Here is a 288358-nt window from a genome sequence, read left to right on the forward strand (position 1 = left end):
AGCTGCCCCCAATTCCTGTTATGTGGGGTTGGGCTCGTATTGCATTGAGGAACGGTTCCAGGGTTATGACAAAAAGTAGGGGCGATAGGGGGCACCCCTGTCTGGTGCCGTTCCTGATCTCAAATGGGTCAGAGAGAATCCCGTTGACTTGGACTCGGGCCGTCGGATAGGCGTACAGGGCCAGGATTCGTGCCATCATATGGGGTCCCATTCCCAGGCGTTCTAGCGTGTATCTTAGGAAGGACCAATCGACCCTGTCGAACGCCTTCTCCGCGTCGGTCGAGACCAGCAGGGCGGGGGAGGTTCCTCTCCGGGCCGCATGGAGAAGGTTGAGTGCCTTGGTTGTGTTGTCCCTGGCCTCCCGGCCCTCCACAAAGCCCACCTGATCAGGGTGGATGAGATTCGGCAGTAGGGGCTGCAGGCGCAGGGACAGTATTTTGGCAAACAGTTTGAGATCGGCGTTCAACAGGGAGATCGGTCTGTAGTTGGCGCATGAGGAGGGGTCTTTTCCTTCGTTTGGGAGTACCACGACGTGTGCTAGGAGCATGTTGGGGTCCAGCGAGCCTCCGCATTGTGTTGCGTTAAAGAGTGCAAGTAGGTGCGGGGCGAGTCTATCTGCAAACATTTTGTAGTACTTCGCCGTGTATCCGTCTGGTCCGGGGCTCTTTCCCTGTTTGGCCAGTTTAATGGCCCTATGTATCTCCGCTTCCGTTATATCTTCTTCGAGTGCAGATATGTCCTGGGGTGTCAGTGTGGTAGTGATATTCTGTTCAATGTATGACTTTTGCCGTGTTCTGAATGCCTCCTCTCCTTCTTGTGCACGTACAGTGTTCGAGGGTAGACAGTATAACGAGGCGTAATATTGCCGGAAGCCCTCTGCTATGGCCTTCGGGGTCTGTAGCGTGGTTCCTGCCATGGATATCTTTGGGACGTAGCTCTTCTGCCTCCGGGCCCTCAATGCCCTAGCAAGCAATTTGCCGCTTTTGTTTCCATATTCATAGAATGTCTTTTTCGTGAGCTGGAATTGGAATTGTATTTTTGACGTTAGACAGGAGTTGAGTTTCGCTCTGATCTCTAGGAGTTGTTTATAAGTTTCGTCTCGGAGGTCATGTTTGTGGAGCGTGTCGAGTTGCGCCAGTTGGGTGGAGAGGTGCGCAATTTCTTTTGTGCGCTGTTTTTTCAGGCGGGTGCCGTGTTTAATGAGTATCCCTCGAATAACGCATTTATGCGCTTCCCAGATGGCCGTTGGTGTGCTGTCTGTTGTCTTGTTGGTGAGGAAGAAGTGGTCCAGGGTGTTTTTAATTTCCGTTTGTATCAGCGGGTCTTCTAAGAGTGATTCGTTGAGTTTCCATGTCCATTGTGGTCGGAAGGGTCTTGGGTTTTCTATGGTGAGTATCACAGGCGCGTGATCCGACCAGGTCATGGGGGCGATACGGGCTGAACGCAGTATGTCTAAGGCTCTGTGCTGGGTTAGGAAGTAATCTATCCTCGAGTAGGATTTGTGTGGTGGTGAGTAGTAAGTGTAATCCTTCTCTGCGTGGTTTAGGATGCGCCAGCAGTCTACGAGTTGGTGGTTCGTAAGGAGGGTCTTCAGTCCTCTGGTGACGTGTTCCGGGATTGTGTAGCTTCCTTTAGATGTGTCCATTCTGGGGTCCAAGGGGGCGTTGAGGTCTCCTCCTATTATAACTGTTCCCGCGCTGAACGCGTCCAGGTTTCGCAGAGCCGAGGCTAGAAATGGTTTTTGGCCTTTGTTTGGGAGGTAGAGGTTCGCGAGTGTGACTTTGGTGTCCCCTATATACCCTCTGAGAAAGAGGTATCTTCCTTCCCGGTCCCTCTCCTCCGCTTCCAAGCGGAACTGGGTGTCCGCCGAGAACAGTATGGCCACTCCTTTGGATTTGGTGGAGGGGTTATGCGCGTAGTAGCCAGTTGGGAAGTATTTATCTGAGAATTTGGGGGCCTGTGTTGCTAGGAAGTGTGTTTCCTGAAAGAAAGCTATTGATATCTTGAGTGCTCTGATTTCTCTCAGTGCTCTTGCTCGTTTTTGTGGAGAGTTCAATCCCTTCGCGTTGATTGTGTAGAGCTTAATGCCCTCTCCCGCATGCCCGGAGGCGCAGGGGGCGGGGGGCGGGGGGCCCATCACACGGAGACAGCTCCGGTACGGAATTAGTGGGTGAGGGGGTGGGGTGTTGGAGGCGAGAGGAGGGAGGGTGGTGGTACCCAGAAAGAGAAGAGGTGGGGGTTGGGGGGAGGTTAGGTAGGTTTGGAAAGGTAGTCGGTGTGGCGTAGTGTATGTCGGTGTTGTTGAGTCGCGTAGGCGACTGGTATTAGGGGTAATGTGCCACTGGTAGGTGGGTGTCCGAGGACAGTGTCCGTCGTAGCCACCTCACAGTCTGTTGGCAGTGAACCCGTGGGGCAGGTGGCGTCGATAGTTCGGTGGGTCACCTACTGTAAGTTGTTGTCCGGTGATGTATCACTATCCGCGTCCATCTCCTGCTGCCCAGTAGCTGTGGTATCTGGCACCCAGAGGGGTCAGGGCCGTTCTAGCGGTCCAGTGTGCGGTGAGGTGAGTGGCCATATTGGTAGCCATTTGGTGCGTGCCTTGCAGCGTTCAGTATGTAAGTGCGTTAAGAGCGTGCGTATGAATAGCATTTGTGAGAACATCATGAGAACAATATGGGGAGAACATGAGAGCAACGTAAAAACAACATATTTAACATGGTTACATAGGTTATGTCCCCATTGTCAGGGAGAATAGCAGTACCATTTATGAACATTTAGAAACAGTAACATTCTGACCATGCCCGCGCCTCACGGGGGGCCCACCCCGAGATTGCTCGAGGTGTGCGCCCCGCGGTGCGCTTTTACCTTACACATATTTAACATGGTTACATAGGTTATGTCCCCATTGTCAGGGAGAATAGCAGTACCATTTATGAACATTTAGAAACAGTAACATTCTGACCATGCCCGCGCCTCACGGGGGGCCCACCCCGAGATTGCTCGAGGTGTGCGCCCCGCGGTGCGCTTTTACCTTACACGTTGTTGTATTGAGCAGGGTAGGGGGAGTACAGAGAACTAAGAGAGAGGGGGGGGGGGAAGGCAGGAGGAAAAGTGGGAGGAGGGGGTAGTTCAATTTGGAGGAGAGATGTAGGAGAGGGGTAGCGAAGTCAGCAAAGAGACATTTATCAGTAAGCAATACATTTGTTAGAGCCAGCAAGTGGAGGTGCTACCAGCTCCCTCTGCGGGCCATTCAAACAACTCCCGAGAGTGAGACAAAGCGTGAAGTTTAGGTCCCTCACCCTCTGTTTCGAGTAGATAAAAAATAGCGTTTGATCTGTGGTATATAGTAGTAGGTGAGTGGTAATTCCCCACCCTCTAGTGTGTGCGTGGTGTCTGTGGTGAATTCGTGTGTGTGGGCCTCAGGGGGGTGTATATTGCGGGTATGTTCTGGGTGTGTGTGTCCAGATTGGTTAGGTGGTGTGGGTGTCTATGGTTATTTGGGTCCGTGTATGAGTTCTCTTTCTAGTGCATTGAGTGTATGTGTGTGTGTGTAGGGTGGTGTACAGGTGTATGAGTGGTGTGAACCTCAACGTAATACTTGCTCTTTCGAGTCAGTCTTCGGCATACAAGTCCTTTACAAGCAGTCCAGTGTAATACCGAGGTGCCAGTTCAAGGTATCGTGTCAGCGGGTGTTCCATGTGCAGGGATTGGGGTGTGACAGGTGAGACTCTATGTCTCGTGCTGTATGATAGCAGGGGCTTGCGTGGCTTCAGTCCGGTAGTGGCGTTCTGGTGGGTTCTGCTGGGTTGTCCCCGTTGAGGTAGCGTTGGTCCTGAGCGGTTTGTGGGCTCCGGGGTTGTGAGGGTCGACTCCTTGAGTTGGTGGGGCCAGGTAGTTTCTGGGTGGTGATAGGTCTATGGGCCGGTGAGGTGTGGGCGTAGTTCCAAAGTGAGGGCAGCTGTAGTGCCATGGGGATGTCCGCTTCTGACGATTTGCCTTTAGGATGGTTGTCAGTTTATCTTATCTCTGGTTGTTAGGGAGGTAAGAGGGGGGGGTCAATAAAGAGGCAAGATAATCGGGCATTTGTCTTCGGGGTCATCCCACCCCTCCCCGTGTGGATATGGGTAGTAGAGCTCTTTGGATTCAGGCTGGCATCACTGGGTAGGTGGCGGTGGCGGGGGGGGGGGGGGGGGGGGGCAAATTCTCCATCTCCTTATTCTTCGGGGTCGATTAGTCGGTGATGAGTGTGTAGGGCATCTCTGTCGGGTCCCTGGTGGGTGCGGCGTGTTGGCCGCCCTGCGAGGCGTTCATTAAGCGGGCATGTAGTCCAGTCCGGGATAGGAGTGTGGGGGAGGCCTAGGGCTTCCTGGAAGGCCAAGACATCCTGCGGCGTTCTTATTACGGCTTCCGTGGTGCCCTGTCTAGCTGAAAGGGCAAAAGGGAACTGCCACCTGTATCTTATCTGGGCATCTTGCATAGCAGCGGTGAGGGGCCGCAGGGCTCTCCGGGCCTGCAGGGTGAGGTGGGAGAGGTCATTGTAGATCTCTATTGCCTGCCCCTCAATCCTCCATGTTCTCTCCGTGCGGGCTTTTCGTATAATTTCTTCCTTTAATTGGAAGTCCTGTATGTGGCAAATTAGATCCCTGGGGGGTGCGCCTGGGGGGGGTTTGGGTCTCAGTGCCCTATGTGCTCTATCCATGTGGATGCGGGCGTCCCTTGGCCTGCCCAATATGCGGTTGAAAATCGGGGTCAGTGTGGCCCTAGCGTCTTCTGGTGCATCAGATTCTCTGCAGCCCCTCACCCTGATATTATGCCTGCGGCTGCGGTTGTCAAGATCCTCTATGTGGAGGCGCAGGTCTTGTATGTGTCTGGTGTGGGCCTCTGTGGCTTGTATTGCAGGGCAGTGTGGGTTGGGGCCTTGTGTTTCTAGGGCCTGTACCCTTGTCTCTAGTGCTGTGAGTGAGGTGCCCAGGGCCGAGATCTCTGTGCGCAGGGTGGTCTTTACCTCTTCTAGCAGTGCCTGGAAATCCTCTTTTTTTGGCAGGGAGGCAAATGGTGCGTACCAGTCTGGAGTCTGTGGGGCCGGTCGGCCATTTTCCGTGCTCGGGAGTTCCCCTGACAGCGTGGAGCTCGGAGAGGAGGGCGCCATGTTGGAAGCTTCCTCCTGGGAAAGAAAGTCTCCCGGCGTGTTCAGGTAGCTGCGGATGGATGGGTGCGAGCTGTTCCCCTGTGTTCTTGGCGTGGAGGGGGTCATTTGGGCTCTTTTAGTGCGTCCCATGGGTGCCGGATTGTGCTTATTTGCCGTGCGTGGTTGCAGCTTGGAGCGGAGCTCGGGGATTAGGCGGCCATTCCTGTTCGGCGCCAAGCCACGCCCCTCTGCTTTCATCTTTCAAGTAAATCAGTATCCCCTAACAGCAGTGTTGCATGAAGCAGGATGTTGGTGGGTGGGGTAAAAGGGTGGGCCACTGACTGAGTCAGTAACCAGAAACGCCAAAAGGGGTAAACATGCTCATAAAGGGGGCGTGTCTGCACAACGAATTAGAAAGTCAGCACCCCGAACTTGGCATAAATGCATCTAATGATGCGCTTACTGCATGCTTTTTTAAGGACTGCCCCCTAGCACTCACTTGTTCACTCCTCTCCTAACCTTCTTACTAGCAGACAGAAGCTAAACAGTCTTGGACAGAGAAAAAGTGTATGTAGTGAGTGTAGAAGAAAGGGAACATGCCACAGTGTTAGAGAGACTGAAGCATTTGCATAGTGCAAAGGTCAGCTCTACCTTTTTATCTTAACTTATTTTTCTTGTCAGCCAGTCCACACAAGTTTTGTTCCTCTACATCCCTCTTAAGTTTCAATACTTAAGCAAGAACATGTGAAGAGTAGTAAAAAACATTTTATTTTTTTTAAACAATAGGCCTATTGCATGGGCATGGGCCTGGACCTGCAGCTCCATCAGCCTCTAGGTTAATCCAGCCCTGGCTCTGGGCTGCCTGACTAACTCGTCTGGAGGGCTGTCTAATAACGGCAGCAACTTTTACATGAAAAGAGCCAGGATTCAGGATGCACTAAGCACCATTCTCTTTGCAATTATGGTGTTTAGAATGGCTCTTTAAAGTTCCTGCTGCTACTGCTAATGAACAGGCAAGCTGCAGGAAGATGTTTTAAATTAAACTGCTGGATATACTACTGAATATACTATACTGTGTCCACTATCGGACTACTTCCACCTTCATTCACAGCCTCATAAACAGACTCTACGTAATGTCTGCCTTACCAGGCATACAGTCAACTGCAGCTTGAACTTTCACAGGGAGTCAGACATTGCAGGTTAAAACCTGTGCTCCATTTGAAAAAAAGAAATAAAGATTCCTTCATCCACGACCCAGGTTAATAGCTTCAATGATTGATCCAGCTATAAATGTGTGCAAGGAGACAGGAGCTGTTATAGTTCTTTGAATGTTCTTTTAGATTTATCAGTTGAGCAAAACAATTGTTTCAGTTCTCATATATTCATAATAAGATAATTAGATTCTGTCTTACTGTTTTGTCAGTATACATTGTGTTTTGTTTTATACTTTATATTCTGGATTTTTCTACAAACAGTTTGTATGTTACTATTACAGGGCATGTGGATAAATTCTGCAGTTGAAACATAGAATAACCTCCCTCAAGTGTTGCTACTCCTTTTTCTGTTTACCTCCAAGTCAATGGGGCTACCATCAGCTCTACCTCGCAGGCTCGCTGCATAGGTGTTCTTTTTGACTCCAACCTCTTCTTCACCCCTTATGTCCAGTCAATTGCCAAATCCTGCCGCTTCCATCTCAAAAACATAGAGAAGAGTTATTTAACGTCTGATATGGCTAAGGTGCTGGCTCATACCATTGTCCTATCTTGCCTTGACTACTGTAATCCGCTTCTCAGTGGTCACACGTGTTCCCAACTTGCCCCATTACAGTCTATAATGAAGGCGGCAGCAAGGCTCATATTCCTGTCTGCCCTCACCTCCCACGCCTCCATCCTCAGTCCCTACATTGGCTTCCCGTAAGATTAGTTTAAGATCCTGGTACTTGCTTACAAATCTCTACACAATGCTGCTGCAACCTACTTATTCTCACTAATACACAAATATGTCCCATTTAGGCCCCTATGCTCTGTTGGAGACCGATGTCCAACTTCTGTTCCTACTTCTAGCTCTGATGATCGCATTAAAGACTTCTCTAGGGCTAAACCATTCATATGGAACACATTTCCCCTTTCTGTTATACTTTCACCCAGTCTCCACTCCTTCAAAAAATATTTGAAAACATACTTCTTCAGGAAAGCACATCAATTAACTGTGAACAGCTTTCTCTCTCTGCACCCTGATTCCTCTCCTGCAACTGTCAAAAACAAAACACTAAGCCCTCAGTGAATACTACATGATCAACCTTCGTTTCTACCCTACCCTTACCTTTTACAGTATCTCACAAAAGTGAGTACACTCCTCAAATTTTTCTAAATATGTTATTATATATTTTCATGTGACAACACTGAAGAAATGACACTCCTCTACAATGTAAGGTAGTAGGGGTACAGCCTGTATTGACACTTTGGGCCCAATTTGGAAATTTCCACTTAGGGGTGTACTCACTTTTGTTGCCAACGGTTTAGACATTAATGGCTGTGTGTTGAGTTATTTTGAGTGGACAGCAAATTTACACTGTTATACAGGCTGTACATTTACTACTTTACATTGTAGCAAAGTGTCATTTCTTCAGTGTTGTCACATGAAAATATATAATAAAATATTTACAAAAATGTGAGGGGTGTACTCACTTTTGTGAGATACTGTATATCAATATGCCCCATTACTTCTATCATGTAAGCTCATTGAGCAAGGCCCTAAATCCCTCTGTCCCTGTATGTCCAACTCATTTGGTTACAAATATGTGTCTGTTAGTCCATCCATTGCACATCTCTGCGGAATTTAATTTATAATAATAAAATGAAAGAATGTCTTAAAAAACTCTTACATATTCATTCACATAACTGTAAGTGGATGAACATGGAGATGATTATTAAAATATAAAGCAGCAATAATCAAATATTGAGGACAATACAGAAAAAATACTAATCATTTAGCTATGCGGCATGTAAATATAAGAAAGATTTAAAACAGAATTAAGAAGCTAAACAGGCATGTCGCCCCGTGGTTAAATGATCAATACTCTGTTTGTTACTAGATAGCTGCACTTCTGGTTTTCAGCCTGTGGTCTATTAGCTCAATTGAGATCAATAGGGGTATATAATTACATTAAGATATTTTATTTTGCCTCATTGCGTTGAATTTTATTCATTGTAATAGGGTGGCTGTGACATTGCAAACTAAATCTTAATCTTTTACATTTATGTACCTGAGGCAACCTATTCTTTATTGCAGTTATACCATCATAAACACACTATATGGTGAAGTGCGAATGAATACGCAAATAGGACTTATAACACTAAGAATTAAAAGAACGCTGTAGGCACTATAACCATCTAATTGAATTAGTTATGGTGCCTGAAGTAATCTGGTGCTGTCCCTCCATTCAGCATTCAACTATATTCAAGCAGTTTTACAATGATCCCTGGCTGCCAATAACCCATTCCCACTCGAGTGGCGAAGTTCTTCATGGGAAATGTAGTCACAAACGAATTACGGAAGTGACGTGACGCCTGGGAGACTGTGCGTCACTTCCGGAAATAATTTCCGGCTAAAATTAACACACAAGTAGGGGCCACCTCGGACCACGCTACAAGTGACGTTGGCACACATGATTGGATTGTAATGACAAAAGGCTGGACCTGAGGTTGTTTAAAACCTGGAACCCAGACACTTCACATTACCAAGTGAAAAAAACCTATGGAATAGGGTAAACACGTCTCAGAAGTAAAAACAAGAGGGACATTACTTTTGTGTTATATTTTATTACACTTTTAATGTTTAATTTTTTTATTTCATATTTGAATTTTAACTATTTAGTAATAAAAGGTAACTACTAAAACTTACCTGCCCTATCTTTGTTTCTCATCTGGGTTCCAGAGGGGTTCGGTCTCCCCAACAATAAGGTATCAAGCTGTGCTACTTGGAGCCAGTTTTCAAAGGTTCCAAACCAGGTGAGCAGTTTATTTACTATTGTATTTCACCCATCCATTGATGCACCAGGCTCTAATATATGTTAGTTTATTTTAACCCACTTTATCATATATATCCATACTTGTGTTACAGTTATACACTAGATGTATTTTATTTTCTTCTTTTTCATATACATTCATCAACAACTATACTTATTTAAGGAGTAAGTCCCAAATTATTATTATTATAGCCCTGCACTTGCACTTTGTGTTTAAAGGGCACATCACCTAACAATAAAGTGCTGATTTGTGTATATTTTTTGCCCCTGCCTAGGGCCCTGGGGTTAGGCAGGGGCCTGAAACCATGAATTTCTATCCAAATATGTAACTAACTTGGGTCCTAATGGAATCTTAATTCTTCTCTGTCTAAAGGGTCCCCTTAACAATGACCGTGGCTACTTTTTTCAGTTACCATAATGGAATAAATCTCATACTACATGCATGATGCACTATCATGTATCAACTAAAGAATGCAACTAACCTCCTCCTAAAGGCAGGTTAGAAATAATGGATAAAAAAACAGGAGGGAAGTGCAGCGCCTAAATAGTCCTTGGTTTTGTATATGTAATATAGAAAGCGAAAACAAAGGAACACAATAGTGTAGTATATAAAACTAGGAATCATGTAATTCAAATAAAAAATGTGCACTCACACTTTTTATGAGCTTTAATACAGCTCCAATTTATGCGCCTGGGCAGAATAATCCCTGCCTAAGGATCAAGTGCGAGTTGAATTCTTCTTATGCTCATGGCAGTGGGAGGTATACTCGTTAAAAAAGAAATAAAAATCATATATAGTGAAGTATATAGAGCTATGTAGCAAGGGTAGGTGTAGATATAAAATATGCACTCACATTTGGTGGAGCCGTAGATATGGCTCCAAGGAAAGCGTGTGAAGTGGTTTGATCCCCACTCAAGGATACAGTTGTAGATGGTTTTTCTCAGTTGATATATATATTCTGATCTTGATAAAGACCTAGATAGGTCGAAACGTTGATCTGCTGAACTCTGATTATATGGACAAATTAAACTGAACACTTTTTCAAATCCAGGAGTGCACCTTGTTATCCTTTCTATATATATATATATATATATATATATATATCCATATATATAATTATGAACAAATTAAACTGAACACTTTTCAAATCCAGGAGTGCACCTTGTTATCCTTACTGTATATATATATATATATATATATATATATAGTAAGGATAACAAGGTGCACTCCTGGATTTGAAAAAGTGTTTAATTTGTCCATATAATCAGAGTTCAGCAGATCAACGTTTCGACCTATCTATATATATGGAAAAACAAATAAAACCACAATAGTGTACACCGTGATATAAGGCGAGAGACACAAAAAAAGTTTAAAAGACCTACTCACGTGTTTAACAGCACTAAGGATATAACTCAGAAATCTAGCAGCAGCAGAAAACTGTACAATAAAAAAATACTTAATAAAAATAATAAAAGAAGCAACAAAATAAAATAGATATATAAAACAATATATAAAATACACTAAACGCATTTCACCTAAAACATAGGCTTTCTCAGAGTATCTGAAAGGAAGAAAGGAAGGAAGTAAGGAAGGAAGCCCTCCTAAAGTCCTCACTCAGGTCAAGTCCTACCTGTCAACAGTTTGGTCAATCTGTCCAAAGTCCCAGCTGTGTCTTTAAGACCTCCTCAGTATTCCATCAGCCACAGGGAGGGGGAAATTCTCCCTCACTGGCTGCCTGCTGTGGCTTGATGACATCCTCAGTGTTCTGTCAGCCTCTGTGATGTCACTGTGCAAGCCTGTCCCCAGCAGGCTATAGACCTGAGGTCACAAGCCAGTCCAGGCTAGACTCTGACAGAGCAAGGAAGCAGAGGGGCAGAGCTCAGCTCGAGGGAGGGTGGGAGGGAGAAAGGGAGAAAGGAAGGAAGGTCCAGAGTCCCAGCTGTTCCCGGCAGGCTGGCTTCCTCGCTGGCTGCTTTGTTTCTATGACATCCTTTGTGTTCTGTCAGCCCCTGTGATGTCACTGTGTGAGTCTGTCCCCAGCCAACAGTAGAGCTTAGGTCACAAGCCAATCCAGGCTAGATTCTGACAGAGCAAGGAAGCAGAGTGGCAGAGATCAGCACCAGGGAGGATTGGAGCATTCCTGCTGAAGATTCTCTAAGGCCAGCATAGACAAGATATGAGTGATAGAAAGAAAATGAGAGAGAAAGAGAGAGAGAGAGAGAGAGAGAGAGAGAGAAAGAAGGGGTGAAAAGAAAGGATTAAAGCCCTCCCAAAGTCCCACCTCACTCACGTCCTCCTTGCTGCAAGTTTTGACTATCTGTCCGAAGTCACCAGCTTTCCCTGGGCCAAAGCTCTCGCTGCTTTCTCTTTGTCCCCCCTCAGCCCCTCTGTGTGTCTTGTTGTGCCCTCTCATTCCCTCTGTGTGTCTCGTTGTGCCCACCAGCCACTTTGTGTGTTTTTCCCCCCAAAGCCACTCGTTGTGTCTCTTTGTGCCGACTCCTCTACTGTGCCCTTACTTTGCCACCTTCTCTCCTGTGCCCTTCTTCTATACCCCTCCCCTCCAGTGCCCTTCTTTTGTCCCCCCCTCCCCTCCTGTATCCTTCTTTTGCCTCCCCTCTCCTCATGTGCCTATCTGTTGCCCCATCCCCTCCTGTGCCCTCTCTCTGCCCCTCCCATGCTCTTCTTTTGTCCCCCCCTGGTATGCCCTACTTTGTCCCCTCCTCTGCTCAGCCTCACCTCCCTCCATCTAGCATAGCTGAGGAGGCTTACCGTGGTAGAGGAGCCTCTGTTTTCCCTACCTGGTCTGACAGGGAGCAGTTCTTGTCTCTTCTTGTCAGACCGGATAGGGGAAATTGAAACTTCTCTACCACAGTCCACCATGCTACAAGGAGTTTTTCTACTCACATTATTATTTAGGTGATACTCCATTATATTGATATCAATTATATTTATTCTTTTTTCTTTTACTAGTGTTTGTTTATACTTTTATCAATTTATAAATTAAAGTAAATTAAAATTAAGTTTTAACTAGTAGTATACATATATATATATATATATATATATATATATATATATATGTATACTACTAGTTAAAACTTAATTTTAATTTACTTTAATTTATAAATGTATACACTTTCCCCATAGAGATAGTTACATAGTTACATAGCTGAAACAAGACTTGCGTCCATCAAGTTCAGCCTTCCTCACATTTGTTTTTTGCTGTTGATCCAAAAGAAGGCCAAAAAACCCAGTTTGAACCACAATTTTGCAACAAGCTAGGAAAAAAAAAATTATTCTTGACCCCAGAATGGCAGTCAGATTTATCTTTGGATCAAGCAGTTATTACCCTACATTGAAAGATTATATCCTTGAATATTCAGTTTTTGCAAGTATGCATCTAGTTGCTGTTTGAACATCTGTATGGACTCTGACAAAACCACTTTTTCAGGCACAGAATTCCACATCCTTATTGTTCTTACATTAAAAAAAAACTTTTTCTTTGCCTTAGACAATATCTTCTTTCTTCCAGTCTAAACGCATGACCTCGTGTCCTATGTAACGTCCGGTTTGTGAATAGATTTCCACACAATGGTTTGTATTGGTCCCGAATATATTTGTATAATGTTATCATATTCCCTCTCAGGCGACGTTTTTCTAAACTAAATAGGTTTAAATTTGTTAATCTTTCTTCATAGCTGATATGTTCCATTCCTTTTATTAATTTTGTAGCCCGACTCTGCATTTTTTCTAGTGCCATAATATCCTTCTTTAGAACAGGTGCCCAAAATTGCACAGCATATTCAATATGTGGTCTTACCAGTGATTTATAAAGAGGCAAAATTATATTCTCGTCCCGAGAATGAATGCCCTTTTTCATGCATGACAATACCTTACTGGCCTTGGCCACTGCTGATTGACATTGCATATTATTGCATAGTTTGTTGTCTATAACAATTCCCAAGTCCTTTTCGTGTGTTGTTATCCATAATTCGCTTCCATTAAGGGTATACGTTGCTTGTGTATTCTTTACGCCGAAGTGCATAACTTTGCATTTTTCAACATTAAATTTCATCTGCCATTTGAGTGCCCAGTTCCCCAGTCTATCTAAATCCCTCTGCAGCAAAGTAATATCTTGCTCACATTGTATTATTTTACAGAGTTTTGTGTCATCTGCAAACACTGAAACATGACTTTCAATTCTGTCTTCAAGATCATTTATAAACATTTTAAATAGAAGGGGTCCCAGAACAGACCCCTGAGGGACACCACTTGCCACCTCTGTCCAGCCTGAAAATTTACCATTAATGATAACTCTTTGTACTCTGTTTTTAAGCCAATGTTCTAACCAAGAACAAGCATTTTCATCTAGACCGATTTCCTTGAGTTTGAACACTAATCTATTGTGTGGAACTGTATCAAATGCCTTGGCAAAATCCAAATAGATCACATCCCTGATCTATACTTCTACTTACTTCTCTGTGCTGATTTTTTCTGATAACCATGTCCTTCTCAAGGAATTCTTGAATATTATCCCTTAATAACCTTTCAAATATCTTCCCAGCCACAGAAGTTAAGCTCAAAGGTCTATAATCTACAGGTAAGGATTTTGAACCCTTTTTGAAAATAGGAACCACATCTGCCTTCCTCCAATCCTCCGGAACACTTCCTGAAAGAAAAGAATCTTGAAAGATTCAATGCATCTTTATGAGGAGAAGCTGATTGGTGTGCTACCAATGCTTAGGATTGTCTGAGATCATCAATTCGGATGATCTCAGCCAAGTGACGCACGTACTCTCTCGCGATAAGTGAAATGGAATGAAAATGGAATGCCGCAACAATATGATGGAGCATTATGGGTATGGTAGTCTCGGAGGTAAACCGGAAGCTTACCATTATGGGTGCACCACCCTACAATACACAGCACAACACAACAGGATTGGACCTCCCACAAAAAGGGGCCGAATGGGCAGGCATTTAAAAATGGAACCGGACAACAGAATAAACTTACAGATTGAAAAAGGTCGCTATTTTCTAGCAAAACGCGTCTCGGAGATAGGAAAAAAGTATTTTATATTTTTTATTTTTGCCCATTTTTCAATTCTGTATTCAACTGTTTTTGATATACTATTGGTAATAAAAGGTAATATACTTAACTTCCTCCTGTCCTCATCTGCTATCCGGGTTTCAGATATGGGAGTGTAACCCCCTTAATGACACTGATCTCATATTCTTTAAGTAACATAAAGGAGGAGAGTCAAGTAGAGACAGAGAAAAATACAGGGTAGAGAGAGAAAGTAAAAAAGACAGAGTAGACTGGGAAATTAGAAGATGCAGAAACCCTTGATAGAGTGAATGGTGTAAAGGTATGGGTAGAGAAAAAAAAGAAAAGGGTGAACACAATAGTGTAGGATAAAATAGGGTAAAGTGCAGGCCAGCCACTGTCCAGAGGTCACTTCCAACCTCAATAAACCAAAAGATGACACACCTGAATAAATCCAGATAACAGGGAGCCACAGTCACTTAAAATACCAACAGAAAATCCAAATATGCAAGAGTAGAGTAGTTGGTAGAAAGTTTTAACTACAAATTTATTGAAAATCACAATAAATCAATCAATATAAAAGCCATACATTGGCAATGGCACCATAGATGTGCAAAACAAGCAAAAAATAAACCCTTAGGGATAGCAGCTTAAACTAATATGCTGTTAAAGTAAAGTGCATATGCTGAAGTGCAAATATGTAAAGTGCTGGAGATACAGTGAAGTACAACAGCTAACTCCCACTGCTCAAAGGCAGGTTAGATGCACAAAAAATGCACAATATAAAACACTATATACCAAACAAGCATGTGACAAAGACTGCTTATACCACAACACAGGGTTCCTGCTGAGGCTGTTAGTTTAAGCTGCTATCCCTAAGGGTTTATTTTTTGCTTGTTTTGCACATCTATGGTGCCATTGCCAATATATGGCTTTTATATTGATTGATTTATTGTGATTTTCAATAAATTTGTAGTTAAAACTTTCTACCAACTACTCTACACTTGAATATTTGGATTTTCTGTTGGTATTTTAAGTGACTGTGGCGCCCTGTTATCTTGACAGGTGTATAGTCGCCATTTGGGCAGTCGGAATCCAGGACAACCAAACCCATATCCTAACCCAATAACACGCAGACTCTAAGGAATATGGGAAAATTTGTCCACAGCTTTATTAAACCAATAATAATAATAATAATAATAATAATAATAACGATAGTAATAAATTAACAGGTAAACATGGGTCATTGCCCCCCATACTCCGCCCTCGCATCCTGTTCCTTCTGATACCATATAAAAGGCAATGACCCCCATATAAATAACACATATACATACATATAACATACACCAACATTATTCCAATCCACCAATTGTAAAAGTGCCAACCATCCATTAACCACGGCAGGGGTATACCCGGATACCCCTACCCCACCAGGTTCTGAGCCACCGACAGGACTCGAAACCTATCAACCACCGATGACCACAACTTGTTTATTTCACCTCACGTTCATCCTGGGGAGCCTATTTCCTCTCCTTCAGCTCCCCGTCCCGCCACAAGCTCAGACCTTGACCCCTTAAGCTGTCTGAGCTCCGCCACCCCGAAGAAATAGCGCCATCTGAATACCATCTTGCCAACCCAAGTTGAGCAGATCCAGACCCACATCCGAGAGATGAACACCATCCGAGCGGTAGTACCCTGGCAACCCTGCCTCACTACCACTCCCCCCACCTTCCTGACAAAGCTTGCCATCAAGCTGTTCACCTTCTTCCTGCACTTATCGACAGCCACCGGATCCCGTGCGTGCCGCCATCGGCGCCGCGGGACAATTTCCGACCAAACTAACATAATTCCAGGAAGCAGATCCCTCAACTTGTTAATGTCCTGCTTCATCCACTTCACCAGCCAGCGTTGTGGTGTAAGACCCAGGTCATTACCCCCCGCCTGGAGGACCAGCAGGTCCGGCGTGTGCCCACCTGCCATCATCCTAAACAGCGCCCCACAAACATCCCCCCAGCAAAACCCCCGATACCCAAACCATCGGACCGCCAACTGGTCCCTCGGAAAGCCCAGCTGCTGGCCTTGTGCTCGAGCTGCGACCCTCCTCACGGCCCAGAAGACGAAGGAATGGCCCACGATCCATGCAACACGCCCTGGGGAGGAGAAAACAAACGGTGAGGGAAGCCTGAGAGAGACCCCCCACCCCTAGCCCGAAAACCTTACAGCGTACCTTGTCTGTGTGCTTTTTTGTTTTTTTTATATAGCTTTCATTAATCCAATAAACCCAACCGCACATAAGAACGGAATCGCACCGATTCCCATCTCCCTATCCGCTTCACGACCTCATCCCCTAGTCCCAACCGCGCAGCCTCCGTGGCCGCCCCAATATGGAATGAGTGCGTTCCAAAACGTTCGGCCCGAAGCCCCAACTTACCCAGACCCAACCGAAAAACCTTCGTAAACTGGAACCGAGAAAGGGATGAACCATCTGCATGTACCAACAAGGAACCCCTTACTGCCGGCCTCCGCGCCAGGTACTCCGCTGTGGCGGCCACGGGGCATAATGCCGAGCCCGACAAGGCCCATAATGTTACATCTCGGCCCACGCCGCGGACATCCGTTTTGGACCTGCCGAGGTGCACCACCACTTTCCCATCCAAAATCCGAACTCCCGAAACTTGCAGACCCCCAGGCACCACCTTATTAGCGCTCACCAACTCCCCAATGCGGAACGCCCCGAAAAACGCCAAGAGAAATCCCGTTTTGAACAGAGAGACCTGAAACCCGTCGAAACAAACCTCGGGCAACAGACCCACCAAATTCCCCAACACCCGAACCGACACCGGGCGCCTAGTATCCGGCGACCTGCGGCCCTTGCGATAACCTTTTAATGCTTGCCTGATAACGAAGGTATTGGTAAAATCCTCCTTCCCGCGCCACATACCAAAATGCCATTGCCGCCATGGACCTGTCAACCACAGCCGGGGACGCCCCTTTTGCCACAAATTGACAAGTGTACCACAGGAAAGCATCCCGCAGCGCATCCCCGTTGCCCAGAGCCAACCCGGCCAGCGACTGTTCCCAGGAATCCCAAAACTTACTGTAAGAGGCCCAGGTGGCCGGCGCCAGCGAAGCCTTCACAAGTCCTCCAAGCAGGATGCTCCCAGCTGCCATATCTCGTCTGGGCAAGCCTGACCTTCCTTCAATGCCCCCGGCGCCACCATCCAAAATCGGGACCACTGAAAACGAGACAGAGCGTCAGCCACCTCGTTCAAATACCCAGGGACATGGCGCGAGCACGAAAAACAACATTCCGAGACATACATAGCAATACAAAATGCCTAAGTAGCTTAACCACCGGCTTAGAGGCCGCAGACTGACGATTTACTGCGTGTACCACCGCCATGTTGTCCGAGAAAAAGACCACCTTCCAGTGCCATCGCGACGACCAACGGGAACAATTCAAGGAAAGCCAGGTGCGCATAAGGGGGCTCGACCCCCATGACTCCGGCCACCGCTCCGCGCACCACCTCCCGCTCAGCTGCCGACTGTCCCTCCTGCCGGAAGAACACCGTCCCATTAAAATCCTGCAAGAAGGCATCCCAGATGCCCAAGTCTGCCCTCATGGCCGCTGACACCCGGATGAAATGGTGCGGGGACCGAACCCCCGCCGTAGCAGCCGACGGGCTGCGACTGAAGACCCTCCCCATAGGTATGACCCGGCATGCAAAATACAGCATCCCGATCAACGACTTCAGCTGCCGCAGGGTAACCTTGCGCGCCCCGGCCACAGCAGCCACCGCCCCTCTGAGCCTATCCAGCTTATCCCGAGGCAGCCGGCATTCACCCAGCACCGAGTCGATCTCCAAACCCAGGAAACTAAGGCACGTCACCGGGCCCTCCGTTTTTTCCGCTGCCAGCGGAACCCCGAAGTGGCCCGCCACCCACTCAATCATCCGCAGCAGGCACAGGCATTCCAAGGAATCAGCCGGACCCACACACAGGAAATCATCCAAATAGTGCACTACGGAACGGTTCCCCGCCTCCACCCGCACTACCCATTCGAGAAAAGTGCTAAATTTCTCAAAATAGGAGCACGAAATGGAACAACCCATGGGCAGGCACAAATCCACGAAGTAGGCCCCATCGAAAAAACAACCCAGTAGGTGATGACAGTCTGGGTGGACCGGCAGCAGTCGAAACGCCGCTTCAATGTCCACCTTAGCCATTAGTGCCCCACGCCCGGCCCGCCTGACCAGCTCGACCGCCCGGTCGAATGATGCATACGAGACCGAGCACAATTCTTTGCTAATACCATCATTCACCGACTCCCCTTTCGGGTATGAGAGATGGTGAATGAGCCTGAACTTCCCCGGCTCTTTCTTAGGCACCACCCCGAGGGGGGAGACCCGGAGGCCCTTCCAGTGGAGGTACCGTGAACGGGCCCGCCATCCGGCCCAGCCCGACCTCCTTGCCCAGCTTTTCCCGCACTACGTCCTGGAAGTCCGCAACCGACTTCAGGTTGTGTAGCCTCCCCGGCCCCCTCGGTCCCGGAACGGAATAAAAAACCCGTGCCCAAAACCCGCCCGGAGTACCGCGGCATCCGCCCTATTACCGTAGCGGCTTAGCCACGGTTCCATCGTGCCTAGCCTCACCGGGGTTAGGCCCCGAGGCAGCGGAAGCGCCACTCCCCCCAGCTGCGGCAGCTGCTCCGACGTTTCCAGACTTACCCTTCTTGAAGCAGCGGTTGAGCCCATGAGCGCCCCCGCATCCAGAGCATTCGTGCTTGAACCGACAGGCGGCCCCCCCATTTGCACTGGCCCTCATTATAGAGCCAGCATAAGCCCTTTTGTAAGGCGGCCGACGAGGCGGACTGCCCCCTTGCGCCGGCCGAGTGTTGAAAGGGCTGCGCCTTCTGCGCCATCATTAGCTTCATCCAAAGAGGCAGGTCCATTTGATCCCACCTCATACCTGGATTCGCCGCCAGCCGTTGCCTGAATTGCTCGTCATACCGCCACCAGGCCAACCCCCCATAGGTACGGTACGCTTTCCAAATGCCGTCCAAATAGCAAAACAAAGACGAGCATAACCCCGGCGATTTTTCGCCGAGGACGCTGGCCAGCACGCAAAAGACCCTCAACCAGTTACCAAAATTTCGGAATCTTACAATACCGCTTCCGCTTCTCTTCCTCCTCCTTCTTCTCATCCTTTTTATCCTCCTCCTTGAGGTCAATAAAGTCCTCCAAGGGGAGAAGGGAAAAGATCTCGCAAAACTCACCTTTCCATATCTTCTCCTTCACGTCCAGTTTCAGGTGAACCCCCAGCAGGCCAGCGAAGGAGACATACGCGTGCTGTCTGGCCGCGTCGGGAATAGCCCCCGACAACTCCGCCCGCTCACTCCTAACCTCCGCCGCCTCCTGCGTCACCCCTGTGTCCCCGCCCGAACTAGGCCCTGCAGAACTTTCGACCCGAGAACCTGTAACCCCAGCCCCCGGAGCCCACACCTGACCAATGCCGCCCCCCGTGTCACCCCCCGCTCCCAATGAGTGGAGTAGTGTTTGAAGTGTGGTAACTAAAGTGCTGGAGTGTAATGACCCGCAGGACTCACCGGCCAAGCCTCTTGGCGCCATAGCAGTAGGGGCTGCATTGTCGAGCGCCCGACGCCCAGGAAGAGAGACTTCCGCCACCGCCTCGCCAACCGGGGAGCAAACCCGGTGCCTCGCTTGCGAAGAGAGAGAACGGCTCCGAGATCTGGAAAAAGGAGAAGAAGTCCTGGGTAGGGTGTAACGAGTACCAACTCCCCTCCCGTCATGACCTTGGGAGCGCCTGCCCGTCACCAAAGCCTCCCGCTGCGTGCTGCGTACCCGTGGTGTGTGGGAACCCCTGGGACTACGACTCCTCCCGTCCCTACCCGGGGACTGCCCCCGCCGACCACTCCTGGGGGCCGCCTCCCTGCCATCCGCTGAGCTGCCTAAGGGGGAGCGATGCCGTCTGGGCCTACCCCCCTTCCCCTTGGACCCCAAGGTTCGGACTGGTGAAGGACTTCCACTACTACCCCCCGAACCCGACCCCCCCCTAGGGCCACGAACCCCCAACCGCCCCCCTACCATGGAAGAACCCGTCCCCCCCATCTACACCGACCCCTGGCCTAACCGCTCCCTGAACCCCTATCCCAGCGCTGACAGCCCGGGCCCCCTTATCCCTCCCACCACGCCCAACCGGCCCAGACCGCCCAGACCCACCCCCAAAGCCCATCACTGACCCACTCACTATCCCAGAAGAGTCCACTATCTCCTCACCCCCCCGAACCCCCACCCCCCCTAAGCCACACTTCCTCTTAGGAGCCCCTGAGCCTCCCCTCTTATCCACTAAGTCCCGGGCGCCCCCCACTGGTATACTCCTGCCCCCCCCTAGCAGAGCTCCCCCCAGTGTCCTTCCCACCAAGAGGGCCCCAGCCGGAGCCCCCTGTACTTGCCTGCTGCCTCAGGGGCCGGCCATGCGTCCTCCCGGATCCGGTCCTGTCATCCCCGAGCTCCGACGGGGTGGAGGCCCTCCTGGACCGCACCTCCGTGGTCGCCGGCCTTCCAGGGGGCCGCCCGGTCACCCCCGACCCGGGAGCAGCAGCGCCCCCGTCCGCAACATCCTTCTGCCGCCAAGCTCTCATCCGAGGCTCCGGCCGCTCGCGGGGAGGCGGCGCCTCGACCACGCGGCTACCAGGCCTGCTGTCGCCCGCAACGGAACCGCCACTGCCACCAGGGATGTCTTCACCGGGCCCCACGCCCGGGCTTAGCCTCCTCGGGGGCCTCCTGGCCCGGACCGGTCTGCCACCGCCGCCGTCCCGTTCCGCCGCCTCCGCCAGGGCAGGGCCCAGCTGGGCCCGCAGCCAGTCTGCTCCCTGATGCCTCGCCGCCGACCTGATCCCCTCCCGCAAACGCTCCACGTCGTCCATCGTACCTGCAGAGGAGACAAAAGAAAAATTCCCACCCAGCCAAATCCGTGAACACAGAGGTGAACACAAACTCAACCAGGTAGGAAGTTAGAATGACTCACCTAAAATGGCTGCCTATTTAAATAGCCAAACCTACTTACCCATAACTCCAATCCTTGCTTACTTCCTCCTAAGCCCGCCTCCTAACCCCTGTCAAGGCCTTTTTCCGCTTAGCTGCGCTCTAGCTACATGGGGCTACAGGATTTATTCAGGTGTGTCGTTTTTTAGAGAAAAAAAGAAAGACTTGGAACAATAAGGTAAAAAAAAATTGCAATAGAGGGAAAAATATGCGTGATACAAATAAAAATTGAAGAGTAGTGATGTCCCGAACGGTTCGCTGGCGAATAGTTCCTGGCGAACATAGCGTGTTCGCATTCGCCACGGACGGCGAACATATGCAATGTTCGGTCCGCCCCCTATTCGTCATCATTGAGTAAACTTTGACCCTGTACCTCACAGTCAGCAGACACATTCCAGCCAATCAGCAGCAGACCCTCCCTCCCAGACCCTCCCACCTCCTAGACGGCATACAATTTAGATTAATTCTGAAGCTGATTTCATTTTATTTTTTTATTTTTTTATTTTTTGGGGGGGGTTTGTGTTTATTATACATTATCCTCCATAGCCAGTAACCTGTGTTTATTATACATTATCCCCCATAGCCAGTAACCTGTGTTAATTATACATTATCCCCCCATAGCCAGTAACCTGTGTTCATTCTACATTATCCTCCCATAGCCAGTAACCTGTGTTTATTATACATTATCCCCCATAGCCAGTAACCTGTGTTTATTATACATTATCCTCCCCATAGCCAGTAACCTGTGTTTATTATACATTATCCTCCCATAGCCAGTAACCTGTGTTTATTATACATTATCCTCCCATAGCCAGTAACCTGTGTTTATTATACATTATCCTCCCATAGCCAGTAACCTTTGCTTATTATACATTATCTCCCCCATAGCCAGTAACCTGTGTTTATTATACATTATCCCCCCACAACCAGGAACCTGTGTTTATTATACATTATCCCCCCATAGCCAGTAACCTGTGTTTATTATACATTATCCTCCCCATAGCCCGTAACCTGTGTTTATTCTACATTATCCTCCCATAGCCAGCAACCTGTGTTTATTATACATTATCCCTCCCATAGCCAGTAACCTGTGTTTATTATACATTACCCCCATAGCCAGTAACCTGTGTTTATTATACATTATCCTCCCATAGCCCGTAACCTGTGCTTATTATACATTATCCCCCCATAGCCATTAACCTGTGTTTATTATACATTATCCCCCCATAGCCAGTAACCTGTGTTTATTATACGTTATCCTCCCATAGCCAGTAACCTGTGTTTATTATACATTATCCCCCCATAGCCAGTAACCTCTGTTTATTATACATTATCCTCCCATAGCCAGTAACCTGTGTTTATTATACATTATCCCCTCATAGCCAGTAACCTGTGTTTATTATACATTATCCCCCCATAGCCAGTAACCTGTGTTTATTATACATTATCCCCCATAGTCATTTATCGTTGGACCTAGGCAGCATGATGTCTTAGGCCGGCCCAGAGAGTGAGTGAGTGAGTGAATAATATAATATATATGTTCAGAAACATATTAGTAATATATGTAAATCGGGTTCATGCAAAGAGGGTGAAAAGGTATTAAAGAAAAACACACTTATTGCATCAAATTTACAAAGCAAAACTTTTAAAAGCTTTCCTCATTTCTTTCTCAGGATGAGGAATATATCGGTTGTAGACTGAGGATTTCCATCTGCCCAATCTTTTAATAATATGCACTGGAGTGTCAGTGTTGAAGGAGACCGAAGCTGCCCCTATTCTAAATGAAAGACCCGAGACATGGATACAACCCAATCTTAGGAGTAGTGTTCTGATGTAGAAGATGAATTTAGCCGTATTTAGAGGGATTCAGTGAGAGTAGTGGTGAAATGTGTGTGGCATGACTGAGTGTGGGTAAGTAAGAGTCAAGTATTTTAACTGGGCACTGGCTGGATCACTCCTGCCTCCACACGAGCCGCATGCGGCTTGATCTCCTCTTCTGACTTAGCCGCGTGCACTGACCGCAGTGATCGGTCACGTGGCCCGCCTGGCACTTGGAGCACGGCTCGAGTCACGAGCTCGGTCGTAAAGGGGCAGTGGGAGCCAAAAGTTGATTCAGGCTCCCATTGGCCCACGTCATTCCAGCACCCCCACACACAAACATTTTGGGGGCGTAGGCATGACGTGGGCCAATCAAATGTTAAAGGATATTTAAACATCCCTAGCCCTATCCACTTTGTCCTATCGTGGTTTCTGTGTCAGTACCCTTTAGTGTGTTCCTTGATCTATTTAGTTTATTTTGGTATTGACCATGGCTTTGTTCTTGACCCTGAATTTATCTTTAACCCTTTCCTGTCTTGTTTGCCCATGTGACTGATTACCACCCACCTGACCGCTATTAAGCATGTCGGGTCGGTCAGGTAGGAGCAACATTGCTGGGTCATCCCCTTCTGGGGTGAAATTCGCTTGTTGATAGCTGCTTAAAGTGAGATATTGAGGGAGCTCACACGAAGTGCGTCTTTCCTCCATGACAGCTAGGCCCCACCCCCGGAAGCTGCATTCTTAGTGAGAGGAGGGACAGTGTACTTGCTGCTGATTTAATAGGAAAATCAATAGCTAGGCTAGTGTATTCAGTGTCCACTACAGTCCTGAATGACTCATCTGATCTCTGCTGTAAGGACAGCACCCCAAAAAGCCCTTTTTAGGGCTAAAACATCAGTCTGCTTTTTTTCCTGTGTAATCTAATTGCAGTTGCCTGCCTGCCAGCGTGTGTGTCAGGCTCACAGCGTATACCGTGCCCACTTGCCCAGTGCCACCACTCATATCTGGTGTCACAATAGCATGCATTTAAAAAAAAAAAAAAAACTTTTTTGACTGTGAAATAATAGCAGTCAGTTTCCTTCACACGTGTGCGTTTCAGGGCCTGCCAGGGCACAGTGTCACACCAGTGCAACTCATATCTGGTGTAACAGTAGTGTACATTTAAAAAAAATACAGGGGGCTTGTTGTCACCTTTCGGGGACTCTTGGTGTTGTACGTGGCTGGGTGGAGGAAGAGACCTTCAATGACATCAGTGAGGACAAGGAACGGGACATGGCTAGCTTGGTATCCAACCTTGTGCAAATGGGGAGTTTGCGGTTGTGCAAATGAACTGTTTGCGGTTGTTTGCAGTGCGTTAAACGGGGAGTTTGTTCTGTCACTGTGAAGCGGGCGTAACCCTTACACTACCTGATCGATACAACATCATACCTGATGTTTTAAAGCACGTTATTCCAAACAATTTAGGAATGTTAGGTGATTTATGCCCTTTATGGATTAAAACCAGACTCTGCATCAACTATGTAATTTTCCATGGGAGTTTTGCCATGGATCCCCCTCCGGCATGCCACAGTCCAGGTGTTTGTCCCCTTGAACCAACTTTTCCATCACTATTGTGGCCAGAAAGAGTCCCTGTGGGTTTTAAAATTTGCCTGCCTATTGTCTATGGCGGTTCGCTGGGTTCGCCCGTTCGCGAACATTTGCGGAAATTCGCGTTCGCCGTTCGCGAATGGAAAATTTTATGTTCGCGACATCACTATTGAAGAGTGATAAAAGAGTGGGCACAAATGATGAGTTTACAAAAGGTCATCCATATCTGCGCAGTGCGCACTAATTCTATATGGGGGGAGTGTGCCTTAATATAACTAAAATATTTTATTCTATATGAATGCTAAGTGAAAGTTTTAAGGCAGTATTTGATGATGACTCAATGCACATTTATGTAGCTTATGATTAGGCATCTGAAAGTTAACTCTCAGATGCTGTCTCATGGTGCTACCACTAAAGTGCTTTTGTTGGGCTGGTAAGATACACTACACTGCCCATCGTCTATTATAAAGTAAGCCCTCATTGCCCCAAAATGGGATAGATGATAATTGGTAAAAATATTTTGCTGTCGTAATATAGCAGGAATACAATAGACTTGGACTTATAATTTTTGGATACAATTATCAAAGGATTTTATATTTTGGATACATTTGCAATATAAATTAATATGCAAAACATATAATATTTAGATTTTTTATATAATGCTATATTGTTATATATAATATATATTTAATATATTAATATTTTGAAAAAAATCATAATAAAAGTTTATCCAAAATATGAAATCGAGACCGTAATTCTTTACGTGGGCTACTGTGCTTTCTACTGCCTGGATCTATTTCTATTTTCTGTCAACCCTGTTACTAGTAAGAAAGTATACCTAATACATAATAATACTCAAGTTTATCAGAGTTCTGTGACTAACAATGAGCTTCTCCCCTGGTTACAATACCCAACTCAGGCACACGTTTCAACCTGTACACAAGAGTTAATACATATTGATGAACTTTATTTTATCTATTTGGGGTGAACAAATTGCAGTGTGGCCTATTTCATTTGGTCATCTTTTATTTCAGCTTCATATTTAAGTTGTATCTGTAACAGGAACATTTGGTAGCTTTGCATTCGACGTGACAGTCTACTGTGCTATATCAATCACAGCTCTCTGGCAGATGCACAGTTAAGAATCCAAACACTATACATATCTAAGTACATTACCCATTGCTCAAATTTTGAAAACCCGGTCTGAAGACAGAATTAATAAGTATGTGTTCTGTGAAAACAGATACTTTAGGAGCTCCCCCGTGGTTAGTATGTTCATAGTTTTCTCTCTCCGAAAACTACATCTGCTGAAGGTCATTTTGAGCTCTTGAATATTGATAACAAACCTCCCAAATGCATTGTATCCATGAACTTGATTTGATTGTATGCTGTCTAAGTCATTGTACTTGCTGACAGAGCTCATTGTCTACACAACTGCAACCTCATTAATTATCCGCTTACATTGGGGAAACACAACTCCAGAATTCCTTGATGTAACAGAGAAAATACAGATCTCGACTAATCACAATGTAAAGCAATATTATTAGATGTATTAAGTTGCTCCAGTGGATTACTGTAATTTGATTTACCGCTGTAAGTTAGGCATGTTCCCTTGATACAGTTTGTCATTATGCCAAGCCACAGATGTAGACTTTATTCAATATTACTATGTTCATAAATATATAAATACATGTGTGCTGTGCTTTGGAAGGCAATGTAAATATTTATCAATTATAAATGTAAACCCATCATAATTAACATATTTTATCATTTCAATTAAGATTTATTATTTTTCCCGTTATTTGCATTTACACATGGAGTGAAATAGATTCTTCTACTTAATAATTTGTAATAGGCATTCATGCTAATTAATTGTAGTATAGAGTAAAATCTAGCTCAGCTATACATATGAAATACCTAATACCACATGTAAGTTTCAGATTTCGCTTAAGACTAGTTTATTAAATAGTGTCTTAACTTTTCTGATACAATCTTATAAAAGATTTTAATAAGAGATTGAGCTCATGCCCGGCAGGGTTGACTCAGCCTTCTAAACTTCTGAAGTTGATATCTTGAGTACCGATAAGTTGGGTAATAACAATTTTTGTATCATTGACTTATTTGTTTTTAAATAAACCCATCATGGTAAATTACTGCTGGTATTATTGTTATAATTATACAAGTAGCTAATGTAACTGTCCTGAGTGGAGTTAAAATGTGATAAAAGTTAGGTTTTGTAACTCATGGTTTCCCTATGGGTATATTTGCTTTATTCTCAATGTTAGGAGCTAAACAATGAACAGTGCTTTGCTGAGCTCAGTGGTCTCAAAAAACATTTGAGACCTGTTGATTTTTTTAAAAATTAGGCCAGGAGTTGTTAATTCTTGGGAACAAAGTGGTGAGGTGATTCCCTCATAAAACTTACTCTCAAACAATAACATACATTTAACCCCTTCAGGACGGAGTCAATAGTACACGTTCTGATCAAAACAAAATGTAAACAAAAACTGGTATTTGCGCTGTCTGTTCCACCGTAATTCACCTCTTTCATATTAAGTGCACCCACACTTATTATATATAATTTTGTTCAGGAGAAACTGGGCTTTAATTTCTCATGAACTATTCATATTTGAAACATAATTAATTATGAATAAAATTTAAAAAACTGTGAGAAATTAAGATTAAAAAAAAAAAAATTGTAGACATTTTAGCTGTAAATGTCATAATACCGTTAGCTTTAACTGCAAAAAAAAAAAACCACACATATTTGGATTCAGCAAAGTCTCATTAACAGTTTTTATGGTGTTTTGGAAAGAGGTCAAATATAGCACATTCCATTTTTCATTTTTTTCAAATTGAAATTCGCCAGGTTGGTTATGTTGCCTTTGAGACCGTGTGGTAGCCCAGGAATGAGATTTACCCCCATGATGTCATACCATTTGCAAAAGTAGAGAACCCAAGGTATTGCAAGTGGGGTATGTCCAGTCTTTTATAGTAGCCACTTAGTCACAAACACTGTCACAAAAAACGTCACTTTTACTAAATATATAATTATTGTAATACAATTTATTATTTTGAAACACTAATATTTGTGTTCAGCGAAGTCTCCCGAGTAAAGCAGTACCCCCCATGTACAGGTTTTATGGTGTCTTGGAAAGTTACAGGGTTAAATATAGCACATGCAAATTTAATTCACATGCAAATGTAATTCTCTGCACTTGCTGCCTGGGTTGTCAGGCACGTCAATCAAATTTTAATTAATTAAATCACATAATTATGTTAACATATTACTTAAGCGTACATATAATTTTTATATATATATATATATATATATATGTATTTAAATTCTACGTATATACTTATGTAGTTATTTATGTAATTATATATGAGAAAAAGAAAGGGAAGGAAACCGCACCCTCAATATATAAATACGTAAAAATATGTAAATATACGTACACAAAGGTAGTAGCAAATAGTCTTCTTATACATAAAACATAAAACCAATAATAGTGTAGTATGTCAAGTATAGTGGGTGGATAAGTAGTGGTAAGTAATACACACTCACATGGCCCAGAGCTAACTTAGAGCTCAGCTGTTAACACGCCTGGACGGAACAATCCCTGGGATTGTTCCGTCCAGGTGCTGGCTCTGCCTCTGAACTGACTGTCTGCTGACATCATCAGAAGTGGTGGTCTGAGCAAATTACAATACTTCCCCATAGGATTGGCTGAGACTGTCAACTAGGCAGATCAGGGGCAGAGCCAGCACAAGTCCAACATAGCCCTGGCTCCTCATAAAGATAAATTGAATCAACACATCTCTATGAGGAAAGTTCAGTGTCTGCATGCAGAGGGTGGAGACACTGAGTGGCAGTGCTGCACATTAGGCAGTACTGCCCCAGGAAGCAGCTCTAGCAGCCATCTAAGGAGTGGCCAGTGGAGTTATTTTCTCTGACAAGACAGTGTTTACTGCAAAAAGCCTGAGTGGAATGATTCTACTTACCAGAACAAAAACAATAAGCTGTAGTTGTTCTGGTGACGAGGGATGTATGGGAACAAAACTTGTGTGGACTGGCTGACAATAAAATTAGTTTAGGCAATGCAGACGTTGGTCTCTCTAACACTGTGGCATGTCCCCTTTCTTCTACACTCACTACATACACCTTTTCTCTGTCTCAGACTATATACCAGGAACTTCTGCCTGCTAGTAAGAAGGTAAGGAGACAAGTGGACCAGCGAGTGCTAGGGGACAGTCCTTAGAAAGCACGGAGTGAGCGCATCATTAGACGCATTTATGTCAAGCTCAGGGTGCTGCCTGCATAGTATGCCCTTAGTTGGACAGCCTGCATGATAGGCGGGCAGCCTGACATGCATTCATGCCAGGCTGGCCTTCCAATTCTTTGGACAGACATGCCCCCTTTTTGGGCATGTTCTCCCCTTTTGGCAGGTTACGTGATTCGCACCAGTGGCCCACCCTTTTACCCCACCCATTGACTTCCTGCTTCACTGGACACTGCTGTTAGGGGTTATGGATTTACTTGACAGATGAAAACATAAATTAGAGAGAGATTAGCATAGGGTATGTGTTTTCTTATAGCTGTATCCTATGAGTTTCCCTCCAGCACCATCTCCATCAGATACATGACGCTTGGGAGGTATGACTGTTTTAGTGTTTTTAGTCGATAAGATTCTGTAATTAGGCCCATCATAATTGTCAGCACCAGGCCCACTGTGCTCTTAATCCGGCTCTGTATACACAACATTATAATGTGTATAATCAAAGCATTGCTACACAACATTGCTATTTTAATGAACACTTTAGACCAGTAAATGATTTTTTATTTTGTCATAAAAAAATAGATTGCCCTGACTATCGGAGTGCCTCAGGATCACAAATCATGATTGTGATTCAGGAAGAGAGCTAAAAACGTGACAGTTTGAAAGGGTAGTGAAATCTGTCCATATATGTATAAATATAAACACAGGGTAAGAAACCTGTGTCTGTTGTGGGACTATAACTTCTAACAATATCAAATAATCACAAGCTTCAGATGATGGAAGTTGTAGTCCGACAACCGAAACAAATTCAAAGGTTGCCCATCGATGTAATGGAGAATACATATTTCTGCAGATGTAATAAGATTAGGAAATGTCTGTATTAAAGCAATTTGGTAGGATACAAACGGCAATGAAGTGGTGTTCTGAACAGTTTGTGGTACCAGAAACATCAGCATATTGATTCATTGGTATAAGGGTTCAGAAACTGAATCCACAATGTACAGAAAAAAAAAAAATGCTGCATATCCGAAACTCTATATTTTAACTGGAAAAGTTGGGGGTCGTCTTATACGCCCAGTCATCTTATAAATTTAAAAAAATATATATTTTATTTATTTATTTTATTATTTTTTCCTGACCATTATTCATGGCAGCATATACTCCTGGGTAGCTCCTCCCCTCACAGCAGAAAGGACAGGAAATAGAACTCTGAAACTGGTATATATAGATCCTCCCCCTACCCATCAGGCAGTCTTTCTCCTGTCCTTCACAAGCAGTTTGGAAGGAGTCTGCTTATGCAGGCCTAGATTTTCTTTTATGCTCACCAGGCAATATTTTTTTTTAGCCATGCCAGGGTTCAGCCTCTAAGCCCTGAAGACCCAGCAATACGCACTAAGATGAAAAGTTGCTACCCTGGGTACCCCCTTTAGTGACCGGGGGTCGGACCCAACCTCTCCCTGAAAGGGATGAAATGAAGGGATGAGCTTCCTCAGTAGCTGCCACTGAGGAAGCTCATAGAGTGAAACGCGTTTAGCTGATTATTCTGGACTTTTTATTGGACTTTTATTGGATCTTTTTACTTTCTAAGTACCCATTTATTTTGTTTTTAATGTATTAACAATAAATGTTATTTACTATTTTATACTTTAGTCCAAAGTCCTTTCTAGCCATCAGGAACTCCATTGGGGAGAGTGCTATTCCCCCTCTAAAGTAGCACATTGTTTATCAACCTCAGAGCCGGGATTTCAGGGCTCTGCAGAAGGTGAGCACAACTATTTATATTTCAAAATACCATTATAGTATGTGCAATTCTACACAGTTGTTTTTCTGCTTTTCTTCTCGTTGTCTACTCCTGGAGGGACACTACCTGGGATAAAGGGGTGTGTTGCTGCCCTAAAAGCATAAAGGATCCTTTTACGGAGCCAATACCATATAGGCTCCTGTCCATGTGAGTTTTTTCAGTCATTACTTACTACCAATTATCCATTTTTGGAACATCTGCACTATATTTTTGTTTTTCTTGTTTTTGTTTCCTTTTATATGTACATTCAAGTTTTTCAAGACTGTCACTGTACCAAAGGGGTGAGTAAACCCCTCTACTAATTAGAGCGCTCCACTTGTTTGGTATAATTTGTATACCTTATTTCTGTATATTTATAATATATATATATTTAATTTTAAACATGTTTAATCATTTTTTTTTTTTTTTACACTTCCCACCAGCAGGGGGACTGTCTGACATTTCAGACAGTCCCCCTGCTGGCAGATCCACAGCCAGCTATAGGGGCCCATGTGATCGCTGTTTGAGAGCGATCACAAGGCCTCCGGGGGCGTCATCTGCTAGGGGAGGGCTGCCTGGGCTGTCAGGCAGTCCTCCTGAAGAGGATCGCGGCGGAGGTAAGTAAATCTCACCTCCTGGGGGCTTCAGCCGTTACGGCATTCTATGCCGCCGCAACGGCTTTAAAGACCATTTAATTCGGGATGGCATAGAACGCCGTAACGGCGTTAAGGGGTTAAATCAACTTTCATAAACAAAATCACTGTTTCACTTTACTGTCTGTTAATCTATTTTAGAGAGCATAAGGATATTCTTGAAGAAACGTTGCAACTTAAATTTCCTATCTCATACATATATATATTTTTATGCTGTAAACTAGTACAGCAGACAAAACTTGAGGGTTTTTTTGCGCTTCTTCGTTAAAAGAAAGAAGAAACAATAGACAAAGTCTGTAAACAAAGTGAGGAGTTATTTTTCTTAAAGGGACAATATAGCCACATAACAACTACAACTCAATCTTAATGTAGTTGTTCTGGTGTCTACAGCCTGTCCCTGCAGGCTTTTAAATGTAAATACTGCCTTTTCTGAGAAAAGGCAGTGTTTACATTTCTGCCTTGGAACATCTCTAGTGGCAGTTACTCAGACAGCCACTAGAGGTGCTTCCTGGATCAGTGATGCACAGTGTGCATCACTGATGTTCATAGTCTCCACACTCTGCATGGAGACGCTGAACCTTCCCCATAGAAATGCATTGAATCAAGGCATTCATATGAGGAGATGATAATGGACCAGTGTGGTGTTTTACCGCACATGCACAATAGCCTTCCTATGCTTTCCTATGGGAAAAGCGAAAGAATTGGAGTTGTTGAGATCATCAAATATGATAATCTCAGTCAAGGAGGCAGAGCAGTTCGAGTCAGTCATGGCGAGACCGGCGCGGCACTGGAGAAAAGTTGAGCAAATTGACTTTTTAACCAGAGGCAAGGGGACGGGGGACGTAAAATGTGTTTTCACAAGCTTAGTGTCAGGAATACATGTATACCTGACACTACTGTGTTCCTTTAAGCCACAGTTGTTTCTCCCAAACTGTATCAAAAGGCAATTTGTAATGTTTTTTTTTTTTTTTTTTTTTTTTAAAGGAACCCTAGAAATGTTCAAAGGCTATACCATTGATCAAACAGCCAAAGGATGAATAGAGAGACTGAAGTCAGTCATCGTACACGGGTACGAAATCAGTAAACTGTTGTTATCTGTCACTTTGCATGCCGCAATACATTTTAATACCCATACGTGGGAGAATAAAGAGGATTCACTTTTTATTTTGCTGTTTTGCTGTTATCTGTCTATTAATGTGCAATTAAACACAGTCCCTCCCAAAAGTCATTACTTGAGTAGGCACCATTCCACAGGTGGGATTCCAACATGTATTGAAATGTTTGACACTTACCTGAACACTTAATTAAGGGGTTGATCAATGATACCCAGAATTAGACAAAATGAATATTGCTAAAGCAGAATGGGAAATTCACAGCAATATCACAGGGACACAAGCACTGCAGAGACCCAGCTAATTGGCAAATCATTAAAAAACAGTTTGACCCTCGGATGGCGCCAGGAGACTATTACCACTATAACCACTAAATAATGCTGTTGTGGAGTTCCCTTTAAAATGTCAGAATATAGAACATGTTACATCCTTCATCTTAAGTTTAAACTCCATGTTTAGTGAATAAATCTCTGAGTAATATCTAGACAATGGTGGTAAAAAAACACATTTTATAATCCCAGCTGAATTGTAGAAATTAACATTAATGAATGCATATAAAATCAGGGGTCAGGTGCTGTGTTCGTTCTTTCTTTTTCGGAAGTTTTAAAACAGTCAAGTAATTGTATGTTAACACTAGCATAATGATTATGTTTGGCTAAGGAAATAATCAGAGAAGGCTAATTCTTATAATCTGGAAATATGTTCAGAAATGAAGAACTGCCACCGAAGTAATAACCTCTAACAAAATCTATACTGTCTTTCTGACATTTTTTATATCCTCTCCCTTAAGTTAAAGTGAAATTGTTGCTTGTCTGGAATTTAATTAATTTATTTGACTAAACCATAGAAAATCATCTATAGCTTGTGTTAAAGGGACACTCCACTGCTCAAATAAAAAATAAATAAAAAATACAGTTTAGTAGATAAACCCCAAATGAAAACCTGCATGCATTTAATTATGCATTATTTGTTGGAGTTATATCTAAAAACAGCTTGCAAAAGCGGCAAATATCTTGTCTGCTGCCTTTGCAAACCCTTCCCTTCTAACCCAACTTAGACTTTCTGTGGCTGTCCAATTACAAACTTCCCAATACAGTTCAATGAGAAGTCTTTGTAAGTCAGGTGCTTTGACCAAGTGCTGCCTCTTGAGTTCAGTGCAAATGCGATAATAAAACCAGGAAGTAACAGGACCGATTATCGGCTTGAAAAGCCAGGAAATGTAACCAGTATAATTTATACAATTGTCAATTTCTATAAGAAATCTGCACTTTTTTCAAAATGAGAAAAAATATGACACACTATTCACACATAAAGCTGTCCATTTAACCTTTTCTTAATGAAATGCTCTGTCTTCTTCCTAAATTTATATACAAAATTTAGACATTTACATTATAATCAGTTCAGACAAGCCGTAGCTAGGGCAAACATTGCAAATGCAAGAGGAAAATATACGTTTTTTTTCATTTGTCATGTAGGTATGTATGTGTGTCTATTTCAGTAAGTATGTATGTATGTATGTATGTATGTATTTGTGCCTCAGTATGCATTTGTCAGTATGTGTGTGTGTGTGTGTGTGTGTCAGTATGTGTGTGTCTGTATTTATGTATGTGTGTGTCAGTATGTATATGTGTGTGTCTGTATTTACGTGTGTGTCTTTATTTATGTATGTGTGTGTCAATGTGTGTGTCAATATGTATATGTGTGTGTCTGTATTTATATATGTGTGTGTCAATGTGTGTGTGTGTCAGTATGCATATGTGCGTGTCTGTATTTATGTGTGTCTTTATTTATGTCTGTGTGTGTCTGTATGTATGTATGTGTGTGTGTGTGTGTCTGTATGTATGTGTGTGTGTCAGTATGTATGTGTGTGTATGTTTGTTAGTATGTATGTATGTTATTTTTTATTAATAATTCTGTAGCGCTTTTATCGGTATACTATGTGTAAGTGGGTCTGTATGTATGTCAGTATGTATGTATGTATGTGTGTGTGTGTCTGTATGAATGCCCTCATGCATGTGTGTGTGTGTGTCTGTATGTATGTTAGCATGTTAGTATGTGTCTGTGTGTCAGTATGTATGTCTGTGTGTCTGTATGTCTGTTTCAGTATGTGTCAGTATGTATGCCTGTATGTGTGTGTGTGTATGTCTGTTTCAGTGTGTCTCTGTTAGTATGTAGTAATTTATATGAGATGGTCTCCTATGAAGCCATTTACTGTATGGTTTTATTTGATATGTCCTGATGAAAGCTCCATTTAGGGGCTGAAGCGTAGACTATTGGAATAAAGAAGATTGATAAACTAAAAACCTTGGAGTGCCAGTGTTGTTGTACTACTATATTCCTTATGTGACACACTCACACACACTCACACAATATACACACAGTGCATCCACTACACATCCACTGCATCACTACACATGCACTAACTGACCTTTACACACACTGCAGCCAATTCACAAACACACAGTGCATCCACAAAACACACACCCTGCCTCCACTCTACAAACACTACGTCCATGCAGGTGGATTTGGTGGTGGGTCCTGTGGGCAGGATTTGGAGGCAGGCCCCCAGGGGCCTAGACCTTAATTTGTGTTAGGGGGGCCAAAATTTCAGATGGTGGCCCTGACTGTAGTCTCACTGCTCAATTTTCTGCTGTGTATAAGTGAAATCACTTTTTCACTTTGTTTCTGTGTATGCAGTGCCATACACACCTCTCCTGGCTGTGACTCACACAACCTGCGTGACATTTTTTTTCTTTTCTTTCAGAAGTTAACTCACTTTAGAAGGTTTTATCTCCTGTTCTGTAAATTGAACTTTAATCACATACAGGATGCTTTTGCAGGATCTAGAAGATTATTAACAGAACAGGAGATAAGAAATTCTAAATTAAACAGATTGTAAAGGAAGTTTAGACATTAGATTTCATAGTACAGGAAGTGTTTCGGAATGCTGTGTAACTCACATGCAGGAATCTGTAACAAAGGCTGAATAAACAAAGCAATGTAACTTCTAAATGGCAGAACTTAGCAGTGAGACGGCAGGGGCATGATCTATACACCAAAACTGCTTCATTAAGCTAAAGTTGTTTTGGTGCCTATAGTGTCCATTATGCATTTTTTTGCATCGATTTTTTTTAAATCTAAAAACAGCTTTAAAACCTGCAATTATCTTGTCTGTTGCCTTTGTAAGCTCTCCCATTTTAACCTCGCCCAGACTCTCTGTGACTGTCAAATCACATATAGTTTTTCGCGAACGCGAACTTCCGCAAATGTTCGTGAACTGGCGAACCGGGCGAACCGCCATAGACTTCAATGGGCAGGCGAATTTTAAAACCCACAGGGACTCTTTCTGGCCACAATAGTGATGGAAAAGTTGTTTCAAGGAGACTAACACCTGGACTGTGGCATGCCGGAGGGGGATCCATGGCAAAACTCCCATGGAAAATTACACAGTTGATGCAGAGTCTGATTTTAATCCATAAAGGGCATAAATCACCTAACATTCCTAAATCACAATGGATATGGATTGACACCTGACATATGACATATTGACACCTTGACATATGGATTGACACCTGTCCTCAGAGACCCTGATACACACTGACACAGAGCAGAATAGGGACTGTTCCCCCTACATAGGGTCACTTAGCAGATATGGATTGACACCTGTCCTCAGGGACCCTGATACACACTGACACAGAGCAGAATAGAGACTGTTCCCCATACATAGGGTCACTTGGCAGATATGGATTGACACCTGTCCTCAGGGACCCTGATACACACTGACACAGAGCAGAATAGGGACTGTTCCCCCTACATAGGGTCACTTGGCAGATATGGATTGACACCTGTCCTCAGGGACCCTGATACACACTGACACAGAGCAGAATAGGGACTGTTCCCCCTACATAGGGTCACTTGGCAGATATGGATTGACACCTGTCCTCAGGGACCCTGATACACACTGACACAGAGCAAAATAGGGACTGTTCCCCCTACATAGGGTCACTTGGCAGATATGTATTGACACCTGTCCTCAGAGACCCTGATACACACTGACACAGAGCAGAATAGGGACTGTTCCCCCTACATAGGGTCACTTGGCAGATATGGATTGACACCTGTCCTCAGGGACCCTGATACACACTGACACAGAGCAGAATAGGGACTGTTCCTCCTACATAGGGTCACTTGGCAGATATGGATTGACACCTGTCCTCAGAGACCCTGATTCACACTGACACAGAGCAGAATAGGGAATATTCACTAAATGCCAAACATTGTTATCCAAGGAAATATTCAGTAAATAAGGATAGGGGGGGACCTACTGTCCTCCCCCCCGGCCCCCACCCCTGAGCGGTGGGTTGGGGCCATAAATCACAATTGGGGGGACCTACTGTCCTCCCACCCGGCCAAACCCGTGAGCGGTGGGTGGGGGCCATAAAAATAATGAGGAGGGGACCTATTGTATGATGTTGTATCGATCGGGTAGTGTAAGGGTTACGCCCGCTTCACTGTGACAGACCAAACTCCCCGTTTAACGCACCGCAAACAACCGCAAACAGTCCATTTGCACAACCGCAAACTCCCCATTTGCACATGGTTGGATAACAAGCTAGCCATGTCCCGTACCTTGTCCTCACTGATGTCATTGAAGGTCTCTTCCTCCACCCAGCCACATACAACACCAAGGGTCCCTGAAAGGTGACAACAAGCCCCCTGGGACGCCTGCTGTGTTTGGTCTTCCACCTCCTCAAAGCCACCTTCCTCCTCTGACTCCTCTTCTTCAGACTCCTCTCTCTGCGTTGTGTGTTAAGGTGTGTTAAGTAGTACTATTCTTATCAGTTTAATCCCTGTTACGAGTAGAGGACTATTTCCTTGTTTCGCCAAACCCCTTCAAAGATGGAAAAAGCGGTATGAGTGGAAGAAACAAGGAAATGTGGTCAGGTGGTGGTGCCAGCCCCACCGAGGGCTTGTACCCAGGTATGCTAATAAACTGAAAAAAGAAAAAATCTCCCAAGAAGGAGATCTAAAACTGGCATAGGAAAAGGTTAGACAACTATAATAAAGTGATACCTACAAATCCTAGTAAGCATAGGTGTATAATAGAGGGAGAAAGGGAAAGCAGAGTAATGCTTCCTAATACCGTGGTTAGTACCCTTTGTTAAAGTAAATTGAGTAATGGACAAAAGTCTTTATTGTATCATTTATAAATAACAAAGGGATACTATACTCATTCCCCTATAGTGGCTAATTGTGTAATAATGGTAATACAATTACCTATTATATAATATTGCAAGGGGCAAGGAAATTCCCTCTAAATAGATGGGTATAGGCAGAGAGTATAGAGACCGGAGTGATGCTTTCATAAAAAGTATCAATAAGGTGATATAAAGTTAAATGTATCACAGACACACAGCCACCCTTTCTCTTAGCTAGTTTCCAGAAATGCTGGATAGGTAGAAGGGCTATAAAGACTCAGAGAGGTCTAAGAAGAATCCTCTAAACTAGCCCTAATCTCCTTAAACACCTTCAAGGGTGTTCTAAGCTAAAGCTCAATCTAAACGTTTAGATGACTGCCTGATTTCCCATCACAGATGCTGGCTAGGAATAACACTGTGCAAGACAAAGAGTGGGTCTAAGTGCCCATAGTGCAGTAAAGTGTCCCTAGTGAAGTGAAAAAGAGAATAACGAGCTGGCGCCCAAGAGAATAACGAGCTGGCGCCCTATCAGGGGACATGTATATGGCATTGATTTTAGGAACCGGGAGATGGAAAAAGATGCTTGGTCGGTCCTCCTACTTCAAATTTGGGGCACTGCACGTGCAATCTAATGTGCCACCAGATAGGTGTGGTGTGTTAAGTAGTACTATTCCTATCAGTTTAATCCCTGTTATGTGCCTTTTTTTTGTTTGGTTTTTGAAGCCACAGTGCAGCACCAGAGGCCCGAAAAATTAGGCATGTACACATGCCTGAAAAATTAGGTATTGTTGCAGCCGCTGCTGTAGTAGCGGCCAGAAAAATTGATGTTTGTTTCCCAGGCAGAAAGTGCCCTAAAACATTGCGGCTTGAACCCTAGTTGGTGGCGGATAAGTCACGCAAGTCAACCGGCATTCAGAGCTAAAATACAGCAGCGTGTGGACCATTTTTAGCCCAAGGCAGCTCATCTCATCAGGCCTTTTTTAGTCGTATGTATCTCCCACTGTCAGTCCCTTCGGGATCCATCCCTCATTCATCTTAATAAAGATGAGGTAATCTAGACTTTTTTGACCTAGGCGACTTCTCTTCTCAGTGACAATACCTCCTGCTGCACTGAAGGTCCTTTCTGACAGGACACTTGAAGCGGGGCATGCCAGAAGTTCTATTGCAAATTGGGATAGCTCTGGCCACAGGTCTAGCCTGCACACCCAGTAGTGAAGGGGTTCATCGCTCCTCAGAGTGTCGATATCTGCAGTTAAGGCGAGGTAGTATGCTACTTGTCGGTCGAGTCGTTCTCTGAGGGTGGATCCCGAAGGCCTGTGGTGATGCGTAGGACTTAAAAAGCTCCGCATGTCCTCCATCAACAACACGTCTGTAAAGGGTCCTGTCCTTGCTGGCGTGGTCGTGGGAGGAGGAGGATTACTTTCACCTCTTCCCCTGTTAGATTCCCGTTGTGCTGTGACATCAACCTTATACACTGTGTAAAGCATACTTTTTAATTTATTTTGCAAATGCTGCATCCTTTCCGACTTGTTGTAATTTGGTAACATTTCAGCCACTTTATGCTTATACCGGGGGTCTAGTAGCGTGGACACCCAGTACAGGTCGTTCTCCTTCAGCCTTTTCAGCACTCTTCGCAGGGCACGCTCCAGGAAGAAAACAAATGGTATGATGTCGCTGATGGTGACTTTGGTGCCACTGACTAGGTTTGTCACCTCCTCAAAAGGACGCATGAGCCTACAGGCATTGCACATGAGCGTCCAGTAACATGGCAAAAAAATTCCCAGCTCCCCAGAGGCGGTCCTAGCACCCCGGTCATACAAATATTCATTAACGGCTTTTTTTTGTTGGAGCAGGTGGTCGAAAATTAGGAGTGTTGAATTCCAACGTGTCGGGCTGTCGCAAATCAAGCGCCTCACTGGCATGTTGTTTCGCCACTGGATATCTGCAAAATGCGCCATGGCCATGTAGGAATTCCTGAAACGGCCACACACCTTCCTGGCCTGGTTCAGGACGACCTGTAACCTGGTGTACTTATGCACAAAGCGTTGTACGATCAGATTACACACATGTGCCATGCACAGCACATGTGTCAACTTGCCCAACTTCAATGCCGCCAACAAATTTTTGCCGTTGTCACAAACCACTTTGCCGATCTCCAGTTGCTGCGGAGTCAGCCACTTTTTCACCTGTGTGTTCAGGGCGGACAGGAGTGCTTGTCCGGTGTGACTCTCTGCTTTCAAGCAAGTCAAACCCAAGACGGCGTGACACTGCCGTATCCGGGATGTGGAATAGTACCTGGGGAGCTGGGGGGGGTGCCGTTAATGTGGAGCAAGACGCAGCAGCAGAAGAGGACTCAGCCGAGGAGGTTATGGAAGAGGATGGAGTAGAAGGAGTAGAGGAAGTGGCAGCAGGCCTGCCTGCAAGTCGTGGCGGTGTCACCAACTCCTCTGCAGAGCCACGCATTCCATGCTTGGCAGCCGTCAGCAGGTTTACCCAATGCGCAGTGTAGGTGATATACCTGCCCTGACCATGCTTTGCAGACCAGGTATCAGTGGTCAGATGGACCCTTGCCCCAACACTGTGTGCCAGACATGCAATTACTTCCTTTTGCACAATCGAGTACAGGTTGGGGATCGCCTTTTGTGAAAATAAATTTCGTCCGGGTACCTTCCACTGCGGTGTCCCAATAGCTACAAATTTGTAAGGTAAAATCTGGCGGGCTAATAGCTCAGACAAGCCAGCTGTCAGACGCCGGGCAAGGGGGTGACTTTCTGACATTGGCTTCTTACGCTCAAACATGTCCTTGACAGACACCTGACTGTGGGCAGATGAGCGGGAACTGCTCAAGGCGAGACACGGAGTGGCGGATGGTTGAGAGGGGGCAAGGAGGACAGCAGTGGTTGATGTGGCTGAAGATGCTGGACCAGGAGGAGGATGGCGGCTTTGAGTTTGTGTGCTGCTTGTACTCATGTGTTGATCCCATAGGCGTTTGTGATGTGCGATCATGTGCCTACGCAAAGCAGTTGTACCTAGGTGGGTGTTGGACTTCCCACGACTCAGTTTCTTTTGGCACAGGTTGCAAATGGCATCTCTGTTGTCAGAGGCAAACACACAAAAAAAATTCCACACTGTTGAGCTCTGCAATGACGGCATTCTGGTGGTGGACACAGCATGAGTTGATTGGCGTGCTGTCGTGCTGACCCTGGGTGCCGATGCATGCTGTCTGACTGTGCCACTAGCTCCTTGCGACTACCTCCCCCTGCTTCCAACTCATCTCCTCCTCCTCTCTGTCTCCCCATCTGAACTTTCGCCCTGTTCTTCTTCTTGCCGAGCGGGCACCCACGTGACATCCATGGACGCATGGTCATCATCAACCGCTTCACTTGTATCTGACAACTCAGCAAAGGAAGCAGCAGCGGGTACAACATCATCATCACACCGTACGTCCATGTGTGTAATGCTGCCTGACTGAGACATATCCCTGTTATCTACATCCTCTGGCAATAATGGTTGCGCATCACTCATTTCTTCAAACGAATGTGTAAATAACTCCTCTGACAGATAAAGTGAATTGGCTGTGATGCTAGTGTTGGTGGTGGCGGCAGGCGGGTGAGTGGGATCTTGAGAAGTGCCCGAAGCTAAGCTGGAGGAGAATGGTGCGTCAAGGTTCCGAGCGGAAGCTGTAGAAGATTGGGTGTCCTGTGTTAGCCAGTCAACTATGTCCTCAGAACTTTTCAAGTTCAGGGTACGTGGCCTCTGAAAACTGGGCATTATTCTAGGGCAAAAGGGAATCACAGCACCACGACCACGACGGCCCCTGCGGGGTGGCCTGCCTCTGCCTGTCATTTTTTTTGTATTAGTGGTACTATGCGTGCAAGCTACTGTGAGACCAGATATGAGTGGCACTGTGCAGTGGCAGAGGTTGGCAGAGTAAACGCTGTAGGCCTGACACACCCGCTTGAAGACAACTAACTGCTATTCAATCTATAACAGTGAAAAAAAAGTTTTTGTTTTTAAATGCACGCTATTGTGACACCAGATATGAGTGGCACTGTGCACTGGCATCAACCGCTTCACTTGTATCTGACAACTCAGCAAAGGAAGCAGCAGCGGGTACAACATCATCATCACACCGTACGTCCATGTGTGTAATGCTGCCTGACTGAGACATATCCCTGTTATCTACATCCTCTGGCAGTAATGGTTGCGCATCACTCATTTCTTCAAACGAATGTGTAAATAACTCCTCTGACAGATAAAGTGAATTGGCTGTGATGCTAGTGTTGGTGGTGGCGGCAGGCGGGTGAGTGGGATCTTGAGAAGTGCCCGAAGCTAAGCTGGAGGAGAATGGTGCGTCAAGGTTCCGAGCGGAAGCTGTAGAAGATTGGGTGTCCTGTGTTAGCCAGTCAACTATGTCCTCAGAACTTTTCAAGTTCAGGGTACGTGGCCTCTGAAAACTGGGCATTATTCTAGGGCAAAAGGGAATCACAGCACCACGACCACGACGGCCCCTGCGGGGTGGCCTGCCTCTGCCTGTCATTTTTTTTGTATTAGTGGTACTATGCGTGCAAGCTACTGTGAGACCAGATATGAGTGGCACTGTGCAGTGGCAGAGGTTGGCAGAGTAAACGCAGTAGGCCTGACACACCCGCTTGAAGACAACTAACTGCTATTCAATCTATAACAGTGAAAAAAAAGTTTTTGTTTTTAAATGCACGCTATTGTGACACCAGATATGAGTGGCACTGTGCACTGGCAGAGGTTGGCAGAGTAGACGCTGTAGGCCTGACACACTCGCTTGAAGACAACTAACTGCTATTCAATCTATAACAGTGAAAAAATATTTTTTGTTTTTAAATGCACGCTATTGTGACACCAGATATGAGTGGCAATGTGCACTGGCAGAGGTTGGCAGAGTAAACGCTGTAGGCCTGACACACTCGCTTGAAGACAACTAACTGCTATTCAATCTATAACAGTGAAAAAATATTTTTTGTTTTTAAATGCACGCTATTGTGACACCAGATATGAGTGGCAATGTGCACTGGCAGAGGTTGGCAGAGTAAACGCTGTAGGCCTGACACACTCGCTTGAAGACAACTAACTGCTATTCAATCTATAACAGTGAAAAAAACATTTTTGTTTTTAAATGCACGCTATTGTGACACCAGATATGAGTGGCAACGTGCACTGGCAGAGGTTTGCAGAGTACACGCTGTAGGCCTGACACACCCGCTTGAAGACAACTAACTGCTATTCAATCTATAACAGTGAAAAAAGTTTTTGGGTTTTTAAATGCACGCTATTGTGACACCAGATATGAGTGGCACTGTGCACTGGCAGAGGTTGGCAGAGTACACGCTGTAGGCCTGACACACACTTATGAAGGACACTGACTGCTATTATATTACAGTCAAAAACTTTTTTTGTTTTTAAATGCAAGCTATTGTGACACCAGATATGAGTGGCACTGTGCACTGGCAGAGGTTGGCAGAGTACACGCTGTAGGCCTGACACACACGCTTGAAGACAACTAACAGCTATTCAATCTATAACAGTGAAAAAACTTTTTTGTTTTTAAATGCAAGCTATTGTGACACCAGATATGAGTGGCACTGTGCACTGGCAGAGGTTGGCAGAGTACACGCTGTAGGCCTGACACACACACTTGAAGACAACTAACAGCTATTCAATCTATTACAGCTCAGCGCTCCCTCCTGTCACTCCCTCACTGTAGCGTGGCCGAGCCCTTTATGATCCGCCGGTACAGGGAGCATTTGTCTCCTGTACCCGGACGGACTAAAAGGAAGTGAACACTGAGTGTTCACTTCCTTTTAGTCCGGCCAGGTACAGGAAACAAAAGCTCCCTGTACCCGCGGACAGTACAGAGCTCGGCCACGCTACAACATAGGTAGGGGAGGGTGGGTTGAATAAAGGGGGGGGGGGAGAAATAAATGGAGAGGGAGGGGGGGGGAGAAATAAATGGAGAGGGGGGAAATAAATGGAGAGGGAGGGAGGGGGGCAGGAGAAATAAATGGAGAGGGAGGGGGGGAAATAAATGGAGAGGGAGGGGGGAAATAAATGGAGAGGGAGGGGGGGAGAAATAAATGGAGAGGGGGGAAATACATGGAGAGGGAGGGAGGGGGCAGGAGAAATAAATGGAGAGGGAGGGAGGGGGGGAAATAAATGGAGAGGGAGGGGGGAAATAAATGGAGAGGGAGGGGGGAAGGAGAAATAAATGGAAAGAGAGGGGAAGGGGAGAAATAAATGGACAGGGAGGGGGGAATAAATGGACAGGGAGGGGGGATAAATGGACAGGGAGGGGGGGAATAAGTGGACAGGGAGGGGGGATAAATGGACAGGCAGGGTGGGGGAATAAATGGACAGGCAGGGTGGGGGGAATAAATTGACAAGGTGGGGGGGAAGTAATTGACAGGGAGTGGAATTGACGGGGTTAGGAGGGGGAATGAGAGTGGGGAGGGGAGAAGAGAGTGACAAGGGAGGGGGGAGAAGAGAGGGACACGCAGGGGAGAAGAGAGTGACAAGGGAGGGGGGAGAAGAGAGGGACAAGAGGGGGGAGAAGAGAGGGACACGGGGGGAGAAGAGAGGGACACGGGGGGAGAAGAGAGGGACAAGGGGGGGAGAGAAGAGAGGGACAAGGGGGGGAGAGAAGAGAGGGACAAGGGGGGGAGAGAAGAGAGTGACGAGGGGGGGAGAGAAGAGAGTGACGAGGGAGGGAGAGGGGGAGAAGAGAGTGACAAGGGAGGGGGGGAAAGATTGACATCCATCACACACACACAATGCACCCCTTGCACACAGAAAAACACACAATGCATTACACACACAGACACACACACACAAGCAATTCAACCCTTACATACAATGCATCCCTTACACACACAGAAACACACAATGCATTCCTTACACACACTCAATGCACCCCTTACACACACTCAATGCACCCCTTACAGACGCACACACTGCATCCCGTACATACACAGAAACACACATTGCAGCCCTTACACATACAAACACAGATTCACACAATGCATTCCTTACACACATATCAGGACATCCCCTACTCCTGTGAACAAACTATTTGGTGGAACATGAAGGTGGACCCTGGGGCCCAGACCATGAGCTGTGTAAAGGGCCTTTAAAAAAAATGGAGCTGCTTTCCGTTCTCCCAGAACACAAACAGCCTCCACAGAGCCTGTTCTACACCAGACGAGTGGAGCCAGACTGCAGCTAGAGCCCATCACCATCCTCATCTGATTGTAAGTAGGCAATCTAGTATATTATTCGTGGCACTAATCTCTAATTTACTTCACATTAAAGGGACACTTTAGTCCCCAGAACCACTGCAGCTTAATGTAGTGGTTCTGGTGTCTATAGCCTGTCCCTGCAGGCTTTTTAATGTAAACACGGCGGCGCTGCAGCACTTGCGTTAGTTAACATGGGGCATTGTGATGTCATATGGGGGGGCGGCAAACTTTACTTTTGCCTAGGGTGGCAAAAATCCTTGCACCGGCCCTGAGCCTAGCTATCCATTTCCCTATCAAATCAGCAGCAGCTACACTTTCCCTCCTCTCACTAAGAATGCAGCTTCAGAATGAATCTAAAATGGATGCTGTACAGAAGGCGGGGGGGTCTGGAAGGGAGGGTCTGCTGCTGATTGGCTGGAATGTGTCTGCTGACTGTGAGGCACAGGGTCAAAGTTTACTCATTGATGACGAATAGGGGCAGATCGAACCACGCATATGTTCGCCCGCCATGGCGAACGCGAACACGCTATGTTCGCCAGGAACTATTCGCCAGCGAACCGTTCGGTACATCACTAATCACATACTTCCCAATGCAGCTTAATGAGAAGTCTTTGCATGGTAGATACTCTGAGCAATTGTCTGCCTCTTCAGTTAAAAAAACAAAAAACTAGAAATAATGAGACCTGTTGTCTGCTTGAAAGCCATGGGGTTGTGGGTTGTAGCAAGGTTAATTTATACAAGTGCAAGTTAAAGTACTTTAGGGGCACAGAGTGTGCCTTTAAGAGTTAAATGATGATCAGAAAACAAAAACATATTTAGTAACAAATAGTAGGCAGCTTAGGATATACCGCTCTTTTCTAACACTTTTCATGCAGGTACTTAATAGCAAATTATGCCAACAATTGTAGTAAGTAGCTAAGTGCCAATAAATTGTGGTGCAGCCATATAAAACTCCCTACAGTGCAAACAAAATATTGATGTGCATGACCTGCATATTGCCAGCTGGAATTTGGAAAAACCTCCCTGGGCATAGAAACTCGAGAAAGGCTGGCTTTTAGTCACTGGTCGGTTAGGATAACAACCAATGCTATGGTTTAAAAAAGCTGTGTTTCAAAACTAAATATACCGTATATACTCGAGTATAAGCCGAATTTTTCAGCACATTTTTTGTGCTGAAAAACCCCAACTCGGCTTATACTCGAGTCACTGTCTGTATTATGGCAATTTACATTGCCATAATACAGACAGGGGGGCTGGCAGCGAGCTCTTACCTTTCCTGCAGCTCCTGTCAGCTCTCTCCTCCTCCGCGCCGGTCCGTTCAGCACCTCTGTCAGCTCCCAGTGTAAGAATCTCGAGAGCAGCGGGGTCATAGTGCGGCTCTCGCGAGACTTACAGTGTGAGCTGACAGAGAAGCTGCACGGACCGGCGCAAAGGAGAAGGGAACTGACAGGAGCTGCAAGAGAGGTAAGTGCTCTCCGCCAGCCCCCCTCCCCCCCCCCACTGAACTGCCAATGCCACTGGACCACCAGAGAAGGAGAGCCCCCCTCCCTGCCATGTATCATGCAGAGAGGGGGGACAATTTTTTTTTCATAAAATAAAAAATAATAAAAATAATAATAATTAAATTAAAAATAATAATAATAAAAAATAATAATAATAAAAAATTATTAAAATAATTAAAAAAATAATAATAAAATTGCCCCACCAAGGCTCAGCTACACACACACACACACTGCACTCATACACACACACTGCACTCATACACACACACTGCATTCATACACACACTGCATTCATACACACACTGCACTCATACACACACTGCACTCATACACACACACTGCATTCATACACACACTGCATTCATACACACACTGCACTCATACACACACTGCACTCATATACACACACTGCACTCATATACACACACACTGCATTCATACATACACACATCACTCATACACACACACTGCACTCATACACACACTGCACTCATACACACACTGCATTCATACACACACACACTGCATTCATTATATACACACACTGTAAATAAATATTAAATTAATATAATTATTTTAGGATCTAATTTTATTTAGAAATTTACCAGTAGCTAGTGCATTTCCCACCCTAGTCTTATACTCGAGTCAATAAGTTTTCCCATTTTTGGGGGGTAAAATTAGGGGCCTCGGCTTATATTCGGGTCGGCTTATACTCGAGTATATACGGGTAGTTAAACAGTTTTTATAATACTGGAGTGAATCCTTGACCTTTTTTTAAAAATCTGATATACTGTTTTCTTTTAGGTAGATTTTCTACCCTCAAAATAACAAATTTTCTTTTAGAGATCCTTATTTATAATTTTTTATTTTGAAAAAGGTATAATGAAAATTAAGAAAGAAGAAATGACATAGATAAATAGCTAGAACAGTCCCAAACCATACAATAACAAACAAACAAAAACAATATTCATATTATTGTGTAAATATCACATTAACATGATGGCCACCAATGCATCTCTATGGGGAACACTCTGCGCCTCCATGCAGATGCTGAATTCCAGTGCTGCACATTGTGAAGCACTGGACTAGGAAGCACCACTAGAGGCCATCTGAATGACTGTCAATAGAGGTGTTACTAGACAGCAATGTAAACGCTGCCTTTTCTATGAAAAGGCAGCATTTATATTGAAAAGCCTGCAGTGACAGGCTATAGACACCCGAACCACTACATTAAACTGTAGTAGTTCTGGTGACTATAATGTCCCTTTAATATAAAAAAAAAATGGGACGTGGGAGTTTCCTGTTCATGGTTGAAAATGTGCTCCATGCAGAAATATTTTAAATTAATACTCTCTGACTAATACCCGAAGTATAAACAAGTCAAAAAGTATATATAAGAACCAGCCTTATTTGAAAAAATATCACATTTTTCTTTGCAGTACAGAATGGTTACTGCAATTTTATTTTGTCTTTTCCACTTGTCTGGTAAATGAAAGTCAGCCTCTTCCCTGGGGTGTCTGTCTTTCAGGCTCCTTTTAAGTGCTCTCCGATTTCAGGTTTCCCGGAAAATGCATGCTGCTATGGGAGTAAAGTGATGCCAGCATTTAATAAATGAAATCCACAATATAAAGATCCAGATCACATATGTGAGCTTCACTTTTGTTTCTTCCACTGGCCATAAAATCTATTTATAATACCAAGATCTTTGTAATTAAATTAGCAGAAAATAATTTACGCTATACATTACAAAGGATAAAGCATTTAGAGCTTCATTTGCTATCAAAGACTAAGATCTAAGAAAGCCAGCTAGATAACACAGATAGACTATGTTTTTTATCTTTGCAGTGAGTCATTGCAGTGAGCAATGTCTAATAAAGAACCCCTGGACTGAATAAAACCTACCTTTGTGCATAACCTGGATAGTGAGGGTATATACTACTAGTCAGCTCTCAATAAATACTAACAGAGTTATTAACTGTGAATTGTTAATAGGGATGTACCGAACGGTTCGCTGGCGAATAGTTCCTGGCGAACATAGCATGTTCGCATTCGCCACGGCGGGCGAACATATACGCGGTTCGATCCGCCCCTATTCGTCATCATTGAGTAAACTTTGACCCTGTGCCTCACAGTCAGCAGACACATTCCAGCCAATCAGCAGCAGACCCTCCCTTCCAGACCCTCCCACCTCCTGTACAGCATCCATTTTAGATTCATTCTGAAGCTGCATTCTTAGTTAGAGGAGGGAAAGTGTAGCTGCTGCTGATTTGATAGGGAAATGGATAGCTAGGCTAGTGTATTCAGTGTCCACTACAGTCCTGAAGGACTCATCTGATCTCTGCTGTAAGGACAGCACCCCAAAAAGCCCTTTTTAGGGCTAGAACATCAGTCTGCTTTTTTTTCCTGGTAATCTAATTGCAGTTGCCTGCCTGCCAGCTTCTGTGTCAGGCTCACAGTGGATACTGTGGATACTGTGCCCACTTGCCCAGTGCCACCACTCATATCTGGTGTCACAATAGCGTGCATTAAAAACAAAAAAATGTTTTCACTGTTATAGATTGAATAGCAGTTAGTTGTCTTCAAGCGGGTGTGTCAGGCCTACAGCGTGTACTCTGCCAACCTCTGCCATTGCACAGTGCCACTCATATCTGGTGTCACAATAGCTTGCATTTAAAAGCAAAACAAGTTTTTGACTGTAATATAATAGCAGTCAGTGTCCTTCATAAGTGTGTGTCAGGCCTACAGCATGTACTCTGCCAACCTCTGCCAGTGCACAGTGCCACTCATATCTGGTGTCACAATAGCGTGCATTTAAAAACAAATAAAGTTTTTGACTGTAATATAATAGCAGTCAGTGTCCTACATAAGTGTGTGTCAGGCCTACAGCGTGTACTCTGCCAACCTCTGCCAGTGCACAGTGCCACTCATATCTGGTGTCACAATAGCTTGCATTTAAAAACAAAAAAACTTTTTTGACTGTAATCTAATAGCAGTCAGTGTCCTTCAAGCGGGTGTCAGGCCTACAGCGTGTACTCTGCCAACCTCTGCCAGTGCACAGTGCCACTCATATCTGGTGTCACAATAGCTTGCATTTAAAACCAAAAAAGTTTTTGACTGTAATATAATAGCAGTCAGTGTCCTTCATAAGTGTGTGTCAGGCCTACAGCGTGTACTCTGCCAACCTCTGCCAGTGCACAGTGCCACTCTTATCTGGTGTCGCAATAGATTGCATTTAAAAACCCAAAAACTTTTTTCACTGTTATAGATTGAATAGCAGTTAGTTTTCTGCAAGCGGGTGTCAGGCCTACAGCGTGTACTCTGCCAACCTCTGCCAGTGCACAGTGCCACCCATATCTGGTGTCACAATAGCTTGCATTTAAAAACAAAAACAGTTTTTGACTGTAATATAATAGCAGTGTCACGTTCTGTTCCTGGCTGCGGATCATTCTGGTAATGGCTTCTGGTATCCAGTACTCCTTTTACTATTCTTGTTTAGTATTTCTTAGTTTTTGGTTTTCTATTCTATGTCTGGTTTTCTTTATGCTGGGATTTCTGGGTTCATTCCTATAGTTCGTCCCTGGATTTCCCAGTTTCCAGGTTTCCTTGAAATGTTTGTTTTATTTGCCACACCCTTATGTTTCCAGCTTTCATTATGTGTTAGAGTTCCTGCAGGCAGCGGCTCAAAGCTTCTGTCCTTTCTTGCAGATAAGTGCAAGACAAGATAACATAGGCAAAACAAGAGGAGAAATAACTAAGTACTACATATGGAAATCATGGGGATTTAGTCACACTATATGATCATACATTGCATAAGCCTGCCAACAACGCCAATGTACCCCATATCTGGCAGGTCCTACACTGCCTAATGTATGCTAAAACAACCACAGATTAAGAACACATATATAGATATGTGTTCTTAATCTGTGGTTGTTTTAGCATACATTAGGCAGTGTAGGACCTGCCAGATATGGGGTACATTGGCGTTGTTGGCAGGCTTATGCAATGTATGCTCATATAGTGTGACTAAATCCCCATGATTTCCATATGTAGTACTTAGTTATTTCTCCTCTTGTTTTGCCTATGTTATCTTGTCTTGTTTTAGTTTGTATCCCCAGTCCATGTATAGTCCTGTCTAGTCATGCCCATGTTATGTTCATGTTTTCCTCATGTCTTGTGTAAATGTTCTGGGTTTAGCTTGCTATCCTTCTCTGGTTCTGGGTTCTACTAGTTCTGTCTTGTTTTCATGTTTGGTGCCTATCTCTAGTCTTGCCTTGTTTATAGTACTGGATACAATCCTGCTGCAGAGCCTCCCTATTAAGCTCCTGGGAGGTCTGCTTAATTTCCAAGCTCCTAGTTCCTGTTATCCGCATAAGCTGAATCAGGGTCTTGGCATGTGGCTGCACAAACGCTGGTGCTCAACACCAGGGGGCGTGCGGTTACCCTGCACCAGACCCTGCTAATCCACCTCCACGCTGAAGACTCCCTCTTAACATCAGGCATAATGGGTCCCGGTCCATGCGCCGCCGCCTGGACACTGTGTCTGGGTCCCGGGCACTGGACCGCCACCCTGACAAGCAGTCAGTGTCCTTCATAAGTGTGTGTCAGGCCTACAGCGTGTACTCTGCCAGTGCACAGTGCCACTCATATCTGGTGTCACAATAGCTTGCATTTAAAAACAAAAAAGTTTTTGACTGTAATCTAATAGCAGTCAGTGTTCTTCAAGCGGGTGTCAGGCCTACAGCATGTACTCTGCCAACCTCTGCCAGTGCACAGTGCCACTCATATCTGGTGTCACAATAGCTTGCATTTAAAAACAAAAAAGTTTTTGACTGTAATATAATAGCAGTCAGTGTCCTTCATAAGTGTGTGTCAGGCCTACAGCGTGTACTCTGCCAACCTCTGCCAGTGCACAGTGCCACTCATATCTGGTGTTGCAATAGATTGCATTTAAAACCCCCAAAACTTTTTTCACTGTTATAGATTGAATAGCAGTTAGTTGTCTTCAAGCGGGTGTGTCAGGCCTACAGCGTGTACTCTGCCAACCTCTGCCAGTGCACAGTTCCACTCATATCTGGTGTCACAATAGCGTGCATTTAAAAACCCAAAAACTTTTTTCACTGTTATAGAATGAATAGCAGTTAGTTGTCTTCAAGCGGGTGTGTCAGGCCTACAGCGTCTACTCTGCCAACCTCTGCCAGTGCACATTGCCACTCTTATCTGGTGTCACAATAGCATGCATTTAAAAACCAAAAACCTTTTTTGACTGTAATATAATAGCAGTCAGTGTCCTTCATAAGTGTGTGTCAGGCCTACAGCGTGTATTCTGCCAACCTCTGCCAGTGCACAGTGCCACTCATATCTGGTGTCACAATAGCGTGCATTTAAAAACCCAAAAACCTTTTTCACTGTTATAGATTGAATAGCAGTTAGTTGTCTTCAAGCGGGTGTCAGGCCTACAGCGTGTACTCTGCCAACCTCTGCCAGTGCACATTGCCACTCATATCTGATGTCACAAAAGCGGTCATTTAAAACCAAAAATGTTTTTTACACTGTTATAGATTGAATAGCAGTTAGTTGTCTTCAAGCGTGTGTGTCAGGCCTACAATGTGTACTCTGCCAACCTCTGCCACTGCACAGTGCCACTCATATCTGGTCTCACAATAGCGTGCATTTAAAAACAAAAAAACTTTTTTCACTGTTATAGATTGAATAGCAGTTAGTTGTCTTCAAGCGGGTGTGTCAGGCCTACAGCGTCTACTCTGCCAACCTCTGCCAGTGCACAGTGCCACTCATATCTGGTGTCACAATAGCGTGAATTTAAAAACCCCAAAACTTTTTTCACTGTTATAGATTGAATAGCAGTTAGTTGTCTTCAATCGGATATGTCAGGCCTACAGTGTGTACTCTGCCAACCTCTGCCACTGCACAGTGCCACTCATATCTGGTCTCACAATAGCGTGCATTTAAAAACAAAAATGTTTTTTTCACTGTTATAGATTGAATAGCAGTTAGTTGTCTTCAAGCGGGTGTGTCAGGTCTACAGCGTGTACTCTGCCACTGCACAGTGCCACTCATATCTGGTCTCACAGTAGCTTGCACTCATAGTATCACTAATCCCCCAAAAAATGACAGGCAGAGGCAGGCCACTCCGCAGGGGCCGTCGTGGTCGTGGTGCTGTGATTCCCTTTTGCCCTAGAATAATGCCCAGTTTTCAGAGGCCACGTACCCTGAACTTGAAAAGTTCTGAGGACATAGTTGACTGGCTAACACAGAACACCCAATCTTCTACAGCTTCCGCTCGGAACCTTGACGCAACACCCTTCTCCAGCTTAGTTTCAGGCACTTCTCAAGATACCACTCACCCGCCTGCCGCCACCACCAACACTAGCACCACAGCCGCTTCACTTTATCTGTCAGAGGAGTTATTTACACATCCGTTTGAAGAAATTAGTGATGCGCAACCATTATTGCCAGAGGATGTAGATAACAGGGATATGTCTCAGTCAGGCAGCATTACACACATGGACGTACGGTGTGATGATGATGATGTTGTACCCACTGCTACTTCCTTTGCTGAGTTGTCAGATACAAGTGAAGCGGTTGATGATGACGATGCGTCCATGGATGTCACGTGGGTGCCCGCTCGGCAAGAAGAAGAACAGGGCAAAAGTTCAGATGGGGAGACAGAGAGGAGGAGGAGATGAGTTTGAAGCAGGGGGAGGTCATTGCAAGGAGCTAGTGGCACAGTCAGACAGCATGCATCGGCACCCGGGGTCAGCCCGACAGCACGCCAATCAACGCATGCTGTGTCCACCACCAGAATGCCGTCATTGCAGAGCTCAGCAGTGTGGCATTTTTTTTGTGTGTCTGCCTCGGACAACAGCGATGCCATTTGCAACCTGTGCCAAAGGAAACTGAGTCGTGGGAAGTCCAACACCCACCTAGGTACAACTGCTTTGCGTAGGCACATGATCGCACATCACAAATGCCTGTGGGATCAACACATGAGTACAAGCAGCACACAAACTCAAAGCCGCCATCCTCCTCCTGGTCCAGCATCTTCAGCCACATCAACCACTGCTGTCCTCCTTGCCCCCTCTCAACCATCCGCCACTCCGTCTCTCGCCTTGAGCAGTTCCTGCTCATCTGCCCACAGTCAGGTGTCTGTCAAGGACATGTTTGAGTGTAAGTGGCCAATGTCAGAAAGTCACCCCCTTGCCTGGCGTCTGACAGCTGGCTTGTCTGAACTATTAGCCCGCCAGCTTTTACCATACAAGCTGGTGGAGTCGGAGGCGTTCAAAAAATTTGTGGCAATTGGGATACCGCAGTGGAAGGTACCCGGATGAAATTTCTTTTCACAAAAGGCAATCCCCAACCTGTACTTGATTGTGCAAAATGAAGTAATGGCATGTCTGGCACACAGTGTTGGGGCAAGGGTCCATCTGACCACTGATACCTGGTCTGCAAAGCATGGTCAGGGCAGGTATATCACCTACACTGCGCATTGGGTAAACCTGCTGACGGCTGCCAAGCATGGAATGCGTGGCTCTGCAGAGGAGTTGGTGACACCGCCACGACTTGCAGGCAGGCCTGCTGCCACCTCCTCTACTCCTCCTACTCCATCCTCTTCCATAACCTCCTCGGCTGAGTCCTCTTCTGCTGCTGCGTCTTGCTCCACATCAACGGCACCCCCAAGCTCCCCAGGTACTATTCCACATCCCGGATACGGCAGTGTCATGTCGTCTTCGGTTTGACTTGCTTGAAAGCAGAGAGTCACACCGGACAAGCACTCCTGTCCGCCCTGAACGCACAGGTGGAAAAGTGGCTGACTCCGCAGCAACTGGAGATCGGCAAAGTGGTTTGTGACTACGGAACACATTTTTTGGCGGCATTGAAGTTGAGCATGTTGACACATGTGCTGTGCATGGCACATGTGTGTAATCTGATCGTACAACGCTTTGTGCATAAGTACACAGGCTTACAGAACGTCCTGAAGCAGGCCAGGAATGTGTGTGGCCATTTCAGGCATTCCTACACGGCCATGGCGCACTTTGCAGATATCCAACAGCGAAACAACATGCCAGTGAGGCGGTTGATTTGCGACAGCCCGACACGTTGGAATTCAACCGCCCGACACGTTGGAATTCGACCACCTGCTCCAACAAGAAAAAGCTGTTAATGAATATTTGTATGACCGGGGTGCTAGGACAGCCTCTGGGGATCTGGGAATTTTTTTGCACATTACTGGACGCTCATGCGTAATGCCTGTAGGCTCATGCGTCCTTTTGAGGAGGTGACAAACCTAGTCAGTCGCACCGAAGGCACCATCAGCGACATCATACCATTTGTTTTCTTCCTGGAGCGTGCCCTGCGAAGAGGGATGGATCACGAAGGGACTGACAGTGGGCGATACATTCGACTAAAAAAGGCCTGATGAAATGAGCTGCCTTGGGCTAAAAATGGTCCACACGCTGCTGTATTTTAACTCTGAATGCCGGTTGACTTGCGTGACTTATCCGCCACCAACTAGGGTTCAAGCTGCAATGTTTTAGGGAACTTTCTGCCTGGGAAACAAACATCAATTTTTCAGGCATGTGTACATGCCTAATTTTTCGGGCCTCTGGTGCTGCACTGTGGCTTCAAAAACCAAACCAAAAAAAGGCACATAACAGGGATTAAACTGATAGGATTAGTACTACTTAACACACCACTCCTATATGGTGGCACATTAGATTGCACGCGCAGTGCCCCAAATTTGAAGTAGGAGGACCGACCAAGCATCTTTTTCCATCTCCCGGTTCCTAAAATCGATGCCATATACACATCCCCTGATAGGGCGCCAGCTCGTTATTCTCTTTTTCACTTCACTAGGGACACTTTACTGCACTATGGGCACTTAGACCCACTCTTTGTCTTGCACAGTGTGATTCCTAGCCAGCATCTGTGATGGGAAATCAAGCAGTCATCTAAACGTTTAGATTGAGCTTTAGGTTAGAACACCCTTGAAGGTGTTTAAGGAGATTAGGGCTAGTTTAGAGGATTCTTCTTAGACCTCTCTGAGTCTTTATAGCCTATCCAGCATGTCTGGAAACTAGCTAAGAGAAAGGGTGGCTGTGTGTCTGTGATACATTTAACTTTATATCACCTTATTGACACTTTTTATGACAGCATCACTCCGGTCTCCATACTCTCTGCCTATACCCATCTATTAGAGGTAATTTCCTTGCCCCTTGCAATATTATATAATAGGTAATAGTATTACCATTATTACACAGTTAGCCACTATAGGGGAATGCGTATAGTATCCCTTTGTTATTTATAAATGATACAATAAAGACTTTTGTCCATTACTCAATTTACTTTAACAAAGGGTACTAACCACGGTATTAGGAAGCATTACTCTGCTTTCCCTTTCTCCCTCTATTATACACCTATGCTCACTAGGATTTGTAGGTATCACTTTATTATAGTTGTCTAACCTTTTCCTATGCCAGTTTTAGATCTCCTTCTTGGGAGATTTTTACTTTTTTCAGTTTATTAGCATACCTGGGTACAAGCCCTCGGTGGGGCTGGCACCACCACCTGACCACATTTCCTTGTTTCTTCCACTCATACCGCTTTTTCCATCTTTGAAGGGGTTTGGCGAAACAAGGAAATAGTCCTCTACTCGTAACAGGGATTAAACTGATAAGAATAGTACTACTTAACACACCTTATAATAACGCAGAGAGAGGAGTCTGAAGAAGAGGAGTCAGAGGAGGAAGGTGGCTTTGAGGAGGTGGAAGACCAAACACAGCAGGCGTCCCAGGGGGCTTGTTGCCACCTTTTGGGGACCCTTGATGTTGTACGTGGCTGGGTGGAGGAAGAGACCTTCAATGACATCAGTGAGGACAAGGAACGGGACATGGCTAGCTTGGTATCCAACCTTGTGCAAATGGGGAGTTTGCGGTTGTGCAAATGGACTGTTTGCGGTTGTTTGCGGTGCGTTAAACGGGGAGTTTGGTCTGTCACTGTGAAGCGGGCGTAACCCTTACACTACCTGATCGATTCAACATCATACAGTAGGTCCCCCCCCCTCATTATTTTTATGACCCCCACCCACCGCTCACGTGTGGGGGCCGGGGGGAGGACCGTAGGTCCCCCCTCTTATCCATATTTACTGAATATTCCCCTGTATAACAATGTTTGGCATTTAGTGAATATTCCCTATTCTGCTCTGTGTCAGTGTGTATCAGGGTCTCTGAGGACAGGTGTCAATCCATATCTGCCAAGTGACCCTTTGTAGGAGGAACAGTCCCTATTCTGCTCTGTGTCAGTGTGTATCAGGGTCCCTGAGGACAGGTGTCAATCCATATCTGCCAAGTGACCCTATGTAGGGGGAACAGTCCCTATTCTGCTCTGTGTCAGTGTGTATCAGGGTCTCTGAGGACAGGTGTCAATCCGTATGTCAAGGTGTCAATATGTCATATGTCAGGTGTCAATCTATATCCATTGTGATTTAGGAATGTTAGGTGATTTATGCCCTTTATGGAATAAAACCAGACTCTGCATCAACTGTGTAATTTTCCATGGGAGTTTTGCCATGGATCCCCCTCCGGCATGCCACAGTCCAGGTGTTAGTCCCCTTGAAACAACCTTTCCATCACTATTGTGGCCAGAAAGAGTCCCTGTGTGTTTTAAAATTCGCCTGCCCATTGAATCTATGGCGGTTCGCCCGTTTTGCCGGTTTGCGAACATTTGCGGAAGTTCGCGTTCGCCGTTCGCAAACCGAAAATGTTATGTTCGCAACATCACTAATTGTTAGGAGTGAAAAATTAATTCATAGTTAATTTCAAATTTAAGGCCAAATAGGCTCAACGGGAAGCATAACTATCTTGAAGAGTTTTCTCACTTTAGCTATTTTGACTCTATATTTTTTTTAATCACGTTGAATTCACTTTGTACTTCTGACAGTTCTTACTCTAGTGTTAAAATAAAGGTGTAAACGTAAAAGATTTAAGGTGTATGTTTTTAGATGTACACATGAGGAGGGACCAGAAGATCATGGCACAAGAAGGAACACGTTAAAGGGTTACTCCAACCACCATGACCACTTCTATGCAAAGCCTTTATCTCCGCTGGTTTTCTTTCTTCCTCATTGTGCTCCCCTTACCTTCCTCAATTGCTGGTTAGTTCACCTCTGTCCATTTGCAGAGCACGTTCCTGTGCTCTGAGCCGGTGAAACAGTCCAATTGAATTCTTCTCTATGAGAAACATTTAATTAGACTGCAGACAGAGGTTTGAAGAGGCCTCGTCTGACGCTAGATTAAGGTAAGTTTAATGTCTTTTCTCTCAAGTTTTAATGTGGAGGACCTTGCTAGTAATACCCAATCGGGCATTCTAAGGTAAACAGTAAGTGTATGCATGCCTACATATTTAAAGAGCAAATGTTAATAGAATTCTCGAGAATTCCCTCATTGTCAACATAATGATCAGCGTAAAGAAAGCATGACAATTCTGTGTTTGAAAATAATTCCACAAGTTTGAAAAAATTCATATTAGCATAAGCAGATTCTCAGCAAAGCAATTTCCACCATTTTCCACTCATACCTAGGAGAAAAAGCCTTGTTCTAAATAAGAGATGTTATTAGTGGCTATTTTTGAACACAAACAATAAAGCGCACAGCCAGATAGGAAAATGGCCTTTAGCTTGCATCCAGACACCAGGTATATGGATAACAATAGTAATTCAAGTATTCCTTTCCATATACATTCACAAGGGAATATATGTTACCAATGTTTTAGGCAGGGGCGTATTAGCCGCGAGGCAAAAAAGGCATTTGCCTTGGGCGGCATTTGCCTTGGGCGGCATTTTTCAGGGGGTGGCAAAAAAGCCGCCCCCAAATGCCCAAGGCAAATGTCTTGTTAGCCTTGCGGCTAACAGACATGCTGGGCTGCTGGGCGGTCGGGCAGCGCTGGCGCGCGGCTGGCGAGGGAGCACTTCCTCTGAGCTGTCTGCTCAGCTCCCTCGCGCGCCGCAGAGTGAGGCTGGGAGCCGGAATATGACATCATATTCCGGTTCCCAGCCTCACTCTGAGGCGCGCGAGGGAGCTGAGCAGACAGCTCAGAGGAAGTGCTACGTCGCCAGCCGCCCGCCCGCCAGCCAGTTCCGCTCGCCCAGCAGCCACTGGACCACCAGGGTGGAAGAGACCCCCCCCCAGCATTCCCAAAGGTAAGGAGGCTGGGGGGGATTTAAATACATTTTAAAAAATGTGTTAATGTGGGTGTGTGTGTGTGTGTTAGTGTGTGTGTGTGTTAGTGTGTGTGTGTGTTAGTGTGTGTGTCTGTTAGTGTGTGTCTGTTAGTGTGTGTGTGTCTGTTAGTGAGTGTGTGTGTCTGACTGTGTGTGTCTGTTAGTGTGTGTGTTTGCCTGTGAGTGTGTGTATGTTAGTGAGTGTGTGTGTCTGCTAGTTTGTGTCTGTTAGTGTGTGTGTTTGCCTGTGAGTGTGTGTATGTTAGTGAGTGTGTGTGTCTGCTAGTTTGTGTCTGCTAGTGAGTGAGTGTGTGTCTGTTAGTGTGTGTCTGTCTGTTACTGAGTGTGAGTGTGTCTGTTAGTGAGTGTGTGTGTCTGCTAGTGTCTGTCTGTTAGTGTGTGTCTGTCTGTTAGTGTGTGTCTGTCTGTTAGTGTGTGTCTGTCTGTTACTGAGTGTGAGTGTGTCTGTTACTGAGTGTGTGTGTTTCTGTTAACGTGTGTGTGTTTCTGTTAGCTAGTGTATGCGTATCTGTCAGTGAATGTGTGTGTATTTAGAATGGGAAAGGTTGGGGGGGGGGGGGGCGCCTGAGTTTTGTCCTGCCTAGGGCAGCACAAAACCAGGATACACCACTGGTTTAAGGTGAAAATACATTGACTACCATTGAGTTTAAATTGGTAGTTCTCACCAGCATAGACTCGGGTCATTTCTAAGCCTTTACTGACTGAATGTACAACTTTGGACTACAATATGCTCATTTGGTATTAATAGATTTAAAGTAGTGACTTTTCTAACTGTTTTACATGGCTGGCCTTACCAGAATCAAATAGATACTTTCTGCTATCAACAACAGAGGTATAAACGTAAACATACAAAGGAAGAAAATGTTACTTGCTTGCATAATCTTTGCATTATGTATTTTTATTAGATTTGACAAAACTTTGCAAGTTTTGCCATTTCCTCCAACAGCTACTAGTGACAGCTGTGGGAAAAACAGACATTGTCTATGGAGGTTCTTGTGGGATTTTCATTTCCCTCAGTGCTGTACTTTTGTGCACTGATGTGGGTTCCTGGCAGATGAAAAGGAAAACCTGGAAGAAGATGGCCGTGGTAATGAGTGGCAGCTTCAGGTACTTATCACACTGAGTGCCATATAATAGTTTGTTTTTTTTTTCTATGAAAGTGACACTGCTGACTAAGATAGGCTCCCATTATAATGAAGTATTTGGATAATGCAAAAACCAAGTGAAATAAAATTATTGAAAAATAAAAATAATAGTTACTTTTCAAATATCTTTCCCAGAGGCTACCTGATTCACTCTTTGAGCGAGCTTTCAAGCAGAAGTGAGAGCAGTGCGGAATAAGTTGGTGCTGTATAAATGCAAAATAATAATAATAATATTGAGAGATCTTCACGCTTTATTGGTGCATTCACAGCAATGGCCACACGTGCGAATTCCATCCGAACAGGAAGGAGAAACTGTCATCACTGACAGTCTCCATGTTGCAGCGCAGTGGTTAAAGGGGACTTGCCGCTGAATTAGTTATTTAATCTTGTTTTGTTGTGTGTGTTGGAGGGCACCTGGCATCTACATGGTTAAAAAAAACTGTCCAAATGTTAAAACAAACTATCATATCATAACATGTTTTTACGCTTTTAGCTGCCACACTTTGCAGACTGAAAAATGATTCTATGCAAGGTGAATGCACTGTTATAGTGCATCGAGCATCCTTTTAAAGAAAATAATATTTTTAAAGTTTAAATACATTTGATAACTAAGGAACTAAAATACATTTTATTTCTGTGCGCAGGAGTTAAGTTTGCATCAGTGACACAACGCGGCCAAATATAGGACTGAGTGGTAATAATTCCCCTATTGTGCAAATGTTTGCATGCGCCCTGTTCGTTTAATTGCTTTTTTATGTGCGGAGTAGTGGAGTCCCTTGCTGAGAGATATAATGCCACATGAAAATATAGAAAATGCAGGTGCAGTTGAAGACTTCATAAATTATAGGGCTTGACATCTAGTTGGCACAATGTATGCAAAGTGTCTTTTTATAGCTGCCCTTTTGTAAAACATATAATTACACTGCAATGTCCCATTCAGTTTGCTTGTTAGAGGTGGTTCATACGAGTAAGTTTCTTGTTTGAATTAGTCCAGGGCAACAAGTTCTTAATGAACAATGAGTAACCCTTAAGACTAGCATTAAACAAATAGAGGGCAGCAAATAAAGATCTAATATTTACTTTACCCAGTGAATAGTGGCAACAAAAATATTGCACTGATGAAAACAGAGTTACATGTAGAAATCATTCTTCTACCACGTGGATATGTCTATATTTCCCCTGGATTACTGGAAGAAGGCCAATGCAGTAGTTAATTACTATCGGAGAGGAATCGCTAGGTAACCAAAGTGTACTCAAGCTTACATTTTACCAACCTTTAAGTTTACCATAGAAACCATCACCAGCAGTGAATAAATTGCTTTGTTGATGGAGCATAAGGAAAGGGCTTTTGCCCATTTAACATTGTGGGTAAGAAAGCTCCAACCGATCAGATTAAAGTAGTTCTGACTTTTATTGCCTAATAATATTCCTTTCCTAATGATGCCTATATGTCATTTTTATTTCTATGTTTATGTGTCTTTTTTATATGTTTTCATACTTATTATTCAAATCCACCTTCTATGCTTCATTTACTGGTTTCACAGTTAGTAGTGTTCTTGACTGCACATATTGTAAACTTGATATAGAGAGATGAGGTCAGACCGTGAATACTGCGAATGTTGGTTCTGCAAAGATTGCAAAGACAACCTCTAGAGGTGACTTTGGGAGGCAAAGTAAACACAGCCAATTCTCAGAAAAGGCAGTATTTGCATTGCTGAGTCTGCACGAACAGTCTCTGCACGAGAACCTATACATTAAAGGGACACTATAGTTCCATATAGTGCCCCCCTACTTAGTGTGCCCCCCTATGGGGCAGAAGGGGTTAAACCCCCTGATGTTCTTCGGGGCTGGTTCGGGCTCCGCCTCTGCTTCTCCACCACCAACATCAACTGGCGGGGGAGACATATGGCACATGTGCAGCAATATATAATGCTTTCCTATGGGGTTTTACATGATGCTGGATGTCCACAAGTATAGTGACCAAAAGTCACCTAACGACCTGGTCCCTCTAGTGGGTTTGTTGTAGACAGTCACTAGAGGTGTAGTTAACCCTCAAAGGTAATTATTGCAGGTTATTAAAAACTGCAATAATTACCTTTGCAGGGTTAAGGGACATGAGACATTGCACCCAGACCTTTTGATGAGCTGAAGTGGTCTGGGTGCCTATAGAGTCCCTTTAAGCTGTAATGGTATTGGTGCTTAGAGTGTGGATAAAAAATATTAAGCATTGTTGTGATGTATATTGTATATTTAACTTTTCTGAAACCTCTGTTGGCAAGAACAATTGATTGAAATTTTTTCAAATGTAATGCATGTTTGTGTGTGTGATTTGTGATGTATGTGGTGCTTTTGATGTGTCTGTGTGTGTTTATCTTCTTATATGCGTATCTGTAAGTTTCAACTTCTTTCATAAACATTCTTTTAAATATCAATCTTGAGATACAAACTATGCAAAATTTTTGGTCTAGGCATGAAGTGAAATATTGCCATCTTGGGTTGATAAATCAATTTTGATCATGTGGTATCTATCTATCAGAATCTTTGGTTGTCCACTTGTCTCTCTGCCGGTCTCTCTGTCTATTTATCTCTATTATCATTAGGAAATCTTCCTTAATATGTGAAGTACAGTATCTCACAAAAGTGAGTACACCCCTCAAATCTTTGTAATTATTTTATTATATATTTTCATGTGACTACAATGAAGAAAGGACACTTTGCTACAATGTAAAGTAGTAACTGTACAGCCTGTATAGCAATGTAAATTAGCTTTCCCCTCAAAATAGCTTAACACACAGCCATTAATGTCTAAACCATTGGCAACAAAAGTGAGTACACCCCTAAGTGGAAATGTCCAAATTGGGCCCAAAGTGTCAATATTTTGTGTGGCCACTAGTGATGTGGCGAACATAAAATTTTCCGTTCGCGAATGGCGAACGCGGACTTCCGCAAATATTCGCGAACGGGCGAACTGGGCAAACCACCATAGACTTCAATAGGCAGGCGAATTTTAAAACCCACAGGCTCTTTCTGGCCACAATAGTGATGGAAAAGTTGTTTCAAGGGGACTAACACCTGGACTATGGCATTCTGGAGGGGGATCCATGGCAAAACTCCCATGGGAAATTACATAGTTCATGCAGAGTCTGATTTTAATCCATAAAGGGCATAAATCAACTAACATTCCTAAATTGTTTGGAATAACGTGCTTTAAAACATCAGGTATGATGTTGTATCGATCAGGTAGTGTAAGGGTTACGCCAGCTTCACAGTGACAGACCAAACTCCCCGTTTAACACACCGCAAACAACCGCAAACAGTCCATTTGCACAACCGCAAACTCCCCATTTGCACAAGGTTGGATACCAAGCTAGCCATGTCCCGTTCCTTGTCCTCACTGATGTCATTGAAGGTCTCTTCCTCCACCCAGCCACGTACAACACCAAGGGTCCCCGAAAGGTGACAACAAGCCCCCTGTATTTTTTAAATTTACACTACTGTTACACCAGATATGAGTTGCACTGGTGTGACACTGTGCCCTGGCAAGCCCTGAAATGCACACGTGTGAAGGAAACTGACTGCTATTATATTACAGTAAAAACAGTTTTTTTTTTTTTTTAAATGCAAGCTATTGTGACACCAGATATGAGTGGTGGCACTGGGCAAGTGGGCACAGTATATGCTGTGAGCCTGACACACACGCTGGCAGGCAGGCAACTGCAATTAGATTACACAGGAAAAAAAAAAAACAGACTGATGTTCTAGCCCTAAAAAGGGCTTTTTGGGGTGCTGTCCTTACAGCAGAGATCAGATGAGTCCTTCAGGACTGTAATGGACACTGAATACACTAGCCTAGCTATCGATTTCCCTATTAAATCAGCAGCAGCTACACTGTCCATCCTCTCACTAAGAATGCAGCTTCCGGGGGGTGGGGCCTAGCTGTCATGGAGGAAAGACGCACTTTGTGTGAGCTCCCTCAATATCTCACTTTAAACAGCCATCAACAAGCGAATTTCACCCCAGAAGGGGGCCAATCTCCCGATCCTGGGATACCCAGGAGCAGCTACTTCCCGGCAGGAGCTCCGTTACCCCCCAACGGACCGGTGGGGGTTATCCCGGTCCACCCCTGAGAGGCTGTCTGGAGCTAATGGACGCACAGAGCACAGCTGCCCAGGCTGACATACTCATCTGTGACTCTCCCAATATGGCGGCAGCCGCGTGTCCTCCTGGTACCAGCAAAGCATGGCAGGATATTGAGTCTAAGCTGGACAGACTCTTTAATCAATTTTGGATGCAAATAACAAGCAGGAAGCCCCAACAAGCTCTACCACAGCCCCAACAAGCTCCACCACAGCTAAGCGAAGTAGTCCCCATTAAAATCCACCAACGCAAAAGGCGTCGAAGACGGGACCGGAGGCACAAACAGAAATGCAGAGCCTGCCCCACGTCAAGCACTTGCCTCCACCTTAAGCCACCACAATCCCGCACCGGACGTGAAGCACCACCGGGACAGATCCGACCACCCGACAAAACAAGCTTCCACCCCCTCAAACCGCAAACCCGGCACTCAGCCAGAGACTTGCCTTTGTTGTTCCAGGTATCAGGGACTCCCAGGGTCTGCACCTGGCGCCCAGAAGGGATCGGATGAGCACAAGCAGTAAACAGCAGCCTGCCAAGCATGTCCCACTATAGCCGATCGTCCACACCATGCCTTTGATCACGTGAACTGCTCTCTGCATATTAACTAATCGTAAAGTAGCAAGCGTTTAAACATGTAATTATTTCACCTCCTAAAGAGTTTATTGTCGTAGTTCCTTACATGCCTTTACCTTAACCGTTCATGTATTATGTTATTCACTAGTCTCATCTCATGGGGCGACTCACACTTGATTTATAACTAGTGGTGGAGCTGCTGATATAAATACACAGTTGATAACGTGCAAGCTACACACTTAACATGACAGCCATCTTTCACAACAATGTACTGCTATATACTCATACCCTCAGTGCAACTAGCCATGATATACGCACGTTCAGCCTAGCATGCTCAAATTTAACACACTTCTGTCTAAAAAAAAAAAAAAGAATGCAGCTTCAGAATTAATCTAAATTGTATGCTGTCTAGGAGGTGGGAGGGTCTGGGAGGGAGGGTCTGCTGCTGATTGGCTGGAATGTGTCTGCTGACTGTGAGGTACATGGTCAAAGTTTACTCAATGATGATGAATAGGGGGCGAACCGAACATCGCATACAGTGGCGTACACACAACCCATGGGGCCCCGGTGCGAAAACTGATCCGTGGGCCCCCCCCGCGCGCTTACTCTGTGCGGGCTGGGGCCGCAACACATGGCGGCGGGCACCGGGTCGCAGGGCTGCGACCTGTGTGACCGCGGTATGTACGCCAGTGCATGCATAAACACATACACTTAAAGGACCACTACAGACACCCAGATCACAACAGCTCAATGAAGTGGTCTGGGTGCCAGGTCTCTAGTTTTAACCCTGCAGCTGAAAACATAGCCGTTTCAGAGAAACGGCTATGTTTCACTGAGGGTTAATCCAGCCTCTAGTGGCTGTCTCATTGACAGCCACTAGAGGATTTTCTGCGATTCTCACTGTGAAAATCACAGTGAGAAGACGCTGAACGTCCATAGGAAAGCATTGAATAATGCTTTCCTATGGGCGGTTTGAATGCGCGCGTGCCTCTTGCCACGCATGCGCATTCGGAGTTGAGAGGCGGATCGGGGCGGAGAGATTCCCAGCGCCAAGGGAGTCCGGCGCTGGAGAAAGGTAAGTGCTTAAGACACACACACTCTCATGAACAGACGCACACATTTACTGACAGACACACACTCAGTGACAGACATACATACACACTCACTAACAGATGCACACAAACATACTCAGTAACAGACACACACACTAAAACACACTCTAACACACACACATTAACATACACTCACACACACACTCTAAGACTAACACACTAACACACACAATCTAACACTAACACACACTCACAAACACACACTAACACACTCACTAACACACACTCACACTATAACACACTCTAACACACACTCACACACACTAACATACACTCACACTCACAAACACACACTAACATACACTCACACTGTAACACACACTCACTAACACTAACATACACTCACACTCTAACACACACTCACTAACACTAACATACACTCACACTCTAACACACACTCACTAACACTAACATACACTAACACTCACAAACACATTTTTTTTAAATCCCCCCAGCCTCCTTACCTGTGGGAGAGCTGAGGGGATTCCCTGGGGTCCAGTGGTGCTGCCGGTCACCCGGCGGGCAGTCAGGCTGGCCGGTCCTGCGGGCGCGCGAGGGAGCACTGTCTCCTGTGTGCTTCCTCTTCAGCTCCCTCGCGCGCCGCGTACTGATGCCGGAGCCGGAAGATGACGTCATCTTCCGGCTCCGGTATCAGTGCGGTGCGCGAGGGAGCTGAAGAGGAAGCACCTAGGAGACAGTGCTCCCTCGCGCGCCCGCAGGACCGGCCAGCCGGGTGACAGCAGGGCCAGCCTCGGGGGGCCCTGAGGTGGCCGGTTCTTGGGCCCCCCAGGAGAAGAGGCTGGCCCAGTGACATACATACCGGGGTCGCAGGGCGGCCGGGCCCCCTGGTGGGCCGGGCCCGGTCGCAGCCGCGACCCCTGCAACCCCGGTATGTACGCCACTGATCGCATATGTTCGCCATCCGTGGCGAACGCGAACATCCTATGTTCGCCAGGAACTATTCGCCAGCGAACTGTTCGGGACATCACTAGTGGCCACCATTATCCTCTCTAATACACAAGTATGTCCCGTCTAGGCCCTGAAGTTCTGCTGCAGACTTACGTCTATCTTCTGTCCGTACTCTCACCTCTGATGCTCGCCTTGAAGACTTCTCAAGGGCTGCACTGTTCCTGTGGAACTCACTTACCTACTCCGTTAGATGCTCCCCCAGTCTCCACTCCTTCAAAAAAAGAATAAAAAACTCACTTCTTCATAAAAGCGTATCAATTAAACTGTAAATAGCTCCCAACTGATTCCTCTCTTGCAACTGTCATTAGTCTAATACTATCCTTACCTTTTGTGTCACTTTACCCCACTCCCTCTAGCATGTAAGCTCATTGAACAGGGCCCTCAACCCTTCTGTTCCTATGTGTCCAACTTGTCTGGTCACAACTACATGTTTGTTCATCCACCCATTGTAAAGCGCTGCAGAATTTGTTGGCATTATATAAATAAAAGCATAATAATAAATAATTATTATTTTCCAGCACTGCCTTAACCCTCATGGGCATGGAGTTCACCAGAGCTTCACAGGTTGCCACTGGAGTCCTCTTCCACTCCTCCATGACAACATCCCAGAGCTGGTGGATGTTAGAGGCCTTGCGCTCCCCCACCTTCCGTTTTAGGATGCCCCACAGATGCTCAGTAGGGCTAAGGTCTGGAGACTTGCTTGGCCAGTCCATCACCTGTACCTTCAGCTTCTTTAGCAAGGCAGTGGTTGCCTTGGAGGTGTGTTTGGGGTCATTATCATGTTGGAATACTGCCTTGCAGCCCAGTCTCCGAAGGGAGGGGATCATGCTCTGCTTCAGTATGTCACAGTACATGTTGACATTCATGGTTCCCTTAATGAACTGCAGCTCCCCAGTGCCAGCAGCACTCATGCAGGCCCAGACCATGACACTCCCGCCAACATGCTTGACTGTAGGCAAGACAGACTTGTGCAGCCACACACGCTTGACACCATCTGAACCAAATAAGTTTATCTTGGTCTCATCGGATCACAGGACATGATTTTTTATTTTTTACAGATCCTCAGAGAGTTCTTTGCCATGAGGTGCCATGTTGAACTTCCAGTGACCAGTATGAGAGAATTGAGAGCGATAACACCGAATTTAACACACCTTCTCCCCATTCACATCTGAAACCTTGTAACACTAATGAGTTACATGATACCGGGAATGGAAAATGGCTAATTGGGCCCAATTTGGACATATCCACTTAGTGGTGTACTCACTTTTGTTGCCAACGGTTTAGACATTTATGGCTGTATGTTGAGTTATTTTGAGGGGACAGCACATTTACACTGTTATACAGGCTGTACACTTACTACTTTACATTGTAGCAGAGTGTCATTTCTTCAGTATTGTCACATGAGAAGATGTAATAAAATATTTACAAAAATGTGAGGGGTGTACTCGGTTTTGTGAGATACTGTGTAACTGCTATGAGTTTTGATGATGTATATTAATATACTTTTCTGAAACCTCTGCTGGTAAGAGCAATACACTGAAAGACATTCACACAAACAAATCTATAGCATAATAATGACGTACCTGTATTCATTATCCCTCCTAGCATGCTCATGACTTCCTAATCCAAAGGATTAAATGAAACCTGCTAGTTGAAAGTTTTGAATATTGGTATAGTGGCAACCAGTCCAGGACTGACCACCAGGGAAACCAGACAAAAGCCTAGTATGTTGTAATGGTTACAGGCCAAGGCCAGCAGGGATCTCCAATGCTGACCCATGCAGGGCCAATGATATCCAAGCGCCAACTTTGCTATGTGCAATCAGTGCAGTCTGCTGTGGTGAGAGTGGACCGGCGAGATGCTAGTCTGCACCTCCATCAGGGGTATATGTGAGAGTATTTCTTCTTCAAGCTACAGCAGTTCAGAGCATTGCCACATGTTAACATAGATATTGCCAGAGCTCGTGAGAAGAGTATACTCAGCGGAGGTGCAGACTACAGTCTTTCACAGTATCTGCATATACCCCCTCCCAGGTTCAGGTAAGAAGCACAAAGGGGGGAACAAATTGTTTTATATTTAAGTAAATATGATGACAAACAATATTAAACTGCTTCCCTCTCATTCCCCACACAATACAGCACATCTTTTACACCACATACACCAGGGGGTGCCCAAAAGGTAGAACTACAACTCCCATGATGCTTTGCATGCATTTAGAATGTCTTTAGAATGACAAAGCTTTATGGGAGTTGTAGTTTTAAAACATCTAGGGATCTACCTTTTGGGCACCCCTGACGTAAACACACTCCATCTCCTATACACACTCACGGAGACACCAGAGACTAGTCACCAGCAAAAGCCTTACAAGCATGTCATCAAATTCACTTACACAGCACAAGAGAGCTCTCCAGCAGGGCTCTGTACACGGGATGCCCTGGAAGAACTATGAGCTAACATTCTTACGTTGATAAGGAGCATGCTTCTGGTTACTAATGACACAACACCCTCCCCGGTTTGGATCCATCCCCTTTCTCTGGGCTGCTCTGAATTTAAATACCAAGGACAAATTGTGCCCTAGTCCTGCCCTGGTGGCAGCTAATGATCTCATAATGATCTAATGATGTTATGTGTGATGTCCAGAATGTAGATGATATTTTATAGTATTCTGTGAACATTTCTTTACTCCTCCTGTTACAAATGTGACACTTGCAGTATGTACACCCCATTTATGACCCATATTCAGATTTGGGGGTTGGCAGACATACTAGAAAAGCCACAATACTTTATAGATCTTCTCTGTAACCTAAATTTGACTGGGGTCTCCGAGGACCTCTTCCACCATACTAGGTTGCAGCTTCCAGGCAGGTATCATCCCATCTGCCTTTGTTCTTCTGTTCTTCTCCCAGGAAGATATGAACACCTCTGCCTAGGCTGTGCACAGCTACTACCTTTACAAGGGCATTTGTGTCTCTCAGACCTAGTTATTATTTAACACATCATGGGAATCAATGACCAATGCAGTCAGCCAACAGGTCCAGAAACTATGTTTTTGAAATCACTGACAGACCACACAGGACACAGAGTTCCCAATGGAAATAACACACAGTTCTTTATTTTTTTATTTAATTTAATTCAATTTAATTTATTTTATTTTATTTCATTTTTAAAATGTATTTATTTATTGGACAAGGACTAGCCTTTGGAGACTTGTCCTTCTTAATGTGGTGAACACAGATATGCAGATGCAACTGGTCAGTTTTTTGCATTTTCCTAATTTGCATATTGGAATTATACAAATGTATGTATTTTTCAGTTTCACAAACAGAGGGAGTTGGAGAGTCATAACATAGATGGAGCATGTATACCATGGGTCAATGAACATTCAGTGATAGTTAAATTCCTTTAAGTTGCTCATATTTATTATTAGCCTGTGTATAATGTATTATTATCATATTCAGGGTGTGCTTATACTTGCAGCCCTAGACCCAGCTAGGTCAATCCATCTTCCCATACACACATATGCCATATCAATATCTCACTGAGCCATGACATATAAAGAATGTATTTAATAAACTTGTGCATTAGGTTTCAAATGAATCTCAATTTGTCCTAATGTTGGGGTGATCAGCGAGTTGAATCGCCATGTGACTGAATCATGAGACAAATGAAAGGAAGATTAGACAAGCTGTTTTATTTGTTTCATGTTATGTAGTTTTGTTGATTGATGAAAAAAATATTATTGATGGGGACAGCCACTAAATGTTGATTTTATTCGCAGAGCACGTGAGCAGTGGCCAATAGAAGGAAAAAGGGAGGAGCAGCAAAAAAATGATAATAATAAAAATAAATCTCTCTGTCTCTCTCTTGCTCTAACTATATATAAATACAGTGTCCCAAAAATGTATACACGCTTTACCAGCTGAAACTCACTTAATTTTCACTCCTTTTCAGGTTTAACTGATTTGAAATAATGTGTGAATCCACAGTAAGCTTTGTATACACATTATAACATCTGATAACTCACTTAAAGAGACACTATAGACACCAAAACAAAACCTGGAGTTTAGACCAAACCTCTGAATTCTCACTGCTCAATTCTCTGCTATTTAGGAGTCGAATCACTTTTGTTTCTGTTTATGGAATCCTAGCCATAGCTCACCTGGGTGTGATTCACACAGCCTGCATGAAAAAAATGGTATCACTTTCAATCAGATAATAGCTTACATTAAAAGTTTGTATCTCCTGCTCTGTAAATTGAACTTTAATTATATACAGGATGCTCCTGCAAGGTCTAGCAAGATATTAACATAACATGAGATAAGAAATTGTAAACTAAATAGGATTTGCAATAAAGGAATTGTAAACATTAGATTAATCTTTACAGGAAATGTTTAGAAAGTCGAATGAACAAACATAGCGTTTAACTGTGTGGGGATTGGCACTGTTTAATAGTTACAATTGGTCACTCACAGATTTGCGGAATTTTAAAAGCCTTGAGTGATATCTTTCAGTGTCCAGTATGCTGTCCCTCCTCACAGGTTCCTCACAGAGCAGAATGTATGTATCTCAAAAGAAAAAGATATATACACAAATGTAGTACACTTCCAGAGTTGGATAAAAAAGTATTTAATGACTTACATATCAGTATAAAATAAACGGCTTGTCACCATGCACGTCCTACGCGTTTCGTCCTGGATATGGACTTCCTCAGGGACTTAGTGCAGTAAAGTGCAGAAGTAAAAATAGCAGCATAAAACATATCCCCCCTCCCAGTCCTTATATACATCCCCAATTAGTCCGAAATGTTCGTCAGCTGGTTTTCAATTTTCGCGGCATGTATCCCAGTGGCGTCATCGCGTGTGCTGCGGTGTTTTTCCTAGTGACGTCATCACGTTCGGCGTGTGCGTTCCATCCTGCGTTTCACAGATCCGGAAGTGGGTCGCGGCCATTATAAATCTCTCGTTTTTAATGCATTGACTCAGAACATTTATATGTGGATAAAGGAGATCGGGATGGGGAGAAAAAAGAACAATTAAAAGAACTCTGGGTGGTACTACTCTAAATAGAAAAAGCCAAGATATATATTTTTCTACTGTGGTTAATATTCGTCATACAAACTGGGATTCCACAGTTTGTAAATACATCTCGCTATATAGATAAAATGTACAAAATATAATGGAAGAAAATAAAGATTCGTGTACATACATAGATTGACCGTTCTGCATATGTGTATATACAATTCTTAAGTTTCCATACTATTTAAAGTCTTATATAATGCCAAAGTTACCCATTCTTTAGTATACATTCGTTATACAATACAATACATTGGTCATACAGTGTTTGTTACCTATACATGTTATTGTGATTAGTGGGACCCATTCATATCACACTTCTGTCTCTTTCTACTCAAAGGTTCATAGAGTCCCACTAATCACAATAACATGTATAGGTAACAAACACTGTATGACCAATGTATTGCATTGTATAACGAATGTATACTAAAGAATGGGTAACTTTGGCATTATATAAGACTTTAAATAGTATGGAAACTTAAGAATTGTATATACACATATGCAGAACGGTCAATCTATGTATGTACACGAATCTTTATTTTCTTCCATTATATTTTGTACATTTTATCTATATAGCGAGATGTATTTACAAACTGTGGAATCCCAGTTTGTATGACGAATATTAACCACAGTAGAAAAATATATATCTTGGCTTTTTCTATTTAGAGTAGTACCACCCAGAGTTCTTTTAATTGTTCTTTTTTCTCCCCATCCCGATCTCCTTTATCCACATATAAATGTTCTGAGTCAATGCATTAAAAACGAGAGATTTATAATGGCCGCGACCCACTTCCGGATCTGTGAAACGCAGGATGGAACGCACACGCCGAACGTGATGACGTCACTAGGAAAAACACCGCAGCACACGCGATGACGCCACTGGGATACATGCCGCGAAAATTGAAAACCAGCTGACGAACATTTCGGACTAATTGGGGATGTATATAAGGACTGGGAGGGGGGATATGTTTTATGCTGCTATTTTTACTTCTGCACTTTACTGCACTAAGTCCCTGAGGAAGTCCATATCCAGGACGAAACGCGTAGGACGTGCATGGTGACAAGCCGTTTATTTTATACTGATATGTAAGTCATTAAATACTTTTTTATCCAACTCTGGAAGTGTACTACATTTGTGTATATATCTTTTTCTTTTGAGATACATACATTCTGCTCTGTGAGGAACCTGTGAGGAGGGACAGCATACTGGACACTGAAAGATATCACTCAAGGCTTTTAAAATTCCGCAAATCTGTGAGTGACCAATTGTAACTATTAAACAGTGCCAATCCCCACACAGTTAAACGCTATGTTTGTTCATTCTACTCATATTTAGCAGATTTTCCCCTATCTATGTGCATATATCTATTGAAGACAAGAGGAAGTCTTCGGGGAGTTATCGGGATACTTCACCTGAAACATTAAGGGAAGTCCTGGTTTGCTTTGTATCACATTATTGTTTATTCACTGGGTTGTGTTCGCATACATTGTTGTTCAATGTTTAGAAAGTCACATGCAGGATTTGCAATAAAGGAAGTGTAAACATTAGATGACTCTTTACAGGAAGTGTATAGAAAGTCACATGCAGGGAGGTATGACTAGGGCTGCATAAACAAAGTGATCTGATTCCTAAATGGGAGGGAATTGAGCAGTGAGGCTGCAGGGACATGATTTATACACCAACACATCTTTATTAAGCTAAAGTTATTTTTGTGACAATGGTGTCCATTTAATTAAAGAACAACCAGAGCAGAGAGGAGGACAGAGAATATGTGAAAACGGAGGAGGTAGATGATGTTCAAGAAATCCCACTCAGTAGAGGGACAGAACAACAATACGTAGTGGGGCCAAACCAGTTATTGTTATAGTTACATAGCTGAAAAGAGACTTGCGTCCATCAAGTTCAGCCTTCCTCACATTAGTTTTTTTTTCTGTTGATCCAAACGAAGGCAATATAAAAAAACAGTTTGAAGCACTTCCAATTTTGCAACAAACTAGGAAAAAAAAAATCCTTCTTGACCCCAGAATGGAAGTCAGATTAATCCTTAGATCAAGAAGCTATTACCCTACATTGAAAAATTACATCCTTGAATATTCTGTTTTTGCAAGTTTGCATCTAGTTGCTGTTTGAACATCTGTACAGACTCTGATAAGGCAAATAATTCCACATCCTTATTGTTCTTACAGTAAAAAAAAACCTTTTCTTTGCTTTAGATGAAATCTTCTTTCTTCCAGTCTAAATGAATGACCTCGTGTCCTATGTAAAGTCCCGTTTGTGAATAGATTTCCACATAATGGTTTGTATTGGCCCTGGATTTATTTGTATAATGTTATCATACGCCCTCTGAGGTGACGTTTTTCTAAACTAAAGAGGTTTAAATTTGTTAACCGTTCTTCATAGCTGAAATGTTCTATTCCTTTTATTAATTTTTTATCCCGCTCCTGCACTTTTTCTAGTGCCATAATATCCTTCTTTAGAACAGGTGCCCAAAATTGCACAACATATTCGAGATGTAGTCTAACCAGTGATTTATAAGGAGGCCAAATTATATTCTCCTCCCGACAATTAATGGCCTTTTTTCATGCATAACAATACATTACTGGCCTTAGCCACTGCTGATTGACATTTCACATTGTTGCATAGTTTGTTGTCAATAACAATTCCCAAGTCCTTTTCGTGTGTTGATATCCCTAATTCGCTTCCATTAAGGGTATACGTTGCTTGTGCATTCTTTATGCCGAAGTGCATAACTTTGCATTTTTCAACATTAAATTTCATCTGTCATTTGAGTGCACAGTCCCCAAGTCTATCTAAATCTGTCTGAAGCAAATTGATATCTTGCTCACATTGTATTATTTTACAGAGTTTTGTGTCATCTGCAAACACTGAAACATGACTTTCAATGCTTTTTTCAAGATAATTTATAAACATGTTAAATAGAAGGGGTCCCAGAACAGAACCTAAGGGACATCACTTGCCGCCTATGTCTAGCTTGAAAATTTACCATTAACGACAACTCTTTGTACTCTGTTTTTAAGCCAATGTTCTACCCAAGAACAAGCATTTTCACCTAGACCGATTTCTTTGAGTTTGAACACTAATCTATTGTGTGGAACTGTATCAAATGCCTTGGCAAAATCCAAATAGATCACATCCACTGCAACACCCTGATCTATACTTCTACTTACTTCTTCGTAGAATGCAATCAAGTTAGTTTGACTGACCTGTGCTTCATAAAACTGTGCTGATTTTTGCTGATAACCACGTTCTTCTCAATTAATTCTTGAATATTATCCCTTAATAAGCTTTCAAATACTTTTACAGCCACAGAAGTTAAGCTCATAGGTCTATAATTTCCAGGCAAGGATTTTGTAATTTCAATGATTTATTAAGGTGAGTATAAAAAGTTACAGTAGTATAATGAAGCGATATGGGTGAATGTGTGACTCGCAGGTCTTGAAGCAGTGGAATGGTAATGCAATGAAACATGAATGCAATAAACAATAATTCAAGCAAATCATAAAATGCTAGAACATATCAACTTGTTAGGTTATGAATCTTAGTAGCTGTATCAAAATACGACATGAGAAACTTGCATTTCTCTGAAGTACAGATCTAGTGTGGATCCTGGTTATAAAGAATTCCACCGGTATTCCCCGGTGGTCAGGTTGACTCTGTCTGGTATGGGTCGCCAGGTTCCCTTTAGCTCATGTAGTGGTTAACTACATGAGCGTGTCATCATGGGCGACTAACTCTAGGGTTTCAGGCAAATACGTAAAATTTGCCATGTGTTAGACATGATGTGGTCAGGTGTGTAATAATTGCCTGTGTGCATATCTCTGCTAACACCCTAATCTCCTGTTTTGCTTCAGGGCATGACTCCTGGGGTAATTCAGTAGGTCACCTGCTTCAAAGGTAGTAGCTCGCTTAACTGGGTCCACCTACTCCGGTCATGGCCACCCAGGCCGGTAGGGTTCCAGGCAAGGGTTTTGAACCCTTTTTGAATATGGGAAGAACATCTGCCTTCCTCCAATCCTCCGGAACACTTCCTGAAAGAAAAGAATCTTGAAAGATTAAAAACAGAGGTTCACTTATTTCTACACTTAGTTCTTTAAGTACTTGTACATGAATACAGTCAGGCCCTGGAGCTTTGTTTATATTAACCTTCTTTAGTTGCTGCAGCACCTTGTCTTGAGTTAGCCAATTACTATTTTTCTGCAAGTTTTTAGCAGCAATCATTTGCACATCTACTGTTTTGCCATGGGTTCTTCTTTAATACACTGCTCAAAAAAATAAAGGGAACACTTAAACAACACAATGTAGCTCCAAGTCAATCACACTTCTGTGAAATCAAACTGTCCACATAGGAAGCAAAACTGAGTGACAATCAATTTCACATGCTGTTGTGCAAATGGGATAGACAACATGCGTAAATTATAGGCAATTAGCAAGACACCCCCAATAAAGGAGTGGTTCTGCAGGTGGTGACCACAGACCACTTCTCAGTTCCTATGCTTTCTGGCTGATGTTTTGGTCACTTTTGAATGCTGGCGGTGCTTTCACTCTAGTGGTAGCATGAGACAGATTCTACAACCCACACAAGTGGCTCAGGTAGTGCAGCTCATGCAGAATGGCAAATCAATGCGAGCTGTGGCAAGAAGGTTTGCTGTGTCTGTCAACGTAGTGTCCAGAGCATGGAGGTGCTACCAGGAGACAGGCCAGTGCATCAGGAGACGTGGAGGAGGCCGTAGGAGGGCGACAACCCAGCAAAAGGACCGCTACCTCTGCCTTTGTGCAAGGAGGAACAGGAGGAGCACTGCCAGAGCCCTGCAAAATAACCTACAGCAGGCCACAAATGTGCATGTATCTGCTCAAACGGTCAGAAATAGACTCCATGAGGGTAGTATGAGGGCCCAACGTCCACAGGTGGGGGTTGTGCTTACAGCCCAACACCATGCAGGACGTTTGGCATTTACCAGAGAACACCAAGATTGGAAAATTCGCCACTGGCGCCCTGTGCTCTTCACAGATGAAAGCAGGTTCACACTGAGCACATGTGACAGACGTGACAGAGTCTGGAGACGCCGTGGAGAACGTTCTGCTGCCTGCAACATCCTCCAGCATGACCGGTTTGGCAGTGAGTCAGTAATGGTGTGGGGTGGCATTTCTTTTGGGGGGGCCGCACAGCCCTCCATGTGCTCGCCAGAGGTAGCCTGACTGCCATTAGGTACCGAGATGAGATCCTCAGATCCCTTGTGAGACCATATGCTGGTGCGGTTGGCCCTGGGTTCCTCCTAATGCAAGACAATGCTAGTCCTCATGTGGCTGGAGTGTGTCAGCAGTTCCTGCAAGATGAAGGCATTGATTCTATGGACTGGCCCGCCCGTTCCCCAGACCTGAATCCAATTGAGCACATCTGGGACATCATGTCTCGCTCCATCCACCAACATCACGTTGCACCACAGACTGTCCAGGAGTTGGCAGATGCTTTAGTCCAGGTCTGGGAGGAGATCCCTCAGGAGACCATCCACCACCTCATCAGGAGCATGCACAGGCATTGTAGGGAGGTCATACAGGTATGTGGAGCCCACACATACTACTGAGCCTCATTTTGACTTGTTTTAAGGACAGTACATCAAAGTTGGATCAGCCTGTAGTGTGTTTTTCCACTTTAATTTTGAGTGTAACTCCAAATCCAGACCTCCACGGGTTGAAGAATTTGATTTCCATTTTTTTTTTTTTTTTTTGTGTGATTTTGTTGTCAGCACATTCAACTATGTAAAGAACAAAGTATTTCAGAAGAATATTTAATTCATTCAGATCTAGGATGTGTTATTTTTGTGTTCCCTTTATTTTTTTGAGCAGTGCATAATGGATGAGAAATAGTTATATTCACTTGCTAACACCCCCATCCCAGTTTTTAGTGTACCTACACTTTCATTTTTTGTTTTTCTAGAATTTCTGTACTTAAAAAATGCTCTGGGGTTGGTTGTGCTCTCTTTGGCTATCATTTTTTCATTTTGAGGTTTATTAAATCTAATCGCCTTGTTGCACTCATTATTGGCTTCCTTATAACTTTTATAGGATGCCTCTGATTTGTCAGATTTAAAGGCTTTGAATGCCCTTTTCTTGTTTTTAATTTCTCGATTCACTTTCCCACTAAGCCACAATGGTTTCAAATTGTTTATTTTATATTTATTACCTTATGGTACATACTGAGAAATGTACCTTTCTAATATTTGTTAGAAGATGTTCCATTTATCCTCAGTGTTCTTTTCACTAAAGAGTTTCTGCCAGTCAATATACTGTGAAGCTGCCCTTAACCTATAGAAATTGGCCTTTTTAAAATTATATGTTTTAGTATACCCCATGTGTTTTTTGTTTTTTGTAGTTTATTTCAAATGACACTATATTGTTATCACTATTACCAAGTGTTAACCTACTTGAATGTTGTCAACAGATCAACATTGTTTGTTAGAACCAGGTCCAGACAAGCGTCCTTTCTAGTTGGTGCTTGTACAAGTTGTGACATGAAGGTGTCATTTAACAAGTTCAAAAGCCTAATTCCCTTTGCTGAACTGCTAGTCCCTCTGTCCCAATGTATGTCCGGGTAATTAAAGTCTCCAATAATTAAAGTGTTACCCAGATTTGCAGCTTTCTCAATTTTCTCAAACAGCTGTTGTTCCTCATTAATATTAACATTATGTGGTTTAAAACATATCCCAGGGGGCGGGGCCTGACTGCCATGGCAGAGAGTCACATCTTGCCTGAGCTCCTCTCTTACTCGAGCAAAAACAATATTTTATGCTACATCTAGCCCAAATTATCATTCACCCAACAACTCACTTGCATCCCAACCTGACTGCAATACACTGCAGAGGTGGGAAACGCGACAGAAGCTCCCCAGCAGCACAATCTGAGACATGTGGCCTAGAGCGTGACCGACAGGAGAGGCGGCCGACCTCCCAGACCGGAGTGATTAAACAGCCCTAATCGACATGCAAAAGCCCCGTGACCCCCCCCTTGGACCGGCGGTCCTCCCCTGGAAGGAATGTCTGCACTACTAGGTACAGGGGGAGAGACCACTGATGCAAGGAAATCATGTGAACTACCCAGCATGGCGGACGCCACGTGGCACCATGACCCTGTCGATGTACAAAATGACCTAACGACCAGACTCAATAGAATATTTGACAAATTCTGGCGGGACCTGGAGAAGAGGAGTCATCGCACCACCTCTGAGCAAATGCTAACATACACACCATCACAGCAGGTTGTAAGCCCACAGCAGACTCATGCAAGACGAACCACCTTGCCGGCACAAGCAAAGCCGCACCGGCGTCCGCCTAAGCGTCGGGAAAACGAAATACTCAGACCACGACGGCGAAGACTGAACAGGTCGCAACGGACTGCTCACCGCTCCATACCCCCTGCACTGGACACTGACGCGACCCCAATTGCGAGAATGTTCGGTCCCATGCACCGACGAGCACACAAGCCTGGAAAATCTGTCACGACCGCTTGCCGCTCTCACTCCCGACCGCGGCCTACTCCACGACAGATCCCTCAAGTCTCTCCCTTTCTGGGAAGCCAAGCACACAGCCAGCCAACGGACCCAGCCACAGACCAGATACGCGACTTATGCTTCAAATGACTAGGAGGGCGGTAAAGACTGGGACTGGTGGGGAGCTACCTTGCAGAATTTCAGCCACAGGCTTAGATTCGGGGTGGGATGAGACACCCGACCGCAGATAAAACCCTAGCAGAAGCAAACCACTTCTCACCCACCTCCTACTCAACAGGGATAAAATCTCACTAATAACCCCTAGGGTCACTAGCCTGTTATCCCCCTACCATGAGCACGCTTCACAATTTATTTTACACACATACTCACCATGTCTGATACAGCATAACACAACACTTCCCTCTTACTATAAAGCCTAGACATGATAGATCTCACCTGGACTCTAAACCATACTATAAAAAACGTGCTGTATATTCAAATGCCATATACATGTCACGCTATGTTCAATTTAATGTTTGTCACTGCTGTTGTGGCATTGACAGAATGTTTGTAAACCGTAAGCATGCAAAAATAAAGAATATAAAGTTGATTTCCCTTATTTTACCCCAAGCAGATATTTACCCATAAAGCTTACACATCTTCCTCATCACATTCCACTTGCTTAAGATCTGGCTTTAACTCATGGTTGACATACCTCACCACCTTTCCTGTTTGTTTCTGTCCTTCCTAAATAGTGTGTACCCATTTAGGTTAACTGCCCAGTTATGTGTCTCATCCCACCATATTTCAGTTATGCCTATTATGTCATAATGTTTAGTGTATGCTATTGCCGCTAGTTCCCCCATTTTGTTATTTGGGCTCCTTGCATTTGTAAGCATACATTTAACATTATCATCAGTCACTTGTACTTTTTGTGAGTTCTTATCAACTTTACATACCTTCTCTGTTCTGAGTTCGCCCCTCCCCTATCTCCACTCCCCTTATACTGAGCTAAAGCCCATCTCCTTTCTGTCCTATCTCCATTTTGTAGATTGCTATGACCCTCCCCCCCTACTACTAGTTTAAAATCTCCTCCAACCTTCTAGCCATCCTATCCCCCAGCACTGCAGACCCTCCCCCATTTAGGTGTAACCCACCACTGCTACAAAGGTTGTACCCAAGCGCAAAAATTGACCCAGTGCTCTAAAAACCGAAAACCCTCTCTCCTGCATCAAGACTTCAGCTGTAGTTATGTTATTTATTTTAAGAAGTCCTTTATGTGTGAAGAGTGTGTCTTCTTTTTTTATTTTACAAAAAGTGCAGATTTCAATAGAAATGTACACTTTTATAAATTAGCCTGGTTATACTCTTCCTAATCAGACAACAGGTCCTGCTACTTCCTGGTTTGGTTAGCTCAGTTGAACTAAACTCAAAAGAGCACCTTCCTTGCAAAGACTTCTTTGCAAGGCAGAGAAGACTGTGATTGTACAGTGTCAAGGCCCCCGGCTCACCGCGAGGCGCGGCCGCACCCGACCAGTGCAACCGTGCCGACTGACTGAGCTTACCTGCTCAGCGTCGAGTCTGGAACCGCTCTGCCAGATCCTCCTGGTGGCCTACCCTTAATCAATATGGCACTGACCACACGGTCGCGGCTATATATAGCCCCGCCCCCCCAGGCTTGCGACGTCGGTGAACACTCATGTTCTGTGGTCAGAGGTCACCCTCTGACCAATCAAAGCCAAAGGAGGGATATTTAAATCCCTGAAGTTCCCTGGTTTAATCCCCTGTCGTGATTTCCATTCCTGGTTCCCGAGACTGCGTTTTCTTGTCCTGTTTTTTATATTCCCTGTATTTTGACCTTGGCTATTCCTGACTATTTTGATTTCTGGTTTCCCTGACTTGGCTTGTTAAATTATATTGTGTATTTCTGGCTTCCTTGACCTCGACTATCCCTTGACCATTCTCTGTCTTTAACGTATTAGTCCGGTCATTTTAAGGACCGATTTACGTTCTATCCTTTTCTGTTCTGTCTATGTAGATGTTACATAGTTTTGCATGCTGGACCACACTAGCAGTCATGACAGACAGGCACAGAAAGTCTGGGCTGGAGAAAAAGGCAAGGGTTTGCAATGGCTAGAGACAAGAGATCAGCAGTTTTACAAGCAATTACTTTTACAAGTAATTTGTGAGTTTAAAAAAAAAAAATATATATATATATATATATATTTATTTGGGCGGTATAGTGTCCCTATAAGAAGGAACTTAATTAAAGGCACTTTCCAGGGAAGAGATTTTACTTACCTGGTTCCAGCGCCGGGAGCCTCGTGAAGCCGCGCCCCCTATTTCGTCAAAATGACGAAATAGGTGGGCGCAAGCAGGGAGCAATCAGACGCTTCCATTTGGAAGCGTCATTGCTCCCTTGTGCACATGCGCTCATACTTCAGAGGGCGGCATTCATGCCGCCCTCTGAAGTCCTGAGCGCACTACCGCGCATGCGCACGGTGTGCGCGGCCGCGAGCTGAGCTGAGTGACAGCTCAGCTCGCGGTCTTTGCCCGCCCCCCTCCTCTGCTGACAGGCTGGAGAGAGAAGGCGCGCACACAGTGCCTTCTCTCTCCTGAACACGTCAGACGTATTTTAATACGTCTGACGTGTACAGGGCCTTTTTAGGGCCCTGCGTGATAGGAAGTCCCTCTAGTGGCCGTCTGAGTGACGGCCACTGGAGGTATTCCTATCAATCAATGTAAGCACTGTATTTTCTCTGAAAATACAGTGTTTACATTAGATAATACCTGAACAACTACATTAATCTGTAGTTGTTCAGGTGACTATAGTGTCCCTTTAAATGTTTCCATTGAGTATACTGAAACTGTTCTTAAGGGATAGGTCAGGTGGCATTTATTCGCTTGAAATACAATAAAAGAAAGAATTGACAGGTAATTACAATTAGAGCACTTATTAGAAACAGGGTGGAATGATGATGGGGCTGGGATGGTATATGAACCTATCATATTTGTCTCCAAATTGTCAAATTAGACTGTAAGGTAGGTTGATGAAACACCTCTAAGAAATATAAAGATGCATCTTGCCAGGGCATGGAATGTATTGGGGTATTAATAAATTATAAGCACCAAAATAATCTTAACTCAACCAAGGGGTTTTGTTGCATAGATCATGCAACTGTAGTCACACCGCTTAATTCTCTGCCATGTAGAATTTCATTCACTTTGTGCAGCCCTAGCCACACTTCCCTGGCTGAGACTAGACTTGGGCGCTTCAGAAATTTTCGTTTCGTACGAATGTATTTGTACGAAAAAACAAATGTGTTTAATCAGAACCAAAATTCGTCCATTCTTCCATTCGTTTTCGTCTGAAATTCATTAGTTTTTTTTCGTTTCGGATAAACCCATTCGTTTATTTGGCATGATTTAATTGAACCAAATGAATTGAATACATCAAAATGAGACTCACACAATCTTCTTACACATTTCTTGAAAAAAAGTCTAGCATTTTTTTCAACATCCTTTAGTGCACATATTTGTTTTAACTTCTTTTATTGCACATTAATTTAAAATTCTCATCTCAAGCTCTGTTAGAAACCTACTCGAGCCAGCAATAGCCTCCTCTGTGGGATTAAAGCTCAGAGCAGGAGAAAATAACTAAACCAAATACACTTTGCTTGGAAGATCAGATTGACAATGAAACCATTTTTTTCATGTAGGCTTGGTCAGTCACTGTTATGGAAGCAATTTAACCCCTAAATGGCAGATAATTGGGCGGTGAAACTGCAGTGGCATGTATATATATGCAACAAATTACTTCATGACATATCCTTTTAGAGATGTCATGTTGGTCCAATTATAAATTTACCCCATGTGTATGCCTAAAAGCTTCTCCATTCCCCATTTATTTTCCCCTCATCCCCATCCCCTTGCATCTTTTATTCCCTTACATCCCCTCTTACTTTTTTAACATGTACAGTTATCAATTTCTGGATTTTATCAGTATGACAGTTGTGACTCTTAAAACTCAATAAAAATTATATACGGAGAGGATATGTTCCTTTCTATTGTATGTCGTTTCCTGCGACTTCTGCAGTACAGTCTACAGAAACCAGGAAGTGACAGCAATTTCTCAGCCAATCCTTGTTCTACAGTTTTCTAACAATTTTTTCATTGACAAATTGTTATAAAATTACACTAAATTAAAAAGTTGCACTTACTATGCCAGTGTACTTGCACATACACACAGTAATACAAGCATAATAAAATTACAAAATGTCCTTTAAGAAAAAAAATCTTAATTGTACCTAATCCAAAACAAGGTATAACCATGTACCCAAAATATGCTACCACCCCAGACTAGGAAATCTCTAGAGTAGCCAGGGGGATATGTGTGAATGGGGATGTCAGTAGTCTGATACTAAGGATTGAACAGCATATCTAATATCCCCTGTTCATGTTTTTGAAGTTGCTCTCTGTTCCTGCTTACCTACACACTAGCAGCAGAAACTTTAACCCCTTAAGGACACATGAAGGAAATATTCCGCCATGATTCCCTTTTATTTCTGAAGTTGTGTCCTTAAGGTTGTATCTCCATTTTTGTTATAGCACACAAAAAAATTAGAGAATGTAATAGATACATCAGTATGAGTTATGACAAAGTACACAGTTGTAGAACAACCACAGTAAATGGAGATACACACAATAGGAGAGTAAGAAAGATGGGAAACCAATCAAGGAAAAAAGAATTGAGAAGCGAAAAAGTGAAGTATAGAGGTGGAAATGTATAAGATCTAAAGAAATCAACAGGCATCAACAAAGATGGGACCTATAATAATAAGGCAAATTGAGAAACAAGGGTAGAGAGGCACAGGATCAGGGCAGTGCACTAGGCACACAGTGATGGATGTCAATGCAAAGGGCATCAAGAGGGAAATTCAATGAAAAGGCATGAATTCACACTCAGTCCTCAAAATGACTCAGGCTCCAGCAACTGATCCCAATAAAACCAGTGCAGCAATCATCTCCTATCCAGCGGAGGACCTAGAGAGAGCCCTGTTACTAAATTATTTTTGGTTCTCCTATACAGCAGTTGTGGCAAAAAGGCAGATCTCAACTGCAGTATAACTCCCACAACACCTTGACAGCTGTAGCTCTATCATTTGCCCATCACTGCAGGTTGTATTTGTGTGCAGTGTCTGTGTGTGAGGGTAGGCGTGTTTTTGCATAGAGTATTTGTGTGTGAATGTTTGTGTATTTCTGTATACACAGTGGTGTATTTTGTTATTGTGCTGCCCTAGGCATGACTAAACTCATTCACCCCTCATTCACCTCTTCTTGTCAAAACCGCACATCTTCCTGTTTAAGTCCCACCCCTTACTCTGTAAATCTCCGATCTTCTCCTTTAGGCTCCACCTTTTCACTGTGGTAGGTGATAGAATATCTCCCCCCACATCGTACACCAAGTACACTTGTTTATTGCTCATATAATGTTACTAAATGCATTTGTAAACCAAAAACATCTCTGGGATATCATTCAATAAAACTATATATTACATGAAAGAGAAAAACTATATAAAAAAAATCCAAGAATATATGGATTGTGTAAAAATCTTTGAGGTTAACAGGCAAGGAGATAATATTTATTTTTATGTTAGTTTATTAACACAGGACATAAGCGGAGCACATTCTGAAGAAATAGCTGTTAACTATGTTTTTTTATTTTTAATAATGAGACTATGAGTATTGCAGCTAACTAGGGGTGAACCTTTCACAGACACAGGCAGCACTCAGGAAGCACTGCATGTAGAAGTTGGTATTACCTCTCTTTCATCTATGGCACTTTATTCTGTTCACATGAGCATCAGTACCACCAAGCACCAGTATAAAAATTGCGCTACCCACAAAATGGCACGGCTGCTAGAGTTGCAGTATTGTGGGGGATCAATGGGTGGGATCAATAGGCATTTAAGGTCATGGGGGGGCATGCAAGTGGGCATGTCGGAGTGATATTGTTTGCCACCCAACTGGAAAATGCCACCCTAGGCAAATGCCTTGTTAGCCTCATGATAGATACAGCTCTGTGTATATAGCTGATGTTTGAATGCAGAGTAGCATTTATTGTAGTGTTGGTATTTGACTATAGGGATGTATTTGTGTGTAGTGTTGGTGTTTGAATGCAGTGGTGTATATGAATGCAGAGGTGTTTTTCTGTTTAAAGTTGGTGTTTGACTGCAGTGGTGTAGTGTCATTGTTTGAATGTAGCTGTGTGATTGTGTGTGATGTTGGTGTTTTTTCATGCAAGTGCATGTTCACATATACACATACATTGCCATACACACGTACAGATGCACTTTGCCTCACATAGAAACACACAAACACTGTCACACAAAGATACACACAGATACCCACACACATGCACACTGACACACACAGATTGATACATGTGAACAGATTCAACCAGTGTCATACATGCACAAATACAGATCCACTAACACTAACACATATATACACAACACACACATATAGATATACTAACTACCTCATGCTGTGTACACTTCAGATGTGTCCCCCAAGTCTCCCTGCAGTCTTGCCTTTTTTATTTTGCATCAGGAGCCTCTGTCTATGCCAGTCTGCCCAAGAAGGGCCCATGGCACCAGTGACAGCAATGGCACTGACAGGCCCCTGACCAATCCACACCTAAATTCCGATATCAATTAAACTCAAATTGATACACTATAACCTTAACTACCTTCTAAACCAAACATTAAAACAACTTTGTTATTGTGCTGCAGTGAGGATGAGCTTTTAAGAACACACAGCTGTTGTAGTAACACTCAAATGGTCCAAGACAATTCACAGTCTCTGTTTTAATGGAGATGTTTTGACACTAATTACTGCAATGTAATTACACCCAACTTGTCTTGTTGCAACTACTTGTTTTTTTAGTCTACCTATTATAAAGCTCTTTAGAATATGTCAATGTTTTATTTATAATAATATATGCACTTACACACATAAGATAAGTCCCAATAATATTACATCGCTTTTATCTACATGAGCTTGCAAAATAAATATTCAATTATATTTGTTTTTTGAACACTTTTTTAACACTATCATGGTAATCGATTGGTGGAAACCAAAGTGCCACTTACTATTTAATTTTATCTGAGTTTGAGGCAAAAATAAGCAGTACACTTTGATGTATTTTGCAAAAACATGTTTATTCTTCCACAACAATACAAACACAACTGCAACATATACATGCAATTTATCATTATTATAATAAAGTGATTTGCCACAAGCATCAAAACTTTTACCTTAATACCAACTCATCAATAACAAGTCATTATTTCTATCTTCCATAAATTTTAATTAAGAAAAAAACAAATATCTATGCTACAAATGCCCTTTTGTTTACTAGAAAAGAAACATAATTTCATATGAAATATCTAGGTATCGAAACATATTTTAATTTGTCAAATGCCTGTCATGAATTTCAGTGTTTTTCCTGCATTGTTCATGCACATTATTATATTGGTAGATGCCAATTACAACCTCCACAACCATCACTGGACACAATTGTAACAAGAACGTAGTGTTAAACCAGCGGGTTAGGACAACTTTTAAGAAAAAATAAGGATAGAAAGGCAAAGCTAGTAGCACATCATGGGTGTACTTTTAGACCAAGGCATAATGCCAGTTCAGATTTCTGGATCTTGCCATCTCTGTTGACATCACAGTGGTTCAGGAGAATCTTACGGAACTTATCGAGGTCGACACCACTGATGCTTGGCTGAAGGAAGAGAAACAAACATATATATTTACATGACCTAGTCTGTATTTAGAATGAATGTAAAAAATACACAGGTTTCATTGATTCATTCCTTTTATTCTAGTAATTGTAAAGCAATTTTATTTAAAAAAAAGTATACAAAAAGCAGAAAAACATTTGGAGTTACTTTTTTCTCCTTGCGGTCTGTTTAACAACCCTACAGAGTGCAGCTTAATCACTTAGTACAATGCAGTGTGTGCAGTGGGAAAAGGCACATATCCTGCTCTACAAATCCCCATCCAGATTTACAATGCTCAACAACAAGCAGGGTATAGAAATATGAACTGACTTCATGGATGGAGAGCAAAGAGCAATGTGGAGATCATTGTAGGATAAGATTGTGAGTTCCTGGTCTAGTCTACCCGATATATGGCCTTGCTACTTCTAGTAACTAAATAAAAAATACTCTGAAATGACATCAATTTTAAGAACCACAAAATATACACTAATTGTGGAGTGAAAGACACTGAAGGCAATTTCAAGCTAAAACATCAAACACATGTAAATCATGACATAGGTGTTGTGGGGGGGGGGGGGGGGGGGGGATGCAGAGGCTTTGGAGGCTAAAGATCACAACATGATACTCTTTATTGCCAGATATTTACAGATAATGGATCAAGCAAGAGCATATTAGTGTTTTATATATTTTACTTTTAAAGTAGGCAACTGCTTCTCCATGTAGTTGTATGATAGAAAAAAAAAAGATCAATAGTATAGTGCTTTTCAAAACTACAAGGGGGAGGGGGTGCTGGGGGAAACCTTTTAGTTTTTTAGTTATGTAAAATCACAATTACCCTAATACGGTCAATCACTAGATTCTTTGCTGCACACCCCATTATTAGTTAATTGTACACTAGAGGTACCCAGATCACTTCATCTCATTGACGTAGTCCCTGTCTCCCCTTAACCCTTGATAACTTCACCTATAGTGGCTGTCTTCTAGATAGCCAATGGAGGCCCTTCCTGGTACTTTATGCAGTTCAACTTGCTCTGTGTTGCTTTGGGCTTATCCCCCGGGTGTTTTTGGAACCAATCAATGCCCCTGATTGTTAATAATTGTCTCAATGTATTTCAAATTTTTTATGTGACAATCTTTATTGTCAATTTTTTTTCCCATTAAAGTTGATGACTGTGAACTTTTTTAAATGTCATCCATGTGGTTAATATTCACAACAAGGTCAGTGTCACATTTCTCTATATTTCTTCATTCCAAAAGAATATAAAAGCTACTTTTATCTTCATTGCATTGTAAGTGATCTGTAACACATTGCATTATATGATGTACTTTTACAGTAGATACCTAAAACAAATGACTGGAGTTGGCACCAGGGCAACAAAGACCGGGAGACAGTCTGGATTATTCCATAAACTCTGACAGGGTTATTTACCAAAGTGAGAACTCAAAGTGAATTCAAAGTGAATTTTAAATTCAAGGCCATAGTAGCCGAACTGAAAGCATTGCTGACTTAGAGACGTTTTCCAGTTCAGCTATTTTGACCTTACATTTAAGATTTCCTTTGAATTCCCCTTGAATTCTTACATTAGTGTGTATATTTGAGAATGAAAATCTGAATTGCAAGATTTAAGATGCAATAACAAACAAAACTAATTTATTTTACTCAGACATGAAAGCACACAGTCAACTTTTCAATGACATTACCAAACATTTCATAAAATATCAGGGTAATGGTGTTGAAACTAAACCTGAGGATTCGGATTCTAATTTTGTCCAAATTTGGGCATATCTACTGTTCACCTGACTAATGTTTCTCCCAAGTACAATGCAGGCTTAAAACCAACCAAGCCAACAACAAGGCGATGTCTAAACACGTTTGGATGCTTTGTTGCTTTGGTTGCATTCCTTATGTAAAGCATTAAATAGTTTGGGGTTATTTCTCCCCCAACCAACATTTTATAGGAAAGTTAGCAGATGATCAGAAATATGAAGGGTGTTGGGGTACAGTAAAAAAAAAAAAAAGAAAAGCAGCATGTATTGCAATCTATAAATGATTTATTTTATTTTTTTAAAGGGGGATAGTAAAAAAGAAAGTGTTTATAACAAACAATTAACATTTGATTTCAGGTTAGTTTGGTTCCGTTCCAAAAGTGCAGACCTATCCCTCCTGAAGTTAAATTTAAAGGATTAAGGGTGTAATCCCACGGAAATTCCCACTCGATTGCTCCATTTATTGGTAATTTTTCACCAAGAAAATCTTTTTAAGTAGCATACTGAACAAAAGGATATTAGGTCACAACATACATTATATTCCATAGAGATGATCTACATATATTCTTACTCGGTGCTTGAGTCACTCAGTTATTTTGGACCCGATTTGCCACATTTTTTCCATCACTAGCTTGTTCACACCCCATTCTCCTCCCCCCCCCCCCCAACCCTCCTCCCCTCACACACAGTTTCCTCTTTTTTCTTTTCTTTTAGAAATTATACTTTTAATTCAAAGTTAAACATAAAGAAAAGTAGTTCCTACTTTTCCTTATGTATAGCCTGAAGGTTGACAAAAGTTGACAAAGGGTAGAGCTTTATTAATGCTCAATGGTCTTTGCCATAGGCTATACTATGCTCCATTCAGCATCCTGTCACGTTAGGGAGTCGAGCATCAATCCCACTTTATTTTGATTATCGTGGGTTCGCAAGACTCAACAAAGGTCCTTAGGAGGCAATGCGTGTGCACGTCATTTGACATGCACGACCATGAAAGAGCAAAACATGGAATTCTCAATACCACCATCATAGAAACACAAAGATTGAGAAGACTCGGCTGGACTGGCACAAAATTAGAAATGGTAAGCTGCATCGGTCATGGGACCTGAAATGGTTGTGAGTGGGTTGGGAGGCTATAAGTTGATGGTCAAGAAAGACCCCCTAACTTCTAAATAAAGTACATGCTGTCCCCTAGCCATTAATTTACAAGGGGCATGTATGTAAATAAAAAAAAAATATTTGTATATTTGTATGTAAATCAAAATGTAAAACAAAAACTAGATACAGTACCTTGTTGTTGATCCAGCAATAATTGTCATCCAGCCAAGACTCGTGATCCCCATCCTACTGGGATTGTTCAAGACTTGGCTGGGGCTGGATCAGCAACAAGGTAGGGTTTACACCGTCCTCCTACTCCTACTCCTCTTCCTCCCCTTCTAGTTCTAGTAGATGGAGAGGGGCAGAGCAGGGGGTGGAGTCATATGAGCATGTCATATGACTCCAGGGCATCTGCTGGCTAACTTAAATTTCAGCTCCTCCTCACAAGATATATGGGGACATGAAGACAATCACATCTACTCACAAAATATTGACAAGTAGTCCTTTCATTGATTTATCGACTTATTTTTCAAATATCAAAAACACAATACTGCACAACCAATGTATTTAGTTATTTATATATTTTAATTTGCATTTTTGCCATGATGAAACTTTTATATTACATATAAATTAGTGTAAGGATTCTTTGTAGGGTTAGTGTAAGGGTTACTGTATTAAGTTAGTGTAGGGTTTTAGGGTGAGGGGTAGTGCAAGCAGTGGCGTACACACAACCCATGGGGCCCCGGTGCGAAAACTGATCCGTGGGCCCTACCCCCCCGCGCGCTTACTCTGCGCGAACTGGCGGTGGGCACCTGGTCAGAGGGGTCACAGGGCTGCAACCCCTGCGACCGCGGTATGTACACCAGTGCATGCAGATAGACCTACACTTAAAGGACCACTACGGACACCCAGATCACATCAGCTCAATGAAGTGGTCTGGGTGCCAGGTCCCTCTAGTTTTAACCGTGCAGCTGAAAACATTGCAGTTTCAGAAAAACTGCTATGTTTCACTGAGGGTTAATCCAGCCTCTAGTGGCTGTCTCATTGACAGCCGCTAGAGGAGCTTCTGCGATTCTCACTGTGAAAATCACAGTGAGAAGACGCTGAACGTCCATAGGAAAGCATTGAGTAATGCTTTCCTAAGGGCAGTTTTCATGTGCATTCGGAACTGAGTGGCGGAGAGATCCCCAGCGCCAAGGGTGTCCGGCGCTGGAGAAAGGTAAGTGCTTAAGACATACACACTCTCATGAACAGACGCATACACACTAGCTAACAGACACACACACTCAGTGACAGACATACACACTCACTTACTTACAAAACAAACACTCACTAACAGACACACACAGTAACACACTCACTGACACACTAACCCTAACACACACTCTAACACTAACAGACACACACACACTCTCTAACACACACACTAACACACACACACTCTAACACTAACAGACACACACTCTAACACTAACACACACACACTCACGAACACACACACACACACACACACACTCACTAAAACTAACAGACACACACACTCTCTAACACACACACACACACACTATAACACTAACAGACACACACTCTAACACTAACACACACACACACTCACTAACACACACTCACTAACACTAACAGACACACACACTCTCTAACACACTAACACACACACTCACTCACTAACACACACGCACTCACTAACACTCACACACACACTCACTAACACACACACACTCACTAACACTTACTAACACACACACACTCACTCACTAACACTCACACACTCACTAACACACACACACACTCACTAACACTTACTAACACACACACACACTCACTCACTAACACTCTCACACACACACTCACTAACACACACACTCACTAACACACACACACTCACTAACACTTATTAACACTCACACACACACTCACTAACACACACACTCACTAACACACACACTCACACACTCACTAACACTGACACACACACTAACACTAACACACACTTTTTTTTTAATTTAATCCCCCCAGCCTCCCTACCTTTAGAAGTGCTGAGGGGATTCCCTGGGGTCCAGTGATGGTGGTGCTGCTGGACGGGTCATCTGGCTGGCGGGTGCGCGAGGGAGCACTTTCCCCTGAGTGCTCCCTCTCAGCTCTCGCGCGCCCGCCAGCCCGGTGATACCACGGCCAGCCTCTGGGGGCCCTGAGGTGGCCAACTCCTGGTGGCCACAGGGGGTACATACCGGGTCGCAGGGCGGCCGGGCCCCCTGGTGGGCCGGGCCCGGTCGCAGCCGCGACCCCTGCGACCCTGGTATGTACGCCACTGAGTGCAAGTATTAAGGTAGTGTAGGGTTTAAGGGATAGGGATAGTGTAAGTATTTGGGTAGCAAAGGGATAAAGTACTAGGTTTAGGACCAACTGAGCAGTAGCAAGCCCATTAACTACTAGCCAGTTAATGAAAAGTATTTGTGGTGAAACTGTCATGACTCAACTTGCTTCCCACCTGGTGGACAGCCCTGGCTAGGCTCTGCAAAAACAAGTTGCCTACAGGAATACCTATAGTTAGCTAGCACTGAGCCATAGGCGTGCGCACGGGGTGTGCCAGGGCACACCCTAATCCACGTGGCCCACGCGGTGTGCCTCCATGAGCCGGTGAGGTAGACTTTTGAGCAGGAGAAGACCTGGTGAGCTCTTGCCAGCAGCTCTGCTGGGTTCCTCTCGCGAGGACAGAGTGTTGCCGCTGTGCAGGCTAGAGTTCACTCACACTAGGACTACCAGGGATCAGGGATGGCAGCAAGTATCCCCCTCCCATGCAAAAGGTAAGAAGGGAGCGGGGGTATAATCCCTCCAAACAAATTTACACACAGCACCCACACACAGCACCCTTACATACACACACACAGCACCCTCCCACACACACACACACCAGTGTATGTATGGGTGTGTGTGTATATATATATATATATATATATATATAATTATAATTATATAAATACACACATACATATACACGTGGCGTGTGTGTTTGTGGTTTAGGGTGCACACCCTTATGCAATAGGCTGCGCATGCCTATGCACTGAGCCCTGAAATAGCCAATGGGCCTCCTGCGTACTTCTGTTAAGGAAAACGGTAACCCCATATTTTGCTGGACTACTGATGACTTAATGATAAGACTATGAGTGATACCTATCTCATGCCCTGAGTAGATGAGCTCCTTAACCAGTTAGCTGCAGGACACTATGTCTCAACACTATGTAATCTGTGTAAGAAGTACCGGAATCTCTGGTTCCAGAAGCAGGTCCCAAGTCTGCATTTATCACCCGTTCGGCTTGTACCACTTCAAGATAATGCCGTTTGAGATGAAGTTGTTTACAGGATTTTAACGGTGTATACTTAGATGACATTGCCATATTCAGCAAGACTAGGACAGAATACCTACAGTATGTGGCACAAGTATTAGAAGCAGAATCCAAAAATAGGGAACAGTACCTACCAATCAGGGTGCCAAAGCTCCGACTGGAAGAGAGAGAGGTTCGAGCACATCCTTTGAAATTATGTCCTTTTGTTTAGGTGGCCAAAGTCAACACAGCAACGTTTCAACCACTACAACAAGCAAGACCATTGTAGTTGACAAAAAGTTGCTGTGTTTACTTTGAACACGTGAATAAAGGGACACAGTTTAGAAGGACGTGCTGCAATTCCTTTTCTTTGTTTGGAAGTATGACACTCAGAACTGACAAATGCGATTTGTGCTTGGCTTAAGTGCAGTACGTAGGGTATCAGGTGGGCTTTAGGAAACAGTGGTCAGAAACAGCTAAAATATAACTTATAGTGATCAGATAAATCAGTATAAATGTTTAATTAAATTTTTATTTTACTTATTCATCAATTTTGTAAAATGTTTACTTACATTTATTTCATTACAGTGATTTAAACTATAACTTACCTTCACAAGTTCCATCATATCCTTGACAAATCCATCCACTTCAGGGCCTTCCAGATCTCCTGTTTTACTCTGAAAATGCCAAATATTGGTGTTCAGATATAAATCAAAACAATTTTACAAATGTAGAAATCAGACAATTTCATATTAAAAATAGCTAAAATAGCCGATTTAGGAAAATTACCACTTTGCAATTTTGATTTTAATTTGAATTAATTTATGTATGTTTGGTATGCTTTGATTTTGATATATCATATGTAGGGTGTGAGTTGTTTATGATGCTTCTTTAATAAACTACATTCAGAATATGCTTTTTTATAATAAGCTTTATATATTTATGTATGTTATGATATGTATATATATCAATATATTTTTCTCTTTATACAGAAAATACAGGGAAGGCAAGAAAGGGGGAGGGGTGGCCCTGTATGTGAAGGATAGCATAAAATCTAGCCTAATAAAAGTTAGTGAGGTGAACATAGAGTCCGTTTGGGTTACGTTAGAATTTGGTAATCACACAGTAACTCGTGTATGTGTGATTTATAGGCCCCCAGGCCAAATAGAACAGTTAGATAATCTATTAGTTGAGGAAATAGCTAAAATGACAATAAAGGGGGAAGTTATCACCATGGGTGCCTTTAATCTTCCTGATGTGAACTGGAAAACCAAAATAGCTGCTTGTGCCAGGAGCACACATATTCTAAACTCCCTACTGGGATTGTCTCTAAAACAAGTCGTTGAGGAGCCAACTCGTAAAGAGGCCATACTAGATTTAGTGTTAACAAATGGAGATTTGTTATCAGATATTACTGTAGGTGAAAGTTTGGGATCCAGTGATCATCAGTCAGTGTGGTTTAATATAAGAACAGTGACTGAGTCACTCCACACAAAAACAAAAGTTTTATACTTTAGAAAAACAGACTTTTCTAAAATTAGAATATGTGTAAAGGAGTCATTATCAGACTGGAGCAGTTTAAATGGAGTCCAAGAGAAATAGGATTATTTAAAAGTTGCTGAAGGCAACAGAAAATTGCATTAGGCTTGTCAGGAAAAGCAAAAAATTTAAGAAACCACAGTGGTACTCCGCAGATGTGGCCAAACTAATTAGCATTTAGGCAGAAAGAGACTAAGCAAGTTATAAGAGTTTTGGAATTACACACAGAAGACAAAATAGCACAGTCAGTAAAAGAAGGGGACACAACATTTTTATAGATACATAAATGAGAAAAGGAAAGTAAAACAAGGATTAGTTAGTTAGGAAGGTATGTAGAAGAGGACAAAGGTCTAGCTGACTGCCTCAATGAATATTTTTGTTCAGTATTTACAGATGAAAATTAAGGCAAGGGGCCTCAGGTAGGAAAAAGGAAAAATTTGTTATTTGTAACATTTGAGTTTACAGAGAAAGAGGTTCTATTTCAACTGTCAAAAGTAATGACAAAATAAGTCAATAGAGCCTGATGGAATACACCCAGTTATTAAAAGAGCTTAGTTGTGTACTAGCAAAACCATTAACAAATTTAATTAACCAATCATTGTTAACAGGTGTAGTCCCAGAAGATTGGCACCAATGTTGTGCCCATTCACATAAAAGGTAATAGGGAGGAGTCGGGCAACTATAGGCCAGTAAGCCTTACTTCAGTAGTTGGGAAAGTAATGGAACCATGTTAATAGGATTGTTGAACATCTAAAAACACATGGATTTAAAGATCAGAGACAACACGGGTTTACTTCAGGGAGATCATGCCAAACTAATCTTATTGATTTTTTTGATTGGGTAACTAAAATAATAGATATGTAACATGGTTGATTTTTCAGGAGGGATAAGCCAAATGGCAAATGATTTAGGTAAACTAGAAAAATGGTCAGAGTTGCGGCAGCTGACATTTAATGTGGATAAGTGCAAGATAATGCATCTTGGACGTAAAAACCCAAGGGCAGAGTATGGAATATTTGATAGAGTCCTAAGCTCAACATCTGAGGAAATAGATTTAGGGGTAATTATTTCAGATTACTTAAAGGTAGGCAGACAATGTAATAGAGCAGCAGGAAATACTGGCAGAATGCTTGGTTGTATGGGGAGAGGTAGTAGCAGTAGAAAGAGTGAAGTGATCATGCCATTGTACAGAACACTGGTGAGATCTCACTTGGAGTATTGTACGCAGTACTGGAGACCATATCTCCTGAAGGATATTGATACTTTAGAGAGAGTTCAGAGAAGGGCTACTAAACTGATTCATGGATTGCAGGATAAAACTTTTAAGGAAATGTTAAAAGCTGCTATAACACCAAGTGCAGTCTTTCCCCAATACACAAAACAAACGTACAAAATAGCCAATATGGTGTAGTGCTAAATATATGAAGGAAAGAAAAAACAGTATATACCTTAAAACAATATACAAAAGTAGTGATGGTATCTGTAACGTGATACCTAAAAAGGAATTAAAATTCCAATAGTGTAAAATGTTATGGAAACCACCAATTAATGTAGAATATGCATGGAACAACTCCTAATTTTTTTGAGCTATAAACCTAGCTCAAGTATACACCACAGGTAGGTCCGTTAAGGCAACCTTCCCCTTCTTTGTGTAGAGTTTTCTCTTGTCTCCTGTGTTCAAAAAAAGTGGAGCCGTCTAATTTGGCTCAAATCAATCGTAGTGTGTAGTTTGGGACACAGAGGGGTCAATAATTTACAAAGCATTCTAACTTCCGTTTTTTAATTCCTTTTTAGGTATCATGTTACAGATACCATCACTACTTTTGTATATTGTTTTAAGGTATATACTGTTTTTTCTTTCCTTCATATATATAGTGCTACACCATATTGGCTATTTTGTAACTTTAAGAGCTCCCTCACAGTCTCGGCATTTATTTAAAGACTCAGCTTGCTGACTGTGGCACTTGAAGTAATTACCGAGGAGCCCTAATGGAACTCTAAAAGTGATCTGCATTGTCAGATATTTTTTACTGGCAGACATTTATTTATTACCCCATAAATATCCTCACAGCAACCAATAGAGATGCAAACCACAATGCTCCCAATGAACTGAGGTAGCACAGGTCTGAGAGGAAGATCTCTTGATCTCCCTGCTGGCCCAAACAGGGCCACCTCCCAGTCAGAGCCAGAGATTCTGAACAGGATTTTACCAGCACAGCCGATATTTGAGACTGCCTGGCTGATGCCGGTATTGCAAAAATATTATCAATACAAATGCTGGTATTTTTTGCTGATCGAGATTCGACTGCAATACTGGCGCCGATCAATAGGAGAGAGGCAGAGATAGAAAGTAATATCATCTCCCTGCCTCTCTTTATTGACTGAATCCACATGGGAGCAGCACAACAACTTTTGCCAGCAGCTCCCAGCCTGCAGATCAGGTAAGTGAGTGATGAGAGGAGAGAAGTGGGAGGACAGACTGCAAGAAGACACACTGGGAGACAAGGAGAGACACAAGTGGTGGTTAACAGGTGGAGAGAGACACAGATCATGGAGGTTAGCAGGTGGATAGACACAGAACAAGTTAGCAAGTGGAGAGACACACAAATTATGGAGGTTAACAGATGGAGAGAGACACAGTTCATGTGGGTTAAACGATGGAGAGAGACACAGATCATGAGGGTTAACAAATGGAAAGAGAGACACAGGTCATGGGTGTTAACAGGTAGAGAGAGAAACAGATGGGGATTAGCAGGTGGACAGAGACATAGATGGGGTTAACAGGTGGAGAGAGACAGATCATGGTGGTTAAAAGATGGAGAGAGACACAGTTCATGGTGGTTAAAAGATGGAGAGAGACACAGTTCATGGTGGTTAAAAGATGGAGAGAGACACGGCAGGGGGATTAATAAGTGGAGAAGCACAGATGGGGATTAACAGGTGGAGAGAGACACAGATCATGACACAGATCATGGAGATTAATAGGTGGAGAAAAACAGGTGGAGAGATGCATATGGTGATATACAGATGGAAAGACACACAGATTATGGGGTTTAACAGGTGGAGACAGAGACAGATCAAGGAGCTTAACGGGTGGAAAGAGACAGAGATCATGGGGGTTAACAGGTGGAGAGACACAAATGGGAGTTAACGGGGGAGAGGGGCTTAACGGGTAGAGAGAGACACAGATGGGGTTAAGAGGAGTATAGAGACACAGATGAGGGTTAACAGGAGGAGAGACACATATAAGGGTTAACAGGGGGAAAGAAACATGAGTGTGGATTAACAGGTAGTCAGATGTTGTTAGCAGAAGGAGAGACACAGATGGGGATTTTGACTGTATGAGAGATACAGATGGGCGTTGAACAGTATGAGAGACAAGGTTTGGACAGGTGAAAAGGCACAGATGTAGGTTTGCACAGGATGAGAGAGACAGATCAGAAGAAAACCTTCCAGCCTATTGAGTGACAGCAAGAGGCTTTTGGTATCCACTTGATAAAGTGCTGATTTCTATAGAAATCTGCAGTTTTATAAACTTGTTTTTAAAAAATTACAGCCTCCAGACACATAAAGCAGATGAATTGCTTTATGTGTCTGTAGTGTGTCCATAACATGCCTTATAAAATGTACCCCTAGATTCTTAAATACATAAATGCATTCACACAAAGCAACATCAAAAACAAATTTCAAGCTGTAACTAGTCATACTAGGACTATAGCACAACTGGAGATTTTTTTTTTCCAAATCTACTACTTTGGTCTTAACTTTCTAGCTGGGTTTGAATTTTCGACACTAAATCTTTTGTTTAGGGTATAAACCACAGAGGCGTATTCATTACACTGTGAAATGTAGTACATTGAAATATTGATTGTAAATTATAGACAAATAATTGATTTGATAAAATTCTCCAGCTTGGCTATTTGATCCAACATTTGGTAATTCAGATTGTAATTCATTTGGTATTTAGTGAATAAAACCCTGTGTATTTGAATCTATTGTCTATGACGCAAACAGGGATGTGATGCAGACAGGCTTCTGGTAGGTCTATTGACTGACCAGTCAGAAGGGCAGTCCAATCTCCCCAAACTGCAAAGTGATCCCTCTACACAGCAGAATAAAACAGTAAGCATTTTCCTCTCTCGAAATGTGTACTCTTATGTCACTCCTTATTTACATACTGTGTTGTCACGCATATATAGTCAATAATGTAAATTAGCCTGGCTGGTATTTTCTTCCAAGAAAAGTGGCAACCCTAGGCCCGCCTATTGAAAATTCTGGCTCCGAATATGGTGTGATATGCTATGTTTATGCAAGCCAAATATATTGCACATTTTTAAAATATAGGCTCTATTTCCGAAATCAGCATACTTACAACATCATAGTGTGCAAATATTGTTTCAAAATCTCTCTTTCTTTCATCTTGACTGCTCGCCTAGATAAAAACATTTAAAAAAAACCAGAGAGGAGTATAAGAATTTATAGACTGTACAATTGCTTATTATACAGTAGTTGTATGGCCCAAAATACCAGTATTTTAGAACTTCTCCAATACAGCTATTTTAACAGATAGAGAAAGATAGAGTTAGCCAATTAGTTTCAACAATTTTGACAGATGCACATGTAACAAAAACGTATCACCAGTGTTAATGTAATCACTGTACTGTCTATAAGAAATAGTTTACAATTTGTGATCTACATAAGAGCTGTCCAATTGAATTCTATAAGTCCCTAGTCTGAGCACTCTATAGGTTGCACTATATCATTGATTTACACTGTAACGGTAAACAATTTAGCTTATGACCCCCAGTTGGATTGATTGGAAAAGTGAATGCTTGTAATGTTATACAATCACCCTGTTTCCAAAACTGTCCCTCAACTGAGTAATCCAGCTAGCAATCTCAACTCCAAGGAAAACATTCTAAATCAAGATTCTGGACATTTTCTAATCTGAACAACTTTAGCTTTTATTGCACTTTGCTTAATGGTTTCTTCAAAAGTCAAGGGATACGTAATGTCCTGTTGCTTGCTACATAAATGAGTGCATAAAGTGCTATTTATTAGAAAATAATTCGAGGTAATTATAATTACTCTAAAATGACCTAACCAAACCACACAATTCCATTTCTTAGATTGGTTAACTCGCAATTTATTTGTTTGTCCTCACTGCTTTGAACTTGTCAATGAGTGATGTTGATGGAACCAACAAAGAAACATTATTTGGGATAATTCTCTGCAGAATATGTTCCCAATATAATTTTGAAGAAAAAAACTAGAGAGCATTTTTCAGTCTAGAAGTGTAGTAAATAATAAATAGCACTCCAGATGTGTAACTACATCTCCCGCGATGCTTTGGTAGATCAGCTTCTAAATTAAGTTTGACCTGGGTTTGAATTTAGTCTACTTGGGATTTTTCATCATGGGGAACCTCAGAAAACAAGATAGGGAGAGTGAGATGCAGGAATGACTAGACAAATGGTCTCTTATAATAATAATAACAATATTAATAATAATAATAATAACAAAAGTAATAATGTGATCTTAGAATGATGCATTTCTCAGTGTATCATCTATGACAAATCTGTTGAATAATGACTGGTCCATCATTTTGCATTGATGCATTGGGGATTTTCTGGTGGTAATTATCATACTTATAATTACAGACACTAGTTCTAGTGCAGGGGTAGGTAGCCTTTGGCACTCCAGATGTTATGGACTACATCTCCCATAATGCTCTTAAAGCCATGCTATCAGGGGAGATGTGATCCACAGAATCTGGAGTGGTGAAGGTTGCCCACCTCTGTTCGAGTTCGATCGTGCTCTTTTTGTCATAAAAAAAACATTTCTAACAAACCTGTTGAAAACACATTTTTTGTTCTCTAATGAAAATTCAACAGAGGATTGGAACAGATAGCACAGTAAAAGGTCACTTTTTTCTATTTTGCTAAACTTTAGATTGGGAGCATGGACTGCTTAAACTAAAACTTTTAGCTGTGACTGCTTGTAGTCATGCAGGTCTACACTCCAAGGTGTCCTAGATACGTGTCTGTATTCACTAATGAGCAATCTAACCTTGCTTCTAGTGCAAATATAAACACCCCGTGCTCTGCTTTTCTGTCTCTGGGAAACATATTTGTTTACAAAGTAAGCCATGCAGATAGGACACTGTGCACTTTAACCAATATCTTTCAGATTTCCGCAGCAAACACTGCTGTCTTTAGTAGGGATATAATAAATGTATAAATGTCACAAGGTATCAACCTTTTCACGTTCTACTTTGAAAGGTTCTGGTCATTCAATAAAATAATACAATGATGTGTATTTACTGTATCGCAAGTCAATTTAGAAGTTCAGCTCTGCAAATTACATGTATAGCATTAAATTTACCAATGTAGAATTATTGGAGAGTAAACTCTATTATCCATATATGTGAGCAACGTATTACATTAGCATGTGCAGACAAAGAAAATTTTACTTAAGTTTAAAAAAAATTGGTATAAAATGCAAATTTTTAGATACTCTATTCAAGTATATACAGAGATAGTGCTTTTTTCACCTCAAAACATTATAAGCAAGCCCAAACTCACTCAAAAGTCCCCAGAGACATCTAAGTAGGGGACAGAGATGACAGTTTGGCCCCGAAAAAGGGTGGGACTGGGCGCACCAATGGTATTATAATGACCGTGTGAGGACATAATACTGAATAAGTTAAACGTTGGATATTGAACAATTGATAATAGTCTGCTACACATGGTTTATAGTATAGCTCCTGGAAATATGTGTTCTTTCTATTGTCTTATTCCCTCTGCTCATTTTCTTGCTGTTTTTCTTGTTTGATTTTCTTCCGTTAATAAAGGGCAGAGTAAATCAAGGTATTTAGTATTTTCAAACTGTGTTTCCATCATCATGGAAGGTGCCATTACTTTCAAGTCTCCTTAACCGGCCTATCAGATATGGTTGGATGGCTCCTAAACGTTGGATAAAATAGTATCGATATTGAATACAGTATTGGGCATCTTTGTTAATGTTCAATCACATTGTGGGTGCATAAATTGTAAGTGGAAGCTAGAATAAAAGAAGAAACACATTACTGTATGGATTGCTTTTAAGACATAACTTTTAAAAGAGAGTAGTACCACACTCCAGAAGTAGTGGCTTCCTCCAGCACCCATCTCAGCTTGTGGAAATCTATTTTCCCACAGGGCCACCTTCCCCGCTCAGTACATAATCTAACAAAAAGAAATGGGCATCACATGGAGAATGTCTGATAGTGAAATAGCATCTACTAAAGCCACGTATGGCCTGGTACACAAATAAAATACTAAGTTTAAAGCCCATTTATCAATAAGGTTCAAAAAGAAGACTGAACAAAAGGAATCTTAGCAATGGAGAACCAGGAGGGAGCAAAAGTAAGAAAAAGATATCCAAGCGGTCATGTGAGGAGGTTGGCAGTATAACTAGTGTTATCCATAATTAATTAATGCATGATTAAGGGCTATATGGCTGAAATGTTGTATTTTATTCATGCACCAGGCCATACGTGGCATTAATAAAAGGTGCCTCGCTATTGGACATTCTTGATGTGATGCATATTTTCTTTTGTTGGATCTGATCCTATTTAGAATATTGCTAATAGCATAGGCAGATCTTATTCCACGTTACTTAATCCATGTTATGCCCCATAACCAAATACATTACAATTAGAGGAAAATATTTAATTAACCTTATATACCAGATTGTATTGTTAGTTCTCTTCTAACAAGACTTAGTTTTACACCACTGATTTTTATATTGTAGCAGTATAACTGCATTAGTCGCTGCAAAACACATCCTGTTTCTTCTCTGTCCCATGCACTTTGAGCACCCAAAGATAAATATGGCAGATGTTTGCAATCACGAACAGAGCATTACATTAAGCCTTGTTCACAGATAAAGCAGGAAATCTAGAGAGAGAGACAATATGACCTCAGGTAGAATGGGACTAATACATGTTTAGTAATATGAACTCAATTAACAGGGAAGGAGCCATTTCGATTTCTCTTTCATTTATCTCAAACAAAATATACTTTAATAAAACCAGCTGGTAAACACAGGAATTGGGAGCACAACACTATTTGGCACTGAGGTTATTTGTTGTAGTGGTAGTGTTTTATGCAGTTCAGAAAGATTTGGATGTGTATATTTCATACTGTATATATATATATATGCACAAAACCCTTCTGTCTTTTGCACTCATTTTATTAACCTCAACCTGAGCTGACCTTCCTGGGAATCCAGCCTGCAGCTCTGACGGCTTTTACAGGTATTAAAGATACTGCATCTAGTGCATTAACCATCTGATCTATCTCACTGGCCGTAATGAACATGCACTTTTGTGCTTGATGCTATTATATGAAATGAACCATGTCTGGCTACAAGAATCACTTAGATCACTGATCTCTAAATGGGTGCTATTAACATCCAAAAGTTGCTTTTCTGATTTTTCAAATGATGTTGATAATAAAACGTGACACGTATAAATGAATGCTTTATCTTGATGGGACATTGTCTGTAATTTCCAATGATACTTACATCCATTTTAAACTGAAGAAGGAAATTTTCTTGCAAAGCCAAGATCCTGGTAACAAATAAACAAGTAATAAAACATATAATAATACAATAAATGCAATAATACAATCACAATACATTAAATGTACATTTTAACAAAGTATTGCAAAACAAGCATACCTCCTAAACCTTCCCCCTTGGACACGTAAGGTATATGTGGATGCCACTTAATACCCAACCACATCGGATACCACCACTCTACGTGTTGCAATATTATAAGGCAATCCTCCTGTGCTCCCTTAGACTTCTTGCCCATGTTTCCAACAGCAGGCTACTACTACTCCTTGCCTCTGTTGTTCACCTTTGCTGCTTAGGACTGATTACATGTACAGGATGGGCCAAAATTCAGAGTAGGATTTGACAGGCAAATAATTTATTTGTTAGCAATTACATTTTTTTTGTAGTAGAAAAAAGTTGTAGAAAAAGTACACATTATAACTATAATGAGTCTTCAGAGCTTCATCATGGGTAATTTCACTAAGGAATGAGTAAAAATAGTGATATTTTATTTTCAATACTGATACACATATTCAAGATATTTCCAGACTAACCACCACCTTTCAGCTCCCAATCACTACCTTTGGGGATATCTGAAGGAGTCGGCGATCGAGAGCAAGAAATTTGACCGCTAACTAATAATATGAACAATGCAATTGAAAGAGCCAATCTTTGTGAGGCGGCAAATGGAGTTCATTTAAAAGATGTCATCTTCTGTACCTAGTCAAACAAATTTCCATACGGTTAGCATTCTTTGTTTGTAATGTCATTGAAATTTATTTATCAATAAGAACGTTATTGACTCCTCAAACCCTACTCTGAATTTTGGCCCAACCTGTATAATACATAAAAGAAGACTTTCTTGTGTCTTTAGTCCCTTTGTTTGTCCTTAAGGTGTGGAGCTTGTAGCTAAGTACAGACTGAGGTTCCTCTTATCATACTACTCTACTGGTTGTTAAAGTAGTAAGTTATAGGCGACAGAGAATCTATGACACTTGCAAACAATGATGCCATGGACAAAGGAGAAGTCCAGCTCACATACAGAGAGAGTTGAGTCCTAAATGTAGGTCAGCTATAGAAGTTAAGGCAAAGGCAATGTTTCACTCAGTTAGATTAGATCATATAGCTTAACAGGGCAATGTATGACTTACTTTGCCAAGTCATTAAGATCCAGACGGCCATCTTTATTCTTGTCAAAAAGTTTCATCTAGAATAGAAAATAATCTACCAATTAGTAAAGTACCCAACATAAAATGAATTAACTACAATTATTTCAAATATTATCACTATTTTTAAACGCATACACTTTAATTCATAATTATTACAAAACCTTTTAAAAAGTAGTGAATAGTGGTTGCAAGTCAGTAAAAGCGTATAGACGCAGTCATGACAATACCTGCATCAACAACAATAGAAATCATGTCAAGCCATATTTTATTAAAAGATGTACGGTATCTCACAAAAGTGAGTACACCCCTCACATTTTTGTAATTTTTTTATTATATCTTTTCATGTGACAACACTGAAGAAATGACACTCTGCTACAATGTAAAGTAGTAAGTGTACAGCCTGTATAACAGTGTAAATTTGCTGTCCACTCAAAATAACTCAATACACAGCCATTAATGTCTAAACCGTTGGCAACAAAAGTGTGTACACCTCTAAGTGGAAATGGCACAGTGCCACTTTAACTCTGTTAGGACAGCATAGAATGTCTTGATACTTGGGGTTCCACTCTTTTAGCTCAGTTCATATTTAATGGCCAAGACTGTATCCTGTGTTGAAAGTTGGTGTGCATACAGCCCTTTAACTCGTGATTGCTCAGCTGCAGTGATTTGAGACTTTCTCCATGTCTGAGGGAGGACCCTAGGGTCTGCATAGCATTTTACAGGACAGCTTCCCAAAACTCCAACATGAGAGGGAGATCTCCCTCACAGTCTGCAGTTATTCAGTAGATGGCATTCAGATAAAAATCTCTACTGTTTAAGCTAGGAAATCACGCTGCTGATGTCAGTACTAACATTAGCAGAGAGAAGGGTTACGTGTATGGTTAGGGTAAGTGTTATGGTTAGGACTACGTTTTGTTGTTGGGTTAAGGTAGGGTTAGTGTTAGGGTAATGTAAGAGATAATGATAGGTTAGGGTTAATGCAGTCTTAAGAGTTATGGACAGTGTAAGGCTAAGGTTAGCTGTAAGGTTAGGGTGGGTGACTGTATAGAGTTAATGTAAGCATAGGGGTAGGGTTTCTATAGAGTTGGAAAGTTGGTATAATGTTTTAACAACCAAAATGTAATCTAGATCCAAGACATATGTAGCATTTAACAGTTAGGACTCACAAGTGAATCTACTTTGAGTTATTTTTCTTTATTTGCACTTTATGTGTAACATTTATTAAAAGCAAAAATGTGAAACTTGATTTTTCTAATTTTTAGCATTTCATTCATACTTAATGATGTGTTAGGCATGCAATAAGATATTAAAAGAGACCCCTTTAATGATCACAGTTCTGAAGTTTTCTTTAATGGCACAGATCAACTCACTAATTAATAATGACTGATGGTTTTCTGGAGAAGCTGAAGAAAGCAGATGGGCATGTCAAGACCTTATGCATGCTCAGCCATATCTTGCTTGTTACATCACCCATTTGATAAAAGTCTGGAATCCTAAGAGAAAGGCATACACATCTTTGCTACCCCCTTAAGCTAGCAGTGAGCCTTTATTTACACATAGCTACACATCTGCCACATACATTTAGTGAACACAGAAAAGTAGCCATGCAGCCTTCCAACTTGTTGTGCATGTTTGCTGGTTTGACACGCCACCTTTATGGCCAGACATATTACCAGTGATGCAAATTGAGTCACTGGCACTACCCCAAAGTTTGCACGTGTTTACCAGTCGGTCTCAGTGATAACGCTGCTATAGTTTGCACGTTCCTTCAGCACCCATTTCCAATAGGAAATAAACAGCTGAAAGCAGGATGAATCCTGTTGTATTCTAACAATTCTCTGAATTCTCTGAATTCCTATTTAAATAAATGGACAGTATAAGTACATGCAATACAGCTGGAAGTACTTTCTTCCAGTTCAGGGGAATCACTGATGACTGACTGCATTGTGCCTGGGCTCTGCATTTCTTTCATTTCTTTTAAGTAGGGTTCATTGCATGTAGACAGTGTCTCTCTGCATCATTTATTTACATGGAAGAGCTCCCACTGGCTGAAATATTTCATCCTCTTGGCTACAGAGAAAGCAACAGTCTGTATTTTTACTGAGGTTAGCAAGAGGTTCATAAGTGAGTATAACTATTTTTTAAAAAATGTATAATGCAAATCTAGATAACGCATTGAAAGGTATAATCCAATATAGCCTTTTACTATAGTTGCAGTACAACCTCAATTCATACAACTTCATAAATCATACAATCTACTGTATATGTGTAGTGCTGTATAATTTAACTTAGAATAATAAATACATTTTAGTCAATCCCACGGCATCAGTAAGTAAATTGAAAAAAGCGACATTGTTACAAAGTAACAGCCATGCATGTATCACATGGAGCAGCGCAGTTAAGGGGAATGGGCCTTCACATTGCTAGGAGACAGGCATAGGAGGGGTATAATGTAAGGGGCTGGCTACAGTAGCTGGAGATGGGGTTGGGTTAGAGGAGTATATATAGTGGCCATTTTAGATTAGTGGCTATCTTAATTAATCCTCACTTACCTGTTTTGTCCCACCCTCTCTCCCTTATTTGGTCTCCAGCTCCCGTTTGGTCATGGCGGTGGGGGATGGATAGAGAAGTTGGGGTGTAGGTGGTTTGTCCTGATGTAAAATCGTTTGGTTCACTAAGAACAGTTAGGTTTGGAAGAGTATTTGTAGGTTCGAGCTTGTCGGTAACTCAGAACCCGGTGTGTATGGTGTATCTCGGTATGCCCCTACATGAAAGAAAGCTGGAAATCATGCCCTGGTGGCAATGGTTATGTTTGTATGTTAATTATAAGTTATAATGTAGTTTTACTTATTGTATTGTGGGTCATTGTCTGGGGTAGTACTGTTAATGGAGTTGGTGGGGGATATGTTATGTTAACATGTGAAAATGACCTTAAATTATTTTAACTTTATTTATATAATTAAAGCTGTGATATTTTTCCCAAAAAAGGTGTACGAGTATTTGTTGGGGGTTGTTTGGGTTTGTCACATATATGCCGGAAAGGCAACTATGCATATGTCAAGGAATCATTATTATTTTTTTTTACTTATGGTACAACAGTTGTCTCTCTTTTTTGTGGTTTGTGTACTGGTGAGTAATCATTTTCACATGATGAAATAGTCAAATAGTGACATCACAAATGAAGGAGGGACTAAAATGGACCTATCATTTTTTTTTTCTCAAGATTGCGAAGTGTTCTTTGTTGGAACTACTTACCATAGTATCTGTATATTCATCCAATTTATCACCAGTTATTTGTTTTTTGTGTTGTAAGAAGAGGTCTTGTAAAAAGTTCTGTTTTAAGAAGAAAGCATTTAGAAAAAAAAATGTGAAAAATTATAAATGACTCAATAATTTCACAGTTATTATTAGCCATTATCATACCAATAGAGTTATTGTTTGTTTGTTTGTTTGCTATTCCATACCCTGTGGTTATTTTTTCAATGATCTCCCTCCTCTTACACTCCACACCAATCTTATTTGGCACAGAGTCAGATATGTCTTTTAGCACACCCCAAATTAAAATGTAAAGAGACACACAGGGTTATTTAGTAAAATGAGGATTGAAACTGAATTTCAAATTTAAGGCCAGAGTAGCCAAAGAAGGAGCACATCATTTTGATCTTAAATTTGACATTCTTTTTGAATTCACCTGGAATTCTCACTTTAGTGACTGATTAACATAGTGGTTATGATGCAAGGAGGCTATTAATGTAGCAGTTACAGTTTTCCTGGCATCCGAAGCCCGACTGCTCTGCAATTTCATGTTTTGAAAAACGGAAATTCATTATATGCATTTTACCTTTAAATTACATACATAAAGGATAAAAAACAAGAACCAATAGAACTATACGTGAATGGCTTTCTATAAAATATATATATTCCACGCACTATAAAATAACATGATTTCAACTTTACCAGCAAAAATATTGCCAACATTTCCAATAGGGCCTCTGTAGTTCTTTATTGTGTAGCATTTTCTTAAAACAGTATTTTCAAATTTCAGCTACTGTACAACTAGGAAGCATCTATGCATCCATTACTGAGAGGGTAGTGGATGCATGGAATAGCCTTCCAGCTGAAGTGGTAGAGGTTAACACAGTGAAGTAGTTTAGCATGCGTGGGATAGGCATAAGGCTATCCTAGACTTAAGATAAGGCCAGGGACTAATTAAAAGTATTTTGAAATAATGGGCAGACTAGATGGGCCGAACGGTTATTATCTGCTGTCACATTCTATGTTTCTATGTCTGACATCATCGGATGCCCAGAACCAAACAAGTCCTGACAGCAGTGGCGTACATACCGGGGTCGCAGGGGTCGCCCACTGGGCCAGCCTCTTCTCCAGGAACCGGCCACCTCCGGGCCCCCCGAGGCTGGCCCTGCTGTCACCCGGCTGGCTGGTCCTGCGGGCGCGTGAGGGAGCACTCTCCCCTGAGTGCTTCCTCTTCAGCTCCCTCGCACACCGCACTGAAACCAGAGCCAGCCGGGTGACAGCAGGGCCAGCAACACCACTGGACCCCAGGGAATCCCCTCAGCTCTCCCACAGGTAAGGAGGCTGGGGGGATTAATTTTTTTTTTAAAAAAGTGTGTGTGTGTATGTTAGTGAGTGTATGTTAGTATGTGTGAGTGTGTTAGTGTGTGTGTATGTTAGTGAGTGTATGTTAGTGTGTGTGTGTATGCTAGTGAGTGTATGTTAGTGAGTGTATGTTAGTGTGAGTGTGTGTGTATGTTAGTGAGTGTATGTTAGTGTGTGTGAGTGTGAGTGTGTGTGTATGTTAGTGAGTGTATGTTAGTGTGTGTGTATGTTAGTGAGTGTATGTTAGTGAGTTTATGTTAGTGTGTGTGTGTGTGTGTGTGTGTGTATGTTAGTGAGTTTATGTTAGTGAGTGTGTGTATGTTAGTGTGTGTGTGTGTGTGTGTGTATGTTAGTGAGTGTATGTTAGTGAGTGTATGTTAGTGAGTTTATGTTAGTGTGCGTGTTAGTGTGTGTGAGTGTGTGTGTATGTTAGTGAGTGTATGCTACTGTGTGTGAGTGTAAATGTGTGTGTATGTTAGTGAGTGTGAGTGTGAGTGTATGTTAGTGAGTGTATGTTAGTGTGTGTGAGTGCGTTAGTGTGTGTGTATGTTAGTGAGTGTATGTTAGTGAGTGTATGTTAGTGTGTGTGTGTATGTTAGTGAGTGTATGTTAGTGAGTGTATGTTAGTGAGTGTATGTTAGTGAGTGTATGTTAGTGAGTGTATGTTAGTGTGTGTTAGTGTGTGTGAGTGTGAGTGTGTGTGTATGTTAGTGAGTGTATGTTAGTGTGTGTGAGTGTGAATGTATGTTAGTGAGTGTATGTTAGTGTGTGTGAGTGTGTTAGTGAGTGTATGTTAGTGAGTGTATGTTAGTGTGTGTGTGTGTGTGTGTATGTTAGTGAGTGTATGTTAGTGTGTATGTTAGTGAGTGTATGTTAGTGAGTGTATGTTAGTAAGTGTGTGTTAGTGTGTGTGAGTGTGTGTGTGTGTGTGTGTGTGTGTTAGTGAGTGTATGTTAGTGTGTGTGAGAGTGTGTGTATGTTAGTGTGTGTGTTAGTGTTAGAGTGTGTGTGTGCAAGCGTGTGTGTGTTAGTGTTAGAGTGTGTGTCTGTTACTGAGTATGTTTGTGTGCGTCTGTTAGTGAGTGTGTGTGTGTCTGTCAGTGAGTGTGTATGCATGTCTTTCACTGAGTGTGTGTCTGTCAGTAAATGTGTGCGTCTGTTCATGAGAGTGTGTGTGTGTCTTAAGCACTTACCTTTCTCCAGCGCCGGACTCCCTTGGCGCTGGGGATCTCTCCGCCCCGATCCGCCTCTCAGCTCCAAATGCGTATGCGTGGCAAGAGCCACACGCGCATTCAAACCGCCCATAGGAAAGCATTAGTCAATGCTTTCCTATGGACGTTCAGCGTCTTCTCACTGTGATTTTCACAGTGAGAATCGCAGAAAATCCTCTAGCGGCTGTCAATGAGACAGCCACTAGAGGCTGGATTAACCCTCAGTGAAACATAGCAGTTTCTCTGAAACTGCTATGTTTTCAGCTGCAGGGTTAAAACTAGAGAGACCTGGCACCCAGACCACTTCATTGAGCTGATGTGATCTGGGTGTCTGTAGTGGTCCTTGCAGTGGGAGACTGAGAGAAATTAACCAGATATATGGTCAGCTGAGCCAATCTCACAATCCTCTGATTAGTAACACCTCTATCAGTTCCATGTGTGTAATGCAATGGAACCAGTATTTCAATTAAATAACTCGTGCAAGAGAATGGAAGCTGCAGCTTGTTTATGCTTATTTATACGGGTGACACGGTTTGAGTTATTTTGTTGAATGCAAATGATGGATAGTGGGAATTAATGGGCCATACATGACCATGGAGTTGAAGATTAGTAGTCAATCCCTATTTCCAAGAAACAGAATGTGTAAGATTCATGTTCCTTTTAATTTTCCGCAAGATTTATTTGATATTGGTTTTAAATAGCAGTGTGTAAGTGAACACAATAAATAATTCAAGTCTGATACTAGTAAAACATATATATATTTCTAATTTTAACTATATACAAGACTGTGTGGGACCAATGACTAAATAATTCTGCCTCGAGAAAGTAGGGTTAGACAATTTTTATATGACAGCAGAATTTGATGGCACTAGGACTGTATACAGCTACTCATGTAAGTAGAACATATGATAGAGGACTTTAAGGACCAATGTCTAAAGGCTACATTAAAGATAATTTAATTATAATTTCAGCAGTTGCTAATCCTGTACCCGTTCATCAGCCATATGACCCACCAGCTGGAAGTTGGACAGATATATTTATCAGGATCCTATGAAATTACAATACATAGGATACATTTAAAATAGAAAAGTAGGAAAAGTTAAAATATTTATATATTTGCCATAATTTACATTCCTTGGTGGTAATTCATGGTAGTATTACACCGGGCTGGGTCCTGCCCACAGCAGGAAGGACATAAAAAAGGTTCACACATGTTCTATAAATAAGACTCTCATTTTTGAATTGATTAGTCTAAGTTTCTATACTTCAATTGGGAGTGATACCATGGCTTGCAGCCAGGAAAAGAAGATTAATAGACTTGCAGTTTTCCATGGCAGCATTACAAGGTAATACCTAAGCTAAAAATAAAGCAAAGGAGGAAGAATAGGTGATAACAATGGAAACAATTTTTGATTATAAACTACGTGCAAATTACCATAGGCACAGCTGTAAGAGGGAACACGTGATAAGAGCTGCATCCTGGTTATGTGCAATAGTATTAGTTAAAGGTACAAAACTGCAATTGTTTCGTAAATATACCTGTAGGACAAAATCACTCAAAGTATAATACACTAACTGACCCAAGCTTTGAATGTTTTTTCTTTAGGTAACAAAATAAAAATAGTGTAATGTGTGAAATAAGAGCAAACATTTATTTGAACAGTATTTCTTACAATTATGAAAAAGCAATGTTTTAGAGAAGAGAGGTAGGTGCATGACTTGCACTGCACACCTGGCTGAGCCTGCTCATGACTTACAAGTGCTAGGACAAAAATATTGTGAAATGATACTTACCTACATGAAAACAGTGAGGATAGCGGTGGAGTTTAGATATTGGATATTTGTTAGATTACAAAGAAAACATAATTTCAAAGGTAGTGTTTCTGGGAAAGGTTCCTGTAACTGTAAACACCAAATAAGCTGTAGGAGTAATGTGCTTATAATGTCTGGGGGTAGGGAAGGAGTTCCAACATGCCTCTGTTGATTTACTTAGCAGAGTTACTGCACTTAAAGGGACACTGTGGGCACCATAACTATTTCATATAATTGAAATGGTTATAGTACCAGGAGACCCGTGACACTGCCCCTCCAGTATTGCTAAACCATTTTCAAACAGTGCAACACTAAATAAGGATAACTGACCACCCACAGCCTGCCCCCTACTGGAGGTATGGGAAAGGTTATACATTTATACCTTCTAGCGATACAAATTCATACCAGCAACTAACACTGTGATAAGCTAAAAGCGCTCAGTTGACACTCTCAGACTATCCCAGCCACCCATTGTTGCTTAGGATAATGCTTTCTTATTAGCCCAAGTACCATAGAGGGGAAGGGCTGCTGAGGACTCTTGTTTAGCATTAAAACATTAAAAACAGTTTAACACTGAATGGAAGGACTGTGCCAGGGGACTCCAGACACTATAACCACTTAAACTAGATGAAGCATTTACAGTGTCTACATTGTCCCATTAACATATGTCATACAACCAAGCTATTTTTGTATGCACAATTAGGATGTTTTATTAGTTATACAGTATATATTTCTGCACAAAAACATTATAACATAGCATTTCTGGTTTTATTCTGTAAATGTAATTCTAATATATCTTCATCCATTATATGCAACTTTATATTTACTGTTATATATTTTACAGAACCAAAACCTTAAAAAAACAACAACACATACATATTTTATGCAATGATAACTAATATATAAGAAATATTCATAAATACATGTACATGTATCAATATAAACGTAAACAACTTACATAAATCAAGAGATACATGAGCCAGAACATTTGGCGCAGTTGACATGATATCAACTATATGTTACTATACTCAGGGCTGGCCTTAGGCCATTAGGCACCCTGTGCGAAAAGTCTTCACGGCGCCTCCCCTCAAAAAAAGCTGTATACAGTCACACTCACAGGCACAAGCAGACAGTCACACAAACAGTTACAAGCAGACAGTCAGACACACTCAGTTACAGGCAGACAGTCACACACACACACACACACACACACACACAAATAGTTACAGGCAGACAGTCACAGAGCCAAACACACAGTTAAAGGCAGACAGGCAGACAGTCACACGCACAGTCACAAGCAGACAGTCACACATACTCCATTAAAGCAGACAGTCATACACACTACGTTACAGGCATGCAGACACTCACGCATGATGATAGGCACACACACACTCAGTTAATACACACACACTGTGTTTTTTTTTAATTCAAAGTTTCTTTGTAAAATATTTTCCTTATTTTAATTTGCTCTATATGTATTGTGATGTGTGCACCCCCATTAGAGCGCTTAACCATTAATACACATACAAATCCACAGATCACATCTCACATATACATAAATACACACATTCACATACAGATACAGACACATGCCATCATATACATTGGCACACATACATACATACTAGGTTATTTACTAAAATGAGGTTTGTCAGGAATTCTAAGCGGATTTCATATTTGGCACCAAAATAGCTGAATTCGAAGCACAGGAGACTTTGAAATTCACTTTCCTGACAATTGACGTTTTAGTGAAGAAGCTTGTCAGATATGAACACACATGATGTACACAGACACATCACAAAATGCAGTCACAGATATACACACATTAACACAGTTATATACATTCAAAGACAAAAAAAAGTCACATATATTAAAAAAAAAACACAGACACATACATAGTCAGAAAATCACAAACACAGTCACATAAAGACATAGACTCAAAATTGTTGGTTCAGGGTCCCACACATACACAGACTGAATGTATATAGCATGTTCATGTGAGAATTAATAAAAATGGGGTACAGATGAGGGTATGTGACAGACAGGATAGGTAGGTAGTGTTACACCAGCAGACTAATGCTGATGTAACACCACCTATACTCAGCAGCTTCTTTCCCAGTCACAGACTGGGGGAGTTTATGTGGCTGGGAACTCAAGGCTGTATTTCAATCTCCTACCTACCTTGTCCCAAGCTGCCTCTGCTTCCATGCAGTGCCCCTTCTCTCTGGTGCCCGATCACAAGTCTCCTCTGTCCCGGCCGGGCTCTAGTGCCGGCCTCTGGTGGGCTGGAGGTGAATAGCAGGGAGTGCTGATCATAACTTCTCCCTCAAGGTTCTGGCGCTGTGTGGAGTCAGAGCGCAGGCTGGGAATCTCTGAGGCTGCGCTCTGACTCACTAACTGAGCGCCAGAACCGCGAGGGAGAAGTTATGATGATCTGGCTGCAGCTCCTGCTAGGTGCACAACTGGACCATCAGGGAGTAATTTTTCATGTAGGATGGATTCAGCTTGCGAGCCGTGTCGGCTGCCAGGGCGCCCCTTGTGTTATGGCGCCCTGTGCGACCGCACAGCTCGCACACCCCAAAGGCCGGCCCTGACTATACTACTCGACTTGAAAATGTGTTTTTAAACATTGTCTACATAATGTTGCATTTTCGTGATGTCACAAGATATGTCTCACATTCCAGTAGTATAAAAGTCTACTATCAGTATGCAATTTCCCCCAATGTGGATATGAATTACCATTACATTAGACGATAGATAAGTAAGATAAATGTTTAAAGGGTTATATGAAAAGTGGAGCTGAATAAACTAAAATATAAAATGTTTTTATTAGTGGGAGGTACAAAACATAAGACAATTTTTCAGGGGTGTCTATAGCGTTCAGAAACAAATTGGGCTTGAGCCCAAAGCAAAATCTTAAAACTTCAACATATGACCTTTCGAGCCATATCCACACCTCTCTTTGCAAACCTTGCCAGCTATGTAAGCTGGGATGGCAATGAAAAATATAAACCAGAAACAAGAGGTTGCTGTATTGCCAGCTATGTTATGCAATTCCACCATGCCACACTACATAAGTAACTAACAAGGCAAGCACTTTCTTGCAAACATTAACATTTTAATTTAAAGAACAGACTTACTACTACTTACTGGTTATTCACTTCAGTCTAAACTGTAGTGTATAAATATTAAAGGATCACTATAGGGTCAGGAACACAAACATGTTTTCCTGACCCTATAGTGTTAACACCACCATCTAGCCCCCCTGGGCCCCTCATGCTGCCTCTATACATATATCAATATCTTACTGTATTCAAGCCAGAATCTGTAGATCTGCATGCTGTTTGCCTAAAAAAAAAGACAAGCAGTCTGCTGACATAATCAGAAGTGGTAGCCTGATCCAATCACAGTGCTTCCCCATAGGATTGGCTGAGACTGACAAAGAGGCAGATCAGGGGCAGAGCCAGCACAATTCAAACACAGCCCTGGCCAATCAGCATCTCCTCATAGAGATGAATTGAATCAATGAATCTCTATGAGGAAAGTTCAGTGTCTGCATGCAGAGGGAGGATATACTGAATATTTGGATGCATTTTAGGCAGCCATGACCCAGGAAGGATCTCTAACAGCCATCTGAGGAGAGGCCAGTGAAGTTATCACTAGGCTGTAATGTAAACACTGCATTTTCTCTGAAAAGACAGTGTTTACAGCAACAAGCCTGAAGTTAATGATTCTACTCACCAGAAAAAATTCAATAAGCTGTAGTTGTTCTGGTGACTATAGTGTCCCTTTAAGGTAGCGATGTTACAGTATCTTAGTAGGAGACTTTTTCCAACTCGGCTGTTGTTGCCTATGTTGTGCCGTTTCATTTTATACTTTAATACGTAGATTGAATGGTTTACTTTGCATTGGAGTCTGTGGGGCTTCTATACCGTATCTAAGAAGGATATGATAGATAGATAGATAGATGGATAGATAGATAGATAGATAGATAGATAGATTTGTATCCCCTTAAAGACACATGATGGAAATTCTCCATGTTGGCCTTTTACTCCTGAAGCTGTGTCCTTAAGGGGTTAATACTTGAAATAAATAACAAACATTGATATAAGTTTCACACCTTGTATCTACTTGAATACACTATAAAATAGAGAGCACAAAAGAAAAAAAGATTAAACAATGTAAGAATTGAGGCGTGGGATATGAGAATGTTCCACTTCTGCTCTCGGATGATTCCGAATGCAATTTATTTTGTTAATGGGCTTGTACAACCTGCATGGTAAATGGACCCTAATGGCTCCTCTGGGAAATGTGATTTTTCAAACATGTTTTTTCATTGCAATCGTTAGGCATCTGATTATGTTTTATGGACTAATAGAGTGCAAATATATGATCATTAATATAGTAACAGAATTAAACATTACGAGAAGGAAGCATATTCTGTTTATTATGAATAAAAGTTATATAATTACATAGAACAATAGCCATGAAATTTAATTTCCTCTGGTCCTTAATTCAACTGTAATGATCATCTTTGTGTTCGCCTGGGATATCCTAGTAATTGTATCCCACAGGTGGGGATACAGGGAAAATAAGTCCAGGGCAATTTTACTACCAGGACTCTCACTCCCATGCTTCTTGGCTACACTACCTAAAAAGGCAGGGGGAGTAAACTTGGATTATGGAGAAAGATAGGAGAAATAATTAGAGAGAGAGAAAAACGCAAATTGTCAGAAGGTAAAAATGGGCAAAGGTGCACGCATGGGAGATATGGGCAGAGGGACACACAAGGGGAAGGTAATGACAGTAAGATCCAAATAAGGAGAGGAGAGGAATATGGGGACAGGGACAAAAGAAAGAAATGGATAAATTCATTAAGGAAGTGTAGAGAGATACACTGGGCAGATGGGTAGTAGTCAGGGCTGCCATCAGAAATTTTGGGGCCCCTGACAAAGCAAATTTTGTGAATGCAGAGTATCTGTCAGTGTAATGAATGTAGTGCGTGTGTCAGTGTAATGAATGTAGTGCGTGTGTCAGTGTAATGAATGTAGTGTGTGTGTTAGTGCAGTGAATGCAGAGTGTGTTAGTGTGTAGTGAATGCAGAGTGTGTGTTAGTGTAGTGAATGCAGAGAGTGTGTTAGTGTGTAGTGAATGCAGAGTGTGTGTTAGTGTGTAGTGAATGCAGAGTGTGTGTTAGTGTAGTGAATGCAGAGAGTGTGTTAGTGTGTAGTGAATGCAGAGTGTGTTAGTGTAGTGAATGCAGAGTGTGTGTTGTACTAGTGTATGCAGAGTGTGTGTCAGGGTAGTGTATGCAGTGTGTGTGTGTTGTATTACTGTATGCAGTGTGTGTTGGATTAGTGTATGCAGTGTGTTGTATTAGTGTATGCATTGTGTGTGTTGTATTAGTGTATGCAGTGTGTGTTGTATTAGTGTATGCAGTGTGTGTTGTATTAGTGTATGCAGTGTGTGTGTTGTATTAGTGTATGCAGTGTGTGTTGGATTAGTGTATGCAGTGTGTGTGTAAATGTGCAAACTAGGGCCTGCAAGGGGGGGAGGGGCATTTTTACAGTAATTTCACATACATTTTATATTAAATTTAAGTAAATGTTATTCCCCCCTCCCTGCTTCTTACCTGTGTCCAGGGAGGGGAGAGATTCCATTCCCTGGTTGTCCGGTGGCATGGTGGGGCCCCCGTCTCCCAGTTACTGCAGAGGGGGCCCAGCACACTGCGTCTACACATTCAGCTCCTCTCTCCCAATAACTCTCGCGAGCATGTCCTGCGTGCTGCGTGGAGCGTTGCCATGGTAACCCGTGGCAACGCTCAGAAAGCCGCGGGTCTCGCAAGAGTTATTAGAAGAGAGGAGCTGAATGTGTAGACGCAGTGTGCTGGGCCTCCTCTGCAGTAACAGAGAGCCGGGGGCCCGCAACTGCACATATAGATAGCGATATTTGCGATATATGTGTGCAGAGAGGGAATGTGGGGCCCGGGACTGCCAGAGCAATCCGGGACCTCAGGACCGCCGGGCCTGTGACACCCATCATGGTTGTCACCCCCTGATGGCGGCCCTGGAAGTAGTGTAGTAGAAAAGAGTCATAGGGATCAAAAAATTAAATGCACACACACCTGCACACACTACCATTCATGCACTCTGGCACTCTGCAGAAATACAACCCTACATTCACAAATATGCCCTTCATTTACACAGTGACAATTCACACAAATATAGACCTCCACTACTTGTGCATTATGTGAATTGTATTGCTGTCAATTTTGGTATACGTTCATATATAAAGAATATTACATTACTTACCCTCATAGTAAAAAGATAAACACACAGGAATTTTCACTGAAAAAAAGTGTAATGAATTCAAGTCTGAATTTCAAAATTAAGACGAAAATATCCCAGGTTTTTCTTCAAATGTTATGTTTGCCCAGGTTTTACTATTCAGATGTTAACTAATGTGCATTCTAGCTTTGTGATTGTTTTTTATGTGAATCACTGCAATTGAGTCCATTGCTCCTCTCGAGATTGGACTCTGGATCTGTACCTGTAACCAGATTAACAATAAGGTGAACTAAATGTGGGTCTGTGGGTTACACAGGAGCTCAGACATCAGGAAGATAAAATGCATGCCCCATTTATTGTCAATTTACTAACAGTTAAGGGGGGGGCAAACTGGTATCACGTCTAGGACCCTGTTGATTTTAATTCTTCCCTGCTCACAATCAAATCGTCTGTACTCTTGGTTCATGTAGTTGCCTTTGAATGATTACTTCCAGGTTTATGTCTTTATGAACTGATGCAAAGAACTATTCTCTGTAGTGAAGCTTATCACATGCGATCAGGGTCACAATAAAACACAAAAAACTGTGTAGACATAAGAGAATGACTTGCTCTTTCCTTAAAGTGGACTAATAAGTCACAGTCTCAAGAGCCATGCCCAGCAGCTACAGACATTTCAAAGCATAATGGATCACAGATAATCAGACAGATCTCTCATATACAATCAAATAACAGTAAGTCGTACCCTGAGCTCAACAGCAGAAATGAACCCACTGCTGTCCTCGTCATACTTTCGCCATATCTAGGAATAAAAAATAAAAAAAATAAACAGATTTTTATTCAATGAAACATTTCAAAATATATGAACTGACATAAAATTAAATTAACACATTACCCAATCCTATTCATATTAACAAATTATTTATAAAGAAGACAAGCATGGAGGGGGAAGGTGATAATGATTGTGATGTGGAAAAATAGAGATAAATAGGACATGTGGAGAATGAAGGAGATATGGGCAGAGGAAACTCCATGACACGATGGTTGCCTTCACCATCCATATTTGCTGTTAAAGTAGCACTTTCACACCAATTATACCTTCCAGTAATGGACAGGGTTGGAAGATATGAATAAGAGGCCATGCATACAATCTATTTCTCTGCTACACCTCACAGTCTACTGAAACGTTTGGAAATTGACTTGGAAACAGAACCTGGCTCTGGGTAATACTGCCTGGGTGCCTGTAAAGAGGGCACCAACCTTTCTTTGGAAGCAGAAGTGGAGGAAGCCAGAGTAGGACTACATTGATTTATTATGCATAAAAATAAACATGCAAGAAAAATCAAAGTTAAAAAATAAAAATATACAATAAAATCTAAAAAATGTCCCAAAGAGGCTCCTCTTGCCGAGACGCATTTCTCCCAGATCACTGGGCTTTCTCAATTGGTATATGAGTCACAGCTGCTTCCTCTTGCCTTAAATATCCAGAAAAAGTGTTCCATTGGTTCATTCAAAATATCTTTATCCAATTAAATTCCAGTTCCTTATGGGGGATTAAAGTATCTGCTTGTTTGCAATAGTTCTTAATTCCGAAACGCTGGAGCTTCCTCCACTTCTGCTTCTAAAGAAGGGTTGGTGCCCTCTTTACAGGCACCCAGGCAGCATTACCCAGAGCCAGGTTCTGTTGGCTCTGGAAAAGGTGAACACTTATTTGCATTTGAAATTGAGTTATTGCTCATATGTTAAAATATATTACACCATAAGCGGTTTGTTTATTCTTTTATCTTCTGAGGATATTAACTGGGACCACTCAAGAGTCAAGTGCCAGCAGACGGCACATACGCTGATGTGATTTGAGCCTGTCCATCTAGAGGCTCTAACCCATGTGAGTTTACATCTCAAAAGTCTCCTCTCTATTTCCACGTATCCATCACAGATTTATTTTGATTTTTTTCTCCTTTCTCCCCCATTTATGTTCCACTAATGTCCGTACATTTCATCTGTTTGGAGTAAGTGTAATTACTCTTTCTTTAACTATAGCGCTCCACTCATATATATAACTTGGTCTGATGTATTTCGAACCTAGCCGGATATAGAACCTTTTTCATTCAACTGTATCATTTAGTGAGTAGGAGAGATTCTCACTAGAGTGTGTAGCGGCTGTCACTTATATACCATTTTTTATTAATATCTAAGCGCATGATTCACAGCCTTTATATACACACGGAAATTACACAAGGTTTCTCATCCCACTACCTATCAAAATGCATTGTAATGTACAGAAATGGTATTACAATGACTCTTTAACAAAGTTCTTTCTCTTGAAACTTTCCAAAGATAATATTAAAACAAGATTAAAACAAAACTTGTATTGTAGCTAATGACAGCTATAGTGAACTAAGTATTTTAATCATTTGGATTTAAACGATTTTGAGAGGTAGGGTCACCACTAATCATTTATAAACCTCCTGAGACAATTACTCATAAAATGCATTAACTTCCAAGATACGGGAATGCTAATAGCTTTTGCGCCTGTTCCATATAACTAACAAGTAACTTATGTGGTTCTTACCAGTACTTGACATGAGCATCAATGGCTCTGCAACAGTATGAACAGCCCCTGTAATCATTATGGACCATGCCTTTAATTCCTCTTAATTCTTCTGACTTAAATAACATTTAGCAAACGCATTATTCCATACAATTTTGAAGACATGTTATAGTTTGTTGGGTTTTTTCTTTAAATGAAAACTGCAAATCTAGAGTGGTAGAATGATTAACAAGTACTGGACATGTAAAAACAATTGGAAGGTATATCTAATCAAGTATTTTTGAACGGATATTAAAAATAGGAAAGCTGATGATTGTCTTTGAACGAAAATGATGTCGGAGTTAGTTCACGTTATAGTATAAAGTCTGACAGACCAGACAGACAAGAAAAGGTGTCAGTGAATTAAAGCACTCCTAAGAAACAGAGAGCCACTGCCAGTTGTTACAAGTCCTTACCCGCATGAACTCCACGCTATTATCCAATGGGGTTTCCCTTCGAAAAAGCAACAGAAAGTTCTCATCTTCTGGTAGGATCATGTTTGCAAGCTAGAATAAATAATGGTTAACATGAAAGATTTAGAAGGAAGAAGAGCAATGTATTTCACTACAAGGTAGGGTATATTAATTGCATGAATCCACTGTCTAGCTATCTTGAGGTTTATATTTTTACGATGTCTACTACTGCACCTAGTTACAAAGGCCTGTAGACATAGTAGACATCTATACTATCATTCATAGACTTTTATAGTATCGACTGTAGAAACTTATAGAAAGCATACAGTATTGAAATGTGTTTTCCTATGAGGAAACCATGTTTTCACCATAGCAACCACATATAATCTAATATATTACATTACAATATAATATAATATAATATAATACAATATTCTATATTTTCAGTCAATAACAGATTGGCATGAAAATACACACTGGACCTGCTTGGCAAGCAACATTCCAGCCAAGGAAATGCAACTGCACATGAAAAATTAGTTGCTATGACAACAGTAAACATCTACCTATTTATCTATGGATTTTTCTAGTGTGTAAACAGAGGAAGCCCTGCTACATTATGCTACAGGAGTGCTGATGTGATACTTTATACTACTCTGAGTACAGTCATCTGAATATGATAGACAGATTTAAAATAGATAGATAAGCCTGAAGTGGTTCTGTAAGATCTCAAATGTCCAGAATGGTCTGAACTAGGCAGATTAATTTAAACTGATTAGATAAGATTAATCTAGCCAAGGAAGAATACATGGGATGGATCTCCTCAGTGGGGGTGGGGTGGGGGGGAGGAATTACAGCCGAGCAGAACCTCTAGTACTCTATGAAAATCACACAATTTGACAATGACAACCACATGGCATGTCATAGATATTCATAATATCAAATGTGGGACTCTAAGGCTTGCTTCCATTGTTGTCACTTCTTTTTTTGTGGCCAACTGCTACTTAATAAACTTCCTAACAGCCAAACCCACAGGCAGGCCAGAAGGCATGACCCTCGCCCTCTTAACCGAACCCCACATCCCAGAATTCTACACCTCTCCTACCCCACTTCCCTGGTGCGGGACACACGTCACAGCCCTGAAAATGCACAACTTATTGAGAGGCACAGAACCCCTGATAAATGGAGATGACATGCCTAACGGGAATACACAAACTGGACTGGTCCAAAGATATGACCGAGCATTCATCCCTCGGGACATCTACCGTCCGCGAGCCTACTGACACATAAAGGGAGTAATGAACCAGCCACCTCATGAAGTTGTTATGGTACTTTTTCAGTAAACCAAAATGTTTAAATGTCTATCTGTTCCTGTCCAAATTAAAGAGAATTGAATTGCGTATATACGCTGAAGTAATTCAGTCTGACACACGGAGTTCAGGTTAAAATAACTTCGAGGAAATTTATTGGCAAGAGCAGTAAGAGCGGGCGCGCAGGCCCTTTTAAGAGGCATTTTTCGTCATCATTGATTATCAAGATATCAGTGAATAAACATCATTAATTGGATTAATTGTTAAGTGTCTGGATTAGTGTCCACCTATCATTATAATTAATTGGCTCAAAAATTAAGTGGTTAGCTTCGTGTCCACCCACCAAGAGGTGGTATTGTTTTGGACACGGGTGGGGACAAGGGGGGGGCTTGAGCGTCATTTTACACGGTCAGTGATGTCAGGTCTTGTGGTTAGGTGCAAGGTCTCTTATGAATAGAACATTTCATTACTACTGTGTTCTCATGGCCTTTAAATTATACTATGTTGCGAGTTAGGGGAAATTCAACAGTTCCTGGGTTAGTCATGTCCTTATGGAGAATACAGTCTTTGTCTATTGTGTTAGATGTGCTGAGAAATTCTGTCATGTAATGTAGTTTTCAAATGGAGAAGTCAGGTTATGAGGACAAAATGGAGGATTTGTCACGGCATCAGGTTAAAATGGAGTTAGTGCAATAATTCAATACAAGTTCAATAAAGATTTTTAATAATTCTACATCAGTCCCCCCTATGAAATGTTAGATTCTAAGAGATAAAACTTTATTTGTTGATACCAGAAGACGTGTTAGCCCAAAGGCACAGAAACCCCGTGGCTGCTAGCTAGGTGTTAATGCAAAGTGCAAGTCTGTCCCTAATTCTGACCCTAATAGGCTAACTCATCCGTCAGCATGGCTCTCGAACACTTCACACCCATGGGTGGCCCATGGCGGCTTGCCCACCACTTCTCCACACGGGGCCTTTACCATTCACTGACAGATGCTGTCCCTAAGATGGTCCCTTCCTAGAATTCTCGCACTTTATCATCAAAAGGGATAGATTGCAGCGGCAAACAGGGTGAGTTGAGATCCTGGAAATCTTGGTCATCAACTTCAAGATGTGTGAAAGTGGGTGCCGCTTGGTCAACAGTCTTCGTGAGGGCTTTCCTCAGACAAGGGAAGACACAACAAAAGAGAAGAGCAAAGATAAAAAGAAAAATTAGTATTGCCATACCAATATGCATTAGAGCCTTTTGCCAACCCGTCATCCAACCAAACCATCTGTCCCAGGGATCTTTTATCCCAGAATTCCTTTTCAACTCTTCTGAGAGGTCATTTAATTTTGCTATGGCTAATGTAACTTTACCATTAGGGCCTGTGTTTTCTGGGATGTAGGTACAACATGTCATGGTGTCGGGCAAAATTTTACATACCCCTCCTTTTTCGGCTAGGATCATATCTAGGGCCATTCTATTCTGGAAGGCCATTTGGGATGTGGCCTGTAACTGTTCGGCTAATCCCTGGAGGGCATCTCTGGTGTAATTAACAAAACGCTGTTGGTTGTAATAAATGTAATTTATCCAGTTTAAATTCTTGTTTGCGGTAACTATGGTAAAAATTGATTCAAACCCTGCAGCAACTTCATCTCTTGCTTTAAACTCAGTGGGTACCCCCCTAGGCACCCCAATGGCATCAATGTAAATGTGAGGGTCAAAACTTCCTTTTACTGGGGCTTCACGCTTAACCTTAGTGTGGCTGGACTCATGGGTGTTGAGGTGTGTGTCAGAGATAATGTGTATAGGCATAATGGCCTTGGCCAAAGTACACTCCCCCCACCACTCCGTGTCCATTCTGGATCTTAGCTGTAAATCCCCACACAACCAGTAAATGTCTCCCAGTGACCTAGTGTGATGCTGCAGCAAACGTACAGGAACAGTTCGCGAGTCGTGACAAACCCATAGTAGATACCCCCCTCAGGGAGTGGAAGAAGAGTGGATGGGTTAAGAACTTGACATCTTTGTATAGAAATGTTGTCAGGCAGAAGAAGATGACATTGTAGACGCAAGTGTCTAGCAGGAGACACGTGCTTGAGCTGTACTTGGTTGATAATGGCAGAGATGTCATGAGGGGCCAAAAAAACCAGAGGGTGGCCAAGGACCAGATCAGAAGTTCTTTCAATGAGTTCTCTTGCAGCAAAAACAGCCCTAAGGCAGGAAGGGGCACCTCTGGCCACAAGGTCCAGCTGGCACGAGAAGTATCCAATAAGCCTCTGGCGGCCTCTTAAGTCATTAGTTTGGGTAAGAACTCCTGTAGCATGGCCTTGTCTTTCAGAGACAAATAATTTGAAAGGTTTGGTATAGTCTGGTAGGCCCAAGGCAGGAGCAGAAGCAATGGCACGTTTAAGAGATTTGAAATTGTCCAGAGCTTCATTGGTCAGGCCGAATGGGTCTGACTTGAGTGCATCATAGAGAGGTTGCATAAGCAGAGAGGCTTCTGGGATCCATGCTCTGCAATAGGAAATGAGGCCTAAGAAGGCATGAAGAGATTTTGAAGTCCTTGGGGGAGGAATGTCCAGAACTGCTCTGACTCGGTCCCGAGTGAGATGTCTGGTACCTTGAGATAGGCAATGTCCAAGGAAAATTACTGAAGGTTGGCAGAATTGCAGCTTGAGAAGTGAAGCCTTGCATCCTTGTTCTGCCAAATAACAAAGTAGACTAATTAAACACTTTTCAGTAGTGGGTATATCATCTCCACAGAGCAGTAAATCATCCACATACTGGAGCAAAACAACTTCTGGATGTTCAGCTTGCCATGGGTCAAGGATGGTACACATGGCCTTTGCAAATTGACTTGGAGAATTTTGTGCTCCCTGGGGCATGACAGTCCATGTATACTGTTGCATTTCATGGGTGAAAGCAAACAGGTATTGACAGGATGGATCCAGTGGAACACTGAAAAAGGCATTAGCCAGGTCAATGACTGTGAAGTACTTTGCAGATGGAGGGACTCCTGAGAGCAGAGTGTGAGGGTTTGGCACAAGAGGGGTGTCCAGAACAGTTGCTTCATTGACAGCACGGAGATCCTGAACCATCCTGTACTTCTCTGGCTCACCTTTTGGAGTTTTATTCTTCACAGGAAACAATGGAGTATTACATTCTGATTTGCATTTCACTAGAGCACCCTTCTCCAAGAGTGCTTTGATTTGGATAGAAATGGCTGCAGCCTGTGCTGGTTTGAGAGGATATTGTGGTTTTCTTGGTAATTTAGCTCCTGGGATCAGCTTTACCACCACAGGTGGAACATTTAGGTGACCTATGTCCTCTGGACCTGAGGACCATAACTTAGCAGGCACCTCTGTTTTCAACATATCTGGGAAATTGGACCTTGGTTCTGCTGCTTCCCTATGGGAATCCTCTAATAGCAGCATCAGGGGTAGGGAGCACAAGGCTGAGGTGTCTGGAACAGATAGAGGTGTAGACATTTCTACCTGTCCATCTGGAGTGAAGGTTATAGATGCCTGCAGGCGTGAGAGGACATCAGCGCCTAACAGGTTAATTGGGCATGTGGAGGATACTACAAAACGAGCAAGTAGGCTTGTGCCAACTCGCAGAGGGGTTGTTAGAGGACTGTGTCTTGGTTGGCCATCCACTCCAACACAGGAGACATCAATACTTGACAAGAAAGATGGATCTGGCAGGTCTTGTTCTCTTAGAACACTTCGGGCTGCACCTGTGTCAACAAGAAATGTGGTAGGTTGGCCTTCAATGGGTAAAGTCACTGTGGCAAGTGGCCCCCCTCCTTTATCCCCTGTAGACACTGCCATGACAGGGGTTAATGACACAGGTTTGCCAATTTCCTAATCCTCTGGTTCCTCAACAATTGGAACCGTTTTCTCTGCCTTAGGGGCCGGTGCAGGCTTGGATTGCTTTCTGGGCTCCCCTGGTTCCCTTCTAGGTTCTGGACATTCACTTCTATAATGCCCTGTAGCCTTGCAATTAAAACAAGTTACATCCTCTAGTTTAACACCCTTGGTGGCAGGGGTGATGGGGGTGGCGCGGGCCACCATGAGGGGAGCTGGACTGGGTCTTCTGGGGGTCTGGGCAGATTCCAAACCTCTAGCAACTAGGAGTAAAGTATCCAGAGGAACAACCTTATATTCAGGGCGTGCAGCAATGATTCCCTTGCGTATGGAGTCTTTAACACCTTGGACAAACGCACCTGACAGCATTTGTGAATGAATTTTGTCAGTAAGATCAAATCCCAAATCTGTAAACATTTGATACAGTCTTGCATGAAACCTTTCCACTGATTCTCCTTTGTCTTGCACAACATCAGTAAGACCAGCAGCCTGATCTGCAAGTTTGTCCTTAGCCCAATCTTTCAATTGATTGCAAAAAGTTACTCCGGAGGGGTAATCAACATCACTTGTAAGCAGATCTGTACTGAGGTGGCGGGCCATGCTAGGCCAATATGCATCCCCTGCTTTAATAGCACAAATGCTCAGTAAATCACGCCATGCAGCGGAATAAGTCTTTTGAATCTGAACTATCCCTTGGTAAAAAGGCATAGGCTGTTTTTCTGGGTCGGGGAGAGATTTCATCAAAGCACTAGCTTGTGTGGGGTTAAAGGCAACATATTTAGGAGGGGCCCGTTCTCCCCGACCCTTATGGCCGAAGGGATCTTCAATAGAGCGGTGGGCCGAGACTCCCGCAGCCTCCAATGAATCCTGAGACAGCCTGTCATCCTCTTCCTCGTCTAATTCTATGATCTGGGCCTTTCTGTGTGAGGGGATCACCTGAGGTGACAGAGCCGGGGGATGAGAGGGGGTCCCGGAGGCGGGAGTCGCCATTGGGTCATAATCTTGGGATCGGTAATCACCGGGAAGCACCGGCATCAGGGGTGCTGAATGACTGGGGGCCGCCATATTGGAGGCGGGGAAGGAAGTTGCATTGGGGTTAAGGGAAGAAGTGACGGCCATATTGGATGTGGGCACATCCGGGGCAGACTGTACCGGACTGGGCATGACCGGAACCTGGGGAGTGGCTTGGGGAAAGGGGTATGGATAATTTGGATAGGGCATGGACATGGGGTATGGGAAGGGGTATGGCCAAGCCATCTGGGCGGGGGCTGGGGCGGAACCTGGAGTGGGCAGGAAAGCTGGGTAGGGATTAGCAAAAGGGGTGGGAACCTGGGCCGTGGTAGGGACGGGCAAGGGAGAGGATGGAGAAGAATCAGTAGAGGCGGGTGAAGAAGGAGGAGCCGGAGTGGGATCAGCAAGATTGACAGTGGCAGGGGAGGAGGGGTTAGCTAACTGGGCAGATGCAGATGGGAGGGTAGGATTATCAACGGAGAGAAAGTGCGGGGAAGGAATGGCAGATGAAATGTTAGAGTTAGACACAGAAGGTGGCTTAGGGATGGATGAGGATGATGGGAGTGTAAGGGAAGGAGAAGGGGAAAAGTAAGATCCATCAGAATTCAGGACCGGGCAAACGGGGGAGGTGGCGGGATGGGAGTTGGGAGGAGTGGGAGTGGGGTACATAGTCAGCTGGCAATCACCCATTGCTGACTGAACCTTGGGGATGGACATCCCCTGGGCGCCATATTGGGGCGCTGGCTGAGGAAAAGCCCCAGCAACACAGTTATTATGATACACAAACAATTTCACACCCTTGTGAATTATTTCTTCCTCAACCCAACCTTCTTGCTGAATAGCCTTCGCTACTCTGTACCATGCTTCAGCTGTCTTTAATAAATCATTATTTGCAAGCTTGCCTTTCTTCTCCATCAATAATCTACGCCGGGTCAGGAAGCCCCCAACTCAACACTTAGAGCTGGAGGGTCCGGAAGCGCACAGTGTAGCTAGCTAGGCTATCAAAGTGACACGAAATGGATCACGGGAAACTATGATTCTACACAGTTCCCACAATACCACAACCTCTTTTTCCATACAGCCACAGCCACGAGGCTCCTAAAAGAAGTAAACAGGCAAAGAAGACCCCCAGGAAAACTTCCACAGGTCAACCCCCCTTTTTCCCTACAGCCACAGACACGTGGCTCCTAAAAGGAGTAAAACAGGCAACAGGACTCCAGGCAAATCCCCCGGGTCCACCCCCCTTTATCCCAAAAGGGGAAACAGACAAACACAGGACCCCCAGGCAAACTACCACGGGTCCACCCCCCTTTTATCCCAAAAAGGGGAAACAAATAAACATTCAGCCCGGGCAACCAAACTAGACCATGCCAATACAGACACACCCAGGCAACAGATAGACTAAATGCAGGTAACAAATGGGTAATGAGACCCCGGGCAAGATATTACCTGTCTTTGATGTCCTCCCGGGAAGCAGTCACAGACACGTGGACGGGTCAATCAAAGGGGCCGGAACATACCGGTGGCTCTGCAGAAGTCTCTACCGTGTACCTGGAGGTGATCAATCTCCTTTCCTTCCCCCCGGATTCCTCCGTCCAACTGCGTCTTCCTTAGGACGGCTCACCGGCCAGACATAGCCCGGGGTCCCTGTTCGGGCGCCAAAGTTGTTATGGTACTTTTTCAGTAAACCAAAATGTTTAAATGTCTATCTGTTCCTGTCCAAATTAAAGAGAATTGAATTGCGTATATACGCTGAAGTAATTCAGTCTGACACACGGAGTTCAGGTTAAAATAACTTCGAGGAAATTTATTGGCAAGAGCAGTAAGAGCGGGCGCGCAGGCCCTTTTAAGAGGCATTTTTCGTCATCATTGATTATCAAGATATCAGTGAATAAACATCATTAATTGGATTAATTGTTAAGTGTCTGGATTAGTGTCCACCTATCAATATAATTAATTGGCTCAAAAATTAAGTGGTTAGCTTCGTGTCCACCCACCAAGAGGTGGTATTGTTTTGGACACGGGTGGGGACAAGGGGGGGGCTTGAGCGTCATTTTACACGGTCAGTGATGTCAGGTCTTGTGGTTAGGTGCATTTAGGTAGGTTAGGTACATTTCATTACTACTGTGTTCTCATGGCCTTTAAATTATACTATGTTGCGAGTTAGGGGAAATTCAACAGTTCCTGGGTTAGTCATGTCCTTATGGAGAATACAGTCTTTGTCTATTGTGTTAGATGTGCTGAGAAATTCTGTCATGTAATGTAGTTTTCAAATGGAGAAGTCAGGTTATGAGGACAAAATGGAGGATTTGTCACGGCATCAGGTTAAAATGGAGTTAGTGCAATAATTCAATACAAGTTCAATAAAGATTTTTAATAATTCTACATCAACACCATCACTCACACCTAAGGGTGCGGCGTGACGTCCTAGCCAGTCGGTAGACATAGCCCGAACAACACAACACGAAATCCACAACTACACTTAACACCAAACGATGATCTGGGGGACAGCAAACAGCCCAACAGGTGCAGACGTAATAAACAAATATTGGTCCTAATATAGTGCCTGGGGCATATTAACCCAGTTATACCCAAAATGAGCACACAATCGAACATTGTGAAAGAGACTGTGTGAAGTGTCCAAACTGTGATTGACCAATATCCTGTTTAAGTGCTGTACAATACTTCCATGTTGCCAATCCCAGACTAACCTTCTCTTTTTTCTGTACACAACTACCTGCTATACTCAAATTACAAAACAAAAACGAAAATAAAGAATTTAAATAAATAAATAAATAAAATAAATAAACTCAGTTGCTTATAAGTGGCTACAAAACTCCTGTTATTCTCTATGGGAGCTGTTAACACTACTTAGTTGCTGCTTTCTCACCGGTTTTGGGCGGTGCAGTAACTCTTTAACAACAGTTATATCCCTGTACATCTTATTAGAAAATACATGTTAACTTTATGACTTCTCATCATCTCCCAAGATGATTCTGAACTGCAACTCATATGATTACCTGTCCATCTTTTAAATTGAAATACTTCTCGGTGTTGGAGGACATTAACATCAAAGGGGCCAAAGTTTGAGATCCCTGATTTAAAGGAAAGAATGCTCCAGGATCATACTCCAGAGATCAGAAATATGTTGGCGCTATATAAATGCCATTAATAACAATTATTATAGTTTGATACATTCTACATTATGACATCAAATTACACTGCTGCATTGAAAAAAATAATAAACTGCTTTATGCTATTTAGGAGTTAAATCACATTTGCTATGCTTATGCAGCAGTAACCACATCTTTCCTGTCTGCGACTCACATAGCCTACATGTATAAATGGTTTAATTTTTAATTAGATTTGACAACTACAGGGTGTATACTTTAGAAGTTTTATTTCCTACTCTATTAATTGAACTATAAATACACAATGTTCCTGCGGGCTATTAACAAAGCAGGATATAAGAAATTCTAAATTAAACAGACTGTGCAATAAAGGAAGTTTAAACATTAGATCTCTCTTTAAAAGGAAATATGTAAGGAGACTACATAAGTCACGTGCAGGGATGTGTGGCATGGCTGAATAAACAAAGTGATTTAACTCCTAAATGGCAGAGAACTCAGCAGTGAGACTGCAGGTGCATGGTCTTTACACTAAAACCACTCCATTAAACTAAAGATTTTTGGTGCTTATAGTGTCCCTTTAGATATATTATATACAAATACACAATTTGTTTTTCCTGCTCCTTCATTTGTTCCCTCTGTTCACTTATTTCTGTGAATAAAATCAATTTTTCTCCAATCATCTACCACGCGGGGAACTCCGAATCACAAAACAATTGTTCGTCCAATGTCCATTTAATTTGCTTTGTGATATATCCATATGCCACTGTAGAGTTACAGCATTCGGACGACCCAACTGACCACCCGCCCAAAATTTGGATGAATCTCAATTCATTTGAAAACAAAAAGTCTAAAAACACATACTATGCATAATTCCTTATACATACATACTTCAGTATATATAAGACTTGTGGATTTTGTTTTGAACATTCGGGTCATCTGAATTCTATAACTCCAAAGCGCCATATTGGTATATCAGAAAACCAACAAAATAGTCAGTAGAAGTTTATGGAAAAAGATGACAAGTTTGACAGGACAGGCACTAGATGTAAATTTAATTCACATATGTTGGTATTGCTAGGGGGCTTTGTGGGCTCAAGCCCTGGATGTGGGACTCTTCAGCACCAGATCTCTACGGGTACTGGAGGTGCAGGAGTGCAATGTATATGAGATATAGTGTGTGATTGGGGGAACAGTGGGTGTATATGTATGTGTGCTTGTTTGTGTGTGTGTATGTGTGTGTGTGTGTGTGTTTAGGGGTATAGTGTCTGTTGTTGGTATAGTGTGTACAGTGGCAAGAAAAGTATGTGAATCCTTTAGAAATGACTGGATTTATGTATAAACTTGTCTTACAATTTGGTTTGATGTTCGTCTAAGTTACAGTAATCAACAAACAAATCTGTTTAACTGATAACACACACAGTATTGTATTGTTCTTGTGCATACTAAATATATAATTCAAATATTCACTGTATAGGTTGGAATACTAGGCTAATTATTTCAACGTAAGCTGAGTAGAGTTAGAAATGGGCAAACATGTTGTCCAATCAATGCAATGAGATTGGATGCTTGGGGTAGGGATGCTATGACTTATAAAACATTAAACCTTAAACATTATGAGTTTGCTCTTCACTAAAATCATATGTTCATGTAAACCATGCCTTGCACAAAGAGGTCTAAGAAGATCTAAGGTCAAGAATTGTTGTGTTGCATAAAGCTGGAAATGGTTACAAATGGTTATCTCAAAAGGCTTAGATAGTAATCTGTCCACTGTTAGACAAATTGCCTACCAATGGAGACAAATTAGCACTCTGGCTACTCTCCTTAGGAGTGGCCATCCAGTCCAGGTGACTCAAAAGGCACACCGCACAATTCTAAATGAGGTTAAATTAAAAAAAACAAAATACTTCATAATTGGCACCGATTAACACGAGTCTACTATATGGAAAAAAATGAACAGACATGGTGTCCATGACAGAACACCACAAAGAAACTGCTGCTTTCCAAAATAAAAATCATAGCTACGCGTCTGGTGTTTGCCAAAGATGACCTTGACACTCCACAATGCAACTGGGAAAATCTTTTCTGGACTTATGAAACTAAGGTTGAGTTGTTTAAAAAGAACATTACTATGTGTGGAGTAAAAAGGGCACAGCATACCAACATTAAAACCTTTTCCCAATGGTTAAGTACGAGTGTAAAATGCATCATGATATGTAGCTGCTTTGATTTACATGGCCTGGAGCAATTGCAATCATCAAGGGAATAATTAATTTCCAAGTTATTATCAAGATAGCCTACAGGATAATAATAAGTAGAAGTTGGGTAATGCAGCAGAACAATAATACTACATACTGAAGTGAAGCCACTACAGTATTACTTCATAAAATAAGAAAACCATTTGGAGTGGCCTAGTTAGAGTCCAAACTTTAGCCCCGTAGAGTTGCTGTGGAATGACCTCAAGAAAGCTGAAACATTTGGTTAAGGCTATTGCTGCTAAAGGAGGATACAATAGCTATTAAACGCAATTGTTTACTTACTTTTCCCACAGCCCTGTGAATGTTTAAGGGCATGTGTTCAATAAAGACATGAAAAATTATAATTGCATGTGTGTTGTTAGCTTCATCTTTGATGAAGACAAGATGACATTTTATGATTAATTCATGCAGAGAACCTATTAATTCCAAAAGAGCCACATATTTTTTCTTGCCACTGTTTTTACTATAGTTTATTTTACTAAAAGCAGCTGCTTGACATACAAATAAAGGTCACCAGTATAGTGCTCTGCAAGGTAACTTTTAGGAGTGGATGCAATGAAGCCAGCACATCAGAATCATCAGGTGGAGCTGTGCCTGGTGTGGCAAAGCCTGAGAGGCAAGATTAAGAAAAGGCTTCATGCCCACAAAGGCGGGCTTATAGTGAAGCTGGAACCATTGGGAAGGAGGTGAATATAACTGGAAACCCAATGGAGATTCAAAGAAGGTAAGTAAAAATACAGCATTTTCAGCAATTATAAAGCAAAGCAGCATATTTAAGGAAAGTTTTCTTCAAAAATGTTTGTGCAGAAATCCATATCATTCCAAAGGGTTCACATACTTTTTCTTGCAACTGTACATAGAAACATAGCAGCATAGAATGTGACGGCAGATAAGAACCATTCGGCCCATCTAGTCTGCCCAATTTTCTAAATACTGTCATTAGTCCCTGGCCTTCTCTTATAGCTAGGATAGAAAGCCATATGCCTCCCCCACGCATGCTTAACCCCTTAAGGACACATGACATGTGTGACATGTCATGATTCCCTTTTATTCTAGAAGTTTGGTCCTTAAGGGGTTAAACTCCTTCACTGTGTTAACCTCTACCAATTCAGCTGGAAGGCTATTCCAAGCATCCACTACCCTCTCAGTAAAGTAATATTTCCTGATATCATTTTTAAACCTTTGCCCCTCTAATTTAAGACTATGTCCTCTTGTTGTGGTAGTTTTTCTTCTTTTAAATATAGTCTCCTCATTTTACTGTTGATTCCCTTTATGTATTTAAAAAATCCTATCATTTGCCCCCTGTCTCATCTTTTCTCCAAGCTATACATGTTAAGATCCTTTAACCTTTCCTTGAATGTTTTAGCCTGTAATTCATGAACCAGTTTAGTAGCTCTTCTCTAAACTCTTTTCAAAGTATCAATATGCTTCTGAAGATACGGTCTCCAGTACTGCGTACAATACTCCAAGTGAGGTCTCACCACTGTTCTGTGCAATGGCATGAGCACTTCCCTCTCACTACTGCTAATACCTCTCTCTATACAACCAAGCATTCTGCCAGCATTTCTTGCTGCTCTATTACATTGTCTGCCTACCTTTAAATCATCTGAAATAATTACCCCTAAATCCCTTTCCTCAGATGTTGAGGTTAGGACTCTATCAAATATTCTATACTCTGCCTTTTGATTTTTTACGTCCAAGATGCATTATCTTGCACTTATCCACATTAAATGTCAGCTGCTAGAGCTCTGACCATTTTTCTAGTTTACCTAAATCATTTGTCATTTGGCTTATCCGTCCTGGAACATCAACCCTCTTACATATCTTAGTATCATCAGCAAAAATACATACCTTACCATCAAGACCTTCTGCAATATCACTAATAAAAATATTTAAGAGAATGGGTCCAAGTACAGATCCCTGAGGTACCCCAATGGTGACAAGCCCATGCTTCGAATATACACCATTGACTACAACCCTCTGTTGTCTGTCACACAGCCAATGCCTTACCCATTCAACAATATTGGAATCCAAACTTAAAGATTGCAGTTTATTGATAAGCCTTCTATGTGCAACAGTGTCAAAAGCCTTCTGAAATCTGCACCACCCTGATCTATTATTTAAGTTACCCAATCAAAAAAATCAATAAGATTAGTTTGGCATGATCTCCCTGAAGTAAACCCATGTTGTCTCTGATCTTAAAATCCCTGTGATCCCTGTTCAACAATCCTATCCTTTAACATGGTTTCCATTACTTTCCTCACTACTGAAGTAAGGCTTACTGGCCTATAGGTGCCTGACTCCTCCCTACTACCTTTCTCGTGAATGGGCACAACATCCGCTAACTTCCAATCTTCTGGGACTACTCCTGTTAATAATGATTAGTTAAAAAAATCTGTTAATGGTTTTGTTAGTACACCACTCTTTTAATAACTTTGGGTGTATTCCATCAGGCTCCATTGTCTTATGTCTTTACTTTTGACAGATGAAATAGAACCTCTTCCTCTGTAAACTCACATGTAACAAATGACTCATTTGTCCTTTTTCCTAACTGAGGCCCCTCTCCTTCATTTTCATCTGTAAATATTTAATAAAAATATTAATTTAGGCAATCAGAGAGACCTTTATCCTCTTCTTCATACCTTCCTTTCTTTTGTTTTTAATCTAACTAATCCTTGTTTTACTTTCCTTTTCTCATTTATGTATCTGAAAATGTTTTGTACCCTTTTTTTACTGACTGTGCTATCTTCTCCTCTGTGTGTGATTTGGAAGCTCTTGTAGCTTGCTTTGCCTCTTTCTGTCTAATCTTATAGAGCTGTCTATCTTCCTCACTCACTATTACTAAATGATAACCTTTAGGTCTTTTTTATATTTTGTCAACTTCTGTGGAGTACCACAGTGGTTTCTTAAATCTTTTGCTTTTACTGACAAGCCTAATACAATTTTCTGCCTTCAGTAGTTTTTAAATAATCCAATTTCTTTTGGACTCCATTTAAACGCTCCAGTCTGATAATGACTCCTATACACATATTTTAATTTTAGAAAAGTCTGTTTTTCTAAAGTATAAAACTTTTGTTTTTGTGTGGTGTGACTCAATCACTGTTCTTATAATAAACCACACTGACTGATGATCACTGGATCCTAAACGTTTACCTACAGTAATATCTGATACCAAATCTCCATTTGTTAACACTAAATCTAGTATGGCCTTCTTACAAGTTGGCTCCTCAACTACTTGTTTTAGAGACAATCCCAGTAGGGAGTTTAGAATATGTGTGCTCCTGGCACAAGCAGCTATATTGGTTTTCCAGTTCACATCAGGAAGATTAAAGTCACCTATGATGATAACTTCCCCCTTCATTGTCATTTTAGCTATTTTCTCAACAAGTAGATTATCCAACTCTTCTATATAATCACACATACACGAGTTACTGTGTGATTACCGAATTCCAACGTAACCCAAACGGACTCTATGTTCACCTTACTACCGTGTTTCCCCAAAAATAGGACCTAACCCGAAAATAAGCCCTAGACGAATTTTCGGGGTGGGCTGCAATATAAGCCCTACCCCGAAAATAAGACCTAGGCATTTTACCTTTGCGGCCCGGCGGGACTTCCTTCTTCTATGAGGAGGGGGAGGAGCGTTGCGGGCCGCGGCATCGCGCAGCGTGATGATGACGTGCGCAGCGTGATGATGACGTGCGCAGCGCCGTCAGTCTGCCTTCACGGATCTTCAGCGGAAGGATCCATTCCGGGCGGTGAGGCACCCAGTGGTCGGACTCTTTGAACTGTGAGTAGATACCGGTATTTTATGTCTGGGACTTAATTAATTAAAGGGGGGGGGGGTGAATTAATTAAAGGGAGGGTGGATTAATTAAAGGGAGGGTGGATTAATTAAAGGGGTGGTGGATTAATTAAAGGGGGGTGGATTAATTAGAGGAGGGGTGTGGATTAATTAGAGGGGGTGTGTGGATTAATTAGAGGGGGTGTGAGGATTAATTAGAGGGGGGTGTGGATTAATTAGAGGGGGGTGGATTAATTAGAGGGGGGTGTGGATTAATTAGAGGGGTGTGTGGATTAATTAGAGGGGGGTGTGGATTAATTAGAGGGGGTGTGGATTAATTAGAGGGGGGGGTGGATTAATTAGAGGGGGGGGATTAATTAGAGGGGTGTGTGGATTAATTAGAGGGGGGGTGTGGATTAATTAGAGGGGGTGTGTGGATTAGAGGGGGTGTGGATTAATTAGAGGGGGTGGATTTATTTAAGGGGGTGTGTGGATTAATTAAAGGGGTGGTGGATTAATTAAAGGGGTGGTGGATTAATTAAAGGGGTGGTGGATTAATTAGAGGGGTGGATTAATTAGAGGGAGGGTGGATTTATTAAAGAGGGGGTGGATTAATTAAAGGGGTGGTGGATTAATTAGAGGGGGGTGTGGATTAATTAAAGGGGGTGGATTTATTAAAGAGGGGGTGGATTTATTAAAGAGGGGGTGGATTTATTAAAGAGGGGGTGGATTTATTAAAGGGGGTGGATTAATTAGAGGGGGTGTGGATTAATTAAAGGGGTGGTGGATTAATTAAAGGGGGGTGGATTAATTAGAGGAGGGGTGTGGATTAATTAGAGGGGGGGTGTGGATTAATTAGAGGGGGGTGTGGATTAATTAGAGGGGATGTGTGGATTAGAGGGGGTGTGGATTAATTAGAGGGGGTGGATTTATTTAAGGGGGGTGTGGATTAATTAAAGGGGTGGTGGATTAATTAAAGGGGTGGTGGATTAATTAAAGGGGTGGTGGATTAATTAGAGGGGGGTTGTGGATTAATTAAAGCGGGTGGATTTATTAAAGAGGGGGTGGATTTATTAAAGAGGGGGTGGATTAATTAAAGGGAGGGTGGGTTAATTAAAGGGGGGTGGATTAATTAGAGGAGGAGTGTGGATTAATTAGAGGGGGTGTGGATTAATTAGAGGGGGTGTGGATTAATTAGAGGGGGGGTGGATTAATTAGAGGGGGTGGATTAATTAGAGGGGGGTGTGGATTAATTAGAGGGGGTGTGTGGATTAATTAGAGGGGTCTGTGGATTAATTAGAGGGGGTGTGGATTAATTAGAGGGGGTGTGGATTAATTAGAGGGGGGTGGATTAATTAGAGGGGGTGGATTAATTAGAGGGGGGTGTGGATTAATTAGAGGGGGGTGTGGATTAATTAGAGGGGGTGTGTGGATTAATTAGAGGGGGTGTGTGGATTAGAGGGGCGTGTGGATTAATTAGAGGGGGTGGATTTATTAAAGGGGGGTGTGGATTAATTAAAGGGGGGTGGATTAATTAAAGGGGTGGTGGATTAATTAAAGGGGTGGTGGATTAATTAAAGGGGTGGTGGATTAATTAAAGGGGTGGTGGATTAATTAGAGGGGTGGATTAATTAGAGGGAGGGTGAATTAATTAAAGGGGGTGGATTAATTAAAGGGGTGGTGGATTAATTAGAGGGGGTGTGGATTAATTAAAGGGGGTGGATTTATTAAAGAGGTGGTGGATTTATTAAAAAGGGGGTGGATTTATTAAAGAGGGGGTGGATTTATTAAAGGGGTGGTGGATTAATTAGAAGGGTGTGGATTAATTAGAGGGGGTGTGTGGATTAATTAGAGGGGGGTGTGGATTAATTAGAGGGGGTGTGTGGATTAATTAGAGGGGGGTGGATTAATTAGAGGGGGGTGTGGATTAATTAGAGGGGGTGTGTGGATTAATTAGAGGGGGGTGTGGATTAATTAGAGGGGGTGTGTGGATTAGAGGGGGTGTGGATTAATTAGAGGGGGTGGATTTATTAAAGGGGGTGTGGATTAATTAAAGGGGGGTGGATTAATTAAAGGGGTGGTGGATTAATTAAAGGGGTGGTGGATTAATTAAAGGGGTGGTGGATTAATTAGAGGGGTGGATTAATTAGAGGGAGGGTGAATTAATTAAAGGGGGGTGGATTAATTAAAGGGGTGGTGGATTAATTAGAGGGGGGTGTGGATTAATTAAAGGGGGTGGATTTATTAAAGAGGGGGTGGATTTATTAAAGAGGGGGTGGATTAATTAAAGAGGGGGTGGATTAATTAAAGGGGGTGTGGATTAATTAAAGGGGGTGGATTTATTAAAGAGGGGGTGGATTAATTAAAGGGGGGGTGGATTAATTAGAGGGGGTGGATTAATTAAAGGGGGGTGGATTAATTAAAGGGGGGGTTCAATGTACATACCGGTACCGTAAATAAATAAGCCCTACCCTGAAAATAAGCCCTAGTGTGTTTTGTGTGACTAAAATTAATATAAGACCCGGTCTTATTTTCGGAGAAACGCGGTAACTTTTATTAGGCTAGATGTTATACTATTCTTCACATATGGAGCCAACCCTACTCCTTTCTTGCCTCCCCTGTCTTTTCTACATAAAGAGTACCCTGGTATTGCTATGTCCCAGTCATTTTTCTCATTATACCATGTCTCAGTAACAGCGATTAAATCTACATTATCAGTTGCCATTATTGCCACAAGTTAATGGATCTTATTCCCTAAATTGAGAGCTTTTGTAGACATGACTCTAAGCTAATGATTTTTTAACACACCTGCTACAGGCTCTTTCCAGGATGCAATTGTCCTTGTTTTGGGCAAGACCTAGCAAAACCTCTGAACTGCTCACTAAGAACATTAGTTCCCTTTTGAGAAAGATGCAAACCATATTTTTTGTACAGTTTATTTCCATTCCAAGCAGAGCTGCCATGAGAAATTAAGCCAAATCCTTGATCCTGACACCATTTACCAAGCCACAAGTTAAAGTCACTAATACGCATCCGTGTGTCGTTCTGAGTGTTATGCACAGGCAGAACTTCAAAGAATGACAGTTTGGAAGCAACCTGCCATATATCATTGGCAAAAACACAAAAAACTTCTGAAACCTCATTGCAAGACAAGTCATTTGTCCCTAGATGGACAAGTACATCCAATTCCCCTTCCTGCTTTGCTCACTTAACAATATTACAAATACGTCTCCTGTCTCTGTGAGCAGTAGCTCCAGGAAGACATCTCACAAGGCAATTATTTTCCAGCTCCACACCTCTTATGACAGAATCCCCCAACAACTACTTTCTATCACCTATCGTCTCACCTTATCCTTTGTCATTGGCTGCAGTATTGCACAACTTTGATGTAGAAGATAGTGGTTCCACAAACTCGGTGCCTGAGCCTGTCTCCATAACACCACTACACTTGGTGTTTGAGCTTGTCTCCATAACACCACTACATTCAGTGCCTGAGCCTGTTGCCACAACACCACTACACTTAGTGCCTGAGCCGGTCTCCACAACACCACTACACTCGGTGCCTGAGCATGTCTTCATAACACCACTACACTCGGTGTCTGAGCTTGTCTCCATAACACCACTACACTCGGTGTCTGAGCTTGTCTCCATAACACCACTACACTCAGTGCCTGAGCCGGTCTCCACAACACCACTATACTCAGTGTCTGAGCCTGTCTCCACAACACCACTACACACAGTGCTGAGCCTGTCTCCACAACACCATTACACTCTGTGACTGAGCATGTCTTCATAACACCACTACACTTGGTGCCTGAGCCTGTCTCCATAACACCACTGCACTCTGAAACTGCTGAAAATGAATTATGTAGAGCAACAGACTGTGCAATATGCCTTTTATCCACAACTCTAAGTCTACCAGATCCTACAATAATCACAGAATGTAACCATAATTTTTCAGAATACTTTGATAAACGTCGCCCATTATTTCATAACCTCTCTTCTTTGTATGTGTTCTCTATGCTGACTGCCAGGTGTAAAGCATAGAGCATATAATAATGATTGAAGGTGATTTAAGATTGTGGCACCCAGTTGCAGGATAAAAAGGTGTGGAACATCTACATTTTTCACACCTCACAAATATAGATTGTTAAATATAGGGAAGTAGGCACACTATTAAAACTCCTGTGATGATGACAGTTCTTCTTTAAACACAAAATGTTAGCCTTGTTTTTTATTTGTATATATACACTCTACAAACAATGTTACTTTTAAGAAAACAAGAAGTGACAAAAGGGTTTTTGATGATCACCTTGTAGTATGGCAACATTACTTTAGCTTCCTTCAAGGACAGGTAGGAAGTCCTCAGAGAGTTGGAATGGTTATTCTGTAGCTGATGTTAATGTAACATTATGTCAGTAGATGGACATGTTTGTACCCTGGAGAATTTCCCGTATTAGGTAAATTCACATTTAGTACAGCTGGCTTAAATGGTCTGGTGAGTACGGGACACGGATGCTGTCTGTCTTGTCAAGTATGTGGCTAAACATATTCTGCATTAGTCAGTTTTTGACAAATCCATGTTGAGTTTTGTAAGCATTTCTACAATATGCCATTGAAATCAAATTCAACGGTGAGCACCAGAATTCTAAACTGTACCCGCTGTATTGTTGGTTGTGCTGTTGAGATGTATGTTCTTTTCAAGGAAAAATACATTAATATTGAAATGCAAAATGTATTCAAAATGCAAAACTGGCAATGGTTCTATGCCTTATTGATATGAAGCCCTATTAAAAATGTTATGTTCATGTTTTTCTGTGGTGATTAAAGGGACACTATAGTCACCAAAACAACTTTGGCTTAATTAAGCAGTTTTGGTGTATAGATCATGCCTCTACAGCAGGGGTAGTCAACCTAGTCCCTACCGCCCACTGGTGGGCGTTTTCGGATTTCAGGTGGGCGGTGGTGGGTTCTGCAGAAAACACGCAGTGGGCTTCGATGGCCGAGGGCTAGGGCCGGCAGGGGAGATCCTTTCATCTCCCTTGCTGGCCCATGCAGAGCCAGTCTTGCTGTAAGCCCTCTCGTGCTGGTGAGGAGATCAAAGTTTATTAGCACTTATTTCCTACCAAAGGGAGGGAAGGGCCCGGGAGGCTCTGTGTTCCTCCCACGAGCAGGCTGGTCGGAGCATTGCCGCGTGTTACCATGGCAATTCTCCGATACAGTGTTGTGCTCACAGGAGAACAGGAGAGTCAACCTGCAGCCAGAGAAGCTGCAGGCTAAAGTGAACATGCCACCACTGGACCACCAGGGCTTGCAGCATTATGTCCTCACTCCCTAGTATAAGGTAAGAAGAAGGGAGGGGAGAAATTAATATCTCACCTACACACATCTCACCTACACACAGAAACAGACCCTATGCACTCTTGTCAGGGAAATCCTGACTTCTGTATGATTTCTACACAAACACACACTACACCCCTCCCACACTACCTCCTTCACACACACTGCCCTGTCATACTGCCCCCTCAAACACACACTGCACCCCTCACATACAGTGATCCTCTAACACACGGTGCACCTCTAACACACGGTGCACCTCTAACACACACACTGCACCCCTCACACACACAGCACCCTCACACACAGACACTGCCCTCTCAGACACACTGCCCCACTCAGACACTACCACCCTCCCACACACTGCCCCCTCACACACGCACTGCCCCCTCACACATGCAATGCCCACCTCACACATGCATGCAGTGCACCCCTCACACATGCACGCATGCAGTGCCCACCTCACACACATACGCAGTGCCCCCCTCACAAATGCACGCAGAGCTCCCCTCTCACACACACAGTTCCCCCCCTCACACTTGCAGAGATTTCCCCCGTCACCCTGGCACACACACACTGCACCCCTCACACACACACACAATGCACTCTTCACACACACACCCTGCACCCTTCACACACATACAGCATTTTCACACACATACAGCACCTCACAGACACACATAGAAAAAAATCGCACTTCCTCTATAAAATTATTTACTGCGGCACCGGTGGGTGGTAAGGAAAATTTACCATCAACAAAGATACAAAAGTGGGTGTTAGGTTTTAAAAGGTTGACTACCCCTGCTCTACAATCTCATTGCTCAATTCCCTCCATTAAGGAGTTAACTCACTTTTTTTATGCAGCCCTAAGTCCATGCGTACGATTCAAACTCCCGAACGGACTGGTGTTCGTATGCCTCGACGAAAACGAAGGGCGACCGGTAGCTTCAGCGGTGTTCGGTAGATAAAGTGTTGGTTTATAGTTCCATAGAATCTTCCCTGAACACTGCTGGTTTAAAATGGTATACGAACGACGACCACCCTGAAATACGGTTAGAATGGAGAGGTGTCTGCGGTTGACCACAACGTTCTAATTGGGGCCAAGAGGTTAACCAGCAGCACACTTCTCTCCTGGGTGGCCGACCGTCCGTTCGGTAGTTTTGATCGGTATCTTCTGTAACACACGAACAGGGGCATACGGACAGGCAAATAGACGAAAAAAGGGGAAACAGACGAACCAGCAATCTCAGTCTATACAGATGGATCTGTCACAGTTCATTAGTCCCTAGCCTTATCTTATAGTTAGCAAAACCTCTGAACTGCTCACTGAGAACATTTGTTCTCTTTTGAGAAAGATGGTTTTTTTGTACAGTTTATTTCCATTCCAAAAAGAGCTATCATGAGAAATTAAGCCAAATCATTGCTCCCGACACCATTCACCAAGCCACAAGTTAAAGTCCCTAATATGCATCTGCCTGTCGTTCTGAGTGTTATGCACAGGCAGAACTTCAGAGAAGTTAAAGGGAATGTTCTGAAACTAATTGGTTGTGTGGTTTGGATTTAGGTTAGGAAGCTGAACCTCTGGTAAATACTATATAGTAATATGTATGTAAAAAATAATTAAACCTTTTTTAAATAGGTTTTTCTTCAAATCTATACATTTACAAACAAAGCTGCTAGCACAATTTACAGATAGAATTTGAAGCCTGTTTAAAAGAGCTAAAGTTGATTTTATAATGACAGGTTCCATTTAATATACAGTCCCCATGTCTCAAAAGTCAATACCACTAAACAATGAACTTGAAAAATGAAATGACTTATGAATGATTGAAAATGCCTGTAGAGCACTCAGGGCCGGCCTTAGGGGTGTGCGAGCTGTGCGGCCGCACAGGGCGCCATGGACCAGGGGGCGCCCTGTGGCCGACACAGCTTGCACTGTCTCCTAGTAACAGCCTGTGAAGGAGAGCTCAGAGCTCTCCCCTAATACAGGCTGCGCTGTGTAGCGTGGCCGCGCTCCGCCCCCCTGCCTCTTAATGCTGCCCTCACGTATAGTCCCCAGACTCCCCACTCGGATCTCAGTGAGAGAAAGGGGGTGGGGTTAAATGTCGATCGGAGGCGGAGCTACATGGCAAGCGGGGCGGAGCTACAGGCAGGCAAACCCTCTGGTAAGTTAGGGGAAGCAGGAAGGAGTTCCTGCTCCCCCATCTACCACCACACTGCACCCTGCTTTCCCATCCACCCTAACCGTGCCCCCTGCTCCCCCCTACCCTAACTGTGCTCCCTGCTCCCCCCTACCCTAACTGTGCTCCCTGCTCCCCACCTACTCTAACTGTGCCCCCTGCTCCCCCTACCCTAATTGTGCTCCCTGCTCCCCACCTACTCTAACTGTGCCCCCTGCTCCCCACCTACTCTAACTGTGACCCCTGCTCCCCACATACCCTAACTGTGCCCCCTGCCCACCACCTACCCTAACTGTGCCTCCTGCCCACCACCAACCCTAACTGTGCCCCCTGCTTCCCCACCTACCCTAACTGTGCCCCCTGCCCACCACCTACCCTAACTGTGCCTCCTGCTCCCCACCTACCCTAACTGTGCCTCCTGCTCCCCACCTACCCTAACTGTGCCCCCTGCCCACCACCCACCCTAACTGTGCCTCCTGCTCCCCACCTACCCTAACTGTGCCCCCTGCCCACCACCTACCCTAACTGTGCCTCCTGCTCCCCACCTACCCTAACTGTGCCCCTGCTTCCCCACCTACCCTAACTGTGCCCATTGCTCCCCCACCTATCCACTGTGCCCTAGCTACCATAACTGTGCCCCTTGCTCTCCCACCTACCCACTGTGCCCCTTGCTTCCCCACCTACTCGCTGTGCCCCTTGCTTCCCAGCTACCACCATTGTGCCCTCTCTCCCCCAGCTACCACCACTGTGCCCCTTCTACCCCAGCTACTACCGCTGTGCCCCCTCGCCCCCAGCAAGCTTATCTGTGCACTGTGCCCCAGCTACCCACTGTGCCCCCTGCTTCCCCACCTAGCCTAACTGTGCCCCTGCTCCCCCGCTGCACACAGTGCCCCTGCTCCCCACCTAGCCTAACTGTGCCCCCTGCCCCCCCACCTAGCTTATCAGTGCCCCTGCTCCCCCAGCTACCCACAGTCCCCCTTGCTCCCCCAGCTACCACCACTGTGACCCATCTCCCCCAGTTACTACCACTGTGCCCTTTCTCTCCCAGCTACTACCACTGTGCCCCCTCTCCCCCAGCTACCCTCTGTGCCCCTGCTCCTCCACCTTCCCACTGTGCCTCTGCTCCCCCAGTTACCCACTGTGATCCTGCTCTCCAACCTACAACTACACTACCCCTGCTCCCCCAGTTACCCACTGTGCCCCTGCTCTCCTACCTATCACTACACTACCCCTGCTCCCCCACTGTGCCCCCTGTTCCCCCACCCACCACTACTTTACCTCTGCTCCCCCACCTACCAATGCACTACCCTTGCTCCCACAGCTACCACCACTGTGCCACCTGGTCCCCCACCTACCACTGTGCCCCCTGATCCCCTACCTACCACTACAATGCCCCTGCTCCCCCAGCTACCACTACACTACCGCTGCTCCCCCACTGACCACCCTGCTCCCCACCTACCACTACTGTGCCCCTGCTCTCCAACCTACCAATACACCACCACTGTGCCCCCACCTACCACCACTGTGCCCCTGCTCCCACACCTACCACTATATTGCCCTGCTCCCCCACCTAGCACTACACTACCGCTGCTCCCCCACCCTCCTCCACTATGCCTCCTGCTCCCCACCTACCAGTACACGACCTCTGCTCTGCATATCAGCAAACATATCACACACATCCAATACACACATATATCACACACAGTCAATACAACAATTACAAATATTACACACAGCCAACACATAGCATACATATCACACACAGCCATCACTCCTATCACAAACAGACACCACACACAACATCATATTATTATGAGATTTATTACAGCAGAGCTCTCTCATACAAAATACAATATGTAGCTGTCCTCCGATCTCCGGCCAATCAGAAAGTTGCCACGGATTACCACAGGAAAGCTTTGTCACTGTAAGTGCCTGATCTCACAAGACAGTTAATTATGGTCTTGAACCCGGTGGAGGCGCCGACCAGACTCCCAGCATACTGGATCACCAGAGATCAGCATGCCCACCTCCCTGCAAGGTAATAACAGGGAAGGGGGAATCCTTTTTGATTTTAAATAATTATTAATTTAATAAATCCTATATACAGACATTACACACCTATTGACACACACAGTACATGGATAAAAGGGTATGATGGGGGGGCGCTGTGAAGATTTTTTGCACAGGGCGCCTTAAGGCCTAAGGCCGGCCCTGAGAGCACTCACAGATTTGCTGGGACATATATTTCAGATGAGGCTACTACCATAACTTGCCCTGCAGATATATATTGAAGCCTCATTAAATTGTAGTTACTGTTGTTTCTAACAGGTACATCACACACATTATTGCTTTGAATTGTATTATTAATATGTCCATTTTGTAAATCAAAATGCCACAATTGTAGCTTAGACTCATACAGAATACAACAGAGAAATTCATCCTATTAGTTGTTAAATGAGAAATATATAAATAATTTGTAAATGATACTGAACATGGAAATTGCAATCTCTGTTCCTGAATTTTTCACCCGACGTATAGTAAAATATTATGAATATTATTGATTCATGAAATTCATGAAATAAGATCTCAAGGGCAAAGAGAGTAATGCTTGGATACTGCCATCATGATGCTTGGGAATGATCAGATACATAAAGTACTTGATTTTGTTTCTGGAATTTGGATTTTTTGGAGTTTATAAAAAGGCTTATTTCAATAGAAATTGTAGATTATGCTAGCTTTAGTGTACCTATAATCTTAATTTTATTAATGACAGGAGGCGAGTATTTGCTTAAGTCTCTCTTTACTAGAACTCCACAGCAGCACAGAAAAAACAACCAATCAGAAAAAAGTTAGGTACTATAAAACTCCCCTCCCCATGCATCATTTCCTCTTTCAAGCTGCGACAAAACAGAATAAAAGGCAGAGAACATCATGGGGAAGAAACGAAGTCCTAGATACGATGAATATAACGATGTCCACCATCCGAGAGTAACCGTCAAACTAGATAGTGTTGATGGACTGTAAACTGAAACGAGAGAAAACCAGAAACGAACAGGTTGATTATCCAATTAAATGTACTCAGAATAAACATTTAGGTACCCAATGTAGCAACCAAAATTAACCTTAATATGTAGATATCCCAACCCTACTTATGAAAAGAAACACAGACATAATGAACAAGTGACAGGTATCAGAGACAACAAACAGAGTTGCATACGTACCTGATAATCTAAACTATAACATTAAACAAGGGAGGGACAAGAATGGGTGGGAAATACTCGCCTCCTGTCATTAATAAAATTAAGATTATAGGTACACTAAAGCTAGCATAATCTACAATTTTATAACATGACAGGAGGCTTCGTATTTGCTGTTTCAACGCTCAATTCACCAATCCAACGCTGTTTGTGTCGCTGGTATCTATTGCAGGAAATATCAGAGTAATCCTAATTGGACATTCCAAGTTCGATAATTGACAGTAGACGGATAAAAGAAAATGCCAGCCGACGAAGCATCTCAATTACGGAAAAAAGTACCATCCGCTGGTAAATCCATTGTATGTGGTTGCGACTTGTTTCCTAGCAGCCGGTCCATGAGCTGGCAAGCTGACCTATCAGCCACCTTCCTGTAGTTTTAATATCAAAGGTCAAGTTCGGACTTGGGGACGCGAGAAGAAACTGTCACCGTCTCAACTCATGATCCGTAAGGCGGTTCCTCCGATCGTGCCAGGGATATTCGGCGATGCGGTCTTGCAGGTAGATCTCCAATTTCAATGAATGCGCCCAAGTCCACTACCAAAATCGTATTAGAAACCGAGGAGGAACTTTCGTTCCTTCCTGTCCTACCCGGTGATATGTCTCATCCGAGAATAATTTAATAATGCAGGCAAGAGTGTGGCCAAACTAGCCGTATTCTAAGTGATTCTAAGATTCCAAATGGACTGAGTAAACCTTGGACGCAGTAGAGAAAGACTCCAAAGGACGTCCATTCAGGGTTCCGAACTGAACTTGTGTGGAAGGACGGTGGTCGACTATACTGGGAATAGCGAATCCTGGAAACCTTCAAAGGAAGGGAAAAGCCAACCGGAACGCAGATTTCCATCCAGCAATGCCCTCGTCAAAGAGTGAAAGATGTCTGTAGGAGTCGGGGTACACCAGGTACCTCCGTAAAGTCTCATAGATCCCCTCGACGGTAGTTGAAAAAAAAAGGGGGTAGCGCGAATCCAAAAACAGACGGCTCCCGTGAGGGATGAATAGAGTATAGACGAAGGGTCCTCCACCTCCATCAACCATGTTCACCAGGTATGCGCTCCGATTTTATCCCAAGATCGTAAAGACCGGAGAAGTCAAGACAAACGAGGATTCCTGATTTACCATATGACCCATACGTACAGTTTTACCTTCAGACCGGGCAATAGTCCTTCCTTAATGTTGTTACCCGAGCAAGGCGGTGCCTGTTTGCTCCATGAAGGTCTCCGTATCTCCCGACATCTTGACATGGGGGAAACTTTCTGCTCAGTTTGCTAGTAATGGTCTGGATATCTAAAACAGAAAGCAAACTCTGTATTATATGGTGCCGAATATGCCAAAAACCTGCACTCTCAAAATACCGGAGGACCATCCGTTAGTGTACCATCTCCAGGAGTGTGTGTAAATAAATGGGAGACTCCCCCCGTTATACCTCTGAGTATTTCTTGCGTGTTTTACAGCAGCCCGGATCCAGTAGATCCATCACGGGAGATAGAATAGAGGGATCTAGTCCAAACATGTAATACTTGCATGACCAGGCAGTCCTCTAGGACGAAGCCAGTAGCGTGGATGGCAGCTCTAATTGAATTCCGGAGGGACGCCCCTCTATGTAGTCATCAATGTCTTGCACAGGCACAAGCCTGTGTGATGAACAAATGGCCGGTACTGTAGAGCGTCGAGTGCATGAAAGAGCCGCGCTCTCTACTACTGTGATCGCATACCGTGAGAGCGTCCAGGTGCTAGCCTGAGTGGGCCGCACCCATTAGTAACCAACAGCAGAGTCTACATCCGAGACCGGTTCTCTCTATGAGAATGGGTCCACCCAACTTGTACTTTGTATCCAGCCCAGTATCTGGTTGATGACGAGTGAGGGACTGCGCCCTCTAATAACAAATCAGTATCCGGTTCCGTATGAGAGGATTCGCCCAACGCTCATGAAAATAAATATACTCGGATCGAGGTGATGGAGGGCCGCACCCTCCTGTGGTGCAAACTAGAGTCCCTAGAGATTCAGGGTGACCAAAACCGTAGGGCGCACCAATTACAAATGTCAGCATAAGGCTGAGGGCAATCTGGGAAACAAGGAATGGAAAACTATCAACCGACTATCCGGATCCCGTGTGCGCGCGCGGGGTTCTGGTAGGCTGTTGGTAGTCCGAGGAAAGCTGGAGACGGTCTCCGCAATCCACGAGTGCCCGGGAGGTCGGAGGAGACCAAGTCAGACCTCACGACGACCCGAGCGAATAGGAACAGGAAGTCATGAAAAAAACAAAACAAAACAAAAAAGCAACAATAAACGAAGATAAGAGAAAATACACCCATTCTATCTCGGATAGAATGTAAACAGCAGGCCGGAAGGTAAGAAAAGTAAATCCCACTGGACAGGGCCAGGAGCTAACCTAACGCAGGAAAAAACTACCGAACCTATAGGGACTCCGGAAGGCATATACAGAGTAGATGGTAAAGACAAGGGAAAAACACAGCTTTCTCCTGAAGGAGTCTGAATACCGGTCCCTGCCGGTGCGAAATTCTCCTTGGAGACGTGCAGTCGCCGGTTTGGAGTAAACCGTGGATGTGTCCGGGGTCTTCATAAGAAACTTTGCCCTTCAGGCATGAGGTTTAGGGCCTTCACCCTTCCCGCCATATTCAGATGGCCGTATACTGGTGTCCTCTCGAACACTATGGCAATGGTGTTTGCCCGGACACCTGCCTATCTCCATGTCACTGGTGTGCACTGGGTTTTCCTCAGTGATATTACCCCAGGCCTTCGGCCAAAAGGGGTTCGGTACCAATAGCGTAGGCCCGTCCTTAGGGCATAGTCTCAGCAGGTCAAACGAATGGACACAGAAAGGTGAGCCAAGCAAATAGTCACAGGCATAGCCGGCCATCCAAGTAGGCACCGACATAGCAGGCTATCCAATGGGGCACAGACATAGCAGGCCATTTTATTGGGCACAGGTATTGCAGGCCAATCTTATGGGCCAGACCTAGCAGGCCAATCTTATGGGCCAGACCTAGCAGGCCAATCTTATGGGCACAGACCTAGCAGGCCAATCTTATGGGCACAGACCTAGCAGGCCAATCTTATGGGCACAGACATAGCAGGCCAATCTTATGGGCACAGACATAGCAGGCCAATCTTATGGGCACAGACATAGCAGGCCAATCTTATGGGCACAGACATAGCAGGCCAATCTTATGGGCACAGACACAGCAGGCCAATCTTATGGGCACAGACACAGCAGGCCAATCTTATGGGCACAGACATAGCAGGCCAATCTTATGGGCACAGACACAGCAGGCCAATCTTATGGGCACAGACACAGCAGGCCAATCTTATGGGCACAGACACAGCAGGCCAATCTTATGGGCACAGACACAGCAGGCCAATCTTATGGGCACAGACATAGCAGGCCGTTCTTATGGGCACAGACATAGCAGGCCAATCAATGGGGCACAGACATAGCAGGGCATACCCCGGTGTTGTATTCCGACAATAGCAGGGGGTCAATCTGTGTAGAGCCCCCTATATGTGTAATGAAAACCAGGGAACCTAGGGTGAAATAACTCCAATATGCAAACCCCCCTAGGCAGAGGTAATGTGTCTACAGATATACAGGAAACTGTTAGACCTTAATGCTTGTGGCCAAAAATAAGGATATCCTGTTGCAGGAAAACTCAGAAGTACAGGGTGTATTGCCTACAGGCTGATCTCCAGCCCTTGAAGAAATATAGAAGTAAAAATATATAATATATATGTTTGATCACATAATTGCTATATGTCTCTATATGGATATGCACCCTGAGCAGGGTGGGAGGTGGTCCTCCCAGACTGCCAGCGAGTTAGGTTGGGGTCTGAATACACCCTGCCTATAGATGGGGGAGGAGAAAGCCCCTCCACAGACCTCCGCCAAGAACGGTACTGGCGGGGAAGGAGCTGCGCGTGGGCACACCCCCCGCACACACGCAGTCCGCGGGCGGAGGCGGCCGAAGTGAAGCCTCTACGTGGAGGAAACGATCCGACCACCGGGTACTCACGCTCACTCGCGAGTACCCCTGCGACCGCGTAGAACACACAGGACCCACGTGGTCCGCGGCGGAGAAGGCTGTCGCGAAGCAGCCATGTGGGAAAGAAGATCCGGTCGCCGGGTACTCATGCTCACTCGCGAGTACCCCTGCGACCGGGTAAAACACACGGGACCCACGGGGGGGGGGACGGCTGCAGCGAAGCAGCCACGTGGGAAAGAAGATCCGGCCGCCGGGTGGTCGTGCTCACTCGCGAGCATACCGGCAGCTGGAAAAAACACACTGGGCTGGCGGAGATTAACTCCGCGGTCCCAGATCTCGGGGGACAGAGGAGGCAAATGCTTTTGAGGTAGAAGCAGCGATGATCCGAAGTACAGACACCGAAGAAAAATCCCACAAGGCCTATAACCTACTGCATTTACAGGAAAAAAAATCCCATAAGCACAAAACACACTGCATTATAAAAAGTAAAATGCCACAAGGCCTATAACCTACTGCATTTACAGGAAAAAAATCCCATAAGCACAAAACACACTGCATTATAAAAATAAAATGCCACAAGGCCTATAACCCAGGGCCGGACTGGGTATGAAAACCAGCCCTGGAAAAAATTACATACCAGCCCCATAGCATTGCGGAGTCATCAGAATTCAGCTTAACAGCCCATTAAAATGCGGACGGCATATAACGCTGTAACAGCGTTAAAGGGACACTATAGTCACCCAGACCACTTAAGCTCAATGAAGTGGCCTGGGTGCAATGTCCCTCAGTTTTAACCCTTCACATGTAAACATAGCAGTTTCAGAGAAACTGCTATGTTTACATTTGCGGTTAATCCAGCCTCTAGTGGCTGTCTTCCGGACAGACACTAGAGGCGCATCTGCGACGTTGGAGGCACATTTCGCCTCCATCGCGCAGAGTGTCCATAGGAAAGCATTGAGAAATGCTTTCCTATGGACACTTTGAATGCGCGCGCGGCCATGCGCATTCAGCTCCAGTGACGTCGGACGGGGGAGCTGACGTCAGACAGGGAGGAGAGGTCACCAGCGCCGAGGGAGCCTGGTGCTGGATTAAGGTAAGTAACTGAAGGGATTTTAACCCCTTCAGCGCCACGGGAGGGAGACCCTGAGGGAGTGGGCACCCTCAGGGCACTAAAGTGTCAGGAAAACCGCTTTGTTTTTCTGACACTATAGTGATCCTTTAAGAGTTTAAGGGGTTATTTTGGCCTGGGGAAGCCGAATGGTTATACACCTATGCTCTAAACCAGGAGTAGACATCCTTTGCCACTCCAGATGTTGTGGACTACACCTCCCATGATGCTTTGCAAGCCTTAATGGAGATGTAGTCAAAAAACAAAGGGAGTGTCGAAGGTTACCTACCCCTGCACTAAACTAAAAATATATAATACAGTTCCTACCCCATAAATATAATATTTAATGCTATAATATTTAATGCTCTCATCCAACCCCCTTCCCTCCACAGTTCCTAATAAATATATTACAAATATAATTCACCCCTGTAGCCCCCTCTATTTACATTTCCTTCTACACACACACACACATATATATATATATATATATATATATACACATATATATATATATATATATATACACACACACACACACATACATATACATATATAAAAAAATATATTAATTGGGCCACAAATATAAATGTAAAAAAAAATAATCATTGCCTCATCTCAAATTCCCAAGTCAGATCTTTCCCGCCCCCCCCCTCCCACAATACACTGCTGACCCCCCTAATATACTGCTGTCACCCCCCTCCTCTAATATACTGCTGACCCCCCTCCCCAATACATTACTGCCCCCCTTCTTCCCCTCCCCAATACATTGCTGCCCCCCCCTTCTTCCCCTCCCCAAATACATAACTGACCCCCCTCCCCAAATACACATTACTGCCCACCCTCCCCAATACACATTACTGACCCCCCTCCCCAAATACACATTACTGACCCCCCTCCCCAAATACACATTACTGACCCCCCTCCCCAAATACATTACTGCCGCCCCCTCCCCAAATGCATTACTGACCCCCCTCCCCAAATACACATTACTGCCCACCCTCCCCAATACACATTACTGCCCCCTTCCCAAATACATTACTGTCCCCCCCTCCCCAATACACATTACTGTCCCCCCCTCCACAATACACATTACTGCCCCCCTTCCCAAATACATTACTGTCCCCCTCCCCAATACACATTACTGTCCCCCCTCCCCAATACACATTACTGTCCCCCCTCCCCAATACACATTACTGTCCCCCCTCCCCAATACACATTACTGTCCCCCCTCCCCAATACACATTACTGCCCCCCTTCCCAAATACATTACTGTCCCCCTCCCCAATACACATTACTGTCCCCCCTCCCCAATACACATTACTGTCCCCCCTCCCCAAATACATTACTGTCCCCCCTCCCCAAATACATTACTGTCCCCCCTCCCCAATACATTACTGTCCCCCCTCCCCAATACATTACTGTCCCCCCTCCCCAATACATTACTGTCCCCCCTCTCCAATACATTACTGTCCCCCCTCCCCAATACATTACTGTCCCCCCTCCCCAATACATTACTGTCCCCCTCCCCAATACATTACTGTCCCCCTCCCCAATACACATTACTGCCCCCCTCCCCAATACACATTACTGTCCCCCCTCCCCAATACACATTACTGTCCCCCCTCCCCAATACACATTACTGTCCCCCCTCCCCAATACACATTACTGTCCCCCCTCCCCAATACACATTACTGTCCCCCCTCCCCAATACATTACTGTCCCCCCTCCCCAATACATTACTGTCCCCCCTCCCCAATACATTACTGTCCCCCTCCCCAATACATTACTGTCCCCCTCCCCAATACATTACTGTCCCCCTCCCCAATACATTACTGCCCCCCCTCCCCAATACACATTACTGCCCCCCCTCCCCAATACACATTACTGTCCCCCCTCCCCAATACACATTACTGTCCCCCCTCCCCAATACACATTACTGTCCCCCCTCCCCAATACACATTACTGTCCCCCTCCCCAATACACATTACTGTCCCCCCTCCCCAATACACATTACTGTCCCCCCTCCCCAATACACATTACTGTCCCCCCTCCCCAATACACATTACTGTCCCCCCTCCCCAATACACATTACTGTCCCCCCTCCCCAATACACATTACTGCCCACCCTCCCCAATACACATTACTGACCTCCCCTCCCCAATACACAATACAATAGGTCCCCCAAGCCCCCTTATTCTTACCTTCAACAGTTCAGGGAAGAGAGGCCGCGATGCAGTCTCTGTAGAGCCGCCGACGCGCAGCCGCCGGATCTGATTTGACGCTCACATCCGGCGGCTGACAGGAAGTAGCTGTGCCCTCGCAGAGCAAGCAGCAGCCGCCGGCGCAGGTGTGGCTGCGGCCGTGCGGTTGTGGCTGCGGCCGCGCGGCCACACGGCCGCATAAGCAAACAGAAAAAAAAGTGGAGCCACATGTCAAAGCGGCCCCAGGGCTGGCGGCCTACCGGGAAATTTCCCGGTATCCCGGTAGGCCAGTCCGGCCCTGCTATAACCTACTGCATTTACAGGAAAAAATCCCATAAGCACAAAACACACTGCATTATAAAAAATAAAATGCCACAAGGCCTATAACCTACTGCATTTACAGGAAAAAATCCCATAAGCACAAAACACACTGCATTATAAAAAATAAAATGCCACAAGGCCTATAACCTACTGCATTTACAGGAAAAAATCCCATAAGCACAAAACACACTGCATTATAAAAAATAAAATGCCACAAGGATAAAACACTGTATATTAAATTAAAATGCCATAAGGATAAAACATACTGCATTATAAAGATAAAATGCCATAAGGATAAAACCTACTGTATATAAAAATAAAATGCCACAAGGATAAAACACTGTATATAAAAATAAAATGACATAAGGATAAAACATACTGCATTATAAAAATAAAATGCCATAAGGATAAAACCTACTGTATATAAAAATAAAATGCCATAAGGATAAAACCTACTGTATATAAAAATAAAATGCCATAGGGATAAAAACCTACTGTATATAAAAATAAAATGCCATAAGGATAAAAACCTACTGTATATAAAAATAAAATGCCAGAAGGATAAAACATACTGCATTATAAAATAAAATGCCATAAGGATAAAACATACTGCATTATAAACATAGAATGCCATAAGGATAAAATTATTGCATTTACATGCATACAATCCCACATGGATAGAACATACTGCATAATAAGAATAGAATCCCACAAGGATATAACATACTGCATATAAGAATAAAATCCCCTAAGGATTACAACAATACTGCATTTATAAGGCTAAAAGACTGAATATAAGCAATAAAAACCCAAAGCCACCCACTCTAAGCAGGAGGCAGTGGTACTCTGACCTGTACTGACTGCAGAGCAGCAAAGAAAGAGGAAATGATGCATGGGGAGGGGAGTTTTATAGTACCTAACTTTTTTCTGATTGGTTGTTTTTTCTGTGCTGCTGTGGAGTTCTAGTAAAGAGAGACTTAAGCAAATACGAAGCCTCCTGTCATGTTATAAAATTGGCACTTTCATAACTGAGTGCCAAAATGCGTCCCCAGCTGTTAGCCAGACAGCCAGAGAGGTTTTCTCCCTTCTCCATTAGCTCCGCAGAGATAACGAATTGGCAGGCACAGTCGGTTTGCACTTGTTTGCCCTCTGGCCTTCTGTACTACAACTCATTGAGTAGAATTGAGAAGCCACAATCATGTATTTTCGTGGCTGCAGCACAGATGCTTCTCAATAAGAGCCTCTGATTGGTCAATTCCCTAGCTGAAAAATAAAATATTTAAAAAACTAAATGGAATGTTCCTATAACTATAAACCCTATACTGCAGTTCATTTAACTGCAGGTAGCAATAAACATATATCCTGAAATGTAAGTGAAAAAAAAGCTATAACACAATAACAAATGTAGACCCATGTTAGACTAAGATTTGACAGAAGGTTATCCTCAATTTTAAACAATAATTGATATTAAATTGAATACTTGATTTGACAATAAAGAAATAAAGAACAATATATCTGCCAAATTCTAATCTTTACCATTAAAAGGAGAATTAGCCTATATGTTTATTGTACAGATGCATTCACACATTTTTTGCTATAAATATCAATAATGTAAAAAAAAGATAGTTCTGCTATTTCTCTCATCTCATGAGTACCTCTTGTATTTGCAGACGTCCATCAGAGGTAACATCATATGCAGACATAAATCGATCCTTTACCCTTTGAACTTTCTCTGTTGTGATTGCATTCTGCAAGAAAAAAATGTAAAATGAGAACATTAATATCTTTGTTTATTTTCTTTAGTTTCCACATTACATCATATCAGGTTATTTGCTGTTATCACTAAAATATATGGATAGTATTCTCAGTTGATAATATATAGATCTCTTCCAGTCAGCTAGTTGAGGCGCTTCTGCAGAAACACCCGAATGAAACTTGATCATGTGACCAAACGCTGCTCACAGGAGAGCATTGAATTCACGCACTGTGCATACACACTAGTCTCCTCTGTGAGGAACATTGGAATGGACCATCAGCTAGAGAACGACATCTGCAAGAGGAAATAGGGGGAGGCGGAAAAGCAGCAGAGGAGAGTCTTGGCAGTGTAGAAAAGGTTTCTAAACACGTTTTAAACTTAAAATTTTATTAAAGACATGGAGGCTCCTATTATGCATATCTCTTTCTTTATTACTCTCAGCAGCAAAGATAGAGAAATATAAATATATCAAAATTAAAGAAAAAACTGCATAGGCACACAGGCAACCAATCACAAAACAGAGGAAGTGACTATAAAAGGCCTGTGCCACCCACAATCCCCCTCTTTCTTTGCTGCTCTCAGACCAGATACGTACTCTCTGTTCACTCTCTGTCTAATGTGTTATTTATGGAATTTCTTTGGTTGTTTATTATGTGTTTATATTTTTTCTGGGGCTTCTGCTTACCTTTGCCCCTTCCTGTGCCTGCGTGGTATGCCCTGCTTAATTTTTCTCCCCTGCCAGCCGGTCGTTTTTTCCCCGCCGTCCTCACCCTCTCCTACCCTCTCCTCTTCTCGTTGGGTGGCCTCCTGGTGGGTGGCCATGGGTGCTGCGGTTGGAGAGGTGTTTGCGTGCCTCCGCTCCTCGCGACGGTGGCTCCCTGGGTGCAGTCGGGTCGGACCGGACCGCATGTGTACCATACACGCATCCCTCCCCTGCACTTTCTGCTTCTCCCGAGGTGCCTGTACCTCGTGCGGCGGCCATCTTGGATCGCGGTTTTACCGCGATCTTCCTGCAGGCTTCCTGGGTTCCCTCTCCTCCTGCCCGGCCGTCCTCCCCTTGCTCTGTCGGCCTCTGAGGCTTCTTATTTTCCTGGGCAATCCACCATTCAGGTACTCTGTTTAATGTTATGTTTAATGTTATTATTATGCCTAATTAACCGTTTCTTTTCTCCTATGGGTTACTCAACCCTGTCCTGCAAGGTTTATGCTTTTGGTTTTCTTAATGTGTTTTTACAGTTTTCTCATACTACCTCCCTGTTATGCCTTTGTATTTTGCCATATTTAATGATGGGAATTGCATGAATGTGTCCAGATCACATGGGCCTTTACTCTACTAGTTGTTTTACGTCCCAGAGGGACCTGATCTTTCTGACTATTTATTTTATTTATTTTAAAGATTATGTATTCCCTTTCTATATTATTGCAGTTTCTCAAATCTGTTTTTATCTAATGGACAATACATTTTCGTTTTACATAACAACCCTCTCCCTATGATGGCTGAGGGTGATGAGCCTGAGAGCCGTTTTTCATGATTTTTCATCAGGGGCAGCAGAGCTGACTGTCAGACATTAATAGTCTCCTATATGTCGTATCCCATGCCATGAATTTTTATCTTTATCCTGGGTGCGGAGTCGTCTCCGCTTTCCCAGTATTTCTGACGCAACTCCCTTAATGCCCCCTGCGGCTACCTCTGCTCTACTGGGTATGGGACCCTCCCCCCCCCGCTGCCCTGCCTCGCCGGGGCCCATAAGGCTACGGCGGAGGATTATAACCTCATAACTCCCACTCATTGACGCAGATCCTGCCTGATATGACGGACTCGCTGAGGCGGTCAAAGATGGCGCACTCCCACCGCGCATAAGAGCCCCTGGTCGGGCTAAAAAGACCAATGTGGATACGGGCTAGACACCGTACTGAGAGGTCGGTTACCGACCGGAGTGAGGAGAAGGATTATGTGGTTATGGTAGGTGCCTTCCTATGGCGACCCCTACTGGGGCTACTACCCTATCAGGTGCTCCCACTCGGGCGGGTATTAGGGGTACGACCCCTTTTGGGTCCTCTGGGTATGCCCCGTTTTCTTTAACGAATCGGGCTGATACTTTGATACCTCTGGGCTCCTCCCTGGAGAATTTCAGAATTTACTTATGAGAGCGATGGGCCCCCCTTCCCTTTTTTCTGTACAAATGTATGTCCTACTTGATTCCGCTACGGCGGTGAATATGAACGCCCGGGTGCATCACCTGTTGGCACTATTGGCAAGTTTTCTATGGTCGTCACGACCGGACGCCAGAAGGCGATTCTTTGAAGGTTCACCCTGATTGGCGAATATGGCCATCTCCGCACCGGCCCTAAGCTGAAGGGAGGCTGTTCAGATGCAGACTTTTTGTCATGGAACCGGGGTTTTATAAGTGAAGACGTTCACGTTGATTGCTAAGCCCCAAGTAATTAGAAATGGTTTTGGTGGGGCCGGGCGTGACGGGAGCCGCCCGTCTGGCCGTGATTTACGGGACTCGTTCCGAGAATGCCAAGCTCCTTACTCCCTATGCGGGATTTCCACAAGCTCTAGACTCCACTCCTCCCCATCCAGGGGGAGAATATATTAAGCCCCTGCCACCCCGTGGTTACTCCCTTCTGGTGGATACCCTATGTTCCCCTCCTCCTTATGGACGGGTGGCGGACAGGTTTGGTCCAGTTTCTGCTAAAGATGCTGCCTTAGTAGTTTTTCTGAGCGGTACGGAGCTACCGTCTAGTGTTTTTTCTGTCTTGACCTGTTGGCATTTTGGCCCCATTGCACTTGCCTGTCAGGGGGACAGGTATCGTGATTCTCCACGGGGATCCACGACCTGCTCGCCTTAGGGAAGATTTGAGGGTTACCCTGGGGTTACCAATCTTCAGATCAGTATAGTCTTGGTACCTAAACGGTGGGGAGGGGTTCGCCCCATTCTACTTCCCCGTCCTCTTTGTTTTCCCTTTGGTACCACCATTTCAACTGATGGGCATCCATTGCCTCCGGGATCATTTCTAGGAGTAGGTTTGGTTGGCCCATCTGGAATTGACAGACTATCTTGTTATTGTTACTATGAACACGGAATACGGGGGTTTTTTCCCCGTTTTGCCTGGCAAAGGAAACATTCGAGATTGTTTTTTTTGCTAGGACTACTGTTAAGTCTCTCATCGGCTTCTGGATGTCCCACCAGGAGGTGCTAGGGGTACCCATCTGAATGTCTACCTGGATGACGTCCTGGTCATATCCCTGTCCAGGTACCAGTTACGGTTGCGTGTCAACTGTCCGATCACGATGCTTCGGGTTTTCCATTTATTAATGAGCGGTTAGGAGCCAGTTTTATGTAGTCCTCACGGTCGATGGAGTTTTTTCTTAGGTTTAACGGTGGAACTCTATCAGATTGTTCCTTCCTGGCTCCGAGATCTAAACCATTATGAAGTTTGTCATGTAGACTTTTAGTACAGTGGTCCTGGTGGTCGGGCATTTAGTGCAGGTACCAGACCTGCCAATGGCTTCCATCCAGGCTATGTCTCCAGGACCACCTCACTTTCTACCCCTTCAAGTCAGTAGGATTCCTATCTCTGTCCGGGTCACTGTTATGAGGCAAGGCGGGAGTTGGACGACGGTTCCAGGATCTATCTGATTCAAGGCTTGGCTCATAAGTAGACCTGGATCAGCGGGACCCTCTGTGAGCCGTGAATCTTTTCTCCCAGGGACAAGTGGTCCAAAATCGAGAAGATGTTGCACTCTGACTATTGTAAATCTTGGCAGGAACATTTTGTTTTCGCGGTTTTACCCCGGTCGCGCATACGACTACGTTATGTTTTGAGTGGGCTATATGTCGGCGATGGGTTCCATTGACCAGCTAAGGGCTAAGTTAGCTAAGTGGCTAATCGTAGCGTACTGATTCTGGTGCTTTTTTGCCTTCAGGGTCTCGGTGACGGCTGAACACGTTCCACCTGGACACTTCTAGGTCCGCTTGGACTTCACGTTTATTCAAGAGTTTATGGCGTTTTTTCTCGGTTTGTAACGGTTGTGGAAGCAGTTCGAGGTGGATCTATTGGCATCTTGTCTTTACACCTCGTTACCGAGGTTTTTACGTATGGAAGGCGATACCCAGCAACTGTCACGATTGGCGTGTTCGTTCTGGACTGATCGGATATTTGGATGTATGCATTCCCTCCGTTCGATTTGGCTGCTTGCGGGCTCTTGCACTTGGCCCAGCACTAGGTGGCGTTGGTATTGATTGCTGCTCTGTGAAGGTCGCATCCATGGTTCCCTCGATTACTGAGAATGGCGATGATTTGCCAGGTTTGATTCCAAGCATTCGGAACCCTTCTAGACCGAATGGGACTACACTTCGTGGATCAAGACCTTCTACATTAGATGATGTGACTCCTTTCGGGACGTTTGGATTATCTTGGCCATTCTGCGATCAACTCCCCGTCTCCTCTGTGAAACATGGATCCCGGGTGATCGACCGGCCTTAGGTCATCATGACAAGTGTGGTCCGGTTGATGCGTGGGACTACCACTGTTTTTTCCGTATCTATCCCTGGATTTGGGATTTTTCCTGGTCGGTCAACAACCTTCGTAGATCATCTATGTAGAGGATTCACCTTACTAAGTCAACTGGAGCATACATTTTTACCATACGTTCAGGAAGTTTTTTTGATGCTATGGCCGGTGGGGTGTCTGGGAACTTACCTGGAGGTTACACAGCCACTACGTTTTCCGGATCGTGCACTTTGTTCTTTCCTTTCAACGCTCCCCACCTACTGGTGTCCACTCTTACATTGTCAAGATGGGTTTCCTGACTACTATGTTGGCTGGTATCGACATGTCATCTGATGCATCCCACTTGGTACACGAGGGTATGACATACGGGGCCTTGGAGGGTGGTTGTCGTTTGGAGGATACACTACGGGCTGTTCTCCAGTGGCGAGTGTTGAGTTTCGTGACTCTATATTCCAGACCGATTGATCACATTGCATCTCATATGGTGGCTCAGCTTTGAACTTGCATAATAGGAGCCTCCGTGTCTTTAATAAAATTCTCAGATTTTACTATTAACATGACGTAAAGTCATGATTTTATTAAAGACACGGAGGCGAGTATTATTCCCGCCCACCCTCCCGGTGTTGGGTTTGGGATGAGATGCTGTTGGACTTACAGGTATGTGGCAATCCAGTCTGTTTGTTGTATGTATTTATTGTGTATATTTACTAAAGAAGTTTAAATTTTCCATGGTTTGGTTCTAATGGTAATTTTTCCTACTATAGGTTTGGTTTCCTAGACTGCTCCTAAAGAATTTATTTGGTGAGTTTCAGTTTGGAGTTTAGATTTTACCATATTTCTCTCTCTTTTGTAGCTTGGAGTTCGGTTTGTTGCCGTTCCTGTTCTTACCGGTGTGTGATCTCGGTTCATGTTTCCTGGTCTTCGGTTCGCAAGAAAGAGGGGGATTGTGGGTGACACAGGCCTTTTATAGTCACTTCCTCTGTTTTGTGATTGGTTGCCTGTGTGCCTATGCAGTTTTTTCTTTCATTTTGATATATTTATATTTCTCTATCTTTGCTGCTGAGAGTAATAAAGAAAGAGATATGCATAATACTCGCCTCCGTGTCTTTAATAAAATCATGACTTTACGTCATGTTAATAGTAAAATCTGAGAATTATTTCTATTGCAGCTGGGGTGGGAGGGGGTGTCTAATATAACAACAGCGGTTTATATTTATGTTCCAATGCTACAGTCTTCCTATAATTGCAATTATATTTACAACACTTGCAAATTGTAACCTCTACTTGTATTACATTTTTGCTGGCTAAAAACTCTGCAACTTTTAGGAATACCGGATGCTTAATATGAAACCAGTGAAGCTTTTAAAAATAAATATCTAAAAAAATACAGGAGTATATTGATAATAAGTGATAATTTCTAAAACTTATTGGAACACAATCAAAAGCTGGGAATTGGAAGGCTTTGGTGTTTTTTATACCAGGTTGATGTGAAATGATCTAAGTGAATTTTAAGATTTGGTGTCACTGAACTAAAGTTACTATGTTGAAGTCTTTTTTATAGTTTAGTATTAAACAATCTGGCTAAAGGACCCTGCCAAAGTAATGGATACAAAAATGTGTGATTGTTTACATTAGTCCAACCCAGCCCTCAAGCTAGACTAGCATGTAGACTACTAAAACCCCAGAAGTAACACAACTCTGGTGGACATCCCGTTTTTTTAAACATATTGGGCACTATGCCTCACATACCCTACATACCTGCGTTTACAGAACACAGATGTAACCTTGCTACATCATAGTTCACTCACAAACTACTAGACCACTACCTTCACTAATTATAAAATGTGCTGTTTTATCTGACATGTCATGGATTGTTATTGTACCCGCTGTTGTGGCGCTGCAAAAAAATCTGTTGCTCTACGCACAAGTAAAATAAAGAATTGAAAATAAAAAGATTGTCTTACAAATGCTTGGCATCATTGACCTTGTCAGACTGGCAGGAAGAAGCTTAACTGGAAAATGCAGGTAACATAACACTGGAATTATCATCCTTGAAAGGGTTCATCATCAGGACATGTATTGTTCTTTACATTGTAGTTCCATGTTTTTGATTTAACTACTAGTTACACTATGTATTCACTAAGTACATAATCCTATTTCTTTTACACTTAGTTTTTTTCTATTGTATCCTTGTTTATTTCTCCTTTTGTGTTATATATTATGCAAAAATGAATTAAAAGAATTTAAGCTTCCGCAGCCTCAGGCCAGCCATCTACTGCAGATCATCATCTGTTGTATGCTGTAAACAAAGTTATTTTTGTCCACGGCATTAACCAGGGTTATTCACTAAAGTGTAAATTTTTTGGAATTCAATGTAAATCCAAAGTTAATTTCTAAATTCTAAATTGGTATATTTTTACTTTAGCATTTTTAGCCTAAAAGTTGAAAATCACTCTGAATCTGTAATGCGTTAGTGAATAACTAAAATACGTTACATTCTTAAATTTATAGTAGAGAGCATAGATCAGGGGTGGGCAACCTTCGGCACCCCAGATGTTGTGGACTACATCCCCCATAATGCTGGCAAAGCATCATGGGAGGTGTAATCCAAAACATCTGCAGTGCCAAATGTTGCCTTTGCCTGGCATAGATGTTTGAACAACAACAGACTCCATATACATTGGGTGGTTGGGGCACTATTAACTGCTATTGACAAATGTATACACTAAACTTATTAAACACATGTCTATATCTGTATATTATTCCTTTAATATAACTTGAAAAATTATCTAAGCTCTTTTATGCAGCGTCAGGTGTGCCAGTACAAAAGAAAAACAAAACATCTACATAACATAATGTGAGCATAAACATTGCAAGTGTATAAATTCTATATCATGAAAGTGAAATTTTACAACATAGATATACATAGAGATAACTGCAAACAGTAAGCAGTACTGAGAATGTAAATTTAGTAGTTGTTGCTAAGACATGGTATAATGAGAAAAATGACTGGGAAGGCAAGAAAGGGGGAGGGGTGGCCCTGTATGTGAATAGCACAAAATCTAGCCTAATAAAAGTTAGGCAAACATAGAGTAAGTTTGGTTTACATTAGAATTTGGTCATCACATGGTAACTCATGCAGGTATGATTTACAGGCCCTCTGTACAAATAGAAGAGTTGGATAAGCTACTAGTTGAGATACTAGCTAAAATTATATGGAAAGGTGAAATTATCATCATTGGTGACTTTATTCTTCCTGATGTGAACTGGAAAACCAAAATAACTGCTTGTGCCAGGAGCACACATATTCTAGACTCCCTACTGGGATTCAAATGCAGAAATATAAGTCCTGCGCTCACTCCCATCACTGGGCGGCAGCAATGACTACAGTACACATCAGCCCCAATATATAGTAAAAACCAAAGAAAAACAAGTTACCTGCGCTCTCTCCTTAATCCCTAAGTATTTTTAAACAAATTGAGTTTTTTTAGTTATCTCCAATGGCCATTAGAGGATGAGCCCACCTGCCAACGTCAGGGCAGACCCCTCTAGGTGGGTCCTAACTCTAACTGTTCACCTTGCTTCCTTGAGCCTCTGGCAAAAATCTCTAATGAGACAGAAAGGGGTATTTTTTATATACACCCCTATATATTATTGACCCTTAATAGGGAACACATGGGATGGGCGCCTGCATTGTAACAAGGCTGAGTGATACAAAAAATGGATACAAATGCAGAAAGTTAAGTCCTGCGCTCACTCCAATCACCTAGGGGGGTCTGCCTTGACGTTGGCAGGTGGGCTCATCCTCTCATGGCCATTGGAGGTAACTAAAAAAAAATCCATTTGTTTAAAAATACATAGGGATTAAGGAGAGAGCGCAGGTAACTTGTTTTTCTTTGGTTTTTACTATATATTGGGGCTGATGTGTACTGTAGTCATTGCTGCCACAATTAGAATATGGGTAAAGGAGTCTTTATCAGACTGGAGCAATTTAAATGGAGTCAAGAAGAAACAGGATTATTTAGAAGTTGCACTGGTGAAGGCAACAGAAAATTAGGCTTGTCAGTAAGAGCAGAAAAAATAAGAAACCACTGTGGTACTTCGTTAAAGTGGCCAAAATAGTAAAAAAAAAAGTTAGCATTTAGTAATTATAAAAAACTCAGAGTGAGGAAGACAGCCATATCTATAAGAGTAAGCAGAAAGAGTCAAAGCCAGTTATAAGAACTTCCAAATCACACACAGAAGAGAGAATAGCACAGTCAGCAAAAAAAAGAGGGATACAATGTTTTTAGATACATAAGTGAGAAAAAGAAAGTAAAACAATAATTAGTTAGATTAAAAAGAAAGGAAGGAATGTATGTAGAAAAGGATAAAGGTCTAGCTGACTGCCTCAATTAATATTTTTGTTCAGTATTTACAGCTGAAAATGAAGGAAGGGGGCCTTGGTTAGGAAAAAAGACAAATAAGTCATTTGTTACATGCAAATTTACAGAGGAAGAGGTTATATTTTAACTGTCAAAAGTAAAGACAAATAAGTCAATGGGACCTGATGGAATACACCCAAAGTTCTCAAAATAGCGTAGTGGTGTACTAGCAAATCCATTAACAGATTTATTTAACCAATCATTGTTAACAGGATTAGCTCCAGAAGATTGGAAATTAGCAAATGTTGTACCCATTCACAAGAAAGGTAGAAGGGAGTAGTCAGGCAACTATAGGCCAGTAAGCCTTACTTCAGTAGTGGGGAAAGTGATGGAAACCATGTTAAAGGATAGGATTGTTGAACATCTAAAATCACATGAATTTCTAGATCAGAGACAACATGGGTTTACTTCAGGGAGATCATGCAAACTAATCTTATTGAGTGTTTGATTGGGTAACTAAAATAATAGATCGGGGTGGTGCAATAGACATTGCTTACCTAGTAGACATGTGTAATTCATTTCATTCCGAATGTACATTTGTACGAATTTCATGCCATTCGGACATTCAGATGCTTACGAATGTCCGAAGTGCCTAGGTTCCGAAGTTCCGAAATGACGAAGTTCGGTCGTTTCGGAAGTGCCGAAGCTCCGAAGTGCCGAAGTGATTCAGATTTCTGAAAATTGGCAAATCAAGAGAGAGGGAGGAAAAATTACGTGAATGATGCCAGAATCTTGACCAATAAGCTAATTCCTTTTGTGCAATGTAATGCTTGCTTGCCCAATCCGGTCTCACTATTCCCTGTCCAATGAAATGAGTACATTTTTGTTGATTGATGTTAGAGGACAGTCATGGTGATTTTGTCACTAACACTTTGTCAATGAAGGCACACAGAGTCATCGAGGTGGGATAGTACATAAATCAGGTTGTCAGGGTGTTGGCTTGCATTCATGTGACCAGACTAGTTGTGACAGCACAAGAGACTGAGATAGATAAATTACATAACATTTATTGTACTTTACTTGTTGCAAACTTGGGGAGCCACATTGCTTTTAAGTGTGTGTTCCAGGGAGAGAGAGAGAGTTTTGCTTTTTTTCTGCATTTTGTTTCTTTTTTTGAAGGAGGGGAGGGGTGAGAGTGTGTGGCTGTGCAAGCCCGGAAGTCTGATTGCCAGGGTGTCTCTCTGCATCACTGTGACTTTACTGCAGTGATTAATTTTGTATTTTCTAGTTGTTGCCAGGTAGCCTGATTGCCAGGGTGTCTCTCTGCTGCCCTGTGACTTTGTTACAGTGATTCATTTTGTGTTTTTTTAGTTTTTTGTGATTTATTTAAATAAAAATTTAATAAAACAAAAGAAAGCATAATGAATCGTCCACGCCCTCCTCACATTCTCCCCTCTCTCACACACTCTCTGTAACGGACCGTTTCACTTACAAGAGGATAAAACCCAGTTTAGGTGATAATCCCCTTTCCAGATGCACAGGCAGCTACTGCAAACACCATTCTCCCGACTGGAACCACACGAACACTGGAACAGCTGAACAAGAAAAGCAGACATCGGCTTACACTCTTGGCAGTCAGCATACAATCCCATTCCCCCAAAGACCGAGATGACACATCGCTTTGAGGGTTAAGCAAGACTCTAGACTGGGACACCCAGTCTGGCTTTTATTTCCAACTCACACATACAGGCCACACCCAGGGGGAGGCATAAAAGAACCAATGACATAGATGTTACCTCCCACACATCCCCTCCCCTTAGTGTGACACATAATCCCATTATGCATACAGTGTAAAATATACTTTTACACAACTTTCATAACTTTACAACCATACATCACATTCACATAAAAATACATATCCACAATCAATCCATTCAGGGGAACAACATATTAAAAAATGGCATGAATCCGACCAGGGGTTTAAAAGCTACTAAAAGTATCTTTTGGGCCCTGGCTTGCAGCATGGCACAATCTGGCCCAAACAGAAGTAAAACATCCCCCACAATGCATCCCGGCTTCCTCCCTTCTGCCCTGCAGATAATTGGAGAAGTAATTCAATTATCTAGGACTAGAGTCAGACTCCATTAACCACATGGTTGCAAAAAGACAGTAAAAGACATAAAATTACCTACTGATACATTTAACACATAAAACACACATTTCTACATATCCCCAGTTTAACTGAACACATAAATACCTACATAATATTTAAGACAGTATTACTGTGATATGTTACACAGTCTTAAAGGGACAGTAGTCCCAAAAGTCCCAATATGTCCATCGCTGATTTTAAAGGGCCAGTAGCAGCAATATAAATTATTACATGCCCAAATATAGTGTTTATAGAGCAATATGTCCATGGGCCGTAGTCGCAGGGCAGGAGGCTAGCAGCCAGGCCTCTCCAGTTCACAGTGGCGAAGCTGGCCTCGCCACATTTCTCCCCTTTGCCAATTAGACTAACAGGGTACCTGACCTTCTGCCGGTCAGTGCCCTGGTTAGTCCAGCAACCCACCCACGAAACAGAAATAACAGAGCAGCCCACCCACACTAACCGGTTACTACATCTGGGTGAGGAAGGATTTTGTCCAAGTTCTGGTGTTTCACCACTGCTGGGTGGGAGACGGGTAGGCTGCCTTGGTGGGTTGCTGAGGGGGCAGAGACCAGCGGTACTCTGTCCTGTTGCCAGCACTACCACGGGAGTAGTCTGGTGGGCGCCTGGTTGCTGGAGACTGGCTGTCTCCCCTTTAGGTGCACAGCTCGACTGCCGGAGGGGGAGACCGACTGTCTCCCCTTTGGATCCATCACACTGAGGCTGGGGAACAGGACCGACCGTCCCTATCCCTTGTGCTGTAAGTGCAGAGACTACGGTCCCATCTGCACAGTTGTGGGGCTTAACATCTCCCCTTGGTGGGTTAGGTTGCCGTGGGAGAGAGGGTGTAACAAGTTCCTCTCTCTGGATGGCAAACTGCCGCTGGGGAGAAAGGATGGCACCTTCTGCTCCCTGGGGTACCCACTGCCGCTGGGGAGGAAGGACGCTGCTCTCCTCTCCCTTCGCTTCACACTGCCTTCCTGGCACATCACTTTGCTGCTGGGGAGGAAGGACGACACCTTCATCTCCCTGGGGTACACACTGCCGCTGGGGAGGGAGGACGCTGCTCTCCTCTCCCTTCACTTCACACTGCCTTCCTGGCACATCACTTTGCTGCTGGGGGGCAGGAACAACAACCTCTGCCCCCTGTAACTCAGCCTGCCGCTGGGGAGGATGGACGACACCATCAGATCCCGGAGACACACACTGCCGCTGGGGAGGGAGGACGCTGCTCTCCTCTCCCTTTACTTCACACTGCCTTCCTGGCATATCACTTTTCTGCTGGGGGGCAGGAACAACAACCTCTGCCCCCTGTAACTCAGCCTGCCGCTGGGGAGGAAGGACGACACCTTCATCTCCCTGGGACACACACTGCCGCTGGGGAGGAAGGACGGCACCTTCAGCTCCCTGTGATACAATCTGCCGCTGGGGAGGAAGGACGACACCTTTAGCTCCCTGGGACTTACTCTGCCGCTGGGGAGGATGGACGACACCATCAGCTCCCTGGGTTACACACTGCCGCTGGGGATCTGGGCCGACTGCCCAGCATCCCTGTAGGGCTGGTAGAGAGACCTCGGTCCCATCTCCACCTGCCTGTTGTGGTTCCTCACAGGACCAATCTATGAGGACCCCTACTTCGGGTTCTTCCTGCCGCCTCAGGGGGGGGCGGCTAACCTCCTCGGATGCAGCCTCTACTCTGCTGCTGTACCACTCTTCCTGCTCATCATACTCTTCGTCCATCTTTGAGTTTTGCTCAGCCATGACCTGGTTCCAGATCCCCTGGAATGTGTCCATGGATATATAACCCCCATACTGGGCCACTTGCTGCCTCACCTTGGCCATAAAATCATCTTCAGCGTCAGAGCCTTCCATACTTGTCTGCTCCAAGTCGCTGGATACCTCTGCTGCCAGGGGCGCTGCACGAGTGCTAACGTTGCCCTCAATTTGTAACTCCAAGGAATTGGTGTTCTGTAGCTGTCCTTCTGGCTGTGGGAACAATCCCGCAGCTTGTTGGTTCCTCTGCGTCGTTCGCAGCATGAGGTACGCCTGTACATCGTTGTAGACCCGGTCTGCCATCCGCTCCGCTCGGGCTGGTGAGAATAGAGCCATCCTGCTCCTATATTCCCTGGCAAACTCGGATTCCTCCTCCTCCCTCTGAGGTGCTGCAGCAGCTGCGACTCTGTCTCCTTCCATTTTCCTGATTTCCTTTGTAGATAGGGTCGCTGTACGGATACTAGCGTTGCCCTCAATTTGTAATCCAGAAATGGTGTTGTCTGTAGCTGTCCCTCTGGTTGTAGGAACGATCCCGCCGCTTGCCACCAATTGTAACGGACCGTTTCACTTACAAGAGGATAAAACCCAGTTTAGGCGATAATCCCCTTTCCAGATGCACAGGCAGCTACTGCAAACACCATTCTCCCGACTGGAACCACACGAACACTGGAACAGCTGAACAAGAAAAGCAGACATCGGCTTACACTCTTGGCAGTCAGCATACAATCCCATTCCCCCAAAGACCGAGACGACACATCGCTTTGAGGGTTAAGCAAGACTCTAGACTGGGACACCCAGTCTGGCTTTTATTTCCAACTCACACATACAGGCCACACCCAGGGGGAGGCATAAAAGAACCAATGCCATAGATGTTACCTCCCACACACCCCCTCCCCTTAGTGTGACACATAATCCCATTATGCATACAGTGTAAAATATACTTTTACACAACTTTCATAACTTTACAACCATACATCACATTCACATAAAAATACATATCCACAATCAATCCATTCAGGGGAACAACAAATTAAAAAATGGCATGAATCCGACCAGGGGTTTAAAAGTTACTAAAAGTATCTTTTGGGCCCTGGCTTGCAGCATGGCACAATCTGGCCCAAACTGAAGTAAAACATCCCCCACAATGCATCCCGGCTTCCTCCCTTCTGCCCTGGAGATAATTGGAGAAGTAATTCAATTATCTAGGACTAGAGTCAGACTCCATTAACCACATGGTTGCAAAAAGACAGTAAAAGACATAAAATTACCTACTGATACATTTAACACATAAAACACACATTTCTACATATCCCCAGTTTAACTGAACACATAAATACCTACATAATATTTAAGACAGTATTACTGTGATATGTTACACAGTCTTAAAGGGACAGTAGTCCCAAAAGTCCCAATATGTCCATCGCTGATTTTAAAGGGCCAGTAGCAGCAATATAAATTATTACATGCCCAAATATAGTGTTTATAGAGCAATATGTCCATGGGCCGTAGTCGCAGGGCAGGAGGCTAGCAGCCAGGCCTCTCCAGTTCACAGTGGCGAAGCTGGCCTCGCCACACTCTCACTTGCTTGTTCACACACAAATTGTTTCTCTCTGCTCTTACTCTCTGCTCACGCTCTGCTCACGCTCTGCTCAGTCTCTGCTCATAAACTCTCCACAAAGATGGTGTCACAGGGGTAGGATTATATAGTTTGCAGATGTATTGCATGCTGGCAGTGCTCTTTAAGATTACGTGGTCTAGATGCTGCTGTGGTCCACTATGCAATGTAAAACATTGCTGTTTAAGACAAAAACACACAAATGTTTATTTTTCAAAATGTATGACATTCCAAACTGCCGAATGCCTGAAACAAATGACATGCTGAACTGCCGAATGCACGAAATGAAGGCCAAATGCCGCGTTCCCAAATGCTGAATGTCCGAACCGAATGCCATTCGGCAGTTCCGAAGTGCTGAACCAAACCGAATGCCATTGGTCCAAATTGCTGAAGCAGACACTTTTTTTTACTTACCCAAATTTCCGAACCAAACTGAATTTTGTTGCCCATGCAGATCCCTATTACCTAAATTTCAGTAAGGCTTTTGCCACTGTTTCACATAGAAGGGTCATCAATAAACTGCACTCTTTAAGTTTGGATTCCAATATTTTTGAATGGGGTAGGCAGTGGCTGAGTGACAGGCAACAGAGGGTTGTAGTCAATGGAGTATATTCGAAGCAAGGTCTAGCTACCATTTGGATACTTTGGGGTTCTGTACTTGGACCCATTCTCTTTAATATTTTTATTAGTGATATTGCAGAAGCTGCAGGTGATGGTAAGGTATGTCTTTTTGCTGATAATACGATAATTTGCAACAGGGTTGATGTTCCAGGAGGGATAAGCCAAATGGCAAATGATTTAGATAAACTGGAAAAATGATCAGAGCTGTGGCAACTGACATTTAATGTGGTTAAGTGCAAGATAATGCATCTTGGGTGTAAAAACTCAAGGGCAGACTATAAAATATTTGATACAGTACTAACCTCAACATCTGAGGAAATTTGGATTTAGGAGTAATTATGTCAGATGACTTAAAGGTAGGCAGACAATGTAATAAAGCAGCAGGAAATGCTAGCAGGATGCTTGGTTGTATAGGGGGAGTTATTACAGCAACTACATTTCCCATGATTAATCATGAGGTTACAGGTTTGTAGATCATATCTATTATCTTCAAGTATCCCCATGCTTGCCACTCCTCACCCATGCTTCTGAGCAGTAAATCCCTTGAAATAACTGTTTATCTCTACCCCTCCATAGGCCCAGATACCCCCATACTATCTGCAAACAAGCTTCTACAATTCTCCATGGCTCAACCCACCCACCCAGGCTCCCTGTAAATTTATAGCATGCTCTGCAGGCTGTTTAAAATTCTCACTCAATTACCTCGTCATTCCCTCTATATTTTACTAATACCTGCAACTCTCGATTTACGTTTTTAACCATCACTTCCAAATTCCTACTGCTACCTCATGTCTCAAATCCCCACTATATCCTTTAGATTGTAAGCTCACAGACTATCTAGCTAAGCACTTTGTATAAAAGAGCTTAAATGGCTAGATCTCAGCTTACGGGCAGGGCCCTCTAAACCTTTTGTATTTGTTTGTGTATATTTTACATCCTCCACTAATTGTACAGCGCTGCAGAATCTGTTGGCGCTTTATAAATACTAGTAATAAATATATAAATAAACATATAAACCATCAAGGAACCAGCAAAAAGTCTAAGGAGGGTAGTTGTTCTGTAATCAATGTTTGTGATTGCAATATGGCTGAGAAGAGGGGATCTAGCACATTGGATATATCGCTGACACCCCATCAAAAAGTCAGGAGGTGTTTCATAGATTTTTTATACTATCCTACATTAGCACTTATCTGTACTGCTACTGTAGACTTTCACAATCAGGGAACATGCAACTCAGTGGTCATCTACAAAAAGAGTGTCCCTTGCGTACTGTATATGAGGCTATTGGAGCATCAGTTCCAGGCTCTCTCATAGTGCTCCTTAAAGGGACACTATAGTCACCTTAACAACTGTAGCTTAATAAAGCAGTTTTGGTGTATAGAACATGCCCCTGCAGCCTTACTCCTCAATCCTCTGCCATTTAGGAGTTAAATCCCTTTGTTTATGAACCCTAGTCACACCTCCCTACATGTGACTTGCACAGCCTTCCATAAACACTTCCTGTAAAGAGAGCCCTATTTAGGCTTTCTTTATTGCAAGTTCTGTTTAATTAAGATTTTCTTATCCCTGCTAAGGTTTAATGTAGAGATTGAGATACAATTATTTAAGGTAAATTACATCTGTTTGAAAGTGAAACCAGTTCTTTTTTTCATGCAGGCTCTGTCAATCATAGCCAGGGGAGGTGTGGCTAGGGCTGCATAAACAGAAACAAAGTGATTTAACTCCTAAATGACAGTGAATTGAGCAGTGAAATTGCAAGGGAATGATCTATACACTAAAACTGCTTTATTTAGCTAAAGTAATTTAGGTGACTATAGTGTTCCTTTAACTTGAAATAGGTCCAAAGTAGCCACAATATAAATCAGGGGTTTTTGGTACAGGAATGTCACTCTTGTCATCTTTATTTATTCATTGTTGTCCAGTCACTGAATACTAATACTGTACTATGCATGATTGTTGTATCTCCTCTTCCATGTGCAGCCTCAGAGTTAGACATATGACATTACGATTGCACAGGATGGGCAATTCAGAATCAGCTTAAATCATCATTAGGTTTGCTACTATAAGAATTGGTATGCAAAGTCAGCTTCTCACAGCCATGAGTTGGCAACCTTTGGGAATCCAGATGTTGTGGACTACATCTCTCATAGTGCTCTTACAATGAAAATGTTGGCAATGTATCAAAGTAGATGTAGTCCTCAGCATCCGAAGTTCTGAAGATTGCCTACCCCTGCTGTAGCTTTTTTACACTCAGTTCCAGCCCTATGAAGACTTATGGAAATCCAGAACTGATATAGAAGAAACATTGTGCGATTGACACTGAGCTGTGTTTACTTCTACTGGTTCTAATAGTCATAGCTTTTCTCAGCCAGTCATCCTGGCCAGTAAGAGTCAACTATGGTCTCTTAGTGGAGTTAGTGGAGTTAGTGGAGTTAGAAGTCTTAAATTACTCCTAAATTGGTTTAAATGTCAAAGAGCTATGGAGGGTGACTAGAGTGGACTTCATGTGGGAAAAATCTTTCCAAATAAGCCCCACTAAGGTAACATCAATGTTAAAACTTCCTTGCTTTCACTCATGTGAAGGAACATTCTCAGCTACAATATTACTGTGCAAATAATATGGTACACAGATAAAAGCACAGCCCCTGTGGTACTTTGAGGTGAAACTGAGAGGACTGTTGAAAAGTATATAAAATACTGCAACAGTACAATGTACAATGTCAGTATCAACGGGCAGTGCAGCAAACATAACCAATGTACCTTTTTTATAGAATTGTGTGCACTCTTATTGCATTCATATTCATATAAGACTTCCTGGATACCGGTCTTCTATTCAGGTAATGAAATTCTCGACTTGTGCACAATGCACATTTTCACTTCTTTCAAATTGATACAGTTCAGATTTTCAAAATATGTTGGTTCTAAAGAATTTAGGTTGAAGTTTGATTCAAAATTGTTAGAAAATCGTTAGAAATCCTGACTGATTCAAATCTCCAAGTATATTGAATTTATTTTGACATATTTAATTGTTTTATAAGGTGTACTGTCATATCACCACTTGTTATTGTGTTTGTACCAAACTAATAAGAGATACCACAGCCACACATGAGGTTATTTGCTATAGACTAATGATGTAATGTTACAGTATTTATGGTTGATGATTTCAGCTAAATGTTAAAACCTAGTCTAAGAATACAACAGTCACTAGAATAGAAATGTATGCAAATTGTAACTGCACAAGGAACAAAGTGACATCATACTTATATAGACTCTATTTAAATGGAAATAGGATTGAACAAAAGTGTCATGACAGATTCAGTTTAAGCAGAAAGATCTTTAAAGGCAGAAAATACAGCCTCCGGTAGTAGACTTTAGCAATATTTTTGAGGCCTTATAATAGTCAGAAATATACACTAGACCACTTACTGGCATATAAGTCTCATGAAATCGCTATCTAATTTGGTATGAGGAGTGTAATCAATAATGCTGGTGATCATTTATTGTGACATGTTAGATTGCAACAATTACCATTTGATACCTATGTCATTTAGTGAAATAAATTGAGTAAGGGTAGGCATGGGAGAAGTTGCAAACTACAGATGAACTCTCTCACACCAACACACTCAAGTTCATTACATACAAACTCACACACAAACACGCACAAGCTCACTACAGACAAGCTCATTGACACACACACTTTCTGATATACACAAGCATACTACAGACAAACTAATTTATAAACACATACAAGCTTATTACTGACACAAACACACAAGCTCATTGAAAACATTGACACACACAAGCTCACTATTCCAAATACACAAAACCTCACTACAGACAAGCTCACAGACTCCACCACACAAGCTCACTACAGACAAGGTCACTGACACAAACACACAAGTTCACTACAGACAAACTTATTGACACAAACATGCTCACTCATACAAGCACACACAAGCTCACTCTTACAAACACACACAAGCTCACAACAGACATTGTGGTGGCCTGGAGGGTGGATGTTACAGCATTGTATCCCCCATGGATTGTCGGGAGTGATGTTACTGCAGGTAAGTAACAAAATAACAGCTTCCAAAATACATAAAATACATAAATAATATATATTTCACTATGATAAATCATATTTAGTGCCTTGATATTTGTACATTAAAGTGAACTTGGGAGGACAAATTACAAGCTCACTACAAACAAGCTCATTGGCACGCACAAGCTCACTATAGATAATCTTACTGAAACACAGACAAGCTCACACAGACAAGCTCACTGACACACACACAAGCTCACTACAAACAAGTTTACTGACACACACATACAAGATCACTGACACACACACACAAGCTCACTACAGACCAGCTCACTGACACACACACAAGCTCACTGATACCCACACACACATGATCACTGACACTCACAAGCTCCCTACAGCAAACCTCACTGACACCCACACAAATACACTGACACCCACAAGCTCACTGACACACACACACACAATCACTGAGAAAACCTGTCACTGGCAGCGGAGAACCTTGGCAGCATGAGGTTATCTCTTTCTGTGTGAAAGGTTGAGGCTTGCTGAGACTGGGGGCATAGCTCCAGTGCAGGGCTTGGCTCATGTGGCCATGCTGAGCAGAAAACCACTAAGTGAATGAGAACTACAGTGCTCTCACTCCTCCTTGCTGCTAGCAGGCTGCAGACTTTGCAGATGTATCGGCTGCTGGCAGCCTCAGTGCAGGCATCTAGTTAGGTGCACCAGCCCCCCAACAAACTATAAAAAAGAGGTTTCATTTATTGTGCTGCACTGCCTGGCCCCACGTGCCGCGGCCCACCTGGAAATTTCCCGGTACCCCGGTGGGCCAGTCCGGCCCTGCAACCATCATTGTGTCCCATACTGGTTCTCCAAACTTTGTCTTTCATCTACCATACATTTGTGACTCAATGGCATCCATGGGAAGGAGGACAGAGTTTCCATCAAATTATCATTAACAATCCTGCTTTGTCACCTTCTATTTGGTGGACTGAAGATAATGATAGCTATGTCATCACCAGCATTAACCAGTGCTTGAGAGTTCCTTCATAATGGCAGAGGATTTTAGAGTATATAGTAATGGGTGATCTGGACACTTGCCACTATCTACATCCATGAAAATCAGTGCTATTGGTGAAAAGAGATCCCAGATAATAATGTATCAGTGGCTGTGGCATCACATCATAATGACTCGGGTCTTCCATCTCAGCTGATGTACTGGGTTTCAAATGAATACAAGAAAAAAAAAATAATAAAACACTAAAAATGGGGAAAAAAACACTTCAATTTAGCAGCTTTAATAAACTCATAATTGAAGGCTGGCCTATCTGTGCATGACTAACATCTCACTGACAGAGTTATGTGAGAATTCATACTGAGTTAAAAAAATTAAAGGCTTAGCTCAGATTAGCCATAATAAAAGCTAGTCTGAGATAGAGAATTTTAGCAGTTCAGCTATTATTTAAATTTCGTTTTGAATTCACTTTGAATTCTCACTGTAGTGAATAACTCTGCAAGCCTAGAGGATAATCAGCTACACTTCACAGCCGATGCCCAAATTTGTCAGAAATGTTAAAACAGGGTTGCAGTATTTCTTGTGCACAGTTGCGGATTGGCCATTAGGCAACCAAGGCGGACACCTAGTGCCCAGGCTCAGATAGTGTGTTGTGCAGCTGCACAGGATCCATATGGCACCAGGCTAGTACTGCTGCTCCCACCGAAAAAAAAAGTACAAGCTAATTTTTATTTAATTCATTCCAGAATCGTCAACATATTAAACAATAATGATTACTTTGTGGTCTGTGGTGTACCATGTTAATTGCATGTTAATCCCTCATGGTTCCAAAGCACTGTGAGGGAGTCTGAGTGCAGAGACATAGATTACCAGCCTGAACTGTGATGTCCTTACAGCGTGCTGGAACAGAGCAGCAAATAATATGGGCTACTGCACCACACACCTGCACTGGGACCTCATTGGACTGGTATTATTGCCCCCCTTTCTTTTCAGGAGGTAAGCAGGAGGGGGGCAAATGTTATATAAATAATAGTAATTTAAGTGTGGGGAGACTGTGTTTGACCTTCCCCACATACTGTCACCTCATACACACACACTCATCCACAATACATTGTCACCCCTTTCACTTTCACCCCCACACCCTGTCACACCCATCTCCCAACCTTATCACACTAAACCCCCAACCATGTCACACTCATCACCCATCTCCCTGCCAAACGTACCCCGTAACACTCACCCCTTTACCCTCACATACTTACCACCCCTCACCCTCTCACACATAAAAGGGGCAGGGCTCGAGTCCTGCAGGAACGCGTGGGAACGGCGTTCCTGTACTTTTCCCACAGCAGGAACGCCGTTCCCATTACCAATTTCTGCAGGAACCAGGGCAGACACAAGCAGCTGCCAGAGCAAGGGGGAGCACAAATCCGAATCCCCTGCCTCTGACTGGGGACTCGGACTTTTAAACTCACCTCTCCCCTGCAGTCAGTGGAGTCGTCCGGCCTCTCCAGATGATGTCAGTAGGAGGGGGCGTGACTTTCTCTGCTCTTCTCACAGGACCGCTAGGGAGCAGAGGAAGTCACGCCCCCTCGTCCTGACATCATCAGGAGAGGCCGGCTTACTCTACTGACTGCAGGCTGCAGGTTCCAGATCCTGTCCCACCCCTCCTGGCCCAAGGTAAGCCTCAGGGAGGGGGGAAGGCACTTTAGGTTTTTTTTTTGGGGGGGGGGGGGTTGTCCCTTTCCCCAGTCCCTGTCCCCCTCCTCAGTCCCTGTCTCCCTCCCCAGTCCCTGTCTCCCTCCTCAGGCCCTGTCTCCCTCCTCAGGCCCTGTCTCCCTCCTGAGGCCCTGTCCCCCTCCTCAGTCCCTGTCCTCCCTCCTCAGTCCCTGTCCCCCCTCCTCAGTCCCTGTCCCCCCTCCTCAGTCTCTGTCCCCCTCCTCAGTCCCTGTCCCCCTCCTGAGTCCCTGTCCCCCCTCCTCAGTCCCTGTCTCTCACCTCAGTCCCTGTCCCCCTATTTAAGGCCCTGTCCCCCCTCCTCAGTCCCTGTCTCCCTCCTTAGACCCTTTCCCCATTCCCTGTTCCCCTCCTCAACCCCTATCCCCTTACTCAGTCCCTGCCCCCCTCCTCAGTCCCTGTCCCCAAATTTAAGGCCCTGTCCCCCCTCCTCAGTCCCTTTCCTCCCTCCTTAGTCCCTGTCTCCCACCTCAGTCCCTGTCTCCCACCTCAGTCTCTGTCCCCCTATTTAAGGCCCTGTCCCCCTCCCCAGTCCCTGTCTCCCCCCTTAGTCCCTTTCCCCAGTCCCTGTCCCCCTCCTCAAGCCCTATCCCCTTACTCAGTCCCTGTCCCCCTCCTCAGTCCCTGTCCCCCTATTTAAGGTCCTGTCCCCCCTCTGCAGTCCCTGTCTCCCTCCTCAGTCCGTGTCCCCCTATTTAAGGCCCTGCCCCCCTCCTCAGTCCCTGTCCCCCTCCTCAGTCCCTGCTCCCTTCATCTTCCCCTGCCCCCCTCCTCAGCCTCTGTCCCCCTCCTCAGCCCCTGTCCCTTTCCTCAGCCCATGGCCCCTTCCTCAGCCCATGCCTCCCCCCCTCCTCCTAAGCTCCTGTCCCTCTTCCTCAGCCCTGCCACCTTACTCAGCCCATGCCCCCTTCCTCAACCCATGTCCCCCCTCCTCCTAAGCTCCTGTCCCTTTTTCCACAGCACTGTCACCTTACTTAGCCCCTGTCCCCCTCCTCAGCCCCGTCCACCTTACTCAGCCCCTGTCCACCTTACTCAGCCCTGTGCGCTTACTCAGCCCCTGCATACGAGCATCAGTCCCTGTCCCCTTCCTCAGTCCCTGTCCCCTTCCTCAGCCCCTGCCCCTCTTCCTCAGCCCCTGTCCCTCTTCTTCAGCCCCTGTCCCTCTTCTTCAGCCCCTGTCCCTCTTCCTCAGCCCCTGTCCCTCTTCCTCAGCCCCTATCCCTCTTCCTCAGCCCCTGTCCCTTTCCTCAGCCCCTGTCCCTTTCCTCAGCCCCTGTCCCTTTCCTCAGCCCCTGTCCCCCTTCCTCAGCCCCTGTCCCACTTCCTCAGCCCCTGTCCCTCTCCTCAGCCCATTCCCCCCTCCTCAGCCCCTGCCCCCTTCGTCAGCCCCTGTCCCCCTCCTCCCCCTCCTCAGCCCCTCAGTTCCTGTCCCTTTCCTCAGTTCCTGTCCCTTTCCTCAGCCCCTCAGTTCCTGTCCCTTTCCTCCGCTCCTGTCCCTTTCCTCAGCCCCTATCCCTTACCTCAGCCCATGTCCCCTTCCTCAGCCCATGCCCCCCCTCCCCCCGCCTAAGCTCCTGTCCCTCTTCCTCAGCTCCTGTCCCCCTCTTCAGCCCCGTGCCCTTACTCAGCCCCTGCATACAAGCGTATCATTTTTTGGGGGGTGAGGGGGGGGGGGCGGGGAGTGGATCTTGGGTGAGTTCCTGCACTTTTTTTACCCAGGACTTGACCCCTGAACAGGGGTATAAACCACCCGAGTCCGTGGGCAGATGATGCTGGCTCATGAGCAGCCCTGGGTCAGGAGGGATGCCCTACCCTGGCTCTGCCACGCAGGCCTCTATGCTGCATGCCCCAACCATGTGTTATGCCTAGCAAGAGCTGGAGTTGGTTGAGGCTCCAATCTGAGAAACTGGCTCCTGAGACCATTGAAATATCTGTATTGCTTTGTTTTATTATGTTTATGTTGCTTCATTGCCTTTTCTCATACATTGTTTAGTGAGCAAATTTCCTTAGTGACCCAATTGCAATTTTGCTCACTAAACAATATATGAAAAAAGGCAATGAAGCAACATAAACATAGCAAAACAAAGCAATACAAATATTCCAATGGTCTCAGGAGCCAGTCTCTGTGTGGAACCTCTGGTTTCTCACATCGGAGCCTCAAAAACAACTTCAGCGCTTGCTGCTGATGCTCTCCAGGATCTCAAAGAAAGCACAGCTAAAATACAGAAAATGCCACACGGCCAGGTATTTAATGTGATCTTGCCATTAAATGTATGTGCAGCAAGGTTTTTTCCCCCAACTTCATGCACGTAGCAAGTTGTGGGGTGGGGGACTGTTCACCCTGTATATTTCATTGGGTGGGACGAAAGAGGTAAATTTTCCCCAGCTATAAAGCTCCTATTTAAGAGTTCCAGTCACACTTGTGTTTATGAACATTACATGCTGCCCCTTAATATGGGATGTCTCACATTATCATTTAAAAATAATAATATATAGTGCCAATCAAGTGTCTACGAAAGCCATGTTGAGGGTTCCAGCATTTTTAGTTTTTGGTTTGTAGCAAGGCCAAGTAGATGTTGTACTGACCTATTTTAAATTGCTTTATTTTTTTTATTGTATTATTCTCATACATACTAACATTAACATAGACTGTAATGCTATCGTGCAGAGAGCATGAGTGTTGAGTTACCTGCAAAGGACCTATACCGCACATTAATCAATGATGAATTTGAGCTTCGATTCTTGTAACTTAATGGCACATCAATCATTGTCTTTTGAAAAATCCCTTCATGTGAATTATTCTGAAAGTCTTCGCTTGTATGTGTTTAATATTATTGTATTTATTTATTGTTTTGTTATTTTTCACGAAATAGCACATCATTTTTCGTTTTTTCATTTTGTGCTATGGGTTTACAGAAACGCGAATTAACTTAAATCAGCGTTTACTGCTTTTATTTGCTATCATGTTCAAATGTAACTAGGAACACAAGCGTTGTACAGCTCTTTGCTAAATACACTATAAAGTTACACCCAAGGATTATTGATGGGGCATTTAGTTCATAAAATAAAACGTGTAGCATTAATGTTAGCATATACTGGGTTATTTACTAAAGTGAGTATTCAAAGTGAAATCAATGTGAACTGCAAATGTAAGCCCAGAGTAGCTGAATAATTCCAGTTTGACTATTTTAACCAAATATTTGGAATTCACTCTTTAGTGAATTAACATAATTTCAATATAGTGCACTTTATGAGAAATTCATTTCTAATGAAAATAGCTCTGATCCAACATGGTTTATACAAGGGTTTGCACTTGCTTTTTAAAAATGAAAATAGCAAGTAACTACAAGCTGAACAATCCTTATTGCTCTTAGCAGAGATATTTACCTTCTGTATACAAAGCATTGTGATTGGCAGAGACAGTTGATTCCTTATCCAGCCACTACCATTGTTGGAGCACAAAGTAGCTCATAATGGCAGATGGATGTAGTAATGAAAATGAACTACATAAAGAAACAAAGCCAATAAATGACACAGAATTACCAGAGCAGCCTGAAATAAACATAAAATCAGCCAATATAGTGCCATGAAATGTAAATGTGGTGGTATCTCTCCAGACATAGGGATCGGAGTGGTCTAAAAAGATATCTGCAAAACGTAGCTTCTCTTAAGATACTAAAACACATTTAAATGTTCATGATGTCTACCTATGGCTGGGAATGAGATATATGCTCTAACCGTTGGTGGGTATTTATGCACTCTCAGACAGAGGCTTTTAAAAGCATCTCCACACACAAAACACAAGTTTTCACAGTACAGAATACAATGCCTTTTATTTTATTTTTTCCTTTTTGCACAAATTAAACATATGTGGGAAAGGTTATACAAAGAGCCATTTAGCTTTTGAGTCCTTCATACGTTTTCCTTAATAGGCTTCATTTCACACAAATAACACTGAACACAAACATAATACTTTTTCTTGTCATGTCTGCAATGCCCTTGAGGCATAAGTACATGGCTGCTGATATATTGACCTTCAGCCATTGTCAGGTACTGGCATTTACGTACTTTCATAAATGATGGTTCATGACTACAATAGAGTCTTAACAAGCTTGTTGATGTTATTAACCCTGTTTTGGAAAAAAAAGGCATTAAAAGTGTTAATTATGTTGGTTATAAGCACAGAAGAAAGTGCTACAGGAACAAAAATAGGAACAATAGAACAATGTTGAGTTACAGGCAGAGAAGCAGCTCAACAAGTGATCAGAATCTCAAGCTTTTATATGCTGGTCCCAAGCCAAAGTGCACTGGTGACGTTGGAACCTTCTGACTCATCTATATAACACAAGTAGAACATGTTGGGCATGCTAGGATCATTTCAATGTGTACAAAGGCAGGAAGATGTCAAAATGGAAGACCATGAAGTAAGAGGCTTATTAACAACGTGTCCATGTTTTCACAGATGCTTGCAGTATTATCAACAGGAGGAACACACTGGAGACCATATTAGTGTCTATACTCTTAGTACCTTGCATAAGTATTTACCCTTTCCCCTCTTTCTTAGTCTTTTCCACATTCTGTATTGTCACAACTTAGAATTCAAGTTGGGTATATAAGGATTTCTATTTGTCTGACTGAAATGTGTTTTCTTGTGCAATTATACAAAATATTTGTCTCCATCCATCTTTCCTCTAACCCTGATGATGGAAGGCATCCACATAAAATGAAGTCGCCACCTCCATGTTTCATGATGGTATGATATTCTCACGGTGATGATAACATATACAATTAAGGCCTAGAAGTACATTTTTTTCCCATCAGACCAGACAACGTTTTGCCATGACCTGTGTCATCCTTGTATCTTATTTGCAAAAAAGTAATGATGGTCCAGGCACTCAAATTTAATCCAGTGGGCAGATTTAGTGGAGCAAAATCAAAACAACGTTTCAGCCCACAACAGGGCCTGTGTCAAGCTAACTACAAGTGTATTTGTATACTTCATAAAGGGTAATCAATTCAACAATTAACACAGTGTATATCAAGACAAAGATAATCAATCACATATCACATGTTAATAAAGCATGCCAATTAAGCATAAACATTGTTAAAACAATATCAAGTGCACAAGTGTCACATACATTATCTTCCAGACAATTATAGCAATTAAAAATATGGTGTAAAAAAATTCAATAAATATATAAAATAAAAGTAGTGATTTATCATTACTCTATTATCAATCCTGTTTGTTGCAGGAAAAATACATACCCCATAACTAGAAGCCTGAGAAAATAAAACTTGTCCAGCTGACTGGCATAAAAGATCCCATAATGGAAAATACCCAACACTATAGGGATCCGGGGGGCAGAGCACTCCCTACCCTACAGTAGCCGCTAAGGGAGAAAACCACAAAACAAACTTGGATTCCTAGGCCCCCAGCATCGGCAGACTACGGAAGTACCCAAGGGTCAACAATCAGCATCAGGCAAAAATTGTCCTTGTGTCTAATGGCAAACTTGTTTGTTCAGCAAAACGTGTCCATCTTTGTGGTTATATTAGGTTATATTTGGCCCACTCAACGTTTCTCCCAACTCAGCTGCAGATCTACCAGCTCCTTCACAGTTACCACTGACCTCTGGCCTGATAACTGAGTTATACTGTATGACCTTTGTCAGGCAGAGTTGTTGTGTCATATTCTTTACAATTTGGAATATTAGGAGATGTTCAGATAATTCTTTATAACACTGAGTGGTGATTCTCTAGAACTTTATTCTGGACATGCTTTAATATTTATTTAGTACTTTACAATAATGTAAAAATGTATTCCAGCTTTTTTACTGGATTCCATTAACCCAAGGTGAAGAGCTGATGGCAGCTGCCATCTACCATAGCTATATAACGTATTGAGTTATAGTGCTACGTGCAACTACTGCCAGTCTAGCACTGTATAGCAGTCTATACATACATCAGCTTGTGAAGAAGTAAAAGCAGTCATCCAATTGCAGCTGACATTCGGTAATATAATACTGGAAGAAGAGAGCATTTTCTTAACTCTAAAAAAAATCTATTTTTATCTATGTTATCTGTATTTTTAATGTTACTAAAACTTTTTTATGAGAACATTTATTCTTTTTCTGACTCATCTACTTCTTCCAAACACAAAAAAACAGTTATTTGCCTAGAATATAGAAGGGTCAGAGAGCAGAGAAAATCACACCAAATTAGAGTTACATGATTAAGATGTTGGGCTAACGATGCAGATCATGTAACAAAAGCTAAATACCAACTGCACTTTCAATAAAATGATAATGACGACAACAGAAGAAAGGGCATTGGTGCTATAATATCGAATGGCTTAAAATATAGCAAGCAGAATAATCGAGTATGTAGTATGAAGGATTAGTAGTAGGAAAAGGGAGATACTAATGACACAGTGTAGATTAATTATAAGACCTTACTTATGGTATTATGTTCAGTTTTGAAGACCCTATATTTAGCATGACATACATCAAAACTCTAGAAAAATGGAATATGATGTCTGCATATTAATTAGTTTAAGAGAAACAGAAAGTCCTGAATGCGTCTACCTTGGAAAAAACATTGTCCGATTGGCTTGCATCTGCTATAAAAATATTGGTTTCTGATTAACATTTAAAAAAATCTTTTTTGCACGTTTGAATCAATGTCTGAAAATTGTGCTTAAGTATTATACCTTCTATGGAGGTTGTGATTTTCACTCCAAAATATGTAATATATGTATTTTTCCAATCGAAATTGTGGGACTGCTGAAGTTCGTGTATGAGCTGAGCTTGGAAGCCTACGGGTAAAGCTTGGGTTTTTGCATTGTTCAATTAATTATAAGAGATAGTTTTGTATTCTTTCAAAACATAGAAACATAGAATGCGATGGCAGATAAGAACCATTCAGCAGATCTAGTCTGCCCAATTCTTAAAATACTTTCATTAGTCCCTGGCCTTAACTTATAGTTAGGATAGCCTTATGCCTATCCCATGCATGCTTAAACTCCTTCACTGTGTTAACCATGGAAGGCTATACCATGCACCCACTACCCTCTCATTAAAGTAATACTTCCTGATATCATTTTTTAAACCTTTGCCCCTCTAATTTAAGACTATGTCCTCTTGTTGTGGTAGTTTTTCTCCTGTGTTGATTCCCTTTATGTATTTAAATGTTTCTATAATATCCCCCCGTCTCGTCTTTCCTCCAAGCTATACATGTTAAGTTCTGAACTCTCTCTAAAGTATCAATATCCTTCTGGAGATACTGTTAAGTTAGGTTAACACTGTTAACACTGGTGGTTCTGTACAATGGCATGAGAATTCCCTCTTTCTACTGCTAATACCTCTCCCTAGACAACCAAGCATTCTGCTAGCATTTCCTGCTGCTTTATTACATTGTCTGCCTACATTTAAGTCATCAGAAATAATCACCCCTAAATCCCTTTCCTCAGATGTTGAGGTTAGGACTCTATCAAATATTCTGTACTCTGCCCTTGGGTTTTTTACGTCCAAGATGCATTATCTTGCACTTATCCACATTAAATGTCAGTTGCCACAACTCTGACCATTTTTCTAGTTTACCTAAATCATTTGCCATTTGGCTTATCCCTCCTGGAACATCAACCATGTTACATATCTTCAGTATAATCAGCAAAAAAGACATACCTTACCATCAAGACCCTCTGCAATATCCCTAATAAAAATATTAAAAAGAATGGGTCCAAGTACAGATCCCTGAGGTACCCCACTGGTGACAAGCCCATGCTTCGAATATACTCCATTGACTACAACCCTCTGTTGCCTGTCACTCAGCCACTGCCTTACCCATTCAAAAATATTGGAATCCAAACTTAAAGATTGCAGTTTATTGAAAAGTCTCCTATGTGCAACAGTGTCAAAAGCATTACTGAAATCTTGGTAAGCTATGTCTACTGCACCACTCTGATCTATTATTTTAGTTACCCAATCAAAAAAATCAATAAGATTAGTTTGGCATGATCTCCCTGAAGTAAACCCATGTTGTCTCTGATCTTGAAATCCATGTGATTTTAGATGTTTAACAATCCTATCCTTTAACATGGTTTCCATTACTTTCCCCACTACTGAAGTAAGTCCTAGCAAAGATGGTAATGAAGAGGACGGGTCACTCAAAGACAATAGTTTATGGTCTGCAAACATGGACATACAGAACTCTCGACGTCCCATCTCAACACGCTTGATCCCACTATGATTTCTCATTTTACAAGCCAGAGGTTCCAATATATGATAAAAAAAGGAGGGGAGAAAGGGAGCATCCTTGCCTAGTACCGTTGGCAATGTGGAACTGGGAAGAGGCGGCTCTCTAATTAGGCGATTTAGGCGGTCACCTAAGGCCTCGCACTGTCAGTGGGCCTCGTGGCCGCCTAAATCACCTGAGGGCAAACTGACATGTCGGGTTCTCGGTCTATGACCGAGGACCAGACAGAGGAGGGGGCCCGGCGGCTTGTCCTTTGTGCCGCCGGGTGCGAGGCCCCTCCTGTCAGTCCGCCCGGGGAGATAGCCAGCCTCAGTCTGCAGCTCCGCTGGGTGTGAGCTGCAGACTGATGTGTCCCGATCTCCAGCCAATCAGAACGTTGCCGCGGGTTACCACGGCAATGCTCTGACTGGAGATCACGAGACATTCACCATGTGGTCTGCTGCTCTGCATTCGGCAGCCCACCGGACCACCAGGGAGCCATCCAGGACACTGGACCACCCAGGACAGAATGACCCCACTGGACCACCAGGGAAAAAAGTAAATTTCAACCCCCCCTTACTCTGTCACCCCCTCACTCTGCCACCCCACCTGTCACCCCCTCTCACCCTGACACCCAACCTGTTACCCCCTTTCACCCTGACACCCCACCTGTCACACCCTGTCAACACCCTGTCACCCCCCTCAACCTGCCACCCCACCTGTCACCCCCCTCACCCTGCCACTTCACCCTGTCACCCCCTCTCACCTTGCCACCCCACCTGTCACCCCCTCTCACCCTGTTGTCCCCTCTCACTCTGTCGCCCCCTCTCACTCTGTCGCCCTCCCTCTCACTCTGTCGCCCTCCCTCTCACTCTGTCACCCTCCCTCTCACTTTGTAACCCCACTCTGTCTCTTCCCTCTTACTCTGTCACACCCTTTACACTAATGTAACCCTCTCACACTAATGTCACCCCCTCACACTAATGTCACCCCCTCTTACTCTGTCACCCCCCTCTTACTCTGTCACCCCCTCACACTATGCCACCTCCATACACTGTGTCACCCCCCTCCATACACACTGTCTCTTCCTCCAAATACACAGGAACCACTCTCCACACTCTGGCACCCCCCTCCATACACTCTGGCACCCTCCTGCTCTTTAACACTTACCCTGCCACAGTTACCCCTTTACTCACCCTGTCACCCCTGAAGGCAATCATTCTACACACTGTCATAAAACATAGCTTTGCCATAAACTCAGTGCCAAAGGCCACAGGCAGTACACAAACATACACATGCTCAGAGAAACATACATACATATACAAAGATACTCACTGCCAGACACACACTCTCAGGCACACACAGGTAGACAATGCAACGATGTATACAAAGATTAGTTCTCTATATCCAGTACTGCAAGCTTCTTATACACACACAAGTCAACTGCTATTTTTTTCAATAATGGTCTTAGTGGGGCCTCATGTGTGAGTTCCACCTAAGGCCTTGCGAAGTCTAGAGCCGCCACTGGAACTGGGTAGAGAGGAATCCTGCTTGCCCGCATTCCCGACTTGTGTCATTGGTCTGTTGTAAAGAGCCAAGATACCAGTAATAAAGGCTTGTGGGAAATCATATTTGAGTAATACTTATACCATATATTGGCAATTGAATCTACCAAAGGCTTTCTCTGTGTCTAGTGCCAAGAGAAGGCCTTCCTCCTTTTTGGATCTCAAAGGAGAAAGAATATTTAATATTTTCCTGCTGTTGTCTGATCCCTGTCTACCTCAGATAAACTCTGATTGGTCATTGTGTATAAGTCTTGGCAGAATTGTGGCATGAAGTTTCACATCCTTATTGAGGGGAGAAATGGGTCAAAAACGCTTGCATTGAGTGGGCGTCTTTCCCGACTTGGGCAGAGTGGAGATATGTGCTAAAAGCATATTGCTAGGCATAATTCCTCTAGTTTTGTGCTGCCCTAGGCATGACAAAACTCAGGCGCCCCGCGCCACCCCACCCTTCCCTCTTGCCCCGCCTTCTAAATACACAGACACACATACACTAGCTAACAGACATACACACTCACTAACAGACACATACAGTCACTAGCAGACACGCATACACTCTCACTAACAGACACATAGTAACACTCCCTAACAGACACACTCCCTGACATACACACACTCACTAACAGACACACACTCACTAACAGACACACACTCACTAACAGACAGACACACACACACACACACACACAGAGACAAACACACACACACACACTAACAGACACACACACACACACTAACAGACACACGCACACACACTAACAGGCACATACTCACTCACTAACAGACACATACACAATCACTAACAGACACACACAAACTCACTAACAGACACACTCACTCACTAACAGACACACACACTTACTCACTCACTAACAGACACACACACTAACAGACACACACTCCTTCACTAAGAGACACACACACACACACTAACAGACACACACACACTAACATACACACTCACTCACTAACAGACACACACACACACACACACACTAACAGACACACACTCACTCACTAACAGACACGTGCACACACACTAACACACACAGACTAACAGACACACACACTCACTCACTTACATTAACACACTCACTCATCCCCCCAGCCTCCTTACCTTTGGGAATGCTGGGGGGAGGGGGTCTCCCTTTCCCTGGGGTCCAGTGGGGCTGCTGGGTGGGCGGGCGGCGCTGGCGAGGGAGAACTGATTAGTGAGCTCTCTGCTCAGCTTCCTCGCGCGCTGCAGAGTGATGACGTCATATTCCAGCTCCCGGCATCACTCTGCGGCACGCGAGGGAGCTGAGAGCTCAGGGGAAAGTGCTCCCTCGCCAGCGCCGCCCGCCCACCCCAACCGTATTTTTACTTAGCCGCCCGCCTGCCTGGACTGTTAGCCGCCAGGCTAACAAGACATTTGCCCTGGGCATTTGGGGGTGGCCTTTTTTGCCGCCCCCTGGAAAATGCCGCCCAAGGCAATGTCTTGTTTGCCTCGCGGCTAATACGTCCCTGGGTGTAGGTCTGCCTCATCTCTTAAACTACTATAAAGCTTCTTTATTGGAAGCAGTAGTGAAACTTCACACTCCTAAATGCACCCTCCAATGGGTAGATATGGAAAATGATCGAGAAATCTGATTGTACTTAACTGGAAACAAACAGCTTGCCCCTCTAAGACACAATTAATAGACCAAATAAATCTATATTATACCTATGAACGCATGTCTATAGGTACATCCTTGCAATGCGAGTCCTTTAACAACCCTTTGCAACCAGGGATTGTACATACCCAATGCACTCATTAAAAAAACCAACCATGTTCTGATAGTCAACAAATAGAACAAAAATAAATAAAATCACAAGAGACCATTAGACCATGAGCAAGACAGATAGATTCCCTTTGACAAAGCAAAACCTTTTTGTTAGTAATACTATCGTCTTAGTTCATTCTTTTCCTTTCTATATCCTACCCCTTCCTAAATAACACATAAATGTCAATGCCATGAAAAAGCTATGTGTGACAGAGACTTACCTTACATCCCTACAATATATGTTTAATGTTACAATGATAGACCTATGTACATAAAAGTTACTCTATACCATATGCTTTGTTTTGTAATTATATGGAATTGTATCTTACCCCCTCCTTTCCCTTCCCTTTTTCTTTCTGTATCCTTCTCCCATTTTATGAGAACTCAATAAAATTTAAATGGAAAAAAAAAAACTATTGGTTTCGATATTATATTTATAAATCCTCTAACTCTAATGCGTCCCCTTTGTGGTTGTGTATTAACTTAGTTTGATTGAATTGAAGCTGACAAGTAACGTACTTTCTGTTTATAATTTCACTTTATTATACAACTGCCATATGTCCTGTATATATCTTACTATAAAGTTGTATGTACATCATAGATTATTGATAATTCATATATCACAATATATAATTTCTTACATTTTTATATTTCAAACAAAAACATCCATTTTAGAAATAAAGAAAGAAAAATAGCTTGAAGCTGTATGAACATAATATAACATGTAAGAAAAGCTTAGAATACAAAGAACACCTGTGAGCTTCATTAATGATTAACTGCATCAAGAAAATTACTCCCTCACCGTACATTGAAGGCATAAGAAGTAGCACATTTTAATTCACACGTATAATAAGGAGTTAAATAGACCACAACAGCCTGTGGGCTGTAGCTCGCAATAAAAGACAGTAATTGATGATCCTGCTCCTGCCCACACACAATGAAAAATAATATATCTACTGACCATGTACCGTCTATAACATCATCTTTGATATGTTCATTACATGATTTTAATTCTAGTTCAAGTTTACAGAGATGCACATTGCTCCTCAACTTAATATATCCATTTTTTTTTAATTAAGTATTTTGTTTATTTATTTTTCTTATATTTCTTTTGAATTTCAATTTTTATTGCATTTAAAACATATAGCAAAGTACAGAAACTAAAGTACAGATAAAACTCAATTGTAAAATTAAATAAAAATATATAGAAGTCTTCTGTAAATGTATGTGATATTTATGTGATATTGCATATTTCTCAGAGGCTGTTGTGGCTTAGAACCAGGGAACCCAGGGCCAAATTCTGGTCAGACCACTTTACCAGTATGTGTGCCTTGGCAAAACATCTAACAATATATATCTACCTACCTCAAACCCACATAGATAGTAAGCTTGTTTGAGTAGGGCCTTCTTAATCTCTAAATATTCCCTTTCTATCATTGTAAAATGCTGCAAAATATATGGGCGCTATATAAATGTTAATTAATAGTTGAGAAAAGAAAAAAATGGCAGAACATTATACAGTAATCTATCATAATGTCAAGGTGCAATGCAATAAATATCAGAGTGACAAGGCTGGCAAAACACTTTCCTGAGGCCTACTGGACCTCTGGTATAGATTATATTTTTATCTGTTCAGAGAAAAAGTCAACAGAAAAATTATAACAGTGCATATTACCTTAGAATGGCCAGATTTAATGCAAAATATAGAAGTACAACACCAACCAATGTCAAGATACAGAATGTAACCTATACACTGATCAGTCACAGCGTTTAAACCACCTGTCTAATATCATGTAATCTCCTATCATCCTGCCAAAACAACCCTGATGCATTGAGGCATGGACTCCACACGAACTCTGAACATATCCTGTGGTATCTGGTAACAAAACATTAGTGACAGACACTTTTGGTAGGTAGTAACCACTGCATACCAGAAACACTTGCTGTCTAATATAGCCCACTCCTTGACAGGTGCTATTGTAACAATATAATCAATGACTTAACTTGTCAGTGATTTTAATGTTTTGTCTGATCAATGTATGATAAGAAAGGCCAACGGTCATGGACAACAGAAAAGAAAATAGTCGATAAACAAGCCAATGTCAGAAAAGCCAAAGAATATTGCAAGAAAAACTCACTCTCGTATAATCACTAAATGGAAACCACGAGTAAAGTACAAGAGCTGAAATGGACTTATTTAGCTTTAAGTGAGCACGAATAGTGAACTTTGCCCATGTGATGCCAGAATATATGTGTGCGTTGTCGGTGTGATGACGCATGCATGACCTTGTCTCAAACCAGGCATGGGGAGGTGAAGTTATAAAAGGGCTCCTGTGTGCAGTAGCCGGCATTGGAAAGGATGCCATAAGTATGTGCAGCAGCAGAGGAGACCTTAAGAAACGGCACTTGCAATAAGGTTATGGGCCGCACAGGGATTCACCTCACGTGACTGCACTGAGTGGGAGCCATGACACCATGATACAGCTAAATAAAACACACCAGCTGAATATTGTTTAGCCAGTAACCAGGGTGTTTTTTTAACAAATGTAAATCATTTCAGTTAGCATGGTAATGTTTGTGACATCACAACATTCTGTTGACATCACAATATCAACAGAATGTTGCTATGTTACAGAGAATGCTATTGTTCAACCTAATTGCTCAACGATAACAAGTTAATAAAATGTATTTACTTTAATAAAAGGCTGCCAAGGAACAATACAATTTAGCAGGAACTCAAATTTGGGTCCCTGCCACACTGAAATGTAGATGCACATAGATATTTCCAATACCCAAAAGAAAATCAAGTGAATGAAAGGAAGTGGGGTTGCCCTGGCCAACATTAAAACGCAGGGCCTAGCCTGCATACTATTTATATTTAAGCTAACTATACCAAAACCAATCATCCTTCCACACTGTTTTTCACTGAATCCATTCTCAACAACAGAAATACTCAACACAATCAACACAATAATCAAAATATGGGCTTATTCAGTAATAATTAGTGGCATGCTGACATTAGTCAACCAACATGTTCCATGGGTCACAACTGACACATTTGTGTGTAATTGTAAGTTAAAGGAACAGTTAACCCTATTTTTGTTTCTAAGTTGCATGTTGCTGTATACCAACCAGTGGCACTATTTCATAGTTTAGTTTTATGCATGCCTTTTCCTGTATTTCACTATTTTGATTATCTTGTTCTGCTAGACTGGGAGCCCAATCTGATGTATTCACTAAACACCAAAATTGAGCAATTAAATTGAAAATTGAATAATAACATTTTAACAAAAACTGCTGACACTTAAACTAATCAGCTTTGCTATAATTATATCCACATTATATCATTTATTTACCAAAATCATAATGTGGTGTTTTAGAGAGTAAACCACAATGTATGCATTTACTGGACCTTGTGTATTTAACCTTTGCACTCACATTTTGCACAATGCCATCACATTAGTTGGATATATTACACTACTGCACCAATACATATGGGAGGATAATTTGCAAAACTACTACCAATATATTGGAAATAAAAAAGAGAAGTAGATGGCGCTTACACAGTAAAATCAAAACACAGTACTGGAGTGGAAAAAGGTGTTCCCCAACACCCTAAAGTCAAAGTAATAAAATAGAGTATTTAAAAGCAACAAGTGCCAAATACACACACCACTCCCTGTGTATAAAATAAGAAATAATGATACTTATATATATACAGGTACATATGGGAGATGTTCCATGTAGTAAAAATCCTATAAAGACAAAAGATACATAGTATAGACTGTATATACAAAAAGAAATATATGAAAGTGATAGAATACACTCACGAATTCCAGAGCCGTGCCAGGCTCTGTATATAGTGCCCAAGGGTGCCTTAAAAGGCTATATGGAGAATCTTGGATGATGTCCCCCAGAAGCAGGAAAAAGCAGCAATTGATGATAAAAAAATATTACATTTATTGTAAATAAAAGTTTAAAAGTAACTGTGCAGGTCCCATATGGTGACACACAAAATCACAGTCATGCAGACGCGTTTCAACTCAGTCCGAGTTTTCATCAGTGCATAAAACATCCAGCTGCTGTTCCGTTTGAAATTCTCCGCTTTTCTGATTGCCGGTCACGTGGGCGGAAGTTCGGGTGGCCGGCGTCTGACGTCACTTCCGGTATTTCGGCGCTCGTTTTCCGGCTTAATTCTGTTCAATGCATTTGCCCAATTGAAGCTGGAAACTCCACATTGTAAATGGGCACCTTGTATAGTCCTTAAAGTGCATACATATAAGCAGTAGCTTGTAATGTGGAAAGTGACAGTTATATATACAGATAACGGAAATGATATAGTAGGGGGACTTAATGGATTGACAACGTATAGGTACATAATGCATAATGTCAATGTTAATTTGTTAGTGCATTTGCCCAAATGATGCAAAAGGCTCCATATTAAGAATGGGCATCTTTCATATCTTGCAGAATACATATGATGTAGAATTATTAAAAAATCTTTATTGTACTTGTATTGAATTATTGCACTAACTCCATTTTAACCTGATGCTGTGACAAATCCTCCATTTTGTCCCCATAACCTGACTTCTCCATATGAAAACTACATTACATGACAGAATTTCTCAGCACATCTAACAACAATAGACAAAGACTGTATTCTCCATAAGGATATGACTAACCCAGGAACTGCTGAATTTCCCCTAACTCGCAACATAGTATAATTTAAAGGCCATGAGAACACAGTAGTAATGAAATGTTCTATTCATAAGAGACCTTGCACCTAACCACGAGATTTGACATCACCGACCGAGTAAAATGACGCTCAAGACCCCTTGTCCCCCACCCGTGTCCAAAAAAGTACCACCTCTTGGTGGGTGGACACGGAACTAACCACTTAGTTTTTGATCCAATTAATTATATTGATAGGTGGACACTAATCCAGACACTTAACAATTAATCCAATTAATGATGTTTATTCACTGATATCTTGATAATCAATGATGACGAAAATGTCTCTTAAAAGGGCCTGCGCGCCCTCTGATTCTTCACTTGCCAATAAATTTCCTCGAAGTTATTTTAACCTGAACTCCCTTGTGTCAGACTGAATTACTTCAGCGTATATACGCAATTCAATTCTCTTTAATTTGGACAGGAACAGATAGACACTTAAACATTTTGGTTTACTGAAAAAGTACCATAACAACTTTGGCGCCCGAACAGGGACTCCGGGCTATGTCTGGCCGGTGAGCCGTCCTAAGGAAGACAAGGGTGGACGGAGGAATCCAGGGGGAAGGAAAGGAGATTGATCACCTCCAGGTACACGGTAGAGACTTCTGCAGAGCCACCGGTATGTTCCGGCCCCTTTGATTGACCCGTCCACGTGTCTGTGACTGCTTCCCGGGAGGACATCAAAGACAGGTAATATCTTGCCCGGAGTCTTATTACCCATTTGTTACCTGCATTTAGTCTATCTGTTGCCTGGGTGTGTCTAGTTTGGTTGCCCGGGCTGAATGTTTATTTGTTTCCCCTTTTTGGGATAAAGGGGGGGGTGGACCCGTGGTAGTTTGCCTGAGGGTCCTGTGTTTGTCTGTTTTCCCCTTTTTGGGATAAAGGGGGGGTGGACCCGGGGGATTTGCCTGGAGTCCTGTTGCCTGTTTTACTCCTTTTAGGAGCCACGTGTTTGTGGCTGTAGGGAAAAAGGGGGGTTGACCTGTGGAAGTTTCCTGGGGGTCTTCTTTGCCTGTTTACTTCTTTTAGGAGCCTCGTGGCTGTGGCTGTAAGGAAAAAGAAGTTTGTGGAACTGTGGGATCTGTGTAGAATCATAGCTTCCTGTGATCCAATTTTGTGTCACTTTGATAGCCTAGCTAGCTTCACTGTGCGCTTTCGGACCATCCAGCTCTAGTTGAGTTGGGGAAGTCCTGACCCGGACCATCCAGCTCTAGTTGAGTTGGGGAAGTCCTGACCCGGACCATCCAGCTCTAGTTGAGTTGGGGACGTCCTGACCCGGGCCATCCAGCTCTAGTTGAGTTGGGGACGTCCACTGATTATTTAATTGTGGTAGGAGACTTAGCCCTGTGGCAGGGGACTCTGTTTCCTGGGGGGATTCAGGCAGGCATTGCTTGTTTTTCGCATCACGTGGTAGTGGGACTTATAAAGTGGGTTTTATAGGGGCACTACGGGAGTGAGGGTGGCGCGGCCACTTTAAGTGGACTGCTGTAACGAGGGAGGCTAGAAAGGATTTCGGACCGGTGTTAGCTGTTATCCTTGGCCGCTGGTAGTGAGACTTACGAAAGTCGTTCTTCCGAGCGGGGACACTACGGGGTTGAGAAAGGTGACTTTGGAGTAAGCACATGATTAAAGGAAAGGGATTACTGTTGATTTCATTTGAACTGTGATGCATGCACTGTATTTCAACTGTACTGTTGTCTTGTTTGTTTAATGTGGAGTCATTTAAACTCCTGTATCTGTCTCTAAGGATTTTTTTTTCCTTACTCTTTACCTTTTCTACACTTCCTGTACTATTATACTATCCACTCCCATTCCTCTTAATAGAGAAGTGATTGGTCACACACTTCTCACCTCGCTCCAATCCGTGTCTACCACCCCGGGTAGGCGGATTCAGTGACTAGTCTACGTTTTGGGAAGACGCACTTGAGAAAGACCCACGATTCTCAGGTGGCAGTCGAGCATTGTAGACGTTCCGGTTCAATTTTCCTTGTCTTTCCCTATATCTAGGACGCTGGTGTAGGGGAAAAGGGATTATGGGGCAGGATTTAAGTAAGCCCAGTAAGGGCTGGTTAGCATGTGATTTAGTTGATGACAGAGAGGGTGAGGAGATGGTTAAAGGTGTTGAAAAGATTGCAAAAGTATGTAAAATTGCTGTGCCGACATGTGGCAGATTGCAACCAGAAAGTTGGCATAGATTATTGATGGAAAAGAGAGGCAAGCTTGCAAATAATGATTTATTAAAAACAGCTGAAGCATGGTACAGAGTAGCGAAGGCTATTCAGCAAGAAGGTTGGGTTGAGGAAGAAATAATTCACAAGGGTGTGAAAATGTTTGTGTACCATAATAATTGTGTTGCTGGGGCCTGTCCTCAGCCAGCGCCCCAAAATGGCGCCCAGGGAATGTCTATCCCCAAGGTTCAGTCAGCAATGGGAGATTGCCAGCTGACTAGGTATCCCACTCCCAATCCTCCCAGCTCCCATCCCGTCACCTCTCCCGTTTGTCCGGTCCTAAATTCTGATGGATCCTACTTTTCCCCTTCTCCTTCTCTAACACTCCCATCACCCTCATCCATCCCTAAACAACCTTCTGTGTCTAACCCTAACATTTCATCTGCCATCCCTTCCCCGCACTTTCTCTCCGTTGATAATCCTACCCTCCCATCTGCATCTGCCCAGTTAGCTAACCCCTCCTCTCCTGGCACTGTCAATCTTGCTGATCCCACTCCAGCTCCTCCTTCTTCACCCGCCTCTACTGATTCTTCTCCATCCTCTCCCTTGTCCGTCCCTACCACAACCCAAGTTCCCGCCCCCTTTGCCAACCCCTACCCAACCTTCCTGCCCACTCCAGGTTCCGCCCCAACCCCCACCCAGATGGCTTGGCCATACCCCTTCCCATACCCCATGTCCATGCCCTACCCATACCCCTTTCCCCAAGCCACTCCCCAGGTTCCGGTCATGCCCAGTCCGATACCGTCTGCCCCGGATGTGCCCACATCCAACATGGCCACCAACTCTTCCCTTAACCCCAATGCAACTTCCTTCCCCGCCTCCAATATGGCGGCCCCCAGTCATTCAGCACCCCTGATGCCGGTGCTTCCTGGTGATTACCGGTCCCATGATTATGACCCAATGGTGTCTCCCGCCTCCGGGACTCCCTCTCATCCCCCGGCCCTGTCACCTCAGGTGATCCCCTCACGCAGAAGGGCCCAGATCATAGAATTAGATGAGGAAGAGGATGACAGGGATGACAGGCTGTCCCAGGACTCATTAGAGGCTGCAAGAGTCTCGGCCCACCGTTCTATTGAAGATCCCTTCGGCCATAAGGGTCGGGGAGAGCGGGCCCCTCCTAAATATGTTGCTTTCAATCCCACACAAGCTAGTGCTTTAATGAAATCTCTCCCTGACCCAGAGAAACAGCCTATGCCTTTTTACCGAGGGATTGTTCAGATACAAAAGACTTATTCCGCCGCCTGGCGTGACCTACTGAGCATTTGTGCTATTAAAGCAGGGGATGCATATTGGCCCAGCATGGCCCGCCACCTCAGTACAGATTTACTTACAAGTGATGTTGATTACCCCTCCGGAGTAACTTTTTGCAATCAATTAAAAGATTGGGCTAAAGATAAACTTGCTGATCAAGCTGCTGGCCTTACTGATGTTGTGCAAGACAAAGGAGAATCAGTGGAAAGGTTTCACGCAAGACTATATCAAATGTTTACAGATTTGGGATTTGATCTCACTGACAAAATTCATTCACAAATGTTATCAGGTGCGTTTGTTCAAGGTGTTAAGGACTCCATACGAAAGGGAATCATTGCTGCACGCCCTGAATATAAGGTTGTTCCCCTAGATACGTTACTCCTAGTTGCTAGAGGTTTGGAATCTGCCCAAACCCCCAGAAGACCCAATCCAGCTCCTCTCATGGTGGCCCGTGCCGTCCCCATCACCCCGGGCACCAAGGGTGTCAAGTTAGAGGATGTAACATGTTTTAATTGTGGGGCTAAGGGACACTACAGGAGTGACTGTCCAGAACCCAAAAGGGAACCGGGGGAGCCCAGAAAGTTTCCCACAGGGGAGCCCAAAAAGTTTCCCAAGCCTGCCCCAGCCCCTAGGGCCGAGAAAACGGTTCCAATTGTTGAGGAACCAGATGATGATTAGGAAATTGGCAAACCTGTGTCATTAACCCCTGTCATGGCAGTGTCTACAGGGGATAAAGGGGGGGGGCACTTGCCACAGTGACTTTACCCATTGAAGGCCAACCTACCACATTTCTTATTGACACAGGCGCAGCCCGAAGTGTTCTTAGAGAACAAGACCTGCCAGACCCATCTTTCTTGTCAAGTATTGATGTCTCCTGTGTTGGAGTGGATGGCCAACCGAGACACAGTCCTCTAACAACCCCTCTGCGGATTGGCACAAGCTTACTTGCTCGTTTTGTAGTTTCCTCCACATGCCCAATTAACCTGTTAGGCGCTGATGTACTCTCACGCCTGCAGGCATCTATAACCTTCACTCCAGATGGACAGGTAGAAATGTATACACCTCTATCTGCTTCTGACACTTCAGCCCTGTGCTCCTTACCTTTGATGCTGCAATTAGACAAACCCAATAAGGAAGCAGCAGAACCTAGGTCCAATTTCCCAGATGAGTTAAAAACTCAGGTGCCTGCTAAGTTATGGTCCTCGGGCCCAGAGGATATAGGTCACCTAAATGTCCCACCTGTGGTGGTTAAGCTTATTCCAGGAGCTAAGTTACCAAGGAAGCCACAATATCCTCTAAAACCAGCACAGGCTGCAGCCATTTCTGTTCACATCAAAGCACTCCTGGAAAAGGGTGCTCTAGTGAAGTGTAAATCAGAATGTAACACTCCATTATTTCCTGTAAAGAAAAAAGACTCTAAAAGGTGAGCCAGTGAAGTACAGGATGGTTCAGGATCTCCGTGCTGTCAATGAAGCAACTGTCCTGGACACCCCTCTTGTACCAAACCCCCACACTCTGCTCTCTGGCGTCCCACCTTCTGCAAAGTACTTTACAGTCATTGACCTAGCTAATGCTTTTTTCAGTGTTCCACTGGATCCATCCTGTCAATACCTGTTTGCTTTCACCCATGAAATGCAACAGTATACCTGGACTGTCATGCCCCAAGGGGCTCAAAATTCTCCAAGTCAATTTGCAAAGGCCATGTGTACCATCCTGGACCCATGGCAAGCTGAACACCCAGAAGTTGTTCTACTCCAGTATGTGGATGATTTACTGCTCTGTGGAGATGATATACCCACTACTGAAAAGAGTTCAATTAGTCTGCTTTGCTATTTGGCAGAACAAGGATGCAAAGCTTCACTTCTCAAAATGCAGTTCTGTCAACCTTCAGTGATTTTCCTTGGACATTGCCTATCTCAAGGTACCAGACATCTCACTCGGGACCGAGTCAGAGCAATTCTGGACATTCCACCCCCAAGGACTTCAAAATCTCTTCATGCCTTCTTAGGCCTCATTTCCTATTGCAGAGCATGGATCCCAGAAGCCTCTCTGCTTATGCAACCTCTCTATGATGCACTCAAGTCAGACCCATTCGGCCTGACCAACGAAGCTTTGGACAATTTCAAATCTCTCAAACGAGCCATTGTTTCTGCTCCTGCCTTGGGCCTACCAGACTACACCAAACCTTTCAAATTATTTGTCTCTGAAAGACTAGGCCATGCCACAGGAGTTCTTACCCAAACTAATGACTTAAAAGGCCACCAGAGGCCTATTGGATACTTTTCATGCCAACTGGACATTGTGGCTAGAGGGACCCCTTCCTGCCTTAGGGCTGTTTTTGCTGCAAGAGAACTCATTGAAAGAACCTCAGACCTGGTCCTTGGCCACCCTTTGGTTGTTTTGGCCCCTCATGACATCTCTGCCATTATCAACCAAGTCCAGCTCAAGCACGTGTCTCCCGCTAGACACCTACGTCTGCAATGTCATCTTCTTCTACCTGACAACATTTCTATACAAAGATGTCAAGTTCTTAACCCATCCACTCTTCTTCCACTCCCTGAGGGGGGTATCTACTATGGGTTTGTCACAGATGAAACCTACATCTACCTTCTCTGTGGATGTATCAAGAAAATGCACCCACATTTAACTTTTCACAAAGACAAGACACCTCTGTGTGAAGGTCCGGATTATGCCTTCTGTACCATGTGGTACAAACCAGACATTACTCCTGAACCTTGCTATGAAGATGAGCTCTACCACTGGTTTGAAGTAAAGCTCACTGCCCAAGATTTCTATTGTGACTCGGAAGGCAACAGCGTGGTCCTGATCCAACTGCCTCCAGAACTCAATTACCTATACCGACATTGGGATACTGCTATTCCACATATTCCTGTTACCAAGTTGAAGACAAGATCATGGAATGACCTTGGGCCCATGGCAAAATTATGGGCCACCATGGATGAATCACAACTACAGGAAAATGGCATTGCCAAATACCCAACAACTGACCTTCTTGAAGCATGGCCACGCCATTTCCTAGAAAAAGAATTTAAAGACCTAGTTATAACAAATGACTATAACCCAGAAACTCCTCATGACTGTTTCGAACAGATGAAAATGGAAACAGTGCACTTACCAACCGTGCATGAGAATCCATTACCGGATCCGGATTTTACTCTGTTTGTGGATGGTTCAAGGTATGCTGATGAAGAAGGAAAATACCACACAGGATATGCCGTAACCACAACAGAGGAAGTTCTCAAGTCATCACCTTTACCGCCAGCAATGTCTGCGCAAGAAGCTGAATTGCAAGCCCTGACTTCAGCATGCAAGATTTCCGAGGGAAAACGTGCTAACATCTATACAGATTCAAGATATGCTCTGGGTGTGGCACATGACTTCGGCCTCATTTGGAAGACAAGAGGATTTCTTACCACTGCCGGTACACCAGTCAAACACAGCTCTGCAATCAAGGAACTAATGGATGCCCTCCTACTCCCTGAAGAAGTGGCCGTTTTGAAAGTAAAGGCACATGGGAAATTGGATTCAGATGAAGCTAAGGGCAACCATTTAGCTGATCAGGCTGCTAAGCAAGCGGCCAGAGATTTGCAGGAAGTGGATGAAGAAGTGTCCGGTCAAGAAGAAGTTGTTCCTATCCTTACCTTGCAAACTCTTCCTACTGACCTAAGAATTTTGCGAGAACAACAAGCTACAATTACCCCTGAAGAGATCCAGAAATGGAAAAAGAAAGGAGCTATCCTAAAAGACGGAATTTACTATAACAACTCTAAATTTTGCCTTCCGAAGAATTTATTTCCAGCAGTTGTCCAATGGGCACATGGGCCCGCACATCTGTCAAAAGACCTAATGGCCGCCCTCATTCAAAAGTATTATGAAGCACCTGGAATCACAACTTTGATCAGCAATTTCTGTAAGGCCTGTGTCATTTGTGCAAAATGTAATCCAGGAAGACCAATCAGGGTGCCTGCAAAGCACCTAGCAAAACCCATGTACCCATTCCAGAGAGTTCAAATTGACCACATTCAAATGCCCAAGAGTGGGCCTCATGAATATGCACTAGTAATAGTGGACATGTTCTCAGGCTGGCCAGAAGCCTACCCTGTGGCCAATATTACTGCAAAAACCACCGCAAAACGCCTACTTACAGACATTGTATGTAGATTTGGACTTCCAGAAGTCATTGAAAGTGATCAGGGCCCAGCCTTTACAGCAACAGTGACTAAAGACATTTGGACTGCTCTGGGGGTGACCCTAGCCTTTCACACCCCTTACCACCCACAAAGTAGTGGTAAAGTAGAGCGCATGAACGGCACTCTAAAAGCCAGAATGTTAAAAATGTCACAGGAAACAAAGATGCCCTGGCCAGAAAGCCTGCCAATAGCTTTATTCAGCGTTAGACACACACCTAGAGGGAAGCACTCGTTATCCCCATATGAAATTCTATTTGGGACAACACCCAGACTAGGTTGTTATTATCCACAACAGTTACAACTTCAATCTGATGTTTTAGTAGACTATGTAACTGAACTTGCAAGTGTCTTGAACAAAATACATGCCCAAGTTTTCTCTTCAATTCCAGATCCTGATTTGGACACAGGTACCCATAATCTGCTCCCCGGAGATTGGGTTCTGGTTAAGAAGTTCGTGCGGAAAAGTACCCTGGAACCAAGATTTGACGGGCCATTCCAAGTTCTCCTGATCACCGCAACTTCCGTCAAATTGGCCGGCAGGCCACATTGGATCCACGCTTCCCACTGCAAGAAGTCTCCTGCCCCAGAGGAAGCAGATACCGCACAACCATGTACCTCTGGTACATTGTCCCCTTAATTAGTTTAATTAAGGCCCAGCAGGTAGCCATCACTAAAGATGTCAGTGGGTACACCTTCTGGTATAATTCATCATGTACCCGTGTGGCTACCTATACCTTTGATTATTGTGACATCGTAGAATGCCCATTCTCTACACCACAAATCCAGAATATCTATAGAGATATCCCTCATGTAAAAGACCCATATGTTTGTGTAGTTGACAAACAATGGGGGCACAATTGTGGCCGTTGGGGGGCGGCGGGATGGAATGCCGGGCCTTCCTGGGGTTACAAGCCAAAAAGTGCCTTATCTAAAGTAGATGATCATGGTAGGTCCCTCCTTCAAAGAATGACTCTAAGAAAGCCTGGAGGAGGCACACCAATGAAATTAATTCTCAATATTGAGCATCCAAGCCCAACGGATGCAGACCGATATGTAATGGGGATGTATTGGAAAAAGGGTTCCTACACTAAATTAGGGCATTTCTACCTTAAAGATATGTGTAATTCCCCTGAGTGGCGAGGAGCCACTCACATGGTCATAAATCCATTAAAACCACACATCCAGTCCTTTAAGGACATGATGGCCATTGCTAACCCCACCTTTGAAGATACCATGGCCGCTGAAACAGGTTTTAATGATGTTAACCTATGGTTAGAATGGATGAAATATAATGCCAACAAGCATAACAGAACCGCATGCTATGTGTGTGGTGGTGCCCGGCCTCATCTGGGCACTGTACCTTTAACCTTACCAGTAGATGCAGAAAATTGTGTTTTAAGTCTTTTTGCCTACCAATATGATTTCAACAGGTCTCTATGTCAAGCATGGAAAGCGGAGTATCCTCTTCTAGCCAAAAATGTCAGACCTCCTAATGGTATTACAATATATAAAGGTAATTACACTTGCTATGCCATGCACGATGGGATTGGTAAATCTGTAGGTAACTTTCCCGAAGGGTATTGTGCTACATATAGAACTGTTCCTGTACGTTTACTGCAGCACCACACTAGGTCATTAGGAGATATTTACTGGTTGTGTGGGGATTTACAGCTAAGATCCAGAATGGACACAGAGTGGTGGGGGGAATGTACTTTGACTAAGGTCATTATGCCTATACACATTATCTCTGACACACACCCCAACACCCATGAGCCCAGCCACACTAAGGTTAAGCGTGAAACCCCAGTAAAAGGAAGTTTTGACCCTCACATTTACATTGATGCCATTGGGGTGCCTAGGGGGGTACCCAATGAGTTTAAAGCAAGAGATGAGGTTGCTGCAGGATTTGAATCAATTTTTACCATAGTTACCGCAAACAAGAATTTAAACTGGATAAATTATATTTATTACAATCAACAGCGTTTTGTTAATTACACCAGAGACGCCCTCCAGGGATTAGCCGAACAGTTACAGGCCACATCCCAAATGGCCTTCCAGAATAGAATAGCCCTTGATATGATCCTAGCCGAAAAAGGAGGGGTATGTAAAATTTTGCCCGACACCATGACATGTTGTACCTACATCCCAGAAAACACAGGCCCTAATGGTAAAGTAACTTTAGCCATAGAAAAATTAAATAACCTCTCTGAAGAGTTAAAAAGAAATTCTGGGATAAAAGATCCCTGGGACAGATGGTTTGGTTGGATGACAGGATGGCAAAAGGCTTTAATGCATATTGGTATGGCAATTCTAATTTTTCTTTTTATCTTTGCTCTTCTCTTTTGTTGTGTCTTCCCTTGTCTGAGAAAAGCCCTCACGAAGACTGTTGACCAAGCGGCACCCACTTTTACACATCTTGAAGTTGATGACCAAGACTTCCAGGATCTCAACTCACCCTGTTTGCCGCTGCAATCTATCCCTTTTGATGATAAAGTGCGAGAGTTCTAGGAAGGGACCACCTTAGGGACAGCATCTGTTGGTGAATGGTAAAGGCCCCGTGTGGAGAAGTGGTGGGTTAGCCGCCATGGGACACCCATGGGTGTGAAGTGTTCGAGAGCCATACTGACAGATGAGTTAGCCTGTTAGGGTCAGAATTAGGGACAGACTTGCACTTTGCATTAACACCTAGCTAGCGGCCACGGGGTTTCTGTGCCTTTGGGCTAACACGTCTTCTGATACTAACAAAATAAAGTTTTTATCTCTTAGAATTTAACATTTCATAGGGGGGACTGATGTAGAATTATTAAAAAATCTTTATTGTACTTGTATTGAATTATTGCACTAACTCCATTTTAACCTGATGCTGTGACAAATCCTCCATTTTGTCCCCATAACCTGACTTCTCCATATGAAAACTACATTACATGACAGAATTTCTCAGCACATCTAACAACAATAGACAAAGACTGTATTCTCCATAAGGATATGACTAACCCAGGAACTGCTGAATTTCCCCTAACTCGCAACATAGTATAATTTAAAGGCCATGAGAACACAGTAGTAATGAAATGTTCTATTCATAAGAGACCTTGCACCTAACCACGAGATTTGACATCACCGACCGAGTAAAATGACGCTCAAGACCCCTTGTCCCCCACCCGTGTCCAAAAAAGTACCACCTCTTGGTGGGTGGACACGGAACTAACCACTTAGTTTTTGATCCAATTAATTATATTGATAGGTGGACACTAATCCAGACACTTAACAATTAATCCAATTAATGATGTTTATTCACTGATATCTTGATAATCAATGATGACGAAAATGTCTCTTAAAAGGGCCTGCGCGCCCTCTGATTCTTCACTTGCCAATAAATTTCCTCGAAGTTATTTTAACCTGAACTCCGTGTGTCAGACTGAATTACTTCAGCGTATATACGCAATTCAATTCTCTTTAATTTGGACAGGAACAGATAGACACTTAAACATTTTGGTTTACTGAAAAAGTACCATAACACATACATATAAACAATGATTAGTAGTACGAAAAATGACATAGTTGCTTATGCAAATAGCAACAATAAAGCAGTAGTACATACTGAAAGGAAAAATATATATGTGTATTAATAAACAACATATGGGCACATAATATGTAATGCCTTCAAGGTGTATATCACCTCCAATTTATATGGATATAGCCCCTATAGAATAAGATTGATGGGGTGGAAGGGCCAAAAATAAATATAGATATAAATGTAAAAAGCATATATCAAAAAGTATATGTAAGACAAGTATATAGAAAACTATGTAAAAAATAATGTATTATAAAAAATGAGCCAACTCAAAATCTAAATTTAAGCCATTGGGGGATAAAGTGTTTAGTTCGAATATCCACCTGCTTTCAATTTTGCATAATTCTTTAAAATTGTCTTCCCCCCTCCAATCTTTTTTCTTTTGGGCAATGGCAATAAAATTAACATATGAAGGATCACTGTTATGGCATTGTGAAAAATGTGCAGAGACACTGTGTTTGGCATACCCCCTCTGTATATTGCCCAAGTGTTCCAGTATGCAGGTTTTTAAAGTTCTCGTGGTCATTCCCACATACTGTAGTCCACAGGGGCACCAGAGGAGGGCGATACGAGGCTTTGGGGTCTGCGGCCTATGAGGGTGAAGAGCGGGGTGGACGGCCGCCGTCCCGCTTGAGAACCTGGCTGCCGGGCAACGGCCTTGGGATACGCCTTGCGGACCCCGCTTCCCCCCCCATGGACCAGGGGGGTTATCCCGGTCCCCACCGGTAAGAGTCATTGCCTTACAAAGGCCCAACATCAAGCCTACCTGGCATTGTGCACCACGCGCCCGGTCACTGAAATGGCGGCAACACAGCTTACACTAAGCATCAAAGCCTCGCCCGCCTGCAGAGCAGACAGACACAACAGCCTGCTGAGCATCACTCCTACTCCTAAATCTGCACACAATCCTGCCTTCAGGCTGCAGGGAGAGCGGGCTGGGGTCGGAGATGGAAAGCGACGACAGAACACAGAGTCCACGGAAGTCCCATTCACTCTATACACCTGAAGGCGGGTAGGGAGAGGGACTGATCAAAGCAACCCACCAGCAGCATTAGCTGAAACACTGCATAACTACTGACCAGAAGCCGATACCAGAGCAACTATACCTGTCAACTACTCTCACCACTCTCACACACTTCAGCTGTGTGGCTTGCCTACATTACGTGACTCTCATGTGCAGTCCTCCTTGCCTTACCACCCATTGGAGATGGCTGATCCCAGACTCGGACTCACTGCAAACGCTGTGCCCCTCTGTGTCGCACCATACACCCGAATGATTCTGCAGTACTCTGTGTGCGGCAGCATGCATATGGCCAGGACTACTGACGGTGGTTTCACTTACTGCTACTTGCTACAGCATGTTATATCGCTATACTAAATATGCACGTCTATGACATGATACCCACTAATGAGCAACTACATATTGAATATATGTTTATCTATATGTCTTAGTTTACCTAACTACTGGCAAGCTGTATGAAGCTCCTCGTTGCATTACCCAGTTCGCATCTTTGACCCCTGCAATCATAGTCAGTAGGTATATTTGTTTCTCTCCCCAAGTACTGAATACTACCGTTAATATTTCCTCTCCTATACAAAAAAGTGCAGCAATCTCAACATGTATAACGTTAATTCATACGACACTTTGTACTGCAATCTAATGACATGTTTATGTTTACCTATGTACTGAACAATGCACTACCAAAATAAAGAATTAAAAAAAAAAATGTATTTCAAATGTATCTTCCTTTGATGTATAAACTGATTTCTGCAATTATGTAGAAAGTTTTTACTTCAGTGATCAAATGAATAAATAGCCAACTAAAGACTAGCCAAAAGGAGCCACTTACATTTAATCTTTACTGAATACATATTTTTTTCCCCCAAAATAATTGTACAACTCTAAATGCTGTACAAGTACTCACTAGCTTAAGCATCCATGTAACTAATTAGTGTAAAGGAACACTCTAAGTACCATAACCACTACAGGCTCCTGTAGTGGTTATAGTGTCATGAGCGTCCTGCACTCGCCTAATGTCAGAAGTCAAACTGTTTGTCTCTAAGAAGGACGTACTGTGAAATGTACAAAAGGAACATATTTTGTACCCATGCATCAATAAAGAGTCTCACTGCTGGACGTGAAAGCCTGCTGGGTACTTCCATTAGTGTTCCTGAGCTAAGCCCTCTCGTGCAAAGCCAGGTAATGGGCTAAGGGCAACAGTCGAATGCTCTCAGCCAGTAAACTATTTCTTGCACTGCAAATTATTTGACTACTACTAACTAAGTGACGACTACTTACATGGCGCCAGGGCACTACTGACACCATAACCACTAGAGCACACTGTAGTGGTTATGGTGATTAGAGAGTACCTTTCATATAATTTGTATGTTTTAATATACCTTCTCACTTTTTTTTTTTTTTTTAAGAACTCACATGCTTTCTTTTTCCACTTTTACTTTCTGACAACCATCTTAGTGCACCTTTGGTCAGATTGTCAGTTATTTGAGCCAGTGCTCACTATTTTGAAACAGCCAATTGCTTTTCAAAATTGTGTGCTCTGTCTTCCTGGAGTTTGGGGATGGCTAATGTTAATTCTGTGCATAGTATGGTTTCTGTCTGTCATCACTGCACATAGCATGCTGTCAACAGACGACCAATAGCAATAACCCCCCCTTTGTGACACCTTAAGTGATCTCTCAGCCCTAAATGTACTGACTTACATTCTAAACTTTTTGATAATTTTAATACTCAACATGCTTTATAAGTGGATTGAATATATATTTTGTATCTTCATATTATATACAGTTACATCTGGAAATATTTAGACACTGACATATGTTTTGATATTTTGACTGTTTACCAAAACAAGTTAAATTACAGCTAACCCCTTCAGGACGGAGTCAATAGTGCACGTTCTGATCAAAACAAAACGTAAACAAAAACTGGAATTTGCGGTGATGTCTATGCATTCCAGACTTCAGGCTGTAATTGACTGCAAAGGATTTTCAACCAAGTATTAAAAAGTCAAAGTTTGATTTATGACTGTTAATCTGTCCCATTACTTTTGGTCCCTTAAAAAGTGGGAGGCACATATACAAACTGTTGTAATTCCTACACCGTTCACCTGATTTAGATGTAAATACCCTCAAATTTAAACTGAAAGTCTGCAGTTAAAGCACATCTTGTTTATTTCATTTCAAACCCATTGTGTTGGTGTATAGAGCCAAAAAGATTAGAATTGTGTCGATGTCCCAATATTTATGGACCTGACTGTACCTCATCATCTATAAAACATGGTTGAGGCAGTTTGATGGCATAGGCATTCATGGCTTCCAATGGCACTGGGCCATTATTGTTTATTGATCACTTGACAGAAGCAGCAGGATGAATTATGAAGTATATAGGCAATGTAGGGATATGTTGTCTGCTCATATTCAAGACAAAATCAGTAAAGATTATTGGACTTTACAGATGAACAATGACCCAAAACATACTGTGTAATCAATCCAGATGTTTTATAAGGCATAGAAATTGAATATTCTGCAACGGCCAAGTCAATCATCTAATCTCAACCTGAGTCAGCATGCATTTCACTTTCTGAAGACAATATTTAAGGCAGAAAGACCTACAAACAAACAACAACTAGAGACAGCTGCAGTAAAGGCCTAGCAAAGCATCACAAAGGAGGAAACCCAGCGTTTGGCGATGTTCTCTGCCTGCAAATTATTCTCCACAAAGAATTAAAAACTAACATTTTATTTATTGATGATTGTGTTAATTTGTCCAATTACATTTATAACCCTGAAATAAAGAGATTGTGAATGAAAATTGTTGTAATTCCTTAATCTTTTGTGCAATATTTTTGTTCAACCCGTTGAATTAAAGCATCTCAGTTGTTTCATTTCAAATCCACTGTGGTTTCGTACGGAACCAAAATTATGAAAATTGTGTCTCTTTCTAAATATTTACAGGCATATAAATATTTATTTATGTGTGTATTTTTAAGGATATCTTTTGTAGAACATCTTCTAGCCCACAGCACATTAAAAATCAACAGTAAATAATTTATATATATATATATATATATATATATATATATAACAATATAGATAGATAGATAGATAGTGTGTGAGAGATTATTTCATACTATAAATGTGGCATTCCTGTTTGCATTCACACATACATATACAAATATACACTGCTCAAAAAAATATAGGGAACACTTAAACAACACAATGTAACTCCAAGTCAATCACACTTCTGTGAAATCAAACTGTCCACTTAGGAAGCAATCAATTTCACATGCTGTTGTGCAATTGGGATAGACAACAGGTGGAAATTATAGGCAATTAGCAATAAAGGAGTGGTTCTGCAGGTGGTGACCACAGACCACTTCTCAGTTCCAATGCTTCCTGGCTGATGTTTTGGTCACTTTTGAATGCTGGCGGTGCTTTCACTCTAGTGGTAGCATGAGACGGAGTCTACAACCCACACAAGTGGCTCAGGTAGTGCAACTCATCCAGGATGGCACATCAATGTGAGCTGTGGCAAGAAGGTTTACTGTGTCTGTCAGCGTAGTGTCCAGAGCATGGAGGCACTACCAGGAGACAGGCCAGTACATCAGGAGACGTGGAGGAGGCCGCAGGAGGGCAACAACCCAGCAGCAGGACCGCTACCTCCGCCTTTGTGCAAGGAGGAACAGGAGGAGCACTGTCAGAGCCCTGCAAAATTACCTCCAGCAGGCCACAAATGTTCATGTTTCTGCTCAAACGGTCAGAAACAGACTTCATGAGGGTGGCATGAGGGCCCGACGTCCACAGGTGGGGGTTGTGCTTACAGCCCAACACCGTGCAGGACGCATTTGCCAGAGAACACCAAGATTGGCAAATTCGCCACTGTGCTCTTCACAGATAAAAGCAGGTTCACACTGAGCACATGTGACAGACGTGACAGAGTCTGGAGACGCCGTGGAGAATGTTCTGCTGCCTACAACATCCTCCAGCATGACCGATTTGGCAGTGGGTCAGTAATGGTGTGGGGTGTCATTTCTTTGGGGGGGCCGCACAGCCCTCCATGTGCTCGCCAGAGGTAGCCTGACTGCCATTAGGTACCGAGATGAGATCCTCAGACCCCTTGTGAGACCATATGCTGGTGCGGTTGGCCCTGGGTTCCTCCTAATGCAAGACAATGCTAGACCTCATGTGGCTGGAGTGTGTCAGCAGTTCCTGCAAGACGAAGGCATTGATGCTATGGACTCTATCCACCAACGTCACGTTGCACTACAGACTGTCCAGGAGTTGGCAGATTCTTTAGTCCAGGTCTGGGAGGAGATCCCTTAGGAGACCATCCACCACCTCATCAGGAGCATGCACAGGCGTGGTAGGGAGGTCATACAGGCACGTGGAGGCCACACACTACCGAGCCTCATTTTGACTTGTTTTAAGGACATTACATCAAAGTTGGATCATCCTGTAGTGTGTTTTTCCACTTTACTTTTAAGTGTGACTCCAAATCTAGACCTCCATAGGTTGAAAAATTTGATTTCCATTTTTTTATTTTTGTGTGATTTTGTTGTCAGCACATTCAACTATATAAAGAACAAAGTATTTCAGAAGAATATTTAATTCATTCAGATCTAGGATGTGTTATTTTTGTGTTCCCTTTATTTTTTTGAACAGTGTATATGCTCATACTCACAACCACTTCAGATATTCTTGAGTTCTTATTACTCTCTTTTTTCTCTACCCTCATTGCTTATATTTCTCAGCCCTTACACAATCCACAACTCTACGTGCAGACCCCCTGTTTTCTACTAATTCAGCGCAGACCCCACTTCACCAACACCTTTTGATGGTCACTGCTACAATTTGTAGTAAGCAGAATCACCTCCACCAACACCTCGTGCTAGACGACCCCACTTATAAGATACTATTCGGCAAGAATAAATTTCCCATACTCAGTTATATTCTTAGTTCACAATACTATAGAAAATGTATCATATTTATTCCCCGTTCCTAAATCCAATTAAGACTTGAAAATAAAAATAAAACCTCATTAAATTTATATAGCTCCCTATTTGTTTCACTCTGTGCAATGAGTGTTATTTTGCTAACAACTCCTCTCCAATAGGTTTTTCTTTTCTATAGAGGTATTGCTGTTACAATATTCTGCTCTGTCTAAAACTATAGAGAATTGAAATAGATAATGTTCATATATTACTCTAAAGCTGGTTTTCCCAGTGTAATTGCAAATAAGACATATCAATATAGTTGCTATCATAAGGGATATCTCAGGATACTACTAAGGATGTCCTATATAGACATCACACTATGGTAAAATTTTGTCAGAAATCAGGATACAAATTTGTCATGGCTGTCGTCTAATTTTGTTCACTCCAGTGACGTAGTTTTGATCATGGTAGGAAAGAAAATGACAGATAAAAGAATGAACTCTTGTCATTTAATATAAAACAAACTAATTTCTTCTGAAGGAAAGAAATTTGAATCTCTATCATCACACTAACGAGGAGGATATAGTACGGTCCATGGGTTTTGACACACAATACTTCTGGCACTCATCATTTCAAATAACATTGAAATGTATTATCTGTGCATGGATGATACCTATCTGAGACCACATCCTCATTTAACTCTATCTTTGTAGCAAAATTCTCATAGAAACACTATGTCCACCATGACACCTGACAACACTTTCGCTTGGACATATAATTGTCACCTAGCCTGTTCTTTGTTCTTGGAACTATGGAGGTGACTAAGGGCAAGAATGACATTCATCAGGTATATATTTTTTCAGAACTATATCATTATCATATCACTATATCATATAAATTGTTTACATTTTCTTAAATCCAAAAGAAGAAAAAAGAGAGAGTGAGAGTGTGTGTGTGTTGTAGTGAATTAACCATATCTTCGAAATCTTCAATTACTAGAACTAGCTGGTTGTAAATATTATTAGGCAATCAATTAAAATAAAAAAGGACAGGGGGCGTGTCTAACTTCCGGCACGGACGGTCGCATGGAGTAGGAGCTCCGCACACACCCGGGCCAGAATACCAACTTAAAAAGCTGCATTCCCGAATCCACACCCTGCTACCGGAGGGGGAGACTACGAGGACTACTAGACAGCCATGTCACCGTCAAAACAGACTAAATTAACGGACACGGTCCGCCAAAACAAAAAAGACCGGCAGAAACAGGCCCAAGATGGCGCCGATAGCAGGGCGCAGTCCCCTGTGCATGATGCCATCGAGCCGCCCGCATCACTTCCATCGGACGATGGCCAAGTGACTAAAGAGCACCTAAGAGCAATGCTCATGGACCTGAGAACTACATTAAAGGAAGATTTCACGTCTATTATATCTGGTATTCACCAAGAATTGGCGGAATTGGGAGACCGCACGGACCAGATCGAACGCCGGACGGAGGATCTAAGCTCTGCCCACAACACCATGGCGGACAAATTACGAAAACTGGAAGACGACAACATTAAACTCTGGCACAAAATGGCGGACATGGAGGACCGCTCCCGCCGGAATAATGTGAGATTTCGGGGAGTGGCGGAGTCGGTGAGTGCAGACCAAATCCCTTCATATATTACAGCTCTGTGCTCTAAACTAGTGCCCGACCTAACCGCTGATATGTGGGAACTGGACAGGGCCCATCGAACGCCCAAACCACCCAGATTCGCCGCAGAGGTGCCGCGAGATATTCGGGTCCGTTTTCACTATTTCAGGGCCAAAGAAGCGCTCCTGAAGGCAGCCAGGTCCGCCCCGAAACTACCTGAACCATACGATAAGACATCGATATATGCCGACTTATCAGCCCTAACTATGGCCAGAAGAAAGGAGTTCTCTTCGGTGACCAAAACTCTGCGGAACCACGGGCAAGCCTACAGATGGGGTTTCCCCACGAAGCTCCTCATATGGCGAAACAACAAACTCCACGTTATGGATGACCCGGCAGGCGGCTTGGCAACGTTGAAGAACTGGGGCCTTTGGAACGCGCAGGGAGATGTCTCTACTCCCCCAGAAAAGGCGGCCGCCACGAGTAATATCCGGCCAGAGTGGCAGATGGTAGGCCCCTCACCTCGCTAAAAGGCAGAGAGGGACATTGGCCTTCTGAATTTATCTAGCAACGTAATATAATAGGCTACAAGATATACTCTCAAATGAACGCTCTGCTGCAATTGGGACATTACCTGCTCCGCAAGGACTGACGTCTATAGAAACCCTGCTTTCCTCAAGACTCTCCCAGAACGCTGGTGACTGGTGCCGACGGTCGACGAAGTGGTATTAGTATGACAATATGCCAATGTAAATAGTCAATTTGGAAAAAAAAAAAAAAAAAAAGAAAAAATTATCTATAAATAAGAGACAAAGAAAAAAAAAAAAAACGCATAGTAATATACCCAACTTCGATGTTCGCGATTTGGCAAATGGTTCATATGGTGGCCAAAGCTCACTATAAGTGTGTCTCTTCCCACCCCCCCAGAATACCCTCCACGCGTTGATGGAGGACCCCAATTTATGTTATTATCTGTTAATATTACCTGGTAAAGGGATGACCTTACCCAGCACATAGCTTAAATTCCTATAGGAGTGGTATCTATCTCTCCTGAATTTGTTGATGTTTATTTGTTGTGGGGGGGGATGACTGATGTATATACTTCCACCATGGTAAATAATGTGAAACGTTGACCGTGACCGTCACTGACTCCCTTGGGTTTTGGGGGGGGTGCTGGCGCTGACCAGGGAGGAATGGCGTCGCCCCTCCTCCCCTGCCATGGGGGAATACAGATAGGGAGGGAAGCTGTGGAGCCCAAAAACTGGCGGGGCGCCTAAACGGCGGCTCTGTAGCTCGGCGCAATTCAAGCAATTTTTGGATATCATATTGGCAGCCTGTAATTGTTGGGAGGCTAGTGCCCATACTCACAATCCCTTCCAATAGATGGAACTAAACATTGGGATGCGATTCTTTAAAAACAAAGAAATATTATTTTGGCCCGGACGCGGACCCGCTCCGCACGAACCCCCACGGGTGCTTCAATGGACCTGGAGCATATAGGCTCCCCATGGTACCCCATGTTCTACTCTCAAGTTCGAGAGACGTTGTACATACTTACTTTACTTGTATTTTGGTTTACCCCTGTTATCTTCCTACCCCATCCCTTGCCGGCAGCAATCCCCTATATTCATCTAAAACACCGCACGAAACAAAGTCACATTATGGTACCCGTATTAACACTATTTTTCTCAAGGGCCCTGAAAATTAACACTCCCAGACCATCTCCAGCGGGCTCTATAGCACGCATAACTCTATTACTCAATGTCGTGCCACTTTAAATGCTTATCTATGAATGTGAACGGCCTGAATAGCCCTTTTAAACGCAGTTCTGCAATTAGAGAAATTCACAAATCCAACGCAGCTATAGTATGTCTACAGGAGACTCATATGTGCCAGAAAAAAACCCCTAGCCTAATATCCTCAAAATACCCCCAAGTCTTCCATGCCCTCTCACCTACTAAAACAAGAGGGGTAGCCATCCTGTTCCATGCGGATTGGGTTTTCCAACTTACTAAGATGTACAAAGACGAGTTAGGGAGATTACTAATTGTGGTTGGTTCACTGAATGGTATGCAACTCACAATCGCATCCATATATGCGCCCAATAACTCTCAAACCTCTTTTATTAAACGAGCACTGACTAAAATAACCAAACTCCGTGAGGGGCATATCATTATTGGAGGTGACTTCAACTGCACGATGAACCCCGACTTAGACATAAAACGTACCGAAGGGAAGCTTCCACTACAGCAAGCTACCACATTGAGCCACACCTTTAGTTCACTTCTCCATACGAACGATCTTTACGATACGTGGCGCACCCTATACCCAACAGATAGGAATTACACCTATTTCTCGCAGGTACACCACACCTACTCCCGTATCGACATGTGTCTGGTGGACAAAAGCTCCATAGTAAATATTGTAGAAGTGGAGATAGGAGACAGGACCTGGTCTGACCATGCTCCAGTAATTACCACATTCAGGGCCATGTACCCGGCACGAGGCCGGAGTGCGTGGCGTCTGAACGAATCCCTTTTAGACAATGTAGACACGGCTACCAAATTGGGCGCAACTATTGAGGCATTCTATGACGACCATCGGCACGACCCCTCACATGTCGCCACTAAATGGGTGGCTCTTAAAGCCGTACTGCGTGGTCTCCTAATCCAGATAGGGTCGATAAACAAACGGAAGGTGCGCAACAAAGTAGAGGACCTAACGGCACAACTTAAATCTTTAGATAGCGACAATAAAATAAGGCCTACCAAAATCTTATCCCAAAAAATCACGAACATAAGAAAAGAGCTACATGCAGTCTCGTTACTAAATATGGAACGGCAGCTCCGTAAGCTGAAACTCACCTACTACATGCAAGGGAACAAGGCAGGCAAACTACTTGCACGACGCCTTAAAACCCAATACACGCAATCCAAACTCCCTTACATGACATCGACCGCAGGGACAAAAGTATTTAACCCGCAGGAAATAGTAAATGAATTGGCATCCTTTTATGATAGGCTATATAATCTCCAACGGGACACCAGTTTACACCACCCAAATGAGTCAGATGTAAAAACCTTCCTACAGGAAGCGGACTTACCACGTCTCAATGCCCATCAATGCTCCCTGTTGACGGCTAAGTTTACAGAGGAGGAAGTGCGAAACGCAATACGCAAACTCCCCAAACACAAAGCACCAGGCCCAGATGGGTTCTCCAACTACTTTTACACCACATTCGAGACACAACTAACACCGCACTTGACAGAACTCTTTAACTTCTTTGCAGAAACAGGGTCCATACCGGAGGAGATGTTGCTAGCCCACATTGTTACGCTCCCCAAACCGGGCAAGCCACCCACTGAATGCGCTAATCTGAGGCCCATCTCGCTATTAAATGCAGATACAAAACTATACGCCAAACTCTTAGCTATGCGATTACAACCTGTTTTGTTAGATTTAGTTTCCAAAGAACAGGCAGGATTCGTCCCAACTAGACAGCCAGGGGATAATACCCGCCACTTCTTAAACCTAATCTCATGGGCCCAATCTACTCACCAGAGGGGTATACTGCTGGCCTTAGACGCAGAAAAAGCGTTTGATCGCATAAATTGGACATACATGAGGGCGGTGTTGGTAAATATGGGTATCCCGCTATCATTTTTAAAGAGCATTATGGTCCTATACTCCAAACCTGCAGCCAAAATATTCAACTCAGGGTTTCTGTCACGACCCTTTCAAATCACGAATGGTACCAGGCAGGGGTGCCCGCTGTCTCCTCTAATATTTATCCTATGCATGGAACCCCTGATTAGACACATTAAATTAGACCAGAAGATCATTGGCCTGAACACCCCGATAGGGATCCAAAAGATAGCCCTCTTTGCGGACGATGTTCTTTTATTTTTAACACAACCAGAAACCACCATTCCAAGACTACTAGCACTACTGGAGAAATACGGGAGGATGTCATACTATAAAAATAATGCCAAAAAAACACAAGCACTAGCGATAGGGCTCGCTTCCCCCATACTTGCCCGCATAAAAATGCAATACCCCTTCGACTGGAGGAAAACCTCCCTCTCATATCTGGGCATTAAGCTGCCAGTATCACACTCGGCGATAATAAGAGAAAACCACACCCCGCTTATGCACAAACTAGAAAAACAAACTAAGGAGTGGGAAGGGAAAGAAATATCCTGGCTGGGACGGATCCACACCGTCAAAATGATGACGCTGCCACACATACTATATCTTTTTCGCACCCTACCAATCTCCATCCCGAACCCTATTTTAAAGAAATTTCAGGCCATAATTAACGCACACATTTGGAAACGTAAACCCCCAAGGATAGAACAGAGATCACTATGGCGACCCTTTACAAAAGGCGGGTTGGGAGTACCAAATATCAAATTATATTACAAAGCCTCATTAATGGCTCAGGGACTTACGGTTCTTGAACGATCATCTCCTCCGGTATGGCTCGCAATGGAAAATGCGTGCATGACCTCAGGCTCCCTCCCATTGGCTTAATGGACGGGGGCGACTCTCCCCTCACGTGGCTCAGTGCTACCAACCACTGAAACACTGCTCCAGATGTGGAAGCAGACTACCCCGCTATTTTTGCAAGGTAATGATATGCTCCTTGCAGCACCGCTTCAGGCATTAACTGCCCGAACGACCAACCTGCAGATTGAACCCTGGCTACGTCAGGGAATTCACCATGTACGTTCATTACTGACCACTACAGGTATCAAACCATTCCCGGATATAGCTAGGGAGTACCAGCTACCGACAGGGGAGCTGTTCCCCTACTTGAGAATTAGGAACATTGTACAAGAACGCAAGCTCAGCTTCCAAGATATTAACCTCTTACCTCCATTTCTTCACAAGTGTATGGGGAAACTACCAAAAGTAAAAGCACTGTCTCTATGCTATACCACACTCTCACTCCAAGATATGGCGTCTAAACTCTCATATATGCTAAAATGGGAAATGGACATGGGGATGCAGTTCCCAGTAACCGCTTGGTATCAGGCTCAAAAAAAGACAAAACAGGCATCCCACAGTCTTTCCCAGTGGGAAGCATTCTGTAAACTAACTATGCGTTGGTATTTGGTCCCGTCCAGGCTAGCCCATATCTATCCGGGGTCGAACAACTTATGCTGGAGATGTCTCACGCAAATAGGGACCCTTTACCATATCTTTTGGACGTGCCCCAAGATCGTTGTAGTGTGGCAGACCTTAGCGCAATTCCTGAATAACAAAATGGGGATCTCGGTCCCAATGAGACCAGAATGTTTTTTACTACATATTTTCCCGTACCCCCTTCCTGTAGACGAGATTTACATATTGATCCATTGCCTTATGGCGACCAAAACCGCTATAGCCCATAGATGGAAGGCCGAGCCAGCGCCCACAATGAATGAAATCCTTGATAGAATAGAGTCAGCGCACACCTACGAAACTATGGCAAGCCGACTAAACGGCAACCAACACAACAACACAAACATGAGATAAGATGGCACAGATGGGTGGAATATAAGAAGGAGGAATAATAGCATGATAAAAAAAAAAGGAAAAGGAAACCTCGACTCTTCTAAGATAATATAGGAGGCCTACAGCTACCTTGCCCAAGTTACACCAACTGCTGCCCCCCTTCCCTACACTTTCCATTACCCCAAAAATTAGCTTTGTTTTAATGCCAGAGGGATGGTGTCACTAAATAGTACCAGGGTACACAAATTGTTGGTCCCTGCTTCGAGCCCAGACGGACAAGAGACCGCAACTGCCTGTTACTAACTGATTTATGTACAATTGTTTGGTTATGTACATATGGCTGTTGGGACCTATGTAACCTATGTGATATGCGATGTATGGTGTATTATGTACTATTGTCCCCCCCCCCCTCATGTTTTCCCCTTTCTCTTCTGTACCCCTTCCTTCTATACACACACTTTCGTGTGACCAAAAATAAAATACATTGAAAAAAAAAAAAAAAAAAAAAGGACAGTTGTGCTGACATGACCGATATGTGAATACATTAAACATCTGGGCTCATTGAGCATTATATTTGAAAATTAATTTTATTCCGAACTGCAATTCATCGGAATTTAGGCTGACCGGGTGATCAGTTGGATTATCAAACTTTTAGATATAATGTAGCTGAATCATGCTACATTACAGGTCTGTAAATCTGATCTGTAAACAATTTATATCATGCATATATTTCACAGTATACTGATTGATCCATTTTAACATCCTTTTTGTTCATCTGAGTAGTTCCCCCAAATAAATTTTCTGTTACCAAAATTCTGCCGAGCTGAATGGCTAAATTTCAGCTTTCCCCAAAAATGTTTTTTTCCAAGGAAAAATGGTTCAGCCAAACTGATCACCATACACTAGTCAATTGAACATATGTCTGAGAATTTGTTTTGTCTGCTGTCTTCATGAAGATGGGTCTTATTCATGTAATTGATCTAGTGTTAGATCACTCAAGATGGCTTATTATAAGAGCATTTCAGTTTCTGTGGGTTATTATATGCTTGAACAACTACAGCAATATTTAATTTCTATAAAGTAGGATCTAGACCAGGGTATCAGAAGCAGTACCCTGTGTGACTTTAGACTAGACATCTCCTAGACACAGTAGATTCCCTGCATCAACACAATATTAGTCAACTTTTCAATTACTACTCAAACAAATAAACCCCTCCCCAGATTACAATTAAACAGTTTAATCCACTGAAAGATGTGAAAAATGTGACTCAACATGGCCTGATAGAAAAATTGAACTTTAAAACTACAATAAGTGAATAAAGATCTTTACTCTTTGATCCACTGCTAACAAGAGTGTCACTGTGGATATTAATGCACCATTTTATACTCAGATCTCAGTTCAATATTGATTTCATAACACAATCAATAATATAAGAAAGGGAGGACACCATCTTGGAAAAAGAAAGATAGTTACTTGCAATATGGACCGCAAATGTAAACTTAAACAATAGTGAATACTAGCTTGTTATCACTCAAAAGAAGTCAAACTTTCTGTTAAGTGAAATTCAGCCAGGGTCAGACCAGCTGAGTTATTTTCCACTGTAGAATGATTGCACATACTTGCATGCCTGCAATCCAGAGCAAAAACAAATTCTGAACAGGTGCTCCTCATCAGTACTAATTATGCCTATAAGGCATCTTGTGGGAACTGTAATTATCCAGATTATGAACCGGACCTTCTCATAACAATGGAAAACAATCTGTAAATATCTAGATCAGGCATAGGCAACCTGCGGCACTCCAGATGTTTTGGACTACACCTCCCATGATGCTCTGCATTATGGGTGGAAGAGCATTATGGGGGATGTAGTCCATAACATCTGGAGTGCCAACGGTTGCCTATCCCTGATCTAGATTATGAACTGTACCTTCTTACAAAGAAGATGTTTTACAAATAATTAAACAACTGTACCCCACAACCCGCACTGTGGATCCTGACACACGTTCTAGCAGTGTGTACGGTTTTGAAATGTTAGATTTTTACTAAAATATTACAATATGCCTTTAATTGTTCTATGACCCAATGTTTAATTACAGAGCAGTCTCTTTTTTAAGAAAGTTCATTGAGAAACCTGCCACATCCATCCGCATTGTACAAAGGTTTTGAGGTCTTAAACTTTTCTTGTTCTTAGCCTCAATGTCAACCAGGAATTAATGCTCACTGACTTGGATTGGCTACAGTGAGGAACAGCTGTCCTACAACAGGTCTGCCTTAGGTCAATCACTGTACATCAGGCATATTATCATATTTACTGTACTGATGAGTCTCAGCCCAGCCACGACTAAGCTAACATTGTTAGTTTATAGAATACAATTGTGTCTATAATTTAAACTAAATACACAAAGTCAACAGAAAACAATTATGCACCTGATGGTATTATTATTATTATTATTATTATTATTATTATTATGATTATTGACATTTATATAGCGCCAACAGATTCCGTAGCGCTTTACAATATTTACAGTAATATTGTGAGCTATATGAATTATAGCATTAATGCAGATATGTATGAAGAATAAACAAATAATAGAAAAATTAAGGTATAAATTCATCCTAAGATCATCCCATCATAAACATACGGTGAAGCGGTATATGACTTTATAAAATTATATTTTATAATCAGAGGCATTAATTGACAGAAAGATTGAAGGTCAGTTCCCTCACCATAAACAGACCTCTTGAAAGAGTGGGAAATGGGCATGCACAGTAATAGGAACAATATGATCTAGTGTGCAGAGCTTTCCTTAATATGTGTGAGGATGATATTTAACCACATCCCTTTTGTCTCCCTCCTTTGTACCTACTGAAGTGGAACACTTGGCATATTTCTTGTAAGTGGCTGACACATGACCTGACTCCTAACTGAGGTTATAACACATTACTATTGTTATCATTCCCATACTATTACATATTCACCTTTAAACTGCATGCCATCAGAACCATGAAACATGAATACATATAATAATCCAAAGAGAGATAAAAAATAACACAACAAAGACAAGGACAACCAACAAACTGATCACACAGTGCTGAAATAAAATCAAACACAGTGTGCATGGAAAGCAAGTTTAAAGGGAATCCAAAATAAAGTAAAGTATGTAAACCCAAAGTATAGGCACGTCAGCCTGGAATGAATAAAGGCCAATCTATTTGCTACACACCCAGACTGGCCCACTAAGGGCAGACAATGCAGAGAGCGCTGTTTTAGCACTCTCTGTCTGGCCCTACAGCCCTGAGTGTAGAGCAAGCGCGTCTAATGATGTACATGCAGTACGCTTTTTGGGGACAGTTCTGGTGTAGCCAAATGCCGGAAACCAGGGAGCAGAGGTGGGATGCGGGATAGGGCCCTAAAATAGGGACTCCGTCTCATACACACATCATATATGCAGTTATATATAATATAATATAAACTGGAAATATGATGTGTGTATGAGACACACATTACATGTACAGTCACATATCAAGTTACATGCACAAAAGTTACAATTAAAGTGTGCAAGTGACTCAACAATGCCTTTAAGAGGCCCTTCCACAAACTGCCCACATACATTATCACTCTCTATACACAGTGTATCAAAAACATGCACAGTGTGTGTTAAATTAGTGCATATAGTCTGGAACGTGATATAAACATAATTATTTAAACACACAAAATCACTGTGGTAAACATGTGTGCCATATAATGCCACATCATTTACATTTGGGGGCTTTGTCACTAAACACTGAAGTTTATTAAGTTATTTGAAAACCACAAATTTAGGCTATTCAGCTTACAGTTTGCAACTTGTGTTTTAGTTCACTAAAGTGTGGTATTCATCATCAAATAAGCACCGCTACCCCACAAGGAGGGTAATTCATTAAGCTGTGGATTTTAGGGAATACAAAAAGGGAATTGCACAACAGCCAAACTGGATAAAATCTCAAACTATTTTTGCGGCCCAGCTATTGCTGCCTTAAATGTGCAGTACCCTGATGTATTCACATTTACGTACAATGTGTATGACTCAGTGCCTAAAGTGCATATCAATGAAGAAAAAATAATAAAACAAACATTTCTCAGATTATCATATGCTCCGTCTGTACTCACATGACTGAATGCAACCTCTTGTTGAAAACATATTATCACTTAAATAGGCTAATGAAAAGCTAACACTTTAATAAGAAATTATTTTTAAAGCGGCTTTGTCTTTATTTTTAAATCTTTTCTAGTTCTATAGTAGCTATATGAATTCAAACATAGGATTTAAAATGTTCAGTTTGACTGTATGGTTTATATCTGGAAAATGTAGTCGGAGATTTGCAAAGATTGCAAGATTCTCAATGCAAACTAAATAAGAACTGCATATTCTGGGAAATTATATATGGATTTTTTTTTTCATTTTTTTTTTATATTTTGCTGCATCCATTCTCCTATCTATCTATCTATCTATCTATCTATCTATCTATCTATCTATCTATCTATCCCTAAATGTAAATCCCTACGTTGTTTTAGTTTATTTTAGGTGCCTTTCTAAATACTCTGGACTTTAATCAGAAACAATGTACAAAAGTTATATAAAGCCTTGGCTTCTATTACATTTACTTTTTTTCCATTGTACCATTTGCATTTTAAAGTAGCATACATCAATTTTGTCAAAACATTTGTACTCTGTTTTACTTGGCAAAATTATTTAAATATTTTACAGATGTGTTTATACATTATATAAAATTGATAAGAGAATTGCCTGTTTATGTCCAAAATAGCAGAATTGGAAAAAGTATTCAACTTGGCTAAATTTTCTCCTCAGCTACTTTGGGCAAAAATATAGGTAACATAATTCACATATAATATTTTAAAATAAAAGGTATACTTATTTACAATGCATTTTAAGTTGCAGGTAAATTAATTTAAACAAAATAAAATATATCAATTTGAGCAGAATTGAGATTTTGTTCCAAATTAAAGGGACAGTATTAGCACCAAAATCAGTTCATCTTAAAGGGACACTCCAGGCACCCAGACCACTTCTGCCCATTGAAGTGGTCTGGGTGCCAACTCCCACTACCCTTAACCCTGCAGCTGTAAATATTGCAGTTTTCATAAACTGCAATAATTACATTGCAGGGTTAACTCCTCCTCTAGTGGCTGTCTACTAGACAGCCACTAGAGGGCACTTCCTGGTTTCTAGCACAGGTTTTCTGTGCTAGAGCATCGCTGGACGTCCTCATGCTGTGTGAGGACCTTCAGTGTCGCTCAATTCCCCATAGGAAAGCATTTTCAATTCTCTCCTATGGAGAGGTCTAAGGCGCACGCGCGGCATGAGCGTGGGCGGATCCGAAACCACCGCCGAGGGACATAGGCGGGGGCCTCAGATAAGTCACTGAAGGGGTTTTCACCCCTTCAGCAACATGGGATGATTGGTGAGAGGGAGAGGGTACCTGCAGTGCCAGGAAAACAGTTTGTTTTCCTGGCACTGGAGTGCCCCTTTAATGAAGTTATTTAAAGGCATATATGCTGCCCTTATTTTATAATTTCTGAGAAAGAGCACAGTTTATACTTTGCAGTGCCATGCATGGTTTTCTGGATGTCTTAAGATGAACTAGGGGCTTTGGTCTAAAACTGATTCACTAATTGAATCTTTATGTCTGTAACCAACTTGCAAATTGAGCTGATGTGATATGCTGGGTATGTGTGTCCAGTGCTTCTCTATGTCACACAATGGATTCAATACTTCTCTTAGACCAACACTAGGTTAGAAGCATTTGCTTGAATACATGTAGCCATGTTTGATGACTTCACAGAAGAAAAGCCAGGCTGCAGTGAGGAGTCTGACTTTGCAACTTAACCCTTTAAGACCGGAGGGCATACAATTACGCCCTATTTTAAGCGGCTCTAAACGCCGCCGGTCGTAATTGTACGCCCTCCGGTCTTTTTTTACTTACCCGGTCGCCGACGATCCCACGCCGGCGATTGCGTTTGGGGGGACTCCCAGGGAGCCCTCCGCGGCAGATCCTCCCTCCTGGGAGCCCCCGGCCATATGAGAGTGAGGTCCTTGCGAGGACCTCACAATCACATGGCCGGGATAGCTGGCTCAGGCATTGCCAGCAGGGGGACTAACTGTAATGACAGTTAGTCCCCCTGCTGGCTGGAAATTAAACTAAATTTAATTAAAATAAGTGTAAAAAAAATATATATATATATATATATATACTTAGATCTAAGTGTATATATATATATATATATATATATATATATATATATATATACACAACTTCCAAAGATAGCACTCCAAGGTCTTGATAAAAATTAACTTTTATTTTTCTTGCTAAAACAACAAAGTGTCAACGTTTCAGCCTGATCCCCTCAGGCTTTCGTCAGGACATGTCCTGACGAAAGCCTGAGGGGATCAGGCTGAAACGTTGACACTTTGTTGTTTTAGCAAGAAAAATAAAAGTTAATTTTTATCAAGACCTTGGAGTGCTATCTTTGGAAGTTGTTTTACATTTTGGCTGACGAGCACCGGGCATTGAACTACTGGACAGGTGGACTGCAAGATTCTTTGTTTTTTTTTTATATATATATACACACATATACATACACACACATACACTGTCTAGGTGTATTTTACTATTAATATATATAATTATATATATATATATATATTAATATCAAATTACACGTAGACTGATACTGATTAAATATATATATATATAATTATTGTTATATATATATTTATATATAATATAAAAAAATAAATACATAAAAAATAATTAAAAATAAATTATTAAAAAATATATAGATGTGTGTTATTTCGTTCTAACTGTATTTTGATATTAATATATATATATATATATATATATATATATTTATATCAAAATACACGTAGAACGAAATAATATATATATATATCTATATACATAAATATATACGTATATATCAATATATATATATATATATGTAGTAAGGCCTTTTGGCCTGTGTTTGTGGGAGGGGCGTATGACACACCCCTTCCCTACTTAAGGGACACCCCTTACCTGGCTCCATACCTTCGAGGTCAGCGTTGCATGAGAATCCACTTCCGGTTCACGTGCGGCGCCATCTTGCTTTTCAAAAATCCCGCGGTTTTCGTCCGGTGTAGCTGTGTCCAGGATTCCTTACAGGTTTTCCGCCCGTCCAGCTACTCACGAATCCGGTCTTCGTCGCAGACTACGTCCTAGTGACTTCCAAATCGTAAGTTCGACGCCTGGATCATTCCCACGGCGTCGCGCTGTTAACCAGGCCTTACTTTACGGCCTAACACTTCACGACCTAACACTTTACGGCCTAACACTTTACGGCCAGCTACACTTGGCGGCTAACAGTCTTTTCATTAGTTTATTCACGAATGGTACTCATTCACCTGTACCCACTTCGTTTCAAATCGTTGTCTCATAGCATAAGTACTCATTCGAACTAACTGTCTTTCGGTTTTCTGCATTACTCATACACGTAACTTTCGCATATTTTATGTATCAAACAGTCATTCAGCGATATATGCTCACGGCAGTTTGCTCATGTCATTCACATCGCTATTCCTTTCATAGCTTGAAATTCAACACAGCCTGTATACGTATATATAGATAAATAGGTCGGTTATTTACCTGTTTATGTACAATCCATAGGATATGTTATTTAAATCTAATTATGTGTTATGTTATCCGGACTTTATATAAAATATTCATGTTTTCTCATTAAATTGTATAGCAGATATAGTACATAACGTGATAAACTTTCTCTAAAGGTATTTCTGTATATTACGTTGTCACAACCATGTACACACGATTACATGGCACGTACACTTCTGACCTTTCTGCATATACTCAACGATATATCGAGTATACAAGAACACGGTCACAATATCACACATTGTCGGGTTGAATCACACTTTCGGTTCAACCACTCATACATCTATTTTTCTGCATATTGTCAAGTTTCATATTTTCTACCTCACCCACATCTTTGAATTTATATCAAGGTTATCAAATCTATACCGGATAAAGCACATAAAACCCTCTGCACCAGGGATACTACAGTAGCATGGCCATATATATATTGATAATTTTGCTCACTAGATAGACACATTATACGCACCCACTACCAGGGTAAATCCCTGCGTTACGGTGTTACCCCATAACATATCAGGCAGATGACTACCATGCTTAAAAATTTTCCACTCCTACACATACGGTCAAATTCTACGACAGCATATCTAGTCTACATTAGTATCACAAGATCCAATTCTCATACTATCATTTCTATTTTACCCATTTAGGTTTATCCAGGTTGTTCTTTACCTGACGTTTCATATACGTATACATACTATCAGGTACGTAAGCCTGCTCACGTATCACATACGTTCTCCCTACATAGGACTTAGAGTACTGGCAATCAGGGGTATAGGCCCAAATAGGTATCTCCCCTCTTGGCATACTGCCTATAGTTTAGCGGTCCGCGAGGCCAACACCCCGCCTCAACGTTTCGGAGGCAAACGCCCCTCGAGCCACACGTGAGTTAGCCGCCTCGCATTATAGAGAGGGCGTCACCTGTCACTCCCTTCCCTGTTTTCTTTTATTATCACCGAGAGGCCTACGTATTCCTGCCACTACGATGGGTGGCCTCAATATCCCCTCGCGCCAACGCATAGATAGAGCCTCTCATAGCCACTTGGCAACTAGCAGGGCCTCATCTGTCACCAAAGAACAAGATTAATTTTTCGCCTTAGCCGGCATAGTTAGCCCGCCAGTACATCCCCTGGGGTTTTTAACACACTAACGGTATATTTTCTCATCCAGTATGTCTCAAGAAGGGTTAGAGGATTTCTCCATCCCGAGCACTCCGGTTAGACCAAATACCCCATCACCGGAAGAAGACATGGCTAGTCCTGCATCGTTCAGGTCATGGACAATCCCTCGCATTACCAGCGAACTCAGGAGGCGACACATTCCTTTCCCCGCTACTGCCAGGAAAGCGGAACTATACAAACTGTTGCACACCTCAACTGATAACTCTGATGCAGGGGAAGGGACTAGCCAGTCTAACCCGACAGATATACACGGCATGCTTACATCCTTCATGTCATCCATGGGCAAGGTCAACTCCAGGCTGGAGAAACTGGAATCGGTCACCACAGCCCTTACCTTGGCTGGGTCAGCCACTGTGACCCCTCCGCCACTGGTCGAGTTGCCACTAGTTTCTCCAGCCACCACCTCTGACGAGCAGGAGGTTAACCCTGCCCATATGATACCTGAGCACCTTAAGAAAGACATTCTGGAAGGTAAAGATGTCAACTTAGCTGCACTACTAATTGCCTCCCAGGATGTGGTGGAGCATAAAACTTATGCGTATGAGGATATTTCTGTGGTGGTCAAGTCCAGGGATGCACGCCTAAACAGGAAACTCACCATCCCGGAATTTGTGTTGGCTTTTGGCATCTACCGGGATGTCATATGTGCCGTTTACCCACACAGGCGTGAGGAATTTGACATGCACAGGCTGGTGGACCTGGGCAATAAATATGGTGGATCGGCATTCTACGATTACCATAGATCTTTTTCTGCGAAAGTGTCAGGCGCCTTCTCACAGTACGGGACAAGGTCCAACTGGAGTAAGATAGACACAGTGATTTTCTGCAGACACTTTGCAGGGCTAAGGACGCCGGCTTGTGCATACTGCTCCTCCATGTCTCATTCGGCAAATTTTTGTCCCACCACTGCTAACGAGCATACCCACGTGCAAGGACCTAGCTCCGCTGGTCCTACGGAGAAAATAGCTAAAGACAAACTGGGTAGACCTATCAAGTTTCTGGGCAAATCCCAGATATGTAATAACTTTAATGTTGGTACATGTAATTACAGCGGTTGTCGTTTATTGCATATATGCTCAAAATGTTTCAGGGCACATGCAAAAATCATGTGTCCCAATAAAATGTATCCCAAACAGTACCTAACGTCTATAAACATATCCCTACTTGCGACATTTCTGTCACAGCATCCATCTACACATTTAGTAGATTTCATAATCTCTGGTCTATCAGAAGGATTCCACACGGGTATCATACATATGCCTTCAGGAATCCTAGAATGTCCAAATCTACAATCCGCCCAACACAACCCTACAGCTGTTGACACACTCATAGCTAAAGAAGTGACAGAAGGTTTCTTATTGGGACCTTTTCAATCCCCTCCTTTCACTACATGGAGGACAAACCCTATCGGGGTTGTCACAGGAAAATCTTCCAACAAGCAGAGACTTATTATCGATTTGTCGGCACCACACACCTCTACCACTCCTAGCCTCAACTCCCTTATACCATCGGAGGAATTTTCCCTGCAATATTCCACTATAGATCACGCCATTACGGCTATCATACAGGCAGGAGTCGGTGCATGGCTCAGCAAGACCGACATAACAAATGCATTCAAACTACTACCAATCCACCCCACACTGTGGCACCTACATGGCATCAAGTGGGCAGGGAACTACTACTTCTTCTCACGCCTAACTTTTGGTTCTAAAAGTAGTCCAGCCATATTTGACACATTTGCCGAAACCCTATGCTGGTTACTACTCAATATATCCAGATGCCCTACAGTCATACATTATCTGGACGATTTCCTAATGGTCGAGGAGAATTCTTCCCCTCCCAGTAGCCTCAAAGAAACAGTCAGCCTATTCAACCAGTTGGGGGTCCCAGTCTCCCCTACCAAGACCGAAGGCCCAGATACCATCATCACTTTCCTGGGCATCATGCTAGACTCGGCCAACATGCAAGCTAGCCTACCACGCACTAAGGTAGAAAACATCCTGACAAACATCAACCTCTATATACAACTACGCACTTGTAACCGCAAAGAATTACAATCTTTACTGGGGTCACTCAATTTTGCCATGCGTATTATACCTCAAGGCCGTGCTTTCATCTCACGCCTCCTCAGCATGTTCCCACTGTTTCTACATGATGCACACAGATTATCCCTAGATACCCAAGCCACGGCAGACCTTCTCATGTGGAGAAACTTTTTAACCTCCTGGAATGGTAAAAGCATGTTCCTCCCTCAATTGTCTGACACTTCTCCTACTGTTTGGACAGACGCGGCGTCTACCACAGGTTTTGCAGCGATATTTGGGAACGAATGGCTTTGGGGCAGCTGGCCTTCAGAGGTGCAGGACCTGGAGCGTTTTTCCTCTACCTCAGCTCTTTTTGAGATATATCCCATCGTGGCGGCTGCCGTGGCATGGGGACATCTATGGACAGGTTCATCAGTAAGGTGTTACTCAGACAACCAAGCAACCTGTTACATTATTAACAAAGGTCGCTCCAAATCCCTTACTATCATGAGATTTTTGAGGAAACTCACTTGGTTGGCAGCATGTCATAATTTTTTCTTGCATTGTGTTCATATGCCAGGTATATGTAACGAGGCAGCTGATAATTTGTCTCGTTTTAAATTCCAGGCCTTTCATCAACTTCTCCCATCAGCCGCGCTCACAGCCACGGCCACAACACTGTTCCATCAGCTAGTAATGGACTAGACGTTATCATGCAACATTGCAGAACTTTGTCCCAACTAGCTCTATCTACAAATACCAGGAAAACCTACAACAGAGCCTTCAGTTTATTCAAAAGATTCCTTTTGGAACACAATATATTACAATCGTTCATCATGACATCTTTTTTAGGTTTTGCCTCTTTTTGCCACATCAAACTCAAACTTTCTTACAACACAATCAAACTATATCTTACAGGCATCCAACATCACATGCTGACATTACAACCCAACAACTCAAGTTTCATGTCATCATACCAAATCAAGAACATCCTTAGGGGTATACAAAGATCTGAACCCCCGCATACAGCACAGAGGCTTCCTATAGATTTTCATATCCTTAAGGAATTATCACAACTACTAGATCTCAAACCCTTCTCCATCAACACAACTCTAGTCATCAAAACAGCAATTTACGTGGCTTTTTATGGGTTTCTGAGACCTAGAGAATTTACCGCCATCAATACAACACAATCCACTCACCTACTGCTCCATTCACACTTAACCAAACACATGGACTATTATATCCTGACACTACCTCATTCCAAAAACAGTCAACATGCTCCACCCGTAGAGGTTAAATACTATCTGACTCACAACAGATGGTGCCCTGTCCAAATACTGGACTCTTATACAGAGAGTCTCAAGGCACCGCCATCACAACCACTTTTTGTTCTACGAGGTTCAGTTCTCACTACTACCAACTTCATGACCCACGTTAGGTCCTTACTAACACAGCTGGGACTCAAGCCAGCTAACTATTCAGGCCACTCCTTCCGCATAGGAGCGGCCTCCACAGCCTCCAGTGTAAACATACCGGTTCATGTTATCAAGACACTGGGGCGCTGGAAATCATCCGCTTACACACGATACATTCCTAACCCTGTACAAGAAGTAAGAAATGCTTTTCAGAACATGTCTTGTTAAAAGTATGTATATTGGTAGTTTGTATTAAATATTGAAATTTCTATTTTTGCCCTCTTTATTTTCAGGCCTACCTCATCGTCGGTTCCGGCACACCACAACCGACTTGCTACTTTTATACCATCCTACACTTATTAAGGTCTTATTTCTCTTTGCCATCATGAGCCCTTCACACAAGTAGTAAGGCCTTTTGGCCTGTGTTTGTGGGAGGGGCGTATGACACACCCCTTCCCTACTTAAGGGACACCCCTTACCTGGCTCCATACCTTCGAGGTCAGCGTTGCATCACCCTCCCACCCACTCCTCTTTATCAAACTCCTTTTTATTACATCTCTTCTTGGTGGGCCCTCTTTATTTTCAGGCCTACCTCATCGTCGGTTCCGGCACACCACAACCGACTTGCTACTTTTATACCATCCTACACTTATTAAGGTCTTATTTCTCTTTGCCATCATGAGCCCTTCACACAAATATATATATATATATATAAATAAAAATATTTGAAAAAATTATATATATACATATATATATATATATATATATATATATATATATATATATACACACATATACATATATTAATTCTACACATATATTTATGCCATATTTTTACATAATTAGGTATCCTAATTAATTACAATTAGCGGGACCTGCCTGACAACCCATGCCGAAAGTAAAGGGAATTTGTCTCGCAAGCCCTATATTTAAACCTGTAACTTTCCAAGACACCATAAAACTTGTACATGGGGGGTACTGTTTTACTCGGGAGACTTCGCTGAACACAAATATTAGTGTTTCAAAACAGTAAAATGTATTACAACGATGATATCGCCAGTAAAAGTGACGTTTTTTTGCATTTTTCACGCACAAACAGCACTTACACGGACGATATTATTGCTGTAATACTTTTTACTGTTTTGAAACACAAATATTTGTGTTCAGCGAAGTCTCCCAAATATAAAGCTTGGGTTTCATTTTTTTCACATTAAAATTCGCCAGATTGCTTACGTTGCCTTTGTGACCCTATGGTAGCCCAATAATGAAAATTACCCCTATGATGGCATACCATTTGCAATAGTAGACAACCCAAGGTATTGCAAATGGGGTATGTCCAGGCTTTTTTAGTAGCCACTTAGTCACAAAATTGGCATTTTTTGCATTTTTCACACACAAACAAATACTAACGCTAACTTTGGCAAGTGTTTGTGACCGAATGGCTACTAAAAAAGACTGGACATACCCCATTTGCAATACCTTGGGTTGTCTACTATTGCAAATGGTATGCCATTATGGGTGTAAATTTATTTCCTGGGCTACTATACAGTCTCAAAGGCAACGTAACCAATCTGGCGAATTTCAATTTCAAATGTAACACGCTATATTTGACCCTGTAACTTCCTAAAACACCATAAAACCTGTACATAGGGGGTAATGTTTTACACGTGAGACTTTGCTGAATACAAATATGTGTATTTTATTGCAGTAAAAGCAAACAGTATTATGACATTGACAGTTAAAATGTCATGTAGAACTAAAAAAATAACAACATTTCTTATTTTCTCCCATTTTTTTTCATATTAAATTATGTTTCATAGCTAAATATTTGATATTAAATGAAAGCCCTGTTTCCCCTGAATAAAATGATATATAATAGGGGGGGTGCATTTAATATGAAAGAGGTGAATTACGGTTGGACAGACATATAGCGCAAATGCCAGGTTTAGTTTACGTTTTGTTCTGTTCACAACTTGTACATTTGGCTCAGTCCTTAAGGGGTTAAAAGGATTTTTTTTTAAAAAGGGGGGGGGGGTACGCAATCTAAATAGTTAAAAGCTTGTAGGAGATTAAAAAATATTTTATTAGACTTTGCTTTAACTGTTGTGATCTGTATTTAACTGCCTACTTACCACAACTTGCGATTCAGTGAATATTGCCCAGTATATGTGAATGGTTTATTAATAACTTAGGTGCTGGATTATCCTAGCAGATTAACAGTTACTACTTCAGTATTTCACTGATGTGAGAATTCAAAGGGAATTTAAAACTAAAATGTCAAATTTAGGGTCACAAAAGCCATATTGGAAAAAAAATCTTTCAGTTAGCTATACTTCCAGTTCAGCTACTCTAGCGTAAAATTTGAAATTCCCTTTGAAAACTCACTTTAGTGAATAATCCTTTCTTGGATTAAGCTGCTTACTAAATAGCATTTTCTACATTGTCTATGGGAACATTGATATTTAGTAATCAGAGTAAATGCTTCCTTTGCTAAGAGAATTCAGCTCAAGGTTTATAAGTGAGAATGAAAAATGGTGAGTCATGTGTTATATCCACTGACAGCAGCAATGTGGAGTGCACTTGAATAAAACGTGCATTATATATAGCCACACAATAATTACATTGTCATAGAAATCTTAAAAAAAAAAAAAAAAAGTATATTGTCAATGAACAATAACTTATGATGTAATGCATGTGTAAAGATCTGGGATAAAAATAAAAAAGACAAAAGCAGACAAAAATAAAACTACTGTCTGTATATCTCAATATATCTTTGCTATATTAATTATTGCTGTCTGGATTACGCTCCTTATCAGCATTAATTAACCAGTCACCAATACCTCTTCAGTTGCTTTGTTTTCTAAAATACTGATTCATTTGTGGGGTTTTTTTGTTTGTTTTTTAATGTGCATTATAATTTCTTATATCCTTGTTCAGCCTGGGAATTATGTTTGTACTTAACATAATGCTTTTAAAGTGTCTTAATATTCAATATTACATATGATTTGTATCCATGTATGTTGCAGACTATGTACAAGTATTCTTGTATTTATATATACACTATGTATATCTCTGCTTATCTGCCTGTCTGTCTATCAGCCTGCCTGTTTACGCCAGGGGTGCCCACAAGGCATATCCCCAGATGTTTTAAAACTACAGCTGCCATGATGCTTTGCTATTCTAAAGGCATGCAAATCATCCTGGGAGTTGTAGTTCTGTAACATCTGGGGATATACCTTTGAGAACCCCTGCTCAACACTAACACAACAGAAAACCTACAGAAGATTTTGGTTTCATTGTTTCAAAAAAAGTAAAAGGTGACCGTTGTCACTAAAATACATAATGGCTTTTATTTAAAAAAAAAAAAAAAAATCCATAAACCAATCAACCATAACAAAATTAAAAAAAATGTACTACTTACTGCTCCCAATTTTTTAAGTAGGTGGCAAAAGAAATCATCAAGCTCTTTCCCCTCAATGTAACCATTGTCTAGAGAGAGAAAAAGAAAGCATGCATTGTATTATAGACTTCAGGTCCCCAGTAGAACATAATATATCTTAGCACGCACAAAATGTAAAATTATTATTATTATTATTATTATTGGAATTTATATAACGCCAACACATTCCGTAGCGCTTCCCAATATTACAAGATTTAAGGAGATTTAACAATAAATTTGAAAATTACGAAAACTTACAGGAACAATAAGTTGAAGAGTAATGTGAATACCCAGCTGAATAATCCATTAAATTCATTAAATGCTCTAGAATATAAAGCATTTAAACTTGACATGCTTCTTTAGGTAATGACATTTCTTCCTTTTGCAGTTACATAGACTTTTCCTGTTTTATGTTTTGCTCTGGTTGCATAGATAGCTTTGATGTTAAGACAAATGTATGTGGTTGTAGACACAAGTTTGTGACATATGTGTAAGATTTTTTTTAATGAGCCAAAAAAAACTACATCATGCCAAGAGAAATAGAGACAAACTGTATTTTTGTTCTTTTTTTATTCTATTTTACAGTTTACAGAAGGATCATGAGGTCCTTAGATGAAAATAATAAATGATTTATGTATAAGAAGAGCTGCTAAAGTTTGTCACTGTTCACAAAACTGTCTTACTTTTTACATCAACTAAACACATTAAACGTTTGCCTGCTTCCATTTACAATAGGCAGCTAGCTGGTGTGTTTCAGCACTTACCATCAGAGTCGAAACGTAGCCAAATTTCAAGGAATTCTCCAGCATCCAGTTTGAGAAAACCGCTGTCCATGGTGCTGATCAGTGTGCTCGGTGCTGGAGGGAATGTTTCTGTGCTGGAGAGAATCTAGTGCTACACTGTATCAGTAAACTGCAGCTCATAGGGCTATTTATGGCTGTTCACTATTCCCGCCCATATAACACTTACTGCTTTACCAGGAGGAGGTAGGGTATTGCTAAGGGAGCTGATGTAGTGTGTGCTGTAAGCAAGATGTGATAACAATCATATTGGGGGTAAAGTCAATTTTAAATAGTGCTTTTTTATGCCTACACAATACTGTGAGCACAATTCATCTACTTTGTAGTTTTAAGCATCATTTGTGAAAATAAATTGGCTTTATACAAATTATTTATGCATATGTATACTATGATCCCAGAGTGGATGTCAGTAGAACTAAGTTTGGTGTGAGGGCTCAGGTGTTAATTGCAACAACTGTCCAGAATGTTTATGCCCAAAGCTTTATTTTAATTCCAAACAGCAGCATGACCATTGGTGGTTTTCTATGTTGTATGTAATAAATAGAAATGAAACTGGGCTGGAATCTTGAAAAGCAGCACCATATTTTAATCAACAGCCAAATAGAGTAAAATGGCATAATTTGACCTTAAATGGGTTGTATTTTTTTGGGAAGGGGGGCGGGTGTACTATATAAAATGTAGTGTTAAAAAATATAATATTGTCAGTCAATCTATATATGTATGAGGGGGAAAGGGTTAGATCTAGGTATTTATTCGATGGGAAGTGCATAACCAGCAAGTAATCTCACCATCATGCATGCCAGTAACACATAAAGTGAATTCAAAATGAATTTAAAATTTAAGGTCAAAATCATAGTCTGGTTTGCTTTCAGGTCAGCTACTCTGGCCTTAAATCTGAAATTCCTTTGCATTCTGTGTGTAGTAGTAGTGGTGGTGTGGGGGGTGGGAGGGCTGTTAATGCATAAAAAGTAGAGTTTTAAATTGCAAAGTTTCTACAAAACTGGAATCAAAGTGTGAAAGAATGGAAATATATTTGGCATTCCTATTGCAAACGGACCTTTTGATTAATGCATCGTTAATGAGAAGAAAGATCAGCTTGCAATTCTTTCCAACCTTTAACCCCTTAAGGACACATGACATGTGTGACATGTCATGACTCCCTTTTATTCCAGAAGTTTGGTCCTTAAGGGGTTAAATATACTCATACGTTTTGTTTTGTTTAATAATTTGTTAGGATTTGAATGCATGATTGCTAACGTAAACTTCCATAGTTTGTTGTATGTAGTAAGGCAGAAAGACAAAGAGCTAGGAACCCCTAAGGGAACCAGCTAAGTGTGTGTCAGGGGCGACCATAACAGAGGGTAACCCTCACATATGTGTGTACAAAGAGGAAAAGTGGAGAGCCCTGTGGAATGCTGTGGAAGCATTACTTTGGTAACAGCAACACATTACTTTGGTAACAGCAACACTCTGATACACTCTGATAAAGTCACCGAATTTGTATCAAATAAGACAAACAAGGTTTATAAAATAAATGATTTTATTAATTGTTCCACAAAAAATGTTATATATCTGCTTGAATGCCCTTGTGGCCTCCAATATGTTGGAATGACCACAAGGTGCTTAACCCCTTAAGGACCAAACTTCTGGAATAAAAGGGAATCATGACGTGTCAGACATGTCATGTGTCCTTAAGGGGTTAAAGACACGCTTAAGTGAGCACTGCAGAAACATTAAAAATGGATACCAAAATCATTCTGTATCCAAACACTTTATTACACATAATAAAGATCCAAAAATGCTAAAATGTATTGGAATAACAAAATGTGTTGTTCCATGGAGGGGCGGAAATATTAAGAATATTTTAGGCAGAAAAGAAATGGAGTGGGTTTATAGACTCCAAACCCTTGCCCCACTTGGTCTTAATGTTGATTTTGATCTGTTCAACTTTTTATAATATTTTTTATTTCTCTGTACATGCTTCTGCTTATTTTTATTCCATTGCCTCTTTGTATTTTATTTTTTATATTTTGTGCGTGCCGACGTGATGCAGCTCATTCCTCCCTCCCATCTGTAGTTCTGCTGAGACGCCGGCGGCTGCGCAGTGCTTGCCGGCGTCTCACTACATTTCCCACAATCCCCCTGCTCTGTTTATGCCGGTCATGTGACCGAGCTTCAATATACTGTTTTTATTGCATTACCCGCTCGTTTTTTATATACATTTGTATAATCATGTTGTGAATATGCTTTTTTATGTTAACATACTGTTCTTATATAATTTTTAATATGATTTTATATTATCATATTCAATCCTTTGCTGTGATTGGTTAGCCCAATTTTTGGCGCCAATTTCAAAGTACTGTGTTTGTTATTTAAAGTTTCTTTTGCCAGGTATCAGGTTCTTTCCCCATATTGATAACGCTGTATTGGCGAAACGCGTTTATGGTTATAATATTGTGTATTTTTTAATATTAAAGTATATTTTATCACTTTTTATTGTATTTTTTATATACATTTATTATTTCCTTACCTGGCATTTTATCATCACTTCGGACTCCAAGAAATCCTAGGTGGGGATAATACCACCAGCGCTATTTTAAAGGAGCAGTGTACCTGCTCCCCCATTGTGAGTACCCATTATTTCTTTCATTTAACTATAGTTTTATATCCAATGTACACTATTGGTTGTCTCTCTCTACCCGAGTGTTTGCCATACAAAGGACGAAGAAAACACACTAAAGACGGAGGACACCTACTGCACATCCCATAAGCGGGGATCCAAACCGCTGCACGCCCTCTACACCAGAGCAGGCTTTTGCTCTTTCAAATGTGAGTTTGCATTCAAGAGTTTTATCCATTTTATTCCCTTTATTTTTAACAATACTACACTATCTGGCTTCCTTTATATACCCTTTGTCTCTTACATATGAGTGGATCCATAAGGAAGAACAAAACAAGGATAAATATTGCGGACTGAACATTGATGTACCAGACGACCACATCAGATCAATTTAGCTAAGACTTTTTTTATTTTTATATTTATTTTTATTTTCATTTTTATATTTGGACTATCTGTTCATTATTTTATTTATTTTTATTAGGCGCAGCTCTTATTTCTATTTGTCTTTACTCTGATACACTGGCTGAAGGGCCCATCTTCATAACTTTGTGATCTTTGACCTCCCCACCGGCAACAGAGCACCTTCTCTGGGCCTACGCTCATTGGCTCTGCAGGGGTCAATTGGAGAGAATTTTATCTCCACTGTCGGCTTCGGCCCATGGCCATGGCGGCCCACCAATCATTTGCCTGGTTTGCCCAATAGCCAGTACAGGCTTGAGCATATTATTTTTATGGCTTTATGCTTAGTTCCAATTGCTTAGCTGTGGAAATATTGCGTCAGGATTGGCTGTTTGCTTTTTTAAATATATATAATATATATATGTAGCATTGCTTGGCTAGCTGAAAACCATATTTTTGTAGAATATAACCGTAAAATGATGTGGAAACTGTCAGGTCTCTGGAAATTTTTACCAAAACATTGAAAAATCAACTATAACTTGTGGTTTTTTTTTGGCATCAGATGATCAGATGATGTTTTATTTTAAATTGTATTAAAGATTTAACAAATGCCATCCATTTTAAATAAGGCAAAACCAGGGTACACATTATTAGGAAGGTCTACAAGGACACTTGTTTCATTTCTACTTTCTTCTGTTTGCTTAATTTTGATGACAGATAGGTGCCAATGACAGAATTAATTACAATGGTTGACAAGGAGCTAAAATGGAGGCACCCAGACTAAGGATGCAGAAGTGTGATTTCTACATCTAATTTAATTTTCCTGGGAGATAACAAATCTTCTTTGAATCCACATATTTGCATCTACCATTTAACTAACATCTCCAAGATTACATTAACAGCAAACTTTAGGACTGCACGTTTTGAAACATAAGCAAAATATTTGTGGGTGCGGCAAAATGAATTATTTAAATGGGTTAAAAAACAAACTCAGGTTTGCAGTGCCATCTGTTTTATCCTCTAACCTACAAGAATAAATTATTAAAGTCGAGCACATTGGATAGGTAGTTTTGCTCTTATGAAATCAAGCTTTAATACTTTATACATCTCAGCTTTAAATCATGAACATCTGTTTTGAAAATTAGTTTGACCTTGTAGCATTGCAGGCCGGGTAAATTTCACATGCAGATTTGAAACAGTGAGAATCTGAAAGAGACTAATATTTCTTTATCATGTAAAGAGAAGAATCACTTGAAAAAAAAAACAACATGTTTTATATCTTGAATCATTTAACTTCCTCCATTCACTTATTAAAATAATGATAAAGCATTTTAAAAAAGGATGAGGAAGCACATATCATGCAAAGAAACATGTTTCACAACCCAAAATGGCAAAGTTGTTCACCAGTGATACCCCAGCAGGAACTGGCACACAGGCAGTCAAAAACATGGCGTTTATTTTCACATCTTTATCAAGTATTTATCAAGCCTTTGAAGGTTTATTCCAACTTTATTATCTGAGGTGCCAGCCACTTCCTGTTTGAAGAGAAAGAAGCTCCTGCTATAGGTTTCCATTAGCTAACCTAAGTTAAAGGGACAATCCAGACTCCTAAAACACTTTAGCTTGCTTAAAAGTGTTATGTGTGAAGAGTGTGTTTTTTTTTTTCATTTTGCCAAAAGTGCAGATTTCAATAGAAACGTACATTTTTATAAATTCACCTGGTTACACCCCCTTGACTTTCAAGCAGACAACAGATATTATCACTTCCTGGTTTTGTTAGCTCGCTGGAGCCAAACTCAAGAGGCAACAATTGCAGAGAGCACCTGCTTTGCAAAGACTTCTCACTGAGCTGCATTGGGAAGTCTGTGATTGGGCAGCCACCGAAAGGGGTTAGTAGGGAAGGGCATGCAAAGGCAGCAGAAAAGAGAACTGCAGGTTTTGCAAGCTGTTTTTAGATTAACCCCCAGTAAAAACATTCATGATTAAATGCATACACGTTTTCATTTGGGGTATATCTTATAAACAATGATTTTTATTTATTTTATATTTGGGTAATAGAAAATCCCTTTAAGCCCTACTGCACCAAGATAACACCTGCACCACCTTTTGCACCATGAGATATTGGTTTGAAAATTTACATAGGGGGTGGTGAACTCCCGGCACCATGAACACAGCAGCATGCTGTAGTTGTTATAGTACTTGAAGTGTTCCTTTCAGCAATCCTATCTTGCATACTGAAACTTTTAGTCAGCCAATGTTCCATTTAACCAGACATGCCATGTACTCTTTATATTTTCTGGTAAGAGAGGCCAGCTGTAGTACAGGTGTTGATCATGTAGGACCTCGTAAAATATGTAGTTTATACCATTTCATCTCTCTGTGAGATGGAGCATTCCCCAGGTTTTATTATAGCTGAGCTATATCACAGATACATATACACCAGGTTCAGCTGTTGTTAAGCAAGTGAAAAATTGGAACAGGTTGGAGCAACCTAGTGCATACAGACAAGGTCAAGAGGTTTAGTAATTATTTTATTAATGAGGAAGATGCTTGATCTAAACAGCGTTGACAAAGTACAAATTTTCAATTTTACCGAGAATTTTGTAATAAGATCCAAGGACGAGTGGTTTTGTGCAAAAGCACTATGTTAATTAAGTGTTCAGAATAGTCAAAGTCAGTAAAGCCTTTGCGCTCATTACACAGGTGTACAGAAGTTCATGACTGAATATTCAATGCATTGAACAGTAAAATTACTCATCTAATATTACGGAAGGCCATGCTTGGCTCAACATCTGTCAGCAAGAGAGCCATTTAAAATATGATCAACAATCATTGCTTGATCCGATGTATCTTGATTTTTGCTGCAACATCTAATCCAGCTTTCCTGGTTTCAATGTTACAGGCGAATCATAGTGTAAAAACCTGGGGTGGGGTTTCTTGGAACTTATTAGGTCTCTTAAACTTAAAACAATATTTATCTTTCGTTGTGCCTAAGCATTCTTGCAGACCATGTGTCACTTTTAATAATCATAGTGGATTGATTGTTACACCATGGAAAAAGTTAAAATTGGGCACAGTAGTTCCGAGAAAGCTTGTTTCCACAATTCTCCCATATTAAAATGCAAATAAGCACAGACAGGTATCATGTTTCAGTCTCCACCCTGCATTTATGTAGGCATCCTTAACAATAGAGCACTGTTGTAAACACAGTTTTAAAACCAAAATATTGATTTTCATTTAAAAGAACAAATGGCCACAAAGAAACCAAGAACTCTACAGTTTTGACCATTTGGGTCTCATCACTTACACTTAAAAAGTACCAGTAAGGAGTTGTATCATATGTTTTGCTGTGTCTGTGTGTGTATGTGAATCTGTGTGTGTCTGGAAGTAACTGTGTATGTGACATGAGCTGTGCTTTGGGATTGGGGAGGTGAAAGGGCGAGGCTTTAGGAAGGGGTCACCAAATTATTTCTGGGCTCAAGCCTGGCTGTTAGCAATGCTTTTGACAAACACTAACTCTAACCAAAAATATAATGCAACATAAATGTTACATAAAGACAAAGCATGTATTGAATACGATAATGACATTCCAGAGTTCTGAAGACATTTTTGAAATGTCTCATGGTTTATTATGATATCTCGAACCCCTCCATGGGATTATATATATATATATATATATATATATATAATCCCATGGAGGGGTTCGAGATATCATAATATATATTTATATATATGTCACTTTTATAATCCCTCCATGGGATATAATATGGGATTATATATATATATATATATATATATATATATATATAAATATCCAAAAAATACCGGCACTCCAGGAATTCTCAGTAAAACAAGTTTTCTTTAATTCAGTTCAGGACGTCAACGTTTCAGCTCCTCATGGAGCTTTCATCAGGACCTGGTCCTGATGAAAGCTCCATGAGGAGCTGAAACGTTGACGTCCTGAACTGAATTAAAGAAAACTTGTTTTACTGAGAATTCCTGGAGTGCCGGTATTTTTTGGATATTTATAATTTTTGCTACCAGAGCACCAGGTACCATCGTATTGTTTTGTTGGAGTGCAAGAATACTTTCTCGTTTTTATATATATATATATATATATATATATATTCCCATGGAGGGGTTCGAGATATCATAATAAACCATGAGACATTTCAAAAATGTCTTCAGAACTCTGGAATGTCATTATCGTATTCAATACATGCTTTGTCTTTATGTAACATTTATTTAAAGTATATATATATATATATATATATACATACACACACACACACATGCACTACATTTTGTTGCTTGAGTTTAAGATGAAAAATTTTAAAGAATGTAATCCTTGAGGCTTTTCTTGTGTTCATTTAAAGCAGTCAAATGATTTCCCCTTCACTAGACTGAAGTTTGTCTACATAAAGATTCTGAAACATTTTATGCACACAGAGCACTGAACACTAAACTCATTCCCAGTGAACCTTCACATAAGGACATCTGCAAACACTAATCTTTCAAACCACCTTAGTGTTGGTTGTGTCATCACCCAGCTGTGTATTACATTGTTTTGTGAATTAGAATGTTACAAATAATGACCTAATTCTCTTGGCTCAAAACCAGAAAAACAGTTAAACTAATGCCAGGTTGCTACACTACTCGCCTTCTGTAGATATCATTTTAGCTTTTGTATATCACTAATGCTAGTTAATTATAAGAAAACCCCTATCCTTGTTTTGTCTTGAATGCATATAGGTTCCCAATTGGTAAGAGGCACACCACGCAAGTATTAAAATCTAAATATTAAAGTGTCACTCCTCCCCCCCCCCCTCACACACACACACACAAGTAAAACAAAATGAAAATACTAATCTGAAATAGATATATTGCAAGTGTTTTATAATCAAATATATATATATATATATATATATATATATATTTCCATCTGTGTTGTTTTGAAAAATGCTACTGGCAGCTGAATCATGATATTCAACTATAAATATTGTATTAGAGCTTTGACCTGTATTTGTCTGCATGGATTTAAAATGTGTGTGCCTCCCATGTCTCTGGTGTCTGTCTATTAGAGTTGAAGCTCTCTGTCGGTGTGTGGTTTCTAAATGGGCACTTGTATCCCCTTCTGTCATGTGTCTCCTATGTTTGTGTCTTGTTTTGTCTTTCTGTGTATCTTTTATTTTCCTCTTTGTATACCTTTGTCTGGAGGGATGTATATTTTACTCTCTCTCTTCCACCATCTCTGAGTGTCTGTCAGATCCTGTATTTACATAGATATATTGGGGAAAAGCGTGGAATACTGTATATTGTTTACAAATGTGTCTGTCAGAATTCCAAATAACTAATTAATTGAAATAGTGAAATGCTACAGTTCAATCAAAATGCACTTAACACAGATGATTTGTTACCTTGCTGTCAATAACTAGAAGGTGGTTTTTTTCCCTCCAAGTTACAGAGATTGTATAATGTAAAGCAGAACTGTCACTTTCATGGAAAATACACCACAAAATAAAACACTGAAGATCACCTAGGACTTGTATAACCATGTGATGTTCCGTGTTTCTTTTATGAAATGAAAACTCCAAATACATAAATCAATTTAGATTGTTGAAGTCCTTTATGTTTGAAGTGTCAAAAGAAACAAAAAAAGGAAGTAAAATATCAATACTTTAAAAATCCCCTTTAATTGAAATATTTTAAAAAGCTACCATTGCTGTCCAGATACATCACAAAAGCATATAATAGTTCAACACATAAGTCAAAAAAGAGCCTGTCACAATTAGACACAATTTCCACGAAAAAATATACATGTCTTCAAAGAATAATAATAATCGCTTCATGTGTTACCCTGAACTTGTCACTAGGGGTCACAGTCACTGCTCACATACCTCTAGCATCACATGGGAACATATCTACCCAATAATTCCATGGAAAATATGTTTGGATGGGATATAATTGCAGACAAAAATCAATATAACAGATACACACAAGGGGAAAGGAAAAATCAATGCACAGGACACATGTTTTACACCCAAAACCACTATCATCAAGTTTAACGGGTGAAACGTGCTTTAAAGGAACACTATAGGGTCAGGAACACAAACATGTAATCCTGACCCTATAGTGTTAAAACCACCATCTAGCCCCCCTGTCCCCCTTTACCTCATAAATATAGTAACATCTTACTTTTGTTCAAGTCTGCAACTGCTGGATCTGCCCATGATCTGCCTGCTTGGCTGACATCATCAGAAGAGTTGTTCTGAGCGAATCACAATGCTTCCCCATAGGGTTGGCTGAGAGTGTCAAGGAGGCAGATCAGGGGCAGAGTCCAACACAGCCCTGGCCAATCAGCATCTCCTCATAGAGATGTATTAAATCAATGCATCTCTATAAAGAAAGTTAAGTGTCTCCACGCAGAGAAAGGGAAGCACCTCTAGCAGAATATTCAAGGATATAATCTTTCTATGAAGGGTAATAACTGCTTGATCCAAGGATAAATCTGACTGCCATTTTGGGTTCAAGAAGGAATTTATTTCCTAGCTTGTTGCAAAATTGGAAGTGCTTCAAACTGGGTTTTTTGTCTTCTTTTGGATCAACAGCAAAAAACATATGTGAGGAAGGCTGAACTTGATGGACGCAAGTCTCTTCAGCTATGTAGCTATATAACTATATAACCTCTAGCAGCTATTTGAGGAGTGGCCAGTGAAGTTATCCCTAGGCTGTAATGTAAACACTGAATTCTCTCTGAAAAGACAGTGTTTACTCCAAAGAGCCTGAAGGAAAATGATTATACTCGCCAGAACAAATACAATAAGCTGTATTTGTTCCGGTGACTATAGTGTCCCTTTAAGGGCATGGAGTTTTCCTTTTCCCTTCTGATTGTTTTTGTTTTATTAATTAATATATATTTTTTTCCAATTTGACCATTTTTATTTTCCATAAGATATATGAGGTATAAAAAAAAGAAGTAGGGTGGGAAAAACATAAAGCAAAAAAACCAAAAAAACCAAAGGGAATTACATGTTGCATTGTTAACAATATTTGTCACATTTGTCACTCTCAGGTTCCAGTGTCCCACATAGTTAGTATGCCTAGTTACGGTATAGATATTGCACAGTGGTGTATTTTGGATTTGTGCTGCCCTAGGCACGACTAAATTCGGGCACCCTCAAAATCTAAATTTGCCCCCCCCAATTTGTGTCAAGGCCATTTTTTTGGCTGACAGACACATGCCCTCATTGATACATGCACAGATATACACTCACTGACAGATACACAGTCATTGGAACACACATACAGTCATTGGCACACACTGTTTAACCAACACACACTTTCACTGACAGACACACACTGACACATCCACTCACTGACAGGCACACACTCTCAGATACACATAAAATGACATACACACACACAGACACACACTCACAGGCACATCTATTCTCACTCACAGACACACACTGACAGCTACACTCACTCACTCACAGTAAGGTGGACAGCCCCAGAACACGAGGCAAACAAGGCATTTGTCTGGGAGCTTGGCGTGGCATTTTTGGGCGCCCCCCCCTGAAAGTACCGCCCTAGGCAAATGCCTTGTTTGCCTGGTGGTAAATACATCCCTGATATTGCATAAGACAGTTCCTGATATGCTAACCATTCGTTTGCAGTTAATATCGATGGAGACATGGAGGCTTAGGATCTAAGTACATTTCTCTCAGGAGGGAGAGGCTAAACAGTAGCATCAGCCTTGGCAGATGGAGACTAATTTCCATTGGTGGCCACAGGATAGCCAAAGCTATCATCACATGTTAGCATTCCTCATCTTTTGTTGTGTCTGGTTCATTGCTCACAATTGTTTATCAGAGGAGAGCCTCTATATATCTGGGAGGGGGTGGAAAAGACAATATATGTCCCTCTGCTGATGTAGCATGTTATGCCAGTATCATCGTAAAATCGGGCACTGCCACCAAATATGGCACATGGAACAAACCTCAGCATGGCGTCACCAGCATTTATTTGAGGTGTCAGGATATATGTTGGCTAATCTCGCTGGGACGAAGTACCGGTGGTATTGCAGTTTGCAAAGTAATTCTCGGTGTGATGTGCAAGCGGTGGTTCCCCTGTGTCCAGTGTATGCCTCTTGCTATTTTTCTTTTGTAAAGGTTTTGTTGAGTTCCTTGTGCCACGCTAATATGAATGTGTCTTCCTGTCTAATGTTTTGTGTGAGGAGTGTGTGGTACATGATCAACAGTATTTTCTTGTGTCATTTCGGGTTGAGGCACAGATATTCAAAGTTGGTTAAGGTGGGGGAAGATAGTGTTGTAGAATGTAAGTGAGATTTGAGTTGTAGGTAAGGAAGATGGCTCTGTGCGGTACTCGATACTGTGTTTGGAGATGTGGAAAGCATTTCCAGGTTGTTCCCTGGTAAAAATGTGCGATATGTGTGCAGCCAATTTCAAGCCATAATGTGTAATTAAATGAAGGGTTGGTTAGGTGTTTACTGTATGTTGCATAGGGGAGTGGCTAGAGATTGTGTGTCACCTTTGCATAGGGCTTTGCGGGTGGTGTCCCAAACGTGGAGAAGTAGTTTAGTGCTGTCTAACATATCTGGCCATGGAGGTCAGCAGCCTGTCTGGGCATGGCCATCTTTAACGTGGGGCAAACGGGGCAGCTGGCCCGGGCCCTGTCCCTGCTGGGGAGCCCAAGGCAGCTGCCCCGTTTGCACTCTGCCCGCAAACTATGGGGGCCCATTGGGTGGACCATGCACTTAGGGCCACCCGGTGGGCCTGTGTCAGCAGGACCCCGGTCGGGCGCTGTGGCGCTTTAACAGCGCGACCGGGACCTTCCTTTTCGGCAGCCAGCTGGGAGGAAGTGACTGCCGCGAGTCACTTCCTCCCACAGAAACAGGAGCCGCGTGGGAGGAAGGAGCAGTTCCAGAGGGGGCCATCCCGGGAGAGAGTGAGAGCTTAACTCCCAGCCACCCCAGCCAGCCCACTGGACCCCAGAGAAGCCACCCTCCAGGAAAAAGTAAGAAACTGGAGGGTGGTTATCAAATTTTGCATGAGTGTCTGAGTGTGTGTGTGTATCCGTATGTATGTATGTCTGTCTGTCAGTGTATGTCTGTCTGTCAGTGTATGTCTGTTAGTGTGCCAGTATGTCTGTCAGTGTATCTGTATGCTTTGTGTGTGAGAGTCTGTCAGTGTCTGTGTGGTTCAGTATGTCTGTGTGTATGTGTGTTTCAGTATGGCTGTCTGTGTGTGTCAAAATGTCTGTATGTGTGGTTGCCTGTCAGTGTCTGTGTGTATGTGTGTTTCAGTATGTCTGTCTGTGTGTCAGTATGTCTATGTGTGAGTCTGTCAGTGTCCATGTGGTTCTGCATGTCTGTGTTTGTCAATATATCTGTCAGTGTCTGTGTGTATGTGTGTTTCAGTATGCCCGTCTGTCTGTGTGTATATGTGCCAGTATGTCTGTCAGTGTATCTGTATGTCTGTGTGTGTGTGTGTGAGTCTGTCAGTCTCTGTGTGGTTCAGTATGTCTTTATGTATGTGGGTTTCAGTATGGCTGTATGTGTGTGTGTCTGTGTCAGTACGTCTGTCAGAATGTGTCTCTGTATCTGTATGTTGTCCATTTGTGTTTGTGTGTTTATCTGTATATAGTCAGTGTGTATCTGTATGTGTCAGTGTTTGTATCTGTATATCTGCATGTGTGTCAGGTTGTGTATCTGTGTGTCAGTGTGTGTGTCGGTGTATCTATATGTAGTCAGTGTGTGTACCTTTGTATCTGCATGTATGTCAGTGTTTGTATCTGTGTATCTGCATGTGTGTCAGGTTGTGTATCTGTATGTGTGTCTATATGTAGGCAGGGGGCCCAAGTAAATGCTTGCCCAGGGTCCAATCAGAATTAAAGACGGCCCTGTGTCTGAGTCCAGAATATGTATTTCAGCTCTCGTTTGCAGGACCAGTGTGATTCTAACTGCACTCATTGCGGTGTCTCTATAGTGGAGTGCGCCATTATTATTGAGGATAATATGGCCGCTTTGTAATATAGCCTTATGTCAGGGAGGTTCAAGCCTCCCAGTGGAATTGTTTTTTGGAGTACTCTTGTGGCTACTCTGGGTCTTTTTCCAGCTGAAACAAATTTTATTATAAGTTTTTGAAGGCTGGTTAGGAAATTGTTTGGAAGCGTGATTTGTAGTGTTTGCAATAGATAGTGGTATTTCGGTAGCAGTGCCATTTTAAAGGCCGCTAGCCAGCCATGCCACAATAGAAAACCACCCTCCCAGAGTTGGAAAGTATATATATTCACAACACCATATAATGGTCTAACACATAAGTCAAAATTAGAGTTTGCCACATTTAGAAACAAACAATCCCCACAAAACCAAAATGATAATTGCCTTCAAAGAATAATAATCCCTCCATGTGTATTATATATATATATAAATATATATATATAAATATATATATATATATATATATATATATATATATATATATATATATATATATATATATATATATAATTTCATGATTAGGAGTATTTGGATAGCAATAGATGTCTTTTTAAGGATTTCAATAAAAGGGATTTTAAAGTAGGGATTTAAAGTAGGGATTTGTTAAAACATTGTTTTTGTTTCTTTTGAAACTGAAGGTCCTAACACTTTGGATATGAGGACACTCCTAGTAAATTCTATGGACTCTATCATAGAGCTTGGTTGCTACATCTAAGTGCTGCTTCTAAGTGTGTGACTGGAGATATTCTGGAGAGTTTTACAGAATCTTCAGATGTCTAAGATTTTGCTAAGAGTTTTCTTTTTTACTGTTACAGGTAAAATTCATCTATAGGAAAAGGTTACTGATTGCACAATGTTTGATTTCCTGTTGGTAATTGGTAAGGCATTTGATTTGATTAGCTATGTACTTGCTATGGATTTTTGGTTAATTAGCTATTGTTTGCAAATAAGCATAGGCCTACCCAGGTGTTAAACATTCCTAGTGGGTGGTGATTTTAGGAGTTATATCAGTGTTGTGGTCATTAGCTTGGATAAAAAGGACAAATGAGTCATTTGTTGCATGTGAGTTTAGAGGGGAAGAGGTTCTATTTCAAGACAAATAAGTCAATGGGACCTGATGGAATACACCCAAAGCTATTAAAAGAGCTTAGTGGTGTACTAGCAAAACCATTAACAGATTTATTTAACCAATCATTGTTAACAGGACATGGGTTTACTTCAGGGAGATCATGCCAAATTAATCTTGTTGATTTTTTTGATTGGGTAACTAAAATAATAGATAAGGGTGGTGCAATAGATATTGCTTACCTAGATTTCAGTAAGGCTTTTGACACTGTTGCACATAGAAGGCGTATCAATAAACTGCAATCTTTAAGTTTGGATTCCAATATTGCTGAATCGGTAAGGCAGTGGCTGAGTGACAGGCAACTTGGGTTGTAGTCATTGGAGTATATTCGAAGCATGGGCTTGTCACCAGTGGGGTACCTCAGGGATCTGTACTTTGACCCATTGTCTTTAATATTTTCATTAGTGATATTGCAGAAGGTCTTGATGGTAAGGTATGTATTTTTGTTGATGATACTAAGATATGTAACAGGGTGGATGTTCCAGGAGGGATAAGCCAAATGGCAAATGATTTAGGTAAACTAGAAAATAGTCAGAGTTGTGGCAACTGACATTTAATGTGGATAAGTGCAAGATAAAGCATCTTGGACGTAAAAACCCAAGGGCACAGTACAGAATATTTGATAGAGTCCTCACCTTAACATGTGAGGAAAGGGATTTAGGGGTGATTATTTCTGATGACTTAAAGGTAGGCAGACAATGTAATAGAGCAGCAGGAAATGCTAGTAGAATGCTTGGTTGTATAGGGAGAGGTATTATCAGTAGAAAGAGGGAAGTGCTCATGCCATTGTACAGAACACTGGTGAGACCTCACTTGGAGTATTGTACACAGTACTGGAGACCATATCTCCAGAAGGATATTGATACTTTAGAGAGAGTTCAGAGAAGGTCTACTAAACTGGATCATGGATTGCAGGATAAAATTTACAAGGAAAGGTTAAAGGAACATAACATGTATAGCTTGGAGGAAAGACGAGACAGGGGGGATATGACAGAAACATTTAAATACATAAAGGGAAGTATTACTTTACTGAGAGGCTAATGGATGCATGGAATAGCCTTCAGCTGATGTGGTAGAGGTTAACACAGTAAAGGAGTTTAAGCATTCGTGGGATATGCATAAGGCTATCCTAACTATAAGATAAGGCCAGGGACTAATGAAAGTATTTAAAAAATTGGGCAGACTAGATGGGCCGAATGGTTCTTATCTGCCGTCACATTCTATGTTTCTATGTTTCTATCATATTTATTTTTGATGTTTGAAGAGTGTGCCCCCTTTTTTACTTTACAAAAAAATGCATATTTCAAAAGAAATTGTCACTTTTATAAATTGCTCTTCTTACACTCCCCTGACTGTCAGTCAAACAACAGGTCCTGTAACCTCCTGGTTATTTAGCTAATTTGAGCTTAACTCAAAAGGCAGGCGATTGCCTAGAACATCTGCTTTGCAAAGACTTGTATCACTGCTTTTTTTCTGTTGGGAAGTGAAATATGGGTTAGTGGTGGGGTTCAATGATAAGACCAGTTATTTTATTATATGTAATATGTTATTTTTGTAATACATTTTTTCATATTGTTTTCTAGAGGAAGGGAAAAGCATTTTTAATATTGGTATTTAAAAAATAATACTTTTATCTGCAGAGGATACTGGCTGAACAGTGAACAGAGTCCCTCAAGATTGAGCTTGAGATCAGTTACATTTATAAATAATGTTTTTGTTTTTTTCATATGATTAGACCATTTTATCTTTTTTGAGCTCTCTAAATGTGCTATGACTTGACTTACGTGTGCTCCAGGGTTATGGAGGATGCTACTTATAATTTCCCTAACCGCTGGCCAGAAGTCCTTACTCTATAGTCCCCCTTTACCACCAGTCGGTCACCTAATTGAGAAGCATGAGGCTGAGCTATAGGTCACCATCTTTATTAGTTTACAACTATCACCAGCCTCCCTGGTTTATAACATTTCAACAAGGTCGTTAAGTTCTGTTTTTTTTTTTGTTTTTCTTGTGTCCTATTATAACCTGCTGTATACACGACTAGCCTTTGCTTTTCTTAACTTACGTTCTTATATAACTATACGCCAATGTCTCTTGTGTAATATCATGCACTCATCTATCCTAGAGCATCTATAAAGGAAGAACAAGGGCACTGATTTATTTTTGTGCCATGACTCTCTACTTGTACTTTCCTTTTGAATGCGATACATGTTGCGCCATCTGTTATTGTCACGACTAGTAATGTGGTCCAGCACGCAGAAACTATGTAAACATATACATAAGTAAGAAAAGGAAAATAATAGGATAGAGCGTAAACCGGACCTTAGAATGGCCGGACTAATACGCTAGAGACAGAGAATGGTCAAAGGGAAAGCCGAGGTCAAGGAAGCCAGAAAATACTCAATACCGATAAAACAAGCCAAGTCAGGGAAACCAGAGATCAGAATAACCAGGGAAACGCCAAGGATCAGGATACCAGGAAATCAGAAACACAGAATCAGCACTTTCAGGAAACCAGGAAACTGAAACCACGACATGGCAAAGTAATGGGGAAAGCTAGGGGTTTAAATACCCCTCTCTAGGCTATGATTGGTCAGAGGGCGACCTCTGACCCCAAAACGTGCGTGTGCGTTGACGTCGTGACGTCACGCACACGTTGGTATAATTCTCGGGGGCGGGGCTAGCAATAGACGCGACCACGCGGTCGGCGCCATCTTGGATCTGGGCGCGATGCCCGGAAGAACTACGTGCGCGGTTCCCGGCTCGCCAACGAGCAGGTAAGCTCGTGTAGTCGGAGCGGTCGTGCCGGTCGGGCACGACCGTGAGGCTCGGCGGGCCGGTGACCGCAACAGTACCCCTCACTCGAAGACCGCGCACCGGGCCGGAAGGACCCGTCTTAAGAGGAAAGCGGTTGTGAAATGACCGGATAAGACGGGGCGCATGGACCCTGTCAGCAGGAACCCAACAACGTTCCTCGGGACCATAACCCTTCCAGTCAACGAGATAGGACAAGACACCTCTGGATAATTTGGAGTCCATGATAGAATGGACTTCGTATTCTTCTTGATCACCCACTACCAAGGGCGGAGGAGGAGTGGATACCCTGGTGTAGCGATTGCAAGTAAGGGGCTTGAGCAGAGACACATGGAAAGTATTCGCTATTCTCATATGAGCCGGTAGTGCCAAAGAATAGGTCACTGGATTAATACGTTGGGTAACTCGAAAGGGACCAATGTACCGAGGGGCAAATTTCATGGATGGGACCTTAAGCTTGATATGTCTTGTGGAGAGCCACACCCTGTCACCTGGAAGATAGACAGGATTAGCGCCCCGTTTCTTGTCAGCTTGGACCTTTGCTCGGAATGAGGCTTTTTGCAGAGCTGAATGGACGGAATCCCAGGTATCATGAATCGATTCTAAACGGGTGTTCAAAGCGGGGATATCTGTGTCTGAGAATGCAGAAGGTAAAACAGTGGGGTGATAACCCTGATTAACAAAGAATGGACTGTGATTAGAAGATTCATGAGTGGCATTGTTTCTGGCGAACTCAGCCATGGGTAAGAGCTCATACCAGTTAGATTGATTGGCATTTATAAAGCAACGTAAATAAGCTTCTAAAGACTGATTCGCCCTCTCTGCTGCTCCATTAGTTTGAGGGTGATATGCTGACGAAAAGGAGAGTTCGACGCCCAATTGTTTGCAAAAGGAACGCCAAAACCTAGAAACAAACTGGGTACCTCTGTCAGATACTATGTTTTTGGGTACACCGTGCAACCGAAAGATCTCTCTCAAGAATATTTGAACTAGATCTTGGGCAGATGGTAATTTTTTAAGTGGGACGAAATGTGCCATCTTCGTGAATCTATCAATAACCATAAGAACTGTATTAAACCCGTTAGAACTGGGTAGATCCACAATGAAATCCATGGCCAAGTGGGTCCATGGAGCACTAGGTATGGGCAGTGGTTGTAACAGTCCAGGAGGTGACCTAGGAGGAACTTTAGAAACGGCACATATTTGACATGCCCCAACATAATCTTTGATATCGTTTCTAAGAGCAGGCCACCAAAATCTCCTGGAGACGGCTGAGAGAGTTTTATGGACTCCAGGATGGCCCGCTGTGAGGTTGTCATGGAACAAATCTAGTACCTTCTTTCGAAACTGAGGTGACACATACAGTTTGTCCGGAGGTTTTCCCACAGGTGCCTGAGTTTGATCTGCTATTATGGCACAGAAGAGTGGAGAAGACACTTCGGAAACAGTAGTGGCAATGAGGCATTCAGGAGGTACAATAGGATATATCACCTGTTCTGGTACTTCATCTGTCTCAAACTGCCGAGAAAGTGCATCTGCCTTGGTGTTTTTAGTACCAGGCCTGTACGTAATTACGAAATTGAATCGGGAGAGGAACAATGACCACCTAGCCTGACGAGAGGACAGTCTCTTAGCGTCCCCAATATAAGCCAAATTCTTATGATCAGTAAAGATCAAAAGTGGCTCTTTGGAACCTTCCAAGAGATGCCTCCATTCCTTAAGGGCAAGTACAATGGCCAAAAGTTCCCTATTCCCTATGTCGTAATTCCTCTCTGCAGGTGTGAGTTTGCGAGAGTAAAATCCACAGGGATGTAAAGGCGTATCAGGACTTTCTCTTTGAGACAGAATGGCTCCAACTCCTGTTTCTGATGCATCCACCTCGAGGATAAATGGTTTGGATGGATCAGGATGGGTCAGGACAGGTGCTGAGGAAAATAAAAAATTTAATTGTTCAAATGCCTCTCTTGCTTCTTTGGGCCAAGATATACAATTTGCTCCTTTTTTTGTTAAATTGGTTATAGGGGAAATCACGGAGGAAAATCCCCTTATGAATTTGCGGTAGTAATTTGCAAAACCTATAAAGCGTTGAGTAGCTTTAAGGCCCTTGGGTAATGGCCACTGTAAGACTGCCTCCAGTTTGCGAGGATCCATCTGGAAACCAGACGGAGATATAACGTATCCAAGGAATTGTATCTCCGTTTGGTCAAACTGGCATTTTTCCAGTTTACAGTAAAGGCCGTTTTGTAACAGGGTTTTCAGTACAATTCTCACATGATCGTGATGTGTCTCTAGATCTGGGGAATAGATGAGAATGTCGTCCAAATACACTAGAACGAACATGTGAAGGTACTCTCTTAGGACATCGTTAATAAAATCCTGGAATACCGCTGGAGCGTTACATAATCCAAACGGCATAACCAGGTATTCGTAATGTCCCATTCTGGTGTTAAATGCGGTCTTCCATTCGTGACCGTCCTTAATCCTGACTAGATTGTATGCACTTCGGAGATCGAGCTTGGTAAAGACTCGAGCTCCCTTCAATCTGTCAAATAGCTCTGATATAAGGGGAATAGGGTAGGCGTTTTTAATGGTAATCCTATTCAAACCCCTATAATCAATACAAGGGCGTAGGTCTCCTTCTTTTTTAGAGACAAAGAAGAATCCAGCCCCGGCTGGTGAGGAGGACCTACGGATATGACCCTTTCTGAGAGCATCCTTAATATATTCCTCCAAACAAAGATTTTCCTGGGGGGACAAGGCATAGATTCCTCCCTTGGGAGGCATAGTCCCTGGTAATAAGTTTATAGTACAGTCATAAGGTCTATGAGGAGGTAACCCTTCTGACTGGACCTTGTTAAATACCTCTTTCAAATCCATATACTGCTGTGGAATTTGTGTGGTCAAGGGAGGTGTAACAGGAACATTGATGGTGCAAATAGGTTGTGGGATTTGCTTAAAGCAAACACCTTTGCATCTCTCACCCCAACTCACAATCTCTCCTTCAATCCAATCCAAACGTGGATTGTGTTTCAGGAGCCAAGGAAAACCTAGTATTATCGGCACTGTAGGTGAAGATATAATTTGAAAGGTCATTTCTTCAGAATGGAGAATACCCACTGAAATAGTGATTGGCAGAGTTTCGTGTGTGATGAAAGGCTGGGTAAGAGGCCTTCCATCAATGGCCTCGACTGCTATAGGTTTCTCTTTATGTCTTAAGGGCATGAGATGTTTTGCAGAGAATTCTTTGTCTAGGAAATTCTCCGCTGCCCCAGAGTCAATCATAGCCTCACACTGAACAGTAGTGTTCTTGAAAGATAAGGTTACTTTGACAAGGAAACGGTTCTTAGTCAATTTAGGGGACATATACATCACACCTAAGGTCGGTCCCCGTACGTGCCTTAGGTGTGCAAGTTTTCCGGCCGAACCGGGCATGACGATCTTAGATGTCCCTTCTTGCCACAATACATACATAACCCCTCGTTACGTCTGTGTTGTCTCTCTGCCTCAGTGAGTTTAGCGCTACCCAATTGCATGGGTTCAGGTTCCGGAAGAGGAGTTTGGCTACTCACCACTGGGTTAGAGAAACGAGGGGCTATGGACAAATTAGAACGTCTGTTACGTTGTTTGTTTTTCTCTCTCTCTCTGAGCCGGTTATCAATGTCTATCATGTATGCAATAAACTCGTTAAGATTAACCGGAAGGTCTCTAGCTGCAGTCTCATCTTGTATACTCTCAGCTAGACCCTCAGAGAAAGCAGCCACCAGACCACTATTGGTCCAATCAACCTCAGATGCTAATGTCCTGAACTCTATTGCATAATCGGCTACAGAACGACTGCCTTGCTTGATTCTCATAAGGGCTTTGGCAGCGTTCTTCTCCCTGCCTTTAGGTTCAAACGTAGCCTTAAAGGCCGTAAGAAAAGTATTGTAATCACGGGCTACTGCGTCACCACTTTCCCATAAGGGGTTAGCCCAGGTTAAGGCCTTTCCTGTTAATTGGTTCATCAGATAGCCAATTTTCGATCTATCTGTTGGGAATGAACCTGGGGAGGCCTCAAAGTGGTATTCAATTTGGTTTAAAAAACCTCTGAATTCCTTGGAATCACCTCCATAGCGAGGGGGCAGTGACAAGGTTATGGACGGTGGTTTATGTGGTACGGGAACCACTACAGGTGGCGGAACCACAGGTGGTACCGGAGGAACCTCTAAATAGGCAGTCCTCTGGAGCAAGGTCTGAAATGCCTGGGCAAATTGGTCTAACCTGTGGTCCATATCCTCCACCCTACTCTCACATGCGATCATATGCTTGCATAGTTCTGCAGGATCCATGGCCATGTCGTAATGTCACGACTAGTAATGTGGTCCAGCACGCAGAAACTATGTAAACATATACATAAGTAAGAAAAGGAAAATAATAGGATAGAGCGTAAACCGGACCTTAGAATGGCCGGACTAATACGCTAGAGACAGAGAATGGTCAAAGGGAAAGCCGAGGTCAAGGAAGCCAGAAAATACTCAATACCGATAAAACAAGCCAAGTCAGGGAAACCAGAGATCAGAATAACCAGGGAAACGCCAAGGATCAGGATACCAGGAAATCAGAAACACAGAATCAGCACTTTCAGGAAACCAGGAAACTGAAACCACGACATGGCAAAGTAATGGGGAAAGCTAGGGGTTTAAATACCCCTCTCTAGGCTATGATTGGTCAGAGGGCGACCTCTGACCCCAAAACGTGCGTGTGCGTTGACGTCGTGACGTCACGCACACGTTGGTATAATTCTCGGGGGCGGGGCTAGCAATAGACGCGACCACGCGGTCGGCGCCATCTTGGATCTGGGCGCGATGCCCGGAAGAACTACGTGCGCGGTTCCCGGCTCGCCAACGAGCAGGTAAGCTCGTGTAGTCGGAGCGGTCGTGCCGGTCGGGCACGACCGTGAGGCTCGGCGGGCCGGTGACCGCAACAGTTATTTTCTTATTTGCCTGAACAAAATAAAGAATTCAATATTTTTTTAAATAAATACTTTAAAAAAAATACTATGCAATACCAGACAGAGTGCTGTTCCGTATACACTTAAATCTCATATTGCTTCTTTTTAGATCCCAGAAAACTCTTCGTAGGGGGCAGTACCCTGAATGCATACATGTTATCCCACTTACACCTTGATACAAAGTTCCAGGTTTTCAGAGAGGAACTATGGATAAAGGATATAGAACATAAAGAGAGCAATGTGAAAGGTCAGCATATTGGGACAATTAGAAACTGAAGTTTATTTAGTATTAGTAATTGATAACTTCACGTGTGAACTGTGGCTTAAAGTTTAGAGGGTGCCAATATGAAGTTAATTGCAGATTACAAAGGAAATCTATGTGAGGCTGTTAAACTGCACACGCTTATATGAAGGAAATGTTAATTATCATAGTCTGTACAAGTGGCCTTGCTTTGTCAAGTAGTGTGCAGAAATAGAAACGCAGTATTATTAGATAGTAGGATTGCCAAGCATAAACACAGAAACTTCATGAAGGTGGTAACAGATTCCTGGCAACAGGTAAACATACAGCGCAGTTATCTTAATGAAGGTTTTTATAAATAAACCAATTGCAGGCTGCTCAGTAGAATGTTGACACCTAAACATTAACTCTTGTAAGTTCCTGGCTGCCACACACATCTGTATTATCAGAGCTGAAGTCAGGGGGACCAGAAATCAGAATTATCAGTGTAACAAGCCAATAGGTTGGCGCAGGTGGCAAACAAAGAGCATAATGGGAAAGGGGGAGAGCCCCATTTGGCCCTCAGTCTGGATGATCAGGTAAAAAGAGTGCTGTGGGTGCATGTCATCTCAACCTTTGGAGGGGGATCTCCTGATCTTCATCTTCAGCACCTCCAGGCTCCAACTGCAGGCGGTGACAATGATGCTACTGAGTGATCTTCTAGGAGAGCCTAAAAATGTGCAAATACAGCTTCTAGTGATACCGGAATATTACTACTGTGGTCTTGTTGCTCTGCATATTCTGGTGCCATGCTTCCTCTTCCAAGAGTGTTTGCATCTACCATCTTGGGCAGCACAGATCCGTCTCGGTGGAATGTGGTATTGAACCACCATAGACATGAGGTCTGTGTTAGGCAGAATGGGGGAGAGCAGAAGCATGAGATTGCAGCGCAAGGAGATAGGCGACTTCTCATCAGCTCAAGAACATGTAGGCTGCATAGTTGCACCTCAGGTTTATAGCGAAAAGACAGGTTTGGTGTCTACAGATTCATCTAGTTGCCCAACAGGGGTTCAAGGCCCTGCAGAGTCGGGTACAGCCCATTATCTGGAGTTATCTCCCAACATTCAGACAATGTAGCTAACTCAGGGTGCGTCCTGTCGGACCAGCAGTCAAGCTCCATCCTCCTGCTTCTTATTCTTAACTTTCTTTCAGTTCAACTTCTCTTTTGCTAGATCTAGCTAATTCAGATTTGCATGTGAGGGTAGCACAAGTGTGCAATAATGAAGGTCATGCCCTAAAGCATGTTTCTGTGGACAATCATTCTACAGTGTCACATTAAAAAAATGATTGAAACAATTACTGGGTGTCTATAATATCAGCTATAAAGAGACATACTTATAACTCCCACATACTGCAAAATAAACTCATATGAAGCTAGCCTCTTTAAAAAATGAACTTTGTCTCAAGGACCTCTATTTTCAGAGAAACATCGAATGTGACAGCAGATAAGAACCGTTTGGCCCATCTAGTCTGCCCAATTTTCTAAATACTCTCAGTAGTCCCTGGCCTTATCTTAATTTACTTATTTTTTAGTGTGGATAATGGTGCACAGTAGAAAGGGCTGTCTATATACAAAAAAATCATATATATACAGGCACTCTTTTATCCGTATGGGTGCAAGGTATCCAGGTATCCAGGTAGCCCATTAACCTTCTAATAATCATAAACCAATAAATGATACCGCACTCAATAAATTTGAGAATATAATGTTGTATTTAATAATTCATGAATTTCAAAAGTATTTCATAAGTATTTAAATATATACAAAAAGTGAAAAAAATATGTGAAAAAAATATAATAATTTAAGGAAAATGTATCCTATAGCGACCAATATAACTCCATGTATAAAAAAATCCTGACAAGAGCTAGCTCACTAATATACAACAAATGCCAAACTGTATGGTATCATAGAAAATTCTAAATTTGGAATATAGATGGATGCTGACAAGGAAATATATACAATAGTGGAAAAAATAAACATAAAAAAATGTGTATAAAAATTAAAAAATACAGAAAAAAAGGAAAAAAGGAAAAAGAAAAAATGTATATACAGTCCCAGTGTGTACACACTATTGTATTTAGGTGGATCTCACCAAAATGTCCTATTGGAAAAAAGTCCTGTTCCAGGTGAAGTATCCATACTCTGCTGTCCTTACAATCAAACTGTTCCTCCTTAGAAACATAGAATGTGACGGCAGATAAGAACCATTCGGCCCATCTAGTCTGCCCAGTTTTCTAAATACTTTCATTAGTCCCTGGCCTTATCTTATAGTTAGGATAGCCTTATGCCTATCCCACGCATGCTTAAACTCCTTTACTGTGTTAACCTCTACCACTTCAGCTGGAAGGCTATTCCATGCATCCACTACCCTCTCAGTAAAGTAATACTTCCTGATATTATTTTTAAACCTTTGTCCCTCTAATTTAAGACTATGTCCTCTTGTTGTGGTAGTTTTTCTTCTTTTAAATATAGTCTCCTCCTTTACTGTGTTGATTCCCTTTATGTATTTAAATGTTTCTATCATATCCCCCCTGTCTCGTCTTTCCTCCATGCTATACATGTTAAGATCCTTTAACCTTTCCTGGTAAGTTTTATCCTGCAATCCATGAACCAGTTTAGTAGCCCTTCTTTGAACTCTCTCTAAGGTATCAATATCCTTCTGAAGATAGGGTCTCCAGTACTGTGTACAGTACTCCAAGTGAGGTCTCACCAGTGTTCTGTACAATGGCATGAGCACTTCCCTCTTTCTACTGCTAATACCTCTCCCTATACAACCAAGCATTCTGCTAGCATTTCCTGCTGCTCTATTACATTGTCTGCCTACCTTTAAGTCATCAGAAATAATCACCCCTAAATCCCTTTCCTCAGATGTTGAGGTTAGGACTCTATCAAATATTCTGTACTCTGCCCTTGGGTTTTTACGTCCAAGATGCATTATCTTGCACTTATCCACATTAAATGTCAGTTGCCACAACTCTGACCATTTTTCTAGTCTACCTAAATCATTTTCCATTTGGCTTATCCCTCCTGGAACATCAACCCTGTTACATATCTTAGTATCATCCGCAAAAAGACACACCTTACCATCAAGACCTTCTGCAATATCACTAATAAAAATATTAAAGAGAATGGGTCCAAGTACAGATCCCTGAGGTACCCCACTGGTGACAAGCCCAAGCTTCGAATATACTCCATTGACTACAACCCTCTGTTGCCTGTCACTCAGCCACTGCCTTACCCATTCAACAATATTGGAATCCAAACTCAAAGATTGTAGTTTGTTGATAAGCCTTCTATGTGCAACAGTGTCAAAAGCCTTACTGAAATCGAGGTAAGCAATGTCTACTGCACCACCCTGATCTATAATTTTATTTACCCAATCAAAAAAATCAATAAGATTAGTTTGGCATGATCTCCCTGAAGTAAACCCATGTTGTCTCTGATCTTGAAATCCATGTGTTTTTAGATGTTCAACAATCCTATCCTTTAACATGGTTTCCATCACTTTCCCCACTACTGAAGTTAGGCTTACTGGCCTATAGTTGCCCGACTCCTCCCTATTACCTTTCTTGTGAATGGGCACAACATTCGCTAACTTCCAATCTTCTGGGACTACTCCTGTTATCAATGATTGGTTAAATAAATCTGTTAATGGTTTTGCTAGTACACCACTAAGCTCTTTTAATAGCTTTGGGTGTATTCCATCAGGTCCCATTGACTTATTTGTCTTTACTTTTGACAGTTGAAATAGAACCTCTTCCTCTGTAAACTCACGTGTAATAAATGACTCATTTATCCTTTTTCTTAACTGAGGTCCCTTTCCTTCATTTTCATCTGTAAATACCGAACAAAAATATTCATTGAGGCAGTCAGCTAGACCTTTATCCTCATCTACATACCTTCCTTCTTTTGTTTTTAATCTAACTAATCCTTGTTTTAGCCGTGTCAATTCTCTTAAATTCACAGTTTTGTGACTAACCATATAAAATTTAATATTAAAACTGTTCACTAAGCAAATTATTTTGGACTCCATCCCCCCATTATTTCTGTAATGCAACAAGGGATTGAAAAACATAAATAGATAACATTATAGTTGATATGTGTGTTTGCAAAATATTATTGTCTTTTCAATAGCAATCTTATGAACAATATGACTACAGTATTTAGCAATCCATAGTGTAAAGCTGATCAGACAATATTTCAAAACCAAAAGTTTATGTTGACTCACAGTTTAGAAAATTCATATTCTGTTTGTATATCAAGGGTTGTTCATCCTTGCTGGATGAAAATGTTTTACGTCCTTGGCAGGTCCTTGGCAGGTCCTTGGCAGGTATATGGGGAGTGTTCAAACTCTTGAAAAGCCGGGCTGCACGCTCGGGACCCTTCAGTCCCTTCAGTGGCCCTGTGCAGGTAAGGGAAAGAAAAGCAGATTAGCACTTTGGAGACATTACACCCGGATGGTCTAAATGAGGATTATGACCTCAAACACTTTTTGTAAACTGATCCCGGGACGTGTAGACATTTATTTAGGTAGTACCTTTCTCTGTCTCTTTAGACTAATGTTTATATCTATAATCTTATGTCTGGTCTGAGATGCTGCCATAAATTGAGAAATTACATATACCTATCCATGCACCTTATACATATATATAATACTCTATATAGCAATATTTTATGTTGCTGAATTCTGATTATTGTGTGTTAACAGTAGCTTTCTGCTTTGCTAATTTAAATGATCTGCATTCAACTTAGACCATTATCACACATATGTACCATATAGGTTATTCATGTTGAATGAATATTAGTAAATTATATGCCGTGAATGTAACCTTCCTTATTTTAACTAAAATGAGATAATAACATTACAAAATACAGTACACAAAGTCACGAGACTAAGTGGTTTGTTATAGTATTTCTTATAGCTGTAACATACTGTTGATGTAGTATCTAATTACTAGAAATAATTTAGCAATTTTTTGATTAAAATACTTTGGAGAGAATGAAATGTTTCACAACCCTTGATATACAAACAGAATATGAATTTTCTAAACTGTGAGTCAACATAAACTTTTGGTTTTGAAATATTGTCTGATCAGCTTTACACTATGGATTGCTAAATACTGTAGTCATATTGTTCATAAGATTGCTATTGAAAAGACAATAATATTTTGCAAACACACATATCAACTATAATGTTATCTATTTATGTTTTTCAATCCCTTTTTGCATTACAGAAATAATGGGGGGATGGAGTCCAAAATAATTTGCTTAGTGAACAGTTTTAATATTAAATTTTATATGGTTAGTCACAAAACTGTGAATTTAAGAGAATTGACACGGCTATTGGTTCCATCTTGGTTCTTTTGGTTTAAAGAAGCCTGGTCAATTTCTAGTTGGTGAATAGTCCACACACAGTGCGTGAGAGAGAAAAATGCTGAAAACATCTGATGACCAGCATATATGAGAAACCTGTTCCTTGGTCTGATATGCTTATGCCAGTGGTGGCTGGGGGACATTAAGGATGGTCATGCTTTAGATTATACTCTCAGAATGTGACACTACCCTCTGACTTGTTGGGCTTTGCCCATTTAACTGCATTTGCTCAATCCCTATCCGAATGACAAGTCTTGTCCTCTTTTTAAGAGCATAAACCTTCCAAGACAAGAAAGTATGCAGGCTTATCTTTTAGGGTGTCCAAGATCAGAAGGCCCAATGTAAAGCCAATGGGTGACATTAGAAAACAAGTTAAAGCAAACTAAGCATTTTCGGGAGTTGCCTATACACAGAGAAAGGGGCATTTTGAAAGGATAAAAAATACCACAGGAAATGGCAGGACTAATCATTAGTCCTTACAACAGCTTTAACCCCTTAAGGACACATGACGTGTGTGACACGTCATGATTCCCTTTTATTCCAGAAGTTTGGTCCTTAAGGGGTTAAAGGGACACTATAGTCACCTGAACAACTTTAGCTTAATGAAGCAGTTTTGGTGTATAGAACATGCCCCTGCAGCCTCACCGCTCAATCCTCTGCCATTTAGGAGTTAAATCCCTTTGTTTATGAACCCTAGTCACACCTCCCTGCATGTGACTTGCACAGCCTTACATAAACACTTCTTGTAAAGAGAGCCCTATTTAGGCTTTCTTTATTGCAAGTTCTGTTTAATTAAGATTATCTTATCCCCTGCTATGTTAATAGCTTGCTAGACCCTGCAAGAGCCCCTGTATGTGATTAAAGTTCAATTTAGAGATTGAGATACAATTCTTTAAGGTAAATTACATCTGTTTGAAAGTGAAACCAGTTGTTTTTTTCATGCAGGCTCTGTCAAGGTGTGGCTAGGGCTGTATAAACAGAAACAAAGTGATTTAACTCCTAAATGACAGTGAATTGAACAGTGAAATTGCAGGGGAATGATCTATACACTAAAACTGCTTTATTTAGCTAAAGTAATTTAGGTGACTATAGTGTTCCTTTAATTTTAAAAACTAGGGAGGTTGCCTATCCTGGAAATTAGAAAGCCCCACTTCACTATAACAAAAATTCTCAATCTTTCTCATTCAGAGTTTGTAAAAAATATAGCATACCAATATTAAACAAAAAACAACAACATGATGCAGCTGAAATAAACAGGGAGCCCTGAATGAAATGTCATGTTTTGTGCCTCGTGGTGCTTTATTGGGGATGTTTAAACCACCTGCCACTATGACCCAGCCCTCCACTGACATATTATAAACCTACAAGTCCAATTTGTGCTTATAATGTTTTGCGGATTTAGACCTATGTCTAAATATAGTCCTATTTCTAAATATGGATGTGTACTCTCTAATATACTTTATTGTGAGCAAGTAAACATCCTCTTACAGATGCTGTATAAATGTAATTCAAATCTATAAAATGTTATCAATTGCTGATATAGTAATAAATATTAAAGAAAAAAAGACAGCTAGCTACAAACAAATTAAATATAACTTTAATTTAACTTACAGCTAATTAATAAAAAGGTTTATTTGAAAAGACAGATGGCAATAAACACCAGTAAGGTAAAGAGTCTTGTTTGCATAGTGCAAATTAGATTTGACAAATCAATGTAATGGCTCAATTAAACTTCTCATTTTTGACAAGTTAGAGAAAATGAAGAATATCTATATGCTTAAATCTAACCAAAGCTGACTGTGTGATTCCTGATTTAATAAACAATGTTATATTTGGTATATTTATTTTGCTGTCCTAGTATCATTACACTGAAGGTCCTGGTACAAATAAAACAATTAATTAATTTTGACACCATGTAGTAGTTGATTATGATAGGGGTAAAAATCCCAAGCATCGTGTAACTTTTATAATGAATAATCTGTTTGCTGTATGAGTGCTGAGAGAGCAAGAATGGGAGGTACCAGGAGGAGTTATAGAAAATCTGGCTAATTAGGTTTTATCTGTATTGGGAAGTAGGCTTCAAGTCTTAATCAATCAATAAAATCAACAAAGTAAAATCTTGCTTCTGTCTCTAATCTATAGCCACAGTCAGTGGCATATAAAGGGAAACTGTCTGTTCCAGGTGACAGGCAGCCAGGGGGGTGCAAGGTGCACCCACCTTCCACCAGAGGAAACACCTGTCTACCGGCACACTTACTTGCTCTGTATTGTTGCTGGAGCTGGGGTATGACCTCATGCCAACGCCAGCAACAATACAGAGCTGGAATGTCTGTGCACAGCGACTTATCCATGCAGCACCCCACTGGACCTTAGGGATGAGGTTCCCTCTAGCCACTCCAGGCGCCCAGGCCTAGCCTGTCGAAAGATAAATACCTCACTGTATGTAAGCTCAAATTTAAATCTGGGCTATATGCTGGAGGTCATCAAACTCATTTACATCCATACATTGGCACAATAACCTCTGCAGGCTTCTGTACCAGTTTCCCAATGGTCATTGTAATCGGGCAGCAAAAAAGCTTTTTGTAAAGAGACAGCTTCAAGGGCAGCTTGGATTACTTGTAGTTTCTCATTGTTGGTTTTATAAAATTAAGGATAGTTTGCAATATTTCATTATCATATTGTGGCCCAGGAAAGTAATAATATAGAATACGCGGGGCGGGGCCTGACAGCCAAGATGTCCGGACGTGTCCTCTGAGGGCTCCTGCACCAGAGAGCATACAAATACCTAATCTGTCTGATTTCATGAAGCCCACAACAAAAGGTACCCAGATATCGAACCGGGTCCCCACGCGGAGCAGAATGGTACCACTCCGGTGCCAAACCGCCACGGGAAAGCCCGAACCGGCCACGCGGCCTAATCCTGAGCGGGGCCTAGAGCATGGAGGAGGCGGCCGATCCCCCGACTCGAAGCCCGTTCACAAGCGTGAGAAGAGCAAAGCCCTGCTACCCCCCCCCCTTCGGACCGGCGGGGGTTATCCCGGTCCACTATGGGGATGACAACCCCTGTAAAACGACGAAACCAAGCGACAAACAAACGGGACCCACGAGGCCCAAACAAAATGGCGGCGACAAAGCAGCATGGGACGAAGCGCCCACTACACAAGCCCCCCGGGAATATAGCAGAGTTCTGCGGCAGACTCCTTGATCACCTCTGCACAAAGCTCCACACCCAGGGGCAGGCATTCAGGCGGGCGAGGAGAGAAGCAGCGGCTTGGATCCGCCCGGCGACCAGGCTAAATATGAACTGGAACCCTCCTCGGGCCTCCAGAGGGGATCCCAGCGGGCAACGCCGACACTTCATGAGGCGGAAATCGCCATCAAGCCCCTTAGACACAGACACTCGCTCCCGCGCACGCCAGGGAGAGAACCGTGAACAGAACCAGCCTGACGGCCTCCTGGTGGCACCGAAACTTCTGGGCCAGCTGCAGACTTCCCCACGTAAATGGACACGCACCGTCTGCAACGAGGTACAACACCACCGGACAAGTGCAGCAAGCGTCCGCACATCACGGACCCGCACACACACTACGGGCAAGGGAGCCCATCAAGCAGACCGACACCGGGCGCAGAACAGCCAGAGGAAGAACGGAGACACCACACTGAGACACCTCACAGACTATCTCCTGAAGCACATTCATGGCGTCGGATGAAAATACCGCGGATCTGGGTATGGCTGGAGTGCACCCCTGGTAAACCACGGTACAGCACACCACTGGACTCTGACAGCTACAGGCTACTGAAACTTATAACTGTGCAACGTATGCCTTACTTTACTTGATGTTTTTCGCTGCTTAGACCGTATTTAATTAATTTTACCTTTATGTTTGCTTAACTATTGCATACGGTAGCCCGCTGTGTAATAGGGCCTAGACAGTCTTGATGTACAGGCATCCCACTCTTTTTAAATTCCGCAATGTATAGCCCGTATTTAGTGTAAAGCTACCAGTATATTATGTCACTTCTTGAATTTCTCGGACCACAACCTAGCCCACAATTTTCTGGCTGACAAGCACTCTCATGGAACCTCGTGGTCGCTGTTTAAGTTGTTTTCACAGTTGATCTAAATCTAGCATGTCACACTACTAAGCACCTTCATCAAGCAAGTCACTGTATGCCTGTTTCATAGGGATCAGTTCAATAGCACACCTAGAACATACCTAATACAACTAAAGCTAGCTAACGACAGTACATATTTTTCTTTGGTGTCTCCGGCCTCATGGCATTGTTTGGCCCAGTATGTTGGTAGACGATGGTTTATGCTTCACACAACCCTGCTTACAAACCATGCCATAATATACGGCAACACAAACCGCATTACAAACCTAACTTGTAAACATATAGCAGCTCTATTAGAAACTACTGAAATGTTAACCTTACATACAGTGCTAGCTGTATTACGACGACCAATTTAGCATTGTTAAGCTCCAGAACCCGATTGTTTAAAAATCTGCCAAGCTTAGCGTGTTTAAACCAATCTATTACTGTTATAAAGCCTGATATCTCTATGTTTTTACACAAAATGTATATTGATGCATCAACGTTACATTAATTAAGATAACCGAGACATACATTATAACCCACCTGTTTGAATAACTCAATGTTTTAAGCTTGTTTAAAAAATATAAAATGAGGCTGATAATTCTAGGAGATTTTGTAACTTGTTATGATGATATTAGCCTGTATAACGCCTGCAAGTCTCCCTCTCTTTATTCTGTACCACCATAACCCTATGCCTCAATAAAAGAAAGATTGACAAAAAAAAAAAAAAAAAGAATACGCTTATATACCTATTTAAAATACTTATTTGAGATATTTTACCAATTATACCAAAGGAAAGGTAGAACTTTCTAAACAAAATGATAAGATGGATGTGGGGGAGAAACAATGTTACGTAAAATAAAGGGGTGAATTTACCGTACCTGTAATCCAGCACAGAGACAAACTCTTGTCTAAAGATGCAAAGAGGAAGTTGTTCAAATTGCTGTCTGGTTATCAGTCAATAGTGGCATGTTTTTGGCAAAATGTTTCTCAGGAACACCAATGTTTTATAATTCCAAATAAAAGGGATCTCTGAACTCTGATCTTTTTTTACATCACTGTGTGCCCCATATTTTACAGATTGCAGTATGGTAAGCAAGCAGGACAGACCTGTAGGATATTCTGCACCGAGGAAGCTGAAGGAAATCTTAAGGCAAGGTCAACGAGCTGCATTTTGAAAAAATATGTACATTAGAGCAAATATATGACAGACCATTTTTTTTATTGTTCCTGGGTTATTAAGTAAAATCCTTATTTAGTTTCCTAATATATTCAAGTGATGTCACTGTCATTTTCAGAGTATTTTGCTCTGGTTTGTGTGCTAGTTCCAGGACAGTAGCTTAAGCATGTCTGTCGGTGGTTAAGCATGTAAACCACTGTGATGCAATTCTTGTACAAAGTTTTGGTGATCTTCAATGCAAGACTGAGCAGACTGTCAGTGTTTCATAAAATGGGTTACAAGTTTAACAATGATTCTACTATTAATAAACTAAAACAGGGAGCAAGAAAATACTGAGAACAGCCAACAGCTGTTTGGTGGGTCCCTGCTCAGTTCTCAGGCTGGTTTTAGCTCATCTTGTGCCATTACAGAGATAACCTAAAACATTTGCTTATCACTCTGATCCCACCCAAAGTGTCGTCCAGATTCTAAAACATGTATCTATCTATATATACACTGATCAGCAGCAGCATTAAAACCCCCTGCCTAATTTCGTGTAAGTCTCCCTCATGCTGCCAAAATAGCTTTGATATGTTGAGGCATGAACACCACAAGACCTCTGAATGCGTCCTGCGGTATCTGGCACCAAGACATTAGCAGCAGATCTAATAAGTCCTGTGAGGTAGGACCTGCATGGATCAGATTTGTTGTTTGAGCACATCCCACAGATGTTCACTCAGAATGTGATATGTGGAATTTGAACATGGTTCATCACACCAGGCAACCTTCTTCCATTGCTCCATGGTCCAGTTCTGATGGTCACATCACCATTAACAGTGGACAAGAGTCATTATTGGCACTCTGACCAGTCTGCAGCTATGCTGCCCTATTCACAGCAAACTGTCGGTTCTGATACCTTTCTATCATGGCCATCTCTATGGGATCTGACCAGACCGACTAGCCTTCTATCCCCATGTGCATCAATGAACCTTGGGCGCTTATTACCCTCAAGCCCTTCCTTGCACTACTGTTGATAGCTACTAACAACTGAATACTGGGTACATAACACAAGACTTGACATTTTAAAGATGCTCTGACCAATCGCCTAGCCATCACAATCTTGTCAACATCACTCAGATCTTTTCACTTGCCAGTTTTTCCTGCTTCCATTACATGAAATTCAAGGACTGACTTTTCACTTGCTGCCTAATATATGCCACACATTGACAGGTGCCATTGTTATGATGTAATCAATCATCAATCAAGTATTCAAACGGCCAGTGCTTTTAATGTTGTGGTTGATCAGCGTATGTTAATGTTAATGTGTAGTCAAGAGTATAAAACCTCTCCTAAAATAGCTTGTGTAAACAATGCAGTCTGTAAGCTCAACTTTCATCTGACAATAGTTGTAAAATCTTGTAGCTTTAAATGTTAAATACCTGTTATGTAGACAATGTCTCCAAACGTGCAGACAAGGTAGCTTTCCTTAAATATTGTGAGGGGGAACTGTGACATCCTACATACAAATAAACAGACAGGCATGCACAGACAGCCACACACAGACACAGCCAAATACAAATAAGCACAAACAGACATCCTCAACCCTATGTCACAGGCAGTCGCAGCAAGTAGAACACAAGGGGCAGTTATATGATGTGCATCCTTGCCCCCTCAAACAGCTTCTCTAGCATTCTACATTCGGAAATGGACATGGCCACGCTACATAGCAAAGTAGGGAGAGGATATGACAATAAAGTCATGCTGATTGAAGTGGCCCTTGAACTCCTCAACCGGACTACCAATGCCACAGAAAAGGGGTACAAATCTCAGATCCTCTGTCCAACGAGATTGCAGAGCTCAGCAAACAAAAATATTTGGGGCTATAGGGTCCCACATTCAGGGATGAAGGCCCCACAGGCCACCACAGCAACCACCCTCTAGAAGAAGTTCACCGTTTTATGCGTGTGTGTGTATATTAATGGAAATCTAGTGGTCCTTACCGGGGAGTATATAAAACTGTGACAGACTGAAACAAAACAAGTGGAAGATCATATTGTCTACTGTTGCTCTGGTGCCATCTGTTTAAGGGCAGTGTATATTCAAAAATAAGTCTTGTAAATGCTAAGGAAGTTTCTTTATATGCCTGTTTGGGTTTTCAGTTAACATTGGAAACATCGAAAAAGGTAAGAAATTTGGAATGATTCATGATGTTCCGTTATATTCCTAAAGTTTATAGAAGTTAGTTTGAGTCATGCTCCCTGGGAGACTGTCTTAAGGCCACAGATTAGATTTTTTTTTACTATATATAACTCACATAAAAATTGAAGACATTTTAATGTATTGAAGTATGCAAGGAAGAAACAAACAATAACAATCAAGTTAATTCTTGCCCACAAAGCTTTTACGTGTTCCCTGTAATCACAAGTGAGTGTCATTATGGACATACCTAAAATGAAATGAGTCCACTCTGGAACAACAGAAGAACTAACAGGAAATAGATTACAATTGGATGTCTAGTTGACAGTCTCTACTGTGAGCTTAGACATTAAAACAACATGTAAAATTGGCCAATGTGTCCTGCATACCACCTAATGTTAACAAGTGCCTTTAAATAGATATGATTTGTTGAAATTGTAGGTCCAAAAATACAAATTGTTCCCTGTTTAATGTGACAAAATGTGCTTTTGTAGAGCAGCTATGCCATTCTTTTAGACAATTTAAACCATACACCTTCATATTGAATGCTCCCAGCGTGACAGCAAATCTTAACCTTCTGGCTAATAACATAGTAATCTTCCAAACACAATGCAGACAGAGTGAGTGAATTCAAGCAACACATAGACTTTTGAAATATTACCAATACTTGTTGAATGTCGTTTTTATTTTCACAAAACTGAAATTTACAGATGTAATGAAAGCTAATGCACTACATATACTAATAGGGGTACATGTATTTTTATTTGTATTCTTGGTGAGGATGAGTATGTTTGTGCATTACCAATACAATATTGGGTCCCTATCCAACTTGTCTCCTGTCAACATTATACTGATAAGCAAGACATGTGACATCTAAGATATAGGACCAGGATGTTGGGGACTGTTACAAATCGCTATTTGTAACTGGCCCTTTAAATGGAAAATTGCCCTGCTTCCCTGGATTGTGGAGAAGCCTATTTGCCAGCCTCCTTCCTCATGACTATGGCCCCTGGAAGATTGTGCCCCTGAAAACTTATTAACTTTTATTGGGTGTTTATGGCCCTTTAAGAACCGTCTGGGGACATATTGTGACTTTGCTGAACAATACCCCTTTAAGACTATGTCCCCAGATCTGTAAAATAACTTGCCCCTGGCTCTCTCCCACTTGGTTCAGTAAATAGGGCTTACTGAACCAAGTATTACACAGGCGGACCACCCAGAAGTTAAAGTGTGCAGGCAATTTACCTCCCAGGCTGTGAGGTTACTGCAGATTAATTGCACGTGGCGGCGGCCATCTTTGTTCAGTCGAACGCGGTCAGCGGTGTACGCTAAAGATTATGTGGAACTGAAATCGGCTACACATTTTACCGAACACCGCTGACCCTTACCTTCTCCTACACTTCGGTTTTCAGCTCCAGAGACTAAGTCCCGTTCGAAATGGGACTTTGTCGTTTTTTCGCATGAAATTGACCGACCGCACAGCCCAAATCTATGGAACTGTTTTGGGCAGGAAATTGTGCTTGCGGTCGGTCATAAAGGGACCTCCAGCTAACTTTTGATCCACTGGGGGGATTTGGCTGATTTTTGGAAGTGTTTATGTTTGAAGTGTGCTGAGTTCAAATATGTAATTTTTATTGAATGTATAGTTTTAAAGTTACAGTGTATGTGTGAAAACTGTATTTTTACCATATGCTATAATTATGTTATATGTTTATCTGAGGGGAGGAGACGTGGGGGTGGTACCATGTAGGTGATTGGTTAATTTCAACCTCCCCCTGTGAGTGTCCTGTGTGTACCTTTTTGTAATAAAAAGCAGGCTGGGTGTTCCAGTCCTCAGTTCTTCTTGACCCTTCAAAACGTAGCCTCGTCTCGTTATTGGAGGGAATTGCTGTATTACACTGGGGATTGCTATGCTCTGCATATTCCCCTGAGTTTAATCACTTAGCTCTTTTAAGAGCTTGTTCCGGATACGCTCTCCTGGAGGAGAGGTCTTCCCCACATGGTCCTGGAGGACAGAAACCGATCCAGGGTGGAAGGAAGACGGCGCGGCTCCAGTTAAGCTACGGCGGTTGTGGAGTCTGCGGTGGTTGTGGTGTCGTCTGCAGTGCTTGGAGTCCTCTGAGAGCGCTAGGAGAATCCATCAACGGAGGGTACTCGGTCGGAGTACACGGAGCTCCGTTACAGGGACATATATCCAGGTCAAAATAAAAAAAAAATAAGTGGAGCGCAAAAATATATCCAGGTCAGCATCCTCGTTTAGTATCAGCTCACAATGGCTTTTTCTAATTCATAAGTTTTGTCCCTTTGTGAATATAATGACATTGATTATATGTTTTAATGTAACACATTTTAATATGTTGTCATGTAGTTGATTTTGTCACTTTAACATAATATACCCATGGTTAGGTGATAGTGTGATCTTATGATTGTACAATTAAAGTGTACAATATTATGAAAAGACGGGGTCATAGAGTATTAATAGCAGTACTCTACATAGCCAGGGATTGGGCACTATCTTGTTGCGACCTGCAGAAAACAGTGAATGCTCTGTAAGCCTGTATTTTTCATTTTTCTGGTATTCCTTCAGTCAGCGTTCAGAATTCTAACATCCCTATCCAGTGGTGTATCTTGGTTTTGTGCTGCCCTAGGCAGGACAAAACTCAGACACCCCCCCGCGCGCGCCACCCCCACCCAACCCTTCCCCCCTGCCCCGCCTTCTAAATACACACATTCACTGACAGATACGCATACACTAGCTAACAGACACACACAGTCAGACACACACAGTCGGACACACACACACACTAACAAACACACACAGTTGGACACACACTAACAAACACACACAGTTGGACACACACACTAACAGACACACACAGTGAGACACACACTAACAAACACACACACTAACAAAGACACACAGTCGGACACACACACACTAACAAACACACACAGTCAGACACACACACTAACAAACACACACAGTCGGACACACACACACTAACAGACACACACAGTGAGACACACACACTAACAAACACACACAGTCTGACACACACACTAACAAACACACACAGTCGGACACACACACACACTAACAGACACACACAGTGAGACACACACACTAACAAACACACACAGTCGGACACACACTAACAGCCACACACACTAACAGACACACACACTAACAGACACACACAGTCAGACACACACAGTCAGACACACACACACACTAACACACACAGTCACAGACACACACACTAACAGACACACACACACTAACAGACACACACACACTAACAGACACACACATATACACTAACACACACACACACTAACAGACACACACACACACACACTATCAGACACACACAGTCAGAGAGACACACACACACACACACACTCACATTAACACATTTTTTTTTATTTACTCCCCCCCCCCTACCTTTGGGAATGCTGGGGGTGGGGGGGTTCTCCCATTCCCTGGTGGTCCAGTAGCTGCAGGACGGCACTGGCGGGCAGGCTGGGCGGCCAGCGAGGGAGCTCTTCCCCTGAGCTCTCTGCTCAGCTCCCTCGCGCGCCACCCGCAGAGTGAGGCTGGGAGGCGGAGCCGGAATATGACGTCATATTCCGGCTCCCAGTTTCACTCTGCGGGCGGCGCGCGAGGGAGCTGAGCAGAGAGCTCAGGGGAAGAGCTCCCTTGCTGGCCGCCCAGCAACCAGCCCAGCATGTCTGTTAGCCGCAAGGCTAACAAGACATTTGCCTTGGGCATTTGGGGGCGGCGTTTTTTGCCGCCCCCTGGAAAATGCCGCCCAAGGCAAATGCCTTGTTTGCCTCGCGGCTAATACGCCCCTGTCCCTATCAACAGCTCTATCAGCCCAATGCATCCATGTTCCTTTATATTGATGTCTTTCTTTTGTGTTATGAGAAGTAACCTTAGCTCTCATTAGAATGTAAATAACCAAACATTCTACTTCTCTAGTCTGTGAGTAGGGGTTCAGTATCTAATTTCTCAAACATGCTTTTCACATTACTGATCACAGTACTGTAATTTGTAATCCTAGTATGACCATCACCCAGCTCTCTACTCCTAACACAATCTTTCTTGAGCAGTGACAATTCTCCATTTATCTCCAACTAGTGATGTACCGAACTGTCCGCCGGCGAACAGTTCCCGGCGAAATTAGTGTGTTCGCGTTCGCCGCGGCGGGCGGACACATGCGCAGTTCGATCCGCCCCCTATTCGTCATCATTGGGCAAACTTTGACCCTGTGCCTCTCGGTCAGCAGACACATTACAGCCAATCAGCAGCACTCCCTCCCTTCCACACCTTCCAACCTCCCTCCCAGCATCCATTTTCGATTCATTCGGAAGATGCATGCTTAGTGAGATTAGATAGGGAAATTGATAGCTAGGCTAGGGTATTCAGTGTCCACTACAATCCTGAAGGACTCATCTGATCTCTGCTGTAAGGACAGCACCCCAAAAAGCCCTTTTTAGGGCTAGAACATCAGGCTGCTTTTTTTTTTTTTCCTGTGTAATGTAATTGCAGGTGCCTGCCTGCCAGCTTCTGTGTGAGGTTCACATTGGATACTGTGCCTACTTGCCCAGTGCCACCACTCATATCTGTTTTAACAATAGGTTAAGCTTTACATTTAAAATAAATATTTTTTTTTCACTGTAATAGAAGAGCAGTTGCCTGCCTGCCAGCTTCTGTGTGAGGTTCACATTGGATACTGTGCCCACTTGCCCAGTGCCACCACTCATATCCGTTTTAACAATTGGTTAAGCTTTAGATTTTAAAGAAATCATTTTTTTTCACTGTAATAGAAGATCAGTTAGTTGTCTGCAAGCATCTGGGTGTCAGGCCTACTTCAGCGTGTGCTCTGCAGACCTGTGCCAGCGTGCTTTGACAGTTGCCAATCATATCTTGTGTCTCTATAGCGTGCTTTTACAACCAAAATTTTGTTTCCACTGTAATAGAAGAGCAGTTGCCTGCCTGCCAGCTTCTGTGTGAGGTTCACATTGGATACTGTGCCTATTTGCCCAGTGCCACCACTCATATCTGTTTTAACAATAGGTTAAGCTTTACATTTAAAATAAATATTTTTTTTTCACTGTAATAGAAGAGCAGTTGCCTGCCTGCCAGCTTCTGTGTGAGGTTCACATTGGATACTGTGCCTATTTGCCCAGTGCCACCACTCATATCTGTTTTAACAATAGGTTAAGCTTTACATTTAAAATAAATATTTTTTTTCACTGTAATAGAAGAGCAGTTGCCTGCCTGCCAGCTTCTGTGTGAGGTTCACATTGGATACTGTGCCTATTTGCCCAGTGCCACCACTCATATCTGTTTTAACAATAGGTTAAGCTTTACATTTAAAATAAATATTTTTTTTTTCACTGTAATAGAAGAGCAGTTAGTTGTCTGCAAGCGTCTGTGTTTCAGGCCTACTTCAGCGTGTGCTCTGCAGACCTGTGCCAGCGTGCTTTGACAGTTGCCAATCATATCTGGTGTCTCTATAGCGTGCTTTTACAACCAAAATTTTGTTTCCACTGTAATAGAAGAGCAGTTGCCTGCCTGCCAGCTTCTGTGTGAGGTTCACATTGGATACTGTGCCTATTTGCCCAGTGCCACCACTCATATCTGTTTTAACAATAGGTTAAGCTTTACATTTAAAATAAATATTTTTTTTCACTGTAATAGAAGAGCAGTTGCCTGCCTGCCAGCTTCTGTGTGAGGTTCACATTGGATACTGTGCCTATTTGCCCAGTGCCACCACTCATATCTGTTTTAACAATAGGTTAAGCTTTACATTTAAAATAAATATTTTTTTTTTCACTGTAATAGAAGAGCAGTTAGTTGTCTGCAAGCGTCTGTGTTTCAGGCCTACTTCAGCGTGTGCTCTGCAGACCTGTGCCAGCGTGCTTTGACAGTTGCCAATCATATCTGGTGTCTCTATAGCGTGCTTTTACAACCAAAATTTTGTTTCCACTGTAATAGAAGAGCAGTTGCCTGCCTGCCAGCTTCTGTGTGAGGTTCACATTGGATACTGTGCCTATTTGCCCAGTGCCACCACTCATATCTGTTTTAACAATAGGTTAAGCTTTACATTTAAAATAAATATTTTTTTTCACTGTAATAGAAGAGCAGTTGCCTGCCTGCCTGCCAGCTTCTGTGTGAGGTTCACATTGGATACTGTGCCTATTTGCCCAGTGCCACCACTCATATCTGTTTTAACAATAGGTTAAGCTTCACATTTAAAACAAATATTTTTTTTTCACGGTAATAGAAGAGCAGTTAGTTGTCTGCAAGCGTCTGTGTTTCAGGCCTACTTCAGCGTGTGCTCTGCAGACCTGTGCCAGCGTGCTTTGACAGTTGCCAATCATATCTGGTGTCTCTATAGCGTGCTTTTAAAACCAAAATTTTGTTTCCACTGTAATAGAAGAGCAGTTGCCTGCCTGCCAGCTTCTGTGTGAGGTTCACATTGGATACTGTGCCTATTTGCCCAGTGCCACCACTCATATCTGTTTTAACAATAGGTTAAGCTTTACATTTAAAATAAATATTTTTTTTCACTGTAATAGAAGAGCAGTTAGTTGTCTGCAAGCGTCTGTGTTTCAGGCCTACTTCAGCGTGTGCTCTGCAGACCTGTGCCAGCGTGCTTTGACAGTTGCCAATCATATCTGGTGTCTCTATAGCGTGCTTTTACAACCAAAATTTTGTTTCCACTGTAATAGAAGAGCAGTGTCACGTTTAAACATTTGTTATGAAGGAACACAACTGCAGATTTCGTATAGTTGAATTTTTATTAACGAAAGTAAAAGGTAAAGACTTTAATTCCAATTTACAGGTAGCTTTAAGTAGTAAACGATAACTGAAGTCCACAATTACAGGCACTGTAGCTTTAAGTAGTAAATGATAACTGAAGTCCACAGTTACAGGCACTGTAGCTTTAAGGAGTAAATGATAACTGAAGTCCACAATTACAGGCACTGTAGCTTTAAGTAGTAAACGATAGTAAATTGCAGACACTGAATCAATAAGGAGTCTCTTAGTAGAGTTAACGGTTTAGGTGATAAGTAATTACAATAGCTGTTCCATACTTTAACTGAAGCAAGACAGATGCAGATAACTGATATGAAGTATGAGTTGAAGTTAGCTGTAACGGGATTGTTTTTACCGAAGGACTTTTGGAGACAGGTAATAACAGCTTTTAGATGCAACTCTTATCACATTGGTTTTACTTAGCTTCCGGCATATAGAACACTGGTTCCCGAGATCTCCTCAGAGGCGTATGAAGAGTGTTTAATCTTTAGTCGTGGATGAGGAGAGGTGAAGGGAACTTTGCAGAGTCTTTCAGTCCGGTCTGGTAGCAGAGGCTTCCACCATGAAGTTGTAGCTGGGTTGTGAGTAAGGAACGTAGTTCAATAATCCAGCCTTGATCAGCTGGTGCAGTCAGATTAAATAGGCAGACCGTGTCATACAGGGGTGTGGCTAGGCTCCGTGGAACCAGGAAGTAAGAGGATACCATAGTTAAGGCATTACAAGCAGTTGCCTGCCTGCCAGCTTCTGTGTGAGGTTCACATTGGATACTGTGCCTATTTGCCCAGTGCCACCACTCATATCTGTTTTAACAATAGGTTAAGCTTTACATTTAAAATAAATATTTTTTTTCACTGTAATAGAAGAGCAGTTGCCTGCCTGCCAGCTTCTGTGTGAGGTTCAAATTGGATACTGTGCCTATTTGCCCAGTGCCACCACTCATATCTGTTTTAACAATAGGTTAAGCTTTACATTTAAAATAAATTTTTTTTTTCACTGTAATAGAAGAGCAGTTAGTTGTCTGCAAGCGTCTGTGTTTCAGGCCTACTTCAGCGTGTGCTCTGCCGACCTGTGCCAGCGTGCTTTGACAGTTGCCAATCATATCTGGTGTCTCTTTAGCGTGCTTTTCCAACCAAAATTTTGTTTCCACTGTAATAGAAGAGCAGTTGCCTGCCTGCCAGCTTCTGTGTGAGGTTCACATTGGATACTGTGCCTATTTGCCCAGTGCCACCACTCATATCTGTTTTAACAATTGGTTAAGCTTTCGATTTAAAAGAAATAATTTTTTTTCACTGTAATAGAAGAGCAGTTAGTTGTCTGCAAGCGTCTGTGTTTCAGGCCTACTTCAGCGTGTGCTCTGCAGACCTGTGCCAGCGTGCTTTGACAGTTGCCAATCATATCTGGTGTCTCTTTAGCGTGCTTTTACAACCAAAATTTTGTTTCCACTGTAATAGAAGAGCAGTTGCCTGCCTGCCAGCTTCTGTGTGAGGTTCACATTGGATACTGTGCCCACTAGCCCAGTGCCACCACTCATATCTGTTTTAACAATAGGTTAAGCTTTACATTTAAAATAAATATTTTTTTTTCACTGTAATAGAAGAGCAGTTAGTTGTCTGCAAGCGTCTGTGTTTCAGGCCTACTTCAGCGTGTGCTCTGCAGACCTGTGCCAGCGTGCTTTGACAGTTGCCAATCATATCTGGTGTCTCTATAGCGTGCTTTTACAACCAAAATTTTGTTTCCACTGTAATAGAAGAGCAGTTGCCTGCCTGCCAGCTTCTGTGTGAGGTTCACATTGGATACTGTGCCTATTTGCCCAGTGCCACCACTCATATCTGTTTTAACAATAGGTTAAGCTTTACATTTAAAATAAATATTTTTTTTCACTGTAATAGAAGAGCAGTTGCCTGCCTGCCAGCTTCTGTGTGAGGTTCACATTGGATACTGTGCCTATTTGCCCAGTGCCACCACTCATATCTGTTTTAACAATAGGTTAAGCTTTACATTTAAAATAAATATTTTTTTTTCACTGTAATAGAAGAGCAGTTAGTTGTCTGCAAGCGTCTGTGTTTCAGGCCTACTTCAGCGTGTGCTCTGCAGACCTGTGCCAGCGTGCTTTGACAGTTGCCAATCATATCTGGTGTCTCTATAGCGTGCTTTTACAACCAAAATTTTTTTTTCACTGTAATAGAAGAGCAGTTGCCTGCCTGCCAGCTTCTGTGTGAGGTTCACATTGGATACTGTGCCTATTTGCCCAGTGCCACCACTCATAGCTGTTTTAACAATAGGTTAAGCTTTACATTTAAAATAAATATTTTTTTTCACTGTAATAGAAGAGCAGTTGCCTGCCTGCCAGCTTCTGTGTGAGGTTCACATTGGATACTGTGCCTATTTGCCCAGTGCCACCACTCATATCTGTTTTAACAATAGGTTAAGCTTTACATTTAAAATAAATATTTTTTTTTCACTGTAATAGAAGAGCAGTTGCCTGCCTGCCAGCTTCTGTGTGAGGTTCACATTGGATACTGTGCCTATTTGCCCAGTGCCACCACTCATATCTGTTTTAACAATAGGTTAAGCTTTACATTTAAAATAAATATTTTTTTTTCACTGTAATAGAAGAGCAGTTAGTTGTCTGCAAGCGTCTGTGTTTCAGGCCTACTTCAGCGTGTGCTCTGCAGACCTGTGCCAGCGTGCTTTGACAGTTGCCAATCATATCTGGTGTCTCTTTAGCGTGCTTTTACAACCAAAATTTTGTTTCCACTGTAATAGAAGAGCAGTTGCCTGCCTGCCAGCTTCTGTGTGAGGTTCACATTGGATACTGTGCCTATTTGCCCAGTGCCACCACTCATATCTGTTTTAACAATTGGTTAAGCTTTCGATTTAAAAGAAATAATTTTTTTTCACTGTAATAGAAGAGCAGTTAGTTGTCTGCAAGCGTCTGTGTTTCAGGCCTACTTCAGCGTGTGCTCTGCAGACCTGTGCCAGCGTGCTTTGACAGTTGCCAATCATATCTGGTGTCTCTTTAGCGTGCTTTTACAACCAAAATGTTGTTTCCACTGTAATAGAAGAGCAGTTGCCTGCCTGCCAGCTTCTGTGTGAGGTTCACATTGGATACTGTGCACACTAGCCCAGTGCCACCACTCATATCTGTTTTAACAATTGGTTAAGCTTTAGATTTAAAAGAAATAATTTTTTTTCACTGTAATAGAAGAGCAGTTAGTTGTCTGCAAGCGTCTGTGTTTCAGGCCTACTTCAGCGTGTGCTCTGCAGACCTGTGCCAGCGTGCTTTGACAGTTGTCACTCATATCTTGTGTCTCTATAGCGTGCTTTTACAACCAAAATTTTGTTTCCACTGTAATAGAAGAGCAGTTGCCTGCCTGCCTGCCTGCCAGCTTCTGTGTGAGGTTCACATTGGATACTGTGCCCACTAGCCCAGTGCCACCACTCATATCTGTTTTAACAATTGGTTAAGCTTTAGATTTAAAATAAATAATTTTTTTTCACTGTAATAGAAGAGCAGTTGCCTGCCTGCCAGCTTCTGTGTCAGGTTGGATGCCTTGCCCATTTGCACAGTCAGTGCCACCACTCATATCTGTTTTAACAATAGCTTAAGCTTTAGATTTTAAAGAAATAATTTTTTTTCACTGTAATAGAAGATCAGTTAGTTGTCTGCAAGCATCTGGGTGTCAGGCCTACTTCAGCGTGTGCTCTGCAGACCTGTGCTAGCGTGCTTTGACAGTTGCCAATCATATCTGGTGTCTCTTTAGCGTGCTTTTACAAAGAAAAAAGGTTTCCAGTGTAAGCTAATAGCAGACAGTCAGTGTCCTTCAAGCGGCTCTGTCAGGCCTTCCTTCAGCGTGTGCCCTGCACAACCCTGCCAGCGTACTTTGACAGTTGCCACTCATATCTGGTGTCTCTATAGCGTGCTTTTAAAACCAAAATTTGTTTTTCACTGTTATAGATTGAATAGCAGTTACTTGTCTTCAAGCGGCTCTGTCAGTCCTTCCTTCAGCGTGTGCTCTGCAGAACTGTTCCAGTGCACATTGCCAATTTACGTTGCACTCATTAGAACCAAACACTGTGGGGTGATTTCACCAAGGACCACACGACGGAACAGGATCTGATTTTTAGGGTCCTTCAAATTGAAAAGGAGGATCCGGTATTTATTCTTATATCTGCTGTCAGTACACAGGAAAAGTTTAAATATTTCTTGTTCTACGTTCTCTGCAACTCCACGCACCGACTCATCCAATACGTGAAGATCTGGGGTTTCTCTGACTCTCCTCAGTAGTGTATCAAACAGAGTGTGCACTGTGGTAACACGGACATCTTCAGGACATAACTCAACTATTTGCAGATAGGCAGTCTGCAGCTTCTCTTTTTCACCTGTTCTCTTCTTTCTCTTATGCATATTCTTGTCTATATGCAGGTGGTCTCTTGCCTTTCTTTTAACCAATTCGTTCCTTCCATATGGTTTCAAAAGATCTCTGGCATCATTACTTTCAACGCAAATAACGTCATCATAGTTAGTCTCCTCATTATTCACCGGGAAGAGAGTGTTTGCACTGACTACCCACAGCATGCTGTTGCCATTGCCTACTCCACCTTCAACGACAGGGTGCAAGTCCCAAGGAGAAGGATCATTCACTTTATTATCTGTCTTTATTTCACAAGTAGTGCCTGGAACATCCTCATGGGTCACAAGATGTAAATCTGGACTAATGTCAACCCCAGGGTCTGGAAAATCATCAATTTGAAATTTTTCGAATAATCCCAGTGGGCTGCCACATTCTTCCTCCTCTGATGGTATTAAAGTTTGCAGAGATTCACTATGGGGTGGTGTCAAGCATTTTGGAGAACAATTAAGCATCTCCATCCCAATACGTTTCAGATGTCCTATCAGCTCTTCCACCCTATGCGATACTATGGGCAGGCTACCCCTGACGTCATTACTCACGGCCCTATTTCACGCGGACACTCTGTGTCAGTGTGTATCATGGTCTCTGTGGACAGGGAACAAACAGTCTCTATTCTGCTCTGTGTCAGTGTGTATCAGGGGTTTTGAGGACAGGTGTCAATCCATATCTGCCAAGTGACCCTATGTAGGGGGAACAGTCCCTATTCTGCTCTGTGTCAGTGTGTATCAGGGGTTTTGAGGACAGGTGTCAATCCATATCTGCCAAGTGACCCTATGTAGGGGGAACAGTCCCTATTCTGCTCTGTGTCAGTGTGTATCAGGGGTTTTGAGGACAGGTGTCAATCCATATCTGCCAAGTGACCCTATGTAGGGGGAACAGTCTCTATTCTGCTCTGTGTCAGTGTGTATCAGGGCTGGGCTTTGAGGACAGGTGTCAATGTTAGGTGATTTCTGCCCTTTATGGATTAAAAGCAGACTCTGCATCAACTGTGCAATTTTCCATGGGAGTTTTGCCATGGATCCCCCTCTGGCATGCCACAGTCCAGGTGTTAGTCCCCTTGAAACAACTTTTCCATCACTATTGTGGCCAGAAAGAGTCCCTGTTGTTTTTAAAATTCGCCTGCCCATTGAAGTCAATGGCGGTTCGCCGGTTCGCGAACATTTGCGGAAGTTCGCGTTCGCCGTTTGCGAACCGAAAATTCCGGGTTCGCGACAACACTATCTCCAACCACTTGTTTCGCTCATAAGCTCCAATATTAGGTGACCCTATAGAACAGGGCTTTGCACTTGAGATGTTGTGGACTACATTTCCCCTGATGCTTTATCAGTAATATGGGAGAGGTAGTCCACAACATCAGGAGTGACAAAGATTGTCTACTCTTGCTGTAGAAGGTAGCACAAACCATAACCATCTCACAACCACAACCAGATCCCTCTAAATGTGTTACAAAAAAATAAGGTGTTACTGACATAAATATTAAAGTACCACATCTCCAGCTTTTCTCACAAACAAAAGCACCTCTTTAAGATATTCTATTCATTGTTTCTCCCGGTTAGAATTGTTTGCCCTAACCTAGCCTCTTTCCAACCTACATGAAATGGTTACATGGAAATTCTTAATACTTTTTACCAAGTTTTGTTTTCAAGTTACAGAAAATGACATTTCTTTGCTTCTTCTATCCCTTTGCTCCACCACTTGATACCTGTTGTTTTCCTTTATCCCTAACATATTGAATCTTTCTGATTTACTTTAAACATACACAAGGTTAATCAGTAACGTAAGAATTCAATGCAAATTTTAAGTTTAAAGCCATAGTAGCCAAACTGGAAGCATTGCTGACATGGAAACTTTCCATTTTGGCTACTGTAACCTTACATTTGATTGACTTTAACTCCAGCTTTCACTCATTTCTATGACCTAACCTCCCTAATTGTGACAACCTACTGGTTGGTTTACTTGCAGAGGAACTTCGTTGCAGTGGAACGGCAAAGCACAAATTGGGAGCAGAGTGCCAGAGGTCAACGGTCAGAGACAAGAAGCGTGGTCAGGGTCAAAGCCAGTCAGAAGCCAAAAAGTTTACTGGAAATCAGGAACCCAAAACAAGAATCAGGAACAAGAAATAGGAATCAGAAACCAGGGATCAATAACAGAACGCCAGGAGACCGAACCATTGCTGGTTCGTCTGTTTTGCCTCCCTTCGTGTAATTACCTGTCCGCATGCCCCTGTTCGTTTATTACAGAATTATACCGAACAAAACTACCGAACGGACAGCCACCCAGAAGAGAAGTGTGCTGCTGGTTAACCTCTTGGCCCCAATTAGAACGTTGTGGTTAACCACAGACACCTCTTCATTCTAACCGTATGCAGGGTGGTCGTCGTTCGTATGCCGACCATGAGGCAGCGGCCATTTTAAACACGCGAAAGACCAGCGGTGTTCGACGAAGATCTTATGGAACTAAAAATGGACACTTTTCATACCGAACACCGCTGAAACTACCGATCGCCCTTCTTTTTCGTCAAGGCATACAAACACCGGTCCGTTCGGGGTTTGGATGCTACGAATGGACTTAACCCAGATAGCCATCCCATGGAGTCAATCGTATACCGAAAGACGTGAAAAACTTTGACTCCATGGTGATTGAACTGTGTGCATTGGATCTGAGCGCTATTCGGTATTAATATGCACTCAGATCCAGGCTATCTGGGGATACGTTGCACAAATCCAATATATTCGGTATTTGTACAGTTATGTATTTTTATGTGTTTTTCATATACCATGTAAGATGGCGGTTTGCCTCTATCCTTGGAGATATTTGGATTTCTTCCCAATTATCTCCAGGATAGAGAGGAGGAATTTACTTGTATAAAGGGGAGTGTTTAAACCTGGGCCACCGTGATTGGCTACTGTACAATATAAGTCTCAGTCTTCCATCTGGTCCCCTAGGGGAGTGTCCACCAGGTGGGAGACCTGCATAAATACCGGGCAGGTAGCCCTCATTAAACAGATTCCTGTTTTACCCTCAAGACGGAGCTTGGTCTCGTGTTTGGGGGGATTGCTACTTGGAAGTATTTATTTCGCCTGTTTTAGCCATGGAAGGAGTTCGGCTGATTCTGTGTTTGTGGATTTACCGCATTCCCTTTCACTCCGCTCGGGAGTTTGGCGGTCTGCTGTATAGAGCCTGTGTCTCTGGAAAGGGGGAATATCGGCTAAACGGCGGTTTCATCCATTTAAGCTGTGAGTGTCTTAGCCAGTGTTTGGGTATTTATAGGCAGATCAACTCATATGACCATCCCCCACCACCTGGAGCCCATACTGACTATAAAGGAGGGGATGGGACTGGGCATTATCTTTGTTATTCCACAGTCCCTCCCTTCTGACTCCAAGCCTCCCTGATCCCCTCCTCCTGTTGCGGCAGCGTCCACATGGCGCCAAAGTAGAATACGGCACCAGTCATCGGAGTCGAGAGCCACAGGATAAATGACTAGAGCTAGCGAATGGCAGAACAGAGCAACAGGAGCAGCGGGCTCCAGAGCCCCCAGAGAGCTGCATCTAGGACAGTGCGGGCACCCCGAGGCAGGTAAGAGCCAGTGAAAATGTTACACTACTTAACATCATATGCTCATACTTCCATTTCCCTGTAGCGTCTTGAAAATGCTGCATATACCTAGATATGCATATAACTTTCCACTCTATGCTTTTCAGTAATGTGGCTTCTGCTTTTGCATTCTAAAACTACCCTAGATATAATAACTAATGGTTTAATTGATCCAATATCTAGTGGTCATACTTTGTACTCTCTGTAAATTACTAATGTTATTCCATGTTTTACCAGTGGATATATTGTATTGGAACCATTATATAAAACCTTCTCATGGTTTGGAAGGTGCATATATATATATATATTTTTTTTTTCACTAATTCTGACATTTTCTTCTCACATAACTTCTATGCACTCTGTAATTACCACTCTCTTCAAGAAATCCCTAAAGAAAAAACAAAAACATTATTGTTTTCATAGCAACAGGAGATCTAATTTATCCTTCCCTTGAATTTGTTTGTTCATGTAATTATGGAGAAGATGAAGCAAATGGATGCAGCCCAGTGTGGAGCAATTGGCTGTAATATAGCTATGGCTTTAAACAAACAGCAGAGTGTGAAATACCAAACCTCAAGCATTAAAAGTTACCTTACTGCAGTACTTTATACTGACTTGATACTCTGGTTACAATGATTTTTTTTTAAAGATATGGTTGAATTTACTTTAAAGTGGAATTCTCCCTTAAAGGGAAACTATAAGCACTAAAACAACTTTAGCTTAATGAATCAGTTTTAGGCTATATTTTATGCCTCTGCAGTCTCACTGCTTAATTATCTGCCATTTATGAGTTAATTATCTTTTGTTTCTGCTTAAACAGTACTAACCACATGGCCTGCGTGGAGAAAAAAAGTTTCATTTTTAACCAGATGTTAACTTGCTTTAGAAGTATCAATTTACAAGAGGATACTGCAGGATATAGATGCTGAGTAGGGGATAAAGTATTCAAAATTAAAGGATCACTATAGGGTCAGGAACACAAACATGACCCTATAGTTTTAAAACCACCATCTAGCCCCCCTGGGTCCCTCATGCCTCCATAAATAGCAAAATCATACTGTATTCAAGCCTGAAGCTATAGATCTGCATGTTGTTTGCCTCAGAAAAAACAAGCTGTCTGCTGACATCATCAGAAGTGGTAGCCTGGTCCAATCACAATGCGTCCCCATAGGATTGTCTGAGACTCACAGAGAGGCAGATCAGGAGCAGAGCCAGCATGATTCAAACACAGCCCTGGCCAACCAGCATCTCCTCATAGAGATGAATTGAATCAATGCATCTCTATGAGGAAAGTTCAGTGTCTGCATGTAGAGGGAGGAGATACTGAATGTTTGGATGTATTTTAGGCAGCCATGACCCAGGAAGGATCTCTAACTGCCATCTGAGGAGTGGCCAGTGAAGTTATCACTAGGCTGTAATGTAAACAATGCTCTTTTTCTGAAAAGACAGTGTTTACAGCAAAAATCCTGAAGGCAATGGTTCTACTCACCACCAGAACAAATTCAATAAGCTGTAGTTGTTCTTGTGACTATAATGTCCCTTTAAACAGAATGTGCAATAAAGAAAGTTTAAACATTAGATCTCTCTTTACAGGAAGTGTTTAGGAAGGCTGTGCAAGTCACATGCAGGGAGGTGTGACAAGGGCTGTATAGAGTAATTTAAGTACTAAATGGCAGAGAATTGAGCAGTGAGACTGCAGGCGTGGGATCTATTCACCAAAACTGCTTTGTCAAACTATTTGTTTTTGTGCCAATAGTGTCCCTTTAAGCTTTTGCATTACCCAAGAAGCTGGCTATGCATTACCATTTATAAATTTTCTTTAAAAAAATATTAACATTCATTATGATTGTATTCCATCATATTCCAATATTGTTGAATGGGTTAGGCAGTAGTTGCGTGACAGGCAACAGAGGGTTGTAGTCAATAGAGTATATTGAAAGCAAGGTCTTGTTACCAGTGGGGTACCTCAAGCATAGGCATGCACAGCCTATTATATAAGGATGTGCACCCTAAAGCACAAACACACACGCTGCATGTGTATATATATATATATATATATATATATATATATATATATATATATACATACACACACACACACATACATACAGCACCCTCATACACACACATATACTGCTGTGTGTGTGAGGGTGCTGTGTGTATAAGGGTGCTGTATGTGTGTATTGTGTGCGGGGGGGCATTTAGTTAATATCCCCCCTCCCTTCTTACCTTATGTAGGGAGGGGGGACCGTGCTGCTGCCATCCCTGGTGGTCCAGTGGTGAGTGAACTTTAGCCCCGCAGCCTGCGCCGCTAGAGTTCACTCTCGCGAGACCTGAGTGTTGCCACGGCAATGCTCCGACCTCGCAAGAAGAACCCGGTGGAGCTGCTGGCTAGAGCTCCCCAGGTCCTCTCCTGCCTCC

At 42.5% G+C, this 288358-nt stretch overlaps 1 protein-coding gene across 1 annotated transcript; it reads right to left on the reverse strand.

Annotated features, from left to right (window-relative positions):
* Positions 1-86551: 86551 nt before the first annotated feature.
* SCGN (secretagogin, EF-hand calcium binding protein) lies at positions 86552-236114 on the reverse strand. Its single transcript, XM_063451663.1, has 11 exons — positions 235987-236114; positions 235205-235272; positions 156850-156942; positions 121455-121544; positions 119194-119250; positions 107780-107857; positions 104507-104562; positions 103323-103368; positions 99127-99186; positions 93824-93892; positions 86552-87014 (listed from the first exon to the last, which is right to left on the reverse strand). Exons 1-11 carry the CDS (start codon positions 236054-236056, stop codon positions 86886-86888), a joined length of 816 nt encoding a protein of 271 aa, XP_063307733.1. The 5' UTR covers positions 236057-236114; the 3' UTR covers positions 86552-86885.
* Positions 236115-288358: the final 52244 nt, after the last annotated feature.

Source organism: Pelobates fuscus, chromosome 4 (genome assembly GCF_036172605.1).
Source record: "Pelobates fuscus isolate aPelFus1 chromosome 4, aPelFus1.pri, whole genome shotgun sequence".
Lineage (NCBI taxonomy): Eukaryota > Metazoa > Chordata > Amphibia > Anura > Pelobatidae > Pelobates > Pelobates fuscus.

Bases quoted from the DNA above. Each gene is read 5' to 3' on its own strand.
- SCGN (XM_063451663.1), bottom strand. From the start codon at position 236,056: ATGGACAGCGGTTTTCTCAAACTGGATGCTGGAGAATTCCTTGAAATT. The intron at 93,893-99,126 runs GTAAGTATGCTG...TGGCATTTTCAG, and splicing joins TATTTGCACACTATGATGTT to AGTAAAACAGGAGATCTGGA. The intron at 87,015-93,823 runs GTAAGTTATAGT...CTCTTCCTTCAG, and splicing joins ATATGATGGAACTTGTGAAG to CCAAGCATCAGTGGTGTCGA.